At 41.3% G+C, this 288,358-nt stretch overlaps 1 protein-coding gene and 1 long non-coding RNA gene across 2 annotated transcripts; one reads left to right on the forward strand and one right to left on the reverse strand.

Moving 5' to 3' along the window:
• Positions 1-8,712: 8,712 nt before the first annotated feature.
• On the reverse strand, positions 8,713-147,812 carry BMP5 (bone morphogenetic protein 5). The gene is made up of 7 exons (XM_075864140.1): positions 146,937-147,812; positions 44,714-44,906; positions 33,178-33,326; positions 17,037-17,234; positions 16,427-16,503; positions 15,742-15,852; positions 8,713-9,034 (listed from the first exon to the last, which is right to left on the reverse strand). Exons 1-7 carry the CDS (start codon positions 147,451-147,453, stop codon positions 8,885-8,887), a joined length of 1,395 nt encoding a protein of 464 aa, XP_075720255.1. The 5' UTR covers positions 147,454-147,812; the 3' UTR covers positions 8,713-8,884.
• On the forward strand, positions 45,068-103,899 carry LOC142760959 (uncharacterized). Its single transcript, XR_012883464.1, has 4 exons — positions 45,068-45,200; positions 64,571-64,765; positions 73,318-73,370; positions 103,593-103,899. It is a non-coding gene; the product is annotated as an uncharacterized LOC142760959 (long non-coding RNA).
• Positions 147,813-288,358: the final 140,546 nt, after the last annotated feature.

Below are 288,358 nucleotides of genomic sequence, written 5' to 3' on the forward strand. Positions count from 1 at the left end.
GGAATTTTGCATACTGCTGATACAGTTTCACTACTTAAAGAGGCTCTGTCACCAGATTATAAGTGCCCTGTCTCCTACATAATCTGATCGGTGCTGTAATGTAGTTAACAGCAGTGGTTTTTATTTTGAAAAACGATCATTTTTGAGCAAGTTATGAGCAATTTTAGATTTATGCTAATGAGTTTCTTAAAGACCAACTAGGCGTGTTTTTACTTTTGACCAAGTGGGTGTTGTAAAGAAGTGTATGAGGCTGACCAATCAGTGACCAATTAGTGACATACACTTCTCATTGTTCCAGCCCAGCTTCTTTCACTGCACAATCACACTGTGCTGTGGAACATGCTGGGCTGGAACAATGAGAAGTGTACGAGGCTGATTGGTCACTGATTGGTCAGCCTCATACACTTCTTTACAACACCCACTTGGTCAAAAGTAAAAACACGCCCAGTTGGTCTTTAAGAAACCAAATCTAAAATTGCTCATAACTTGCTCAAAAATGATTGTTTTTTCAAAATAAAAACCACCGCTGTTATCTACATTACAGCGCCGATCAGATTATGTAGGAGACCGGGCACTTATAATCTGGTGACAGAGCCTCTTTAAATCACTTGCACAATATGAAAGAAAATATCAAAACCTTGCCTGCCATGGTTTATAGAAGACTGGAATTGAGAAACACAAATTTATTTGATTGGTCAGTACATAATGAACACACCATGTCAAATGTAACATACTTACTACTCAACTCTTAGGCCTAGTTCACACAGAATTTTTTTGCATTGTTTTTGATGCAGAAACCGTGTCGTAAACCGTACCAGAAAATGGGCGAAATATCCTCCCATTAATTTCAATGGGAGGTGGAGACGTTTTTTCCCGCTCGCGGGAAAAAAGAAGTGTAATGCTCTTTTTCAAGGTGTTTTCGTCTCTGACCTCCCATTGACATCAATGGGAGGCAGAGAAAGTGGTTTTCGCTGATTCTTTTGGCCTCGGCCGAAAAACGCAGCGAAAAACGCCACAAATAACGCGGCAAAGAGAGTGCAGACAGGTCAAAATCTGCCTCAAAATTCCTTCTGCCTGCAAAAACTCAGTGTGAACACACCCCTGAAGTTATAACTCCAGACAAATAATGAAAAGGCTTCTATCTGTTCAAGTTCAGATTCTGTTTTATGCACTGCAGAATACAGTACTTACTGTTGGTGTCATGACAATATGGGGGCTTAATTTGTCAATTGAACGCACTTGATGTGACACTACAATTCTAAGCCATTAATATGTTCAGAGAAATTGTCAATTTTCTATCTGCTTCTTTTAGTGAGTCCTATCATGGGCATTACATATTAGACGGAGACAGCGATCAGAAGCACATTCTATGAGAAAAATAATTTTAAAGCTGTTATCTATTAGGAATTAGGGTGAGACTGAAGTTCATATTTAAAAACAAGCTATTTCTCATTTATTTTATTTCTTTATCATTAAACCAAGTAATCATTACTGAGTATCCTTTTGATCTACGTCAGGCTAATATAAATTGGAATACTTTTTTTTTTGAGATTTGTAGTCAAAAGTCGGACCTTAAGGCACAGCTAAGTGGCAAAAAACGATTTAAAGCAGAAACAAACGCGAATGTCGGAGCTTGGCAGTGTGCATAGGTTTAAAGTGTGTAGTGTTTTAAGTGTGACTTAAGATTCAAGGACTTCTGATTAAATCACTTTAAAATAAATTGTTATTTGCGGTATTTAGTTGTATGTATTTATTGTTCCCAAGTTGTACATGCTGTGCTATATATTGATTTTATATCTCCATTAAACACAATCAACTCCATTGCTGCCAATGCTACCCAGTGTACATCCTGTGCCATGAACAGTTTGAGGAACCATAATGCTGTGCAGGATGTGTGAGAATTGTCAATCTGGAAGCCAAGATTCTGCATCTCATTGAGCAACTTTCAACACTGCGGGAAATTGACAACATGGAGAGGAGTTTGCTGCTCAATGAGTAAGCTCCCACTGGGCAAGCATAAAGGTCCAGGCTGATGTGGCAGTGTGTTGTTCTCCTTGCGCTCGTGATGGTCATATAGCGGATTGGGTTAACAGATTGCTATGACTGGACTGTTAATTTGCAGGGCTAGAGTCTATTCAGAAAATAATGTAATTAATAAGAAAGGGGGAGGGGTTTGCTTATATGTAAAATTCTGCCTAAATCCCATCCTGCATGATGATGTCTATGAGGGAAATGATCGAGTGGAGTCCCTGTGGGTGGAAATAAGGGGAGGTAGGAAAAATAATAAAATACTGATAGGAGGGGTAATTAGTCTTTAAGTATAATGAAAGCATCAGATAAACCACAATGAAGTCATTATTATGGGGGACTTTAACTAACCTGAGATAAACCGGGAGGCAGAAACCTGCAGGTTCAACAAAGGAAACAGGTTTATGAAAATAATTAAGGACAATTACCTTTCACAACTGGTGTAGAACCCAACAAGAGGGGGGGCACTTCTAGACCTAATTTTAACCAATAGTCCGGACAGGATATCAAAAGTACAGGTAGGCAATCGCTATTCTCTGAGTATTTTAATGAAAATTACCTTATAACGCAGTATCAGCATGGGTATGTGAGGGATCAGTCCTGTCAAACTAATCTGATCAGCTTCTATGAGGAGGTAAGTTCTAGATGGGACCTGGGTAACGCTGTGGATGTTCTTTACCTAGACTTTGCAATATCGTTTATGTAATATGTCTAATTGGGTTAACAACTGGCTCCGATATAGAAAACAGAGGGTGGATATTAATGGCACATCGTCAAAGTGGGTTGCAGTTACCAGTGGGGTTCCACAGGGGTCAGTATTGGGCCCTCTTTATTTTTAATATGTTTATTAATGATCTTGTAGAGGGTTTAGAGAGTATAATTTCATTATTTGCAGATGATACTAAGCTCTGTAAAGTAATCAACCCAGAGTAGGATAATGTAATACTACAGAGGGATTTGGGGAAGCTAAAGTTATGGGCATATAAATGGCCAATGAAGATTAATGGGGATAAATGTAAAGTTATGCACCTGGACCCAGGAGTCAAATTCCACAATTATGCAGTAAATGCTAAAACACTTGGATCAAACTGCAACCGAAAAAGACTTGTGAATATTGGTGGACAGGAAGTTTAACTGTAGTAACCAGTTACAGGCAGGTGCTGCCAAGGCAGATAAAATCATAGGATGCATCAAAAGAGGCATAGATGCTCGTGACAAGAACATTGTTTTTACTCTATACAAGTCACAAGTTATACCACAAATGTAATATTGTGTTTAGTTTTGGGCACCTGTGTATAAGAAGGACATAGCTGAAATAGAGCGGGTGCAATGGAGGTCGACCAAGGTAATTAAAGGAATGAGTGGATTGCATTACAGTATCAAGAAAGGTTGTGAAATGTGGGTTTATTCAGTTTATAAAAAAAACACGGCTTAGGGGCTAAGCTGAACGCCTCCAAACATCTGCCCATTGATTTCAATGGGAAAAACGGCGTTTCGTTCCCACGGGGCGTTTTTTTTACGCAGCCGTTTTTAAAAACAGTGTGTAAAAAGACGCCCCGTAAAAAAGAAGTGCTTGTCACTTCTTGAGCCGTTTTTTGAGCCATTTTTCATTGTCTCAATAGAAAAACAGCTCCAAAACGGCCGTAAAAAACACATAAAAAAACGGAGGAAAGAAGGTATCATCATAATCATAGATGGGGAGTCTTTACTGTAAGGGCAGTGAGACTTTGGAACTCTCTGCTATGGAATGTTGTGATGGTTGATTCATTGAATAAATTCAATGAGGGCCTGGATGCCTTTCTTGAAAGATATAATATTACAAGTTATGGGATTTATTCTGATTGTCATATTTGGAGACAAGAAGGAATTTTTCCCCTAATGAGTCAATTAGCATGTGCCTCATGGAGATTTTTTCCTTCCTATGGATCAACACGATAGGATTATAGTTTGGACTTGATAGACCTGTGTCTTTTTCAACCTTATCAACTATGTATCTATGTAACGATGTAGTAGACTACTCTATTCCATACAACGTACTGTTCAGCTTTCTCCAGAAAGCCGATGTATCAGACTATGAGCTCATAGACTTTCTATTGAGCCCGTACTCTGATGCATTGAGAAAAGCTGAACAGAAATTAAGCTGCTGAGCGGTCACACGAGCACCTCTGTCGCTTCGTTTTAGCGATTGGTGGGGGTCTCAGTGCTTGGACCCCCACCAATCAAAACTTCTGACATGTCACTATGACATCTCAGAAGTTTGTTGAACGTTTAGTTACCCTTTAAATATAATCATAGAATGCACAAAAAGAGATATAGATCCACATGACCTGAACATATTTCTACCTCTATACAAATCACTAGTCAGATCACACATGGAATTATAAAATTTTAAGCAGCTGTGTCCAAGAAAGACAGGCTTAGAGGTGATTTAATTACTATGTACAAATATATCAATGGACAATTTCTCTAATAAGGCATCAACTATGTATACGTAATATTTCCCCATCATCATAAACTGGGATTATTTTCTGTTCGAGCAGTGAGACTATGGAACTCTCTGACACTCGATGTTGTGATGGTTGATTCTTCGTAGGAGAAGGATGGATTGGAATTTTTTAATTTCACAAGTTAGGGGGACTAGAATTCTGAAGATAGGCAATTAAGCCAGAGATTTATTCTGAGTTTTTTTCAACCTTCTTAACTATGTAACAAATTTAAAAAAATATCCCTAAAGTTTTGAGTGAACGGCCTATGAAAGATTTTGATAAATGAGATGGTAAAAAATGATAAAATTATGCTAATATTGTAATATTTTATTATAATATGTATATAATTTTGTCGACTTTTAACTATGATGTATAATTTGTTGTTATGAGTACACTCTCAGGACATATCCTTAATAAAATCTAATGAATTATTTGTAAATCAAACCATTAAAAAAGGAGCCTTGTTGCGAGTGATTGACTCTAGAGTCAGCTCCAAATGGGGTTGACTACTTCTGGACCATTACTTCCTATTCTTGTGTCCCACTGTATGATCCTCCTGTACTCTGGTGTGCCAGTTAAACTTTGATTATGAGCATTAGCTTTGTATTAATAATATCACAATATACAAAATGGAGACAATTTTATTGATAAACAAGTTTGTGACTATTAAAATAGCAAGTGAAAAAAATTAAATATAGATCAATCTCATCTGAGGTAAAATGGTTGTACAAAATAGATGTGTGGCACATAAATGGAAACATTTACAAAACCAAACCCTTGGTATCATTGATAATGAATTAAATTCAGTGAATCAACAAATGTTATTGGATAATGGAGTATAAACAGTTTTTAGATGAAGCAATATGTTAAAAAGTTTCTCAATTTTAATCTATTCTGGCAAAATGTTACCAATAAGACTTCATTCACATTTATTTCAGGGTCCGTTCATGGGTTCCGTCAGACTTTTCCATCAGGGGAACCCATGAACAGAAACCAAATGTAAACCATAGCTTTCTGTTTGCATTACCATTTATTGTGGTAATGCTTCCGTTGCTAATGGTTTCCGTTTGTCTCAGTTCCGTTTGTCTCAGTTCCGTAAGGTTTTCGTTTTTTCAGTGGAATCAATAGCGCAGTCGACTGCGCTATTTAGTTCATAAGTTCTCCTGATGGAAAGGTCTGATGGAACCAACCCAGGAACGGAACACCGATGCAGATGTAAAGGGGCCTAAGGGTATGTTCACATGCAGTAGCAAAATACATCTGAAATTATGGAGCTGTTTTCGCCTGAAAACAGCTCCTGATTTTCAGAAGTTTTTTAACAACTCGCGTTTTTCGCGGCGTATTTTATGGACGTTATTGGAGCTGTTGTTCAATGGAGTCAATGAAAAACGGCTCCAAAAACGTCCCAAGAAGTGACATGCACTTCTTTTTCGCAGGCGTCTTTTTACGCGTCGTCTTTTGACAGTGACGCGTAAAATTACACCTCGTGGGAACAGAACATCGTAAAACCGATTGAAAGCAATGGGCAGATGTTTGTAGGCGTAATGGAGCCGTTTTTTCAGGCGTAATTCGAGGCGTAAAACGCCCGAATTATGTCTGAAAACAGTGTGTGTGAACATACCCTAACTCAGATAAATACTTGGCAGCACTCAAGTTTATTCACCCAAGTGCAGTGATGTTTTAGCTCCCTCAGTGGAGTCGTTTTCAACCACTATTGAGCTAAAACAACACTGAATAAATCTATTTCACTTTGAATGCACCTTAAGTGTTGACAAGCCTTGTATTTATCTGAATATTGAGCAGTTATACAACCAAATCCCTGTGGTGTGCACACTTACATTGCCAAATACACAATGCTGCTACGTCCTTGAATTATCAATAGTTCAGGTAGAGAATGGCATTACTTAGGCTTTAGTCACATGACCAGGTATCAAATCTGCCGTGTAAAACGGCAGTTTTTCACGGCCGATTTACACCCATGCGGGACCTGTTTTCACAGATCCCTCATAGACTTAAGTCTATTAAAGAAAACGGGAAAACGGGCAAAAATAGCATATGTCCTATTTTTTCCCGGTCCATTCTCACTGTCTGTTAAAAAAAAACAACCGTGTGAATGGCCCCATAATAGGGCTGCAGAGCAAATGTTTTCTTTTAAAGCTGCAGTGGAAAACATCTAGATCTTGGAAATTAATTCATTGAGTGAATTATCATAAAGGATAAAATATCACTGTTACATTAATGTATATATAAATAGCATTATTGAAAGCTTTCGAGAAGTTGCGTTACTTTTTCCCACATTATAAGGTACAGGTGACTATAAGAGATGTGTAACAGTAAATAGCTAACACTAATAATTTCTTATGTGACATACAGTATGCCTTGTAAAGACATTTTGTGTATACATCACATTGGTGGGATCGATGCAATTTTTCCATATTTAATGTTGAGACAACAATAATATGTTCCCCTTTATTATAATTTAAAAGTTACAATGTTACACTGCATTGTCTGCAAGGCAAGACAGAAGTTACTGTGTGTCATATGTATATATGAAAAAAGAGTTGTCTTTCATTTACATCAACCATTTTAACACGACACTCCAGTCCCGAGACATTTTAAATATGATAGTGTATATGGAGTAATAATATCTGATGCCCTCCAGTTGTGCCCCTCTGCAGTGGATCCGCCATTTTAGGGTCCCCTCTGTGCTGTCCCAAAGTGGCTGCAGCGCTGCCTCGGGTATGTTCACATGCAAAATCAAAAACGGCTGAAAAAGGTGGTGCTGTTTTTAAGGGAAAACCGCCACTGATTTTCAGCCGTTTTTGTAGCCAAAAACATTTTTTTGAGGCATTTTTTCTAGACATTTCTGGTGCTGTTTTTCTATTGACACTATGAAAAACAGCTCCAAAAATGGCTCGAGGAGGGAGATTCCCCCTCTTTTTACGGGGCTTTTTTTAAGGTGCCGTTTTAAAAAAAAAAAACAAAGGTGTAAAAAAACACCCCGTCTGAACTAAATGCCGTTTTTCCCATTGATTTTAATGGACAAATGTTTATAGGCGTTCAGCTACCGCTTTTTCAGGCATATTTCAAGATGTTTACGCCCTGAAATACACCTGAAAACACTGCATGTGAACATACCCTTAGACTACGAGTCTGAGACACTCCCACTGTTCTTGGATTGGCCTCATCAAGGGACCCTAAAACGGCTGATCCATGGCATAGGAAGGTAACTGGAGGGCACAAGGTAATATTACTCCTTATACCTCATCACATTTATAAGTTTGTCCTGAGACCGGAGGGTCGCTTTAATCTCAAAGTGATATATGATGTATATTCATAACAAGTACCAGATACCTATGCTGGAATGCTACTCCAGATGATGTTGCTTTATCCTATTCGGGGCTTAGCTTTGGGAAACTGGTTAAGCATATTTCCCACAGGTGCTGGCTGCCAGGGAGCAAAAACAAGCCCCACTGACCTAGTCGGGGTATTTAGATACAGATCCAGGGTATTTGGATAAAGGGCCCTAGGTAAAGGAAATTCTCTCTATAATTTTAGTATACGCTAATGTAGAGCAATCTGATGCCTGTCTTATGACTGTATTAAAACTGTATAAAGTGTACTTAACAAAAGGCATTCTTGCTTCATGATCTGTAGCCTATTAAGGGATTTTGTTTTTTTTAAAACAAATATTTTGGCGCTTAAAAAAAAATCTTTAACCCAAAAGCTAGAATATTTTTTTCAATATTTTTTTCACTGATATGATATGACTAATTATTGTTTATAAGGTTATTTTCTAAATAAATACGATACAAAAGCTGTATGGGTAGAAAGTAACGCAATGTTTACATATGGTGTGAAGGCTCTATCACAGATACCATCAGATTAGAAAGGGAAAATAGAGCTGCATGCAGCGCTATTCGTCCCGTTAAAATGACCACAGGGGAACCTAAAGTACCTCAATATAATTCAATGGGGTCTCTCTGGCATTGTACAGCGAATCTGGCACTGCGTACTGCTTTTCATCATAAATGGAAACCAGGATGAAGATGTCAACAAGCCTTATATAGTGATCATTAAATAGTATATATCTCAGGAAAACACAAATGCTTATTTCTGAAATTAAAATTTTATTTTAACATGACTTAAATAAAATGTTGATGTTTCATATAAATTGTGTAAAACAGATTCTGTCACATTTAATGAATGCAATTTTATATCAAAATAAATTACAAAATTCTAATATATACATAAAGCTGTACATGTGAATCATGATGTATATTAGAAATGTGTTTACTCTCCTAGCTAGTTTTCTGCATGGAAATATGTTGCCTATAATGTTGTAAAGAAAACTTTTTTTTGTTTTTTATTTAATGACATCCACATGACCTTACAACCATATTTCTATATTTTTTTAAAATAACATTGGAGCTATCATCAAAGTACAAAACAGAGATGGCATTGAGCTTTGTTGGCGCACAGCATGGCTTGGGGACATGGTCAGGAAACATGAGGTGGACCTGCAAAAAGAAAAAAGAAAAAAAGAAAAATAAATAAAAAAACAAAATTACTAATAATCATGATAAATCTTTTACATATAAAGAGCACTACAAGTGCTATCAATAAAGTACAAGTCAATCTTATTCTTTCAACTGAGTCTGATCTAGTTAGCAAAGAAGTAGTCAATGTGTGGCAAACCGTGAACACGCTTAGGCTATGTTCACACTGAGTTTTTTGCAGGCGGAATTTCTGCCTCAAAATTCCATTTGGAAGTTTGAGGCAGATTTTCCTCTCCCTGCACACCGATTTTCGCGGCGTTTTTCGTCCGTGGCCATTGAGCGCCGCGGGCATAAAACGCCGCGATATACGCTTTCTCTGCCTCCCATTGAAGTCAATTGGAGGTCAGAGGCGTAAAAGCCCGAAGATAGGGCATGTCGCTTCTTATTCCCGCGAGGCGGTTTTACCACTTGCGAGAGAAAACCGCCCCCGCCTCCCATTGAACTCAACGGGAGGCGTTTTCGGGCCTTTTTTGACGAGTTATTTGACGCGGTTTCCGCATCAAAAAACTTGTCAAAAAACTCAGTGTGAACCCAGCGTTATACTTCCATTGCACATCAGATTTTAGGAAAAATCTAGATTTACCAATAATCACAAAATTATAGTTTGTTTAGTGTATATTATAGGTGAGTCCAGTGGATTCTGGCCTTTTTACCCTAAGTGGAAACTCTAGAAATAGTTTTCCCATCTCAGACTATCCCATTCTAAGCCAGCTCTGTGTTCTGACACAGAGTGGTTGACTACTTTGCTTGCCCATATGCCAAACATATTCATGTAGTGTGAGAGCTATTTTCTGTCCCTACCGTATATCGCTCCTGTAGTCTTCCAAGGAACTCAATGCAATGAAGGGAGTTAAAGGGGTTTTCCAGCCCTGAAAAATTGATGGCCTATCTTCTGGATAGGCCATCAATACCTGATCAGTGGGGGTCCAACTCCCGGCATCCTGGCCGATCATCTGTTTTGAGGGAGCAAATGCTTCACCTTCATTTCAAACTGCTCGTTCTGTTAATCACCGAAACACTTGTATTTCCTGTTCACATTATTACAGCCTTCTTCTATTCAAGTGAATTTCCAGAATTTCCAAATATGGCAAATTGTAGACAGAGGCCTTGAGGCCAACTACAGGCCTCTAAAATATCCTGTCAGTACTCCGCTATTGGCGAGGGATGGTCTACAGGAGGGATTTTGAAATCTTAAAGCTATCCAGTCAATGCAATAGCATCACTGCAGAATTATCAATCTAGTTCTAAAAAATATTATTTTTACTTTAGCAATTATATCTGAAGTTTGGAACTAGCTTACTATACATTCTATATCAACGCATAAAAATAATGTTTTATTTAATTTCTAAGGTATGTTTATAATCATAATACACAAAAATGGGACAAAATACTCATGTAAATATATAAAGGTTTTGCTGCAATCAACAACCATGCTTTCTTTATTAAAATAAGCCAATCTTATAAATGTTCTATGTACTGCCTTCATGGAAAATTGTATCAAGGTTCAAATCAATGAGAAAAAAAAGGTAAATCACATCAAAAGTGTGAGTGATGCTTTTGTTTAATTAAAAAAAAAAAAAACACAACTCTAATTCACCCACATTTTTACAATTCTTTCCAGTGAAGTGTTTTTTTATTTTTTATTTAAAGGTTTTATTTATAAATGTTTCCAGAACGACAAGAAACAGTAGAATACAAAGAAAACATACATCATAAACACAAGTGCTCGCTATACAAGAAGCATTAGTAATGCACGCACCTGAGAAAATATAAGAGAACAGGAGACATTCCAGTATACGTATCATAAGCCTGAGCGGACAGAATTAACAGGAGAAATCAGTCATATAATGTTAGTGTTGCACCCAGTGACGTAGCTGGAAGCTCAAACTATCACTCCACAAACTAGGCACCCTCTATATTTATGCCCTTGGTTTCACCCTGCCAAAATGAGTGCTTGCCAAACATAAATTACTCACACATACAAATGCGTCCTCCCCTACCCCAATCCCCTGCACGACCACCGCTTTAGTGATTAGTATACAGATAATTAATGAAATACAGTATAAGAACAACAAACAGATATGTGCACCGTTACCTTTGCTTGAATTTGTTAAAGGACTCCACGTTCTCATGAAACAAATTCAATACAATATCGCGACATGTCAGCAAAACACTTGACAGACCGCAATTCACATTACAAATGCTGGGTGGTTACGCATAGCCACATAGAGCATAAACGTCTCGTAACAGAGTAACGCATAATCATCTTTTCTTTCAACGCTCATCATTGTTACATAGTTAGTATAGTGGAAAAAAAGACATATGTCCATCAAGTTCAACCAAGAGATGGGAGAAAGTACAGGGATGAAATAAGAATTCTACACATTGACATAGGAGCTGATGTTTTTTCACTCTAGGAAATTATCTAAGCCTTTTTTAAAGCCATCTACTGTCCCTGCTGTGACCATCTCCTGCGGTAGACTATTCCATAGATTCACAGTAAAGAAGGCTTGTCGCCTCTGCAGGTTGAACCTTTTTTTCTCCAGACGGAGGGAGTGCCCCCTTGTTTTTTGAGGGGGTTTTACATTGAACAGGATTTCAACATATATTTTGTATGTGCCATTAATATATTTATATAAATTAATCATGTCCCCCCTTCGTCGTCTCTTTTCAAGGCTAAATAGCTTTAATTCTTTTAATCTTTCCTCATAACTTAGATTCTACATATTAGTTAGTTTATTAGTTTCGTTGCTTTTCTTTGTATTTTTTCCAACTCCAGGGCATCCTTTCTATGAACTGGAGCCCAGAACTGAACTGTATATTCTAGATGGCACCGCACTAATGCATTGTAAAGCGGTAATGTTATATCCCTGTCCCGCGAGTCCATGCCTCTTTTAATACACAACATCTTGCACAACACATCTCAGGATATGTTGAGATAAGAGGAAAGGTAAGGAAAGACACCTCTGTAAGCAAACTGCAGAAGGGATTTATTAAATTGTCTCCTTACATTTTACCAATCTAGACCATATTTTCGAACATTTTGGGGGACATTTCCTGTTTGCAAACAGACTCTTGTAAAGTGGGACACAGGTATTAGGTGGACACAACCAAAAGGCCAATGCAGGGGTTTTAGTCGTTTTAGCAGGCTATAATAATTATTTTACGGGCACAACAGAACATAAATTGGAAAAACAATCTGTCATGTGTTCTTTGTACTATACTGTCTATTATCCCGAGAAGACACACCTGTGGGGAAAGATTCTGGGAAAGTCAAAGGAGGGACTTTAAAAATGGCATTACACCAGTTTTCTGGTTTTAAAAAGTCACAAACTATGGAGCACAGCATATTTGCACAATAATTTGCCATTTTTTGCTCTCATTACTTTTAAAAATGTTTGTCAGTCTTAGTATAAGAGGCCATCCACAGACCAAAAAATGTAGAATAATATACACCAGAAATTAGCGTAATTTATCATGGAAATCTACACCAGCACGTGGTTGGCATAGATTTCAGTTTCTGGCGCACAGATAGCTTAAGAATAAATCTATTAAGATGCGAGAGCCTCTTTATAAATTAGTCGCTTCTCACTCCTGCGGACTTCAGACTAAGACTGGCCTATGAAATACCAGTCTTAGTGAATGTGCCCCAAAGTTTTCATGTATAGTGAGTAGTTTGACTAAGGGTATGTTCACACGCAGTGGTTTCAGACGTAATTCGGGCGTTTTATGCCTCGAATTACGCCTGAAAAATGCCCCTAATACGCCTACAAACATCTGCCCATTGCTTTCAATGGGAATGACGATGTTCTGTTCCCACGAGCCTTAATTTTACGCATCGCTGTCAAAATACGGCGCGTAAAATGACGGCTCGTCAAAAGAAGTGCAGGATACTTGGAACTTGGGACGTTTTTGGAGGCGTTTTTCATTGACTCCATTGAAAAACAGCTCCAATAACGGCCGTAAAATATGCCGCAAAAAACACGAGTGTTTAAAAAACGTCTGAAAATCAGGAGCTGTTTTTGCCTGAAAACAGCTCCGTATTTTCAGACGTTTTTGCTCACTGCGTGTGAACATACCCTAAGGGTCCTTTTACATCAGCCAAAATGGACAGTAACAACGAACGCCGATCAACAGGGAAGTTTGCTGAATTTTGTTTGTTTGCTCATTTCACAAGGAGCTATGATCAGTAATGTATGGGAAAGCAATCGTTACTACAATCGCTCATTCCCATGCATTCCCATCATGTTGGCAGCACATCTCTCCACACAGGGGGATGTGCTGCTGGCAATGATAATATTTTGTGATGCATAAACTATACGATCAGCCGATGAACGAGCGTTTGCTCTATTATTGGCTCGTGTAAAAGGGCCTTAAGAAGAGACACAGAATAGTGCTTGAACGTGCTGGGATAACAATCAGCTGATAACAGAGCAAGTGAATTGTGGTTAGATGGGTTTACTTTTAAATGCACCTACAATGATAGCAGTAAGAAAAAGAATCAGCTGCAACCGGGTGATGATAGTGATGATGATCTACTCTACGACAAAGTGGAGGGGGAGAGGGAAAGTAAATTTAGAGCCAGGGGCTGTGTAGATAGCATGAACACTATCTACACATTACTGTGTCTGCAAAATGAGAGGTTAGGTGATTATTAGGAATAAAGGAAGGGGAGCTTTTAGTTACTGAAAGACGCTGAAGAACAGGACACGGATTTGATGTAGCCAATACTGTGCACAGGAGCACACCTGAAGTCTCAAAGACCTGCCCATTATTTCCTGTATTCTGTCTCAACGACTTTGCTACTAGAAATGGAGAAAACATAGCAACAGGCAGTGGTCGACTATTTAGGAGAAAATGACAGGGCTTATGGGCTGTTTTAATGTGGTAAAAATTATTTTTGTCAATGTGCAGTGACCATTTAAAGGGGATGTCAGAGTGTTTTACAAATAAAATTAATTGCAGTAAAGGTTGCTCAACTGTTAAATCCCTTGTCGCTCCAGCGCCGGTGCTCTGATGGACATACACGGACAGTGACGTCTGGGGCTCCTCCTGGAGGTGGCACTATCTTAAAGGGGCACTGTCTAAATGGGCACTGAGGACGTATATAAGGGCACCATCTACAGTGGACACTGTGGCGCTATCTACATGGGCACTGTGTGTGGCACTATCTACATGGGCACTGTGGCACTATCTACATGGGCACTGGCACTTTATATGTGGTCACTGGTACTAGGGGAAGCTAAGGGGGCATTATACTGTATGGGGGCAGTAAAGGCGGCATTATACTGAATGGGGCAGATATGGAGCATTATACTGTGTGGGGGCATTATACTGTATGGTGGCAGCTAAGGGGAATTATACTTTATGGGGGAAGCTATAGGGGCATTATACTGTATGGGGAAGTTATAGGGGTATTATACTGTATGGGGCAGCTGTGGGGGCATTATGCCGTATGGGGTCAGCTTTGGGGCATTATACTGTATAAGGGCAGCTATGGGGGCATTATACTGTATGGGGCAACTATGGGGGAATTATGCTATATGGGGCAGCTATGGGGCATTATTCTGTATGAGGGCAGCTATGGGGCATTATACTGCGATACTCTAATTTAGAGAAAAAGAGTGACAAGGAGACGGTGCCAAATTGAGTTTGCAGAGCATGCGATATTTGGAAATAGTAAAAATGATCTTGTAAAACCGTGAGGGAATGGAAGCACCTATTATCAGGAAATATTTGAGCCTAGAAATGTATGCACTTTCCTGCTTAGAACGACACCCCAGAAAGATCATATAAATGAATAATTGAGGATTATACCAGAAAGGTGGGGACTGGAACCCACCTTTGGCATCCATAACTCCATACATACTTCAAACAATTGACCATACCCGGTTTTGAGGGGTGGAAGTACAGAGCTTGGAGACTTAGAACAGTAGAGTAGGCCTGTTAAACTTTGATATGAACCAAACAATATTCCTGCAAGTTCATTGGCTACGTTGCTGAGGTCAATATCTTTACACCAATGGGCATACATCAATTGTGAGACTATAATATGTAAAAATTAATTTGGGGCCGCCAATTGGCCTCAGTGCTTGGGTGCCTCGAGAGCATCTAGACTAAAACGAGGTGTTTGTCCCTGCCCATAAAGGTTTCTAAGAACACAATTCAGAAACAACATCACAAGAGCTTGACACAATCGTTTTAAACAAATAAATATGTCCCAGAAGCGTAAGAGATAAATGGTGCCAGGATTTTAATTTTGTCTCAGCGGATGCTAATAATGGTTCAATAATAAGACCAGGGAATTAACCAACCTGTGGTGAAATTATGACTCATATGTATTTCATCTGGGCTACAACTTGGAGGTACACTGGCAGTGGTGACCCCTGGCGATAATGTGAACTGAGGGGGAACAGAGCTCATTTTCCCTAATGTAGCTTGCAGCCTAAGAAGGTACCAAACTCCTCTACTAGTTAGAGCAAAGAAGCCAGAGAATGACCATTAATGGAAAGGTACACCAAAGGATCGATCTACTGAAGTGTTTTAATTTAAAAAAAAAATTGTGCACATTTACAAGCTACAGTAATGAACCTTGTGAACACTGTGCTGCAAAACTGCGTATTTTCTCTCGAAGTCTAATTTTTTCTGAACGTTTTAGATTTACTCACCAAAGTTTGCACTATGGCATGGTTTGTTGCGTTCATGTGAGCATTAAGTGGAAATGAGCATTCCCCATCACAATAGAAAGCCGCATAACCCTCTGGAGCTATTATCCAATCCTATGACAAAACATAAACAACAAAAATATTCTTTAAAAAAAAAAAGCCACCATTGTTCTTGCTTAAATAAAAAAAAGCCTTGTCTTAATAAATGAGAATTTTAAGTGAAAGTTCACCATAAAACATCTTATTACATGTTACTGAGACATGAGTGATGTTGGTGACCCCCTGGGCCCCTCAATTGCTAGAACAAAGTGGTTGTGGCGCTTCTCTGAGTGTCATGCACCTTTACCTTCTGACTCCGAGATCTTCAGATCTCCCTTTCCCATCTACGGCAATGGAATTGCATGTGCATTAGAGTCCCGATGACAAAATCATTAAATGTGTGGTGACTAATTGAGGATCTTGTATCTTTTTCTATCTGACCCCAATTTTAACTGAATAATATCACTGCATCTAAAAGGGGACTGAAAACATAATAGGTGAGATTTATCAAAACTGGTGCAAAGGAATAGTGGAGTAGTTGCTTATGGCAAGCATCAGTTTGCTGATTTCTTTTTTTAAAGGGCCTCAGATAAATAAAAGGTGTAATCTGGTTGGCTGCTACAACAAATCTCCAATATAATATACTTACCTGCCAGCCCAAGTCACGAAAGCTAACATAGAGCTCATGTTTTTTACACGCTTGCTTCTGTTCACTAGTGTTGTAATCTGCGTAGAGACATAACAAAAATCACTCCTTAGGAAAGTTCAAGTTTGCCTTTATGTACTGTTTTTTGTTGCCAGTTAATTCTAATATGCATTTGTGTTACTCTTTAAAATATTGTATTGATGTTAAAAACATTTTGGAACCTTATTCAACTTTCGCTTCTACCGTATATATTTACACTTCCATCAAACCTTTAAGGATCCATATTATGTGATGATCATGTGTTATATTAGCACTTTCGATAATGCATTGTCCATTATGGTATATGCTGTAACTAAATAAACATAAAATATAAATGAGTTCAACTTAACTTGTGCAGAAGCCAATGCAAATGATTAATATATCTACATTACTAAAGAATCATGTGATAAAACGTGTGTACCTTCTAAGCTACTAACCAGTATATAAAATAGCTGCACAGATAGAGACACAAGTAAAAGGGTGAGTCTGCATTAAATCTGCTGTTATCTGTGACAGACTGCTATTGGCTATGAACATATGTTACTTGAGAAACTGTCAGCGATATAGTCCTTGCCTGCATTGGTGGGCATCTTCGATGCATCATGTTGAGCTGCAGACTTATTCTTGTCTTGTTTTTTTCTTTTTGTATTTGCAGCTCTGACTGAGCGGAGAAGAACTTCACTTGCCTTGAAGAAAGCAACTAGAAAAGGCTGCTTTGACTGAGGGCCTTGTCTGCCAACAAGACCCACTGACTTCACATTGACACTCCTACCTGAAAAGAATATAAAAATAACAATTATTGTAGGTAGGCACAATGATGAAGTGAATAAGTTCATAAAATAACCAATCATGAACATGGTAAAGTCATATGAATTTGGATACAGAGGTATAGTATGGAATCGCCTATAGGAGCCTATGGGCGCTTCTGGAATTTTGGACGGCTGTATCCAAAGTCATCGGATCCGTATTTGCGGACAGTAAAAATCCTTACGGTTGTGTGCATGAGGCCTAAGATAGCTGTCGGCCGAACGTTCATTTAGTCACCCACCATACTTTTTTCCCCTGGGTGATCAAACACTGGCAGAGGTGAATAGAGGCAGTTTATTTCTCTCCCCCATTAAATCCAGCTATCCAGCTGATCCTATCATACATGTTTATGGAGTTTAGAAAAGACACTGTCGATATAGACAGAGATACTGAGTAGCTGAACAAGTTTTTGACTGAAAGTTGCAGTATCTACTGTGTATGATCGGTTTTGTCTTTAGGATCCCATCAGCAATGAGGATTTATTTCCTTAGAGAGAACTAGGTGAACCACTGACATACAGGATAGCCATGTAAATAATCTTATTTTGCTTTTTTGGTTGTTCGGTCACGGAGTATTACCTGAAATATACCTACAATCCTGCCAGTCCTCCCTAGGAAAAGTCAGTATTCTAGTATATATGTTCCTGGTTAGATTTTTTTGGTTCTAGTAAATGTCTATATGCATACTGCACATTGTGCAATATTAATATTTAACATGTATCAATTTCTTAACTACATTGTGGTTCTCCAAAAAGTAATGACCTGAAAGATAAAACAACAGTCGCATCTCTGAGCAAAAAAAAAATTCAAAAATATGTGCCACTTTCCGTTCCCCACAAAGCAGTTAAGAAATATGTAGCTCTCAGAGCAAGGGTGACCCTTCTAGTCGAATGGAAATGGAAATATGGCGAATCATATCATGGTGCTTGATATATGGAGCACAAAATGCATTTATTGGGGATATTTGTACAGAAATGCTATAAGCAAACGTATATAAATATTCATGTGGTATAAAATGCTCTTTTACTCTACTTTATACATTCACAGCTGGTTTGGTTAACTATACAATAAGCTGAATTTACCTCGCAATGCACCACATGTATAAACACATTTATCCTTGCATGAATTCTGCTAAATGAAATGTAAAAGCCGCTACATTACATTCTAACACCGAGCATACAAGACAATTATGTTTAATGGAGCTGAAAAAAGTAATTGACAGTGATTGTCTTTACTTGGTTGTTTGTTTCTAGAATAAACCGCTGCTTCAGTAAGATTTTCTGTATGTAGACGTGTGTGTGTATCATACATGCATAAGTATATACTTGTTTGATTTCATCTATCTCCTGATCCTTCCATCTTTATAATTCTGTCTTTTTTTTTTGTTGATGCTTTTACAGCATCAAGACATTGAAAATATTTAAAAAGTATTTCCAACAATATCAATTTTAATATGTGCTAGGGGAGGGAATTATGTTGTTCCTTTCTCCTACCTGCACTGCTAACAAGAAGTAGTAGGATTTTTAGTGGATTTTGACATCACTATTGAATTCAATGGGAAAAATCCGCAACAAATCTGTGAACTTTCCACAGCAGGAATTGACATGCTGCTGATTTAAAAATCTGCCTGGCACGTCTGCGTGCAAAATTTCTGCAGCGGTTGGATGAGATTTGTTAATGTCTTGTCCACTTTGCTGTATTAAGCTGTGGATTTTCCATCCGCAAATCCGGACGGAAAATCTGCAGCATTTCCGCTATGTGTGAACGTGGCCTAAGAAGCAGACAGTATAGTTGCCACAGTTTTCTGACTAACATATAGATTACTCTACCATTAGGGCTTTGAATTCAGTTGAGATTAGTTTATTAACATGAACATAAGTTGCTAGTCTTTAAACTTAAATATCCTTCAAGAACCAGAGATCAGATATTAAGGACTCAGTCAAAGAAACACATTTTTGTTTTTTGATGTCATTCCTAATTTTTACAAATGTCATATCAATTATTTTCATTAAGATAGATGAAACTAAAAATAACAAGGTTAAGTTAAATTGCCTTCACAAGTTGTATGTCTTTCAGGCATGTTACAAAGTTATGCGTTTGCATTTATCTTGTTAGATTACACTTGTACCTCTCTCTGGAACAAAAGAAAAATATAACAAGTCACTTAGATTGCATCAGGGACGGTCTCTACAAATAAACCTGTTCTTTTTTGGCAGCTCGAATAACTTTGTGTGTCCGCATGAAACACAGACAGTGTCATGTGAAGCTGTGCAGCTGTTCTAGACAGGAGTGCAACGCAGAGGTCCTTTTAAAACCCAAGGTAGCTGGAGTAAGCTATGTACCATTCTGGGCAATATCAGTGTCCTCAAAAGTTGTTCTAAAACATATTGAAAAAAATGTGTTTAATATTACAGATAGCTATCATTGCAGTAATACAATGGAAAATCGCCACAAGCTCTACTAGTGGGCATCTGCATCCCAAATGTGAAACAATATTAAATAAAATCCTTGTAGAGACAGGACTCACAAGTAATCATAGATGTAAGTCTTAAACAAATAACCATCCAGGTTTTGCTTTAAAATAAAAACTTACAGTGGCTGTGTGCCAGATTCTATATTTCTTAGAAAAAAGCCTATCACTGGCATAAATGAAAGAGGCAGCTTGATTTGAGGTTAAAGCCGTTTTCATTCTACTTCCACTGTAACAAATGTATTAATTCAGCTCAGACTTCCTCCTTCTGGCAGCCTTATTGCTGTAAAAAGAAAAATTAAGAGTGCTAGCCAAATACCATACCTTGAACTGACCTACTTCAATACATGAACACTTATACAACGTGTTTATTCAGGTGTTTAGCACTTGAAATTGGTTTAAGATGTAGATGGTCAGACAGGGTATTGCAATACCACCCAGGGAATGCAAAGGGTTAAGCCACTAAGTTTCGGACACTTTAAGGGACTATTTAATTGCTGCTATTTAATTCATTATAGTACAAACTCAGATACTAGAGAAGTAAATATTGCAAGTTTAAAAAATTACGTTTTTACTAACCTATTGTACTTTAAAATTAGAAACATAAAATTAAATCTTTATTTGACCATCCACGTCCCACTTTTCACTTATGTATAATTAAACTTCAAAGATCCATATGTCGACGATTGGTGGTGTAGTTAAAGGTGAAGGTTCTTTGCAGGTTAGTAAGGTTCTTCACAAAACCATTTTTATGGAATTTACATTGTGCATAAGAGCACCATGCTCCAAACTATAGCTACGTAGTCGATGGGACTCAATTATCTAGTACGTCATTGTATATTAAACCACTGATTTCCTTCGGTTGGGAGGCCTTGTCCAAACCATGAAATATATCCCCAGACCAATTATTCTTCCTTCAGCATACTATGCAGTTAGCATTATGCACCCGCCATCCTATAAAACTCCAGAGAATGTATTTCTGCTGCTTCATTCCAGCTTGACACCACTGAAGCCGATGCTTGGCTTCTTTGTGGGTTATTGAGATTTTTTCCCGGAGGCAGTTTGAAAATTGGTGGTGTCTCTTGCAAGCTTTAGGAGCTACATGTTTCAGCACTTGGCAGTTCCATTATATGAGCTTGTGTGGCCTACCACCATGTAGGTAAGCCATTGTTGGTCTTAGATGGATGTTACTATTTTATAATAGAAGTCATAAAAGCAAGGCAGAAATTTGATAAACTAAGAGCTGGAAATGTGGAATCCTAGAAAATGCTCCCTTTATTATTTAGAACATTCCTGTAACTAAAGAGAGAAGTTGGAAGTATTCTGAGCAGCTTTCTTGTAAGCCCTCAGCCGACACAGCATGCATCTTCTGTTCCATAGATAGAATTCAAGCTGCTGTAAAGAGCAGCTTGTATTCCGCTGATGGATTCATAGAGTAAAAGGGGGATTTGAATTCTCTCGCAAATTCACGATTCCAAAAAAATCAAATAAACATGAGAATAACTTTTTATGCAATTGTCTAATATATTAGTTTAGGTTCAACAAAAGTAGATGTCCATCATCTGTCCATATGTATTAAGAGGTTGACTTATAGACGGTTGGGGGCTTTTTTAGGAGCAGCAAAGCTGCTATCTGCCCTGGCTATTAATCCCAATGCTATCTTAATGTGAGATCCCTTTATTAGCCTAAAGACATAGAAGACCCAGATGTTTTTCTTTTATAAAGAATATGTTTGCCAAGTTCTACAACTAAAGGTGGTGATGACAACTTCTAAATAGAAACCATGAGGAGCACAAGGGCTGCAGGCCAATTTTTTTTATGAAGGTCCCAAGAACAACACCTTTAACTCTTTTTGTGTTAAGGAACAACTATGAAGTATTGGCTGCTTCCAAAGAGAATGTTTGTAATTTCCAAAGGGTCCACATGACAACATATTGCCAGACAGTTTTTGGCAATCAGAAGTTTAATGGCACACAGAATATATCAAGTATTTTCTCACATGCGTCCTAAACACATTGTAACATTAGAGTTCAATATTGGTAAGTTGTTTTACATGCTGTTTGATGAGATTATATATAACTGAATGATGGCTTTATACAAAAGATATGTTACTTGTCCTTGTCTAGTTTATCGTAAATTGACTAATTCTGAATCTATAATCGGGGCTTTTGAACACTTTCAGATAAAATTGCTGCAGACATATATAAGATTCTAGATTTTATACAAAAAATTGTATATTTCACTGCTGAAATTCAGTAGAACAATGCCAGCAATTAAAATACTTTATTCCATATGGAGAATTAAAATTGAATTACAGTTATTTTTATGCTGTGAATATAGAAAACTACTATAGTTCTTAGTGCTCACCAGTTCAGTATTTTATACTCTCATATGAACAAATTGGTTTGTAGAATTTGCTATTAAAACTGATAAACTCTTCATTTTGATTGATAAATAGCTGGTCCACTGAAAAAAAAAAAAAGTTATATTTTGCTTACTTGCTTCATCTTAAGTTATAAATTCTACTATGGGGGACGTTCTCAGATTGTAATATAGCAAGCATAATAATGGTGCATAGGTGGAATGAAAAAGTCAGAGGTAATGTTTACAATGTTTTCTGTACAAGATATCCTAATGATATCCAAATCTTGTTAATGATGTGGATTAAGAAAATCATTAGTATTGGGTTCCTATTTGGTCTTAAGAAATTGCTTAAATAGCAGCTTACTTATATACTATTGTTATGAATGGAACTTCTTCCATACCAACAGAAGCTGGGGATACAGCTGAAGGGTCTCATAAATGTCAATTTCCCTTTATATTGCCCGGAGAATTCATCAGCAAAGTTTAGATTGTTGTTTATGGCAGTCTTCAGTCTGTGATTGAACTATAGGCTGTTGCAAGCCATTGTGTCTGCTGTGGATTTGTATGAAATTCTAATGCTGGTAAAGAAAACAATTCAGAATGCAAAAAGTGAATCTACTCTTTAGAGTCAGTAACCGGACTAGACAATCATTCTTGGTCCCCCTTAGTAATAGAGTAAGAATAGAAGTAGACTAAGCATGCAGTCGCTGGTGACTGACTTCTCTAGCCTTTGCCCACTTGCCTGAATTACTTAGACTGTACTGACACATAAATACAAGGGTCTCAGACTAGCGCTTTTCCCATATTTCTACTGGATGAAAGAGGTAGTTTGACAGTCATGCTCACATCCAGCGATTACTGTCAAATTAGGCTCAGGTCTGTAGCTGCTAACTTGATCTTATAGAAGAAAAGCTGTCAGAGCTACTTGATATCAGCCTTGATATCAAAAGTCACAGGGTGAGGTCAAGTTCAGCGGCTAAATGGCGATATTCTACCTGTAAAAAAGCGGAATCACCATATTTTAATATATACAGAATATTGTGTGGAGACTTAGTCCTTCAAGTTGAAAGTCGTCTTTTTGCTTCACGTCAACGAAGTCTTGGCCAAGGTTCTGAGGATGCAAAAGAGCCTGGTCTTTTTTTGCATGAAATATTCCCTTTATTGTTACCGGCTTGGTTGCATTCAATGAATGGCTTTTCAGCGTATGCAGCACCTCTGGCAACTGAAACATGCTTAACATAGCTCTTGTGTCTAAGGCTGGGTTCACACAACCTATTTTCAGACGTAAACGAGGCGTATTATGCCTCGTTCTACGTCTGAAAATAGGGCTAAACTACGTTGGCAAACGACGACGCGTAAATTGACTGCCTCGGCAAAGAAGTGCAGGACACTTCTTTGCAACGTAATTTGAGCCATTCTTCATTGATGTCAATGAAGAGCAGCTCAAGATTACGGGCGTAAAAGTCTGAAACGACGCAGCTGTTTCCTCCTGAAAACAGTCTGTCTTTTCAGACGTAAAAAGACAGTTCCCGTGTGCACATACCCTTACACAACAACAGAAGGTGAGCAGCTTATATTAAAGGACCCTGATACCCCTTCTTTTGTTTAGAAATCAAAAGGAAATGTTCTGTCCTTTCTTCTTTTTTTAGCATGTCCAATTGCCAGTCACCATAACTTTAACTTGCATATAAAAGGATATGTTTTTAATAAGAAAATAACACAATGGGATCCTTTATGGATCAAAATTGTCATGTCGTAATCTGAATGTGTAAAACAATTACAGAATGTTTTTCTAGTTGTTATATTGCTCCCCCGTTCCAGCATTTCATAAGTAAAAACATTCGGTAACTGTTTTCTCTAAGTATAAACTTTCCATGATGGACTTCCAAGTTTCAGCATAAAAAAATGCCCACAAACATTATGACCTTTTTAACCACATCATGTTTTCTGGAAGACATCGCCAACATCATTATTGTATATTCTCCCCAACAACAAACATCTCACTCATTAGGAAAATATGTAAAACGATGTCCCTCTGTACTCTGACCTGACCTCTACTGTCACTGAGTCTGTGCTATTTGAGTAAAACATTGACTGCTTCATCCCACTACAATTAGCTATGGCGCTAAAAAAAGATCTAAAATAATATAAAATTATTTTTTACTAGAACATACACTTGTAAAACAGGTGACCAAGTAAATTACACAAGTAGTGCAGACCCCAGCTCCATATCTACAATATTAATAAGATCTGTGCAGTTACCTTGTGACTTGAAACTTATATTTTCCCACAGGCAGGTTTTACATACCCAACTCACACCAAAAATATACTGGATACTTCTGGACTTTAGATAAATTTCTCATATTTCTCACCTAAAGCTCTCTTTATCATTTTTCAACTGCCATGTTTATCTTTCAAGAAAATGCTCATTTTAAAGGAATGATTGTCTGTAGACATGACCATCTCTACTCATGTGCTTATATGACCCTAGGGGTAAAAATGACCCTAGATTTTTATATATATATATATATATATATATATATATATATATATATATATATATATATATATATGTATATATTGTCATTAACATGGTGGAAGGGAAGTCCTTATAGGATTAAAATGGGAACTTTACTAAAAGGTGTGAGTATACTATATATTCTGTGCAACATTTTTTATTTCATTGACACATTTACACCTATGGCAGTATTCATCCAAACCAGCATTGTAGCCTTATGTCATGAATATATCAAAAAGTAAACGATAAATTATATTATCATTATAATACCATTTAAGATGTTTATATTTGAAAGTTTTCCGCATTATACAAAGAAAAAATTATAAAAAAAAGTGATGTTCTGCCTAGCGTCTATTAGCCAATGAGATTGTTTGCATCATTGCCAAATGAAATGTATTCTGATCCCTGTTCAATTCCCTCATATTTTAGATATCAAGGCTTCCCCTTGGGAATCCAGTGAAACGTATCATTATAGCATTAGAGGATGCCCTCCAAAACAAAATTGATTGACAAAAAAGTCAGCACTATTTTCCGGATACAAGCAATTTATTTATTATGTTCAGTAGGAATCCAATACTTGATGCATAAAATCCCCAAACATTTTGTTCAGGCAAAGACAAACAGGCACCCTCAGCAACGTTTACACATGTCAGGCTATACAAAGCCTCTAATCATAGCATAATAATACATAGATATGTGCACGTAACACTTCTAAATTTATATAACTCTTTCCTAGCTCAGTTAACCAATACTAAAAGCATGTAAAAATGATTTTCTGCTATATTAGTCTCTTGTTAGTAATATACTGTTGCCGAATCTTCCTGATATTGGTTTTCAAAGAGAGGAAAATAGGAATAAACATCATAATTGAGGTTATGTAAAAGTGAAGGAAAAAATCACAACTAGCCCAATATGATCAAATTTATCTGATATATGAAATATCTAAAGATATTTTTCCAATTCCAATGCACTGTTCATATTTTAATTTACTATGGGTCTCATGATTAATTTAGCAGTTTGTTTCTTTAAGCATTCTTAAGATTATCCTTGGCTAGTATCTTTTTTCTATTAAAAAAAATATTAATTTTAAGATTGTATCTCCAAATGCTTCCTTGTGGTCTTTAAAAAATATCTGAACTTTAGTCATGTAATAGAATGCAAACCTTAGAACCCTCCTCATAATATTGTGGTCCTTTCTTTTGTTCTGATGTGGATTATCTGATTGCTTAAAAGGCTGGTTCAGTTAATAATTGGTGAAAATCTGGAATAGATTATGTTGTTCGAGTCTATTATTTAGATATGTCAAATTACATTGGATTTATCCTTTCAGCTATTGATATTTTTTGCCCGCAGAAACTTTTGTGCTTAAAAGAAAATGTTTGAAATCCAGAAATTGCACTTTAGCACATTATTGTATTGAGTTCAGTTTATGCATGCAAATAATTTACTGAGCCATTAACACTGGCATACCTATGAGTAGTCCAAAATTACAGTTTAGAGTGCACCACATTGCCACAGATGGTACGAGAAGATTGAGAAATGCATGACTATGGCACAGGTTGTAAGCCAATTATGCAAAGTGTGGCTATAAATACAGGGGCAGATTTAGTAAGACAGGCATACTGGCGTTTCATATGCCAGTCTTAGCTATCTGCTCCACTAGAGTAAGATGCAACAGATTTATTAAGAGGCGCAAGGATCTTAATAAATATGTCGGATCTTCCCACTTGCCATGTGACGTAATGACTGCGGCCATGCGGGACAGTTGTGGCACAACATCCTAGGCCGTTCACCATCCATCTCAACCCAATTATACATAAAATAAGCATATTCACCTCAGTGTGCGTCGGCTCATACAAATTCCTGTGGTTGAACTACGTCAGGGCCATATATGCAGCGCAGCACTAAGTGCTGCTTTGCATACAACGATCTGACACTGTCCAGCATCAGTACATTGTATCAGCCAGTGAGCGGTGAGGTAAGCATACTCAAAAATTTAAATTTTTTCATTAGAAATTTGTCAAGCCACTACAACTCCATTCTTTTCAAGAAGCCACACCCCTTTTTGCATAAGTGGCGAAGGCATTGTAAAAAGGCCAAAAGTCGCCCTTTGCAATGCAAATGGAGACTTTTGGGCCCTTTGTAATTTTACTACAGCAGAAGACTGGTGTAGAAAGATTGATATATTCCCCCCATAGTACTCTTTTTATGCTACAATTATAACATTTTCGTAGGTGTCATAAAAAGTGGCACAGATCTTGATAAAAATGGGTTCACCAAGAACACCATTCATTTCAAAGCCTGTATTGATAAAGATCCACAATGTCTCTAAAATAAACCTCACCATCTAGTTTATCTAGTAGTAGGCATAGTTATCAAATTATGGCAAATTAAATAAAACTTCAACCATCTAGAATCTAGTAATCCATAAATTCTGATAGTCTGTCACCTGTGTAAAATCAATCCAGGACAAACATTAAACTAAGGCCTCATGCAGACGACCGTAAAAACACCCGTTATTGCGGGTCGTAATTACGACCCGCAATAACGGGCCCATAGACTTCTGTTAGCCACGGGTACCTTCCCGTTTTCTCATGGGAAGGTGCACGTGCCGTTAAAAAAATAGAACATGTTCTATTTTTTCATTTTACGGGCCGTGCTGCTATACATTATAATGGGAGCACGGTTCGCAAAAGCGGCCGGCTGCCCGTGGCTGGCCGTGCTCGTAATTACGAGTCGTAATTATGAGCACGGTCGTGTGCATGAGGCCTAAAGTCATCCAATAATACAGAATTTAAAACAATGAGGCAGTTGCCAATTGCCTCATATAAGGAGGGGATATATGGTATTCAGAATAAATCCCTTGATCAATTCAAAAAACCTATAACTTGTGGTATTATTTCTGTAAATTAGACCCCTCTTTAACACCATCAACAAATAACTATTACAACATCCTGCGGCAGAGCAATGCCTGTATTACTATTTGCAAGCCTATAAAACGGCATTTGCCCACATCAACTGCTGGATGTGATACTTTAATTTATTTTGCTATTATGCCAGTTCTCTTTAATTTCCATTCTACTTTTTTAGATTCCAACATTTTCTAAGAAAAACACTTTTCTTATGATCTCAATTTATTTTAATGCTGTCTGTCTGCATGTCATCTCACCTCCCTGTCTGGAAGAGCATCCGATAAAAAAAAATACAGTCTGGCTACTGTTTGACGTTACCCTGGTAAATCAGTTTAGGTGACTCAAAGGGTATTAAAGGTTATTTTAATGCACCCCATGCTTGGAGGTCAGAGTGAACATTTGAAATGGTGGATCCATGTTGTAAGGACTGTGAAATGTATTTGTAGTGTATAGTGCTGCAATGCCTCAACTCCCTCTCTGCTGACCTCTCTCTGTACTGAGACTGTTTCTAATTAAAATGATAGATAGATTGCGGAATAAGACAGCAGGATGATAGTGGTATTAGGTCAGGGGGGTTGAAATGAGGATATGATACTAGGGAGCAAAGTACTGAGGACGTCCTGGCATTATGTACATATTTTACGTGATATACCTGCTACTTTAGGATCATTAATAAGTACTACAATCCGTTATTTCATTTCACTTTTAAGCTTATAAGAAGAAATAATACTACTAGAATATATACTTTCTTAATGTACTGTTTGCTCCAAGCAGCACTTTTACAGTCTACATTATATCTCTAAATTTCTTGCCAAAAACAGGAACAGATCTTGTAAGAGGAATGTATGGAGAAATGAAGGTATCCTCGGCCACTGATATGATCTGCTGCCCTATTTGTCAAGGAATATAGTTGCAACATGAATAATAAGTATGAATAACATTAATGAAAACAAAAAAATATTGTCCATGGTCCATCCAATAATACCCCATTCGCCTGTTTCTGTCCATTCTCAGTCTGAAAATAGTCTAGAAATCAGCAAAGTGTACATTTGCATATTCACTAGCAGTTTAGATCAAAGAAAGAGATGTCAATGCATACCACCCGCTAATTTGGGGTGAACTGAGAAAAACATTACAAAATTATGATATCTCTGCACAATATATATAAACAAATGAGTAACTTAAAATGTAATACTAGATGACCATAATGGAATTCAATACATATTTTACCCGCTGATATAACATAATACATACCATAAACAGAGCTGGATCAGAGGTAAGACAAAAGTGGCAAATGCCCTGGTCCTTCACCACCTATGGGCCTCCACCACTTCCCTCCAGCAAAATAAATGGGAGTTTGGAGAGATTTAATGCTTACCTTTAATAATATAAACGTTTCAATATGTGGCAGAAGATAGACAGCTTTTACTATTATTTATTACTAAGGGTTTGAGTTCTATACTCCTGCTTGCACTTCTAACTAGAAGAAATACAGTGATCAAGCATACATGTTCATTGCCATAAACCTCTGGCAACACTTATCTCCTCGATGAACAAAGCGTAAGACATGCTAAAATCCAACACCGGGGGACGGTGGGATGCTCTTATACATTCGATTATTGCCAGACCCTGCCTTCATAAATAGAACCTGACTATATTTTTCTAAGTTTAAGTTTTCCAAGGATTATACGACATTGCTCCTGGAAAGAGGGCCCCCCTACCAAATGTTGTCCCTGGGGGCCTATGCCAAGCTTAATTTAATTCTGACCATAAGCAATCCTAGAATAAGTTGATAAGTTACCTTATGACTATAAAATCATGCAATTAGCTCTTCTATAGTAAGTCAGGAAAAGTATAGTCAAGTAAGTATAGTTCTTAAAATCAGTTTTCCAGTTCTTAATTATTGATGTTTATCCTTTGAATAGGCCATCAATGTTTCATCAGTGGGGGTTCCACCTCCAGGACCCCAATGAACAACACAAGACTTATCTGTTACGGTTTTTGATTATGAGCTATTTTATAGGGAAGGATTGGCTATAGAGTGTGAACAGGAAGACGGCTGCATGTAGGAAAATATCTATTTTAACAATCGCTTATATGTTCAGTTCAGAAAAGCTCTGAAAATCCATAAGCTATATTTGTGACTGTTATTATCTGCTTTTGTATACAAGCCAACTTTATTTTAGGTTTTATGGTTCTTTAATGAAAACCACTGCTCAATTTTCATCCACTTTCATAATAGCACACGCAATGCATGTTTAAAAAATAAGAGTCACTTCAAGGCCTCTTCATAGGAGTTTCTCGTACAGTGACATTAAGATGACATTTCCATTACATTTCCACAGTAAGCTCATGCACACAGCCATACAAACTACGTTCAAAATACAGCAAACAGAAAACATTAGACCCATATTATACCTCTGCGTGCCTCCAATTTCATATAAAGAAATACTTTAGGTTTTATTTTCCATAGGCTTTTTTTTCAAGGATTAACACATAACATGTTCCATTGTATGATGTATTATAGAGGTGCTCTCCTCTAAAAGCATTGCTTCTAGAGTAGAATGCGGTGCCGTATAGAAGCACCAAAGAGCGCCATACAGAATGCCTGCAGCTCTGTAATATAGAACCATATAGACTCTGTGTGAAACCATACAGGCTCTTTGCACATCGTTTTGCACAACTTATTATAATTCAGCTATTTATGCTTATAATAGTAATACTAGTTATCTTAAAATGCACAATTATTGTGTTACTGAAACAGAAGTAAAAGCTAATAATCAGTAGTAAGTAAATTAAAACATGTATGTGTCCAATGACTAACATATTAATAATGAACAAAAAAATAAATAAAAAATAAAACACACACACACACACGCAAATATACAGTGCCCCCCAAACGTTCCGGAACACCCTCATAACTTTTGAACGGCTCGAGGTAGAGGGTTGATATTTTGTGGGATTTTATGGGGTCATAAAATCTACCAGTTAACGCCAAAAAAACACCCCCACCCCCTTGGGGGTGGTGGGGTGGGAAGGGACAGCAAAATCTTAAATAGCACGGGGGGTCGCATGGGGGCTCATTTGAAAGCTCTTTTCAATACGAAAACAATGCCGCAATCGTTTTTTAGATAAGTTTTTTCTTTTCGCTGAGATATTTAACTATAAAGTTATTATCTTCATTATCGGCTACAGCCGGTGTTAGCATTACCCAAAATGAACCGCGCGGGAAAAATCCTAAATGTGTGTGGGCGAGTGTGTGTGTGTGAGCTTGAGAATGACACATCAAGGTGACTTTAAATTACGTATTATTACAATCGGCCTCGGCGATACAAAATGGATCTCGTCTACGATTGTAATATGATTTCATGTGTACAGATTTCAGTAGTCGCATGTGAATTTCAGAGAGAGCGAATTTGGAGAGTAATTTTCATTTTTTTACATTTCTATTGTCATATCACAAAATGCATTTGACTGAAACGGAAAGGATCACTTTATTGATGATGAGAGGGTATGGCGAAGAAAAAATAAGATCCTATCGAGAAGTAGCGGCTTTATTCAATGCCACTTATCCTATCCGTGATCCAATTTCATTGTCAACTGATAAAAGAACATTCATCGTTTCGAAATAACCGGTTTAATTAAAGACGCACCAAGATCCGGAAGACCCAAACATGCTAGTAATGATGAAAAAACTTTAGATGTTCTGCTCACTGTACATGATAATCCTCATACATCTGTCTCGAGTGGAGCACCACAAAATGATATCAGCGCCATATCAGTCCATCGAATTTTGAAGAGGCATCATTATCATCCTTATAAAATACTTCTAGTTCAGAAGCTATCCGTATGACAGAAGAGTGTAATTTTGCGATACAATGATGACACGATTTGGTGATAATCATCAGATTTTCAACTAGACCTGTTTTTCGGATGAAGCTATGTTTGAACTAAACAGTTCTGTAAATCGACAGAACATGAGGTATTGGTCAGACGAAAATCCACATTGGATGAGAGACAGTCATACCCAGTATCCTCAGAAGGTTAACGTTTGGGTCGGATTATTGCTCAATCATATTGTAGGACCGTTTTTCACTGAGGGAAACATAAATGCAGAACATTACTGAAATTTGCTAAGAAACCAAGTGATGCCGGCTATTCAAAATATTGCTGGAGAAGCTTTCCGCAATGTTTGGTATCGGCAGGATGGAGCTAATTTTTCTCTGCGAGCTCGAAATCTTCTGAACGATAATTTTCCTGATCAATGGATTGGTAGAAGAGGCCCGATAGAATGGCCACCGAGATCACCAGATCTGACCCCATTAGAATTTTTTTTACTGGGGATATTTAAAAAGTAAAGTCTATGAGACTAGGATCGCAAACTTAGACGAGCTGCAGGAAAGAATAGTGGACATTTCGAATTCAATCACACCAGATGTTATAAATAATGTTATCGACATGTTTTACATTCGCTTAGTACACTGTGAAGTTGTTGAAGGACATCAGTTCGAACATTTGATTTAATACAGTAATTGTTATGTTTGTACTAATACACATAATACATGTCCTTGGTCTCGCTTTAGTTGGCCGGACAACACACACACACACACACACACACACACACACACACACACACACACACTCAGCTCAGAGAGGGTTTGGAGTCATTAAATACCGGGGGAATGACGAACCCCATGGTCCTTATCTCGGGCTGTGTACACACACACACACACACACACACACGCGCGCGCACGAATGCACGCACGCGTGTGCACACACACACACACACAAAAGTGAGAGGCAAGGGGACTCACATTAATCTAGCACCCCGATGAGATGTAAATCCGACCATGTGACCTCCGCGTGGTACATTTTGGGTAATGTTAACACCGGTGGTAGCCGATAATGAAGATGATAACTTTAACGTTAAATATCTCAGCGACATTTCAAATGAGCCTCCACTCGACACCCCACGCAATTTAAGATTTTGCTGCGACCGCCCACCCCCCCAAGGAGGTGTTTTTTTTTTTGCATTCACTGGTAGATTTTATGACCCCACTAAATCCCACCAAATTTCAACCCTCTACCTCGAGCCGTTCAAAAGTTATGAGGGTGTTCCGGAACTTTTGGTGGGCACTATATATATATATATATATATATATATATATATACATATAGTATGAGACTTGTACTTGGCCAGCTATCAATATTGTTTTCATGTATTTATTTATAGATGAAGCATCTAACTATGGTCAAACGTTGCAATTGCAGTTTCATTTGAATAGTGTGAAAAAAAATAACAAATGAAGGCGACATTCACACTTTTGCATTGATCTGAATTCTGAATTTTTAAATCCAAAACCGGGAGTGGATTCTACACACAGTCCTTTCCTACTGAAAAAAATGGTACTGAAAAACATACTAAACATACTAAAATAATGGATACATTTATACTTCTCTTTTTATCCAGTCCTGAATTTGGTTTAAAAAAACATGCAAAATAGTGACCAAATACAAAAGTGTAAATAAGGCCAAGCACGCATTTATAAATTGTGCTTTTCTGCAGTCATTTAAAAGAATTAAAAAACCAACATAATAACACTCAATATCCTAAAGTTTTCCTGGTTGTACATACAGCAACTTACCATCAGATGTTTCAACGCATAGTTGTAAACCCAGATTGTTCTGTGGATTAATCACCCAATGATTACTGGTTACCGTAATATCGAAAACTAGCCAGCCAACTTCATACGCAGGAACTCTTTGAGTGTCTAGCAAAAACAGGTTTGCATCCCTATGAAAACAATAAAACAAAAGAAGAAATCATATTCACTTTTCTTTTATTAAAAATGTAGGCACAGCCAGGCTACACTTCCCAGAATGCCAACTACCAGAGCAAGGGATTACATGGAAGCTTTAGAGGGGTTGTCTAAGAGTTTAAGAAATCAAACTAGTAGAACGAAATATTATAAAATAAAAAAACAAACATCAATCATCAGTTAAATCCCCTGCTGTTCCACCGCCAATTCCCTGGTGGCCCCCATCCAACTTCGTTCCTGGTGCAATAACTTGCTCTACGTACCAGCATTAAATTGCTGCAGCCCATCACTGGCATCACTGGCGGTCACGTGCCATACATACTAGCATCACTGCTTAGGCTAGTGATTGGCTGCAGCGGTCACATGCTGGTACACAACTTCACCACTCCAGGAAAGTAATAAAAGACTAGTGGAGTACCGAATGAACATCAGCACTGGAGTGGCATGAGATTTAAAGGGGGAGTAATGGTGTTTCTTTTTAATTTCATAACATTCCCGTATAATTTCTTGAACTTTCAGACAACTTCTTTAATCTGTTATTCCATAGTCCTTTCAGCTGCACAATAATGGGGTTTTTCTGTCCCTGTTTACTGGTAGAACAAACAAAATTTGAATTAATTAAATAGCTATTGATTAATTAGAACCTCCTTGACCCCTATAAAACCTTCTAGCCCTGCCCACTGTGTATTTGACAATCTGTCAAACTAGGTAGGTTTTTTTATGAGGTCAAGGGGGCTTCAATTAGTCAGTAGATAACTGTTTTCAGCAGAATTGTGAATGCAGCTCAAGACTAGGGCTTCTCAAACTTTTTCTACTGTGGCTTTACCAGCCAGACCATGGTGATGCCCTGGCTTCAAGATTGGTTGTAGTCCACGGAATATACAATAAATGACTGATTGATGCGGGACCCGCACCTATCTCATTAACATGGGTCACCCCAACCCTGTGCTGTCTGGTGAGGCAGCCGTCAGCCACAGTATCCATTTTGAGAGTGAATGGAGAAGTTTATCTTTCCATTGAAAACTATGGGAGTTAAGGAAACAGCCGATCAAGCCGGCGGCCAACTCACCATGTGGGATGGGGGTCAGATTATCATTCTGGAAATAGATGAGGGTCCCAGAGTTGGGACCCGCACCTATCAGACATTTATAGAATAGCCCGTGGCATAAATGTCTTGGATGGGAATGCACTTCTAAATGTTATTTTGGTTTAAATGACTAACATTCACCTGGCACACATGGCTGAAGTGTTATTGGCTCTCAATGAGATAAGATTTATTTAGATCAGAATCCATTATATAAATAATATATTGCCTTCTCAAAGTCAGTTCTCACCTCCTCGCAAATACGTGAAAAGTAAAACACCATGACTCATTAAGGGCAATAACATTTTACTTCCTGCACTGATCTCTAATACCAGGCAACAAAACATTGCCTAGGTGCAACAAATGAACGTTGCGCAGGCATACCTGTCTACATAAGTGTGCATGTAAGGTATTTCTAGCAGCAGTTAGAATTTATAACCTTTAATATTCAAAAGCTCAAAGCTTGGTCGGGTATTGTTTGGAAGTATGCGGGATATGGATAGATTTTACGGGGTTCTCTATGATAGTATTTTTCAGTGAAAAAATTTAAAATATTTCCCTTCACACATAACCTCTCTAAGGCTAGGTTCACACCACATTTTTGCATCCTGTTGAAAGGTAGTATTTGGTTTGTATTGGGTCAAATTGACTGAAAAAGAGGATGCAGCAGGACACAAAAATGATGCAGGCTGGTTTTTTTTCTGTCCTGTTGAAGAACAGGATTCAGACAGATGCGATTTTCTATAAAAGTCAATGGCAACAGGATGCAAAAAGAAAGGCACCAAATGTACTATTTTTCTGTTCTTAAAAAAAACAACAAAGAAAACAAAGAAAAATCTAGTAACAGGATGCAAAAATGTCTAAATATTTACCGCATACTTTAATTGTTACACTGTATGGATCCTGTTCTATACAGGAAATATAATATTAGATAAAGGCAACCAAAGTAAACTAATAACAGTTTTTCAATTATTTCACCATTCATTTAGGCCTCATTCAGACGATCGTAATGTGGTAGATTTTTAGGGATCTATGGTGATATAACTTCAGATTACTTAAAGTGTGTTTGTGGGGATCCATGTCTTACAGATATAATATAGACACGTAAATGCGTCCGAATTATAGATGAATGAGGCCTTAAAGAACTAATTTATTGAGCATCCAAATTACTGAAGTAAAAAAGAAACTGCAACTTTAATTCAATAACTGACTCCACTACCTGTAACAGACATAACTAAAACTAAACACGATTATAATTTGATGTCAGTCTTTCACATCTGTTGAAGAATTCTAGCCCTGATGCAATATTTTCTTAGGCTTACAGTGAGATGCATCACCTGAACTTGAAGTGATGTGCCCGGGGAAATCTCCTGATTTCACTGTCCATATATGACAGTAACATTAGGAAATATGAGATGCTGGAATCTCCTGCCAGAGCATAGGCAATGCTCTGTTCAAGGATTCCGCACCTAGAGGAGCCCGCGCATCACTGCCCATATATGGACAGCAATGTCAGGGGCTTTAAACTGAGGAGTCTCAGCCAGAGCATCTGAAGCGCTCTGACCGGGGACTCGGGATTCTAGGAGCCCCTGACGTCACTGTTCATAGATGAAAAATAGAGATAGAGGCAGCACTCCAAAGATCATATCCCAAAAAAATGTTTATTCACCCATCAGTGCAGTAGGATGCAACGTTTCAGCTGCTCAATGCAGCCTTTGTCAAGCTTGACAAAGGCTCCATTGAGCAGCTGAAACGTTGCATTCTACTGCACTGATGGGTGAATAAAAAAATCTTTTTTTGATATGATCTTTGGAGTGCTGCCTCTATCTCTATATTTTGTCTGATACCTAGGGAGATTTAAGTCGGATTCCTGGAGGCCTGCACCCTGCTACCCTGGAGGTTGTTATTCTACTGTGCTGCTCATTGTCTCTATTTAGACTGTTCATAGATGGATAGTCGACGGTCAGATCACTACCGATGCTCTGGTCAGGGACCAGTCTCAAGCCCCTGATATTACTGTCTTTATATATACAGTGACAAAGCGGCAAACTTTTTTTGCGGAATTCCTTGGGATGGAATAGCGTAGACTACTACATTATTCTATCCTCAATAAAAAAGGTATACCAATCCGACAGAAGTCAAAAGGACAATATTTTGGCCTCCACTGGGCTAATTGAGCCCTATAGGCACATTTAGCGTTTACTTCAGGAGATTTCCTATTGTACACGCTAAATGTAGGGCTACATATAAAGACCTTACATATAGCTAAACATACATTCTTCATAAAGAGGATGTCCTATCAGGACAACCCATGTCCATACGCCCTATTAGGGTCAGAGTGGGGAGCTGCTGCAAAGGGTGGCTTCCATTATGGTTGACTCAATATGGTCATGTATTACATGTTGCGACCTGTGGTGTCTAGATAGTTTACCGGGACTGGTTAATGATTGGGAGTAGCTATTTATTTGGGACTGCCTCTTCAAGAAATTTCTGAGCAGAAATGTATTTTACTTTCAATAATAATAACTTTTACATTGTATCTAAGTAAAGCATCTCCAGCCCATACACCTGTACCCTCATGTTGTACTTTAGGTGTGAGTTGCTACTTGGAATTCTGTATTTGCTTAAGACCAGAGTTTTACCCTTCATCCAGAGGCTGAAAATCCATATAAACCTAATATTTCTCACAGTAGAGTGTTTGCTACAATTCTCTCTGAGCGAAATATATCAGCAGTACAATCCTCCTTCTGCCCAGCTGTTAATAATTTCCAGTTTTAGTTCCTATAAGCACACTGGGGGACACGAAGACTGACATACTGTCAGTCTGTGAAAGTATTGCTGATATTTACTTGTACAGAACATCCATGGCAGGGCTCCAGGTTTATGTGGGCACTTGGGCGACACAGACTTAATAGGCCCCTTTTTGGTTGAACTCATGGCGGCAGTAAAATGACAGAAAACATCACTTTGTCCCCCATATAGATGATAGGCCCTGTTTATGCCCCCATATAGAAGTTTTGTACCACCATAAATTTTGTGCCACACAGCCCTCCTCCCAGGAAGTACCACACAGCCCTCCCTTCCGAGGTAGTACCATACAGCCCCCCTTTCTGGTAGTGCCACACAGCCCCTCTCCCTGGTAGTGCCACACAGCCCCCATCCCTGGTAGTGCCACACAGCCCCCTCCCTGTATCTAGTGCCTTTGGGGCTCCCTCTAGTGGAATCCCCAGCCAGAGCATTGCCAACGATCTGGCTGGGGATTCCACTTCAGGAGAAGCCCCTGACATCACTGTCCATATATGGACAGTGTTGTTGTCAGAAACAACCCCAGAGCCATAGTCCCGATGCAGCACTACTAGCACTCTGACTGGGAAACTTGTCTGCTCCTGACATCACTGTCCATTTATGGACAGTGAAGTCAGGGGCTTCCCCAGAGAGGGAGTCTCGAAGCAGAGCCGCTTCTAGCGCTCTGCCTGGGACTCCTCTCCCCTGACATGACTGTCCATATATGGACAGTCATGTCAGGGGCAACCCCGGAGCTGGAGTTCCGGGCAGAGCGCTATTAGCACTCTGCCTGGGAGTCTGTAGCATAGTAAAAGGCAGAGCAGGGAGCTAAGAATGCAGATAATATTGAATGTGGCGTCACTACCGCTGTAGCAACCATAGTGGCTGCTAGCGGGGCCACTGGGCAGGAAGGAAGGGGGGCGTGACGGTGGGCGGCATGGGCCTCCTCATGCCGCGGGCCCTGTGGCAGCCTCATTGGCTGCTGCAGTGGTAGTTACCCCACCACCTAGACAGGGCTCCATCTAGAAGCAGAATGCCCAGTAAGACTCTGGCCAGGGATTCCACTCCTGGAGGAGCCAAGAGTAGTGGGCCTCAGCACTTGACCGGGTTGGCCGGGTGCTGACGCCGGCCCTGGTCCATGTACTTGTGTTAGAGCAGCTCTTCATATTGTAAGTGAGGACAGTTATCATAGTTAGCCATTTTAGAGTCTATGGAAAACTGGTTTTGGTCACTTGGTCACCAAGCCTAGTGTTATATATGGACACCTCTATGCCCTGCCCTCATACATCCATTTTATTTCTAAGTTTTGTGTAAGTTACTCCCATATTCAAACATGTGTCTTCTTTTGTCTATTTAGACTAGCACACTCTGAGATTGATTTGGGATAGTAATTTGACAGCACCCAAAGCCCAGGGATAAACAACTATAAACATCATATCGTTTTTCATATTATTAGTTTTAATATTGCACTCTTTTGAATAAATACAGTAACTAGAATATTATTTAAGAATTAGTGCATCATAGCATAGAAATGTACTGATTGTATAACATTATTATATCTAGACCTGTTTTTCTGACAGAAAAATCATCTCTGAATTATTAAAAATGTATTTTTACAGTGTTTTTCCCTGCAACATAAAATTATACACCATTACTGTAATTTTGCCCCCCTTCTGCCTATGTAAATTAACAGCTGCATTCTATACCTCAGCATTTTAGTAAATACATTGAAAACATGACATGGGCCTGGGAAGAGAGATTTCCATCATCGTTAAATTAAAATATGCAAGTTATAAACACATATTTTGAGATGATAAAGAATGTAAATAAAGTTTGTGGATTCGGTGTTCTGAATTGTATTCAATGACAGGATAGTTATATTATAACACTGACTTTAATATAGATATATGTAGTCTGTCAGTTGCAGGACTAAAGATATGCAAACTTTATCCTATTTACAATAGCACAAAGGACTCCCATAATGTAGGCTATACTACCAGATGTATTTTAGACCCATGCCAAATCCCCACTGTTCCAATAATGCAGAATGCACTGCTAAAGCAACTGATGGCCCTTCTCCCCAGATACTAATACCCTCCTATATCAGTGGCCATCCTGTCTATACATGTAATAGGCACAATGGGGGAGATTTATTAATCAGAGAAAACTTTAAAAAAAACAAAAACGAATTAACATGAGGCTATTAATTTACTGATATATCAGAATTTTTAGTTCTGTCTGGATGTGTTCTTTAAACTTTGAATTGTGTGAAACCCTTTTTTATAATTATTTATTTTAGTTTAAAACAAGGATAGAAAGGGAAAAGGGTTTACAGAAAATAAAGGGAGGGTAAATATTTATCCAAAATAAAAAATGTAAGTGAAACTCTGGTTAAAGAATTAATGTTCAAGGGTAACTAAACGTTCAACAAACTTCTGACATGTCAGACCCCAACCAATCGCCGAAACGAAGTGGCAGAAGTGCTTGTGTGAGCGCTCAGCTGCTTAGTTTCTGTTCGGCTTTCTCCGGAAAGCCGATGTATCGGAGTATGGGCTCATAGACTTTCTATTGAGCTCATACGCCGCTACCTTGATTTCCGGAAAAAGCTGAACAAAAACGAAGCGGCAAAGCGCTCATACGAGCACTTCTACCACTTCGTTTTAGTGATTGGTGGGGGTCTCAGTGCTCGGACCCCCACAAATTAAAACTTCTGACATGTCACTATGACATGTCTGAAGTTGTTGAACGTTTAGTTACCTTTTCAGCTTTTGGCCTGTTACAAGGAGATCCCAAAAAGTGTTACATACCTGTATGCCGCTGTTCCAGAGCTCCCCAAATGTGCACTGCTAGCCTGCAGATGAACCCTGACTTGTCCTTGACAGCATGATCACTGAGCAGCACTGACATGAGCCACCTGGGAGCCAGCATAAGATATACTACAACTGACAACTGCAGTGGTCTGCATATATGAGCAGTGACTTCAGGGGCTCCTCCAGCAGAGGAATCCCCTGCCAGAGCATTGGCAATGCTCTGGCCGGGGAATTCAGTCCAGGAGGATCCCCTGAAATCACTGTCCATATATGGAAAGTGACATCAGGGGCTCCTACAGGAGAATTATCCCCGGCCACAGTGTCAGAAATGCTCTGGCTGGGGAATCCGGCCCAGGAGGATCCCCTGATGTCACTGTCCATATATGGACAGTGACTTCAAGGGCTCCTCCAGCAGCACTCTAGCTGGGAATTACACTCCTAGAGGAAGCCTCAATGGAGCTATCTATAGGGGGTGGCACTATCTATAGGGATTGTGTGTGGGGCATATCTGTAGGGGTGTGTGTGTGGCACTAACTATAGGGTGTGTGTCACTATCTACAAAGCGGTGTGTGGCACTATCTACAGAGGGCACTGTGGCATTATCTAGGGGGGTGGTACTATCTACAGAGGGCACTGTGGCATTATCTGCAGAGGGCACTGTGGCATTATCTGGGGGTGTGGCACTATCTACAGAGAGCATTGTGGCATTATCTAAGAGGGCACTGTGGTATTATCTACAGAGGGTACTGTGGCATTATCCACAGAGGGCAATGTGGCAGTATCTAAGAAGGGGCTGCCACCAATCTTGACATTCTTGTGTCTGACAAACGGTGCCAACTGAGTAGCCAGACTGCATTTAGCGACACTTAACCTGGAAAACTGGATTGTTAAAATAAGCACGTGGAGTAAACTCACAGATTTGCAGTAAGTTCAAACCTAACAGTATTATTATAGTAATGTAGTATTGATATAGTAATGTAGTATTATTATAGTAATGTATTATTATAGTAATGTAGTATTGTTATAGTAATGTAATGTTATAGTAGTGTAGTATTATTATAGTAATGTAGTATTGTTATATTAATGTTGTATTGTTATAGTAATATAGTATTGTTATTATAGTAATGTATTGTCATAGTAATGTAGTATTATTATAGTAATATAGTATTGTTATTATAGTAATGTAGTTTTGTCATAGTAATGTGGTATTATTCTAGTCATGTAGTATTGTTATAGTAGTTCAAATAACTAATTGATTAACAATAATTTTGTATCGTATCAAATTTGAAAGTAATGCCCGTCAACTTCACATTTTTTCTATGTTCGACCCATCTACCCGGCTGAGTTTGAGACCCCTGCATTAAACAATGATTAGGCTTTATTCACGTTCTATTGGAGAACTAATACGAAAGATACTGACATGTATGCAATATAAGTGGTTCCTATTTGTCAGCCATTCATTTTTATAGCAACATAGCACAATACAAAAAAATCACAGCAGTATATAACAGTAATTAATACATTTTTCTTCTGATAAAATAAGCATTTTGAGTTATACCGCTCTTTGAAAAGCGTTAATCTTGTTGACACATTAAAAAGGATATTAGGTAAGTATACCACATGATACAAAACTGAATAAGTGCAGTATAAGAATATTATAAACAATCAGGATGATTGTATGCCAAAATACACCCAACATTCCTTCCACACATCTAATTTGTTCAACCATATTAATAGTCTTACGTGGGAAATAGGTATCACTATGAACTGTCATTGTCATCTTTATAATTTTATAGAAATAAAAGTATTAGCCCAACAAAACAACATTATCGGGTCTCAATCCAACCCTTTAGTACATAATAATAAATAAAGGGCAAACGGAAGCTGGGAATACATTTTCCCCGCTTACTTTAGGTGCTGACAAGTATATACCCCAGCTCCCAAAAAAATGCAAACTTTGCTCCTTCTCCTTTTGTCGCCATGTCATTTTTAGATTAAAATGTTTGTACTGATTATTTTCGTAAAAGGGGTTGTCCACTTTTTATCTTTTCTATTAATTTCTAGAATAGGAAATTATGCAGATTTATAATATACATGTACTTAAATTTATGCTCACAAACATTTCTTATATCAGTGCAGTTTCCTCTGTCTAAAATAAATAAATGTTTTAGCCCACATATTATTCCATAAAAATGCACCCATAGGATAACTGAATGAACTAAAGATGGCGTCTGTCAGGTGACCCACACGTCATGTGACCACTGCCCTTCAGGTAACACTGTCCAGGAATTCAGCAGGTGAATAATAAGTCATTGAGGAGCAGAAGTTATAAAGTATTTCCCCATACAGCAACATCTCATCATCATGTCCGCCAGTGTCTGTGTAGCAGCAGCTTTTACATTCTTGCCCCTGTCTCCTGTGTGTTTTTTTTTAAATGTAACTCTATTAACAAAATGACAACATCACTTAGGGATGTGCAGCCATTTTATAAATTATCTAGAGACAGTAAATACACACACAGTGAAGTAGTTCTTTATCATTATTTCACCATTAGCCTTATTCAATTAACCCATGGGTGTGTCCTTTATGTTGCCTCAACACATTGTGTGTATGTTTGTGTGTGAGTGTGTGTTGTGTATGTTTGTGTCTTGTCATCACATGAGTGATGTCATGTTTAGTTACATTCATTAAGGCCCCATGCACACGACTGTAAAAAACGCACGTAATTACGGCCCATAATTACTGACCCATAGACTTCTATTGGCCACGGGAACCTTCCCGTTTGCATACGGGAAGGTACCCAGGCCGTTGAAAAATATAGAACATGTTCTGTTTCAAGCCGTAATTACGGCACAGGCAGGCCCATGAAGGCCCAGGAGTTCTTTGGGGCTCGCATAATTACGGGTGGCTACGTGTGTGCACCCGTAATTACGGGAGCATTGCTAGGAGACGTCAGGAGATTTCAATTTTTGAGCAGAGGAACTGGCGTCTGGGCGATCATGTGACCCTTTTAAGGGGTTTGGACATGACAACATTTCCAGGCCCCCTTTTTTTGCAGGTCCGTAAATACGGGTGGAATACGAATGACAACGGACCAGTATTTATGGGCACGGGTCCGTAAATACGGGTTAAATACAGGTTAAAAACGTGAGACAAATGACCCGCATTTACGGCCAGTATTTACGGAAGGGAAAAAATACAGTTGTGTGCATGGGGGCCTAAGCTTTACACAAGCAGAATTAATATGTGGGCTATACCATTCTACTGTGACAGGGGTCTCATGCACTATAAGAAAGGTATGTGAGCTAATACATGTATATTAGAAAACAGTATAATTTCCTATTCTACAAATAAAGTAATAAATAAAACCGGACAACCCCTTTACTATATCGTTATTTTGTTTGGCTTTACAAAGATTTAAAAGGTAACCTGCTGGCTGCCTGCATCAGCGTTTAACGGAAACTTTCTGTCTTATTATTGAGTTATTTGTATAACAGTATGCAAAAAGTTGCCAAGATCCCTGTAGTAATGTCTGCAGGTAGCCAGCATGTTAACATTTACATCTATGACTAAGTAGGAGATTTGGCATTCTGTATCCGGAAATGGAGAACTATATGCTATAAGCATATGTATAAAGAAATTAATCAGCACAGAATTTTGAACCTATTTATAAAATAAAAGTGGTATTGTAGGGTGAACATTCACTTTAAGAAATATAAGTACCACTGTTAGGGCTTTTCCATATGCAACGGAATTGCTGCAGAAAATTTCTGCAGCATTTCCGTTGAAACTAGCAGACAATCCGCTGCTGAAAAATTGCACCATTTCTTGTGTTTTTTAGGCTGGGTTCACACGACCACATTAACGTCCGTAATGGACGGACGTATTTCGGCCGGAATTCCCGGACCGAACTCAGTGCAGGGAGCCGGGCTCCTAGAATCATAGTTATGTACGATGCTAGGAGTCCCTGCCTCTCTGCAGGACAACTGTCCCATACTGTAATCATGTTTTCAGTACGGGACAGTAGTTCCACGGAGAGGCAGGGACTCCTAGCATCGTACATAACTATGATGCTAGGAGCTTGGCTCCCTGCACTGAGTTCGGTCCGGGACCTCCTGCCGAAATACGTCCGTCCATTACGGACGTTAATGTGGTCGTGTGAACCCAGCCTCACTGCAGAAAATGGTGTGGATTTTGCTGCGTTTTTTACAATGCTTGGAGATGGTGACATCTCCTCTGAAAAACGCAGCAATTCAGTCCACTTTCCGCAGTAGGAATTGGCTTGCTGCGATACGAAAAATATACACCGCAACTGAATTTCTGGACGGAAATTTTACGCAGCGTGTGGATGAGATTGATTAAATCTCACCCACTTTGCTGCTAGTGTATTCTGCTGTGTATTTTCCTTCCGCAATTCCGGATGGAAAATACGCAGCAATTCCGTTACGTGTGGACAAGCCACAAAGGAAATGTTCGCCATTAAATACTGTTGTTTTTCTGTGTTAATTAATTAATTCATATATCTTTATCGAAGTCAGAACATCATTATTTAATACAGAGCTCCAAATTCCCCTCATAGACATAGAGTAAGACTATAATACTCAGTCCCTGTTGTAGTTGCTGTAAACGAGAGTGAAATTTTATCAATTAGATTTAAGAAAAAAAAATGATTTTACTACACTACCTATTAGAATATTCCTTGATGATCTGATAAATGCTAATCTTTAGCGTTTCATTGCCAAAGCGGTTGTTGCTTCGATCCTTGTAGATCCGAAACTCAGCTGCTGTCACAGCTTCACCATGTGGGATTTGAGTGAGGTCAAATCGGAATTCCTTGTAGTGCCTCCGCTGGTGTGAAAAGTCCTTGTCTCTTTCAACTGAAAGGAAAAAAGAAAATTCCAGGAGTGAACCCTAAATACAGTCAATGATTAACTGTGAATTTATATGGCTTAGAAATGAAAACAATCTGGCAGCCTTGTATGACAGTGGGTAAACAGAAAAACCACAAATCCAGACATAGCTTCCAGGTGAAGGGAGAAATAGTGCTCACTTCAAACGAGAAAGAAAAAACTCATTAGTTTACTAAAATTCACGAGAGCAACTGGAAATAATACTAGAACCGCTGAAACGTTCATGCCATAAAAGTGGTTTCAGACACAGGCAAGAAAAAGGTAAGAATGAAAGACGACACTGTAGTGTAGAGGAACCACTTATATGGAAAATCCAAATCTCAGGCCGAACTGCAGTTAATATTTTTATTACTAACATCTCCCCCGCACTAACCCCAAAAAAACATACTAAAATGAATCTTGTCTGTCTGAAGTGCGTATATCTTAAATTGAGGTCAATGCTTTATAATGTTTTGTGTTTATGGATAGGTAGACAGGATTTTTTTTACATGTAGATTTATGTAATTCTTAAATGAATGAATTTATTTCCCTTCCCCGGAGAAGACTTCAAAAAATGGCTGCTTATTTCTTAATACTGTCTAACAGAAAACTCGCCTTGTAGGCTATAGCCCCCATTCACAATGTAGTGGTAGTTTTTCAACATTATTTTTTAGAAGTTAAAACTGAGGTCTCATTGGTTGATATAGGTAATAAGTTTTACTGTTAAGCAGTTTTGATAAATGAGTCCCAATGTATAATTGTCTAAATAAATAAAAAATCTTTTCCTTCAGTCCAAACGCCATTTCTTTCAATGTATTTAGACCAGAAAACTGGCATAAAAACATTGATAAATCTGCCCCATTGTTTTACCACAGATTACAACTTTTACTTTACAATACTAAATTTATATGATTATATATTTTGGGGAATTTCAGGAGGTGGTTATCCCATTGTTTTCCCATAAATTAGTCTGGAAACATTTAATTGATCATACATATTTTAGAGTATTTCAGACTATAGACAGAGAATATAACACTATTAGAGGAAAAAGGTTTTATTGTTTTTGCTGACTAGAGAAAGAAAAATCAGATAGCAGTTAAAGACTGAACAACTTATACCATATACCATATTTATGTTGGAAGCTTTAAAGGGGTTTTCCAGACAGTAAAAACTGATGGCATATCAGGATAGATCATCAATAGCTGATGGTTCGTGGTCCGACTCCCGAGACCCCCACCATTCAGCTGTATTTAAGGGGCCACAGTGCTTGTACAAGCGCTGCTTCCCCTTCATTTCTGCTTGCGCACTGTGAATCATCAACACGAATGTCACGGCGATTCACATGTATTGCAGCATTCTCCTTCCAGGAAGAAAAGGGGAGAAAAGGCTGCAATACCTGTGATTTGCCGCTACATCTTTGTCGACGATTTACATTGAGCAAGCAGAAATGAAGGGGAAGCAGCACACGTACGAGCGCTGCACTCCCTTCAAAACAGCTGATCAGTGTGGATCCGGGGAGTCGGACCCCAACCCATCAGCTATTGATGGCCTGTCCTGAGGATAGGCCATCAATTTTTACTGGCTGGATAACCCCTTTAAAGGGAACCTGTCACCAGCATTTCACCTATTAAACTCTACTCATCCCTCGCTGGCTGTTGCTGTTAAAAGTTCATTGCTGTTATTCCTTTTTTCTAAACTCCTCCTCAAACTGTAATTAACAGTCTGCAAACATTTTGCGCCCTTTATGGTAATAATCTGGCAGTCTCGTTCGTTCCTCTTCTGATGCCCACCCACCGCCGAAAACTGGCTCGCCCTAAATTCCGAAATCTCGTCTAAGATAGCCCGCATGTATGGTTTGTTAACCTTCCCTCCTTTGTTCCTTCATCCAAGCCTCAAATCAAGTTATTGTGCATGCACCGCTATGGTGTCCCGTTGTGGGCACGCACCTGAACAAGACATTGTTCCACAGGCGCGGGATTTCGTGTGTGCTGGGGGGAGGTGTGGAGTTGTCAATCAAATGTAAGGAGGCGGGGTAGACTTGGAAAGGCTTGAGGAATGAAGATATGGCTCATTTCGAAAGAAAATCTGACTCTTTTATGCTCATTAGCATACGGCACAGAAACACAAAAAAATTTAATACTAAAGGTACAGAGAACACTTAGCAGATAATTATAGGTTACATTAAAATTATTTTTCACCCACTTCCACCAGGTATTGATGGTTCAATATGTGAAGTTCTGGTGACAGGTTCCCTTTAACCGGTTCAGGACCGGGCTATTTTGAGCCTTCAGGACCAGACACCGTTTAGCCATTTTTAGCACGCGTTAGTTAAACGGCTATAACTTTTTTGTTTCTTGGCCTAGCGATGTGATTTTTGCGATGTTTTTTCTGTAGACAATGTAGGTTTCTTTTTCTAGAATTTTTATACACAGTCTTTTTGCTATTTTCGCATTTTTAGTCTTGAAGTTTGAAAATAATAGTAAAAAAAATAAGCTTTTTTATATTCTAGCTATTTTTTTATGGTAATAACATAGTTTTAGCCTAATATAGACCTTTTATTTCTGATCGTCCTTGTCTACCGTAAATTTTAATATATTACATGTCTATATTAGGGTAATTGGGTCAGGGCCAGCGCTATGAGAATGATTGGCGGGGGGAACGTTTTTCTTTGGGGTGCGTATTTTATGTGTATTTATTATTATTTTTTTTGCCGTTTAATTTATTTTGATTTTTTTATTATTATGGTCTGTCCCTCAAAGGTCAGAAAAGACCTTTGGAGGACTTTATTTTTTTTTCTTTCTTCTTTTACACCTTGTTTTTCCACCGTAACTGGGGCTGCACAGCATCCCCAGTTACAGGGGAAGTCAGCCCTCTTATAGTGACTATTGTCACTAGTAGGGCTGTGCTGGGCCTAATAAGACCCAGCAGCAGCTGCCACTAATGGAATCCCGGCGATCATATGACCAGTCACATGATCGCCGGGACCAATAGAGACAGCGGCGCTGCTGCTGCCTCTATTCATATACACGGCGCTCATTGAGCGCTGTGTACAAGAGATTAGAGAAAATAGAAGCAGCGAAAGCTGCGTCTATCTTCTCCTCAGGGTCCCTGGCAGTCACTGACTGCCCGAGACCCGACATTCAGCTGCCCGATCGCTCGGGCAGTAAGCTAAAACCCACGACATAAATAGTCTATGGTGCGGGTTTTAAGGACCCCGACCGCCGGCCGAAAATACACAGCCAGCAGTCGGGAACCGGTTAAAACCAAAGCCACAATCAGGGCAGGGCTAACCTACCAGCTACTACCGGCCTGAGTGTCACTGCATTGCTGCCAGAGTATCAGGGCCCTCTATGAAAATAGTTGTTGAGTCTATGTGTAACTTCTTGGCCCAACAACTACATTGTCTGCAGTCTTAATGAGTGCTCCTAAAGAGTTATGGCACTCCAACCTTCATTTGGCAGCTTCCTAAATGCCTACATCTCATCCACACAATTCCATAACCTGCTGTCCTACCAGGATGCAGAAGGGATATGCTAGTATCATAGTATCATAAATTGTAAGAAAAAAGACATATGTCCATCCTGTGCAGACTATTATTCTGTAATGTTGATCAAGAGTAAGGCAAAACCCCCATTAGGCAAATTTTCCACATCATAGGGACCGCAATATGGCAACCAGAATAAATCCCTGGATCAGCTACCCATCTACAGTAATCTGGTAAACATAACTTGTAATATTATTACATTTAACCCTTTCCTGCCGCAGCCATTTTTCGGATTTTCACTTTTTTGTTCCCCATTTTCCAAAAGCCATACATTTTTAATTTTTCCATCGATATAGCCGTATGAGGGCTTGCTTATTGTGAGACGACAAAAGAGTTTTTCACAACATTATTTATTGTACCATATAATGTACTGGGAAACTGGAAAACATTTCTTTATGGGGTGGAATGTGAAAAAAACAGCAATTCCGCCTTCCAATATTTATGGGGGTTTTGTTTTTACAGCGTTCATCGTGCAGTAAAAACAATATGTTAACTTTATTCTGCGGGTAAATACGATTATGGCAATACCACATGTATGTTATTTTCTTATCTTTTACTACTTTTACAAGAAAAAAAAAATTGTTAAAAATAGGATTTGTTTTGTGTCGCCACATTCTGTGAGCCATAACTTTTTTATTTTTCCGTCGATTGAGCTGTTTGAGGGCTTTCTTTTGTGGGGCAAGCAGTAGTTTCTATTGGTATGATGTTGGAGTACATTAGACTTTTTAAACATCTAAGGGCCTCGTTCTGGCTCCCATAGGAATGCATTGAGAGCCTGAGTTCCGTTAGTCACAACTACACAGCGATTCCAGATGAGGTCAGAATGTCATCACTTGGGCGGTGCTGGACCCGAAAACGACGTGATGCACGGATCGGTAAGTATTTCTGCACATAGAGTTGCCAGCCTTTGAACGGGCTCAAACTGTACACAATATTCCATGTGCAGTTTTACTAGAGATGTATAAAATGGTAGTACTATGTTTTTGTCATGTGCATCTACGCCCCTATCGAGGCACTCCATAATCTTATTTGCCTTGGCAGAAGCTGACTGACACTGGTTATTACAGTTAAGTCCTTTCCTATGTCAGTTTCACACAGTGTTTTCCTTTTTAGTATGTAATGGTGATGTAATGACAGGGTAGGGAGACAGACAGGTAAGCCCTAATCTACCCGCCACTCAGTCCCTGCCTACTTGCAACGACCCGTCCTAAGCGACGGGGTACAACTGGGCGACGGTCCCTACGCTCAGTAAGTGCAAGACAGACAAACAGACAAGGGTACACAAAAGCAAGGGAAACGGGGCAGCTGCCCACGGAGACACCGTGAGCAACAAGAGTAGTGAACGAGCCGAGTCAAACCAGGAGAGAACAAAGTACAAAACACTGAGCAGGAGAGCGGTCAGAAAGCCAAGGTCAATAACAAGCAGAGGATGAGTAGTACAAGCAGCAGCAGCAAGCCAGGAAACAAGCATAGAAGAATCACAGGCAAAGGAGGAACAGGAAAGGCAGGTATAAATAGACAGGGGGCGGGAGCTAGCTCCGTCTGGCCAGGCTGTGATAGGCTCTCCCACTCCTAAGCCTGCCATCCTAGGTGGTGGAAGATGGAGTCAGTCTCACAGACATAGGAGCAGGTGCAGAATGATTGCCCACGTGCGTCGACACAGAAGCTGTGTGTGGCAAATCCTTTACAGGTGACATGTATTTTACCTTCCCAAGTGCATAACCTTACTTTTATCAGTATTAACCCCTTAAGGATGCAGCCTTGTTTTGGCCTTAAAGAGGCTCTGTCACCAGATTATAAATGCCCTATATCCTACATAATCTGATCGGTGCTGTAATGTAGATAACAGCAGTGCTTTTTATTTTGAAAAACTATCATTTTTGGGCAAGTTATGAGCAATTTTTGATTTATGTTAATTAGTTTCTTAATGACTAACTGGGAGTGTTTTTACTTTTGACCAAGTGGGCGTTGTATAGAGGAGTGTATGACACTGACCAATCAGTGACCAATCAGCGTCATACACTTCTCATTGTTCCAGCCCAGCTTCTTTCACTGCACAATCACACTGTGTTGTGGATCATGAGATGAGATTCTCATATGTCTACTTTAGATTGGCATAGTTTTTTGAACATTCTTTTATTTTTCTTGGACGTTACAAGACTTAGAACATAAACAGCAATTTCTCATATTTTTAAGAAAATTTCAAAAGCCTTTTTCTTAAGGTACCTGTTCAGTTCTGAAGTGGCTTTGAGGGACATATGTATTAGAAACCCCCATAAAACACCCCATGTTAAGACCTAGACTCCTCAAAGTATTCAAAACAGCATTTAGAAAGTTTTTTTTAACCCTTTAGGCATTTCACAGTTATTAAAGCAAAGTGGAGGTGAAATTTGCAAATTAAATTTTTCTTGCTGAATTTCCATTCTATTCCATTTTTTTTCTGTGACACAGAAGGTTTTACCAGAGAAACACTAATAAATATGTATTGTCCAGATTTTGCCGTTTTTAGAAATGTCCCACATGTGGCTCTAGTGTGCTCGTGGACTAAAACACAAGCCCCAGAAGCAAAGAAGCACCTAGTGCATTTTGGGGCCACTTTTTTTATTAGAATATATTTTAGGCAGCATGCCCGGTTTGAAAAGGAGTTGAGGTGCCAAAACAGTAGGAATCCCCAAAAAGTTACCCCATTTTGGAAACTACACCCCTCAAGGAATTAATTTATGGTTGTTGTTACCATTTTGACTACACAGTTTTTTCACAGCACGTATTTAAATTGGGCTGTCAATTTAAAAAATGACATTTTTTCCAATAAGATGTCATTTTTGATCAAAATTTCTTATTTTCACAAGAATAAAATAACCCATTTTGTTGCCCAATTTTTCCTGAGTGGGACAATACCCCATTTGTGGTGATAAACTGCCGTTTGGGCCCATGGGAGGGCTCAGAAAGAAAGGAGCGCTATGTGGTCTTTTGGAGTCCAGATTTTGCTGGATTGGTTTTCGGGTGCCATGTTGCATTTGCAGAGCCCCAGAGGTATCAAAGCAATGGAAACCAACCAGAAGTGACCCCATTTAGAAACTACACCCCCTCAAGGAATTCATTTATAGGTGTTGTGACCATATAGACGCCACAGTTTGAATCACAGAACTTATTTGAATTTGGCTGTGAATTTAAAAAAATGAATTATTTTCCAATAATATGTTGTTTTGGCTCAAAATTTCTTGTTTGCACAAGAAATAAAATACCCTGTTTTGTTGCCCAATTTGTCCTAAGTGCGGCAGTAACTCATTTGTGGTAATAAACTGCCGTTTGGGCCCATGGGAGGGCTCAGAAGGAAAGGAGCGTTATGTGTTCTTTTGGGTCCAGATTTTTCTAGATTGGTTTTCGGATGCCATGTCGCATTTGCAGAGCCCCAGAGGTATCAAAGTAATGGAAACCCACTAGAAGTGACCCCATTTTGGAAACTACACCACTTAAGGCATTCATCTGGAGGAGTAGTGCGCATTTTGATCCCACAGGTATTGTCTAAAAGGTAATGCGCAGCAGATGGTGCAGTGTGAGATTTGCAATTTTTTATATATCTATGCCAATTCAGTGTCCAATATATTGTGCCCAGCACGCGCCACCGGAGATATACACCCCATAAACTGTAATGTGGGTTCTCCAATACCCTACATGTGGCTGTTATCAGCTGCCTGGGCACACAGCAGGGCTCAGAAGGGAAAGATGAGGGGGATAAGCTGTGTGGAGTGCATCAGGGTAGATTAAAAATCTAAGGGATGTATAATAAATTTTATGACACTCTTTCATACAGAGTCCTGGTTTTTCGTGACACGTGTCACATTGATATATTGTGTCCTCCCTTATCCCCCTCTTATAGCAGACTTTGCACCTCTTTTGACTTTTTCCCTTCTTGTCAGTAGGGGGAACTTCTGGAAAGTGTTGCCCTGGTACGATGCGTGTGGCCTCGCTTCCAGAAATACTGGTTGCCCCCTTCTTGGTCCCTAAAGATTAAGTTCTTGATAACCACCTCTTGAAATTCCAGGAAAATTCCCCTCTGGCCTGTACATCGACGTAGCACGTACGCATTGCACAATGCCATCTGTATGATGTGCACAGCCAGCTTCTTATACCAAACCCTCGATATCCGCATGGCACTGTAGGGCTTCAGGACTTGATTTGACAAGTCCACCCCTCCCATGTAACTATTGCAGTCTAGGATGCAGTCTGGTTTGGGGGTCTCTGTACTGGTACCTCTTACAGGTACATGGGTGCTGGTGTGGCCATGTATTGTTGTCAATACAAGGACATCTCTCTTCTCCTTGTACTTGACACACAATATGTTGCTGCTAGAATGTGCCCTGCCAAAGCAGAGTCTTAGGGAGGTCTCTCAGATTTCTTCTAGCAGTGCTGCATGCCGCAGTACTTCTGGAAGCGAGGCACTTGAAGAGTGTGATGCTGGTATAAAAATTATCCAGGTAGAGGTAGTAACCCTGGTCCAGCAGTGGGTGCACCAAATCCCATACAATGTCTGCATTAACTCCCAGTAAGGGGGGGCATTCTGGGGACTGAATACTGGTGTCCTTCCCTTCATATATTCTACATTTGTAGGTATACCCTGATGCACTATCGCACAGCTTATACATCTTCATGCCATACCTCTCCCTCTTACTCGGCAGGTACTGACGGAATTGAAGCCTCCCTTTAAAATGTACCAAGGACTCATCAATAGAAATACACTTCTCGGGGGTGTTTGCTTGGGAAAACCGGGCAGTGAAATGGTCTAATAGAGGTCTCAGTTTATACAAACGGTCAAAACTGGGGTCATCTCGGGGTGGGCACTGCACCTTATCAGTATAATGTAAGAAGCAAAGTATTGCCTCATTTATTTTTTTTAGGTTCCCGTTCAGTTCTGAAGGTGCTTTGAGGGGCCTATATATTAGACACCCCCATCAAACACCCCATTTTAGAAACTAAACCCCTCAAAGTATTCACAACAGCATTTAGAAAGTTTATTAACCCTTTAGGTGTTTCACAGTAATTTAGAGCAAAGTAGAGGTGAAATTGACATATTTCTTTTTTTTGTCAGAAAATCCTTTTTATTAAAAAAAAAATTCTGTAAGGCCTGATTTACACGAGCGTGTGCGTTTTGCGCGCGCAAAAAACGCTGCGTTTTGCGCGCGCAAAGGGCACTTGGCAGGTCCGTGTGTCATCCGTGTATGATGCGCGGCTGCGTGATTTTCGCGCAGCCGCCATCATAGAGATGAGGCTAGTCGACGCCCGTCACTGTCCAAGGTGCTGAAAGAGCTAACTGATCGGCAGTAACTCTTTCAGCACCCTCGACAGTGAATGCCGAACACAATATACACCAACCTGTGAATAAAAAAAGACTTTCATACTTACCAAGAACTTCCTGCTTCCCCCAGTCCGGGCTCCCGGCCGTTGCCTTGGTGATGCGTCCCACTCTTGTCATCCTGCCCCACCTCCCAGGATGACGCCGCAGTCCATGAGACCGCTGCAGCCTGTGATTGGCTGCAGCCTGTGCTTGGCCTGTGATTGGCTGCAGCTGTCACTTGGACTTAACTGTCATCCCGGGAGGTCGGACCGGAGTTATCGGTAAGTCAAAACGTCTTTTTTTTTTTACAGGTTCATGGATTTTCGGAGCGGAAGTCACTGTCCATGGTGCTGAACCAGGTTAACGCTTTCAGCACCGTGGACAGTGACTGTCTCCTGACGTCGCGTACCCGAACATTTTTTACCGGTTTCGGTCAAAACGAGTTTGGCCGAACCCGGTGAAGTTCGGTGCGCTCATCTCGAATTTGACACTCCGTTTGGATGTTTGTAAACAGAAAAGCACGTGGTGCTTTTCTGTTTACATTCAGGAGTTTGACAGCTCTTGCGCGAATCACGCAGTTCGCACGGAAGTGCTTCCGTGCGGCATGCGTGGTTTTCACGCACCCATTGACTTCAATGGGTGCGTGAGTGCGCGAAAAACGCACGATTATAGAACATGTCGTGAGTTTTTTTCTGCGCACACGCGCTGAGCGCAATTCACGCATCGTCTAAACTGCCCCATTGACTAATATAGGTGCGTACGACATGCGTGCAAAGCACGCGCGTCGCACGCGCGTATATTACGTTCGTGTAAATGAGGCCTAAAACAGAAGGTTTTACCAGAGAAACGCAACTCAATACTTATTGCCCAGGTTCTTCAGTTTTGAGAAATATCCCACATCTGGCCCTACGGTAATGGACTGAAGCACCGGCCTCTGAAGAAATGGAGCACCTAGTTTGAGTTTTGAGGCCTCCTTTTTATTAGGCACCATGTCCGGTTTGAAGAGGTCTTGTAGTGCCAAAACAGTGGAAATCCCCCAAAAGTGACCCTTTTTTGAAAACTAGACCCCTTGGGAAATTCCTTGTAGTTTTTATAGGGTGCATGCGACTTTTTGATCAGTTTTTATTCAATTTTTAAGTAGCGTGGTGACTAAAAAACAGCAATTCTACTATTGCTTTTTATTCTATTTTTTTACAGCATTTACAGTGCGCTATAAATGACACATTCACTTTATTCTGCGGGGCGATACGATTACGGCAATACCAGATGTTTATAGCTTTTTTTATGTCTTATGGCGTTTGCACAATAAAATACTTTTTGTAAAAAATCATTTTCTTTTTGTGTTGCCATATTCTAAAAGCCAGAATTTTTTTATTTTTCCATAAAAAAAGCTGTGCGAGGACTTGTTTTTTGCGTAACGAACTGAAGTTTCGATCAGTACCATTTTTAGGTACATGCCACTTTTTGATCTCTTTTTATTCGATTTTTTGGGAGGTGAAGTGACAAAAAAATTGTGATTCTGGTATGGTTTATTGTTATTTTCTTTTATGGCGTTAACCGGGCGGGATAAATAGTGAAATAATTTTGTAGTTCAGGCCGTTACGGACTGGGCGATACCAATTATGTATAGTTTATTTGTTTATTTATCTATTTTTATTAATAATAAAAGACTGATAAGAGAAAAAGGGGGATTTTTACTTTTATTACTTTTAAAACTTTTATTTTCTTATTTTTACACAACTTTTTTTACTTTTTTTTTTACTTTATTACTTTGTCCCACTAGGGGACTTGAGGGCAGGAGGCCCTGATCGCTATTCTAATACACTGCACTACATGCGTGGTGCAGTGTATTAGAGCTGTCAGCTACTCACTGACAGCAAGTATTGTGGGTCCTGACTTTGTCAGGACCCACTAGGCTTCCGTAGATGGCATAGCCGGAAGCCATTGTTAGGCATCCGGTTTCCATAGCCACCATCGCCGGCCGCTATCGTGTAGCGGGCCGTCTATGCTGGTTTAACCCCTAAAAAGTCGCGATCGCTATTGAACGCGACTTTTAAGGGGTTAATCAGCGGGGACACAGCGATCGCTCCCCGCTGTAAGAGCTGTGGCAACTGCTGTACGAGACAGCAGCTGTCACAGCTCCTGTATGTGTCGGGAAGATGGCTGAACTGCCTGTTACTCCCGTGACGTATTATTAGGTCAGGGAGCGCGAACGATACAGCTACCAAGACCTAATAGTACGTCCAGGAGCGGGAAGAGGTTAAACCTTATTTCCTTAAACCTCACCACTTTTCTGTCTAAGCCTTCATTTTCTCTAGATCCAATTATAAAAATAATACTATTCTCCTCTGAGTTAATTATTTGACATAGTTTAGTTTCATCTGCAAAAAACGAAATTTTAGTGTGCAATTCCTCTACAAGGACCATTAATTTTTTTTAAAAATTAAACCAAATAGGACCCAATACTGACCTCTGTGGTACCCCACTAGTAACGGTGACCCAATCTGAGTATGAATTATTAAAAACCACCCAATTACACACATTTCCCCATAGCCCCAGCATTCTAATTTTATGTGCAAACCTTTTATGTGGCCCAGTCAGTGGCGGAACTACCGCTTTAGCAGTCATAGCAGCTGCTAAGGGGCCCACAGTATGAGGGGTGGCGTCGCTAGCATCAGGCATCCGGGGGCCGGGGCGACTGCCACATTAAGAGGTGGAATATAATTAAGGCAATTACAGCCGGTTCAGAGAACCAGGTTGAAGCGGGACCTCTCATCCAATTGTACCCACATCCTTAGTACGCGGATACAATTGATTACTATAGCGGTGGCAAGACGGAAACTAGTAGTTCTTGCCCCGCAATTTGGCACTTTAACAATGACGCAGTCAGCATGATGACCTCATCACGCCGACTAAGCCGTTACGCCAGATGACGCTGCCTGGTGTCTGACCGGTACTGTGTCGCTGGAAGAACGGGGACAGCAGGGAAGGTTTTTTTTTCTTCTGTGAGCAGCATTGGGGGTAATATCTACAGGGGGCGTTATCTACACTGAGCAATATCTACACTGGGCAATATCTACAGGGGGCATTGTGATTGTCATTATCTACAGGGGGCATTGTGACTGGCACTATCTACAGAGGGCATTGTGACTGCCGCTATCTACAGAGGGCATTGTGACTCGCGCTAGCTACAGAGGGCATTGTGACTGGCTTTATCTGCAGGGGCATTGTGACTGGCTTTATCTACAGGAGGCATTGTGGCTGGCGCTATCTACAGGGAGAATTGTGACTGGCGCTATTTACAGGGGCATTGTGACTAGCGCTATCTACAGGTGGCATTGTGACTGGCTTTATCTACAGGGGGCATTGTGACTGGCGCTTACTACAAGGGGCATTATGACTGGCGTTATCTACAGGGCGCATTGTGACTGGCGCTATCTACACGGGCATTGTGACTGGTGCTATCTACAGGGGGAATTGTGACTGGCTTTATCTACAGGGGGCACTGTGACTGGCGCTATCTACAGGGGGCATTGTTAGAGTGTGTGATGTTTTACTTTACAGTGTTTGACACAATTTACTTCATGGGGACAGTGAATGGTGCTATTATATTCAGGGGCGCAGTGTGTGATACTATTATATTCATGGGCATAGAGTGTGGCACCATGAGAATTTTATCTTTGTTTATAGGTGCGGAAATGTTCGAAAAGTGAGGAGCCAAAGACATCTGAATGGCAGACTGCAGAAATGGGTCATGGCCAGGAGAAGTCATCATAGAGGTCTGGACCGGAAAGGAGAAGAAAAGACAAAAAGAACCAAAAAGAATCTGTGGCATTACCTGTGAGTCACTCAATGTAAATGTTTATTCTCCCTGTGACTGATCAGTACTGTAGTAACTGTATGATCTGCAGCAAGATCACGGATAGTAGCATTCTTTTTTTAAAACAACAACCCCCAGCATATACTAACCATTGTTCAGGCTATACTGGGAGCTATCATTTTATGTAGTACAAACTTATATGGCAGGGGTTAAACTGAATTTGCAAATTATCTCTTTACTGAGCTGTATTTCTGCTGGTGCTGTATATATGTACTGAGCTTGGTTCTGGGGCTGTATATATATATATATATACTGAGATTTGTCCTGGCGCTGTATTTATGTACTGAGCTTGGTTCTGTTGCTGTATATGTATGTATTGAGCTTCGTTCTGGTACTGCATATATGGACTGGGCTTTGTTCTGGTGCTGTATATATGTAATGAGCTTGTTTCTGGTGCTGTATATATGTAATTAGCTTTGTTCTGGTGCTGTATATATGTGTTGAGCTTTGTTCTGGTGTTGTATTTATGTACTGAGCTTTGTTCTGGTGCTGTATATATGACTGATATTTGTTCTGGTGCTGTAATTATGTACTTACTTTGGTTCTGGTGTTGTCTTTATGTACTGAGCTTGATTCTGGGGCTGTGTATTTATGTACTGAGCTTGATTCTGGGGCTGTATATATTTACCTTATCTTAAGGTAAAAATATACGTTAAATCTACTTTTACCTTAAGATAAGGTAAATATATACATACAGTAAAAACAAAACACCAAAAAACATGGAGGAACCACAGTTTTTTTCCAATTCACCCATTATATGGTATTTTAAATGGTGCCAATAAAAACTACAACTCCTCCTGCAAAAAAAAATAATCCTTCACACAACACTCCATTGATATAAAAATGTTATGGCTCTAGGAAGATGGCGAGTGAAATAAAAAAAAAAAAAAGAAATGGCTTGGACTTTAAGGGGTTAAACAACAGAGACTGGTTCTTTATATTTACGCACAGGAGATTTTTTTTCCCAAAAACCACTAACAATTTAAAGCTCCTGACCTCTTTAGTGTCTCAAAGTATTCTGCTTTTTCTCTTGTGTATGGCTCATTCTGCTTTTACAGCGAATTAAAAACTGTGCCAGATCTGTGGTCGCCTAAACTGAAATCTGCAAATATACGGTAGAGCGTCTTCAGAGCTGGGGGGGCACACTTTGTGAACTGCCTGGGGCCAATGGTAACCTTAATCCGCCCCTGGCCGCATTCAATTGGATCTGTATCTTTATGTCGCAGATGCAATTGAATACTATAGTGAGTAATACTAGGGAGCTAGCTTTCTGCTCTGCCATTCACTAGGCCACAGGCCATGTTAGGCCTGCAGCCTATGACGTCACTGGATCACGCCGGCCTATGCAAGGGTCCCATCTCGGCATCTCATAGATTGCTGAGGAGGCTGCAGAGCAGCTCCATTCGTCACAGAAAATGAATAGTGCAGTCGACTACGGTATTGATTACGTCAAAACGACGGCACCCTTACACAACAGTGACAAACGGAAAACATTTGCACTGGATCCATCACAATTGAAATCAATGGTGTTGCAAACGGAAACCTATGGTCTCCGTTTGTTTCCGTTTGGATTCCGTTCATGGGTGCCCCTGATGGAAAGCTCAGACAAAACCCATGAACGGAGTCCCAACACAGATGTGAACGATGCCTAAACAAGATTAAGATTATCTCTAAACTGATCAAAATTTGCCTTCCTGAACTTATTTCCTGAACTGAGTTTTTATGGTTCCTCAACAAAACATCCTATTGATAAAGCAGAAAACTGCAAATATTAGTCAATCCTGCCTAGGTCACATAATATACTGTATATATAATATTGTTTTCCTTTGGGAGCCTTGGGGAAATAGAGAAAAATATCCATTTTTCTCCATAACGTGGTAAAAAAATGCAGGAAAAATCAAGGCAAAAAATGCTTCAAAAAGCGCGTGTGGTGCGAAAAAAACGGAGCTGACTTTTCCAGGTAGAATTTATTATTGTACTTGTATTTAGTATACTACTTATTGTACCAGGTTAAAAAATGTGGGACTACATAATCAAAGCAAATGTATGTTTATATAGTAAGAAATAAGAATGTCATACAGTGTCTAGCGGATGTAAATATCTTAATCATAACAGAAAAAGTGAAATGCTATGATTTAGTGTGAAAATTACAGCGTAAAGAGTAATATAACTTAAATGGGAATTTTATTGATAAAAAAATAAGTGAAATTCCCAGATGAAGGAAAGCTAAAACTATTTTCTCACTGAAGGAGATAGAATTCAGGATATTACATGTTAGCTTAACCTTTGTGGTTCAAAAAAATCTGCCTGCTAAAAGAAAAAATACTAACCAGAATGTTATTTTGAGGAAAATGTTTGAGATCGAGGAAAATACTTTTTCTATACCGAAAAAAACTTAAATATGAGTTTAAATGCATAAAAAGCTCCAAGTAGTGTCAGCTAGCTACTTATGTTCAATGCAATATTAAATGTTAGACTTAAAGATAACCTGTCACGTTGAACATGCTGTCCAATCTGCCGGCAGCATGTTATAGAGCAAGAGGAACTGAGCAGATTGATCAATAGTTTTGTGGAAAAAGATTCAGTAGAACTTGTAATTTATTGATGTAAATCTCTGCTCATTGTCGGCTTAGGAGTCCAGTAGGTGGTCTTACTCAGTGATTGACAGCTATCTCTGTACCCACACTCATACAGGAAATCATTAAGAGAAACGGCTCATTGGACTCCTAAACCCAAATTGAGCAGATGTATTAATAATCTTTACCACAATACTATATGAATCTATTCAGCTCCTCTTGCTCTGTAACATGCTGGCGGAAGATGAGACTTCCTTTTTTAACATGATAGATTTTCTTTAACTCTTTCCCGCCGCAGCCATTTTTTGGATTTTCACTTTAGTTTTTTCCTCGCCACCTTCCAAAAGCCACAACTTTTTTATTTTTCCATCAATGCCGTATAAGGGGTTGTTTTTTTGCGGGACGAGTTGTAGATCTTCATGGCACCATTTATTGTACCATATAATGTAGTGGGAAACGGAAAAAATATTATTTGTGGGGTGAGGGAAAAAACTCCTAAAATATTTTGGGAGGGTTTTGTTTTTACGGCGTTCACCGTGTGGTAAAAACGTCATGTTAACTTTATTCTGCGGGTTAATACGATTACGGTAATACCAAATTTATAGAGGTTTTTTTTATGTTTTACTAGTTTTACAAGGAAAAAACTGATTGTTAAAAATAAAAGTTGAGTTTTGTCACCATACGTATTCTGAGAGCCATAACTTTTTTATTTTTTCGTAGATTGAGCAGTATGAGGGCTGGTTTTTTGGGGGTCACACTGTCGTTTCCATAAGTACCATTTTGTTGTACATGAGACTTTTTGATCACTTTTTATTTATGAAGTGACCAAAAAAACAGCGATTCGGCGGTTTTAATTTTTTACGGCGTTCACAGTCCGGACTAAATCGTCCGTGTTTTTTTAACTTTTAATTCTTTTTTTATTAAAAGAACTTTATTTTACTGTATTTTACTTGTCCCCTAAGGGGACTTGAACCAGCGGTCGCTGGATCGATTGCATGACATACTGCAATACTAATGTATTGCAATATATTGAGATACTGACACTCTCCCAGAAGTATAAAGATGGCAGACCTGGGGGCCCTTTTTCAGGCCCCTAGGCTGCCATGCCAACCTGCAATCGCGTCGCGGGGGTGCCGTTGCAATGTTACAGAGGCCCCCCTGTTTATAGTCATTCAAATGCCGCAGTCGCAATTTAATGGGTTAAACCAGGGGGACCATGCTCGAGCAGTTTCTCGTTCTTTACCCTGAAGTGTCAGCTGTAACACACAGCGTTCACGCTCGTTCTGTAACAATATAATATAATATTTTTTTTCTAATGGCTTTTTATATTTTAATAGTTATTGTCTCATAAACCTGTGACCAACATACAAGAAACAAGGCAGTAAATCCAGAAAAACAGGGAAATTTATTCACCCACCAATACAATATTTCAGTCCAACTGGACCTTTCTCAAGCATGTTTCAGTTGGACTGAAACGTTGCATGTGGGCTGTCACGTAAATGTTTCCACTGCCGGGCACAAGTGTACTAATACAAAGAGGTGGAGATCGAACAATGACATACCTATAAGAATAACACAAAATTGAGGAGAGAGAAAGCAGCCAAGAACAGGGAAAAATCAGTGTGTCCCTTAGATTCCCACGAACGCAGAATATGTCAGTGTGACAACCGTTAAAACAACGGGTGTCACATTGACGCATGTATTTCAATGGGGCCTTTCACACGGCCGTTGTTTCAACGGACCGTGGAAGGGTCCGTTGAAGAATAGAACATGTCCTATTTTCTTCTGTAATTCACGGATCGCTCGATGAACTCAAAAGTCTGTCGGGATCCGTGAAAACGGGACCCGCATGGGTGCAACTCGGACCTGAAAAACAGATATTTTTTACATCCGAGTTTGCACACGTTTGTGTGAAACTGGCCTTAGTGTCCTGAAGATTGAGATCTTTAATACCAAAATGGTTGACTATGGTTGTAATTTCTAATACAGTCTCCAAATACAGTCAAAGCAGCTCTGAAGCATACTATTTTATATTAGAAATGCTATACTGCTCATATTAACTTAAAATGAACATTTGTGAGCACATGTAAAATTATAAGTGGAAGAGAAATTCGTTTGCATTGGAAAATGGTCTTACATTCATGTTATTTCTGATTGTAAGGGTTAATGGGCAATCTTTTTTTCTCCCCGCTACAAACAAATCTTATACTATACACTGACAGTTTTTAACAAAGTCTACATCACCAAAAACTCCAACTGACTAAAACTGGCTAAGCGTTTAATATAACAAAATATTCTGTCACCTGTTCTTATGGACCCTTTACCAAATATGAAGCAGAAATTATGGAGCATATTTTGAAAGAGTTAATCTTTAATTGTGTACTTACTACACTTTTTGATCCATTTGTCCACACAACATAATTCAGCACAAATATCTTTGGGAACATCATGCAGTATGTTTTTAGATGAAGCAAGCATTGATAATAATCGTGAATAAGGGTATGTTCACACGCAGTGACCAAAAACGTCTGAAAATACGGAGCTGTTTTCAGGCGAAAACAGCTCCAGATTTTCAGACGTTTTTGTAGCAACTAGCGTTTTTCGCGGCGTATTTTACTGCCGTTATTGGAGCTGTTTTTCAATGGAGTCAATGAAAAACGCCTCCAAAAACGTCCCAAGAAGCGGGCGTCTTTTTACTCGCCGCATTTTGACAGCGGCGCATAAAATTAAGGCTCGTGGGAACAGAACACCGTAAATCCCATTGCAAGCAATGGGCAGATGTTTGTAGGCGTAATAGAGCCATTTTTTCAGGCGTAATTAGAGGCGTAAAACGCCCGAATTACGTTAAAAAACACTGCGTGTGAACATACCCTAAGGCTGGGTTCACACAACCTATTTTCAGATGTAATGGAGGCGTTTTCTCCTGAAAACAGCTCCGTAATTTCAGACGTAATTGCAGTTATCGTGTGCACATACCCTTACAATGATTTCTGTATTACTACTCTCCCCTGACTTTTAATTGTTGCAATACCTTAACTGAGGCTACCAATCTAGAGTTATGTGAATATCCATCTGGGATGCTTTGCTACATCCTGGAGGAGCACCTGCTGTGTTCTTGCAATAATTTCGTCAAGCTGATCATTCCTGGGAAGATAAAACACTGTTCTACGGTACGTCTTTGTTTCCATTTCGAGATAATGGCTCTCAATGTGGTTCAATGGATTAAAAAAGACTATTGCTGCCCTTTATAAACTGATATTTTTCAAAAATATTTTATTGATTCTAGATCCAAAATACATTATTAAAAATGCTGTAGAAGTTCAAAAGGTTTTTGCAACGCATTAAAGGAAAGGTGTCATGATTTTTTTTTTATCATATTGCTTTTAATATGATATTAAAGAGGCTCTGTCACCAGATTTTGCAACCCCTATCTGCTATTGCAGCAGATAGGCGCTGCAATGTAGATTACAGTAACGTTTTTATTTTTAAAAAACGAGCATTTTTGGCCAAGTTATGACTATTTTTGTATTTATGCAAATGAGGCTTGCAAAAGTACAACTGGGCATGTTGAAAAGTAAAAGTACAACTGGGCGTGTATTATGTGCGTACATCGGGGTGTGTTTTCTACTTTTACTAGCTGGGCGTTGTGTATAGAAGTATCATCCACTTCTCTTCAGAACGCCCAGCTTCTGGCAGTGCAGACACAGCCGTGTTCTCGAGAGATCACGCTGTGACATCACTTCCCCAGGTCCTGCATCGTGTCAGACGAGCGAGGACACATCGGCACCAGAGGCTACAGATGATTCTGCAGCAGCATCGGCGTTTGCAGGTAAATCGATGTAGCTACTTACCTGCAAACGCTGATGCTGCTGCAGAATCAACTGTAGCCTCTGGTGCCGATGTGGCCGACACGATGCAGGACCTGTGAGTGACGACACAGATCTGCACTGCCAGAAGCTGGGCGTTCTGAAGAGAAGTGGATGATACTTCTCATCAGAACGCCCAGCTAGTAAAAGTAGTAAACACGCCCCGATGTACGCACATAATACACGCCCAGTTGTACTTTTACTTTTCAACACGCCCAGTTGTACTTTTGCAAGCCTCATTTGCATAAATACAAAAATGGCCATAACTTGGCCAAAAATGCTCGTTTTTTAAAAATAAAAACGTTACTGTAATCTACATTGCAGCGCCTATCTGCTGCAATAGCAGATAGGGGTTGCAAAATCTGGTGACAGAGCCTCTTTAACATAAATGTTATTTATTTGTGTTCTCATGTTCTATTTTTTACTTTGTTCTTACTTTTACTTCTCTAAGGGGCTGCCGCTCCCACACAGACCAAAAAGAAGCTTGTTCGTAGGGCGAAATCCGGCGCCATTTTCATGTGGACCAGAAGCCGCTGCCGGACAATAAGATGACGACTTCCGTCCGCGGCTTCCGGCCATTTGTTCAAGGAAGCGAAGGCGCAAGGAATAGGAGCGGAGGCAGCGGAGGCTGCGGCGGCAGTAGAAGGTAATTTATGTTTGTGTATGTGATGTGTGTATTATGTTCGTGTATGTTCGTGTGATACTGTCTGCTAAGCACTGTATCTAATCCTCTAATCTACATAGTGTAGGAGGTTTGAAGGTTCAACCCCCTCCTTCTCCTGGCACCAGCCAGAAGAAGGGAGGGGGGATTGTGTGAGGACACTAGAGAGAGTTTGTCCACCCCAAATTTGCAGCATAAATCAATGAGGTTGCTTTACCACATTGACCATGCTGCAATTTTGGGAACTGCTCCCTCTAGTGGCCAGCACATGGAAATGTTATAAATTAGAATCTAATTTATAATTTTTCCTGACTTGTGAAAAAATGAAAAAATTAAAACAATGTGTAATCACTTAAATAATAATTGTTTAAATAAATAAAAAAATTCTAGCGACACATTCCCTTTAAGTGATCTCATACCACTAGAATATGCCAGGACTTACTTATTGGTGGAGGTCTACTTGCTGGGACTTGAATTGATCCCAGAACATAGGTTCTGCAGACTTTTCATCACTTCACAGTCCAGGCATTATGTCTAAAACTGCAGCTCAGATGTGGTGGATTTGCTGTGGAATTCTGCTGCAGTGAAAATCCGCAGCAGACTTTTTTTTGCATTTGTTTCTATACCTTTTTAGGTAACTTAGTGCAGACGTTGTGGAAAATAACAGTGCGGAATTTAGGCTGCAGTGCGGAATTTATACTCCACAGCATGCACATTCTGTTGCGGAGAAGCAGCGGATTTTAATTGCAGATTTCAGCCTTTGCAATGCAAAGGCTGAAATCTGCTGTAAGTCCGCTGTGATATCCGCTACGTCACAATTAACTGTCACATATGCAAACTTTGCTGAACATTTGTTGCGGAATAGGCGCGAATGAGCAGCTAAATTTGCAGTGGAAATTTTCCATTACGTCTGAACGTGGCATTTCAGAGAAGCAGCAGATTTTCACTGTGGATTTCCACCTTTGCAATATAAAGGCTCAAATCTGCGGCAAGTACGCTGCAAAATCCTCCACGTCCAGACGAACTGTCAAATATGCAAATTTTGCTGCAGATCAGTTGCAGAATTGCAGCAGAAAATTTTTGCCACGTCTGCCCTTAATATGCAGTCACACACGGCAGATTTTGTTGCAAAAATTGTCTGCACCTGAAAATCAGTTCCATTCATGTAAATGGGGTTGTTTTTGCAGGAGATGCATGGATTTCTGCAAATTCCATTCAGATGAACTGCACTGATATTCAGACGCAGAAAATTTCTGCAAAAAATCTGCCGTGTATGATTGCAACTGTATAGTGACTTTTACAGTATTGAAACAGCACTGCTCCTGACCCGGTGCTGGAAAAAAAAGAAGCCCCTTCATTCTACAGATTGGCTGCGGCCTCACTTATGGTGGTAAACCTGTTTAATTTTAGAAGATATTGAAAACTCCTAATCCCCTAAAGTGCCTATTGTAATATTCCTACTCAAATAGCTGTGACTCCCTATAAAAGAAGTATAACTAATCTCCACTGATTATGAATATCTCTTTGCATGGGAGCGTCTAAAAAAAAATGCTTGCACATTTTGTTTTATAATTTTCTGGTTCTTAAAAGGTTCTAGAATAAAAGAAAAAGACTATATTATTAAAATCATAATTTGCTATATTTTCTCTTTTTAATGAATGGGGCATTTCATTGGAGTAAACTTCTCTCACGTCTAAACGAAATGTTGATCCGCCGTCACTGCTACCTTGGTCACAGATTTTATTCTCATGAAGCAACTATATGCTTTACTTACTGTTCAGTTCTATATAAATTATATGTTAAATCGATTATGAGAGTGAAGAACATCTGGGCCTTCCATTTGTTACTACAATATGTTATTTTCTGTAAAAGTGTAACTCAACCATACAAATCATATTCCAATGCAATTATAGGAATAGGCTGATTCTCACCCACCTATACAGTACGTGCATGAATAATACTGGTCCTTATAATTACAGAGGAAAATTGTAGCTTATCTCTTGTTAATCAATTCTACTAAATATCAAAAACAAGATGAAATTTTTTTTATGACCTGATCCAAATAAGGGGAAACTAAAACATTTGAATGTCTAACTGGAATAATTGAGTTTAGTAAAAAAAAATCAAAAAAAAATCCTTGCATGCAAAAAGAAATATGAAAATTAATTTTTTCATATTATGAAAAAATAAATCTCGTAAAATGTGTTGGTATGTTACAGTATAAGATGGATTGCAGTGCCTTTCCTCGGCTTCCGGAAAAGATCTGTTCAGCCAGGAAATAACTTGTTAGTTTTACCTCCCAGCTCACTGCATGTTGCCAAGTTTATGAGGGTATCCTTCCTATTTTAATCAATGACAAGCTGCGTTTATACAATCTCCTGTTGTTGTCTGGTCAGCAGTATGCTACAGTCCACATCATTGTCATTGTTTATCCATTGCTAAAACATATTAATCACTACATCTTTGGAAATACTATGTGATACATTCACTGAATTTGCTTGTAATATAAACATTATGAGAAATTTATTACATAGTATCAACAAACTTTAAATGAAAAGTCATTATTTAAGTTATGGCATATCAGTTTGATCTATTTTGATGTATTTTGCTCAATATAAGATCAGTTTTCACATTGTGCCAAACACGTCCCCGGTAATATTATGGGTAAATCTGCCTCAATGTTATCCAGAGCAATAATTGTCTTACCTGGTGTTCGCAGCAACATTTTTGATTATACATCCATTATGTCACATGCTTTTATACTACCATACAATTTGGGAGGCTTCAAGGTAAATTTTGCTCTGACAGATACATGTTCACTCATATCTGTGAAACGTGCTGGGACAGTTGTTTGATAAAATTGTATGTTTCGGCTGCCCTTTATGACAATGTCCTTTGACCTATACTTCAATAATTATTTTTTAGAGAGTGTAGTCCAAAAAAAATAAATCCTTGCACTAAATCTTATATAGCTACAGTCCAATAAAATGTGATACATTTTTGCCAAATGAAAAATTATTCCAAAACGTGACAGTGATAACTGGGTGTCAATAGGTTATATCCCTACACAGTCTGACATTGGCAGTAGTTACTAGACAATGTCAAAGTATGTAGGGACGCACCCTATTGACAAGAGTAATAATAACAACACCCAGATGTCAATTTATTCATACATTTCTAGGAGGAATAAAAGAGGATGCAGATTTCATAGAAAAGATACTCCAGAAGTAATTTTTTTATGGGAAATACAAGTATTTATTAAAACAGACATGTCCTCTTATCACTCCCCTATCATTATATCTTTTCCTATACCCATGATTGAACAGTTGTTTAAGACTCTCTATATAATTGTTTTTCCACTGCTACCATTTAAAAATGTAAAAACAAAATTCTTTCTTAAAAAAGCTCAAGGTCTCTGTGACCCAGCGCTTCTCCCCTCAGTGGCACTGCAGACTGGAGTAGAAGGCAGACGTAGAGGTGTTACATCAGCACAGTCTTGAGCAAGCAGATTAGACTATCACTTCCTCCTATGACCCATGTGGGGAAGTGGTAGTCTTAAAGCGGCTCTGTCACCAGTTTATAACTTGCCTATCCCCTACCTAATCTAATAGGCGCTTTGATGTAGATAACTACTGTTTAAAAAATATATATATATATATTTGTTATTGAGCAAGTTATGAAAATTTTTCGATTTATACAATTTTTTTCTAAATACCCAACTGGGCATTTTTTTCTATTCACCAAGTGGGCGTTGTATAGAAAAGTGTATGACACTGACCAATCAGCGTCATACACTTCTCTTCATTCCAGCACAGCTTGATCCTCAGCGAAGCGTGGTCAGTGAATGAAGCTGGGCTGGAATGAAGAGAAGTGTATGACGCTGATTGGTCAGCATCATACACTTTTCTATACATCGCCCACTTGGTTAATAGAAGCCTTCGTCTGGGGGTCACTGCCGAAACGTGCGTCAGGGTGTGATGCCAGACAGTGCTGTTTATAATATGGGTAAGTCGGTCCATTGCACTATGCAGAGACATTTCTAGGTATTTTATACACATACCATCGGACTATGCCATATATACATATTCTTTGTCTTTTTGACTGATTGGTTGCTGTAGTTATACCTCTCATGTATGGCTTTATGGAATAGTGGGGAGCATGGTTTCTTTTTGCCCTTTGTGGCCCTATATTTGCACATGCAGTGAACATGCTGTAACCTATTCTATATCAATTGCACCCTCTAGTATACAGCTCCATCCTTTGTGTGTCACTGTTTGGTGTTCATCTGTACTGTGGTAACCATCTCTGTTTTTAATTTGTTTGTTTGTTGTTTTATTTTCATTAATACAATTTATAACTTTTTAATAATTTCTTGTGTGTCAGTCTCCGATCTTTAAGTTGTTGTTAAGTTATAAACTGTTGACAGAGCCTCTTTAAGTAATTTCAGAATCTGTCACTATTTCTACTGCTAGATCACATCTGGGCCTTTTAGCAGCTGGTACAATCTTAATTTAGAAAAAAAAATGCCATTGCTAACTATGTAAATGTAATATGTAAATATGTTCATCTAGTATGACAGTCGCTCTAATATTCATAAAATAATATTTTTATTCCTAAATGTTAAAATTTAATTTGAAATAATATTTATTTTAAACATGTCTAATAAAATAGAATACTGTCAAATTTTCAAAATGTAAGTCATACAAAATATTAATAAGAAAAAAGGATTTCAATAGACATGGAGAAAAATTCATAAGAGAGACAGGGAAACCTGTCAAAGTATACAAGTCTCAATTATATATTGTTTCCAAGTTTTCTATATACCATAGTAGTTATAATTCTTTTTGTAAATATCAGATGTAAATTCAACAAAATATTTAATTGGTAAAATTCATTTTATTCAAATAAAATACTGGTGGGATGTTATTTTACTAGACATCTGCATATAGTGGGGTGCAATCTTGATCTTTATCCCATTTTCTTCTGAAATACTAGCATTCTATTCATTTTATGACCTTGTATGTGTAGACGGGTTTGCTTACAGTTGGGTCCCAACTCCCAATATATGTATTTTCTTATGCTTATGTAAATACTATAGTTGTTTGTTTTAGTATCCATTGAGTATGTTTTTATCTTCTTCCTTTAGATTCACTACCAAAAATAACCACTAAATGCATTTTAATCCTTAGTGAGAGAATGTTCCTACATGGTTTACACAAAGTCCCTTTTGAGTAACAAAACCTCAGTCTCTTCCAACAACAAACATAAGGAGGGAAATGGTTTTAACAGCCCCTTTGACTTCAAATGTGAAAATGATTTCAGATTTTATTTCATGTAAAGGTTAGCAGGAGAAATGAGACAGAAAATAGGCAGACTTATAGAACTGGCCACACTCAAGAAAAAGATAAATGAGCTGTCTGTGAGGAGAAACAGGATATGGTACAAAATACCTAAGATCTCTACCACTGACTTCTAGAAACTTTTATTTACAAGGAAAGTTTAAATCCCAAGTTAATATTTCTGATTATAGTAATGACAATGAGGCACATTTATAAAAAATGTAAAAAAAAAAATTATTAGCAAAAATGGCAGAATTTGTTTGTAACATGCACTAAATTCACAAAATGGTGCACATATGAGTTTCTGTACAAAATTTGCCTTTTACAAAACTGCCTCCCATGATCTAGGCTGCCCGACCGTTTTCGCCATAAAACAGTTTCACAATCTGTAAAGAAATGTAGCACACTTTTGAGACAACATAGATAATATCCTCAAATTGAAAAATAACAGCCATAAGGAAAACATAAAAAAAATGGTGGCCAGATGTTTTAGAAATATCGTGTACATGATTTTTCGATTTTTAACTCAATATCACTGTCCAGGGAACTTCACACAATTGTTCTGCTAAAAGAACTGAAATCCCTCCAACTAATAATATGATCACAAAAATATCACTTACCTTTACTATCATTAGAAACATATACAATAATAAATATCAATGTCTACTTATAACTAAAGTCAGTGAAGAATTAAGTCATTTTCTTCAGAGGAAGAAAATTACCAAAATCCTTAAATGTCACATATCTACAGCTTGACTCTCATACCCTATAGACTATTCAATAGATCATAGCTCAGAATGCAGTACATATCTTTACACTTTGTATTTACTATGTAGCCATTACTGTAACTTTTGTTACAATTCACACTAAAGCTTGGATGCATTCATATAATGATTCATTGTGAAGATAAATATTATAAGATAGCGCTATTGCAAATGTTTCTTCCTGTAGCAAGAAAGTAAGAGCAATAATGCTATACAACAGCCACTCTGAAATTTGTATTGTATAAATATTCACAATTGTCACCTACAATACTTGGTGAAAATACTATTTTTGGACACTAAATCATCACATCCCTATTTTTTTGTTGAACACCTCTTTCCGAAAGCATTGAGGAGCACCTCCTTTGCTGCTGTAAAACCCTTACTTTTCTTTCAAGGCTTTCCGATAGATTTGCGAAGATTGCTTCAAGGACCCATTTGGCCACAAGAGTTTAATAGAGCGTGATTATAGAGTATGTTTGAGGGGGTTCAAGTTTGCGCTCTTTGCAGGCTTCGCAAAATCTTACAGTCTAAACTTAATAAATCATTTTGTCAATGTGTATACCCCTGCATTGTCATGGTCAAACAGGAACTGACCTTCCATAAACTGTTTCCCGAAAAATGCAAACATAATAGAAAAAAATAGCCATAAAAATATTGTCCTAATGCCTAGCCCAAAGCCTAAAAAAGAGCTCCGGCCATGACATCCTCCACTGAACTTTCCATTGGGCAATAGACAGAGATTTGTAGATTGATAGATGATGAAGCTTTATTTATCAGTTTAGAAAACATGTGATTCCTGCTCCAAGTTCAATGGGGATGAGTTATATACAAATCAGCCAATGCTTGGCATTGCACATTATTGTATACAGCTTTTATACGGCTGCTCTGCTATGGATTCTATAGCCATAAAGCCCCTGATAAGCAGTTTTTGAATCCATAGGCAATACGGAACTCAATAGTGATGGCACCAAAATACAATATTTGTGCACTACACACTTCATCACTTGTTGGTCCCATCCTTTGAGCTTGGGTGAGCTTCTACTTTGTGGCTAAGCTGTTCTTAAGGGGGTATTACACTGGGCAATTATTGGGCAGACAAGCATTGCCGATAATTGCAAACGCTCTGTGCAAACGCTCGTTCATCTGCTGATCGTATCGTTTTAAAAAACTGAAATATTATCGTTGTCAGCAGCACATCTCCCTGTGTAAACATGGAGATGCGCTGCCGACATGATAAAAATGTATGGGGACGAGAGATCGGAGCAACAACCGCTCGCCCCATAGCTCCTTGTGACATGAGCAAACGAGTGCCGATCAACGAGCTGTCTCGTTGATTGGCGCTCGCTGCACCTGTCAAAATTGGCCAGTGTAATAGGGCCTTTACTCTTAGATGTATTCACGTCACAATAATAACACTTAGCAAGGAATGTTGCTCTCTCTTACACTGTAGATATACTGAAAGCCATTGAGCTATTGAGTACAACCCATTCTACTGCTACTATTACACTATGGAGATTACAAAGCTGCATGCTTAATCATGTCATTATGTACCTGTTGGCAAGGGATGTATCTGAAATGGCCTAACCTACTAACACCCACCTAAATGATGGTGAGCTGCAATAACAAACAGTGCATGAAAAAGAGTAACGCTGTTTGTGTGAAAAAAAAAAAGTTTAAAGGGACACTCCGGCCAAAACTAAACTTTCCCACGTATGGCATTATGGTATTCCATATGTCAGTCTCTCGCCTGTTATTTTTCTTGCTGCTTCTATCTCTATATATTAGACTGGGATGGTTGCTTAGCAGAAGTGTGAATCGGGCTCGGTGACACTCTTTCTGTACTTGATTCTAAGGAGATCTGTGTCACCCATCACAGGCTTCAGCAGTTCCTGTACTAGTTTTGCATAGGGGGGGCAGAAATAGGTTCCTGTCATACAGGTATAATGTAGAAGAATATAGTGCAGCCTACCTGTCTGTATATTTATGGGTTCCCAGCTTATTTAGGAGAGTATAGAGAGAATGATAATCACAGTTTCCCCCAGCATGCAGAAATGGTATGGTCTTTAGCAGGTCTTGTGATGCTGTGCTGAAGCATCATGGGATTCATAGCACAGCAGAGGAAGAGAAAGCTGGAGAAATGTAAGAATCAAGATGGAGGCTCTTTTAAAGCACAGATGAGGCAGCAGTTCATAAAGTACTGTAAGTCCAGTATACATAAATGAAGTGTAGAGTATGGTTTACAGTCAGGTGGATATGGAGAGTTGTGTTTTCACTGGACGTCTTCTTAATCTAATTACACACAACCCCTTTAAACTTTTATTAATGATTTATAATATTGATCAATTAGGTGACTTAGTAGTAATAAGCTTAGATTGACTAATGATTCATCTGTGTGACCACTCTTAAATCTATTGGGACCTTTTTGTACTTGCAGAGGATCTCGCCATCAGTACATAAGTGATGAACAACACTTAAGGATGTCAAAAGGTATGTAATTTAGGACAAATTTTACACTTCAACTTGCTTTCTTAACTGGTTCAGGACTGGGCTATATTAACTCCTTCCCTCCACAGCCATTTTTCGTATTTTCTTTTTTGTTTTTTCCTCCCCTCCTTCCAAAAGCTATAACTTTTATATTTTTCCATCAGTATTGCCATAGGAGGGCTTGTTTTTTGCGGGACGAGTTGTAGGTTTTCACAGCTCCTTTTTTTGTACCATATAATTTAGTGGGAAACTAGAAAAAATATATATGTGGGGTGGAATAGGAAAAAAACAGCGATTCCTCAATATTTTGGGTGGTTTTGTTTTTACGAAGTTCACCGTACGGTAAAAACGGCATGTTAACTTTATTCTGAGGGTCAATATGATTACAGCGATACCAAATTTATATAGTTTTATTTATGTTTTACTACTTTTACAAGGAAAAAACAGATTGTTAAAAAAAAATTGAGTTTTGTCGCCATATTCTGAGAGCCATAACTTTTTATTTTTCCGTCGATTTAGTGGTATGAGGGCTTATTTTTAACGGGGCAAGCTGTAGTTTATATTGGTACTATTTTGGGGTATATGAGACTTTTTGATCAGTTTTTATTTCATTTTTTGTGGGAGATGAAGTGACTAAGTGGGAGATGAAGTGACTTTTACGGCGTTCACCGTGCGGACTAAATAATGATATATTGTAATAATTCAGACTTTTATGGACGCGTCGATATCAGTTATGCTATCTTTTTATTTTTTTAACATTGTGCTTGAGGGAAATAGCAAAAGGTTTGTTTTTTAACTTTTAATTTTTTTTATTTTTTATTTATTAAACAAAACTTTATTTTACTGTTTTTTTTGTTTTTTTTTTACTTATCCCCCTAGAGGACTTTAACCAGCAATCGTTAGATCGCTTGCACGATATATAGTAACACTAATGCAGTTATTCTGACAGTCTCCTATAAAGCCCTGCCAGAGGCCCCAGGCCCACAGGCTGCCATGCCAACCAAAGCCACCCCCCGATCTCGCCGCAGGGGGGCCATTGGAATGTTACAGGGGGTCGTCCCCCTGTTTTAAGTAATTTAAATGCCACGGTCGCTTTTTCAATGTCGCGGGTTAAACAAACGGGATCGCACATGAGCGGGATCCCACTCATTAACCGGAAGTGTCGGCTGTAATACATAGCTGACACACTCGCTCTCTGGAGCGGGCTCAGCCCATGAGCCCGCTCCATACTCCCCCACACAGCGTGCGCCGTATATATACGGCAGATGTCGGGAAGGTGTTAAGCCTTCAGGACCACACACCGTTTAGCCATGTTTAGCCACGCAGTTAGTTAAACAGCAGATAGGTGCGGGTGTGTATATAACAGACTTTCCCTTTTAAAGCCTACACAGCGCTGGATCACTTTTTTCCTCTTTCGTATATAAATGTCCCTCATGGGAAAACCCCTTTAACTATATAATACATGGATAGGCTTGGTAGCCATAGCAAGAGCTGCTTTCTGTAAATGACTATCCACTAGGGCTCATAGTGAGTGTGTACAGAGCGGGGGACCCCTTGTATACCATGGCATATGGAAAGGGGTAGTCTTCAAGTATTTTATTCGTCAAAAAGCAAGTATTCCCTCAAAACCAATGGTCAGGGTTTTATATATATATATATATATATATATATATATATATAAATAAATAAAAAAGTATGCTAATTTTAGAGGTAATCTTAATTTAATCAGAAGCTAAATCTTACCAGAACAAATATTTGTTCTGCAGTATGTTATTTTCGTTCCTATTTTATGTATTAAATTAACATTTAATTCTGTGTTTAAATGCCGTCTTGAAAGCCCACTTGGAATAGCTATACTGTGCATTCTCATCAGACAGTTTATTTTCAATGCGTAGTTGTTTAACCTACTGTTGTAAATCGAGAAACTTTAAAATCACGTGGAAGTCAAAGGTCAACTGCACTAATCTCACTTCATTTCGCTGTTTGACCCTTGAATTCTTCAACACAAGCCCTAAAGTAAATCAGCCAATTTTAACCACTTGAAGTTGACATAGGCTACATTAGACTCATACACTACAAAGTGCATTACTTTATATCTTGAATGCAACAAAATGATAGTTTATCTCTGGTGAATAGGCTAAGTTATCAGAAAATTTTTTTCAAAAGCTCTGTATGTCTTCACATGTAACTCCTTTGAATGTTCCTAAAAATACTTTGCAATTGAAAGCAGAGATTACATGATTCAGATGCATTGGGTGACAGATAAGTGGAAGATTAATGTAGCAGTTCTGTTACAAGACACTAAAAGGTCATAAATCACTTAGTTAACGTTGTGTTATCGCCTGAGCCGCTCATTAAACCGTATTCAAAATGGAAATCCATTTAATTGCATATGCAAACATTTTGTGAAAGCTAATGATTAAAACAAATAATAACAACAACCTTTATAAAGCCAACATATGCTGCGACACATTACAGTCAGGGGAAGGGGGAAACATACAAAATGGCACATTTTAAAACAAATAAACATCTACGAGCCATGGCCCTTCCTAATATATCTTACAAACTGAGGCACATTCAGACATGCGTATTGTTCCTACATGTAATTGTCCATATTTTGGATGTAGCATCCGGATCCCCCATTACAAAAAATTATAATTCTGTCCCGTCAACCAGCCTCTTGTACATATGAAGAAATTGGAATGATACCGTGTGATCCAGTACCTGATATAAAGTGCATATACACCGATCAGCCATAATATTAAAACCACTGACAGGTGAAGTAAATAACATTAATTATCTTGCTACAATGGCGCCTGTCTTGGGGTGGGATATATATAAGGCAGCAAGAGAACAGTCAGTTCTTGAAGTTGATGTAATAGAAGAAGGTAAAATGGTCAAGTGTAATGATCTGAGTGACTTCGACAAGGGCCAATTTGTTATAGCAAGATGATTTGGCATCTCTAAAAATGCAGGTCTTGTGGAGTATTTCCGGTATTCAGTGGTTAGTACCAACCAAAGTGGCCCAAGAACGGACAACCAATGAACTGGAAACAGGGTGATGGACACACAAGGCTCATTGATGTTTGTGTTGAGTATGTGCTAGCCTGTCTGGTCCAATCCCACAGATAAGCTACTGTAGCACAAATTGCTGAAAAAGTTAATGCTGGCTAAGAAACAAAGGTGTCACACACAGTGCATCTCAGTTTGCTGCATTTGGGGCTGCGTAGCTACAGACCAGTCAGAGTGCCCATGCTAACCCCTTCCCACCACTGGGCATGTGAGCATCAGAACTGGATCATGGAGCAATGGACGAAGGTGCCTGATCTGATGAATCATGTTTTCTTTTACATTATGTGGATAGTGTGCGTGTGCGTCACTAACATGGGGAAGAGATGTCATCAGGATCTACTATCGGAAGAAAGCAAGCCAGAGGAGGCTAAGTTATGCTCTGACAATATTGTGCTTGGAAGCCTTGGGTTTAGGCATTCATGTGGATGTTAATTTGACACATACCACCTGCATACCAAGTACATCCATTCATGGCAACAGTATTCTCTAATGGCAGTCACCTCTTTTTGCATGTAAATGCTGTTAAATTGGAGTCCAAATTTTCCAGATCTCAATCCGATCGAGCATCTGTGGGATCTGCTGGAAAAACAAGTCCAAACCATGGAGGACCCACCTCACAATTTACAGAACTTCTAATGACTTGTTACCAAATACGACAGGACAGCTTCAAAGCTTTTTGTTGAGTCCATCCCGTGACGGGGTCAGATCTGTTTTTGCAGCATGAGGGGGCCTAAACAATATTATGCGGGTGTTTTTAATTGTATAGATAGAGACATATTTAAATGGTACTGACAAAATTAAAAAATATATAATCCTTCACAAAAACTGGGGAAACCAATGTGGCCCCATTAATGTAAATTGAGCAATTGACGTTTATGGAGTATATATCTGTATTGACTTCCCATACAAGTCAATGGAGCCCAGATAATTACATATTATTTCAGGCTCTATTGCCTACATTTCCTGTGTAAAAGCTCCCTACAGTATTATGGATCTAATGAAGTCACCAAATAAGCTGTGAAATACCAAATTTTAAATAGTAATTTGCATATTTGCAAATTGACATGGTCTGATACAGGAATCAATGGTAAGGCAGATAATTCAATTATTCATTAATCTCTTAACACTTGTTGTTTTTAATGTTAATCTAAAAAGACTCTTTGTAAGAGCACTGCTAACTTTACTGAATCAATGAACAACTAAATCACTACCACTGCTGCAGGTATAGTAGTAAAGATATTTGTAGTTGTGGTGATCTATACGTTTTCAGTGATTGCACAAAAACACCTACACAGCCATGTGTGAAGTTAGTTGACTTTTCTGCTGTGTTCACATATAATTGGGGAAACAATATTCCCTCCAATCTATCAAATACCTATGTCCTCAACTATTCCCTTCTCTTATAAAACATTTCAAATATAATTGAATCATATGCATTCCATTTGCTTCCTGGTTGGGCAGGAAAAGCAATGTTAAATGTACGATCTAACCAATTGGTGCCGCAGCCATTTTATGTTTTTTTCATTTTTGTCTTTTCTTCCCTGACATACATTTTTACTTTTCCGTCGACATAGCCAGATGGGGATTTGTTTTTTGCAGGGCACGTCATTTTTAATGTCACCATTTGAAGTATGATATCATGTACTTTCATAAAAATTATTTGTGGTGTGGAAAAGGAAAAAAAAATTAATTCCTCAATTTCTCCTTTACTGCATTTGACATGTTAACTTTATTCTGCAGGTCAATACGATTGTGGCGATACCAAATTTATATTTTTTTTATGATGTACTACTTTTACAAAGAAAAAAACTATTTGTTAAAAAACAAAATTGTGTTGCTATAACTTTTTTATTTTTCTGTCGATAAAGCTCTGTGACGGCTTGTTTTTGTGGACTAAGTTGTAGTTTTTATTGGTAACATTTTGGGGTGCATACACCTTTTTGATCACATTTTATTAAATTTTTTGGTGAAGCAAGGTGACCAAAAAACAGCAATTCTGGCATTGTTAATTTATTTTTCCCTACAGCGTTCACCCAGCTGGTTACATGCAATGATATTTTAATCGTTTGGACTTTTACAGATGCAGCAACACCAATAATGTTTCTTTTTTTTTTTTTCTTAACATTACTTTGGGGAAAAATGTTTTGCAGTGTATTGTGCTATTTACTGGCTCCTTTTAAGCCCCCTCAGAGGAGCAGAAAGATGGCAAACCTAGGGCCTTCATTAGGCCCCGAGGCTTCCATGACATCGGTACCCCACAATCGTGTCGTGAGGAGGGTGATGGGGTGACAGAGGGGGCCATCCCATCTTTCTAACGGCTAAGATGCTGCGGTCCCAAATGATGGTTTTAAAGGCTGGGATCAGAGTTAACTCTGATCTCACTCGTTAGTGCTAGGTGTCAGCTATAATTCCCAGCTAACACCCGCAGCGTATGGGGAAAGCTCAGCTCGTGAGCTCGCTCCATACTTCAACTCCCATGCCATGACGTACAGTTTTGTCATGGTGTGGCAAGGGGATTCTGGGGTGTTTGGCATGCCAAATAATTCTGGTCATAATTTTTGGGCAGTATGAAAGAAAGATTGTGGGAGCAAATAGAGAAGGTTTAAAGCATATATAAAATATTCAACATGATCATGCACATTGTGCACTTGCTTTGGAGCCTCATATACTTACCCTCCCTGATGGCTGTTGTGATTCTGTCTATCTGAAAAGGGGTGGAGAGGTGGCCACTCATGCTAGGGGCTTTCTCTTTTGAAGTCTAAGGGAGGTGTTCGATCTGTTGTCTCCATTACTCCAATAGATTTCAGTGGAAACGGCCAGCTGCCTCTTTGGCCACCTCTCCCATATGTGGATCAAATAGTGAGCCAGATGGGAGATAGTGCCCCATCAACTTTAATCCTGACTGGCTGCACAAAGTGGACCATTGTCATTTCCAAAGCAATCTAATCTAGCAACCGGCCACTCTCTTTTCTTTAGCAATAAGTCCTAAACAGAGGAAAAGTATAAAATAAGACATCTCCTCCTGTTAAGCTGTTAAGATGTAAGCCTGGCTAAAAAAAAAATTACATGTAGAAACCTCATCAAATCCTAAGGCCTCATGCACACGACCGTATCCGCCAATACGGTTCCGTATTGCTTTATAGTCATCAGCAAATCATCAGCAACGTACCAATTTCTGCTGAATGGTATCCGCAAATACGGTCCGTAGTGCATCCGTATTACATCCGTATATACGGATCCGCAAAAAAAGAGGTTTGGTTGATGGGAAATCCCCTTTGTGTCGCTTAGCAACACTTCTGTATTTGCGGATGGCTATCCGTATTTGCGGACGCACCACCGTAGCCACCCGCAATTTTGGCTTCCCCCATAGACTTCTACGGAGGAGTCCGTGCCGCAATTGCGGACCAAAAATGGACATGCTCCATAATTCCTGGCACAGTTCTGCGGAACGGACACTCATCCGTAGCGATATGGAAAGGGGTCCGCGTTCAATGGAAGTGAATGGGTCCGTTTTTGCGGACCGCAGTTGCGGTCCGCAAAAACGGAGGTTTTTTACGGTCATGCACACGACCGTAGCCGTGTGCACGGCCGTGATTTTCGGGTCGGGCGGCTGCGGACTGTCAGCGGACTGTCAGCCGCGGGCCGCCCGCAAATCGTACGACATGCACATGGCCGCCGTCATTGTTTTCAATGAGCCCGGACTGCAGAAGATGTCCGTAATAGGACATGGCCGTTCTTTCTGCGGTGCGGGTTCCCGGGCCATGCACGGACCGTAAAAACTATGGTTGTGTGCATGGCCCCATACAAAAGAATGGGGCCGCAATTCTCCCGTGGATTTTTGGGGGAATTGCGGCCGCAAAAACACGTTCGTGTGCATGGGGCCTTACAGTGTGAATAAGGGAATTTCTGGTTACTCATTTTGAAATACCATATTATGGGAATCTAAGTTAATAGAGGGGGACCCTAATTTTACGTCCAACAATTAGCCAGAGCCGAAAGTGGCTACAAATAGTGTCCCTTGCTTCGAAGGACCCAGCATGCCCATGCATTATGCATATAGCCTATTGAATTCAATTGGAATAATGTAACGCTGTGATGGTGCTGCAGCGGAATAAAGCACCTGCCGCTGCATTATTTTTTAGAGAAGCCTGAATATAAAAAGTGTACAAGCCTTTACAGAGCTGTTAGCTCATAAATAATCAATAATCTCTTTAAACCCTTCAGGACCAGGCCGATTTTTGCCTAAAAACTTTTTTGTTTTTATTACACTACATTCCGATTTGCGTAACTTTATATTTTCCATAGCTGCATAAGGTCTAGTTTTTTTTGCAGTATGTGTTGTAGATTTTTTTAGGTATCATTTTGGGGTGAATATACATATGTTAGTATTTCATTTGGATTATTTTGCTATAAAGGCAAAATATGGAAATAGGCAAATCCACCATTGTTTTTTTTTTTTTTAATGTTTTTCCTCTCCCAATAATACCATGTTAGCATTATGGTTACAGAGATACCAAGCATTTATTATGGTTTTTTTGTGATATTTGTTTAAGGAAAAATGGTTTATTTAAAATTAATTCTATATTTTACATGTGTGGCTTTATTCCCACTAGTGAAATTTCTATTGAAATATTTATTTTTTAACTGTAATGTACTAGAATCCATGTATATCCCCATACACTGCTGCCTGTGCACATAACTTGCATAGTCATCTGTTGGGCATACCTTGGACATGCCCAAACAGTCATTATCATAGGACATGCACCTTACTTAAGGTGGCCCCACATTAATCTAAAGTTCATCATAACAGACTATTTCAACTAAAACAATCATTCGTTAGGTTAAATTTATCAACAAACCCTCGTTTTAGCCAAACGATGACAGAGAGTAGAAGAGTTTTTGAAAGAAAATCCTCAGCACATCCACATTTAGAAAAATATAAAAAGAGCTTTATTTCGGCATAGAATAAAAGTCCATCGGACACAGGTGGGACGTGTTACTGCTAACGCGTTTCGAACGGAGTGTTCTTACTCAAAGCATGAAAGAATGTTCCACACTTAGAGATCGTTGATCCTTCGCAAGCTGACATTGACCATGTATGGCCAGTTTGTCTGTAGACTGTAAAGCCCAATCTGGACTAAAAGTAAGCAACGAAAGTGCCCTCCCTTTGTTTATACTCAGTTGTTACGATCAGTATTAATCACAGCATCTAAGGGTGCACTACCTTTTTTGGTCTGAGAACTCTGCCCTTCACCATGCCAAACAAGTCTATTTAACGTTTCTCATGTCTACACTATATAATAACCCAAAACAACTATTTTCACTCTCTACTTAGTACTAAAGTGCAGACGACTATCACAGATCTCATCGCTGTAGGCCTGGCCACTTATTTTAAATTTAAAATTGACGACATCCGGCATGATATTATCTACCAGTGCCCTAGTAGCATTGATCTCCTTAACTCCCACACTTCCTTTTCTTCACTTTCAGTATTTGACCCAGTAACAGAAGAAGGAGTCTCTAGGCTCCGTTCTACTTCTCGTCCTACTACATGTATTAGTGATCAAATTTCCTCATACCTTGTCCTGTCTCTATTCCGGGCTGTCACCAGTCACCTAACTAAAATATTTAGCTTCTCTCTTTCTTATGGGATCTTTCTCTCCTCTTTTAAACATAAACATGCTATTATTACCGCATTACTGAAAAAAACATCTCTTGACCCGTCCTGTGCTTCTAACTACTGACCAGTGTCTAATCTCCCCTTAATATCTGAACTACTGAAACGCTTGGTCTACTCTATTCTAACCAGCCATCTCTTTATTAACTCTCTCAATCTGGTTTCCGCACTCTACAGAAACTGCCTTTACTAAAGATAAAAAAAAATCTCCTGATGGCTAAATCTAATGGCAACTACTCTCTACTGATTTTTCTGGATCTCTCTGCAGCATTTAACACAGTTGACCACCAACTCCTGCTCAATATGCTCCACTATTTTGGTCTTAAGGACACTGCACTCTCTTTGTTTTTTTCCTATCTTTCTGTCCGCTCATTCAGTGTATCATTTCCTGTCTTGACTACTTTAACTCATTACTAATTGGTCTTCCCTTCACTTAACTCTCTACGCTTCAATCTAACCTTAAGGCAGCAGCCAGGCTCATCTTTCTGTCCAACCCCAACAATAATGCCTCTACACTGTGCCATAGACAAGGAGAGAAAAACAAAAAACACCCGGCGGACATCGTGCGTCATCTCTTGTTTAAAGTGACAAAGGGTCGGGGGTAAGTGGTTGTGCTTACCTTGTGGTGTTGTGCTAGGAGCACAACACCCAGAAGTGCCTGTATGGTCTCAAAGAACTGCAGCTGGTAAATTCGTGCAGGGGCTGTCAGGGCTCCCTCAGTAGATCGAGATAAATGGAGAAAAAAAGAGGATACAATTCTCCAGCGCTGTCCAAATGTTGTGGAATTGAAGGATTTAATTCAAGGCAAGAAGTTTAAATGAGATATATGTTTAATGGATAAGAATGCTACGCGTTACGAGATCGGACCGATCTCTTCATCAGGCATAGAAATATACATATGTATGATGTATGTTTCTTTGCCTGATGAAGAGATCGGTCCGATCTCGTAACGCGTAGCATTCTTATCCATAAAACATATATCTCATTTAAACTTCTTGCCTTGGATTGAATCCTTCAATTCCACAACATTTGGACAGCGCTGGAGAATTGTATCCTCTTTTTTTCTCCATTTATCTCGATCTACACTGTGCCAGGCACTGCACTGGTTGCCCATTCACTTTAGAATACAATTTAAACGTATTACTCTCGACCACAAAGCTCTCCATAGTACTACACATTCTTACATTTCATCCCTAATCACTGTTTGCAACCCTACACGTGCTCTACGTTCTGCCAACAATTAAAGATTAACATCCTTCATAATCCGAACCTCCCACTCCCATCTCCAAGATTTTTCTCGTGCTGCACCAGTATTCTGGAATGCGCTACCCCAGATAATCAGAATAATTCCCAATATTCACCATTTTAAGCAAGCCCTGAAAACACATCTTTGTAGACAGGCTTATCACATTCCCTAATCCTACTTTTGCCTTCCTATTACATTAGTCATCTCCCACACACCTTGCACCCTGATACACGTTATCTCTGTCATACACATATACTGGCTGGTGACTGGTTCATGCAGATTTATGTGTACTGCCCTATTTTTATAAAAGATGCCTGGAAGAAGCATTTTTTACATTTTGTGTCACCTCTATTTCCTCATAGATTGTAAGCTCTTGTGAGCAGTGCCCTCACACCTCTTGTTGAATTGGTAATTAGTTTTGTCACTATGTAATGTCTGATATTGTCTGTACATGATCCCTCCGAATTGTAAAGTGTCGAGTACTATGTTGGCGCAATATAAATAAAAATTATCAATATTAACCCCTTCCTGCTGCAGCCATTTTTGACCTTCCTGACAGAGCCTCATTTTTTAAATCTGATGTGTCCCTTTATGTGGTAATAACTTGGGAATGTTTTTACCTATCTGAGCAATTCTGAGACTGTTTTCTCATGACATATTGTACTTTGTGTCAAAGGTAAAATTTGGTCGATACATTCAGCAATTATTTGTGAAAAACACTAAAATTTAGAGAAAATTAGTAAAAATTAGAATTTTTCAAAATGTAAACGTATCTCCTTGTAAAACAGAAACTTCTACCACACAAAATAGTTATTAATTAACATTTCTCATATGTCCACCTTAGGTTATGTTCACACAGAGTTTTTCAACACGTTTTTTGACTCAGAAACCGCGTCGGAAAACGCGGCCAAAAGATTCAGAAAACGCCTCCTATTGATTTCAACGGGAGGCGGATGCGTTTTTTCCCCGCAAGTGGTAAAAAATGCTTGCAGGAAAAAGAAGCGACATGCCCTATCTTCGGGCGTTTACGTCTTTGACCTCCCATTGATATCAATGAAAGGCAGAGAAAGGGTTTCTCGCTGCGTTTTTTTGCCTGCGGCGCTCAATGGCCGCGGGTGAAAATCTTCGCGAAAAACGTGGCAAACGGAGTGCAGGCAGGTCAAAATTTGCCTCAAAATTCCAGACAGAGTTGTAAAGTCAGATTTTTCTGCCTGCAAAAAACTCTGCGTGTACATACCCTTATGTTAGCATTGTTTTTTGAACATCCTTTTATTTTTATAGGACTTAAAGGGAATGTGACACTAGAAAAAAATGTATTTTTTTTTAGTTAAACAATTAGTGTATAGGTGATTAAACATTGTTCTAATTTTTTTAATTTTTTTCACGAGTCAGGAAATATTATAAATTAGATTCTAATTTATAATATTTCCCAGTGCTGGTCACTAGATGGAGCAATTCCCAAAATTGCAGCATTGCATGTGGTAAAGCAACCACATTGCTTTATGCTGCAAATTTTGAGAAAACTCACTCGCTCTAGTGAGCTCTCAGAATCCCCCCCTCCTTTATCCTGGCTAGTGCCGGGAGAAACGAGGGGATTGAACGGTCAAACCTCCTACACTGTGTGTCGCCCATTTTTTGAGCTAACACACAGTGTAGTAGGTTTACATACAGTAGTAAACACACAGTAAAACACTTACATACACAGAAAAACTTACCTGCTCCAGTCGCCGCCGCTCCCTCCTGTCCGTCCGCTCCGTCTGCTACCGCCGCTCCAAGTGCACAAGTCCGGAAGCCGCGACCGGAAGTAGTAATCTTACTGTCCGGCCGCGACTTCCGGTCTACAGGAAAATGGCGCCGGACGGCGCACAGTTCAACTTGGACTGTGTGGGAGCGGCGCATGCGCCGTTCCCACACAGACGGCGTACAGCATAGTGGATGGAACGGGTCCTGTTCGCATTCACTATGGGACTGTAGCTGCCGTATTCCATGTCTGTATGTGTCGTTAATCGACACATACAGAAATGGAAAAAAAAATGGCAGTCTCCATAGGGAAGAAAAAGTGTAAAAATAAAAAAAAGTAAAACACAAACACACAAATAAATATAAAAGTTTTTAATAAAGCACTAAAATCAAACTGATGTAAAAAAAAAAAAATTTGTGACACTGTTCCTTTAACAAGGCTTATAAGTGTAGCAGAAATTTCTTACATTTTAAAGAAAATTTCAAAAGGCTATTTTTTTAGAGACCAGTGTAGTTCTGAAGTGGCTTGGAGGGGCCTGTATATTAGAAACCCCCATGAATAACCCCATTTAAAAAATGTCACCCATCAAAGTATTCAAAACAGCATTTAGAACGTTTCTTCACCCTTTAGGCATTTCACAGGAATTAAAGCGGTGTTGAAATTGACAAATTTCATTTTTTTTGCAGAAATTCCATTTGAATCCATTTTTTTTTTCTGTAGCACAGAAGGTTTTACCAGAGAAACACCAATCAATATTTATTGCCCAGATTCTGCAGTCTTCAGAAATATCCCACATGTGGCCCTAGTGTGCTAATGGACTGAAACACAGGTCTCAGAAGCAAAGAAGCACCTAGTGGATTTTGGGGCCTTTTTATTAGATTATATTTTAGGCACTATGTCAGGGTTGAAGAAGTCCTGTGGTGCCAAAAGAAAGGAAACACCCCAAAAAAGACCCCATTTTGGAAACTACACCCACAAGGAATAATCTAGGGGTGTAGTTAGCATTTTGGCGCCACAGATGTTTGGCGCCATTTGGCTTTTGAAGCAAAGATTTTGCTGGATTGGTTTCTCGGCACCATGTCGCATTTGCAAATCCCCTAAAGAACTAGTTCAGTGGAAACTCCCCAAAACTTACTCCATTTGGGAAACTACATCCCTTGAGGAATTCATCTAGGGGTGTAGTGAGCATTTTGACCCCACAGGTGTTTCATAGATTTTATTAGAATTGTGCCATGAAAATAAAACTTAAATTTTTTTACAATAAGATGTAGTTTTACTTTTCACTTTCTCAACAAATAAAAGGAGAAGGAGAACCCCAACATTTGTAAAGCAATGTCTTCCGATTACGGCAATACCATATTGGATGTGGTCATAAACTGCTGTTTGGGCACATGGCAGAGCTCAGTAGGGAAGGAGCACCATTTGGCTTTTGGAGTGCAGATTTTGCTAGATTGGTTTTTGGGCACCATGTATTTGTAAAGCCCCTGTGGGACCGAAACAGTGGAAACCCCCAAGAAGTGACCTTATTTTGGAAATGACACCCCTCAAGGTATTCACCCAGGGGTGTTGGGAGCATGTTAACCCCACAGTGTGCACTCCATGTTGCAGAGTGAAAATGGCAATTTTTCCATAGATATGCCATTTCAGTGTCCAATATGTAGAGCCCAGCTTTTGCCACCATGAAAAGACAGCTCTAATTATTATGCTTTGTATCCTGGTTTTAGAAACACCCTACATGTGGCCTTAATCTTTTGCTTGCACATTCAACAGGGCTCAGGAGTGAAAGAGTACCATGCGAAATTGAGGCCTAATTTGGCGACTTACAAAGTATTGGTTCACAATTGCAGAGCCCCTTTTGTGAAATAATAAAAGAAACCCCTGAGAAGCGACCCCACACCAGAAACTACACCCCTCAAGGCATTTAAGGGGTGTAGTGAGCATTTTGACCACACAGTTTTTTTCCGGATGGTGCAAAGTCAAAATTAAAATTTTTTCCTAGATATGCCATTTCAGTGGCAAATATGTTGTGCTCAGTTTGTGCCACTGGAGACACACACCCCAAAAATTGATTAAAGGGTTCTCCCGGGTATGGCAATGCCATATATGTGGAAGTAAACTGCTGTTTGGGCACAGTGTAGGGCTCAGAAGGGAGGGAGTGCCACTTGGCTTTTGGAGCGTGGATTTTGCTTGGTAGTAGTTTTGTTTGGAGTATTACTGGTATTTCAGTTTATAATGTGGGGGCACATGTAAGCTGGGCAGATTACATCAGGGGCATAGTCAGGTGGTATAATAATGGGGTAAAAAAAGAATAAAATAATCCATATATGTGTGTTACGCTGTGAAGCAATCCTTTCTGCACAGGCCAGTGTCGCACTGATAAATGGTGTCCTTTCTTATCCCCTTTTGGTCCACAATCCGCACCTTTGCAGTTTGGAGAATATTGCTGGGAAAGTGTTGTCCTGGTATAAAACGTACACCCTCACTTCCAGTAGATATGTTTGGGCCCTGCCTGGTTCCCTAATATTATGACCTTGATAATCACCTCTTGAAACAGAAGAAATGTTCTCCTCGGGTCTGCACATCTGCATATTTTTTCTTTGCTGACTTATTGGAGCCTTAACTAATTTAATTTTTTCATAGACGTAGTGGTATGACGCCAGTTTTTTTTGTGGGACGAGCTGTAGTTTTTATTGGTATGATTTTGGGGTACATGTGACTTTTTGATCACTCTTTATCCTATTTCTTGGGAGGCAATGGGACCAAAAAACAGCAATTCTGGCATAGTTTTTTTTTTTCATACAGCATTAACCATGCGTTATAAATGACAGTATTATTCCGTCAATACCAAATTTATAGCCTTTTTTATGTTTTACAACTTTTTACACAATAAAATGACTTCTGCCATGTTCTACGAACCCTAACTTTTTTTTTTTTGTCGACGGAGCTGTATGAGGGCTTGTTATTTTTGGATGCATGCGTCTTTTTGATTACTTTTTATTCCAATTTTTGGAAGGCAAGGTGACCAAAAAACAGCAATTCTTGCATTGTTTTTTTAGGTTGTTTTTTTTTACAACGTTCACCGTGTGGGATAAATAACGTAATATTTTTATAGTTCAGGCCGTTACAAATGCAGCGATATCAATTATGTATGGTTTATTTATTGTTTTCAATAATAAAAGACTTGAGGGAAAAAGGGTGATTGTTTTATTTTAATATGTGAAACTTTTATTTTTTTATTTTTGTAGTGCAATGTACTAGAACTGTCAGTCATTTACTGACACCAAGCCGATTAGCTCCACTTCTGGGTGGGGCCTAACAGGCATCTGTAATTTTATGTAGTGGTTCAGAGCGCACAAGAGGTGCACGAATAGGGCCCCAACCCAATTACGTAGTAAAGAAATATTCGGCACACAAAGTGATGATTTTAGCAAATCTTTCGGTTTTATTTTATCAAAAATTGATGCCAGAGGTTTAGTGCAACGTTACGGTCATATATTAGACTTTCATCAGGCACTTGTACCTCCTGGTGTCTGGTTCATCCAGTCGTTGGCGCTGCGTAGATTAGTAGCAGTTTATTGCTTTCTTATGGCGCTCCGTAATTGGCAGAGCAGGAGGCCATTGTTAGGCCTCCTGTTGCCACAGCAGCCATCTGCACCCCTGCGATCGCATCGCGGGGGTGTTGATTGGCTACAAACCACTTAGATGCATCTAAGGGGTTAATGTCGGGGATCGGAGCTAGCTTCGGTCCCTACCATTACAGCCGGGTATCAGCTGTAACACACAGCTGACACTCACCGCTGATGACGCGGGTTCAGCTTTTGAGCCCGCGCCATCTGTCTGTCACCACCAGAAGCCTTTTAGACACTGTCTCGGTTGGGGTCTAGGAGGCTTTTCTACTTGGCAGACCGAGAGGCCAGTTTAAGGCCTCCTGTTGCCATTACCATCCATGAGCACCCCCGCGATCGGGGTGCGGGGGTGCCAATTGGCTACAAACTCCTTAAATGCAGCAGTTGCTTTTGTTAATGGTGGGCATAGGAGCTAACTTCGGTCCCCGCAATTACAGCAGCGTGTCAGCTGTAACATACAGCTGACACCCGCAGCTGATGGCACGGGCTCAGCTTCTGAGCCTGTGCCATCCATTTGTCGTAAGTATACGACAAATTGCGGGAAGCACTAGCTTTCCATGATGTATACTTATGACAAATGTTGGAAAGGTGTTAAGCTCTTTTCCTGACGGACATCATACCTCCCATGTAATAATGAGTACTTTTCTTCACTATAGAGGAAATTGTTTATTGGGTGATACAGGCATCTGTCACACAATTACAGGATATGTCTGTGTGACAGGCCCCATTCAGTAACCAAGTAGCACCTTCCTTTACTACATGGGAAAGCCCTCTTTGGAAATTCAGGCTCCTGTCACACAGACATAGCCTGTAACTATGTGGCAGCAGCCTGTATATCCAATGAGCGCTTTCTTCTGCAATGAAGGAAAGAGCTTATTATTTACTTAACGGCGCCTGTCACACAGTTACAAGCTTTGTCTGGGGGATAGGCACCCTTCAGTAACTAATGAGCAATTTCCCTTACTACAGGGGAAAGCGCTCATTGGTTTCTGAATGTCCTTATTAACCAAAGAGTCTGTATTAACCTTTACTGTAGAGGAAAGCGCTTATTGTTTAATACAGGCTGCTGTCATACCGTTACAGGCTTTATATCTGTGTGACAAGAGCCTTCGTTAACCAATGAGCACTTTCCTCTGTAGTAAAGAAAAATGCTTATTTGCGATTTTCATACCGAAACACAGCTGATAGCACAAGTAAGTGATCAGCTGTGTTTCTGTCTAGCAAGCCGGGGGCTGCAACAAGTTCCTCGGGTTGCGTACCCCTGATCTAAGGGTTTAAATGGGCAGGAATGAAGGTTTCTCCAATCTCAGCCATTACAGCGGGATTGTGACTGCCAATGACAGCAGGGTGATCATGTGGGCACACGTACTAATTAGTACATAATGGTATGTCCATTCACAGGAAGGGGTTTACTAGAAAGATTATATTTTCATATGATATGAATTCATAATTTATGTATATTACATGACTTTTAAGTAAGACCACCACATATGGGTGAAACCTACCCATTTCTACCCTTGTAGAGAGCTGGATGTGTCGCTGACATTGACTGCAATTGGTAGTGGGGTCTTCCAATCAAGCACTGTACTTATTTTTCTACTGCATCAATTACTACAGCAATTCAAGAGGGTTTTCTTTTAAGTATGTACTCTAAACAACTTGAATAAGCCTCTAAATAAGCAGCCATGATATGCAATATAAGAGTTTGAAATAAAATTGCAAGATTTTGCTCATTTTCAATACTCAGAATAATAAACAAAAATTAACTTTAAACAAAAAATAAACAATTATCTAACTAAGATGATAAATTATCCGGCGAATGCAATGTATATTTTCATTTAGAAAAACAACAATAATGTAGAGTCCTTTCTATATTTTCTCTGCTGACATATTACCTTGGGAACCAAACTTTCTAAACAATGTCAATGGTACATACGACTTAGACCTAATTAAAGCAGTATTTAAAGCAATTTATCTGGAAGAGCTTTATCTATAGGCAACTGTAGTTCTTACCTCTATGTGTTAAAGAGTTCCTTCCTTTGCTTTACATCTATCCCCTAGATGCAACTTTATTTATGTAGAAAATCAGCACAATCAATTACAGACTTCATTCTCTAAATTCCTTCTGTCGATTATGTACTGGCCTGAGAAGGGATGCTTATGTTCGCCAGTCTAATAACTGTCGCTTCATTTAGCTTCAAGGTATGTGAACCTATATTCTCACTATAGTTCAAAAGTTGTATAAATGATCAGATTGCTTTTCATCATAATAATACTTCATAGTCAAATGTGTGCTAAATGCAGCCAAATGGCACTGCTCAGGTTCCACCTTGTATAAGATATCTTTTATGGGTATAATGACGTTTAAAGGCAATGTACATCTTTGAAGATAATTTTTGTTGGATAAATCAATGTTTTATGGGATTGAAAAAAAAATTTTTATTGACTTTTATTATAAATGTTTTAGACTTTTTAATATACAACTCCTATGTATCCTGTATAAATAGAAAATGTATCGTTCAGTCAATGCCAGTTCCAAGGTCAACTTCACTGACATCTCGGGTGAAAGCTGGGCCAGCATGTCTCTGATACACAGGATCCAGCCACGCAGGACCAGCTTTCAGCTGAGCTAAATGGATGGCCGCAGCTTTGAAAGAACGATACAGGTTCTATGTATAAAGGATACATAGAAACTGTATTTTAAAAACTTGAAAAAAAAATTAAGAAAAGTCAACTTAAAGGTTGTTTAAAATCACATAAAACATAATTTAAAAAAAATATATTTTCAAAGGGGTGTACATAGCAATAACCTAATGGGAGTATGAATAAAATTGTGTGAACAGTCAACCAACCAGTATGTGAGCCAATATGGATATAAAATGTTAAGTGATGCAACAAGGATAGCTAGTTGAATACATATCAGAGTGAAGTTGAGATATCTGCAACCAGGTCAGATTGTCTATGGGCCATAAACTAGTTATATCTCTCATGGCTCCTGTCATTACGGAAACAATGACATCAGTGTGAACCGAGACTTATTGCATATGTTATGTTCACAGGCCTTGTTCACATCTGCGTTGGGGTCCCGTTCTGACGTTCCGTCTGAGCTTTCCGTCAGAACGGGACCCTGAACAGACACAAACTGACACAAACGGAAACCAGAGGTTTCCATTTCCATCACCATTGATTTCAATGGTGACGGATCCGATGCCCATGGATTTTGTTTGTCTCTGTTGTGCACCGGATCCATAGTTTTGCCAGAAGCAATAGCGTTTCCATTTGTGTCAGTTCAGGGTCCCGTTCTGATGGAAAGCTCCAAGAGAACGTCAGAACGGGACACCAACGCAGATGTGAACGAGGCCTTAGGTTAAGTTTTTAATGATTATTAAAGATAGGGAGAAAAAAAATAACTATTTTTCAGGTGGAAATAATCCTTTAATTCTTCCCACTCCTTAATAAATAAAGCAGAAAGACATTAGACAACTTAAAGTTTACCAATGCTTTTTGGAATGTTTGACATCTTATAAATGCCAAAAGTTTAAATGGAGAATGTAGTACGTACTTCTCCTAATGCATCGACAATATTCCACTACTGACCTTGAGCAGCATATGTTGTTGTTCACAGGGCCACCCATTGGCACAGGCCTGATGCTTACCTATTTTTGTTGACATGCTATAATATTGACTGAAAACTGAATAATACAAACTTTGGAATCTAAATGCTGATAGTAGTGCTCTCTTTATGAAAATTATCTCATTATCCCCTCAATATCTGCCTCACAGTTTCATTCTGCTGCGCCTAAAAATGTGGCGGTCTAGAATAGATGGTGCGCAGAGAATTGTGCAATCACAGGTGCAGTACCCTGCTCTCAGAGAGCTGGACACCTCACAGAGACTGCCTTCTCAATAACTATAACAGATAAAGGTCATTGAATGCTGTGTAAACAATAAAGGGAGCAGCAGTGCCAATGTGTGCGTTTTTCCCAGTTGTCACCTGATCACTGGGACAGCTGTCATGTGACAGAGCTACTTGCTTTGTGACATTTTCACTTGTCAGGTCGGTTTTTCCCAGCGTTTCTGACCTGGCTGTGTCCATTTGTAAGTATGGCCTTTTTCGGTGTTTTTGTATATGTCCCCTTGTTTTTATCTGTTTTGTCTGTGCATCAGGAACATTCAGTTCCAGTTAGGGACTCGCAGGCTGGGGATCCTTGTCGTGGATTGCGAGCTTGCGTCCTTTTGGCCAAAATGATCACTAATACCCCAGGTATTTTTCATTATTACGTATATTCGCTTCTCTTGGACACAGCCGGGTCTTTGATGCTGGGAGAGCAAGGTGTGCTGTTGTTTGGCATAGCAAGCAGGGTAGCCCGCTCTATGAACTATCAAGGCGTCACAAATAGGCTTCTACCTGGCTATACACGTTGTGCCTCATGACGTACACACTATCCCTCCATGTTTCACACACTTGCACCCCATTATCCATTTATTTCTATTGAGGCACTTCTCATTACTGCCCCCTATACTTCACTTATAGTATTACACTTGCACACACACTATTCATTTATTATTTCTTACTACACATCCCATGCACCACACACACCACTCCCCTCAAGACTAGTGGGAGTGGCCATTATTATTTAAAGCACCTGCTCACTCTCCTTCATCAGCGTTTCTGACCTGGCTGTGTCCATTTGTAAGTATGGCCTTTTTCGGTGTTTTTGTATATGTCCCCTTGTTTTTATCTGTTTTGAATGGGGGCTACAATAGCATCTTTAGTTACAGGGGAAATATGTATTGCAAAATGGTAATAATAATCATAATAATAAAAATGATACAGTTCTTTCCTGAGCTTTAGGAATCAAGTTTCAATTAAAAAACAAATAAAATTCACCTCAGTTGTAGATAAAAGAGATTTGTTTCTCCTCTCTTAAACCTCATAAAGCCCCAGGACCTGATGGGTATACTAATTTTTCATTAAAAATATTACTCATCTATTTTAGCCCCATCATTTACTAAATGTATTTTAAAAGGCTGCAATGGAGGGCAATTTCCCAGCGGAAATGTTATCTGCCACTATTATGACCCCCCCCCTAAACCCGGTAAAGAATCTACCACTCCAGCTGATTTTCGTCAAATTTGCTTGCTAAACTCGGTTGTTAAAATTTATGGTAAACTATTGTCAGATAGGCTTATTCACAACATCCCCACACTGATCAACTGGACCAGGTATGATTTTGGGCAGGTAGGCAGGTCCCTGATGGAAGGCGTAGATTCATAAATCTGATTCAAAGAGCGGAGGACTCTCTGACATCTTCTGTGCTTCTTGCTTTGGATGTGGAGTAGGGGTTCGACAGGGTTCATTGAGGATATAGTTCTCCCAAATATTGGATAAATTTGATTTTGAGGGTGGTGTCAAGTCCGCTATCCTGGCTCTTTATTCTAACCCTTCTGGTAGAGTTCTGTCCTCAGGTTTTCTATCTGATTCCTTTACGACCCCTTTACAAATGGGACTCGTCAGGGGTGTCCTTTATCCCCTATAATATTTGCTATGGTTATGGAACCCCTAGCTGAATGGATTCGCTCCTCAATTGATATCCATGGCATCCAAATGAGCCTGTTAAGGATCTGCCAGGCACAGCTTCTGTATCTACGCCCATAGGTAATCAGTCTGCACCTGCTTCTATGTCGGTGAGACTGACTCCATCTTCCACCACTCAGGATGGCAGGCTTAGGAGTTGGAGAGCCTATCACAGCCTGGCCAGACGGAGCTAGCTCCCGCCCTCTGTCTATTTATACCTGCCTTTCCTGTTCCTCCTTGCTTGTGATTCTTCTCGTGTGGTTTCCTGGCCCTGCTGCAGCTTCTTGATCTATTTGACCCTGCTTCATATTGACCCTGGCTTACTGACTACTCTTCTGCTCTGCGTTTGGTACCTCGTACACTCCTGCTTTGACTCGGCTTGTTCACTACTCTCCTGCTCTGCGTTTGGTACTTCGTACACTCCTGGTTTGACTCGGCTCGTTCACTACTCTTGTTGCTCACGGTGTTGCCGTGGGCAACTGCCCCTTTTCCCTTGCTTCTGTGTACCCTTGTCTGTTTGTCTGTCGTGCACTTATTGAGCGTAGGGACCGTCGCCCAGTTGTACCCCGTCGCCTAGGGCGGGTCGTTGCAAGTAGGCAGAGACTGAGTGGCGGGTAGATTAGGGGTCACTTGTCTGTTTCCTTACCCCCATCATTACAGAGCCATTATATTCATAAAATTGGTTTATATGCAGATGATGTCAACCTTGCCTGTGCACAACCCTTTGTCTCTCTGCCTGAACTGCAGTGCAAATACCTTCTGACTTGATAAAATATCCTATTATAAAGTTAATCCTACTAAATCCCAAACTTTAAATGTTGGTGTAGATCAATTTACAATAAATTTGATTGCGTCACAATTCCCATACAAATGGCAGGTTGGTTCCTTAAAATATTTGGGCATTTCTCTGATGAGTCCCAGTTCAGATTTGTGCACTAAGAATTATCTTCCCCTTTTACCTAAGGTAACCCGCCTCTTTGATGTATTTTCTAAACCCATGATTTTGTGGGCAGGCCGTACAGCTATTGTTAAAATGATGATGCTACCAATCATTTTATATGTTTTTAGTGCTGTTGTTATTCCTGTATCTACCAACTTTCTACACAGATTACAAAGTTTACTTACAAATTTTATCTGGGCTGGGAGGAAACCCAGGATTTGCATTTCCACTATGGTCCGACCCTGGACTGCTGCGGGCATGGGAATCCCAGATCTAAGAAAGTATTACATTTCCACAATACTCTTACAACTCAAACAGTGGTGGAACAACATGAACTTAAGATGGGTCGCTATAGATAAGGATACAACTGGAATCCCTGTAATTTCACCGTTACATTCCAAAGATCAGTAACCGATACCTTCCTTGAGACGCATATTTGCCATTACTGCCTCTTTGTCGGCAAGGCAATATCTGCTTATGACCATCCAATTCTCAAAATACAATCCCTTGGAATATTTACCACTCCGATACCTGTCCACTAGTCTCAGAGATAGTTTCTTTCAAGTATGGGAAAGAGCGGGATCTTACAAATAAGTCAGCTCCTGGATCCTATTGTGCTCCTTCCATTCCAATCCATTACCAGCACATACAACATACCTAATTGGGACTTTTACAAATACCTTAGGCACCTATTTCAGTCTTGGTCACCAGATTCATCAACTATCCCTAAGTTAGCCAATGAATATTTTTCAAGGACTTCTCAACAAACTAAAGGAATTTCCTTGTTCTATTTTGCTTTACTTTAACCTCAATTATCTCAGAAAGCGGGCCACTTCCTTACATGGGAAACAGACTTAAGTATGTCTATCTCTACGAGAATGGCAACGGAGCACGAGCGGTTATAAACAAGTTTCTCACAGCTCTACACCCTGTGAGATTGTTCCTAAAATTTTATTGAGATCGTATAAGACTCCTGCACAAATTTCCAGATTTAACCGTCTTACTCCCTATTCTGCGTGCGCAAATGTGGTGAAAGGGGCGATTTTCCCAATGCCTGGTGGAATTGCACAATAGTATACAACTTCTGGAAGGCTGCATTCATTTTGGCAACTTCATCATAAACATAGGTCTCACAGGATAGTTACCAGTGGGCTAGGTGTCCATTATTCTGGATAGCCACCTCCCAAGTATTTAATAGAAACTCTGCATTTAGATTATTGCCAATATTTCAAAAAATAGAACAAACTCCAATTTTATTAAATAACAACACATATTAAAATAGAGAATTCAAATGGATAACTGTATATGGGCTATATACAGAACAATAAAGCACAAAAGTAGCAGCAAAATCTCATACCGATCCTGTGTCCTGTAAGCCCAGAAAGATGCCCCAAATCTTTCTGGGCTTACAGGACACACGATCAGTAAGGGTAAGTCACTTGCTTTTCATCTATTTATACGCCCATTTTTTCGAGACTATCTCTTCTTTTTTTGAAGAGTGAGGGGTCACTCCCTCTATATGACAGTGCATACATATGCTTACCACATGTTATATAACGTGATTCATTGAGCAGCACGTATTACTTACACCATCACTTCGTCTCCCCCTCCATAGACCTACTTTGCAAGTATGTTTCTCCTTTTTTGTAAATCTTTTTGCTCTATATAGTGTCTTTGTTCAGGCATTTTATACCCATTTGTTCATATTACATTTCATAAATGTAGCTACTCCTGATATGTCGCAATAGCCCTCTGTACGTGAGATTTTGTTTCTACTTTTGTGCTTTATTGTTTTGTATATAGCCCATATACAGTTATCCATTTGAATTCTCTATTTTAATATGCGTTGTTATTTAATAAAATTGGAATTTTTTTCTACTTTTTGAAATATTGGCAATAGTATATGACTCCTTTTTTGTGTATTAATTTTGGCAAATACAGTTGCACATTCTCAAATTTCCCCGTCTCCGGCCCTGTGCTTTATTGAACTTCCAGATCTCCCAAGACATATTTGAACTGTGAGGCTGGGTTCACACGACCTATTTTCAGGCGTAAACGAGGCGTATTATGCCTCGTTTTACGCCTGAAAATAGGGCTACAATACGTCGGCAAACATCTGCCCATTCATTTGAATGGGTTTGCCGACGTATTGTGCAGACGACCTGTAATTTAAACGTCGTCGTTTGACAGCTGTCAAACGACGACGCGTAAATTGACTGCCTCGGCAAAGAAGTGCAGGGCACTTCTTTGCCACGTAATTTGAGCCGTTCTTCATTGAACTCAATGAAGAGCAGCTCAAGATATACGAGCGTCACAGATGCCTCGTATATTACGAGGAGGAGCTTTTACGGCTGAAACGACGCAGCTGTTTTCTTCTGAAAACAGGCTGTCATTTCAGCCGTAAATGACAGCTAGCGTGTGAACATACCCTCACGGGTGAAATTCTCTTGGTGGCAAGACTTATGATTGGCAGATCATGGGAATCCTCGATTTCTCTAAGGCTGGATTCACACGAGCACATTATGTCCGTAATGGACGTAACGTATTTCGGCCGCTAATCCCAGACCGAACACACTGCAGGGAGCCGGGCTCCTAGCATCATAGTTATGTACGATGCTAGGAGTCCCTGCCTCTCCGTGGAACTACTGTCCCGTACTGTAAACATGATTACAGTACGGGACAGTTGTCCTGCAGCGAGGCAGGGACTCCTAGCATCGTACATAACTATGATGCAAGGAGCCCGGCTCTCTGCAGTGTGTTCGGTCCGGGATTAGCGGCTGAAATACGTTCCGTCCATTACGGACGTAATGTGCTCGTGTGAATCCAGCCTAACAATGCATAATCTCATTAACCAGGTTCGATTGGATTATGACCTGGAATGTATGCTGGCATCTTGGAACAACCATTACTTTAGCTTCACCTCCAACTGGTCAATTTGGAAGGACTATATGACAAGGTCCTCTGCTCCATGCTCCCCACCTAGAATGTTGTCTCCCTGATGTAGTATCCTTTGTGACTTTACTCCTACTGCAGTACTTGGCTTAGCAGATGCATGTCTTATAAGTTTGTATGTACTCGATTGCTTTAATTATGAATATTGTATATGGATATTTTGTTTATGTGAATGTACTACCCCTGTTTTGCCTTTTGTTTTTAGCAGCCACGGGTTCTCGGAATACCACGGGGAATTTGACTATTCTCCACTGGAATCCCCCCGACGTCCATACTTTTATCTATTTTACTGGCCTTATTACTTTTTTGGCCTATACTCTGATAGTTTATTACCACTTATTTTGTTCTACTGTTCTATTTGAAAATTTAATTGAAATTAAAATTTTAAAAAAAGATTTGTTTAAAAAGCCTTTGAAATTTGAAATTAAGTAAATCAGTTTAGAGGGGTTTTGATCAATGTCTGATCAGTGGGAGTCTGTCGTACATAGGTAATATGTGGAGGACCACCTATCACACAATGGTATAGAAAATAGATCACATTGGTGTGCACCACCTAGGTAAGTTGTATGTTGGAGAGGGGAAGGGAAAGAGGAAAATTGTGTGATCTTTTATTATTTTACTTTTATTGATATGCATTAAAATTTACAATTTAAAAATCCAATGGTGCAATCGAGTATGTGCAAGTGACCCCCAAACTCACATACTCTTGGCCATGTAGCAATTGATGATACTGTGATTTCACTTGAATAAGTATTCTGCCAGCTTCGGTCATAATAAGAAGCACGTAGAGTTCTGTGATACCTGGGCTAACAAGCAGCCCAGTGTGTTTAAATTTGGATTAACATCACGGCATAAGTCGTGAAGGACCCTCAATGATGGTCAGAGAGACAGTCAATTGTATTGTCAGGCTGTGTCAGCACAATCAATTATGGCAAATGCGGCACAGTATGATTATGTGCCAGCCGATTGCGCTCTCACCCTGGCACCCCTGGTACCGGAGCAGCAGCGCGATGAGTCGTACATATGAGTGTGGCTGTGTTTGGTACTGCAGCTCAGTACCATTCACAGCCACCCGTATAGTCAAGCCACTATATACAAGCTGTGGAACTCTCAGGAGTGCAGCGAACCCTTCATTCTGCTGATCGGCAAGATCAGCTTAAGAGGTATTCCCATCTTGAACATTTATGACATATACACAGGATATGCTGTAAATTTCCAATAGATGCGGGTCCTACTTCTGAGACCTGCAACTATCTCTAGAACAGGGTCCCATGACCCCTTCTTAGCCTTCTTCCGCTGTCGCTGGGCCCCGGCCATTGTTACGAAGTGGCTGGGAGTACGGAAACAGCAGAGCTGTTTAGGGTGTTTACCCCTATTAAATCTTTTGGCATGTCAAACAAACAAGAGACATACCATTAAAGTGTGATCTCAGTGGTTAGACCCAATCCAAAGAATAAGGAACCCAGCCCTGTTCTCAGCAGAGTGGTAGTCTTTCATGCAAATCCAGAACCAAGCAAATAATTTATATTTTCCCAAACCTACTCTTTGGATTGCAAGATTAAAAGAACAGGACCTTCAGTATTCATTTTATACACTAAAAAACTTTTTCTGTTTTTAGTAACGTTTCGAAAAGAATGCAAACTATTGAAGAATAACTAATAATAATGTTTCAGATTAAATAAAATGCTTTTACAGCAAATACAAATATTACACTTCTGTTGACATGCATAAATTAAACATAATTAAAAAGTTAATTCGTTTTCAAGTGAAAAGTAACTATCCGTGATTAAATTTCACAGAATTCAGAAAAATCGTTAAGATTGTAAAACATATCTGTTTTACAGAACTCTAAGGCAGCTATTTGTTTTGGAATACTAAGTATTCAAATGCAATATACAAGCAATCAAATGATCACAGCTTCAAGTACCCTAGTGGGACCAAAAATAAATAAATGCTTAAAAAGTTGAGTTAAAAAAAGTCTCCCCAATGAGAAAAAAATGAACCCTTTTATCTCCTAGAGGAAGCTCCTGTCTAGGAGCAGAATCCCCCCAGAGTGTTACCGATGCTCTGCCTGGACATTCCGCTCCTAGAGGGAGCCCCTGATGTCCCTGTCCATATATGAACAGTAAAGCCAGGGGCTCCTCCGGGACCAGAATCCCCAGCTAAAATGTCGGCAACGCTCTGGCTGGGGTTTCCACTCCTAGAGGGAGCCCCAATGGTGCTATCTACAGGGAGGGAAGTGTAGCGCTGTATACAGGGGGGTGTGTGTGGCACTATGTACAGGGGATGTGTGGCACTATCTACAAGGTGTTGTGTGTGGCACTATCCACAAGAGAGTGTGTGTGTGTGAGACTATCTACAAGGAAGTGTGTGGCACTATCTACAAGGGGGATGCTTGGCACTATCTACAAGGGGGTGTGTGTGGCACTATCTACAGCGGGTGTGTGTGTGGCACTATCTACAGTGGGTGTCTGTCGCACTATCTATAGGGGGTTGTGTGGCACTATCGACAGGTGGCTGTGTGGCATTATCTACAGAGGGCACTGTGGTACTATCTACAGAGGGCACTGTATATAGGGGGCACAAACTGGGAGCCTAACTTCTATATGGGGGCATAAACTTTGCCTAACTTCTATATGGGGGCACAAACTGCCGTTTTATTCTGTTTTACTGCCGCCGTGAGTCTCCCTGAAAAGGGGCCCACTAAGCCTGTGTTGTCCAAAGGCCCACATAAACCTGGAGACAGCCCTGCTAATGACAAAACTGATTATATTCCTACCGTGCCATTTTTTGTGTTCACTGCCATTGTTTTACCACTGGACATCCCTCCAAACTGAGCAGAGCAACATTGCATGCAATGTTTCTTTTTCCGACTATGGACCTCAGACAGGTGCACACTGTTCATACTTTTTATTCAGCTACAAAAGAACTGGCCAGACACAACTGTTATGTGAATGAACCATTTGATAATATTTAGCAAAATAGAGTCGATATGTGTATACATCAGTTGAGTAAACAGAGCAATGTAACTTGATAAGACTAAAAAATGAATGTTTAAATGTACAAAATCTGCACTGTCAATTATTATCATACTCACAGGATATTCACAGCATGAAAACATAAGACCAAACCTACTGGATAAACAGAGTTTATAATCCAATCTCTCTCTATCAATTAATCTGACTAATTTCAAGCACTTCTATCTGTAATCACTACATGTAAATGAATTGTAAAATGTGGGACACCAATTGCTTCTATCATAGTTGAAATGTGCATGATGTGGTAAAAATTTGTGTAAAAACAGTACTTTTAATTGAAAAATGAATTAACGTGTTTTAAAGAAGTTAAACAGTAATGCAACTAAGGTAGAAAATAGTAATCAATATATGCACTCCAAAACGCATTAGTACTGCGGGCTAGGTCTGGATCAAAGACCGACCTCCCATATATGATCAAATAGGCAACTCCATTTAAGTATATCAAAAACACGGAAAGAAGAGAGTTTAAAGCCTGGGATATATATCAAACGTACAAATTTTTATTAACATATACAGACATACAATTATATAAAAAATATATGCATATAATACAATATATTAAAAGGACGAAACTCTAGTAAAAAGGTTCAGGAAGCAGATATCGGCAATATTGATATATAGACTGGGTTGGCTATATTGTCACAAAAGCAAAGTCTCTCAAGTACGTTAGGGAAATCCCTCCTATAGAACGTAGTAGAATTGAATGGCCTCAATATAGAGTAGCAAAGTTGCATAAATCTCGATATTAAGTATAGCACATGGACAGGGGGATTCCAAATATCTAACTCAGATACTTAGTGAGAGAATACATTGGACAAGGCTTACCCATAGTTTGTTGAAGTGGCAGTCCGATAAGTGCTCCAGCACAAAAGCCCCAACGCGCGTTTCGCTATTATGTTGCTTCCTCATCTCCCCCTGTGCTATACTTAATATCGAGATTTATGCAACTTTGCTTTTGTGACAATATAGCCAACCCAGTCTATATATCAATATTGCCGATATCTGCTTCCTGAACCTTTTTACTAGAATCTCGTCCTTTTAATACATTGTATTATATACATATATTTTTTATATAATTGTATGTCTGTATATGTTAATAAAAATTTGTACGTTTGATATATATCCCAGGCTTTAAACTCTCTTCTTTCCGTGTTTTTAAGGTAGAAAATAGTTGGTTAAAGGGAAGGTGTCATGAAAATTTTTTTTTTTTTATATATGTTATTGCTTTTAGTATGTCATTAAAGTACATTTTATTTATTTGTGTTTTTGTGTTGTACTTTTTTCTTATTTCTTTCTTTTACTTCTCTATGGGGGCTGCCATTTTTTTTTTCATCTCTATACAGTATGTGTCGATTAACGACACATACAGAGATGGAATACGGCACATACATCCCCATAGAAAATGCGAACGGGAGCCGTTCTGTTCACTATAGCGTACTCCGTCTGTGTGGGAACAGCGCATGCGCCGCTCCCACACAGTCCAAAAGGATGGTCTTCAGCAGAGCGACATCCGGTGCAATTTTCATGTGGACCGTAAGCCGCGGCCGGACAGTAAGATGACTACTTCCGGTCGCGGCTTCCGTCCATATGTTCAGAAGCAAGGACTAGGAGCAGAGGCAGCGGCAGAGGCAGCGGCAGCGACAGCAGCGGCGGCAGGTAAGTTATGATTGTGTATGTGATGTGTATGTGTATGTTCGTGTTATACTGTCTGATTAACACTTTATCTAATCCTCCTACACTGTGCATTCGCTCAAAAAATGGTGGCACACAGTGTAGGAGGTTTGAACATTCAACCCCCTCCTTTCTCCTGGCACTAGCCAGGATAAAGGAGGGGGGATTGTTTCAGGACACTAGAGCGAGTGTGTCTTCTCCAATTTGGCAGCATAAAGCAATGAGGTTGCTTTACCACATGCCAATGCTGCAATTTTGGGAATTGCTCCCTCTAGGGACCAGCACATGGAAATGCTATGAATTAGAATCTAATTTATAATATTTCCTGACGTGTGAAAAAAATGTAAAAGATTAGAACAATGTGTAATCATTTATATACTAACAGTTTAACTAAAAAAATATATATATTTTTCTAGCGACACATTCCCTTTAACCTCCCACAGAGCATAGGAACAGGTATTTGCTTGAACGAGGACCTGTGTTTATGGCTCTGTCAGTGCCCTCTCTTAGAATGCTATGTGACTAGCACTAAAACATTTTGTAATGTTATGTTCAAGGTTACCAATAGCATCAATCTATATTTGAATGCACCTTGTAATTGTGCAGATATTCCCTGTCTATTAAACTGAATATAAACATTTTTAGATTTAAAACTAAACATTTTTGAAAAATATGTTCCCACAGATTATTTTGGCTTTGCTGACAAAAATTTATTGAAACAGAATCACTAAAGAAAAGTTTGAGAAGGAAGCAATTGAGCACAATTAACAAGAAAGGTCAGACTGTCATCAGATAAGAACAACGCTTGGAAAGTCAGGGTCACTGAGGTTGCAAGAAGCTAGAGACAAAACAAACAACATCCTACAATGGCAAAAGAAATAAAACACACAAATGAGAAGCATAAATCTGTTTGAAATATAGAGCTGTAAACTTAAAGACTAAACCCTTCTTTGTCCTCTTGCCCAGAACTGAAATAAAGTATTATTTTAACTATAGTGTTCCTTATTCCTTAATTTTAAGATGAAATCCCTGGGAACAATTTATCCATTGCTTTGGGACATATAAATCCCATATCCCTATTATGACCCTATATTTTAGTGACCATTTATGACAATGCTAAATGTATACGTATTTACATAATCACCTAAAGTCTTTTTAATACGCTTTACTTTTAATAAATGCTCCCAGCAACTTCTTCAGTTTTCAGTAAATATCACTTCATTTTACATATGCATACTAGCTAACAATTAGAGTTGTTTTTTTGCTAAAATAATTAGAGATGGATAGATAGATAATCAATTAACAATTTGTTCTAAATGGTTAAATTTACCAATGCATTTACTGTACAAATTGATGTGTAGCCTACTTTTTTTCTTATGTAAAACTTTACTAAAAACAAATTTAAAAAAATAATTCTGGTATTGTAGTTATAAGTTAGATGATGGATAGATAGACAGACAGCACACCTCCTTAATGGATCTATTGACAGTATATTTTAGACACTAATCAGTGCACCCTCAACTGATATCACCTCAGGTATAATTTTTGGGAAAGTAACAGAGCACATAGCTTTAGGGAGCGCAAAATTATCCGTTCCAACTGGGCTATATTCCATGTCCGATTGCTTAGAAATTGAAGATTTCAAAATTGGGTGTACACTAAAGTTTTTGAAGAAGAGATAAAACTGAATCTAGACAAGTTTGGAAAAAAGGTGTGAGGCCCAAATGTACAATTACACAAGACTATGAGTCTATGGTTTGAGAAATATACACTTTACAGATTAAGAGTTGGTGGCTTCCTTCCTAGAGAAGGATCTGCTAGTGATCAGTGGGTTATCACTGGGGGAAGCTGTAGGCAGCGAAACCTTTCTCCCACAATACCCGCACATGGGGTACTACATAGTACCCATTCAGGAGAATGAGAAACCATGTTATACATGGCCATGTTTAATCTTCCAGAGTGACATTTTGCAGCAGCTCTCCACTTTGACAGGGGACCACCTCTATAATATCCATATACCCTAATAGGGCATATAAGCAGGGGTTGTCCTAATGGAAAAACTCTATGAATGATAAAGACTGAATACCTGTGTCATCTTCAACAGTAAAATAAGGATTTGGTGACTAACAGGCAAAGTTTCAAACAAAAAGCCATATTTTAAACTGGCAAATGGGAAAAAGAGGTTAAAATTAGCTAGAAATGTGGATTAGATTTACACAGAGTGCAAGGAACAATGATGGAATGGCCAGCACAATGAATAGATCTCATCCTTATTCACTCATGGAAGAGCTTTATTATTAAGATCAGAGAAAAATGTCCAACAAGTCAGTCACACTTCTGGGAAGAAAAACAAAAATCATCATTAAAACTTCTCCTGAATATCTTTAAAAACTGTCAGTTAGAAATTCAAATTTCTGCAAAACTGCAACTGCTATAAATGATGAATCATTTAAAGAACATAATTATTGAAGAATAGAAAAGTTGCATTAAATAAAAATAATTTATGACATCAGTTATGACATAGAGTATGACATAACTTTACTTTTAAGAATCTCAGATCCTTTTTTTATTTGTTTTTCCAAAATTGAGGAGATGATCTGTACACAACCTAAACAGGATCCCCTAGTGGCAGCAACAAGAAATAAAGATTATTTTTTTTTACAAGCTTATGCTGTAGGTAATTCTTAGCCCATTGGTCTTAAACCTGTGGCTCTCTAGCTGGTGTAAATCTATATCTCCCAGCATGCTCTGACAGTCACAGGTTGTCAGGGCATGCTAGGATTGGTAGTTTTACAACAGCTGGAAAGCCACAGTTTAGAGACCACTATCTTAGCATAATAATTTCTATAGTATTCTAAAGTGTTAATTGTTCTTTCCACAGTACAATAACACTATACAGAATATATAAAGCATTGTTGTAGTGGAATTTTTATCTCAAAGGTGAAATGTCTATGGCTTTCTTAACATTCCAAGAATCAATGGTACAACTTCATCTGAAAGGATATTAACAGCCATTGTAACAACAAACTAGCTGTCCTTGGCTAAACACAAATCTCTTCAGTAAAATATTAGTGTACTATTCTAGGTCATTTTACAAGGTCCAGTACCCAGCCTTTACTATAATGCATAAATCAAATGCAAGTCATACAAACGACTTTAAAGGTCAGGATGCTTACATGTCTAGCTCAGGCTGAATGTGCACGATAGTTGTGATATCACTTACACATCTGCACAAACTAGTGCTTTGGAAATGCAGCAAACGAATGTATGAACATCATGCCATAACATTGTGAGCTATTAAAGCACAGTGTAAACTAATTTAAATGGGAAAAACATTCAATTAAACAGTTTTTCACAGATTGGGACTTTCTAAAAATGAAGATGAAATTTCTATGAAAAGCTTTTAGTGAAATTTACTCCCTCCACAGTTGACTTGACAAATATTGCATTGAAAAATCAGTATATCTACATTAAACTATTAGGCCTCATTTGTCACTCAGCCTCACATTTTATCATTGTGCTCCATAAAAAGGGCATGAAAGCACATCTTGAAACCCCAGTCTGCTTTAAAACCATTGCCTAGGAGATACCTTGCTGATGCAGTAGAACTACCTTGTGTCTTGTAGCTGTGCTCATTCTTGCCATAGTGGACCTGTGATATAAATCTGTCTTCCACAACCTCACCTTTGTAGCAGAGTTTGGTTGTTCTTCACCCAGTTTTAAGCCTCCTACATATCAAAAATGATGATTATTATCACCTGTTTGGTATAATTAGTTAATCATACATCTGACCATAATCCTACAAAATCCATGACTTTGTGCAAATCCAGAAGAATTTATGCTGTTTTGAAGGCAAAGGCAGCAAATACTGATTTGATTTAGATTTCTCTTCTGTTCCTTCACTTTGCATTTTGTTAATTGATAAATAAAAACTATTGACACTTCTAGTTTTGAAAGCATTCTTACTTTACAGTATTTTTCCACAACTGCCTAAAACATTGCACAGTACTGTATATATGAGGCACTATTTTAGGGGGGAACCCTGTGCAGCACAATTATTGGGGACACTATGTGTGACACTATTTTAAAGAGCACTATGGGAATACTATTTAAAAATAAACGGGTAATATTGTATCAGTAGCAGCATAACAAAGTATAATGGTCTACTACCAGGCACAATACTGGGGCAGCAGCAGTCTTAGTATTAGGGGCAGTAGGCTAGCTCTATGTAAGACATTGGCACTGGTAAAGAGGGCAGCAGGATGAGGAGCTTGTGCTGCTAGAAAGTGCAAATATGATGAGGAGCCAAAGACATCTGGGTGGCAACTCTGCAGAAAAAAGTGGTGGCCTGGACAAGTCATCACGGCGGCCTGGTCAGAATGGAGAAGAAAAAAGAACGACTCCAAACAGAGAAGACATCACCTGTGAGTCACTGAATGTCATTGTTTATTCTGTCTCTGACTATGTATTCGATTAATTCATAAAGATATAGCCGTCTTTATCTTGACTTTTAAATACACAGTGGCAAGATCCTTTATCTTGACTTTTTCAATGACTTTTCAATGGCATTTGTTGCGTGGTATCTGCAGCAAGTTATCAGAGTCAAGATAACGATGGCTACATTCGTAGGTCTTCAGCGAGATGATGGGTGTTTGTAAAAAGCAGCAACTCCTAGCATGCCCTTACCATTGTTCAGCTCATACTGGGAGCTAGTTTCACATGATACATCTATGACTGTTACACAAGAAGGGGTTACACTGACCTCATAATTCATCACTTTAATGATCATAGTTCTGGTAGCATATTTATTAATTGTACTTAGTCCTGGTACGATTTTTGTTAACTATGCTTAGTTCTCGTACCATATTCGTGTACTGAGCTTAATTCTAATACAGTTTTTAGGAACTAACTTAATTCTGATACAGTATTTATTTACTGAGGTTAATACTGGTGCTGTATTTATGTACTTAGCTTTGTTCTGTGCTGTCATTGGTTCTGGTGCTGTATTTACATACTGAGCTTAAAACTGGTGCTGTAAATATGAACTAAGCTTGGTTCTGGGGCTGTATTTATGTACTGAGCTTTGTTCTGGTGCTGTATTTTTATGCACTGAGCTTTGTTCTGGTGCTGTAGTTATGCACTGAGCTTTGTTCTTGTGCTGTATATATGTAATGAGTTTGGTTCTAGTACTGTACATATGTATTAAGCTTAGTTCTGGTGCTGTATATATGTACAGAGCTTGATTCTGGTGATGTATATATGAACTGAGCTTGGTTCTTCTACTCTATTCATTTAATGAGCCTGGTTCTAGCATTGTATTTATGTACCGGGCTTGATTCTGATACAGTATTGATGTACTGTGTTTGGTTCTGGTACTGTATTTATGTATTGAGCTTAGTTCTGGTGTCGTATTCGTGTACTGATTGAGAACAGATGCCAAAGGCAAGGAAACCCTCTTTATTTTGTATTCGTGTACTGAGCTTAGTTCTGACTCTGCATTTAGGTACTAAGCTTGGTTATGGTGCTGTATTCATGTACTGAGATTGGTACTGGTGCTGTATTTATGTACTGAGCTGGGTTCTGGTTCTGTATTTATGTACTGAACTTGGTTCTGGTACTTTATGTACTGAGCTTGGTTTTGGTACTGTTTTTCTGTATTGAGCTTAGTTCTGGTTCTGCATTTATGTACTGAGCTTGGTTCTGGCACTGTATTTATGTATTGAGCTTTGTTCTGGTGCTGTGTATATGTACTGAGTTTGGATCTGGTACAGTAGTTATGTACTGACCTTGGTTCTACTATATCTATGTACTGGGCTTAGTTTTTGCTCTGTATTTATGTACTGAGCTTGGTTCTGGTGCATTATTTATGGACTTAGCTTGGTTCTGATACTATATTTATGTACTGGGCTCAGTTATGTTTATGTATGTTGCTTTGTTCTGGTGCTGAATTTATGTATTGAGCTTGGTTCTAGTGTTGTATTTATGTACTGAGCTTGGTTCTTCTGCTGTATTTATGTACTGCGCTTGGTTCTGGTGCTGTATTTATGTATTGAGTTTTGTTCTGGTGCTGTATTTATATATTGAGCTTGGTTCTAGTTTTGTATATATATTGAGCTCCGTTCTTGTGCTGTATACAGTGAAGGAAATAAGTATTTGATCCCTTGCTGATTTTGTAAGTTTGCCCACTGTCAAAGACATGAACAGTCTAGAATTTTTAGGCTAGGTTAATTTTACCAGTGAGAGATAGATTATATAAAAAAAAAAAAAAAAGAATATCACATAGTCAAAATTATAAACAGGGTGGGCCATTTATATGGATGCACCTAAATAAAATGGGAATGGTTGGTGATATTAACTTCCTGTTTGTGGCACATTAGTATATGGGAGGGGGGAAACTTTTCAAGCTGGGTGTTGACCATGGCGGCCATTTTGAAGTTGGCCATTTTGTATCCAACTTTAGTTTTTTCAATGGGAAGAGGGTCATGTGACACATCAAACTTATCGAGAATTTCACAAGAAAAACAATGGTATGCTTGGTTTTAACGTTACTTTATTCTTTCATGAGTTATTTACAAGTTTCTGACCACTTATAAAATGTGTTCAAAGTGCTGCCCATTGTGTTGGATTGTCAATGAAACCCTCTTCTCCCACTCTTCACACACTGATAGCAACACAGCAGAAGAAATGCCTCCCGATCTGACCCCCTTAGACTTTTATCTTTGGGGTCATCTGAAGGCAATTGTCTATGCTGTGAAGATACGAGATGTGCAGCAACTGAAACTAAGGATACTGGAAGCCTGTGCTAGCATTTCTTCTGCGGTGTTGCTATCAGTGTGTGAAGAGTGGGAAAAGAGGGTTGCATTGAAAATCCAACACAATGGGCAGCACTTTGAACACATTTTATAAGTGGTCAGAAACTTGTAAATAACTCATGAAAGAATAAAGTAACGTTAAAACCAAGCACACCATTGTTTTTCTTGTGAAATTTGCGATAAGTTTGATGTGTCACATGACCCTCTTTCCATTGAAAAAACTAAAGTTGGATACAAAATGGCCGACTTCAAAATGGCCGCCATCGTCAACACCCAGCTTGAAAAGTTTCCCCCCTCCCATATACTAATGTGCCACAAACAGGAAGTTAATATCACCAACCATTCCCATTTTATTTAGGTGTATCCATATAAATGGCCCACCCTGTATATTTATTTGCATTGTGCACAGAGAAATAAGTATTTGATCCCTTTGGCAAACAAGACTTAATACTTGGTGGCAAAACCCTTGTTGGCAAGCACAGCAGTCAGACTTTTTTGTAGTTGATGATGAGGTTTGCACACATTTTAGATGGAATTTTGGCCCACTCCTCTTTGCAGATCATCTGTAAATCATTAAGATTTCGAGGCTGTCGCTTGGCAACTCGGAACTTCAGCTCCCTCCATAAGTTTTCGATGGGATTAAGAGGTCTGGAGACTGGCTAGGCCACTCCATGACCTTAATGTGCTTCTTTTTGAGCCACTCCTTTGTTGCCTTGGCTGTATGTTTCGGGTCATTGTCGTGCTGGAAGACCCAGCCACGAGCCATTTTTAATGTCCTGGTGGAGGGAAGGCGGTTGTCACTCAGGATTTGACGGTACATGGCTCCATCCATTCTCCCATTGATGCGGTGAAGTAGTCCTGTGCCCTTAGCAGAGAAACACCCCCAAAACATAATGTTTCCACCTCCATGCTTGACAGTGGGGACGATGTTCTTTGGGTCATAGGCAGCATTTCTCTTCCTCCAAACACGGCGAGTTGAGTTAATGCCAAAGAGCTCAATTTTAGTCTCATCTGACCACAGCACCTTCTCCCAATCACTCTCAGAATCATCCAGATGTTCATTTGCAAACTTCAGACGGGCCTGTACATGTGCCTTCTTGAGCAGGGGGACCTTGCGGGCACTGCAGGATTTTAATCCATTACGGCGTAATGTGTTACCAATGGTTTTCTTGGTGACTGTGGTCCCAGCTGCCTTGAGATCATTAACAAATTCCCACCGTGTAGTTTTCGGCTGAGCTCTCACCTTCCTCAGGATCAAGGATACCCCACGAGGTGATATTTTGCATGGAGCCCCAGATCGATGTCGATTGACAGTCATTTTGTATGTCTTCCATTTTCTTACTATTGCACCAACAGTTGTCTCCTTCTCACCTAGCGTCTTACTTATGGTTTTGTAGCACATTCCAGCCTTGTGCAGGTCTATGATCTTGTCCCTGACATCCTTAGAAAGCTCTTTGGTCTTGCCCATGTTGTAGAGGTTAGAGTCAGACTGATTAATTGAGTCTGTGGACAGGAGTCTTTTATACAGGTGACCATTTAAGGCAGCTGTCTTTAATGCAGGCACCAAGTTGATTTGGAGCGTGTAACTGGTCTGGAGGAGGCTGAACTCTTAATGGTTGATAGGGGATCAAATACTTATTTCTCTGTGCACAATGCAAATAAATATATATAATTTTGACTATGTGATTTTCTTTCTTTTTTATATATATAATCTATCTCTCACTGGTGAAATTAACCTAGCCTAAAAATTCTAGACTGTTCATGACTTTGACAGTGGGCAAACTTACAAAATCAGCAAGGGATCAAATACTTATTTCCTTCACTGTATATGTACTGAGCTTGGTTCTGTGCTTTATATATGTACTGAGCTTTGTTCTGGGGCTGTATATATGTACTGAGCTTGGTTTTGGTGCTGTATTCATGTACTGAGCTTGGTTCTAGTGCTGTATTTATGTATTTAGCTTGGTTCTGAGAGTAAATTGATGTACTGGGCTTGGTTTTGGTACTGTATTTATCTACTAAGCATAGTTCTGATTCAGTATTTACATACTGGTCTCAACATTGACTACCCACTTAATCTATTTAGGAAATGATTCCCTTTCCTTATGTGTTTTATTGTTATGATGACTAGCCACTTGCACATGTTTCTACTCCCTGGAGTGACTGCCATACGACTCCGGCTATACGTAGGATTATTGTGTAATATATTTTACATTCAGTTTCCATTATGATATATATTTTTTATGAATAATTTTTTAATTAGTATTTTTCTCACAAATTTCTACCGGGTAACAGCTGAACTCTCACCAACCGAGACTATGTTCTTAGGGCCTGTTCACATCACCGTTCGCTTTCTGTTCCGGGGTTTCGTCGGAGGTTTCCGTCGGGTGAACCCCGCAACGGAAAGTGAAACCACAGCATCCGTTTCAGTCGCCATTGCAATAGCGGAGTCGACTGCTCTATTGATTCCGTCGGAAAACCAGAAACCTGCCGCAATGGTGACAAACGGAAACCATTAGCGATGTTTCCGTCACCATTGATATCAATGGTGACTGAAACGGAAGCTGTGGTTTCACTTTCACTTTCCGTTCCGGTGTTCACCCAACGGAAACTTCCGACGGAACCCCGGAACGGAAAGTGAACGGTGATGTGAACAGGCCCTTACTCTCCATCCGCGTGATGTGTTAAATTTGGTTGTGAAATATTGTTGCAGATATAGCAGCATTTTTTTCTGACAGCTCTTTTATACACTTCAATGATACCATATATTTTCCTTCAGGAATTTTGAGGCAGATTTTGAATTGACAGCGTTATGTGACGTTTTTGTTGTTTTTTTTTAAGCAATTGAAGTTAATGCAAAAGACGCAGGTAAGAAAGCACTCCAAACGAGCGGCGCAGGTATTTTCTGCCTCCTATTAATTTCAATTGGAGGTCAGAGGTGGAAACCACTTGAAGACCATCAGCCCCCCACTCACAGTAAAATTACCATCAGCCCCCCACTCACAGTAAAATGACCATCAGCCCCCCTTTCACAATAAAATAACCATCAGCCCCCCACTCACAGTAAAATAACCATCAGCCCGCCACTCACTAAAATGACCATCAGCCCGCCACTCACAGATTCCCCCTGTAGATAGTGCCACACAGCCCCCTGTAGGTAGTGCCACACAGCCCCTTGTAGGTAGTGCCACACCCCCCCCCTTGTAGGTAGTGCCACACTGCCCCCTCGTAGGTCACAGCATTGGGGATTCCACTCCAGGAGAAGCCCCTGATGTCTCTGTCCATTTCTGGACAGTGACGTCAAGGGCTTCTCCTGGAGTGGAACCCCCGGTCACATCGTCGGCAACGCTGTGGATGGGGATTCTGCTTCAGGAGTTGCTTCTGATGTCACTGTCCATAAATGGACAGAGACATCAAGCGCTCCGTCCAGGAGCAGAATCCCCGGCCACAAGGAGATTCCGCTCCTTCAGGGAGCTAAAGTGGCTCTAGTAGATAGCAGAGCGGGGAGATACCTCCCTGCTCTGCTACAGTGTTCAATAGTATCTGCGTCCTAAGGATGCAGATACTATTGAATGTGGCATCGCTACCGCTGTAGCAGCCGCAGCGGCTGCTAGTGGCGCCGGCGGCTATTGGGAGCCATCCCAACGGCTGACACAGGCGCCCTCATACCCGGTGTCACTGCTAGCAGTCGCTATGGCTGCTACAACAGTAGCGGCAACACTGAGAGAAGACGCGCCCAGGCGGAGAGGCAGCTGCTGAGTCGCAGGGCCCGGGAGCTTCTGAAACAAGCAGGGGAAGAGAGCCAGCGCAGCATCCCCTTTCACCTGTTGGAGTGAATAAAGATTGATAATCAATTCTCCTGTTAAGTATAGGAATAATTGCACAGTTAGAGAAAGTAGATCCTTTGGATTGTCTGAGTACAATCCTTGTATTCGAATATAAAATGTAATGCAATACCTCCTCCCCCCCCCGCCGTGTATATCTTTGAGACTTGATTAAATCCGTTATAGTTTGGTAACAAATGCGCAATATTTTTTCAACAAATCCGCAATCATTAAGTGATGTGAAAAGTGCTGCACTTCTGGTTAATCAATAATGTTAACTGTGCCATTAGCATTGTAAAAAATAAATATATATACAAAAGGTGAATACTGAAATGCTTTGCATGTAATTAACATAAAAATTAAATAATTAAAAACAGCAATGATGTATAGTTAACAATATTTCTACATGTAATTTTAGCATTGTACTGAGAATGACCAAAAAGCTTTGGAACACTTTAGCAGTATCCACAGGTGCAAAAACAAAGGCGCGTTTTTCATTTCACAAACAATTTTATGACTAAGAGTATCAAATATGTATTTGACATTACTCTGCCAGAATAGGAGCAAACAATGTGGAAAGTGATAGCTGGAAAGTATATGATGGCTGTTGCTCCACAAGTCAGCTTGATTTTTATATCATCTGGAAGCTGGTTGTCCTTGGATCTCATGTTTAAATGTAGTTTGCAGTTGGGTTACACCATGAGCACAACTATAAGAGTTCACTAAACTATAATATACAAAATGCACAAAGTGTAACACTTTAAATGTCTCTAAGTTAATGAACTTGGTTAATGAAGTTGTAAATTGTAAAAGAAGAAAGAAAAAGTAAAACAACAAAAATAGTGTAATCAAATACATGACAACATGATTTTATTTATATAGTGTTTAGAATTATTAGGGCTAAAGTATATAAAAGTAGTAAAAAAAAACAAAAAACTTCTGTACATTGTTGCTCTACTACTTTTTAATCATGTAAAGTCTCGCAAGAAACTAATTTGAAAGGAGAAGACATGTAGAAAGTGCTTTTAGTGTAAAATAATAATGTAATATCCATTGTTTTATATCTTATTTCTATGCTTAGATTTAATGGCTCAAAGGGGTTGTCTGATTTCAGCAAATTAATGTTATTTTTCGTATGATGGACAAACAGGTGCTTAGAAGACACTGCTCTGATACACATACTGTAAGGGTATGTTCACACGTCTTAACAAAATACGTCTGAAATTACGGAGCTGTTTTCAGGCGAAAACAGCTCCTGAACGTCAGACGTTTTTGCAAGTGCACGCGTTTTTTGCGGCATCCATTACGGACGTAATTGGAGCTGTTTTTCAATGGAGCCAATGAAAACGGCTCCAATTACGTCCCAATAAGTGACATGAATTTCTTTGAGGCAGGCGTCTTCTTACGCGCCGTCTTTTGACAGCGACGCATAAAATTACACCTCGTTTGAAGAGGACATCATAAGACCCATTGCAAGCAATGGGCAGATGTTTGCAGACGTATTGGAGCCATCTTTTCAGGCGTAATTCGAGGCATAAAATACCCGAATTACGTCTGAATATAGGCCGTGTAAACATACCCTAACTGTAACGAGCTATGCAGCTGTCTGTCTCTGCTTGGGACAGTGGCTCAACCCTCCTGTCCAGAGGCCCCTCCTGTCCAGAGGCCTGACTGTGACAATAGCACAAAGCCAAAAATGTATTTTCACAAAAAAGAATAATATTACTGTACTTCAATAGGCTTCCATAGCCAAAGGGCCATATAGCAACTGCCACAGCTGTAGATATGTAACTTTATTAGCGAGTAGAGAAATATACTACTAATTTATACTCGCATTTCCTGATCAGGCACTGTGTCACATTATTTGTTAACTATTCCTTACCCCTGGAGGACGCAACTATTTGGCCTTCAGGTCCCAGCAATTTTTTTTTCGTTTTTAATTTTCAGCACTTTAAGAGCTATAATTTTTTTCTTCCATCGACATAGCCGTATATGGGCTTTTTTCTTCTTTTGTAGTACGAGTTATATTTTCAAATATACCATTGGGGTACCTACAACATATTGATTAACTTTTATTTTTCTTTGGAGCGACAGCAATTTTGCAATTGTGATTTTTTTGGTTTTAGTTTTTTTTATGTCATTCATCATACAGTAAAAATAAAATGTTATCTTTATTCTACGACTCATTATGATTATGCAAATATCAGCTATAAATATTTTTCTAATATTATTTATACATTTTTTTATCTACTTTTTCACAATAAATTAATTTTTTCATAAAAAAAATAGTCTTTGTTTTGCTACATTCCGAGAATCATAACCTTGTTTTGTTTACCGTTAACATAGCTTTATGAGGGCATGCTTTTTGCAAGACAAGTTATCTTTTTCAATGGTACCATTTTGGCATACATATAACTCATTGAATAACTTTTATAATTTTTTTCTGCCACAGTGTTTTTGGAAGGTTTTTTAAAGTTGTTCAACATGCGGTATAAATAACAATTTAAAGAGGAAGTCACTAGTTTAGTAATGCCCAATCTCCTAGCTAATATAATAGGCTTTGTCATACTGATAACACTAGTGAAAATTGTGTCCCAAAACGTTTATTATTATGAGCTTTTTTCTAAATATGCAAATGAGGCTATACTAGACAAGTGGGTGTCAACACCAGTGATTCTCCTGAGGTGGAGCTATGTAAAGCTGCTTCACACAGTGTGAGAGACTGAGGCTGGAGGGAAGGGGGATCACTTCAAATAGCCATATCTTCAACCATGGACCACCAAGAACAGCGGTTCTGGTGGCATATGAAAGATGAGATTCTAGTCTTTCAAATCCATTAGGATCGCAGTTCTAGCTGTCAAATAACTAGAGGCATCACCAGTTGAAAAAACGGTAGGGAATGGAAGCTGCACACTATATGATCATGCTGTGTTGATGGGCCAGGAAGAGGAGAACTGTATGATGCTAAATGGACCGGGTCATACAGAAAACATTACACCGCCCACAGTGAAAAGAAAGAGTAACCTCCCATTTAGCAAGTACAGAAAAATTATCATATTTAGGAAAATGCACATAACTTTGCCAATAATAAAAGTTTTTGAAAAAAAAATCACACTGTAGTTATCCACATCATATCGCCTATTAAATTATTTAGGAAATAGGGCATACAAAAACTAGTGACAGATCCTCTTTAACTTTATTATATGGCACATTATGAATGCAACGGTATCAAATATGTCCATATTTTTACTTTCACTTTCTTTTGCACTATAAGTGGATTTTCAATGAGAAAATTGTTTTTTCTTACTTTTTTCTATAAAACATTTTTATAAACTTAATTTAATTTTTATTTTATTTTAGTCCACTAGGGGACTTGACCCTGGGATCTCCTGATTGCTTCAATATTACACTGCAAAACTTCTGTATTGCAGTGTGTTATTGCCTGTCAGTGCTTTAGTGACAGGCAACCCATTTTGGCCCTTCCAGATGGCGCTGGTGGGTTGACACAACGAACCCTTCCCTCTGTCTAACTACTTAGATGCTGTAGTTGCTTTTGACCATGGTATCTAAAGGGTTAAGTGACCGGAAACTGAGGTATATCCAATTCCAGTCATTACAGTGGAATGTTAGCTGTTAGGTACCCACTGGCAGGGCCGCCATCTGGGCAGTACTAGTGGTACTGCCGTCAGGGGTCCTGCCACATGGCTGAAAAAAAGAAGCCCGTCGGACTGGCAGCCCCCCCGCCCCCCTCGTGGGCCCCCACTTGTTCCCCCTGTCTGTCTATCTATCTATCTATCTATCTATCTATCTATCTATCTATCTATCTATCTATCTATCTATCTATCTATCTATCTATCTATCTATCTATCTCATCTCCTATATATCTATCTGTCTATTCATCTCATATATATCTATCTATCTATCTATCTATCTCATATCTATCCCATCTCATATATTTCATCTCCTATCTTTCTCATCTCTTATCTTTCTATCTATCTATCTATCTATCTATCTATCTATCTATCTATCTATCTATCTCATATCTATCTAATTTATATTGATATATAGTTTATTTCTACGCTGGAGCTACACAACGACTTTGGCCACAACACCGGTCCCATGGCCAAAAATCGCTTTGTCCAGTAGCCTACATCACAAGTAAAATTACTGTAACCACATTCACTGTCATTACTTGCCATGTAGGCTACGGAACATAGTAATCTTTGGCCGTGCATCATGTCTCGTGGCCAAAGTCGCCGTGTCGACCCAGCCTAAAACTGTAGTATATATCAATATAAATGAGATGATAGATAGATAGATAGAGAGAGAGAGAGAGAGAGATAGATTAGATAGATAGATAGAGAGAGAGGTAGATAGATAGATAGATAGATAGATAGATAGATAGATAGATAGATAGATAGATAGATAGATAGATAGATAGATAGATAGATAGATAGATAGATAGATAGATAGATAGATAGATAGATAGTGTTAAGGATCTGCGAGGCACAGCTTCTGTATCCACGCCCATAGGTAATCAGTCTGCACCTGTTTCTATGTCTGTGAGACTGACTCCATCTTCCACCACTCAGGATGGCAGGCTTAGGAGTGGGAGAGCCTATCACAGCCTGGCCATACGGAGCTAGCTCCCGCCCTCTGTCTATTTATACCTGCCTTTCCTGTTCCTCCTTGCTTGTTCCCTACTCTCCTGCTCTGCATTTGACACCTCGTACTCTCCTGGTTTGACTCGGCTCGTTTACTACTCTTGTTGCTCACGGTGTTGCCGTGGGCAACTGCCCCATTTCCCATTGTTCTGTGTTTCCTTGTCTGGTTGTCTGTCGTGCACTTACTGAGTGTAGGGACCGTCGCCCAGATGTACCCCGTCGCCTAGGGCGGGTCGTTGCAAGTAGGCAGGGACTGAGTGGCGGGTACATTAGGGCTCACTTGTCTGTTTCCCTATCCCTGTCATTACATAATCACAAGCCCATATACCTACTCTACCCTGGTCCCTCACACCACTATGGACCCCCTTGAGACCCTGGTTCAGCAAATGCAGGGTCTCTCCCTACAGGTCCAGGCCCTGGCTCAGAGGGTCAACCAGCCTGATGCTACCATGGTAGTGCCCCTCATCTCACCTCTTGAAACCCCCCTCAAGTTGCTTGACCGGTTGTCAGAGGACCGGAAGACTTTTCTCTCCTTTCGGGAGAGTTGTAGGCTCTATTTTCGTTTAAAGCCCCACTCCTCAGGTTCTGAGAGCCAGCGGGTGGGTATAATTATGTCCCGGCTCCAGGAAGGGCCCCAAGAATGGGCCTTCTCCTTGGCTCCTGACGCCCCTGAACTTTCCTCCGTTGATCTTTTCTTTTCTGCTCTCGGACTCATTTATGACGAGACTGACAGGACTGCCTTTGCCGAGAGTCAGCTGGTGACCTTACGTCAGGGTAAGAGACCTGTTGAGGAGTATTGCTCTGACTTTAGGAAGTGGTGCGTAGCTTCTCGGTGGAATGATGGAATGACCCTGCCTTGAGGTGCCAGTTTAGGTTGGGTCTGTCGAACGCCCTGAAAGACCTGCTAGTTAGCTATCCCTCTTCTGACTCCCTAGACCAGGTTATGGTTTTAGCGGTATGACTTGACCGACGTCTCAGGGAACGACAACGTGAACGTTTATGTGTTTTCTCCTCTGACTCCCCCATGATGCCTCCCGAGGTTCCGTTGCTTCGTTCTTCCACGGAAGACTCGGAGGTACCTATGCATCTCGGGGCCTCCGTGTCCCCCCAACAACGTAGAGAGTTCCGCAGGAAGAATGGTCTCTGCTTCTATTGTGGGGATGACAAGCATCAAGTGAACACCTGTCCTAGGCGTAAGAATAAGCAGCCGGAAAACTTCCGCGCCTAAGTTATCATCGGGGAGGTCACTTGGGTGCACAGGTATTTCCCGTAAATATGAAACGGAATAAAATCTTGCTTCCCTTTCAGGTCTCTTTTGGTGGTAGGTCTGCTACCGGCAGTGCCTTCGTGGATTCAGGGTCGTCTGCTAATATCATGTCTGTGGAATTTGCTATGTCCCTAGCTATGTCTTTGATTGATTTGCCTAAACCTGTCCCGGTAGTGGGTATCGACTCCACTCCTCTTGCTAATGGTTATTTTACACAGCATACCCCTGTTTTTGAACTCCTTGTTGGCTCCATGCTTTTGGAGCAGTGCTCTGTACTGTTGATGCAGGGATTATCGTCCGATTTGGTTTTAGGCCTTCCCTGGTTGCAGTTGCATAATCCCACGTTTGACTGGAATACTGGGGATCTTACCAAATGGGGTAATGAATGCTTGACGTCATGTTTTTTTGTTATATCTATTTCTCCCCCTGAGGAGGTGAACACGCTACCTGAGTTTGTTCAGGACTTCGCTGATGTGTTCTCTAAGGAGGCCTCCGAAGTGTTACCTCCTCATAGAGAATACGATTGTGCTATCGATTTGGTACCAGGAGCTAAGCTCCCTAAGGGTAGGATATTTAATCTCTCTTGTCCCGAACGTGAATCCATGAGAGAGTATATCCAGGAATGCCTGGCCAAGGCTTACATTCGCCCCTCTACTTCTCCGGTAGGTGCTGGCTTCTTCTTCGTAGGGAAGAAGGATGGTGGTGTTAGGCCATGCATTGACTACCGTAACTTCAATAAGGTCACTGTAAGGAACCAGTATCCCCTTCCCTTGATTCCTGATCTCTTTAATCAGGTTCAGGGGGCCCAATGGTTCTCTAAGTTTGATCTATGGGGGGCGTATAACCTTATCCGCATCAAAGAGGGGGATGAGTGGAAGACTGCGTTTAACACGCCCGAAGGTCATTTTGAATACCTCGTCATGCCCTTTGGGTTGTGTAATGCTCCCGCGGTCTTCCAGAATTTCATAAATGAGATTTTAAGAGATTCCCTGGGGGTATTTCTTGTAGTGTACCTTGATGACATACTTGTGTTTTCCAAGGACTGGTCCTCCCACATTGAGCATGTCAGGAACAGATAGGTATAGATCAGCAGCACAGGACAAATTTTCAGAAGGGTGCACGTCTCCTGGGTCACAGTCCAAAGTGGCCCCTCAGTCAAGGTAAAAAAAGAAATGGAGACAGCACTACTAAATTTTCAAAAGTGAAGATCCTTTATTCCACGGTGCAACGTTTCAGCTCAACACGAGCCTTTCTCAAGCTTGAGAAAGGCTCGTGTTGAGCTGAAACGTTGCACCGTGGAATAAAGGATCTTCACTTTTGGAAATTTGGTAGTGCTGTCTCCATTTCTTTTTTACCTTGAGCATGTCAGGAAGGTGCTCCAGGTCCTTCGGGAAAACAAACTGTTTGCGAAGACCGAAAAATGTGTGTTTGGGGTGCAGGAGATACCATTTTTGGGTCAAATCCTCACTCATCATGAATTCCGCATGGCCCCCGCCAAGGTCCAGGCTGTGGCGGAATGGGTCCAACCTGCCTCCCTGAAGGCATTACAGTGCTTCTTGGGGTTCGCTAATTATTACAGGAGATATATTGCTAACTTCTCGGTCATCGCTAAGCCTCTTACGGACCTCACTCGCAAGGGTGCTGATCTCCTCCACTGGCCTCCTGAGGCTGTCCAGGCTTTTGAGGCCCTTAAGAAGTGCTTTATCTCGGCCCCGGTGTTGGTTCAGCCCAACCAAATGGAGCCATTTATCGTGGAGGTTGACGCGTCCGAGGTGGGAGTGGGGGCTGTCTTGTCCCAGGGTACCAGGTCCCTCACCCATCTCCGTCCCTGTGCCTACTTCTCCAGGAAGTTTTCGCCCACTGAGAGTAACTATGATATTGGCAACCGCAAACTCTTAGCCATTAAATGGGCATTTGAAGAGTGGCGCCACTTCCTGGAGGGGGATAGTTACCAGGTAACGGTCCTTACCGACCACAAGAATCTGCTTTTCCTAGAATCGGCCCGGAGGCTAAACCCGAGACAAGCTCGATGGGCGTTATTTTTTACCAGATTAAATTTTTTGGTTACCTATAGGGCTGGGTCTAAAAATATTAAGGCTGATGCACTGTCGCGTAGCTTCATGGCCAGCCCTCCTTCGGAGGAAGATCCTGCTTGTATTTTGCCTCCAAGTATAATCATTTCCTCTATTGATTCTGATTTAGTCTCTGAAATTGCTGCTGATCAAGGTTCAGCTCCCGGGAACCTTCCTGAGAACAAGCTGTTTGTTCCCCTGCAATTCCGACTAAGGGTACTTAGGGAAAATCATGACTCCGCACTATCTGGTCATCCAGGCATCCTGGATACCAAGCACCTCATTGCCAGAAACTATTGGTGGCCTGGGTTGCCTAAAGACGTTAAGGCCTACGTCGCCGCTTGTGAGGTTTGTGCTAGGTCCAAGACTCCCAGGTCCAGACCAGCGGGCTTACTACGTTCTTTGCCCATTCCCCAGAGACCTTGGACCCATATCTCCATGGATTTTATCACCGATTTGCCTCCATCTCAAGGCAAGTCGGTGGTGTGGGTTGTAGTAGACCACTTCAGTAAGATGTGCCACTTTGTGCCCCTCAAAAAACTACCCAATGCTAAGACGTTAGCTACCTTGTTTGTCAAACATATCCTGCGTCTCCATGGGGTCCCTGTCAATATTGCTTCTGACAGAGGGGTACAATTTGTTTCTTTGTTTTGGAGAGCCTTCTGTAAAAAGTTGGACATTGATCTGTCCTTCTCCTCTGCCTTCCATCCTGAAACTAATGGCCAAACCGAGAGAACTAATCAGGCTCTAGAACAATATTTAAGGTGTTTTATCTCTGACTGTCAATATGATTGGGTCTCATTCATTCCCCTCGCCGAATTTTCCCTTAATAACCGGGTCAGTAACTCGTCAGGGGTCTCCCCCTTTTTCTGTAATTTTGGGTTTAATCCACGGTTCTCCTCCATTTCACCTGGTAGTTCCAACAATCCTGAGGTAGAGGTCGTTCATCGGGAACTGTGCACAGTCTGGGCCCAGGTTCAGAAGAACCTAGAGGCGTCCCAGAGCATACAAAAAACTCAGGCAGATAGAAGACGTTCTGCTAACCCCTTGTTTATGGTCGGGGATCTGGTGTGGCTATCGTCAAAGAACTTGCGCCTTAAAGTCCCGTCCAAGAAGTTTGCTCCCCGGTTTATAGGGCCATACAAGGTCATTGAAGTCCTCAATCCTGTCTCCTTCCGACTGGAGTTACCCCCATATTTTCGAGTACACAACGTGTTTCATGCCTCCCTCCTTAAACGCTGCTCCCCGTCCTTGGCTCCCTCGAGGAAACCTCCTGTCCCCGTTCTCACCCCTGAGGGGGTAGAATTCGAGGTGGCCAAGATTGTGGACAGCAAGATGATCCAAGGCTCCCTCCAGTACCTGGTCCATTGGAGAGGATACGGGCCTGAGGAGAGGACTTGGGTACTCGCCCGGGATGTTCACGCTCGGGTATTGGTAAGGAGGTTCCACCTTCGTTTCCCCAATAAACCAGGTCCATCTAGAAAGGGTCCGGTGGCCCCTCATAAAAGGGGGGGTACTGTTAAGGATCTGCCAGGCACAGCTTCTGTATCCACGCCCATAGGTAATCAGTCTGCACCTGCTTCTATGTCTGTGAGACTGACTCCATCTTCCACCACTCAGGATGGCAGGCTTAGGAGTGGGAGAGCCTATCACAGCCTGGCGAGACGGAGCTAGCTCCCGCCCTCTGTCTATTTATACCTTCCTTTCCTGTTCCTCCTTGCTTGTGATTCTTCTCTGTTGGTTTCCTGGCCCTGCTGCAGCTTCTTGAAATACTTGTCCCTGCTTCGTATTGACCCTGGCTTACTGACTACTCTTCTGCTCTGCGATTGGTACCTCGTACACTCCTGGTTTGACTCGGCTTGTTCACTACTCTCCTGCTCTGCGTTTGACACCTCGTACTCTCCTGGTTTGACTCGGCTCGTTTACTACTCTTGTTGCTCACGGTGTTGCCGTGGGCAACTGCCCCGTTTCCCTTTGTTCTGTGTTTCATTGTCTGGTTGTCTGTCGTGCACTTACTGAATGTAGGGACCGTCGCCCAGTTGTACCCCGTCGCCTAGGGCGGGTCGCTGCAAGTAGGCAGGGACTGAGTGGCGGGTAGATTAGGGCTCACTTGTCTGTTTCCCTATCTCTGTCATTACAGATAGATAGATAGATAGATAGATAGATAGATAGATAGATAGATAGATAGATAGATAGATAGATAGATAGATAGATAGATAGATAGATAGATAGATAGATAGATAACAGGAAAAGAAGCCCAAAAACAAAACAAAAAGCAAGACATGTAGGTTTGAAGAGTAATAGAATAACAACTTGCTTTTAAATTGGCACATGGCTAAAACTCTCCTATTTTCGGTTGTGCACTGAAAATTCACTACAAATTACAATATAACTCATGTGAATGGGGTTTACCTTTCTTTTGAAGGATGGAATAGCGTAATAGACTCTGCTATTCCTTCCTGTGAGATCACCCAAAAAAAGTATACCGCTGCTGACATCACTATATGGACAGTAATGCCAGGAGCTTCCCAATGCCGGTGTCCACAGGCAGAGCATCGCAATCGCTCTGCCCTTGGACTTTGGTCCTGGGGAAACTCCTGACATCACTGTCCATATATGGACATCAGAAACAGCACCAGAGTCCCTGGGCAGAGCACTAGTAGAACCTAAGCCCGGGGACTCCAGCTCTGGGAATGCTACTAACGTCACTCTCCATTTATGGACAGAGACTTCAGGAGTTTCCCCAGGGCCATTCCCTGGGCGACGTAACCCACTATATGCCATACAGTGGGATATGTTTAGGCTGAATTGAACAAAATCCAGGGCATTAACCAGTCATGTGCCTGACCCATGGTTTCGTTCACTGTAATTGACATCTCTACGAAAATCAGTTAACGTACATCACGTAAAAACGAGAGCGCACCACTTTCCGTTGCCCAACCCTCGGTAATGGAGGGGGCTCAGACTCCTTGGCTGTATAGGGTCACAGCTCCGGTGCCCACATCATCAATATGATGTACACGTACAGCAGTTCACAGGACTGACCTGCTTGCTGTGACGTTCTATTACATCATAGGGCGGGAAGTGATTGATTACGCACTCTAGTGCTTGTTGTGAATGATGACAAGCCTCGGGAAGTGGTGTGGCTTGCATCCAGTAAAACTTTTCCTCAGTTCTTGGTGCTTGGCTTATTGGCTCGGCTCTATTAGGGCAGAGCTGTGATCTGGGACTACAGTTAGATGCAGTGCCCACATCCTTGGTTCAGGATGCTGATCTCTCCCTCCCAACTACTGAGCTGCAGACTGCTCAAACAAGTACATTATAATCATTATTATTAAACCACCAGTGAACATCAGGTAAACCCCCGCTGTAGCCATTCACTGGTTTAGCTGTACCAGAGCAGCGGCACTGGAGTGGCAGGAGATTAAACACATGAGTATTATTATTTTTTTTAATATTATCAACTTTCCTGCCTTTAGTAACATTTTTTAAAATCCCCCGACAACCTGTTATATATATATATATAATATATGTGCAAGCAATCACAATGCTACCCATTAAACCTTTAACTACTAACTGACGAAGTGCAGTAGGATATTCTGCATTTGAACACACAAATACAGTGCAAAACAGCGGATACTGAGTCACACCTGCTCTTAAGTTACATTCGCAATCCTATGAAAAACATACAAAAATCAAATCTTAGGTTTTGCAAAGTTCATATAACTCTACCCTCACAATATCAAATAACTATACTAGTAGGGAAAGTACCAAAATATTTCATTTTACTCCTCAATATTTTATGACATGTTTTAATAAATCCGAGCAGCTGTTTCCAATATGAGTTTATTTTCAAAATATGCTTGACTTTTTTTTTTTTCATTCGGGAGGAAACAGGTGAATAAAACACTAGTCATGTTGTAAACAACTAATTTACTATGAGGGTACAGAATGCGTTGAGGATGCCCTTTAGAGTGACCCTTCAGTTTTAAAAACTGGGATCCCACACGTCATAAGCAGTCCCAGTGTTCTCCTGCTTTAAAGCTCAGAGATCTCACAGATCCCCACTGGTGCAAACTTTGGAATGTCTTTATTGAATGTCTACAGTTTGGTAAGAGAATGATAAGGTTGTAACACTACAGGGAAATCTGATACACTGTTTTATGCCTAATGCAGGGCCCGAGTGAGAGGTGCATTCAAAAAATACCAGACAAGTCATGCGCCGCCCCCCTCAGGCCCTGCACTAGGCATGACATCAATTTTTCCAGGAATGTTTCTTTAAAACCAGTGGGTCACTTTAAGTCTAAGAGTATTCATAAACTCTGCAACCTGAGCAGTCCATATAAGATTAGAAGTCTACATTAAAGTGACCCTCCAGTATTAAAAACTTCTAAAATATTAAAGAAGAATGTTTAGTTTAACTCAGAGGAGTCTATGAGCCTAGAGCCCACACATCTGTAGGGGCCCTAGTGTTCTTTTGCATATAGTGGTTCATCTGCACTTTTTTAGTTTATCTAGATTAGTTCCTTTAAGACTAATGGGTCATATTAATGGACACTAAATTTTCAAACAACTTATGCTAATCTAATGGTATACCTGATAAATATCAACATTGTAATATACTTACTGTGAAAATGTAGTTGGTTTATCCATGCAAATTTTGTGTGAAGTTACTGCCACTAGGTGTCTCCCTTCCTGTATTCTGCTGTACACCCCTGGTAGTCAAATAAAATCCATCCCTAGTTACAGTTTAGACTGCAGGAAGGGGGTTGTCTTTTCACAGTCTGCATTTAGAAATCTATGGAGAGGGGAGGAGGAGCAGGACAAAGGAACAGAGAGAAAAAGAGCCCGGTTACCCTCTTAATGAGATTTTTCTATCTGTACATAAGGAATAACACTATTTCTGGCCATTATATGACTTGTATTCTGTATTTTTTTAGCAGTTTTCCCCTCTGCAGACCTTCTCTTTTAAATTCTCAGTTGTCTCTGAGCTAATGGGAGCTGCCTACGGGCGATCATGTCTGTCATACACAGCACATATAGAAGAGGATAATCCTGCACTCCTATCTCTATCTATAACATACAGTATATATATATATATATATATATATATATATATATATATATATATATATACATATATAAGCTGCAGCAGCATGGAGGACATCATACAGCAGGCTTTTCTAGCTTAGTTATCTAATGACATGCTATGGTCTCATACCCAAGACATTTTTTTAGGCTCTTTTGTATGGTTCACTGGCTTTATGTTGCTTCCATTATCAAATTTTTAACATATTATATGGCTATTACCATAAACAATACAATGTCTGCATGAGCTTATATTTTGTGTGTGTTGTTTGCATGGAGGTACATTCTCTGTATTTGGGGTTTGTCATCTTCCAGTATGCCCACTTTTTCTCCACCATTTTAATTGACTGTTTTACTGTAATTTATTGTTCACTTTATTTTATGTTAAAGGGATTTTTCCATCAGGGACATTTATGATATATCCTCAGAATATGTCATAAATGTCAGATAGATGCGAGTCCCACCCCTGGGAACCACACCTATCTCTAGAACGGGGCCCCCTAAACCCCATTCTGCCTTTCTGTGTTGCGACTGAAGCGTGTGATTTCCGACCATGAAGAAGAAAACAGCTTTGCTCGCTGAGCTACGCTGTTTCCGTAAGCCCCATAGTAGTTTATCGCAGTTACGAAAAGCAGCACAGAATGCGAGCAATAGCTGTTTCCTTAACTACCATTCAGTTATAGGGGACTTAGGGCCTGTTCACATCACCATTCGCTTTCCGTACCGCGGTTTGCATTAAGTTTTGCATCCGTGCCGGGCCGGGCAGATCCGGACAGTGACATCAGCGGCAACTCCTGAAGGGGAATCCCCATGTGTTCGGGGATTCCGCTTCAGGAGTTTCCCCTGATGTCACTGCCCAGATATGGACAGAGACATCAAGAGACAACACGGGGATTCCGCTCCTTCAAGGAGCTAAAGTGCGGCTAGCACATAGCAGAGCGGGGAGATACCTCCCCGCTCTGCTATAGTGGCGTCGCTACAGTAGTAGCAGCCGCAGCAGCAGCTGCAGCTGCTAGCGGCGCCATCGAAGGTGTCGCCGGGCCAGGGTGCTTTTCAAGCAGGGGAAGGGAGCCAGCGCAGCGCTCCCTTCCACCTGCTGTACACCCCGGCCCTGCCACACAGTGTACAGCGATGCCATTCGTCAGAATGGCATCAACTCCTCCTCCTCACATGCACTCTGCGCTGTGAGGAGGAGGAGATAGAGCGCAAGCTCCGGAAAACCCGGCCATCACTCGGGACACATCCCGGTGATGGCCGTGTATTACCCGGCTCCATAGACTTCTATGGGAGCCGGGCGGCCGGGTACCCGGGCGAAGATAGAGCATGTCCTATTTTTTGACGGCCGGTTTTCCGGGCCGTCAAAAAATCGGTCGTGTGAATAGCCCCATTAGGGGTCTATTATTCCTAATGCAGCCGGGTGCCGGCCGATTTATGAACGGCCGGCACCCGGCCGGGAAACTGTGCCGTGTGAAGACCTCTGCTTATTAACCATTTTAAGCATGTAAATAATCTCAAAGAAATGTAATAATTTACATTGAAGATGGTAGCAATCATCATCAGCGTAGTTAGTAACTACTGCTGCCATTACTATTTACTAACATCTCCACGACTATTAATGCTACTATAAAGTATTGTTATATCAGCACATTAAAATAAGTTCTTTGCTATTATCCACCCCATAAACATTTGAATGTGAACTGTTGCTACAAAAGAGCAATAGACTGTATCCATGAAATAACAGGAGTGTTTTTTACTGAGCTCCCCTGTCTAACATACATATAGTCATTAAAAAGACGTTACAAGCATCATTTACTAGATGCCACAGCCTTGATTTCAATGCAGCTCCACAGTTTGTTTTCCATCTGCAAGCAATTTTTGAGAATTGGTAGGTAGTATAAGAGATGAGCAGAGTAAAGTTAATTGATGCCTTCATAACTCTTCCAAATTCGCAATTGATTTTTTTATGATCCTTTTTAACATTAACTATATGGGCAATCTGTAAAGCATCAACTGTGTGGGTAATATTGGCTTAACTCCAAGTAGCCTGATGACGTTTAACAGATTAACCTCTACATTAGAAACACAAGTAGAAACAAATAGAAAGACAAAGAGATAGGGAGAAGTGGGAAGTAGAGAATGAGGGAAAATGAGAACGAGGGAAAGAAGAAAAGACATACCGAGGGGAAAGTGAGAAGAGAAATGGCGGAAAGATCAGTAAAGGAAAAAGAGAAAGAATGAGACCTATGGAGAAGATCATAAGAGACGAAAGAGTAGGTGGCAAATACAGAAAAAGCAAACACACAAAATTACAGCCATAGTTTTACCCATTATGACCTCAAAAACCAGAGCTGTGTCTAGGCTTACCTTCAACCGGGGGAATAAAGTTCAGTTCCAAGCCCTGTATTTAAGTGCCGTGGTCAAGACAAAGTGGCTTATTAATACCCCCCACTCCCACAGACACTCAGCGCCAAGATGCCCCGATAGCCATCCTAGCTACTCCCCAGTCACAAGCCCAAGTGGAATAAATCATGGGCCCTGAAACAATTTATCCACACACAGTCCACCCAATATTATCAAAGACATCCAGTAAGTACAGTAACATTGATAAATATGTCAGAGAATTGTTCAATAATGTAAAATCATCACAGAAATTACCAGTTTGCCAGTAACTGGAGAGAGAATGCAAACTGGACTTCTATCTGAAAAACTAGAATAATCCTGACCCTTTGCAGACATATTGCCTAAAGTCTGGAGATTGAATTAGGTTTACACAGACAGATTTAGAAGCCTAGGGGGAGCGATGTATGCTAATTGGGAGTGGATGAGGTCCAACTTCTTCTACAATGTTCCAAATACTCAGCAGTAAGGGAAAACCATTTCCAGGGGCTCTTTGATCCCACAGCAGACATCAGCTCCGTCGCTCCATTGAAGACAAAATTGTGGTGAAAATAGCTACAAAATATACTACACAGCAGTACTTGAGAATCATGGACTCCAATTGCCATGGGGAAAGAGTGTGCGTGTATTAAATAGTGAGGTTTGAGAGACAAAATTTATGAGAGCGAGGGATCAGGAAGGGAGAAGCTGTGTGCCAGAAATAGAAAGTAGCCTATATAGAAAAACTGAGAGAAAGATCGAAAGATGGTGACTGAGAGATGTTTTTTTTTTGTTTTTTTTTAAAAAGGGGAAGATAGTAGGCGATAAAAAGTTAGAGAGCTGTGTAAGGAGACAGTAGTCGAAAGAGATATATGAGGAGGTTAGAGACACAGAGTCAATGGGAGAGAAATAGAAGGTGAGACAGAAAACGGGAAGAGACTGGGGGAGGAAACCACATTCGGCAGGATGAAGAGGTAACTAAGATGAAAGGAACACTGTAGGAGAAACTGATACACTATGTTATGCCTAGTGCAGGCATAACACAGCTATTGAGGGGCGGAGCATGACACAGGGATCAAAGTACAACAAAGACCGCAAACCTATGTCGTGTACTACCCCCTCAGGCGCTGTGCTAGGCATAACACAGTACCCTGAATGTTCCATATATTTGATATATTTTCAGTGTATGGGGAGCTCAATCATCTTTAGTACTTCATTATACTAAGTACACAACACAGTAATGAAATAGTCAGGTTCACACATTTAGAGTAAAAAACGACTTCACTACTATTCGCTAATTAAATATGACAACTTCTTTGGGGTCTGTAGTAATCCTATAATGCTATAGGGAGGTAATATATTGCTGATGTTGCATAAAAAATAGTATAGCATCTATGCTTTTATGCTCCATTTATGGTAAAATCAATATAGCCATATTCTCCATAAAAGTCAATGGCCTATATTTACTAAGCAGTTTACGTCAATTTTTTACACGTGCTAAGACAAAAAAAAAATTGTCGTAAAAAAATCGTGACTTTTCTTACTATTCAAATTTGTCACTCGCCAAATTTGAATAATAATGAGAAAAGTGGCTGTGATCTCCAAGGAGTTGTAGTTTTGGCCACATTTATTAAGTAAACTAAGTAGAAAAAGGTGCTAAACTTTTTTACAGCTCGATTACTATAGTTGGTTCTATGTCTATCTGTCTTCTCCGAAGAATCCTCACCATGAGCACTGCCTCTGTCTTCATTTTAGCTGTTGTTTTCTTTCAAACCTATCACCCATTTTTCCTCTGGTGGATTCTATCCACATCAATCCCTCTCTCTTTTTGTCACCCATGTGAAGCTCCCATGCACTATTCACTTTCCTGAGACCCCTTAATGACAAGTGACTGATATATCCGTCAAGAGCGGGTGCTAGTTCCTGCATCCTGATGGATATATCAGCGATAGTAGAATGGCTATTAACCCCTTAGATGGCGCAGTCAATAGCAACTGTGGCATCTAAGGTGTTTAACAGCGGGAGGGGTATGGGTTACTATGGCGGCCAAAGGCCTAACAAAGATTTTATTAAAAATTCTTAATATTTTTAATTAAATGGTTCACCTAAAAAAAAGAAATACATATTACATACCGCCACAAAAGTAATGACCCGTAGAATAAAGATAATTTAATATTTAACAGCAATTCTGCTAGCAGTTTTTTGTTGTGTTGGCATAAAAAAAACACAACAAAAAACAACGGATTGGAAACATGTTTTATCACGCAAAAGTACTAAAACATAAAAAAATTATAAATATTTAGCATTGCCACATTCATACTCACCTTTAGAATAATGTCAATATGTCAATTTTATGGCATGGTAAACGACAAAAAGAAAACCTGAAAAAACAATTCCAGAATTGCTTGTTTTTTTGCATTCGCTTCCAAAAAAACACGAATAAAAGTTAATTAATAAATTATAAATTATATATAACCCAAAATGGTGCCAATGAAAAATACAACTCGTCCTTCAAAAAAGCATACCCTTATACAGTTGCATCGTTGGAAGAATAAACAAAGTTATTTCTATAGGAATTAAAAAAGAAATGGTTTGGTCATTAAAGAGTAACTGTACTTTTGATATGTCATAGAGATTTATGAGAAGTTTTGATTGGTGTGGGTCCGGGTGTTGGGATCCCCACCATCGCTGAAACGATAGTGTAGAAGAGCTCAACTGCCCTGCATCTTCGGCTGTTAGGCTGAAGACGACACACCTAGAAGTGTATGAGCCCATTTTCAACATAAAAAAAGTGCAGATTACAGCCGAAGATGCAGGGCATTAAGCTGAGCACTTCTCCACCATCCTTTCAGCGATGGTGGGAGTCTCAGCCCCCGGACTCATCAAAACTTTGGATGTGTCTGTATGACAGGTCAACAGATACGCTTTAAGGCCCAAACAGGCCTGGTCGTTAAGGGGTTAAGCCATCTGATTCTACTGTGCAACACAAATGCTGCTCTCAAAAATCCATGAGCCATCTGCTGTCTCCATTCTCCTGCTATAAGCTGCAGGGGACATCTCTCCATACCCTAGTCCTCTCTCTTTTTAACATTCGTACATTCATTGTATGTCTTCTCCTGTATCCTTTAACTGTGCGCTCTGGAACTCTCAGGCAGTGTGCAACAAACTCTACTTTATTCATGACTTATTCTTATAGAAACTGCTCTGTCTTATGGTGGTCTACACTTCTCTCATGGCCCCAGACCTGAGAACAGGCATGGTGGAGAAGCAGGCATACTTCTTTCCCGACACTGCACTTTTCAGGTCATTCCCTCGATACCATCAGTCACAATCACCTCGAACCCTCACTAACATTCACCTCCTTTGAGGTCCAGATTCTCAGACTTTTCAACCCGTTCTTCCTTCGAGTGGCGGTTGTCTACTGCCCCCTGGGTCACCTTGCCAGATCCTGGATCACTTTGCTGCCTGGCTTCCTTATTTCCTATCCTCATAACCACTCTAATTATAGGTGACTTAAACATCCCCATTGATAACCCAATCTCCTCATCTGCCTCTCAGTTTCTATGTTTAACTTTCTCTCTAGGCCTTTCACAACTTACTAATTCTCCTACACATGAAGACGCAAATTCACTCAATCTGGGCTTCTTCCAGGTCTGCTCAGTTTTTGACTATTAACTTTCCTCTCCCCCTCTATGACCACAACCTTCTATCATTTACTATTAAAAATGATCCGCCTCTTCAGGATATACCTGCCCATCACACATACAAAAATCTACATGCCATCAACACTCAGCAACTCATGGACAATCTACAGTCCTCATTTTCCCCTATTTCTTCCCTCTTTTGTCCCAAACGGTCTGCCAAACATTACAATGAAGCTCTCAAAGTGCTTCAAACCTCCTGACACAGACGGTGGCAACCTTGGCAAACGCCTCCAACTCATTTTCTAGAAGGGCCGTCCCTGGAGAAAATTGCATATGTCTGCAGATTCCCCTTATTATAAATTCATGCTTAAAACTTTCAACTCTGCCTTTCACCTTGCCGAACAAGCCTATTTCACCTCTCTCATCTCCACACTATGTAATAATCCAAAACGACTCTTTGATATTTTTCACTCCCTCTTTAAAGCCTTTTTTAGGCCAGTTATTGGGTGTGATAGCGTTTGTACTAACACTCATTCCCGATCATTGCCCTGTGGAAACGGGGCAGCGATCATCCAATGAACAAGCAAACACTCGTTTTTTCGGCCAGAAAAATGGTCTCTAGTAGGCAGCACTTCTCCCTGTGTAAACAGGGGATTTGCTGCCGACAAGATACAAAATGTTTGTCTCCATACTTGCAATCATTGGTCCATTTAAATGGAGCAAATGAGCACCAATCATCATGCCGCATTATTATTAGAATATCTGCACGTGTAAAAGGACATTTAGTCCTAACGTGCAGTTGCCTATCACAGGTCTCAGATATCAATCCTGGCCACTTATTTCAAAGTTAAAATTGATAACATCCGGCATGAAATTATTTTCTAGCCCCCAAGTAGCATAGATCCTCTTCACTCAAACTCTTCCTATATTTCCCTTAAGAATAAGTCTCTAGTCTCCTCTCTCTTTGTCATCCTACTACCTGCATTAGTGATCCTATTTCCTCGCACCACGTTCAGTCTTTCTCCCCGGCTGTCACTAGTCACCTCACTAAAATATTTAACCTCTTTATTATTTCTAGGATCCTTCTCCACTCTTTTAAACATGCTGTTACAACACTGTTACTGAAAAAAAAATCTCTTGACCCATCTTGAGCTGCTTACTACCGACCTGTCTCTAATCTCCCCTTCATCTTTAATTCCTGGAACACTTCGTCTACTCTCGCCTAATCAGCCATCTCTCTACTAGCTCTCTTCTCGACCCCTTACAATCTGGTTTTCGTAACAAAATCTTTATAAGACTGAGCTCTTCCACCATCTACTAACCTACCCATACCTGATGTCTCCATCCCAGTGTGTGGTACTACCATAATTCCTAGGCAGCATGTCCGCTGTCTTGGGGCTATGTTGCACTCAGACCTATCCTTTATTTCTTATATTGAACCACTTGCACGCTCATGTCCAGTAGGGGATCATGATATGGGTGGTTCGGGCTACTGAAAAAACTATGCAGCGCGCTAGCGCCGCTAACTGCCACTGTTGAGTAGATGGGGGGTGCAGGGATAGTTCTCATAGATAGCCTAGCAGATGTGCGCTTGATCGGCACGTCTGATAGTGGTAGAACATGCCTCTCTGATGCTGCACACACCACGCCAGAGAGAAACAGGAAAACAGATAGGCAATGTAACATACCGGGAAGATTCCCGTTGAGCCGGTCAGTGAGTGGGCCGCCCCCATACCACCAGCTGCCAGCGCCCCTGCACACAGCACACTCTGTGCTACTCGGAATTGCTGATTGGATGAAAGCCTGTCAGTCTCCCTAGCTGACAGGCATTCATCCAATCAGGAGGTCCTCTTGCAGCTATGGGAGAACCAATGGAGTGACAGTGGGCATAGCCATGACGAATGGGCGGCCCCTGCAAGTTAAAGCAGGCAAATTATAGGAGATAGTGAAAGAGCCAGGCTGCAACGAACGTACTACTAAAAGTAAGGGCACGTTCAGACGGGTCAGAATTGCTGTGGAATTCCGCTGCAGACAGTCCGCAGTGGAAATCCGCAGAAGACTGTTTTTTCATTCGTTTCAACACCTTTTTAGTTAACTTTGTGCAGACGTTGTGGAAAACTCAGCTGCGGAACATAGGCTGCGGTGCGGAATTTACAGTCCGTAGCATTCACAGTCTGTTGCGGACTTGCTGCGTACTTGTTGCTTACTTGTTGCAGAATTTCTCCATTGACTGGGATGGAATGTTTGAAAGAGAGCAGGGTGTGATGCGAACCTGAATCCGCAACGACAAATCCGCAGCATTTTACCTAACATTTTAGCCAAATCCGCAACGCGGATTATGTGCGGCATTGATGCGGACAGTGTCTGCAGCAATTAAGCCACGTCTGAACGTGCCCTAAGAGTAATGTTGGGGACAAAGTCTCATTATATTTAATGTGCTGGGGCAGGTGAGAAGTAAAAAAAAAATTGCAGCATTCATAAGGCTGGTTTCACATGCTACGGTCAAAATGCGTTTTCTACCGCATCATTTTCCCTAGATTTTCCGAAAATCACGGCAAAGTGCACCATTTTGCCGTAATTATCCAAAAATCACCGCTAAACTGTGCCATTTTCCCATGTTTTTCTAAAAATCACGGCAAAACCGTGCCGTCTTCCCACAATTTTTCTGAAATTCGCTGGAAAACTGTTTTGATGCAATTTTATGAAAAGTCGCAGGAAAACGGCGCGGCTTTGCTGCGATATTCATAAAATCACAGCAAAATGGTGCAGTAAATTTTTTTGGACTGTGGCATGTGAACCCAGCCTCATGGATATGCGCTGCTCCAGTCCCCTGTTCTATAACTCTGGGTTCACACGTCGAGGTCAAAACATGTCTTAACTGTGCCGGAAAACCCAGCCTCAAGCCGGGTTTCCACGTAGTGTAAACGCTGCAGAATTTTCGCAACAGAATTCTATGCGAAAATTCTACAGCATTTACAGTAGCAGCAAAGTGGATGAGGTTTAGAAAATCTCATGCCCACACAGCGGAAAAAAAACGCAGCGTAAATGCCAATAAATTAACCGGTGTTTCGGAATTTAAATCGGCAGCATTTATGCTGCGTTTTCGATGATTGTCTGTTGCCGGTTTTCCCCATTGAATTCTATGGGGATGCAAAACCCCAACAGAAAGCTGTGTGTTGCAACTTTTGCAGCAGAATCGCTAAAATCGGAACTCAGGAAAAAATAAACAAATCATACTTACCCAGAACTCTCTCCTTCTTCCTGCAGTCCAGCCTCTCGGGGTAACGTTTCATCCGATGTGACTGCTGCAGCCAATCACAGGCTGCAGCGGCACATTGCCTGCAACGTCATCTTGGGAGGCCGGACTACACGCAGAAAAGAGAAAGGGGGTAAGTATAGACGTTTTCATTTTAACCCCACCGCAGTGGAAACTCCATTAAAAAAACTGCACCATTGTGGTGTGGTATTTCGGACGGAAGGTGCTACGGGTAGCAGGTCGGAAACGCTGTACAGTTTTTATGCAGTGTATCCAACCTGTGGGAACCCAACCCCAGGCTGGGTTTTCAAGCTGCAGTTTTTGTCCTTTTGTTTGCTCGATTAGCGCAATATAGTGGCTAAATGCTACAGTTCTTTAAGTGATTTTTTTTTTAAACGCTGCGTTTTGCTGTAATTTCAAAGTAGTCGGGGGGGGAAAAAATGCACGATAACCCCAGTGTGTGAACCTAGCCTAAAGTGAAAAGAGAAGCCCCTCCCTTCTAATAAATGACTATGATCTGTAACCTGTTTCTCATCAAAGGAGGGGAATTACCCTTTGGCAAAGATCAGACGCAGTTAGGGCATGCCCAGACGTGGCGGAATTCTTCCGCAACTGTCCGCATCAATGCCGCACAGAATCTGCGTTGCAGATTCTGTTGCGGATCTGCCCAAAATGGGCAATAAATTGATGCGGACTAGCTGCTGCGTATTGAGGTGAAAGTACTTCCCTTCTCTCTATCAGTGCAGGATAGAGAGAAGGGACAGCCCTTTCCCTAGTGAAAGTAAACGAATGTCATACTTACCGGCCGTTGTCTTGGTGACGCGTCCCTCTTTCGGCATCCAGCCCGACCTCCCTGGATGACGTGGCAGTCCATGTGACCGCTGCAGCCTGTGATTGGCCTGTGATTGGCCGCAGCCGTCACTTAGACTGAAACGTCATCCTGGGAAACCGGACTGGAGGAAGAAGCAGGGAGTTCTCGGTAAGTATGAACTTCTATTTTTTTTATAGGTTGCTGTATATTGTGAACGGAAGTCACTGTCCAGGGTGCTGAAACAGTTACTGCCGATCACTTAACTCTTTCAGCACCCTGGACAGTGACTATTTACTGACGTCGCCTAGCAATGCTCCCGTAATTACGGGTGCACACACGTAGTCACCCGTAATTATGGGTGCACACACGTAGTCACCCGTAATTACGGGAGCCCCATTGACTTCCTCAGTCTGGCTGTAGACCTAGAAATACATAGGTCCAGCCAGAATGAAGAAATGTCATGTTAAAAACCAATACGCTCCGCAGCACACATAACATCTACATTACATCTGCGGACTTCATTGCGGAATTTTGAATCTCCATTGAAGTCAATGGAGAAATTCCGCAATGAGTCCGCAACCAGTCCGCCACAGGTCCGCAACAACCATTGTATGCTGCGGACACCAAATTCCGCACTGCAGCCTATGCTTCACCCCAATTGCCCGCTACTGTAAATTGCTGTGGATTTTACCTACGCAAATCTTTGTGCACCTATTATGTCCTGCCCCCGGCAGGGCTTAATAGAAGCCTATCAGAATCACAATATACTGCAATACATTCGTATACGTTAGATCGCTGGTTGAAGTCCCCTAGAGGGACTAATAAAAAAAGTAAAAATGAGTTAAATAAAGGTTTTTTTTGTGTAAAAAAAATATAAAAAAATGAAAAGTTCAAAAAACCCCCCTTTTCCCCTTTTCGCCCTAGAGCATAAGTAAAAAATAAATAAATAAATAAACATAATTGGTATTGCCGCGTCCGTAAAAGTCTGAACTATTACAATATATCATTATTTAACCCACACGGTGAACGCAGTAAAAAAAAATTTGAAACACCGATATCTCTATTTTTTGGTCACCTAATCTCCCACAAAAAATGAAATAAAAATTGATCAATCCGTCGCATGTACACCAAAATGGTATTATTAAAAAATACAGCTTATCCCACAAAAAATAAGCCCTCATACCACTTAATCGACGGAAAAATAAAAAAGTTATGGCTCTCGGAATTTGGCAACAAAAAATACATTTTCTTTTTTACACTTAGGTTTTTACTTGTAAAAGTAGTAAAATATAGAAAAAACTATATATATTTGGTATCGCCGTAATCGTATTGACCCACAGAATAAAGTTAACATGTTGTTTTAATTGCACAGTAAATTCCGTAAAAACTGCGCGCAAAAAACCATGGAGGAAGCACAGTTTTTTTTTACATTTCTACCCCTCAAATAATTTTTTTACCCTTTCCTAGTACATTATATGGCAAAATAAATGATGCTACAAAAAACTGCAACTCCTCCTGCAAAAATCAAGCCCTCATAGTACTATATCAACTGAAAAATAGACGTTATGGCTTTTGGAAGGTGGGGAGGAAAAAACGAAAATGAAAATCTGAAAAAGGCCTGCGGCGGGAAGGGGTTAAAAGCTATGTAAACCTTTGAAATCGTATATACTGTATACTAATAAATATATATAGATTCTGTTGCGGCTTTGCCTAAAATGTGCAGTAAATTGATGCATACTAGCTGTTGCGTATTGAGGTGAAAGTACTTCCCTTCTCTCTATCAGTGTAGAATAGAGAGAAGGGGAAGCCCTTTCCACAGTAAAAGTAAAAGAAATTCATACTAACCCGGCCGTTATCTTGGTGACGCGTCCCACTTTCAACATCCAGCCCGACCTCCCTGTATGATGCGGCAGTCCATGTGACCGCTGCAGCCTGTGATTGGCTGCAGCCATCACTTGCACTGAAACGTCATCCCGGGAGGCCGGACTGGAGGAAGAAGCAGGGAGTTCTCGGTAAGTATGAACTTCTTTTTTTTTACATGTTCATGTATATTGTGATCGGAAGTCACTGTCCAGGGTGCTGAAACAGTTACTTCCGATCGTTTAACTCTTTCAGCACCCTGGACAGTGACTATTTACTGACGTCGCCTAGCAACGCTCCCGTAATTACAGGTGCACACACGTAGTCACCCGTAATTACGGGAGCCCCATAGAATTCTATGGGCCTGCCTGTGCCCTAATAACGGGCCGTGATTACGGGCATTTAGTCTGGCTATAGGCCTAGAAATACATAGGTCCAGCCAGAATGAAGAAATGTCATGTTCGGAAAACAAATACGCTACGCAAGACACATAACATCTGTGGACTTCATTGCGGAACTTTAACTCTCCATTGAAGTCAATGGAGAAATTCCGCAATGAGTCCGCAACAAGTCCGCTACACGTCCGCAACAACCAGTGTATGCTGCGGGCACCAAATTCCGCACCGCAGCCTATGCTCCGCAGCGGAATTTTCCGCAACGTGTAAACGAACCTAAAGGAAAAGGTGTTGAAAGCAATGGAGAAACGTGTACGCTGCGGATTTCCGCAGCGGACTGTCCGCAGCGGAATTCCAGAGCAATTCCGCCACGTCTGGTCATGCCCTAAAGATTAAGAATCTTGTATTCTTCTTTTATGTATTAGGAAATTATTTATAATATATAATATACTAGCAATGCTAAAAAATATGGTAATGCATAATACAATAGGTGTCATGTATGAAAGGTCAGCAAATACGAAGTTAATTGTTAAAGCGGTTTTCCCATGAGGGACATTCATGACATATTCACGGGATATGTCATAAATGTCAGATAGTTGCGTGTCCCACCTCTGGCTACACTATTTCCGTAAACCCCATAGAACTGAATGGTAGTTATAAAAACAGCGTAGCTCGCATGCTACGCTGCGTCCGTAACTGCCATTCTCTACTATGGTACTTACGGAAACAGCATAGCTCAGCGAGTTACACTGTTTCCGTAACTCCCGACCATGTAATCAGGAAGTGGCCGGGAAGCAGCAAGATCAGACAAAGGGACCTATCTGACATTTATGACATATCGTGTGAATATGTCATAAATGTCCTTCGTGGGAAAACCCCTTTAACACCTATAACCAACAGATACAAATCAGAGTTTTTTTTTTCAAATAAGGGGCATGGCCAGATCTTTGTACAGCTACATTACCGGAGGCTGTCATAGAACTGTAGCACATTTTATAGCTTCCTGATTTACTTATGACTAGATATACAACTGCTTTGTACATCTCATCAGGTGCAGAGACATAACTTGAAATCCTAGGCCCCAATGCAAAATCTGTAACAGGGTCCCTCGCCGACCATGTGACATTTATAATGCTGGTGTTATCTTATGTGGCAGTAAGGCCTTAGGGACCCCTTAGGCACCAGGGCCCGATGCAATTACGACATCTGTACCCCTTATAGCAATGTCCCTGGTCAGATGAATTACCAACAGTGTTATAATAATGTCTCAAATACCACTTGCAAAAATGTGATGCCCCCCCCCCCCCCCCAAATAATTTACTGGTGCCATGGGAAGTTTTGTCACCCCCCTTCTCTATTGATAATCTCATTACCCATATTCTATCCTTATTTTCCATGGTCTGTTTGTAGCAAACCTTTCATTTTATGAGCAAAGTGAATGGGTAAACCCTAAGCCATAACCAATAAAATATAATCTGTGACTGAGCCTGGGCCATTCTTAATATAGGTAGAGAACAATGGCACTTCTTGTTCCCTCTGATCTCCTCCCAAGTGTGATCCAGTCACCACACTGCCACTTATAGTTGTAGTACAAAGCAGCTTTCCCACGACTACTACTACTATTATAAAAGATTAGCTGGACCATAGGGGGGCACAGATTATTATACTGAGAGATGCCAAACACGACTTGTACCCTGCAGCACATCATAATATGCTCAGGGAATACTTGGGAACACATGAAATGTAGCATTAATGATATATGTTATAATTTAATAAGAGGCAACCAGTTACATTCCCCAAACAAGATACAAACGCAGAATGATGTGTAACCTTCTGTTATACATTACGTTTATATAAGGCTGGTTTATAAAATATGGAGCGCTTAGATTTTTAATCAGTGAGACACTTTAGTATCAGATCATATAAATGACATAAGAATACAAATATTCTATTATAATATTAGTAATTACATATTATAACATGAAACTTCTCAGGTTGTATTTGACCTGGTAGTTACAATGATAACTCAGCGTATTTATATAGTCACAGTGAGAGGGTGAAAATGTAATGCACATAAATCATAAGACGCTGTATTTTGCAGATTAATTATGTGTTACCTGTATATTAATTATATAAAACTGTATTGTGATTTTATTAATTATATGGAGCTGCAACAATAGAGTCTATACAGCGGTGGACATACCACATGTGTGATCTTTGTAGCTGCAGAGGGGCCCCGTCAGGTATGGGGACCCTCTGCTACCTCAAAAGCAGATAGCAGAGTCCTACTGTCTGATAGATTGCATGTAAGGGACAGAGCTAATGAATTTTATAGCTCATAATTACTGATGGATTGTTGAAAACATAAGGGTATGCTCTATGACAGGGGATGCTCTGTTATTTGATATCAAGGGGCCCATATGCTGTTCTTGCATGGGGCCCTATATTGCCCGTGTGCACCCATGAGTCTAAAGGAATATAATATATAGGATTTATTATATAAGTGTGATATATACATTAATTAAATCTAACCATAATATTAAAATATGTAGCAATGTGATATATAATACGAAAATAGGCAGCACTCCAAAAAAAAAAAAAAATTTGGCCTGTATTAGCCCAATTGCACGTTTCATTCCTTGTGTCCAGGACCTTTCTCATATATACTGTGTGTGTGTGTGTGTGTATATATATATATATATATATATATATATATATATATATATATTTTTTTTTATTTTTTTTATTTATTTATTTTTTTTATTATTATTCACATATACATGTGTGTGTGTATATATATATATATATATATATATAGCGCATTATTTAGAGATATGATATGTGTGTATAATATATATATATATATATATATGTATATTTATTTATTTTTGTGTATATACATTGGATATATTCTACTGTAACATATACATTAGATATATTTAACTGTAACATGTACTAATACTGTAATGATGAATTGTACATGACAGCAAATTTGAACAAAACTCTGTATATGACCTTACTGAGAACCTTGCAGTCCTATTTAAACCTACAGATAGAATATTGTGGTACTGTATAATAGTGTCAAATGGCAAACTCAGCTCTGCTACATCAAATATTTCCTGTACATATACATAGGTGCAATATATATATTATGTATGTGAAATATGTATAATAGTTAAAGATAACTGTCAAAAAAAGTATAAAGTAAATAAATATATTTATTATATGTGCAACATATTGAATAAGTGACTACCACATATATCTTACTAGAAATATGTATATAACTGTAATATGTCTGTTATTTATTTGTTATAAAAAAATATACAACTGTAACATATGATATAGAATATTAATGGTTTCTTTGATATGCATATAATAAGTATATTAATGGAATGTAACTGCATACTAACATTTGGGTCTTCAATATGTATACTAACATTAGGTAACTTTCATATGTGTAATAATATATATAATAATTATATAACTAAATAAATGTTTATGTAACTAGAATAGATTATATTAATTACATGTCAAATGTTACTGAGCTGGACTTTGTGGAATAAATATCTGATGGTTCAGCATAGATCTACTGTATCTACATATAGGCTAATGGCCTTGGTGGGTCTTCGTTTCTGTGTATCAGAAGAAGGATGAAAGCTGTGAGCTGTGGCCTCCACCTGTCTTGCTGGACAGTTTTCTTGCCTTTGGCCAAATAAAATTGTCAAGTAATAAAAGGACTTTAGAAGAAAGAACAAAGGACATGAAGAAACGTTGTAAGAAATCATTTGAAATGACTTAAAGAGACCCAACCCAAGGAAACCCTGGGGATGGATATTGCGCTGGGAGGCTGAAATTGGCACTTCATAAACTGATCATTTTCAAATGCTTAAACCTTAATCTAAACCTTGATGTAGAAATTAAAAGCGGAACCAATTGATTTAAGCATGAGTCACCCTTAATGGGCAGGAATGCGCTCTCCTGACCTCAATGAGTGGCCTGCCTAGCTCCAGGACTAGGTGGTGCTCCACAAATGAGATCAGAATGTGTCCCCCCAGTGTCCTTCCTGCTCTTGGGTGATGTCCTTTATTGTCCCCATCCAATCTTCAGAAACGTTGTCTAATTACAGCAGAATGATGTGATGGAGTCAATATGGTTTGATCCGTCCACGGCTTTGATCTGCACTCTCTACATAATCCAGAAAACTCTTTCACTACCGGCAAGAATTAGGACTAGCTTTAGGAGAATTTAGGATGAGCTCATTCCTTTAGCAGCAATAACAAAGCACTATTCTTATTATTAGGGGCGCAGCTCTAATTTAACTCCTGTTTGATCTCCTGTAAATGGTTTCGGTAACCCTGTAATTGCACGAGATGTGTCAGGGTCCTATAGAATTATTTATAGTAATAATATAATGGTTATATAAACTGAGACTTCACTGTACTAACATCTCTGACATGTCTGCCTCACTACAACATGTACAAATAGGAAAAATGCCTTCTCGAAATGCACCACTATAGTGTCATATACAGGGACTTGGATGGGACTGCTAACGTTATTAAACTAATAACAAGATTAGCTCATTATAACGATATAACAAATGGCAATAGGCTACAGATTATTCCAGACTACAGATTATAATGTATAACATTAAAAACAGATATTGGATCCTTATTAATAGATTAATATCAAGTTCATCTCATAACAATGATGAAACAACCGGCAATTGCCTTCAAACTACTTAAGACTAGAGATTATAACAGTACAGAGAGGTACAATCTGTGGTTTTTATATACATGTTGTATATAAGGTATCTGGTATATACATATATACGTTTATTTCTTTGATTTGTATAGCAGAAACTAGATTTGAGTAACTGGAGTCTGAGGCTTCAGCTTGTTCCCCGCGGAGGAGCGCGACTTGGAGCTGCTGTGGAGTCAGTCAGTGGGAATGATATTAATACGTTATATTCATCACTCAGCATATGCTAAATCATTTGCCTTTCTTCTTCCACTGATTTATTTCGTTGCTTTTTGGACATAAACTCAGCTTCTGTTTTTCTCACAAATTACCTCTGACCAAAAAGACCATTTAAACTTGCAGGAAATTGTGCCACCCACAAGAAACTAATGGGGCTATTTACATGATCAGAAATTATAGGAGGTAACTGAAAACACTAGATATATATATATCGTCTATATCATTGTACCAAATGTAGTTTTTAAATAAAACAAGGACATATTACTAAACAGTTTATAAATGCAAGTTGTGAAAATAAAGGCAATTTTAGGTTCATTCTCAGCAAACAAGTTATGTGCTGCTTACACTGTATATTCACTATATATATATATATATATATATATATATATATATATATATATATATATATATATATATATTCACTATATATATATATATATATATATATATATATATACACACACACACAAAATTGTCAATATACAGTATAAAAACACACACACACACACACACACACACACAACATAATTGTGTGTGTGTGCCATCTTTTCTATGTGTTCAGGTATGTAAGAGTATTTACAGTTTGCAGCTGTTATTGTCCTAGTGACCAGGCCATGGTCTACAGCAAAGAAACATAAAAATAATTTCCGAGAATTTGTCCCAGTCACTGCTTTTTCTCAGACTAAATCTCACCCACTTGTTTATCCAAGTCATGAATATGTATAATTGTGCCTACTGGAGTGGTCTCCCTTTATTCGAGTCCTAGACCCAGTCAATGTGTTCTTTAGAGGTGAGAAGTTCAGACATGATTTTCACTGGGAGCTTTATGAACACAGAATCAGAATACAATTGCAGCTTTTGTTCCCAATATCTGGTTCTGTTTAAGTTTCACGAAACCTGTGTTGTCTTATGTCATAATAATATTATTAGCACAGAATTGCTATGTCAGATCCGTGCCCAGTACATGCTCTTTGGGGTGCACCATGCTTTACTAATCATTTCCTTCCTGAATCCCACCAAACACTGGGACTTTACAGCTCAGACTGCTCCTGCTATTTCCAGAACAGTCTCTTACCCCCATGCTAGACCCCTAACTCGTTGTAACTTTCCTACTCTAACTGATGCACTAAGGACAATGTTTATGTAATTTAGAATGTACAATATATTCAATGCAAAGGTTTCATATTAATTAGGAGTATACTATATACAACATATTACATCTGATTTTAGATAGAGATAGACAGACAGATAGATAGAGAGAGAAAGAGAGAGAGAGAGATGATAGATAGATAGATAGATAGATAGATAGATAGATAGATAGATAGATAGATAGATAGATAGATAGATAGATAGATAGATAGATAGATAGATAGATAGATAGATAGATAGATAGATAGATAGATAGATAGATAGATAGATAGATATTAGAGAAAATAGATAGACATTACATAAAAAGACAGGCAAATATTCACACACACACACACACACACACACACACACACACACACACACACACACTCACACACACTCACACACACTCTCTCTCTCTCTCCCTCTCTCTCTCTCTCTCTCTCTCTCTCTCTCTCTCTCTCTCTCTATACAAATATACACATGTGTTGATATTCTTCACTGCGGTGTCTTACATGTCTTAGCTAAATTACAAAATACATTTTATACTTACATACTATTAATTTCCTCAATATGAAATACATAAAATATCTAATATTCGGTATTAATGAGTGTAAAACAAAATACTTATGCTTCCATCCATGGGGGACTTTTTAATGTGTTTGTTTTGTTTGGCATTTTTTTTTTTACTAACGTGGATAATAATAATAATAATAATAATAATAATAGTAATAAATGTAATAATAATAATTATTATTAATATTATTATTAATATTATTATTATTGTTGTTATTACTACAGTAATGATATTGGTTTATTTTCTGGAATGGATATTGTTCTGTTATGTAGTTTCAATGTCCTAAATACAGTCACGTAAAAATAGGCAACAAGCGGCTTTTAAACTCTACTGTGACCAACTCTCAGCAGGTATTGACAGTCGGCATACCTAACTTGTAGTTCCTCAAAAGTAGATTTTTTTTTTTGTGTGTGTCATACAAGCAGGGCTATACACTGTGATGCACGGGAAGAAGTTGATACATTTTATTTCGACTACAGTATCTCAGCAACAAATGTTTATTTTGTAACTTCTTGGTATAAAATATTCATTTGGCAACTACTCCTCCTGATCTGAACGCAGCTTCTGTTTATTTCTTACCTAACCTTGCGCAGGCAGATTGATAATTCTAATAAATTCCTACCCTGATCCTAACCTCGGCAGCTAGAGAGCAAGGATCGTCCACCATAATGAACAACCAATACACTATCCTACACTTGTTACAATAGAGAAGAATCATGTATTACAGCTAGACCATATGGAAGACTTGTATCTTACATCATGTTTGTTTTAAGAATTCAACATAAACCACAAAGCAGCGTTGATCAGTCCAAGATGTGACCTGTCAAATGTTTTCTCTTTTCTTTGCAGAACTACAAGAAGTTGGGGAAAGTTTGATAAATTGGATTTCTGATGATTTGGCAAGATAATGTATATAATGTGTCAGCGGATAAATGAAGACTGTGTGGAGCTATTAAGATGTGAAATGAGATTGATTCTAAGTGAGATCTAGCCCTGTATATTAATGTATTGAGGATCGGAGATCCTGGTGAGGCTTGGTTTGGGATGTTGTACTAAGGAAATAGAAGTATCTGTCAAATAATGATATTTTACAGAACAAGCAGCACTTGAACAGAGCACAATTTGTTTGAAACGTTTGAATAGAACAGGATTTACGTCTCAAACATTTAGTACTGTATTTTCATCTATATAGAGACTGTGCATAGACCATTCTGTGAATTTAGGGGTGACATTGCATCTTCAACAACTATATGATCATTTATGATGTGTTTCCTTACCTAAATTGACGAAGCTCATGACCATATCAGCATCATTGAGAAAGTTGGTATCATGCAGGCTGGCTAAAGGGGGGCTCTGAGTGGTCAGTGGGGCTGTGCGATAAGCCTGGGCTTTCCTGGAATAACCATTGGCCACTGCTGGGTATCCCCTCCTTAGCCCTCTGCTCTCTATCATAGACCCACTCAGAGTGTACCCCAACATGTCATGTTCTTCTTCATTTGCCATAACATTATATAGGTCCAGCATGAAGAGTGGTGCAGAGGACGCCTGTTTCCCAGGTGAGAAGGGCCTTGGTCTATGAGGTAAGCCCAGAATGGAGAGGATCTCTCTTTGTATCTCCTTCCTCTCGTGGTTCCTCAGTCTCCTGTAGATAAAGCTGGAATGCACATGATTTTCCCCAAAACCTTGGACAAGGCAGCAGCAGCTACAAAATATGGCTAGCATTACCCCAAGGACTTCCATATCTCTCGAGCTGCTTCTTTCCTGACTACCTCTGGAGCTGAGAAGACTTCTCATTAATCAAGGAGACGACACACTGCTTACGTCAATGTCACTGGTCCATCGGACATCTCTGGAGATAAGTTCTTGAGATGTCACCACCAGCCAAGTCCACTTGGAGCTGTTCCTTGTCACTATGCTGTGGATAGAAGTTGTTGGAGGTAGAAAACGTCTCTTTCATGAACAGAACTGAGTATTTCCATGTTAGTTAATACAGGTCACAGTAGTTGCTAAGTTTCATCAAGTTTCTTGCTCAACTGTCCTTAGCTCTAAGACCTTGGACTCTAGGCTTCCATAGTGCTCTGCCGTCGTGATAACGTTACCATGTGTGTCCTCTCATCCTTCCTCAGGAGCTCCCTGTTATTCTGCAGAAGTCCATGTACAGCCCTGCTGCTGCTGTTTCTGTTATTTCCACCTTCATGTAGTGCTCATATAAATATACAGCGCTCCTCTACTGAGATCTAAAGACCAATGTAAGCAAAACCCTGCTGGGAAAGAAGAGGCTTCTCATTGTAATCTGAGACCAGTAAGGCAAAGCACCATTAACCCCTTCAGCTTTCTTCTCCAATTTTCTACACTCACTACAAAGGGTAAATCATTATGGCAACAAATACATGATGTCTTTGAATGTGTTTGCAACTCATTGGTATTATGCATTATTGTAGTGTATTAGCTCTTTTAATAGAAGTTGCATAGGAGGTTTATGTTGTACTTGTATTTAGTTTTATGCAGCACTAAACAATATGATTTCTGTTGCTTTTAAAAGGGCAGATTTCAGATAGAGCTACAAGTATCATTCACACATATGTGTGTGTGTGTAAACTTTTCTAGAGATTCTCAGAACTACATATAAGTGAGATAAAGTAGTGATCATGGGGACAGACATTTTTTAGGCTTTCTGTCAAATAATCCCATTGAAAAAGAGGATTGGCCTCTCCCTAGCCTGAAATGGCTATTTACAGGGAACAATAGATTGCATTTAATTTTGCAACAATTGCAAATTAGACTTTAATGGAAATGTTTTATAAATAGATTCTGGTTAGTGTATGCAGGGGATTGCAGGGGTCTGAAATGTTGCTACTCCAATAAAAACGTTGAATATTTCATATGCAGAACAGTTCTAAGCTTTTGTATTGCCTGCCCTAGAACTACACAAGATACCCGCTATTCTTACCAGTAATCAAGGCCATGGCAGGTGCCCACTGTATGCAGGTTGACCCCACAGGTTGTGTATCCCAGTAAATCCGGACACATATTGTATAGCCTTTTCTAATAAATTGCACATAATTTAGAAGCCTGCACTATTTGTCCCACAAAATACCATAAAGGCAATGGAAGTAAGTAGAATCTCTTAGTACATATGCAGACGTCACATTATAAGTTTGTTATTAAACACTATGTGAAATATAATTACTGCACCATGACCCAATTAATTGTGGTATCATGTATGTTATCTGTGGTTTACATGGGACTACAGATACAGTAAAAGTATTTCATTACTTTCATTACATGAGACTATTCATGTATGCACAGAGTTGAGAAAGGGAATGTTCACGGTATTGTCTACTTGCATGTTTTTATATGAGGAAGGGATTGAACAGCAGTTGCATTTTGTCAGATGCAATTGTTCAGTCTGTACTCCACTTTAATATGGAAAAAAAAATGGCAAAAGCTATGTTTTTTAGAAAGATATATGCGTTTCACTGTTGTTGTTTTTTTTTACTCCCGATCAATGGAGTATGAATTGAGCAACTCATGCAGATTATGCAGTCTACGCATCAATGGGCAATCTTTTCCGTAAAAAATAAATAAATAAATTTTCAAAAATTGCTGGTGTGAACTTAAGGTGCCCATATACAATAGACAGAACTCAGTTGATGATCTTACAGTGTTTGTATGGTGGCCTCCCAACTCTTCCCCGATGGCAGTTGGCAGGAGAAAGGAGGATTGGGCAAGTTGGATTCCTGATCCTTTGTTCCCAAACGATATAAGCCTCTGCCAGTGGTGTCTGGTAATGGCTTACTCCACTCTCCCATTGAAACAAACTTGCATGCTTGCCGAGCAGAGTGTGAATTTTTCAGGGGCAGTCGGGAAAAACAACCATCGGCCCACAGTTGTTTAATGACCACCTTCACTTTCAGCTGAGCTGAGTTTATCATTTGGCACAATACACCTTGATATCACATATCAGTATGAAAGGTGGCCATAACCAAGGTGGCAGACAATTTTTAGACCCAACTTCTTCATAGAACGTGCAAGTTTTACTATGTCATCTGTGCAATTTATTTAGGTACAGAGGAGTAACATAAGTGGTTACCTAACAGCTGTGTTACTGCTTATTTTTGTAGGAAGCTATAGAATGGGCCAAATACAACCCAACCTGTCTGAGCCCCTGTAAGGGCAGGTTCAGACGTGGCGGAATTGCTGTGGAATTCCGCTGCGGACAGTCCGCAGTGGAAATCCGCAGCAGTTTGTAGATTGTTTTCCACACCTTTTTAGTTATCTTCGTGCAGACGTTGCGGAAAACTCCACTGTGGACCATAGGCTGCGGTGCGGAATTTTCTGTCCGCAGCATACACTGGCTGTTGCGGACTTGATGCGTACTTGTTGCGGAATTTCTCCATTGACTTCAATGGCGTTTCAAACTTACACAATGAAATCCGCAGATGTTATGTGTGTTGCGTTGCGGATTGCTTTCAGGAACAGAATATTTCATCATACTGGCTGGATCTATGTGTGTCGAGGTCTATACCCAGACTGGGATGGAATGTTTGAAAGAGAGCAGAATGTACTCTTCACCTGAATCCGCAACGACAAATCTGCAGCATTTTACTTAACATTTTAGCCAAATCCGCAAAGGAATCTGCAACGCGGATTATGTGCGGCATTGATGCGGACAATGTCTGCAGAATTCCGCCACGTCTGAACATGCCCTAAGAGTAACATGGGGTAGCAGGGTGGGATAATTGGTTTATTTCAGTAACATCTATCTATCTATCTATCTATCTATCTATCTATCTATCTATCTATCTATCTATCTATCTATCTATCTATCTATCTATCTATCTATCTATCTATCTATCTATCTATCTATCTATCTATCATCTATCTATCTATCCATATACCCACCCATCCACAAGTATTAAGTAATGATATGCAGTAGCTATGTGTGTGCTTGTATATTGTATGTAAGCAGATCACACTGTTTATGTGACAAAGTTCCAGGACCCCTGGCTGTGGTCTTTCTCAGGTGTTCTCCTCAGGGAGAATGTGCTGCCTAAGCCTTGATCACAGGTGACTTGAAGAGCATGTAATGTAATATTCAGGACCATGTTAAGACTCTCATTGATGTTTGTTCTTTTAAGAAGGATTTGGGATTTCTTTTGTAGACCTTAATCCCCAGGACTATATGGGCATATTCTGCTATATGTCTAATTATAGTATCTTGTTAATTTTCAAACAACCGGATCATGACTTTACACATTATGGTGGACATGTATAAAAAAAAGTGTTGTTACTATGAATTGTTGCAAGTGTACTTCAAAAATGGTACTGAGGCCAAAATATCACTATCCACCATTTCCAACTGGAACAACATTTTTTCAATTGGGTTTGACTTTATACACCAGATGTTTAAATTGTGTAAAGCAATTTTCAGAAATGTACAACAAAAAAATAGCCATTGTACGAGCTTTCTTACTCCTCATACATCATGTGACATCTATGTGAAAACATCTCACGGACACAACATTTTTTGGGCCTATTTTTTCGTTTCAAAGGTCAAATAGAAACAACAGTTTTATAAATGACATCCTATTTATGTTTATAATAGTTAATAAAAATAAAAGGAACAACATGCAGGATAAGAAAAATCTTTGTTTATTCAATGATCATCAATTTCAGACTGTTTAAAAATGGCACATCACGTCTAAACTACACAAGTGATTTTTGATAATAAACTCAGACATCTAAAATATAGTATTATAATCATGTAATTTAGCATTTATAAACCAGGCTTGTTTGCTCATGTGCAATTTGCAAGGAGGTTGAATTGAGTACCTCCATTTATATCCTGAGGACTGTCCATGTATCCTTTTTGTAAATAGTTGCCTGTCACTTTAAGAGGACTACAAAGTTTTGCTGAGAGACTACTCAGTTATTTATTTCTGTGGGGCATGTATATATATCGTGTTGCTCTCGATATACTTATAATTTTGTCTTTTAGGTCAGCTGGATGACTGTGTATATGTGCTGTAACTGGACAATGAATGAGTCTTCTGAGTTAGGCTGGGTTCACACGACCTATTTTCAGACGTAAACGAGGCGTATTATGCCTCGTTTTACGTCTGAAAATAGGGCTACAATACGTCGGCAAACATCTGCCCATTCATTAGAATGGGTTTGCCGACGTATTGTGCAGACGACCTGTAATTTACGCGTCGTCGTTTGACAGCTGTCAAACGACGACGCGTAAATTGACTGCCTCGGCAAAGAAGTGCAGGGCACTTCTTTGCAACATAATTTGAGCCGTTCTTCATTGAACTCAATGAAGAGCAGCTCAAGATTACAGGCGTCAAAGACGCCTCGCATAATACGAGGAGCTGCTTTTACGGCTGAAACGAGGCAGCTGTTTTCTCCTGAAAACAGTCTGTAATTTCAGCCGTAAAAGCCAGCTAGCGTGTGAACATACCCTTACAGTTACAGGCGAGGTATGCTAGGCCTAGGAAGTGCTGGCAGGGGACAGAGCGGCTTAAGACGCTGCGTCACCATCTTGATTTACGGGGACAGAGGAGAGACCATATAAGGAGCAGGTTTGGCGCCAATGATGGTGTGCGAGAGAACAGTGTGGGGTGTCAGAACTGAGTGCTATTGATCTGAGTAAAAATTAGATTGGGAACTGGTTGCCATCGAGAGCGAGCTTGTCCCTTTACATTGAGGTGAAGGAGACTGGAGGCTGCTGCAGTAGGGGTGATGAACCAGAAGTCGGACAAGGGTCTATGCATATCTGAGACGGAGGTTGTCTACTGTAAAGTGAGCGAGGAAAGCAGTATGGCTGCTTTGCTGAACGGTGTCCAGAGAATCTGTCAAGTAATAGATGGTTAGCTAGCCATATGACCATTAGAAGTCTGGGGGTGATAGAGGGAGGACTTGGATGAGGGTGGTTTGCAAGTGTTCCGTGTACGCCAGAGCTGGAGCAGTGAAAGATGCTGTGAATCGTCGCCTAAGGGGCTAGCTCTAGGGAGTCTGCTTTGGCTGTGAAAGTAGTCAGACCGGGTTTGCGAACCAGTAAGAGGGTGAGTGCTGCTGTGCTCAAACCCAGGGGAGGCTGTAGGTAGGTCCTGGTGGAATCTAGAAGGATCTGTGTTCTAGTGGGCTTCTTAGATTGCTACAGTGAGGACTGGTTGCCCTGTAGGCCTGAAATGTGGCCTAGTTAGTACTGTCCTAGATTGAGCTGGACTGGGTGGAGTACTTAGTTGGAGGGGTAGCGTGTACGAGCCTTTGAGAGTTAGAGCCCTAGAGAGATGGTGATTGAGTGTATGGAAGTAGACCTGGGTATGTTCTGTAGTCCCGTAGTGAGATTGCATATTGGACAAGAGTAAGGGCATGTTCAGACGTGGCGGCATTCTGCAGACACTGTCCGCATCAATGCCGCACATGATCCGCGTTGCAGATTCCGATGCGGATTTGGGTAAAATGTTAAGTAAAATGCTGCGGATTTGTCATTGCGGATTCAGGTGCAGATCACACCCTGCTCTCTTTCAAACATTCCATCCCAGTCTGGGTATAGACCTTGACACACATAGGTCCAGCCAGAATGATGAAATATCCTGTTCCTGAAAGCAATCCGCAACGCAACACACATTACATCTGCGGATTTCATTGCGTAATTTTGAAACTCCATTGAAGTCAATGGAGAAATTCCGCCACAAGTACGTATCAAGTCCGCAACAGACAGTGCATGCTGTGGACACATATTCCGCACCGCAGCCTATGGTACGCAGCAGAGTTTTCCACAACGTCTGCATGAAGATAACTAAAAAGGTGGGGAAACCAATGGACAAACTGTCTGCTGTGAATTTCCACTACGGACTGTCCACAGCGGAATTCCACAGCAATTTCGCCACGTCTGAACCTGCCCTAAGAGACGAAGGGAACTGTCACCAAGTGTAGCACCGTTGAGAGTCAGGGAACTGCAGGCCTTGTGTTAGAAAGCCTTGGAGCAGGGCTAGAGGAGGGTGATATACAGTATTGGGGCACATTCAGACGTGGTGGAATTGCTGTGGAATTCCGCTGCGGACAGTCTGAACATGCCCTTGCTGTTCATGGTGGTTGAGTATCTGAGTGAGACTGTGTGAGGTAACAGTCTGGATGTGGCCTCTATGAGCTAAACAGGGATTTTCAGAGGAAAAAATCCTTGGGCAACGTAATGCTTAGTTCACATGGAGTTTTTTGCAGGCAGAAAATTCTACCTCAAAATTCCGTTTGGAATTTTGAGGCAGATTTTCATCTGCCTGCACACCGTTTGCCGTGTTTTTCGTGGCGTTTTTCGCTGCATTTTCCGCTCGTGCCCATTGAGTGCCACGGCCAAAAATGCCGCAAAATACGCTTTCTCTGCCTCCTATTGATGTCAATGGGAGGTCAGAGGCGTAAACGCCCGAAGATAGGTCATGTCGCTTCTTTTTACCGCAAGCGTTTTTTACTGCTCGCGGTAAAAAAAACGCCTCCGCCTCCCATTGAAATCAATGGGAGGCATTTTTGGCCGTTTCTTGGCGCGTTTTCCGACGCGGTTTCTGCGTCAAAAACAGTGTAAAAGAACTCTGTGTGAACAGGGCCTAAGAGACTTTGAAATTTTGTGTGAACTGTAACTGTCAAGATTGTGCGCCGCTTTGTAATATTGTAGCAATTAAGCACACTGTGCCTCTTAAAGAGATAAACCCTTAGGGCATGACCACACGTGGCGGATTTCCTCCGCAACTGTCCGCATCAATGCCGCACAGAATCTGCGTCGCAGATTCTGCTGCGGATCTGCACAAAATGTGCAGAAAATTGATGCGGACTAGCTGCTGCGGACTGCGGGAAAAGTGCTTCCCTTCTCCCTATCAGTGCAGGATAGAGAGAAGGGACAGCACTTTCCCTAGTGAAAGTAAACGAATTTCATACTTACCGGCCGTTGTCTTGGTGACGCGTCCCTCTTTCGGCATCCAGCCCGACCTCCCTGGATGACGCGCCAGTCCATGTGACCGCTGCAGCCTGTGCTTGGCCTGTGATTGGCTGCAGCCGTCACTTACACTGAAACGTCATCCTGGGAGGCCGGACTGGAGACAGACGCAGGGAGTTCTCGGTAAGTATGAACTTATATGTTTTTTTACAGATACATGTATATTGAGATCGGTAGTCACTGTCCCGGGTGCAGAAACAGTTACTGCCGATCGCTTAACTCTTTCAGCACCCTGGACAGTGACTATTTACAGACGTCTCCTAGCAACGCTCCCGTCATTACGGGAGCCCCATTGACTTCCTCAGTCTGGCTGTAGACCTAGAAATACATAGGTCCAGCCAGAATGAAGAAATGTCATGGTAGTAAAACCAATACGCTCCGCAGCACACATAAGATCTGCGGACTTCATTGCGGAATTTTGACTCTCCATTGAAGTCAATGGAGAAATTCCGCCATGAGTCCGCCACTGCTCCGCAACAGACAGAGCATGCTGCGGACACCAAATTCCGCTCCGCAGCCTATGCTCCGCAGCGGAATTTTACGCCTCGTCTGAACGAACACTGCTAAATTAAAGTGTAAGTCAATGGACAAACGGCACCGCTGCGGATTAACGCTGCGGAGTGTCCGCAGCGGAATTTAAGTGAAATTCCGCCACGTGTGAACCCGCCCTTACGCTTGGTGTGCCACAGCAATATTAGTTATCAAACTGTTCAAAATTAAGGGGGAACCACTCTAGTAACCCAATGTTATAAGTTGTTGAATGATTAGCATGCAATTTTTGAATAACTTTTTTTATTCATTTTATTTTCTTTGCATATAAACCCCTAAAATATTCTGCAGCGCTGTACAGAGATTGTCACCATTCACATCAGTTCCTGTCCCAATGAGGCTCACCATTTAAATACACTTGGGCCAAGTTCAAAGGAAGCCAACTAACCTATAATATGTTACTGGAATGTGGGAGGAAAACGGGGTACCTGGAGGAAACCCATGCAAACACAAAGGGGAACATGCAGATGTTGCCCTTGGTCAAATTCAAATCTGGGACCCTGGGACTGCAAGTAACAGTGCAAACCACTGTGCATTAAAGATGTTGTATGAGAGTACAAAAAAACATAGCTGCTTTATTCCAGAAATGGCACCACTCTTGTCCAGAGTCTGTGTGGGGTATTGCAGCTCAACCACTTTCCAGAGAATGGGTAAAAGCTGCATTATCGAATACAGCCCACGGACAAGAGTGGTACTGTTTCAGGAAAAAAGCAACCATGTTTTTCTAATTTTATACAATGCCTTTTAGTTCTTATACTGTTTGTTAGAACCATAATTGACCATGACTTTATAGCATAGTATTAAAAAATAAATAACTACATTTTCATAATTTATATAATTACAAAAAAATTGTTACAAATTCACTGCTATCTACTACAGAGTGATAAATTCTAAGTTCAGCTTTCCCTAATAAAAAGGATATATTAATAGGAGTTGTTTAGAGAGATTTATCAATTAATTATTCCTTCTTTATCGTGTAGGTGTAAAGTTGACTAGAAATATTTATGGGAGGCATTTACAAAGACCAGAGCATCCTAGATGTAATCAGAGACTTCCACGACTAGCAATGGGTCAGTCCCGAGACAGCTACTGTTTCTGTTAGACATCATATTTAATAGCTCCGAGATTACATTCAGTCTTAAGTGCTGAGCTGTTTACACTGGGAACTGTTGTTTTATTCTAGAACTGCAGGAAATAATAAACTGGTGGTATATGTGTGACAACATCCATATATTGACAAAGTTGAAAAAGACAAATACTGGCAAACAATGCTATTTGTACTAATTACCTGGGAACTCTGCAACTTGTGCTTTTTCACTGGACAATGGGAAATGTTTTAAAGAAGTCGTACAGTTCCTAAGTTGGCATGATAGTTTATATATACAGTGAAGGAAATAAGCATTTGATCCCTTGCTGATTTTGTAAGTTTGCCCACTGTCAAAGACATAAACAGTCTAGAATTTTTAGGCTAGGTTAATTTTACCAGTGAGAGATAGATTATATAAGAAAAAAACAGAAAATCCCATTGTCAAAATTATATATATTTATTTGCATTGTGCACAGAGAAATAAGTATTTGATCCCTTTGGCAAACAAGTCTTAATACTTGGTGGCAAAACCCTTGTTGGCAAGCACAGCAGTCAGACGTTTTTTGTAGTTGATGATGAGGTTTGCACACATGTTAGATGGAATTTTGGCCCACTCCTCTTTGCAAATCATCTGTAAATCATTAAGATTTCGAGGCTGTCGCTTGGCAACTCGGATCTTCAGCTACCTCCATAAGTTTTCGATGGGATTAAGGTCTGGAGACTGGCTAGGCCACTCCATGACCTTAATGTGCTTCTTTTTGAACCACTCCTTTGTTGCCTTGGCTGTATGTTTCGGGTCATTGTCGTGCTGGAAGACCCAGCCACGAGCCATTTTTAATGTCCTGGTGGAGGGAAGGAGGTTGTCACTCAGGATTTGACGGTACATGGCTCCATCCATTCTCCCATTGATGCGGTGAAGTAGTCCTGTGCCCTTAGCAGAGAAACACTCCCAAAACATAATGTTTCCACCTCCATGCTTGACAGTGGGGACGGTGTTCTTTGGGTCATAGGCAGCATTTCTCTTCCTCCAAACATGGCGAGTTGAGTTAATGCCAAAGAGCTCAATTTTAGTCTCATCTGACCACAGCACCTTCTCCCAATCACTCTCAGAATCATCCAGATGTTCATTTGCAAACTTCAGACGGGCCTGTACATGTGCCTTCTTGAGCAGGGGGACCTTGCGGGCACTGCAGGATTTTAAGCCATTACGGCGTAATGTGTTACCAATGGTTTTCTTGGTGACTGTGGTCCCAGCTGCCTTGAGATCATTAACAAGTTCCCCCCGTGTAGTTTTCGGCTGAGCTCTCACCTTCCTCAGGATCAAGGATACCCCACGAGGTGAGATTTTGCATGGAGCCCCAGATCGATGTCGATTGACAGTCATTTTGTATGTCTTCCATTTTCTTACTATTGCACCAACAGTTGTCTCCTTCTCACCCAGCGTCTTACTTATGGTTTTGTAGCCCATTCCAGCCTTGTGCAGGACTATGATCTTGTCCCTGACATCCTTAGAAAGCTCTTTGGTCTTGCCCATGTTGTAGAGGTTAGAGTCAGACTGATTAATTGAGTCTGTGGACAGGAGTCTTTTATACAGGTGACCATTTAAGACAGCTGTCTTTAATGCAGGCACCAAGTTGATTTGGAGCGTGTAACTGGTCTGGAGGAGGCTGAACTCTTAATGGTTGGTAGGGGATGCAAATAAATATATATAATTTAGACTATGTGATTTTCTGTTTTTTTTTTTAAATATAATCTATCTCTCACTGGTAAAATGAACCTAGTCTAAAAATTCTAGACTGTTCATGTCTTTGACAGTGGGCAAACTTACAAAATCAGCAAGGGATCAAATACTTATTTCCTTCACTGTATTATGACTGGGGCAAATGACTTCATGGTTCAGAGCAGTGCATTGCTTTCGTACTTGCTGATAAACATTGATCGTAAATTACAGTATTTGTCCATTAAGCATTTATCCTACTGAACATGTACTGTAAGGCATATCTTCCAACCATCCCCGATCCGGTGGGACAGTCCCGGTTTCTTACCGCTATCCAGCCGTCCCGGGTGGTCTGAAAAATGTCCTGCTGTGTGTTGCGGTGCCCCGAAAACTCCCTTTAACCAGCCATGCCCCCCCCCATGATGTTATGTCAGTCCCGTGAGCTGCCTGCACCCAGCGAGATCACTTTGACGCTCGGCGTAACAGCGATCTGCTTAGAGCGAGGGAGCAGAGCGTTGAGGCAGTGCGGCACCAAGCGGAGCAAAGACAAAGAAAACAGACACTGGAGGACAGTGGTGAGTAAAGAGTAAAAACCATTTAATTCCTGGGAACACTATTGTATCTAAAATCATAAAATAAATGACATTTATTAATTTATTATTATATATTAGTGACAGGCTCTGTCTTTTTAAATATAAAAATACATAAGTGGATGCTCAGGAGTTAAAGAGGTTGTCCAGTCCCTAAAAATGGATGGCCTATCCTCGGGATAGGCCATCAATAGCTGATGGGTCGTTGGTACGACTCATGGGATCCCCATCGATCAACTGTACTGATACGAGCGCTGCTTCCCCTTAGTTTTTTCTTGCTCACTGTGAAAAGTCTACACAGATGTAGTGGCAGGTCACAGGTATTGCAGCCTTCTTCTCCCATGCACTTCAATGGTAGAAAAGGCTGCAATACTGTGAATTGCTGCCACATCTGTGTAGACTTTTCACAGTGAGCAAGTAGAAATGAAGGGGAAGCAAAAGAGTTGATTGGTGGGCGTCCCGGGAGTCGGACTCCGACCCATCAGCTATTGATGGCCTTTCCTGAGCATAGGCCATCAATTTTTAGGGACTGGAATACCCCTTTATAGGGGTTTTCCCACAATCACATGTATCCCCTATCCACAGGATAGGGGATAAATGTGTGATCGCTGGGGGTCTGACCACTGGGATCGACAGCGATGAGATCGGGGGACCTAAATTCCCCCCAAGGGCTCCATAAGAATAGAGCGTTGGTGCTCTTGCTCCACCATTGCTTCATTAATTTATATGGAGCTGCCGAAGACAGCGGTCCCCTAAATCTCATAGAAATGCATGTAGCGCTGGCCACTTTGTGGGACTTTCAGTCTCCAGTACTCATTGCTGGGGACCCCAGTGGTTGGACCCCCAGCTATTACACATGCATACCCTATTCTGTAGATAGGGGATACATGTGTTTGTGGGAAAGCCCTTTTAATTTGTAATATATGATGTTTCATTGATCATTAGTTTCTATTGCGGCGCACGGAAGAAGACAGAAGTCGGTGTAGGTAGCTATAAGTTTTTTTATTTTTCATATTACTAACTTTATGTTTTTTTGTTTTGCAAGTCCACTTGACCGTTTGGACTATGTCGTAGATTCATTGGACTACTTCTATGATCTACGTTTTTTTTTAAAAACTAACAAAAAATGGTCAAAGAGGGTTGTACATGTTTAGCCATCTTTTTCTTAACTTTTAACGCATTAAATACACAGTGGCAAAATCCTTTATTCTGACTTTTTCAATGACTTTTCAATGGCTTTTGTTGTGTGATATTACGCTGCAGCAAGTTACCAGAGTCTAGATAGTGATGGCTACATATGTATGGTGGAGTTTTTATTTCAATAAAAAAATATTTTCTTATGTCTGTGTTTTTTTTAATACTCTATTAGCGTCTTAGTAATGGCAGTTGTCTGATTGACAACAGCCATTATTAAGGCGGGGCTTAGTGTTAGCCAGTAAAAAGGCTAGCACTAACCCCCATTATTACCCTGGTACCCACCGCCACCAGGGGTGCTGGGAAGAGCCAGGTACAATCCAGTACTCGACCAACTGTAGTGATGGTCAGGCACTGGGGCTGCCACAGGCTGATGTTATGAGGCTGGAAAGGGCCAAAAACTGTGACCCTTCCCACCCTTGTAATGCTAGCCTGCTGCTTTATTGTATCTAGCCGGTTATATAAAATGGGGTGGAACACCAGTTTTTTTTTTTTTTTTTTAAACAATAAATGAAGAAAACGACACTGCGTCCCCCTCATATTGCATAACCAGCCAGATACAACAAATATTTTTTATTGAGATAAGAACTCCCCCTCACAACCCTCTTTGACCATTTTATTTTTTTTAAAACTTAGATCATCGCAGTAGTCCAAAGATTCTACGACGTAGTCCAAACAGTCCAGCGGAACCTTCAAAACAAAAAAAAATGAATTTCGAAATATGAAAAATAAAAAAATATACTCACCAACAGCAGTCTTCTTCCCTGCGCTGCAATAGAAATTAGACATCAATGAGTTCATGGAACTCTGCTACCTGTCAACTTAAAAGTCATCCACCACAGGGAAAAATGTTTCCCCATCATGCTTGATTCCTAGGTGTTTCTTTTTGGTACTCCGCCATGGGGAATAGTTTTTCCCTCTAGCGGATGATTTTTCTGTAAGCAGCAGAGTTACATAACGGGAAATTATTTTTCCCTCTCATGTTTAATTACTAGTTGACGCATTCATTGTCCTTCTCCGTGGGTAAACGTTTTTCCCCTTGGTGGGTGATTTTTTCATTGACAGATAGCAGAGTTATGCGACAGGAAAAAAAATACCCCATGATGTAACTCTGCTACCTCCCAACTGAAAAGTCATCCACCACAGGGTCTCCCTTTTGACTTTCATTGTTCTCAGACTTTTGATTTGTCCTGCAGCTGCTGTGATCAGCAAATGTTATACCCAAGTAACACAAAGGCGATATAACCTGATCCATAATATTTGTGATATCCATAGTTTTTTTTTTTTGTAAGTCTAGAGATCCGCAGTGAGAATATGCTCTTGTTATTTGAAGAAGGATCTGGCCGTGATTTGATGTGCTTATGCGGGATATTGTGTCTGGTTAGGGGGCGTGGCTTAAAATGTCCCTCTTTTCCAAATTCAGAAGTTGAGAGGTACGATGTAAGGCCTTCTTCACACAGTGCAGATTTCATGCAGACTTGGCATGCATTTATTAAGCCAAATTTAGTTTTGAATCCAGGAGAGGAGACACTTTAAGGACTTACTTTTTATATTTCTTCTGTTTAGGTTCTGTTTTTGGCTTGAAAAATCTGCATCAAATCCGCACTTTGTGAACAATGCCTTATAAATCAACTCACACAGTATCATATTTATATTGACTATATTGTAGTCTTCAGCATTTGTTTATAAATTTCATTTAAAGTGGAGCATCACTCCCCTGGACATTTACATGACAATGTATTTAACATGTAGAACATGGTTTGAACCTATTAAATTCACTGCATTGCGAAAGTATGCACTCTTTTGGTGTTTCCCCTGTTTTGCTACATTACAACCTTGAATTAAAACGGGTTTTATTGCAGGTTTTTACCTTTTGATTTACACAACATTCCTACCACTTTGAGGGTATGTGCACACGGCCAAATTTCAGACGTATACGAGGCGTATTATGCCTCGTTTTACGTCTGAAAATATGGCTACAATACGTCGGCAAACATCTGCCCATTCATTTGAATGGGTTTGCCGACGTACTGTGCAGACGACCTGTTATTTACGCGTCGTCGTTTGACAGCTGTCAAACGACGACTCGTAAAAATACAGCCTCGTCAAAAGAAGTGCAGGACACTTCTTTCAGACGTTTTTGGAGCTGTTTTCTCATAGACTCCAATGAAAACAGCTCCAAAAACGAGTTGGTAAAAAAATGAGTTGGTAAAAATGCGAGTTGGTAAAAAACGTCTGAAAAGCAGGGTCTGTTTTCCCTTGAAAACAGCTCTGGATTTTCAGACGTTTTGGTTGACTACGTGTGAACATACCCTAAAGGTGAAAAATATTTTTACTGAGACACGAACAATAATTAAGACAAACAACAGAGAACGTTAGAGTGTATAAGTATTCACGCCCTGAAAGTCAAAACTTTGTGGCGCCCGCTTTTGCTGCAATTACAGATGCAAGTCTCTTGGGGTATGTGTCTATTCACTTACCACATCTAGACACTGAGATTTTTGCCCATTCTTCCAGGCAAAACTGCTCCAACTCCTTCATGTTAGATGGGTTGCGTTGGTGAACAGCAGTCTACAAGTCATGCCACAGATTCTCCATTGGATTGATGTCTGGGCTTTGACTCGGCCATTCCAAGACATTTAAAGAGGCTCTGTCACCATATTATAAGTGCCCTATCTCCTAAATAATATGATTGGCGCTGTAATGTAGATAACAACAGTGGTTTTTATTTTGAAAAAGGATAATTTTTGAGCAAGTTATGAGCAATTTTAGTTTTATGCTAATTAGTTTCTTAATAGACAACTGGGCGTGTTTTAACTTTTTACCAACTGGGCGTTGTAAAGAGAAGTGTATGACGCTGACCAATCAGTGACCAATCAGCATCATACACTTCTCATTGTTCCAGCCCAGCTTCTTTCACTGCACAATCACACTGTAACAATGGGCTGGAACAATGACAAGTGTATGATACTGATTGGTCACTGATTGGTCAGCCTCATACGCCCAGTTTTCTATTAAGAAACTAATTAGCATAAATCTAAAATTGCTCATAACTTGCTCAAAAATTATCCTTTTTCAAAATAAAAACCACTGTTGTTATCTACATTACAGCGCCGATCAGATTACATAGGAGATAGGGAACATATAATGTGGTGACAGAGCCTCTTTAAATGTTTCCCCTTAAAGAGGTTGTGTCACCACATTATACTATATTATACTATATTGTACATGATGTGATCGGCACTGTAATGTAGATTACATCAGTGTTTTTTATTTAGAAAAATGATCATTTTGGACGGAGTTATGACCTAATTTAGCTTTATGCTAATGAGTTTCTTAATGGAAAACTGGGTGTGTTTTACTTTTTGACCAAGTGGGCGTTGTGGAGAGAAGTGTATGACGCTGACCAATCAGTGACCAATCAGTGTCATACACTTCTCCCCATTCATTTACACAGCACATAGTAATCTTACTAGATCACTATGTGCAGCCACGTACACACACATTAACGTCACTCAAGTGTCCTGACAGTGAATATACATTACCTCCAGCCAGGACGTGATGTCTATTCAGAATCCTGACACTTCGCTAACTTTTGTGTGAGATTTACAGCAAGGCAAGCGTAATCTCGTTTTAAATGTCTCGCGAGATTACGCTTGCCTTGCTGTAAATCTCACACAAACGTTAGCAAAGTATCAGGATTCTGAATAGACATCACGTCCTAGCTGGAGGTAATGTATATTCACGGTCAGGACACTTGCGTAACGTTAATGTGTGTGTATGTGACAACACATAGTGATCTAGTTAAGATCACTATATGTTGTGTAAATGAATGGGGAGAAGTGTATGACGCTGATTGGTCACTGATTGGTCAGCGTCATACACTTCTCTCCACAACGCCCACTTGGTCAAAAAGTAAAACACGCCCAGTTGTCCATTAAAAAAAGTCATTAGCATAAAGCTAATATAGGTCATAACTCCATAAAAAATGATCGTTTTTCTAAATAAAAAAACACTGCTGTAATCTACATTACAGCGCCGATCACATCATGTACAAGATAGGCCACTTATAATGTGGTGACAGAACCTCTTTAAACCCCTCCAGTGCAGTTTCAGCAGTATGTTTAGGGTCATTGTCCTGCTGGAAGATGAACCTCCGTCCCAGTCTCAAAACTCTGGCAGACAAGGAGATTTTCCTCAAGAATTACCCTGTATTTACTGCCATCCATCTTTCTTTCAATCTTGACCAGTTTTTTAGTCCCTGCTGATGAAAATCATCCCCACAGCATGACGCTGCCAGCACAATGCTTCACTGTGGGAATGGCGTTCTCAGGGTGATGGGAGTGTTGGGTTTGCACCACACATAGCATTTCCTATGATGGCCAAAACATTCTTTTTTTGTGTCATTTGACCAGAGAACCTTCTTCCGTGAGTTTGGGAAGTCTGGTACATGCTGTTTGGCGAACTCAAAACGTGTTTCCTTATGTTTTTCTTTAAGAAATGGCTTTTTTTCTGGCCACTCTTCCACAACGCCCCACTCCATGGAGCGTACGGCTTATAGTGGTCCTGTGGACAAATACTTCTATCTTCGTTGTGATTCTTTGGAGCTCCTTCAGAGTTATTTTTGGTGTTTTTGCTGAATCTCTGATTAATGCCATCCTTGGTGGACGTCCTTCTCTTGTCAGGTTTGTAGTTGTACCATATTCTTTCAATTTTGTTATAATGGATTTAATGGTGCTCCGTGTGAGGTTCAGAGTTTGGGATATTGTTTTATAACTCAACCATGATCTATAATTCTCTATAACTGTGTCTCTGACTTGTTTGGAGAACTCCTTGGTCTTCATGTTGCTTAGCGACGTTGTAGACTCAGGGGCCTTTCAGAACAGTTCTATTCATACTGACATCATGTGACAAATCATGTGACCCTTTTGATTGCACACAGGGCGACCTTATTCAACTAATGACGTGACTTCTGAAGTTAATTTGTTTGACCCGATCTTATTTAGGGGTTTCATAGCAAAGGGGGGAATACATATGCACTCACAACTTTAAAATTTTTAATTGTTTCATTTTTTTATTTTTTTTTGAACAAGGTATTTTTTTTTTCATTCCACTGTAACAATTTGGACTATTTTGTCAGGTCCATTACATGAAATTAAATTTACAATCCATTTTAATTCCAGGTTGTAATACAACAAAACATTAAAAATACCAAGGGGGTGAATATTTTCACAAGACACTGCAGCTGGGTGCCTGTGACCTGGCACTCTTCTTCTTCTTCCTAGTGTGTAGTGGTAGGTTGACCATGGTAAGGGACATCTCTGGAGATGCTTTCACATTACCTCTTCTTCTAATGTCTCATGGGGGGAAGCAGTAGTTTGAAGTTGCAAAAGTAAATGCACTAAAATTACGGAGGTGGCCTTTTGAAATAAAATGTCAGGAGTGAGAACAGTTATGCCTCCGACATTTTATGAAAAATGTTCCTCTGACTGAGAGGTCCTTTAAGAATATTTAGGAGTTATCAGATTCCAAGGCCCCAGGGTGTAATCAAATGACATCTTTAGTCGTCCATATGGGCAAATAAAAATACAGGTGATGTTTTGACTTCACATGGCCTTTTTCAAGATTAAACTATAACCACCAAACAGTGTGTATAGAGGAAAATTTTTAGAGGCAGTCACACCCACCACCCCATCATCTATATTCCAAAATATAATAGCAAAAGGCCTACTATACAAAGTTGAAGTACATACAGTGCCTTAACATTGTGCTGGGGTAACGTTTTGTTGCATAAGGCCTTATTCTCTTGACAGGGATAGTCGGCCAGGTGACAGATGTTTTTTTAAAGGCCGTCACACAGCTGCATTAAAATCAATGCATTTCTATGGGGCTATTCACACGGCTGTTTGTTTTTTTTAACGATCAGCCCGGGACATGTCCTATTTTTGCCCGGTTTCCCAGATCCCTAAATATACTCAAGTCTATGAGGGATTTGTGAAAACAGGTCCTGCACAGGTGCAAATCGGCCGTGAAAAATGGCCGTTTTACCTGGCCAATTTGACACAGGTCATGTGAATGAAGCCTAAGGCCTCGTGCACACTTCCGACACGGTTCTCACGGCCGTTTTTGACGGATCCGTGTGTCCGTTTTATCGGCCGTGTGCACTCTCGTGTGCACTCCGTGTTTCCGTTTCCGTGCGCCGAGCATGGTACTGTCCAGGGTGCTGAAAGAGTTAATGGGCTGCACTGATCGGCGGTAACTCTTTCAGCACCCTGGACAGTACCATGCTTGGCGCTCGTAAAATACAGTTTTAATGTAATAAAAAAAAAATAATTCATACTTACTTTCCTCCTGTCCGGCCTCCAGCGATGACGTTTCATCCATGTCGCCGGTGCAGCCAATCACAGGCTATAGTGGCGGTCACGCACGTCAGTTTTTTTGATGGCCCCATTGACTTGCATGGGCCTCACGGTCACGGAATCCCGGACCAAAGTAGGACATGCTCTACTTTGGATCGGAACGGAGCAACGGGACCTTCAAAAAACACTGAAGTGTGCATGGCCCCATTGAAATGAATGGGTCAGTGTGCTAGCTGTCAGAAAAATGGCTAGCACCCGGTCCCTGAAGGAAAAAACTGAAGTGGGCATGGGGCCTTAAACTGGCAGTCTGGAATACAGTACATGAAGGTATCTTATCATATGGAGTTATATCTTATCTTGTAGCATAGGGATATAGCTTATATAGCTTATCTTTGCTGTCTGATTATCTGGCTTACACAGTTGGATGCTGTTCTATCCTCGAAAACTTTGTTGGTGTCTTGATATTGCATTTAAGTGGTAATTTGAGTGTACAGGCTATGGATAAATAATTTAATTGGCCACAATACTGATCACTTTTTATTTCCCATGTTACTTTACTAGGACCACCAGTTTTAATAACCCTACTCAAAAATCCAACATTTGAAGGAAAATATAACAGAGAAAGTTATATTCTGAGGAAATAAGGATATCCTCATATCGATTGTTATTCAATTTGACAAAAGTTTACAAGGCTTTAACTCTAAGTGAGGTTCTAAAAGTAGAAAAAAAAATAACTGGAATTCCTAAAAAACAAAAAAAGTTGGTGATTAGGTAAACCAATGTTCTTTTTTTTTAATATAATAGAAGAAATATGTCTAAAGTAGCATTCAAGATAAACATTGAAGATAAAACTTCAATGTTTATGAGCAGTACATGTCAAAAGCCTCTATATCATACTGTGTAACAAGAATCAGCTGAAATTGTATCTACCATGCCTTTTGAATGCTGGGCACCTTTCTTCTACTGTACTAGTGGCTATCTACCAGGACTTGTCTACACTTGCAGGTATTTATAGTGCCTACTGGATCAGTATGCTGAACTCCAACTATCCCAATATCATGATATACAGGAAAGCAAATAGGTTGAGCAATAAACACATAAAAACTGTATTGGGAAATGCTGAACAGAGGGGGGTTCCTTATGCATTGCTCACATCTTCTAACCAGAGACAACTTCAAAGTGCATTCTTTCATCCTGATGAACCTGTCTTTCCGTGCATTATACAGATATCCCATTGATTTCAATGGGAACTGTGTAATGTTCTATTATCCTTATGGCACTGCCAGTCTCTCAGTCGCTGATTCCTGGAGTCCCAGCACGCCCTGTGATCAGCTTACCATTGCTGGACCCTTAAAACAAAAAAGAACTCCGCCATTTCTGGAACTTTCATAGAAGTTCATGTGCCGCTACCCTCCTATTCATTCTACTCCTGGATATAGCCTCAGTTGGCTGCCTCACCAGGCGGGATGTGGGTCGCAGAATTCCCGTTTTCAATATAGGTGTGGTTTACGGAGGTGGCACCTACAACTATCACTCATTTATGACATATCTTGAGGATATGCCATAAATGTGTGAGTTGGGAATACCCATATATTAGTAAATGAGAAAGTTTGGTATTTTGGTATTTACTTACAGAGAAATTGGTATTTTCAGCCTTTTCTCTATTCAGTTATGGCAGCTATTTTTGCAGTGTAGACATATTCATTTTTACCTTTGAATTAATATCTCAGAAACTGTTGGTACAACTATCAATCTGTTAGCAATGGTCACTGCAATAAAACAAGTCCCAATATTTATGTTAGTAAATAAAACATAATTACTAAACTGTGGCAACTGCTTTAATGTCTGATTTACATATACACTAGTATATGCCCATTTTTAGATATTCGGTGGAAATCCTCTCCAATAATTGTATAAAAAGTTATACAATTTTCTAATACAACTTCATCCTCCCCACTTTTAATATCTCTGCTTGTTGTTAGTGAATAGAAACATTCTTTTTTAAATGTAGACGCTGAAAAAAACCCATCATGGCTTAGTGGTTGCCATACGGCTGAGGCTATATTACAATGTATAAGGGTAAGGCCCTGAAACAGTCGCGACCCGACCAACAACCACGCCGGTACCATGTTCGGTGCGGCTGTCAAACACCCTGTTAATGGCCGCGCATTAATTTGTGTAAAGCGTTCCTTTATCTGCAAAATCGTGCGGTCATTAATTAATTCACCCTTTATGGCCGCACGATTTTGCGAGTGTGGTTGTTTGCTGCGTCGCGATCGTGTTAGAGACCCTCTGTGTGGCCTTACCCTAAGGCTGAGTTTACACTGGGTGGATACACTGCAAAATAACACGAGGCGTATCCGCACCGTCTGCCGCAGTGAATTCCGGGTCAAAAAGCACACCAAACTGTAGTGCAGTTTTTCGCCTTGTATGTCCGCTGCGAAAAACTGCAGCACATAGCCGACATGCTAGCAGGCCGACTGCCTGGGATGAAGTCTCCTCCCAGGAGACCGCTGCAGCCTGTGATTGGCTGCAGCGTCGGGCCCATGGGATGAAGCATCATCCTAGGAGGCCGGCCCTCTGAAGTCATCCAGGCCGGCCTCCCGGGATGGCGTTTCATCCATGTGACCACCGCTGCAGCCTGTGCAGCGGCGGTCACATGGGATGAAGCGTCATCCCAGGGTGATGAAACACAGACTCCTAGATAAGTTTAATATTTTTTTTGTTTTCTGAGCTGTTTTTTGCGGCGGGATCGCTGCAAAAAAAAACGGAGCAACTGCTATTTGATGCAAGATTTACATCCTGATTGAATTCAATGGGGAAATCCCGCAACAAATGCTCTTATTGTGCTTGCTGGATTAAGTGGCTTGTTTATCTCGTGGAGTTTTTAAACTGGAGTTGAAAAGAGGAGTTAAAGTCCCTGTAAGTACTCTTCGTCTTTTCTTTTACTTTTTGAATTGCTCACTATTTTTTGTAACTGGGATAATGGATGGCAAGATTGGAGGTTTTCTTCAGTGCACAGTCTGCAATAGGTATGCACGACTGGAGCCGGAGTTCCACAGTGAATACCTCTATGGCAGATGTGAGCATGTTGTTCACCTGGAAGCTCGCATTAGAGATCTGGAGGAGCAAAATGCAACACTGAGGGTGATAGACAATCTTGAGTGGAGCATGCTGCTCACTGAGCAAGCAGTTAGTGGGGTAGATCTGGAGGGTGAAGACATGGGTCAGCAGGACCAGGCAAGTAGCTGGGTTAATGTAGTTAGGGGCAGTAGAAAGGGGTCCAAGAAAATGAAGGCCAATCCTGTTTCGGTTATTCCAAGCAAAATTGCCAAGTTGGGTGATGATGCGAGGGTGTCAGTTTTATAAATGGCATCCCTAGTGGATACTGATCTCCCTAACAGCCGGGAGAACAGCCCAGCTAGTAGTCAGTGGGATGGTAATGCAGGTAAGGTAAGACAATTGATAGTTGTAGGGGATTCTTTAATCAGGAAGACGGATAGAATAATTTGTCGCCAAGACCACCTCAACCAAATAGCTTGCTGTCTCCCTGGTGCCAGGGTTCGGCATGTGGTGGAACGGGTGGATAAATTACTGGGAGGGGCTGGTGATGATCCAAATGTCGTGGTCCATGTGGGAACCGACAGATTACATGGAAGGTGGAGGAGCCCTAAGAATAATTTTAAAGTACTTGGCTACAAGCTGAAGGGAAGGACCTCCAAGGTAGTATTCTCAGGAATACCGCCTGTGCCATGTGCATCACAGGAAAGTGTATAATTTTTATTTCATAGCTATCTAAAAACAGGGATACAATCACCACTGTGAAAAGCCCAACCGTGTATTTAAAACCATATTAAACAAAATACTCATTCGTCTGCGAATCCTCTATGACTGGGTATATAACCAAAGATATCATAATATGGAATCAGCGTTTAAACCTTGGTGTAACAGTGGTATAGACCCTAGTGCACACCGGAGCCTGTGTTAATCGCACCTAGATCTCCTGATGTACAGATACACAACAATGCCACTGCCCCCTACGCAAGATTCCCTCACTTCACCTGACCCTACGCGTTTCAATACTTATCATCAGGGGTCTGTCAGTCTGGCCAGGATGCCAGCGATATTTCTTCAGCAGCAGATATTCTACTGCACAACACGGAAGCATGCACGCATAGATGTCAGCGGCATGCTTCACTACGGGATTCTGAGTTACTATGAACTGTATACTCCTCCCCCTGGCCTCGGCAGCATACTACGAATCAGCCAATCACACCAGCCCACCGCATCCGTGATGCTCGACAATGTGACTCTCGGCCGTGAGGGAATCTTGCGTAGGGGGCAGTGGCATTGTTGTGTATCTGTACATCAGGAGATCTAGGTGCAATTAACACAGGCTCCGGTGTGCACTAGGGTCTATACCACTGTTACACCAAGGTTTAAACGCTGATTCCATATTATGATATCTTTGGTTATATACCCAGTCATAGAGGATTCGCAAACGAATTAGGACTTGGAGTATTTTGTTTAATACGTTTTTAAATACACGGTTGGGCTTTTCACAGTGGTGATTGTACCCCTGTTTTTAGATAGCTATGAAATAAAAACTATACATTTTACTCATTTATCACTTCAGTGAATTTACAATTTTTCATATTTGTGGGAGCACAATATATATCGCTAAAAAACAGTGAATTATTACGAATTAGTACAGTTCATTATATTACTATACATCTGGGTATGGCAGCCTTTGCACTCTCTGATCTAAATACAGAAGGATGGATGAGTGAGGCAAAAAGCGTCTTCTCTGAGTGTGAACTTGCATATACAACGCAGGGTGTGTCCCTTAAATCCACTTTTAAAAACCTCACTAGATTACATAAGGATTATACAAGAAGTTGGTGGGAAATTCAGAGTCTAGAGAATTATCTCAAAAATAAAATAGTGCCTAGAGGCCTGAGAGTCCCTGTTACCCCAGCCCCCAGATTAAAGACATCTAATATAAAAGAAAGGTGGGAGCAGGAGATCACAGGTAGTTCACTGAGATTAATGCAAATTTTGGTTGAGGAAGAGATTATCCAGTTTGATCATATTAGTGTTGAACTGAAAAAAGAGATTGAGACAGTCAAGACTCTGGTTGATATCCCAGGTTTTGACAAAAAAAGACAAAATCTTGCAACAATCCTTAGAGAGGTTTACTAGTCATCTTAAAGAGCGTAAGCACTTCCAGTTCCAGAGAGATCTGCAGGAATTTAGGGAGAAAAAAAGCTTATGATTTTGTTAATCAGCAACAGCAACAGCATCAGCAGTTAAACAGGGGTCAAAGAGAATCTGACCCCTCTACATCTGAGAGTGAAACAACAGACTCTGAAAGAGTAGGCCCATTCTTTGGGACTGGTGGTGGTAGACAGAAATATAGGGGAGGTGCCAGAGATAGGAATAGAGGCCGGGCCAGAGCTTCTTCCAACAGTGGCAGTAATTTTTTATCCAACAATCCCCCCATTTCCCGCTACACGCTGAGGGGACAAAAGGATTTATAAAGGGAATAGGAACAGATAAGTTACAAATAATTAATTTATCGGAATACAATCTGAGTCCATCTGAAATCATGCTTTTAGAGAAGGGACTTTCATTTGTCCCCACAGTGAAATTTGATTCATTTACCTGGATCAAGGATTTGAATTTGTTTGCTCGTAAATTAAAATGGATTAAGTTCTTTAAACATCACAACAGGAAAAAAATGTTTGGAAATGGGTCTAGAGGAATCAGATTTAGAGGGCCTAGAAGCCCTGGAAGGGTTACTTGAGGAATCAAGTAGAGCTCCAGGACTGGGTCCTTTTACTAATTTGAAAACTAGAAGTAGGAAGTTGCCGCCATTGGGAGATTTTACCAACGTAGATCTGTTCGTAGATTTGGTGGGTGAAGAGATCAAAGCTTTGAGTCAGGATATGAGGGGCATTGATAACAATCTGTCCAGGTCTGAACGTATAGCTCTTACCACTTTGGAAAAAAGACGAAATATCATTTTAAAAGCATCCGATAAGGGTGGGAATATTGTGGTTATGAGTCGAGAAGACTATAAGAAAATGTGTGAGGACATTTTGCTCAATCCTGACTGTTATACCATTTTAAAAGATAACCCCACAGCAGAGTTCAAGAAGGAGCTTTTAGGTATCCTACGGGATGCAAAGAGCAGGTCTTTGATCAGTGCCAGTGAATTCAACTTTTTATTTCCACAATTTCCTATCATGGCATGCTTTTATAGCCTGCCAAAAATCCACAAGGGGTATCCTCCCCTACGTGTTAGACCCATTGTATCAGGTATCAACAATCTAACCCGGAATGTGAGTACATACATAGACCAGGTGCTGCGTCCGTTTGTACTAGGTCTCACATCATATGTAAGTGATACTATGGATGTTTTAAAACAAATTGAGGGTATCACATTGGAACAAAATACATTTCTGGCGAGTTTGGATGTAGAGGCTTTGTACTCCTCCATTCCACATGGACTTGGCTGTGAAGCAGTGGAATATTTTCTTAAATCTAGGGGCACTCAATATGTGGCTCATAATCAGCTTGTCTTGTAATTACTACACTTTGTGTTGGAAAGGAATGTTTTTATCTTTGAAGACCGTATTTTTCATCAGCAACGTGGTACAGCAATGGGGAGTCCCACTGCTCCCACTTATGCAAACTTGTTTCTTGGCTGGTGGGAAGAGACAGTGGTCTTTGGGGATAAATTTGCCAAGTGGACTTCATCAATAGGTATCTGGTTAGATATATTGATGACGTGTTGTTGCTCTGGAATTCCACAGTGGAGGAATTCAATAACTTTGTGGCAGCCCTAAATGTAAATGATCTAGGGCTTAGGTTCACATGTGAAATCAGTGAACACAAATTATCTTTTTTAGATCTCAAGATAATTAAAACTAAGGAAGGCACAATACGTACTAAAGTACACCGCAAGGAGACAGCAACCAATAGTTTCCTTCAATGGAACAGTTGTCATCCTTATCTCCTCAAACGAGGGATTCCCAGAGGCCAATTTATGAGAGTACGCCGGAATTGTAGTTTAATGGACGATTTTGAGTTACAGGCACATGACCTCACAAACAGATTGAAGGAGAGAGGCTTCCCTAAGGGGGTAATTAGAAAGGCCTATGAGGGAGCAAGGGATGCAGATAGGCAGAGTCTTTTAATCCCTAGACAACGTAAAGAGGAAAGAGTCACGAGGCTCATAGGTACTTTTGACTCCAAACAATCTGAGATCATGGAAATACTCAAGAGGTACTGGCGTATCCTATGTGCTGATGCGGACCTGGCGGATCAGATAACACAATGGCCTTCAGTCACGTTCCGTAGAGGCAAAAACATTAGGGACAGGGTGATGCAGAGTTGTTTTGATCCTTTAATACAAAAAGGTACTTGGTTGGATAGGCAGATACCGGGTACACATAGATGTGGTAGTTGCAGGGCCTGTGATTTTATCCAAAGTGGGAAAAAATTCAAAAGTGTAACTACCAAGTTCGAGTATGATATCCGAGATTTCGTGAACTGCAAAACGGCTGGTGTGGTCTATTTAATCACATGTCCGTGCCCGCTGAATTATGTGGGCAAAATGATACGGCAATTTCGGCGCTGGATTAGGGAACATGTTGGAGATATTACAAATTCAAGAGAAACTTCCATATCTAAACATGTACATGCAAAACATCAAGGCAGGGCAGAATGTTTGAAATTCCAGGCAATTGAATTGGTACGTCCTCCAAAACGGGGAGGGGACTGGGATAACCTCATTCTGCGCAAAGAGGCCCAATGGATTTACAAACTGGCTTGCGTACAACCTGAAGGTTTAAACGAGCAAACAAATTATACCTGTTTTATTTAATTTACAATTCGGACTAAGGTACAGGGTTTTGTTGGTCCTCCGGGTAGGGGTATAGCAAACAAATCCCATTCCAAGTACAGTCATTTGTAGTATACCATTCAATAGCAACAGGCATGGCAATACAGTCCAGGAGGGTTTCAAATGTCCTAAGTGTGGCTGACATTAATATCGTTTTTCCATCCATAAAATATGTATTTCCAGGGTAGGTGCTTTGATCATGGCAGTCCAATTGCGGTTTTGAGCTGATCCGCAATATGTATCCAACCTAACATTGTCATACTCCATCCTTGAATAGTAGGAGGCTCTGTGCAGTAAGTAGATACTTTTACAGCCTCCCATTTAGTCTGCACGTTCCGTGGTGTTTACAGTGTTGCTTCCGGGTATGTCAGCTGACGGCCGGGAGTCACATTGTCGAGCGTCACGGATGCGGTGGGCTGGTGTGATTGGCTGTTTCGTAGTATGCTGCCGAGGCCAGGGGGAGGAGTATACAGTTCATAGTAACTCAGAATCCCGTAGTGAAGCATGCCGCTGACATCTATGCGTGCATGCTTCCGTGTTGTGCAGTAGAATATCTGCTGCTGAAGAAATATCGCTGGCATCCTGGCCAGACTGACAGACCCCTGATGATAAGTATTGAAACGCGTAGGGTCGGGTGAAGTGAGGGAATCTTGCGTAGGGGGCAGTGGCATTGTTGTGTAACTGTACATCAGGAGATCTAGGTGCGATTAACACAGGCTCCGGTGTGCACTAGGGTCTATACCACTGTTACACCAAGGTTTAAACGCTGATTCCATATTATGATATCTTTGGTTATATACCCAGTCATAGAGGATTCGCAAACGAATTAGGACTTGGAGTATTTTGTTTAATACGTTTTTAAATACACGGTTGGGCTTTTCACAGTGGTGATTGTACCCCTGTTTTTAGATAGCTATGAAATAAAAATTATACATTTTACTCATTTATCACTTCAGTGAATTTACAATTTTTCATATTTGTGGGAGCACAATATATATCGCTAAAAAACAGTGAAGCATCACAGGAAAGACAGCGGGAGCTCAGGAGTTAAATGCATGGCTTAAAGGGACAGTGTCATGATTTTTTTTTAAATTAATTTATGTGTTTTTATTTAATAAAATATTATATTGACTTTATTTAATTTTTCACACACAAAGTTTTTTTTATTGACACTTTCTTAATGTACTGGGGGCTGCCATGTTTTATTTCATATGTGTATGTTTATGTTAGTCTGTTAACAGAACGCTCTTGTGACCCCCGGCGGGCCCCCCTGATGGTTCCCCCTATGGCCTCCCCGAGGTCCCCCCCCCGACGCCTCCCCCTGTCGCTAGATGTATTTTCAGTGTGGAAGGTGTGCAAACCGTGATCGGGTGAGGAGGTGAGGTATCCATCAGCAGGAGGTCAGGGAGGAGATTGTCAGCAGCAGATGGTTATTCCTATCACAGAGTGGTGTGACAGTCTCCTCTACTGCGGAGGAGACGGTCAGCAAGATTGTATGGGGACGATGGAGAGAACTGTCAGCAAGATTGTATGGGGATGCTGGAGGAGACTGTGAGCAGTATTGGGTGGTGATGCTGGAGGTGACTGTCAGCAGGATTGTATGGTGATGCATCCCCACTAGATCTTGCTGACAGTCTCCTCCGGCGTCAACATACAATCTTGCTGTATATAACCGATCCAGAAAGGAAAGCAACAGAAATCTGCATACCCAAATGTCCTGGACAAATCGCACATACAAATATGTGTGAACAAATAGGTCGATTTCAGGGCGTGAAGCCCTAACAGCATCAGAAATGCAATATGGAACAAAAAAAGAAGAATTGACGCTGAGAAACTAGGAAATAGTGAATATACAAAAAATACTTTATTGACAATAATGACACCACATAAAAAGAATCCAAAAAACCACAGTAAAAACAGGGATCGTTGGCTGATGAAAAGTAATCAGACCATATGGCTATGCAAGAGACAAGTAAATAAAATGCATGTACGTCCTTAAATGATGTAGTAAATGTATGTGTGCATCCGTTAGATAGCAGTCTGTACAGAAAGTAGTTCAAAAAAACGTATAAATATGAAGTATAACAAACTACATAGGGGTACAACAGATGGTTTAGTAGTCATAGGAAGATAAAAGTAGCAGCAAAATTGCCAATTGACATACTGAATGCAAAGGAACAAAAGCATGCAGAGCTAAGTAGATGAGAAGGTAAGTGAAAATATTTTTCCAACAAGTCAATGAGGTCTCACATACCCATGGTGATTGAACGAGGTGAATGCAGCCAAAGTCCACCCCAACGCGCGTTTCGGCGCTAATGCCTTCGTCTTTGTATGGAACCAAAAAAGAAGAATTGACGCTGAGAAACTAGGAAATAGTGAATATACAAAAAATACTTTATTGACAATAATGACACCACATAAAAAGAATCCAAAAAACCACAGTAAAAACAGGGATCTTTGGCTGATGAAAAGTAATCAGACCATATGGCTATGCAAGAGACAAGTAAATAAAATGCATGTACGTCCTTAAATGATGTAGTAAATGTATGTGTGCATCCGTTAGATAGCAGTCTGTACAGAAAGTAGTTCAAAAAACCGTATAAATATGAAGTATAACAAACTACATAGGGGTACAACAGATGGTTTAGTAGTCATAGGAAGATAAAAGTAGCAGCAAAATTGCCAATTGACATACTGAATGCAAAGGAACGAAAGCATGCAGAGCTAAGTAGATGAGAAGGTAAGTGAAAATATTTTTCCAACAAGTCAATGAGGTCTCACATACCCATGGTGATTGAACGAGGTGAATGCAGCCAAAGTCCACCCCAATGCGCGTTTCGGCGCTAATGCCTTCGTCTGGGGGTATTGGGTGGTAATGCTGGAGGAGACTGTAAGCAGTATTGGGCGGTGATGCTGGAGGAGACTGTCAGCAGTATTGGTCGGTGATGCTGGAGGAGACTGTCAGCAGGATTGTATGTTGACCCTGGAAGACGTTCACACGCTGTGTTTTCAGCCGTTTTTCGGGCCGGAAACATCCCGAAAAATGGCTGAAAAATCGGAAGCAGAACGCCTCCAAAAATCTGCCCATTGGTTTCAATGGGAAACACGGCGTTCTGTTCCGACTGGGTGTTTTTATTACGTGGCCATTTTCCAAAAACGGCACGTCGTTTTTCATTGACTCTATAGAAAAACAGCTCCAAAAACGGTCGTAAAAAACGCCGCCAAAAACGCGGGTTTGATTAAAAAATGGCTGAAAATCAGGAGCTGTTTTCACCTTTATTTAGTACGCGTGTGAACATACCCTTAGCCTTTTGGTGTGTCCTATAGCTTCTGCGAGCTGCATTTCAACAATCACACCCAAAATGGCAGCTGGACACTGCTTAGCAGTTTGAAGACACCTTTTCCTAGCTTGTAGGAGGGGGGGGTTAGATTCCCTCCCACATTTACGGCAGCTGTGAGTCAGGTTGCTTTGCCTTATTCACCTTGCTGCAATTCTGGGAAGTGCTCCCTCTTGTGGTCAACATAGGAAAACATGTCAAATTATTATTACATTTTTAATACTGTCACAGTTCCCTCTGTAGATGCTGCCACAGTGCCCTCTGTAGATGCTGCCACAGTGCCCTCTGTAGATAATGCCACACACACCCTATGTAGATAGTGCCACAGACACCCCAGTAGATAGCTCCATTGGGGCTCCCTCTAGGAGTGGAATCCCCAGCCAGAGCATTGCCAACGCTTTGGCCAGGGATTCCTCTGCTGGAGGAGCCCCTGATGTTACTGTTCATACACAGTGACATGAGGGGATCCTCCTGAACCGGAATGTGATGTCAGGGGCAACCCCAGAGCCGGTGACCCGGAGCAGAGCACTAGTATAGGCTCTACTCCGTAACTCTGGGGAAGCAACTGACATCAGTGTCCATATATGGAGAGTGATGTCAGGGGCTTGCCCAGAGCTGGAGTCCCGGAGCAGAGCCGCTTCTAGCACCCTGCCTGGGATTCCAGCTCTGCTCCTGACATCACTGTTTATATATGGACAGAGATGTCAGGGGCAACCCCAGACCTGGAGTCTCGGGCAGAGCGCTACTAGCGCTACTACTAGGACTCCAGCTGTTCTCCTGACATCACTGTCCAGTTCTGGGGAATCCTTAGACATCGTTGTCATGTGGACAGCGATGTCAGGGGATTCCAGAGTCCCGGATCAGAGCCTATGCTAGCGCTCTGCCCGAGACTCCGCTCTGGGGGAGACACTGATGAAACTGTCCATATATGAACAGCGATGTCAGGGAATTCCACAGAGTCCCGGAGCAGAGCCTATACACTGCCCGGGACTCCGCTCTGTGGAAGCCCCAGACATCGCGTGTCCATTCATGGACAGCAATGTCAAGGGATTCCACAGAGTCCCGGAGCAGAGCCTATGCTAGCACACTGCCCGGGACTCCGCTCTGGGGAAGCCCCAGACATCGCGTGTCCATTCATGGACAGCGATGTCAAGGGATTCCATGGAGTCCCGGAGCAGAGCCGATACTAGCGCTCTGCCCGGGACTCCGCTCTGGGGAAGACCCTGACAAAACTGTCCATATATGGACAGCGATGTCGGGGATTTACACAGAGTCCCGGAGCAGAGCCTATGCTAGCGCAATGCTTGGGACTCCACTCTGGGGAAGACCCTGACATCACGTGTCCATTCATGGACAGCGATGTCAGTGATTTCACAGAGTACTGGAGCATAGCCGATACGCGGGCCGCGTGCTTGAGACCCCTGTTCTAATGCATCTTTCACGTCGTGGTATTTCTATCAGTTTACTGTATGAGGTGGGAAAGATCCTGACGCATATTATAAATGGATCCATAGATCCCCATATACCCAACGGAGGCTAAAAAAGCTTTTTTTTTTTGCTGTGTGGAATAGCTTTGAAAGCTGCGCTATTTCATGCATATGTACCGTATTTTTCGGACTATAAGATGCACATGACTATAAGACGCACCCAGGCTTTAGACAACAGAAAATAGGGAAAAATGTCATATTTTACTTCTTTTACAAAGAAAATACTATTGGTTAAAAAAAATAATTTGTTCAGTTTCACCACATTCTGAGAGCCATAACTTATATTTTTCCATCGTTTCAGTGGTATGAGGGCTTATTTTTTGCAGGACAAGCTGTAGTTTCTATCAGCACAATTTTTTTGGTACATACGATTTTTTTTATCACTTTTTTTTCATTCTTTTTAGTGCTATGGTGACCAAAAGACAATGATTCTGGGGTTTTAAATGTATTTTTTTTTTACACCGTTCACTGTGTGAGTCAAATAATGCTATATTGTTATAGTTTCAGACTTTTACGGATGCAGCGATACCAGTTTTTTTATTTTTTTTTTATTTGTAAATTGTTCTTGGGGAAAAATGGGAAAAATGGGAAAAATTTTATTTTTGCACTCCTGAAAATGGATCTTTTTTTTTTTCTTTACACATTTTGTTAGTTCCCCTAGGGGACTTGAACTAGCGATCATTAGATCACTGGTACAATACGCTGCAATACATGGATGAGTTACGTAAACAGCGTAACTCGCTGAGCTACGCTGTTTCCGTAACTCCCATAGTAGTGAATGGCAGTTACAGAAGCAGCGTAGCATGCTACGCTGTTTCCGTAACTAATATTCAGTTCTATGGGAGTTACGGAAACTGCGTAGCTGAGCGAGTTACGTTGCTTCCGTAACTCGACCATGTAAGCAGGAAGTGGCCGGAAGACAGCGGAGCGAGATAAGATCGAACGGGGCTTAGGGGGCCTCGTTCTAGAGATAGATGCGGGTCCCATCGGTGTTCCTAGCCGTTAGTGCAGTGTGTCAGAAGCTGACACCTGGAGTGTATGGAGCGGGCTCAGCGCGTGAGCCCGCTCCATATATCATCCCCTCCCTGCTCCATGATATGCCGGCACATCACGGGTCGGGAAGGGGTTAAGTAAGAAGTGGTTAGGGGGCCCGTCACTGCCGGGTCCCCTGACTGCCGACTATAAGACACAGGAAAAAGTAAAAAAGACACGGTGCAGATCAATGGGTAATGTGGAGGAGAGAGAAGGAAAAAACGTTCTCACCTTATAGTTGTGAATAATGGCAGGTATTACAATGTAATATGCAGGTACTCTGTGTCATGTGGAAGGAAGCTACTGCCCAGTCCCATATGCAATGACCATAAGGAGTTGCCGATAATAGCAAATGGATAAGAGCAAAGAAGGGACCATACAGGCGCTGCTTACTGATTAAATTAACCCAAGTTCATGTTTTAATTGAAAGCAAAATTAGGACAGATGCTACGCGTTTCAACGCCGGACTGGCGTCTTCATCATGCAGGTGAAAATGCATACAGATAACATGAGTATATATATATAGACATGTCAGTAATTTGTGATTATGCTAATTGGACTAATTCAGACGAAGCACCGAAAAAAACGGCCAAACAGAGGCGGGTCAAAGTTCAAAGTTAAAAGGTAAAAAGGTTACGTGATGCAAAATACAATAAAGAATATAAAAACAATTTTAAAATTATTAATGAAATTTATCTTATGCCCACTCACCTTTTTAATAATTGTAATTTTATGTGTCTATCTAATTGTTTTTATATTCTCTATTGTATTTTGCATCACGTAACTTTTTTACCTTTTGACTTTGAACTTTGACCCGCCTCTGTTTGGCGTTTTTTTTCGGTGCTTCCTCTGAATTAATCACAAATTACTGACATGTCTATATATATATATATATATATATATATATATATATATATATATATATATATATATATACAGTATATATATATATATATATATATATATATATATACTCATGTTATCTATATGCATTTTCACCTGCCTGATGAAGACGCCAGTCCGTCGTTGAAACGCGTAGCATCAGTCCTAATTTTGGTTTCAATTAAAACATGAACTTGGGTTCATTTAATCAGTAAGCAGCGCCTGTATGGTCCCTTCTTCTTTTGCTCTTATCCATTGACTATAAGACAAAGGGACTTTTTAGCAAGATTTATTCTTGCTAAAAACGGCGTCTTATAGTCCGAAAAATACGGTATGTGCTTTTTTTTTAACATGGGCCCCTATGGAGAATGGACAGCAGAGACATCCATTGTTAAACCGTTTAATGCATCTCCTGCGAGCATTATCAGCACATACCTTATAATAGAAAAACTGTGGTGTGAAAGCCACCTAAGAGCATCCAATGCAGATGTGAACACAGCCCAATGCTGACAATAATAATGAGGCTGCATTATTACATCTATCACCAATGTGGCTACAGCTAACGGTTTGCTGACTCCGCCTACTTGTGCTGGCCTCACCCACAACATGGGGCCAATTTTAGATTTTTTTTACAGGGCCACTTTAAGCTCCCAATCCGCACCTGTCTGCTACCTGTATCCTGTATCCCGTGCTGTATTTGTTCCTGTGCCATCTCTAGTGTTGGAGTCGTGTTGTGCCGTCTACTACGCCTGCTGACTTACACCACGTCTGGTGTCATCTGCCACGTTTTGCATCATATGCCGCCATGGTCCCATCTGTGCCTAAGCTGGTGCTACTGTCTGGACTATTACAGGTACCCTTGTGCTTGGCCTTTATATTGACTTGGTACACTGTTGTTTGGCCAGCTGCTACACCGCTACGGCCTAGTGGATCCACATACCCACAGATCGTGACATTAAGCTCCTGTGCTCCCCCTAGTGGTAATCTGTTCAGGCAGACAGAATTTTTTTAATTTAACATAAAAACAGAGCCCTAACTGCTAAGCAGATATATCATGAAATTTAGTAGCGCATTATTTTGTACTTTTTTTTTTTACTGTTTATTATTTTTAGCAATGATTTGTTCTTGCATTTTCAATAACATTTATCCATTTTATTGCATGTTAGGCTACATGAACACGTTGCATATTTTGGTGCGGAAAATACGCACCAAAACCGAAGCAATACACAGGAAATTTGCAGGTAAAAACCGCACGTAATATGCATCGTGTGCATTGAGCCTAAGTTTAGTCTTTAAAACATATTTCGTATGCTTTTTCCACCCAGAAACAGTGCCACATGTTGATCGACTGTGTCTCGTATTGAAATGATTGGGGTTGAGCTGTAATATCAGAACGCAGATACTATTTGGTAATCTCATTCAACTACAACACTAATTTGTTATTTGTGTTTTTTTTTGTCTTATTATTTCACTAAATAACATAATTTCCTAACACCTATATATCTGAAGGTCTGGTGTGTGGCCCTTTAAAGTTATCGAACTTTAGTTTAACTCTGTCCTCTTAGCTTCCACATGTATCTTAACATTCACAGTTATTTTGGATCATATTCATCATAATGTCTTAAGGGAGATAGAGATAAATTCTCAAAACCAGCTTGCACATGTAACATAGGAAGGACTTTCATCTATTTTGATAAACAATAAATACCCTCATTGCTATGATATGAACACATGATGAAACAAGAATGGGAATAGCGTTTAGACTCTGTGGGCCAAATATTTTGTTTGGTTCTCTTTCCACTGGATAATGTAACAGTATCTACTGTAGTTACATGACTAACTTAAGTTTTTATTCAAATAAAAATGTATTTGTATATTATAACCAAAGCTATTTGTTTAAAGGCTATGTAAACCTTTGAAAAGCCAAATGTTTTAAAAAAAATGTTTTAATAAAAAGGTGTATAAATGTGTTTGGTGTAACTCTATAAATACTTTTTATTTAAAATTCTTTTTACTTTTTGAGTTACAGCTTTTCTGTCCACCTGTAATTTATCACATCTAAGTTATGAACATGCAGGACCTGCCGACTCTTAACCCGTCAGGTCTGCGAGACTGACGGATTCAGTGAATAGTGCTAGATACAGCTGCTCTGAGAATTTTTAATAAAAAGTATTTACAAAGTTACACCAAACACTGACTGACCCGTTTAAAAAAAAAAAAAAAAGGCCTTTCAAATGTTTACATAGCCTTTAACCAGTTAGGGACCACCCCATAGTGTTTTTACGGCGGCCACTAACGGGCTTTGTTCCGATGCAGTAGCCTTTTTATGGCGCTACATCAGAATAAATATATAGAGCAGGGAGCCGTTAAATCTCCCTGCTCACAGCTACCTTCTGTAGCTGAGTGCTGGGAGCATCTCTGCTCGAACGAGCGAGTTCGATATCAGTATCGATCTCGCTCGTTTAACCCTTCAGAGGCGGCGCTCAATAGCGAGCGCCGCACCTGAATGGTTTTGGAGAGAGGGAGGGATCCCCCTCTCTCACCCCACCGGCACCCTGAGTGTGATCACAGGGTGTCGGTGTCTACTATGGCAGCCGGGGAGCCTAATAAAGGCCCCAGGTCTGCCCCAATGAATGCCTGCTATGCCATGCCAGAGGCATTGTTGTCAGAGTCATATGCTTACGTTGCTAATTATTGGCTGTTCCACCACTGATGTTTTATGGGTCTCCTGATGCTTCTTTTTTTTTCATAACCTAGTGCCATTGAGTATCCTCCATAACCGATGAATGAGAGCTTGGTCATTTATCTGATCATTTATCTGATTGTTGCCCTGATTACACAGGTAAATGATTGGAAAGAATGATGCTGTTATCGATCACATCTAAGTTCACGAACTTAGATGTAATCGTTATTAGCTAGATCCTGCCTGTCAAAGGCACACAGGACCAGCGTTTGTCTAAGCTGTCAGTCTTGCAGACCTGACGGATTTCGTTTTGACAGCAAGATATGGCTTTGAATATGTATCTGAAAAGAAAGATTTTTTTTAATAAATAACAATTAAAAAGTTGTTTAAATTGAAATAAAACATTGATTTATTAACAATAAATGCCTTCAAATCTTTACATAGCCTTTAACCCCTTAAGGACACAGCCTGTTTTGGTCTTAAAGGGAACCTGTCACCAGCATTTCACCTATTGAACTTTACTTCTCCCTCACTGGCCGCTGCTATAAAAAGTTCAATGCCGTTATCCCCGCTCCTAAACTCCTCTTCCGACTGTAAATATCGGTCTGCAAACGTTTTGCGCCTTTTATCGTAATTATGCGGTGTCCCTTTGTGCGCACACACCAAAAGAGGACATCAGTGCATAATCGTGGGATTTTGTGTGCTGGGGGAAGGCGAGGAGCTGCCAATCAAAAGTAAGGAGGCGAAGTAAACTTGGAAAGACTTGAGGAATGAAGATTTGACTCTTTCCAAACGAAGATTTGACTCTTTTCAAATGAAGATCTGACTCTTTTCTGCTCATTAGCATACGGTGTGGGAACACTAAAAAGCTAAATACTAAAGCCACAGAGCCGACTAAGAAGATAATTATAGGTTATATAGAAATGATTTTTCACCCACTACCACCAGGTATAGTCGGTTTAATAGGTGAAATGCTGGTGACAGGTTCCCTTTAAGGACTTTTAGATTTTCAAATCTGACATGTGTCACTTGATGTGGTAATAACTTTGGAATGCTTTTATGTATCCAAGCGATTCTGAGATTGTTTTCTCGTGACACAATGTACTTTCTGTTAGTGGTAAAATTTGGTTGATATATTCAGTGTTTATTTGTGAGAAAAACACCAAAATTCAAAGACAATTTGCAAAAATTAGCATTTTTCTAAATTTAAATGTATTTGCTTGTAAGACAGATAGTAATACCACACAAAATAGTTACTAGTTAATATATAGCATATGTCTACTATATTTTGGCATTTTTTTTTTTAAAAAGTCCTTTTATTTTACTAGGACGTTACAAGGCCTCTAACTTTAGCAGCAATTTCTCACATTTTTAACAAAATTTCAAAAGGCTATTTTTTCATGGACAAGTTTAGTTCTGAAGTGGCTTTGAGGGCCTTATATATTAGAATGTCCCCATAAATCACACCATTTTAAAAACTAGACCCTCAAAGTATTCAAAACAGCATTCAGAAAGTTTTTAACCCTTTGGGCGTTTCACAGAAATTAAAGCAAATTAGGTGTGAAATTTAAAATTTTCATTTTTTTTGCCAAAATTCATTGGTAATAAAAAAAATTCTTTAACACAGAAAGTTTTTCCTGAGAAACACAGCTCAATATTTATTGCCCAGCTTCTGCAGTTTTTAGAAATATCCCACATGTGACCCTAGTGGGCTAATGGACTGAAACACAGGCCTCAGAAGCAAAGGAGTACCTAGTGGATTTTGGGGCCTCCTTTTTATTAGAATATATTTTAGGCACCATGTCAGGTTTGAAGAGGTCTTGTGGTGCCAAAACAGTAGAAACCCCCCAAAAGTGACCCTATTTTGGAAACTACACCCCTCAAGAAATTTATCTAGTGGTATAGTTAGCATTTTGATCCAACAGTTTTTTTTGCTAAACTTATTGGAATTAGTCTGTAAAAATGAAAATCTACTTTTTTTTCTAAAATAATTAAATAGATATTCCTTTACTTTTTACAAGGAATAAATGAAAAAAAGCACCACAAAATTTGTAAAGCATCTTCTCGCAATTATGGCAATGCCCCATATCTGGTGATAAACGTCTGTTTGGACCCACAAGGGTTCACAAGGGAAGGAGCACCATTTGGATTTTGGAAAGCAGATTTTGCTGGAATAGTTTTCAGTGCCATGTCGTGTTTGCAATGCCCTGGAGGGACCAAAACAGTGGAAACCCCCCAAGAGTGACCCCATTTTGGAAACTACACCCCTCAAGTAATATTTCTAGGGGTATAGTTGGCAGTTTGACCCCACACGGTTTTTGCTAAATTTATTGGAATTATGCAGTGAAATTGAAAATCTAAATTATTTCTAATAAAATGTAGTTTTAGCTCATATTTTTTCATTTTGACAATAGATAAAGGAGAAAAAGCATCTCAACATTTGCAAAGAAAACTCTTCTGAGCACAGTAATAACCCATATGTGGTAATAAACTGCTGTTTCGACACATGGCAGGGCTTAAAACAGAAGGAAGACCATTTGACTTTTGGAGCTCAAGTTTTGCTGGAATGGTTTGCGGCGCCATGTCAAATTTGCAAAGCCCATGAGGAGCCAAAACAGTGCAAACCCCACAGAAGTGAACCCATTTTGGAAAGTACACCCCTCATGGAATTTATCTAGCGGTATAGTAGGTATAAAAGCCTTTAAAAGACATGGGGGCAATCTTTTCATCTGGAAAAAAAAAGTTCAATCTGCAGAGGCGACTAGTCTTCTTTACCGTGAGAACTGTGAATCTGTGGAATAGCCTACACAAGGAGCGGGTCACAGGAGGAACAGTAGATGGCTTTAAAAAAAGCTAGGATAATTTCCTAGAATGAAAAAATATCAGCTCCGATGTGAATATGTAGAATTTTTGTTTCATCACTACCCTTTTTGCCATCCCTTGGTTGAACTTGATAGACATATGTCTTTTTTCAACTGTACTATGTAACTATGCAACAGCCCGATGGGGATGAGGGAAAGTGCAGAGACCAATGTTGGGAGTTGTAGTACTCACGGTGGCTGTAGTCCTCTCACACTCCTGCGGAGCTGGCACAGTGAAGGAGGGGGATCTGCATATGTATGGGTGGTAGTTGTTGATTCCCCCTGGGGCACACCCTGTGGTGCTGTGTCTCCTGGTGGATGGGATATGGGGTGCCCTTGTTGTTAGTGGGTGCAGTGCAGATTAACACGCAGGAGACGGTGATGTAACTTAGTATAATAATAACTCACAGTTTCTTTACTGGAAGATTGCAGGCTGCAGCTTGGTTCCACATAGAAGTTATTATCCAGCTAGGGCAGGCGGGATGAGTCAGGCTGAGACAGTTTCCTATCTGCAAGCAGCAAAATGAACTTTCTTCTCTCTTTGTAATGACCGGGGGGGTAGGGAAACGGACAAGTGAGCCCTAATCTACCCGCCACTCTGTCCCTGCCTACTTGCAACGACCCGCCCTAGACGACGGGGTACAACTGGGCGGCGGTCCCTGCACTCAGTAAGTGCACGACAAACACGACAAACATACAAGGGAACACAAGCAAGGGAAAGGGGCAGTTGCCCACGGAAACACCATGCGCAACCAGAGTGGTGAACGAGCCGAGTCAAGCCAGGAGTGTGCGAGGTACAAAACGAAGAGCAGAAGAGTAGTCGGTAAGCCAGGGTCTGTATGGAGCAGGATCAAAAATAGCAGGAGCTGTAGCTGGGCCAGGAAACCACACGAAAAAGAATCACAAGCACTGGAGGAACAGGAAAGGCAGGCTTAAATAGACCGAGGGCGGGAGCTAGCTGAGTCTGGCTAGGTTGCAATAGGCTCTCCCACTCCTAAGCCTGCCAGCTTGAGTGGTGGAAGCTGGAGTCAGTCTCAGGGATGTAGATTCAGGTGCTGACTGATTAATTAAGGGAGTTAACCCCAGAAGCTGTGCCTGGCAGATCCTTTACAGTACCCCCCTTTTATGAGGGGCCACCGGACCCTTTCTAAGTGGACCTGGCTTACTGGGGAAACGCAGGTGGAACCTCCTGACCAATACCCCAGCGTGAACATCCCGGGCGGGTACCCAAGTCCTCTCCTCGGGCCCGTAACCTCTCCAATGGACCAGGTACTGGAGGGAGCCTTGGACCATCTTGCTGTCCACAATCCTGGCCACCTCGAATTCCACCCCCTTAGGGGTGAGGACGGGAACAGGAGGTCTCCTCGAGGGAGCCAAGGACGGGAAGCAGCGTTTAAGGAAGGAGGCATGAAACACGTCGTGTATACGAAAAGACGGGGGTAACTCCAGCCGGAAGGAGACAGGATTGATGACCTCAATGACCTTATACGGCCCAATAAACTGGGGAGCAAACTTCTTGGACGGAACCTTGAGACGCAAGTTCCTAGACGACAACCACACCAGATCCCCGACCATAAACAGGGGGTTAGCAGAACGTTTTCTATCAGCCTGAGTTTTTTGTACGCTCTGGGACGCCTCTAGGTTCTTCTGAACCTGGGACCAGACTGTGCACAGTTCCCGATGAACGCCCTCTACCTCGGGATTGTTGGAACTACCAGGTGAAACAGAGGAGAACCGTGGATTAAACCCAAAATTACAGAAAAAGGGAGAGACCCCTGACGAGTTACTGACCCGGTTATTAAGGGAAAATTCGGCGAGGGGAATGAATGAGACCCAATCATATTGACAGTCAGAGACAAAACACCTTAAGTATTGTTCTAGAGATTGATTAGTCCTCTCCGTTTGGCCATTGGTTTCAGGATGGAAGGCAGAGGAGAAGGACAGATCAATCCCCAACTTCATACAGAAGGCTCTCCAAAACAATGAAACAAATTGTACCCCTCTGTCCGAAACAATATTGACAGGGACCCCATGGAGACGCAGGATGTGTTTGACAAACAAGGTAGCCAACATCTTGGCGTTGGGTAGTTTCTTGAGGGGCACAAAGTGGCACATCTTACTGAAGCGGTCAACCACCACCCACACCACCGACTTGCCTTGGGATGGAGGCAAATCGGTGATAAAATCCATGGAGATATGTGTCCAAGGTCTCTGGGGAATGGGCAACGAACGCAGTAAGCCCGCTGGTCGGGACCTGGGAGTCTTGGACCTAGCACAAACCTCACAAGCGGCGACGTAGGCCTTAACGTCTTTAGGCAACCCAGGCCACCAATAATTTCTGGTAATGAGGTGTTTGGTACCCAGGATGCCTGGATGACCAGATAGTGCGGAGTCATGATTTTCCCTATGTACCCTTAGCCGGAATTGCAGGGGAACAAACAGCTTGTTCTCAGGAAGGTTCCCGGGAGCTGAACCTTGATCAGCAGCAATTTCAGAGACTAAATCAGAATCGATCGAGGAAATGATTATACCTGGAGGAAAAATACAAGCAGGATCTTCCTCCGAAGGAGGGCTGGCCATGAAGCTACGTGACAGTGCATCAGCCTTAATATTTTTAGACCCAGCCCTATAGGTAACCAAAAAATTGAATCTGGTAAAAAATAACGCCCATCGAGCTTGTCTCGGGTTTAGCCTCCGGGCAGATTCTAGGAAAACCAGATTCTTGTGGTCGGTAAGGACCGTTACCTGGTGTCTAGCCCCCTCCAGGAAGTGGCGCCACTCTTCAAATGCCCATTTAATGGCTAAGAGTTCGCGGTTGCCAATATCATAGTTACTCTCAGTTGGCGAAAACTTCCTGGAGAAGTAGGCACAGGGGCGGAGATGGGTGAGGGACCTGGTACCCTGGGACAAGACAGCCCCCACTCCCACCTCAGATGCGTCAACTTCCACGATAAATGGCTCCATTTGGTTGGGCTGAACCAGCACCGGGGCTGAGATAAAGCACTTCTTAAGGACCTCAAAAGCCTGGACAGCCTCAGGAGGCCAGTGGAGGAGATCACCACCTTTGCGAGTGAGGTCCGTAAGAGGCTTAGCGATGACCGAGTAGTTAGCAATAAATCTCCTGTAATAATTAGCGAACCCCAAAAAACACTGTAACGCCTTCAGGGAGGCAGGTTGGACCCATTCCGCCACAGCCTGAACCTTGGCGGGGTCCATGCGGAATTCATGAGGAGTGAGGACTTGACCCAAAATTGGTATCTCCTGTACCCCAAACACACATTTTTCGGTTTTGGCTAACAGTTTGTTTTCCCGAAGGACCTGGAGCACCTTCCTGACATGCTCAATGTGGGAGGACCAGTCCTTGGAAAACACCAGTATGTCATCAAGGTACACTACAAGAAATATCCCCAGGTAATTTCTCAAAATCTCATTTATGAAATTCTGGAAGACCGCAGGGGCGTTACACAACCCAAAGGGCATGACGAGGTATTCGAAATGGCCTTCGGGCGTGTTAAACGCAGTCTTCCACTCATCCCCCTCTTTGATGCGAATAAGGTTATACACCCCCCGTAGATCCAATTTAGAGAACCATTGGGCCCCCTGAACCTGATTAAAGAGATCAGGAATCAAAGGAAGGGGATACTGGTTCCTTACCGTGACCTTATTCAGGCTACGGTAGTCAATGCATGGCCTAAGACCACCATCCTTCTTCCCCACGAAGAAGAAGCCAGCACCTACCGGAGAAGAAGAGGGACGAATGTAACCCTTGGCCAGGGATTCCTGGATATACTCTCTCATGGCTTCACGTTCGGGACAAGAAAGATTAAATATCCTACCCTTAGGAAGCTTAGCTCCTGGTACCAATTCGATAGCGCAATCGTATTCTCTATGAGGAGGTAACACTTCGGAGGCCTCCCTAGAGAAAACATCAGCAAAGTCCTGAACAAACTCGGGTAGCGTATTCGCCTCCTCAGGGGGAGAAATAGAATTAACAGAAAAACATGACGTACAACATTCATTACCCCATTTGGTTAGCTCCCCAGTATTCCAGTCAAATGTGGGATTATGCAACTGCAACCAGAGAAGGCCTAGAACCAAATCGTACGATAATCCCTGCATCAACAGTACAGAGCATTGCTCCAAATGCATGGAGCCAACAAGGAGTTCAAAAACAGGGGTATGCTGTGTAAAATAACCATTAGCAAGAGGAGTGGAGTCGATACCCACTACCGGGACAGGTTTAGGCAAATCAATCAGAGGCATAGCAAGAGACATAGCAAATTCCACAGACATAATATTAGTAGAGGGCCCTGAATCCACGAAGGCACTGCCGGTAGCAGACCTACCACCAAAAGAGACCTGAAAGGGAAGCAAGATCTTAGTACGTTTCCTATTTACTGGAAATACCTGTGCGCCCAAGTGACCTCCCCGATGATCACTTAGGCGCGGAAGTTCTCTGGCTGCATTCTTACGCTTAGGACAGTTGTTCACTTGATCCTTATCATCCCCACAGTAGAAGCAGAGACCATTCTTCCTGCGGAATTCTCTACGTTGTTGGGGGGACACGGAGGCCCCGAGTTGCATAGGTATCTCTGAGTCTTTTGGGGAGGAACGAAGCAACGGAACTTCGGGAGGCATCATGGGGGAGTCGGAGGAGAAAACACATAAACGTTCATGTTGTCGTTCCCTGAGACGTCGGTCAAGTCGTACCGCTAAAGCCATAGCCTGGTCTAGGGAGTCAGAAGAGGGATAGCTAACTAGCAGGTCTTTCAGGGCATTCGACAGACCCAACCTAAACTGGCACCTTAAGGCAGGGTCATTCCACCGAGAAGCTACGCACCACTTCCTAAAGTCAGAACAATACTCCTCAACAGGTCTCTTACCCTGACGTAAGGTCACCAGCTGACTCTCGGCAAAGGCAGTCCTGTCAGTCTCGTCATAAATAAGTCCGAGAGCAGAAAAGAAACAATCAACGGAGGAAAGTTCAGGGGCGTCAGGAGCCAAGGAGAAGGCCCACTCTTGGGGCCCTTCCTGGAGCCGGGACATAATTATACCCACCCGCTGGCTCTCAGAACCTGAGGAATGAGGCTTTAAACGAAAGTAAAGCCTACAACTCTCCCGAAAGGAGAGAAAAGCCCTCCGGTCCCCTGAGAACCGGTCGGGCAACTTGAGGTGGGGTTCAAGAGGTGCGGTGGGGGGAACTACCAAGGTAGCATCAGGCTGGTTGACCCTCTGAGCCAGGGCCTGGACCTGTAGGGAGAGACCCTGCATTTGCTGAGCCAGGGTCTCACGGGGGTCCATAGTGGTGTCAGGGACCAGGGTAGACTAGGTATGGGCTTGTGATTATGTAATGACCGGGGGGTAGGGAAACGGACAAGTGAGTCCTAATCTACCCGCCACTCTGTCCCTGCCTACTTGCAACGACCCGCCCTAGGCGACGGGGTACAACTGGGCGGCGGTCCCTGCACTCAGTAAGTGCACGACAAACACGACAAACATACAAGGGAACACAAGCAAGGGAAAGGGGCAGTTGCCCACGGCAACACCGTGAGCAACCAGAGTGGAGAACGAGCCGAGTCAAGCTAGGAGTGTGCAAGGTACAAAACGAAGAGCAGAAGAGTAGTCGGTAAGCCAGGGTCTGTATGGAGCAGGATCAAAAATAGCAGGAGCTGTAGCTGGGCCAGGAAACCACACGAAAAAGAATCACAAGCACTGGAGGAACAGGAAAGGCAGGCTTAAATAGACCGAGGGCGGGAGCTAGCTGAGTCTGGCTAGGTTGCAATAGGCTCTCCCACTCCTAAGCCTGCCAGCTTGAGTGGTGGAAGCTGGAGTCAGTCTCAGGGATGTAGATTCAGGTGCTGACTGTAATGGCAGGAAGGAGGTGAAGGGAAAGTGAGCCCTAATCTACCCACCGCCCTGTCCCTGCCTACTTGCAACGACCCGCCCTAGGCGACGAGGTACAACTGGGCGGCGGTCCCTACGCTGGCTAAGTGCACAGGAAGACAAACAGGGAACACGCAAGGGAAGGGGCAGTAGCCACGGAACGCCACGAGGAAACGGGGCGGCGAACGAACAGTCAGGACCAGGACGAAGTGAGTACACCCGAGCGGGCACGGAGACAGAAGCAAGCCAGGGCAAGCAAAGCAGGTCAAGCAGAACTGCAGCAAGGCAGAAGCACGGCAGAAGCAGGCTGGAGCAAGCAGCAGTGGGGCCAGGAATCCAAAAGAATTACAAGCACTGAGGGAGAGCACAGGGCAGGTAATAAAGGGCAGGGGGCGGAGCTAACTCCGAGAGACCAGGCCGCGATAGGCTCTCCCACTCCTGAGCCTGCCACCCTGGTTGGTGGGAGATGGTGTCCGTCGAACAGGTCTGGCCTCAGGTGTGGATAAATTAATCCCAGGAGTATAGCTAGATGAAGTACCTGGCAGATCCCTAACAGTACTCCCCCTTTTATGAGGGGCCACCGGACCCTTACTAAGGGGACCCGGTTTAGTGGGGAAGAGGAGGTGGAACCTCCTGATCAATACCCCAGCGTGAACATCACGGGCAGGTACCCAAGTCCTCTCCTCCGGCCCGTATCCTCTCCAATGGACCAGGTACTGGAGGGAGCCCTGGACCATCCTACTGTCCATAATCTTGGCCACCTCGAATTCCACCCCCTCAGGGGTGAGAACGGGAACAGGAGGTATCCTCGAGGGGGACCAGGACGGGGAGCAGCGTTTAAGGAGGGAGGCATGGAAGACGTCATGTATGCGAAAGGATGGGGGGAGATCCAGACGGAAGGATACAGGGTTGAGGACTTCAATGATCTTATAAGGTCCAATAAATCGGGGAGCAAACTTCCTGGACGGGACCTTAAGGCGCAAGTTCCTGGACGACAACCAGACCAAATCCCCGACGACAAACCGGGGGTTAGCAGAACGTCTACTATCCGCCTGAATCTTTTGTGCGCTCTGGGACGCCTCTAGGTTCTTCTGAACCTGGGCCCAGACAGTGCACAGTTCCCGATGAACCTCCTCTACCTCAGGATTATTGGAAAAACCAGGGGAGACGGAGGAGAACCTTGGGTTAAACCCGAAATTACAGAAAAACGGGGAGACCCCTGACGAGTTACTGACCCGGTTATTCAGGGAAAATTCAGCAAGGGGAAGGAATGAGTCCCAATCGAATTGACAGTCAGAGATGAAACACCTTAAATATTGTTCCAGGGATTGGTTGGTCCTTTCCGTTTGGCCATTAGTTTCGGGATGGAAGGCGGAGGAGAAGGACAGATCAATCTCCAACTTTTTACAAAAAGCTCTCCAAAATAAGGAAACAAATTGTACCCCTCTGTCAGAAACGATATTGACTGGGGCCCCATGGAGACGCAGGATGTGTTTCACAAACAAAGAAGCTAACGTCTTGGCGTTAGGTAGCTTCTTAAGGGGCACAAAGTGGCACATCTTGCTGAAGCGGTCGACTACCACCCACACCACCGACTTGCCCTGAGATGGAGGCAAATCGGTGATAAAATCCATGGAGATATGGGTCCAAGGTCTCTGGGGAATGGGCAAGGAACGTAGTAGGCCCGCAGGTCGGGACCTAGGGGTTTTGGACCTAGCGCAAACCTCACAGGCGGCGACGTAAGCCCTAACATCTTTAGGCAACCCAGGCCACCAATAGTTTCTGGTAATGAGGTGTTTGGTGCCCAAGATGCCAGGATGACCAGATAGAGCGGAGTCATGGTTTTCCCTGAGTACCCTCAGCCGGTATTGCAGGGGAACAAACAGTTTGTCCCCAGGGACGTTCCCGGGAGCTGCACCCTGATCAGCCGCGATATCAGAAGCTAAATCAGAATCCGTGGCAGAGACGATTATACCAGGGGGTAAAATACAAGCGGGATCCTTCTCGGAAGGAGGATTGGCCATGAAACTACGTGACAGAGCGTCAGCCTTAATATTCTTGGACCCAGCCCTATAGGTAACCAAGAAATTAAATCTGGTAAAGAATAGTGCCCACCGAGCTTGTCTAGGATTAAGCCTCCGGGCCGATTCTAGGAAAACCAGATTCTTGTGATCCGTAAGGACCGTTACCTGGTGTCTGGCCCCCTCCAGGAAATGCCGCCACTCCTCAAAAGCCCATTTAATGGCTAGAAGTTCACGGTTGCCAATATCATAGTTACTCTCCGTGGGCGAAAACTTCCTAGAGAAGTAAGCACAGGGGCGGAGACGGGTGAGGGAGCTGGTACCCTGGGACAAGACGGCCCCCACTCCCACCTCGGAAGCGTCAACCTCCACAATAAATGGCTCCTCTTGGTTGGGCTGAATCAGCACGGGGGCCGAGATAAAGCACTTCTTGAGAGTCTCAAAGGCCTGGACGGCCTCAGGGGGCCAATGGAGGACATCGGCACCCTTGCGGGTAAGGTCCGTAAGAGGCTTAGCGACGACCGAGAAGTTGGCAATAAATCTCCTGTAATAGTTGGCGAACCCTAAAAAACACTGTAACGCCTTAAGGGAGGCAGGTTGGACCCATTCCGCCACAGCTTGAACCTTGGCAGGGTCCATGCGGAATTCATGAGGAGTGAGGATTTGCCCTAAAAATGGTATCTCCTGTACCCCAAAGACACATTTTTCAGTCTTAGCAAACAGATTATTCTCCCGAAGGACCTGGAGCACCTTCCTGACATGCTCCACGTGGGAGGACCAGTCCTTGGAAAACACCAGAATGTCATCAAGGTACACAACAAGAAAATTACCTAGGTACTCTCTCAGGATTTCATTAATAAAATTCTGGAAGACAGCAGGGGCATTACACAACCCAAAGGGCATGACCAGGTATTCGAAATGACCCTCGGGTGTGTTGAACGCAGTTTTCCACTCATCCCCCTCTTTGATGCGGATAAGGTTATATGCCCCCCGTAGATCGAACTTAGAAAACCATTGGGCTCCCTGAACCTGATTAAAAAGATCCGGAATCAAAGGAAGTGGGTACTGGTTCCTTACGGTGACCTTATTCAGGTTACGATAATCAATGCACGGCCTAAGACCACCATCCTTCTTCCCCACGAAGAAGAAGCCAGCACCTACAGGAGAAGTCGAGGGGCGAATGAAACCCTTGGCCAGGCATTCTTGGATATACACCCTCATCGCTTCACGTTCAGGACATGAAAGATTAAATATCCTACCCTTAGGAAGCTTGGCACCAGGCACCAAATCGATAGCGCAATCGTAATCTCTATGGGGGGGCAACACCTCGGAGGCCTCCTTAGAAAACACATCGGCGAAGTCCTGAACAAACTCAGGAAGCGTGTTTACCTCCTCCCGGGGAGAAATAGAGTTAACAGAAAGACATGACATAAGACATTCATTACCCCATTTGGTGAGATCCCCAGTATTCCAATCAAATGTGGGATTATGCAACTGCAACCAGGGAAGGCCTAAAACCAGATCAGACGATAATCCCTGCATCACCAGTACAGAGCACTGCTCCAAATGCATGGAGCCAACCAGGAGTTCAAAAACAGGAGTATGCTGAGTAAAATAACCATTAGCAAGGGGGGTTGAGTCGATTCCTACTACAGGGATAGGATAAGGTAAATCAATACAAGGCATCTTTAGAGACATAGCAAATTCCACAGACATGATATTAGCAGATGAGCCAGAATCCACGAAAGCACTGCCCGTGGCAGACCGGCCAGCAAACGAGACCTGAAAGGGAAGCAAAATTTTATTGCGTTTCACATTAACGGGAAATACCTGTGCGCCCAAGTGACCTCCCCGATGATCACTTAGGCGCGGAAGTTTTCCGGCTTCTTATTCTTGCGCCTGGGACAGGTGTTCAGTAGATGCTTGTCGTCCCCACAGTAGAAGCAGAGACCATTCATTCTGCGAAACTCCCTACGTTGTCGAGGGGACATGGAGGCCCCGAGTTGCATAGGTACCTCCGAGTCCTCCGTGGAGGGGCGAGGAGACGGGACCTCGGGGGGAATCGCAGAAAAGTCAGAGGGGAGCACACTGAAGCGTTCTAGCTGACGTTCCCTGAGACGTCGGTCAAGTCGTACTGCTAGGGCCATAACCTGGTCAAGGGAGTCAGGCGAGGGGTAGCTAACCAGCAGATCCTTCAGGGCGTCAGATAATCCTAACCTAAACTGGCACCTTAGGGCCGGATCGTTCCACTGAGAAGCTACGCACCACTTCCTAAAATCAGAACAGTATTCCTCAACCGGTCTCCTACCCTGACGTAAGGTCACCAGCTGACTCTCGGCTAAAGCAGTCCTGTCAGTCTCGTCGTAAATGAGTCCGAGGGCAGAGAAAAAACGATCAACAGAGGAAAGTTCAGGGGCGTCAGGAGCCAAGGAGAAGGCCCACTCTTGGGGCCCTTCCTGGAGTCGGGATATGATGATACCCACCCGCTGGTTCTCGGAACCTGAGGAGTGGGGCTTTAGGCGGAAATACAGTCTGCAACTCTCCCGGAAGGAGAGAAACGTCTTACGGTCCCCTAAAAACCGGTCAGGTAACTTGAGGTCGGGTTCTAGAGGTGAGGTGAGGGGTACTACTAAAGCAGCGTCACCCTGATTGACCCTTTGGGCCAGGGCCTGGACCTGTAGGGAGAGGCCCTGCATCTGCTGGGTCAGGGTCTCAAGGGGGTCCATGATAGCGTCAGCGTAGGAGAAATGGTAGACTAGGTAAGGGAATTGTAATTATGTAATGGCAGGAAGGAGGTGAAGGGAAAGTGAGCCCTAATCTACCCACCGCCCTGTCCCTGCCTACTTGCAACGACCCGCCCTAGGCGACGAGGTACAACTGGGCGGCGGTCCCTACGCTGGCTAAGTGCACAGGAAGACAAACAGGGAACACGCAAGGGAAGGGGCAGTAGCCACGGAACGCCACGAGGAAACGGGGCGGCGAACGAACAGTCAGGACCAGGACGAAGTGAGTACACCCGAGCGGGCACGGAGACAGAAGCAAGCCAGGGCAAGCAAAGCAGGTCAAGCAGAACTGCAGCAAGGCAGAAGCACGGCAGAAGCAGGCTGGAGCAAGCAGCAGTGGGGCCAGGAATCCAAAAGAATTACAAGCACTGAGGGAGAGCACAGGGCAGGTAATAAAGGGCAGGGGGCGGAGCTAACTCCGAGAGACCAGGCCGCGATACGCTCTCCCACTCCTGAGCCTGCCACCCTGGTTGGTGGGAGATGGTGTCCGTCGAACAGGTCTGGCCTCAGGTGTGGATAAATTAATCCCAGGAGTATAGCTAGATGAAGTACCTGGCAGATCCCTAACACTGACTGATTAATTAAGGGAGTTAACCCCGAAGCTGTGCCTGGCAGATCCTTTACACTCTTGCTTTACTTCTCTTTAAGCAGGTTTGTTTCCCTGTATTAATTTCTAATTCAGGCCAGAAGCTTTCTGAACTAAATATGCTGTGAGGCCCAGTATTATTTCAGCTCTCCTCACAGGCTGTCTTCCCTCGTTCCTCTCCTGGAACCGACTCTCTACAACTTTCTGCTGCAAAGCCTCATGGGAACTGCCTCCGACCCTCCTCTCCAGCCACACCCTTTACAGGCTGGAAAAATAGATTGTAATGACAATTCTGCATCACTACGTGGCAGCATAACACAACATATAACATTATGTTCAATGCATTACAATGTAAACAATACTCCCCTATGGTAGTCAGGACACTACATACACCCCTGCTTTAACAAAAGCCGTCCTCGGCGTCTGCAACGATGGAGGAACTGCAACCCTAGGAATGGAAAAGTCAGGCACATATCAAGCATATATTAAAACAGTGCAATATATTACTTTCACGAAGAGTCTCATCAGTCCTTTAAGGCACTAGAATAAGGAATATGGGCGACGACTCTTGTTCAATGTAAAGTTCCTGTATCCACTGTTGGGGAACAGGGATGTGGATTCCTCATATAAACTTGTGGGGTACAAGAGTTCTTAACTCAACCGGGACAGTGTCCAAAAGTTCGGCACGGAATAACTTGGGTAAATATAGCAAAGTCATTCAATGTTCAAGTAAAAAGTATGAGGTAGAGAAAATGTTCAATTCTATGATGAAACAGTTAGTCGAGATACCTGGCGGGTAATTTACCCCTGGTGCTCCTCTCTGGTCTACTAATAGGATCTTCCTCGAAGAAAGCTGGTTCTGGGTTCATCTGTGGCTCTGGGCTGGCTGAAGACCCTGGCTGTGATGTTATCGGAGTCTCAACTTGAGCCGGAACACTTTTGTCAGGGACAATGAAGGAAATTAAAGGCCCAAAGAACCAATCCAAAGGAGAAAAATCAGGCATCTGTGTCTCTGGTGACGGTAAAAGTTTCTCAACAACAGGAGGTTTCTCAACGATTTCAGCCTCTGCAGGAACAAACTCTTTTTGACACAATTTAAGTCTGTTACGATGGACTACTTGAGGTGCTCGGCCTTCTTTCACTATTTCGTACACGGCTGTGTCAGGATATGGGATGGCTTTGATGGTGTACGGTTCTGTTTCCCACTTGGTGTCCAGTTTGCTCGTTCTGTGATTATTCTTGAGCCAAACATGATCACCAATCTGAAAAGGCTCGGCTCTAGCATGCAAGTCAAAGTCCATTTGTTGCTTCTTGCGGGCTTCCTCCATTCGACTTTCAACAATTTTGTTGGCATCAGCCAGACGTCTCTGGTGGTCACTCACCCAATCGGTTCTTGGCAACGGGTTGATGGCATCAGGCACTGACACATCTAGGTCTAAGTCAGCTGGTAATTTGCCCTGACGACCAAACATGAGGTAGTAGGGAGTGTACCCAGTGGAACAGTGTACAGTGTTGTTGTACATGTAAACTAACTCTGGTAGCAGGGTTGGCCAATTAGTCCTCCTGTGAGATGGCACAGTCCTCAGCATCTCTATAAGCGTCTGGTTCATCTTTTCACAGAGGCCATTGCCTTGTGGGTGGTAAGCTGTTGTACGGAGCTTCTGACAACTGTAGAGAGAACACAGTTCTTGGAATAGCTGAGATTCAAATGCTGACCCTCTGTCAGTCAGGATCTTCTCAGGACATCCATACTGTAGCTTGAAGTATCTCCAGAAAACAGCGGCAGTGGTTTTGGCTGTCAAGTCTCGGACAGGTACTGCAACCGCCAACTTGGTGTAGTGATCGATGATGGTCATTGCATATGTGTATCCAGATCTGCTAGGCTCAAATTTGACATGATCTATGGCCGCGATATCCAAAGGTCGGTGACTTACGATGGGATGTAATGGAGCCTTCTGATCATGTTTTTCCCCTCTGCTTAGAGCACAAGCTTGACACTCTCTACACCAATTCTCAATATCTTCACGCATTCCTACCCAATAGAAGCGTCTGCGGATTGTGGCTTCTGTTTTTTGTACACCGCAGTGTCCCAATCTGTCATGGTAGGCTTCTAGTACTGTTCTTGCATCTCGAAGGGGTACTACTACTTGATGTAGACGGTCACCAGTGATGGGATCCAGAGTGCTGCGTAGCATCAGACCTTTTTTTATGAAGAGTCGTCTCCTCTGTCTCCAGAGACGGATTAATTCAGGGTCTACATTGCCACGACGAAGTCTCTCAGGTACTCTTCTACTGACGAGAAAATCTTGCAGCTCTCCCATCACCCGACTCTCTGCTTGAAGTTTAATCCATTGCTCCTTTTCTTTGAGTGATTCTGAACTCTGTTGCTGGGAGCAAAGTCCTTTCTCCATGATGGTGATTGTGTTCTGCTGGGTGAAGCGGGTGTAGAAGGATGGCATTTCTACTTCTTCCCAGTCTTCTTCATTCTGAGCAGGTACTTCATCGGTTGGCAGGCGGGATAATGCGTCCGCATTCTCATTGGATTTGCCGGTTCTGTACCTGACCACGATGCCCACCTTTGCTCTAGGGCTCCCAGCCTGGCTGTGTTCAGATGTGCAAGGGGGTTGTTGTCTGTGTAGACTACGAATGGTGTTGCCGCGAGGTAGTCTTTGTACTTCTCTGTTACAGCCCACACTAACGCGAGGAACTCCAATTTGAAAGAGCTGTAATTTTGGTCATTTCGTTCAGTCCCTTTAAGCCCTCGGCTGCCAAAGGCTATTACCCGTTCTCTTCCCTCTTGCATTTGGGTCAGGATGGCTCCAAGACCTTTCTTGCTGGCATCCGTGTAGAGGCAGAAAGGTTGACTGTAGTCTGGATAACCAAGGATGGGTGGCTCAATCAGCTTCTGCTTCAGCAGCTGGAAGGCAATCTCTTGATCCTCAGTCCATTCAATAGGAATTGGTCTTTTCAGATGTTCCTTTGAGTGTCCTCTAAGAAGCTCTTGTAGAGGCTCTGCAATCTGGGCGAAATAGGGTATAAAGCGCCTGTAATAACCTGCGAATCCCAGGAAACTTCTCACCTCTTTTACTGTGGTGGGAGTAGGCCAATCCTTCACAACAGCAATCTTTTCTGGGTCAGGCATCACACCCTCAGAGCTAACAACGTGTCCCAAGTAGTTGACTTGTGGCTTCAGCAGATGGCACTTGGAGGGTTTCACCTTGAGACCATGCTTAATGAGAACCTGGAAGACCTCAGCCAGATGTTGTAGGTGGTCTTCATAGGACTTAGAGTAGATTATCACGTCATCCAAATACAGCAGAACAGTCTCAAAGTTCTTGTGGCCCAGACAGCGCTCCATCAACCTCTGAAAAGTTCCAGGTGCGTTACAGAGTCCAAAGGGCATGCAATTGAATTCAAATAGGCCCATGGGAGTGGTAAATGCTGTCTTCTCAATGTCTTCTGGGGCCATAGGTACCTGCCAGTACCCACTTGTCAAATCCAGGGTGGAGAAATAAGCAGCTTTTCCCAAAGCAGTCAAGGACTCTTCTATGCGTGGTAGAGGATAGGCATCTTTGTGGGTTATATTGTTAATTTTCCGGTAGTCTACGCAGAATCGCATCTTGCCATCTTTCTTTTTGACTAAGACAATAGGTGCAGCCCAAGGGCTGTGACTGTCCCGAATCACCTTGGCATCCTTCATTTCTTTTATCATCTTCTTGACAGGTTGGTACATAGTGGGTAGTATGGGCCGGTATCTCTCTTTAATTGGAGGATGAGAGCCAGTTGGGATATTGTGCTTCATTATGCCGGTCTTCCCGAAGTCCAGGGGATGTTTACTGAAGGCCTGATGGTATTCTCTTGAGACTTCCAATACTCCTTCAATTTGTTCAGCAGGCGTGGCAATATCCCCAACACAAATTTCTGACCACCATGGTGTAGAGGAATTCTCTTCTTGTGTACTCTGTATTTGAGTGGACTGTTGGGCAGCAACTGTTGAAACTTCCACAATGTCTTGGAATGTGACCTGTAATAACTGGGCAACAGAGTAGTATTTCTTTAATTCCACAGGGATGTCACTCAGATTCAAGAGGCGGATGGGTACCTTTCCGTGGGAAATGGTCACTAGACTTCTTGCAGCAAGCACCATAGGATGTTCTTCAAGATGGAGGGGTTCTACTAAGGCTTGGTAGTCTTGGCCTCGTATCCCTGGGCGAGCATGGCACCACAGCAGGGTTTCGGTACTGGGTTTCAGGATTGTTGGATTACTTTCTGCGCAGAGTGTGAAGCTGTTGGCAGGGATCGGTGTAGGGCATCTAGCATTTCCCCATAACAATTCCTTAGAATGTTCATTCCGAGCACCACTGGAGGCATGTCTTCATCATGGACCTTTACTACGATCACACCTTGCTGTGTTAGGTTAGTCTCTCCCACTTGAACGGTGGGTTCCCAGTAACCTTGCAGGGGTACTGTCTGACCATTGCTTGCAATAACATTAGAGCCAAACTTGCTTTCTTATGGTGGTGACTTGCGAACCAGTGTCCAGCAGAGCTGTAAGGGGTACCCCATTAATGTGGATGGTGACTAATGGATGGGGCCCGACATACCTGGTCAGCCAATTTGGATCTTCTGGACCTAGTGTTCTTCCACCCGAGGGATGTTCTTTTGACCGCCAGCACTCTCTCTCCACATGACCACTTTTGTGGCAGTGTCTGCAGATGGGCCTTCCATGAGTATCAAACCTGTCTGTAGGCAATCTTCCAGATCTCCTGTAGTATCCCTTGCTCGCACTGTCAGTAGGACGACTCCTATGCTGTGGGGACTCACACTCTGGCTGAGGACGCATCTCTAACTGTTCAAGCTTATGACACACCTTCTCCAAGCTCTTAGTCAGGATTGCGACTTGGTCCTTTAAATCAGCCACTGCATCTGGAAACTGGACTTGTGCACCCTGGGCAGCAAGGAGAGTATTTCCTGGAGACACAGGACACATGAGCTTAGCATCTCCATAACTGTCAGCAGGACACACAGCAAATTTGGTTGATTCTTGGTTGAGTTCGACCCCCAGGATTCTGATGGACAATTCTTTAAAATCCAGGAACGTACTTTCAGGATGTTGAGCAGACAACATCTTTAGTTGACTTTTCAGAGACTTTGTTTCAGCTCCTTCAATAAACTGCTCCCGCAGTGTGTTATCTGCATTCTGTGCTTCACGTGGGTCCACTTCTATAACGGCCCTCAGTGCCTCCTGTAGGGATAAAGCATAGTCTCTAAGGGACTCACCGGGCTGTTGTTTCTTGCTAAAGAAGCGCATTTTCAATTCTGATACCATCCTGGTTTCAAAGGTGACCAGTAGTCTTTCAAGAATCTGTTCTACTGTCTTTCGTTCTGCATGAGGCCATGACTTTACCTCTCTTAATGCAGCGCCCCCTAGCTGGCCAATGAGAATTTCCACCTTCTGTTCTGTTGACACTGGATATAACCGTAACATAGCAAGCATTTTCCCTTTAAATTCTCTCAGGGTATGTGATTCACCTTTGTAGCGGGGGAGCCAGGGTGCTCCAAAATAATACGGCATGGTCAGCGGCATCATATGCCTGGTGGTGGGTGATCCACCTCGGCTGGGGGAGCCGTTATCGCTGTCGTCAGACATTTCTAATATAAATTCCTATCGTTGCCCCTAGCAACGAGATGCTCAGTAGCAGAATGTGTAGTAAGTCTCTTATTTGTGCTCACTGATGCGACAAGTTCATCTTTACTTGGGCTGAATTGTAAAAACTTTCAGCGGTACTCACTGTTTTGGAGCTGGAACCTCTTTCTCTGTCTTTTTGGAATATAAGCGGCCGCTGTGACTCAGATTCTGTACTTTTCAAGATGGCGGCGCCCATCTACTTCCGGTGGTTCTGGCTGGTTTCTCCTTCCCCACTGCAACAGTAGGTAGGAACTTTGGTTCCACTGTAGTGGTCTGTAACATGAGGTTCCTTGCTGTTGCTGGGCAGATTCTTTGCTTTCCCGCCTTCAAGTGAGCGGGGGTGGAACTAAGAGCAGTTGTGATGCAGCAAACAATTCAATGCAAACAGTCTCTAATGTCACTTTTGTTCTGCTAAAACAATGATCAATTCAATGTAAAAGTCTCTAATCACATTCACTGTCAGTACAGCAATTTCTATCACAAGTTCCATAAGTAACACACAGTCTTTCCAAGATGGCTGCTTAACCTCACATGTGCTGGTGATAATTTCTTGCAACAATAAAGTCTCTTTAGCAGGCACAGAGGTGTATTAATCCTGTTTGTGACGCCAATTTATGTGCAACAGCCCGATGGGGATGAGGGAAAGTGCAAAGACCAATGTTGGGAGTTGTAGTACTCACGGTGGCTGTAGTCCTCTCACACTCCTGCGGAGCTGGCACAGTGAAGGAGGGGGATCTGCATATGTATGGGTAGTAGTTGTTGATTCCCCCTGGGGCACACCCTGTGGTGCTGTGTCTCCTGGTGGATGGGATATGGGGTGCCCTTGTTGTTAGTGGGTGCAGTGCAGATTAACACGCAGGAGACGGTGATGTAACTTAGTATAATAATAACTCACAGTTTCTTTACTGGAAGATTGCAGGCTGCAGCTTGGTTCCACATAGAAGTTATTATCCAGCTAGGGCAGGCGGGATGAGTCAGGCTGAGACAGTTTCCTATCTGCAAGCAGCAAAATGAACTTTCTTCTCTCTTGCTTTCCTTTTCTTTAAGCAGGTTTGTTTCCCTGTATTAATTTCTAGTTCAGGCCAGAAGCTTTCTGAACTAAATATGCTGTGAGGCCCAGTATCATTTCAGCTCTCCTCACAGGCTGTCTTCCCTCGTTCCTCTCCTGGAACCGACTCTCTACAACTTTCTGCTGCAAAGCCTCATGGGAACTGCCTCCGACCCTCCTCTCCAGCCACACCCTTTAAAGGCTGGAAAAATAGATTGTAATGACAATTCTGCATCACTAGGTGGCAGCATAACACAACATATAACATTATGTTCAATGCTAGTCAGGACACTACAACTATGCAACATAAATACAGCACCACAAACAAGCTCAGTACATATATACAGCATCAGAACAAAGCTCACTACATATATACAGCACCAGAACACAGCTCAGTACATAAATACAGCACCACAACAAAGCTCAGTATAATAAATACTTTACTAGAACCAAGCTCAGTACAGAAATACAGCACCAGAACAAGCTCAGTTTATAAATACTGCACCAGAACAAAGCTCAGTACATAAATTCAGCACAAGAACCAAGCTAAGTACATAAGTACAGCACCAGAACAAAGCTCAGTTTATAAATACAGCACCAGAACAAAGCTCAGTACATAAATACAACACCAGAGCCAAACTCAGTACATAAATGCAGCACCAGAACAAAGCTCAGTTTATAAGTACAGCACCAGAACAAAGCTCAGTACATAAATACTGTACTAGAACAAAGCTCAGTACATAAATACAGCACCAGAAAAAAGCTGAGTGCAATAATACAGCAGCAGAACAAAGCTTCATACATGAATGCAGCACAAGAACCAAGCTCAGTACATGTATACAGCACCAGAACAAAACTCAGTTTATAAATACAGCACCAGAATCAAGCTCAGTACATAAATACAGCACAAGGACCAAGCTCAGTACATAGCTACAGCACCAGAACAAAGCTCAGTTTATAAATACAGCATCAGATAAAGCTAAGTACATAAAAACAACACCAGAACAAAGCTCGGTACATAAATACTGTACTAGAACTAAGCTCAGTACATAAATACAGCACCAGAACAAAGCTCAATGCATATATACAACACCAAAACCAACTGAGTGCATAAATACAGCACAAGAACCAAGCTCAGTACATAAATATAGCACCAGAACAGAGCTCAGTACATAAATAAAGCACCAGAACAAAGCTCAGTTTATAAATACTGCACCAGAACCAAGCTAAGTACATAAATACAGCACCAGAAGAAACTTCAGTACATAAATACTGTACCGGAACCAATCTCAGTACATAAATACAGCACCAGAACCAAGCTCAGTACATATATGCAGCACCAGAAACAAGCTTAGTACATAAATACAGCACCAGAACTAACCTCAGTACATATATACAACACCAGAACAAAGCTGAGTGCATTAATACACCAGCAGGACCAAGCTCCGTACATAAATACAGCACCAGAACAAAGCTCAGTACATGTATACAGCACCAGAACTAAACTCAGTTTATAAATACTGCACCAGAATCAAGCTCAGTACATAAATGCAGCACCAGAACGAAGCTCAGTACATACCTACAGCACCAGAACAAAGCACAGTTTATAAATAGAGCACCAGAACAAGCAAAGTACATAAATACAACACCAGAACAAAGCTCGGTACATAAATACTGTAATAGAACCAAGCTTAGTACATATATGCAGCACCAGAACAAACTCATTACATATATACAGCACCAGAACTAAGCTCAGAACATAAATACAGCACCAGAACAAAGCTAAATACATATATACAACACCAGAACAAAACTGAGTGCATAAATACTGCACAAGAACCAACCTCAGTACATAAATATAGCACCAGAACAGAGCTCAGTACATAAAAACAGCACCAGAACAAAGCTCAGTTTATAAATACTGCCCCAGAACCAAGCTAAGTACATAAATACAGCACCAGAACAAAGCTCAGTACATATATACTGTACTGGAACCAAGCTCAGTACATATATACAGCATCAGAACAAAGCTCAGTTCATATATACAGCACCAGAACAAAGCTCAGTACATAAATACAGTGCGAGCACAAACCTCAGTGCATATATGCAACACCAGAACACAGCTGAGTGCATTAATACAGCAGCAGAACCAAGTTCTGTACATAAAAACAGCACCAGAGCAAAGCTCAGTACATGTATACAGCACCAGAACCAAACTTAGTATATAAATACAGCGCCAGAACCAAGCTCAGTACATATATACAACACCAGAACAAAGCTGAGTGCACAAATACAGCAGCAGGACAAAGCTCAGTACATAAATACAGCACAAGGACCAAGCTCAGTACAAACCTACAGCACCAGAACAAAGCTCAGTTTATAAATACAGCATCAGATAAAGCTAAGTACATAAAAACAACACCAGAACGAAGCTCAATGCATATATACAACACCAGAACCAACTGAGTGCATAAATACAGCACAAGAACCAAGCTCAGTACATAAATATAGCACCAGAACAGAGCTCAGTACATAAATACAGCACCAGAACAAAGCTCAGTTTATAAATACTGCACCAGAACCAAGCTAAGTACATAAATACAGCACCAGAAGAAACTTCAGTACATAAATACTGTACTGGAACCAATCTCAGTACATAAATACAGCACCAGAACCAAGCTCAGTACATATATACAGCACCAGAACAAAGCTCAGTACATGTATACAGCACCAGAACAAAACTCAGTTTATAAATACTGCACCAGAATCAAGCTCAGTACATAAATGCAGCACCAGAACAAAGCTCAGTACATACCTACAGCACCAGAACAAAGCACAGTTTATAAATAGAGCACCAGAACAAGCAAAGTACATAAATACAACACCAGAACAAAGCTCGGTACATAAATACTGTAATAGAACCAAGCTTAGTACATATATGCAGCACCAGAACAAAACTCATTACATATATACAGCACCAGAACTAAGCTCAGAACATAAATACAGCACCAGAACAAAGCTAAATACATATATACAACACCAGAACAAAACTGAGTGCATAAATACAGCACAAGAACCAACCTCAGTACATAAATATAGCACCAGAACAGAGCTCAGTACATAAAAACAGCACCAGAACAGAGCTCAGTACATAAAAACAGCACCAGAACAAAGCTCAGTTTATAAATACTGCCCCAGAACCAAGCTAAATACATAAATACAGCACCAGAACAAAGCTCAGTACATATATACTGTACTGGAACCAAGCTCAGTACATATATACAGCATCAGAACAAAGCTCAGTTCATATATACAGCACCAGAACAAAGCTCAGTACATAAATACAGTGCGAGCACAAACCTCAGTGCATATATGCAACACCAGAACACAGCTGAGTGCATTAATACAGCAGCAGAACCAAGTTCTGTACATAAAAACAGCACCAGAACAAAGCTCAGTACATGTATACAGCACCAGAACAAAACTTAGTATATAAATACAGCGCCAGAACCAAGCTCAGTACATATATACAACACCAGAACAAAGCTGAGTGCACAAATACAGCAGCAGAACAAAGCTCAGTACATAAATACAGCACCAGAACAAAGCTCAGTACATTTATATAGCACCAGAACAAAACTCAGTTTATAAATACAGCACAAGAATCAAGCTCAGTACATAAATGCAGCACCAAAACAAAGCTCAGTACATGCCTACAGCACCAGAACAAAGCTCAGTACATTTATACAGCACCAGAAAAAAGCTCAGTTTTTAAATACAGTACCAGAACAAAGCTAAGTACATAAATACAACACCAGAACAAAGCTCAGTACATAAATACCGTACTAGCACAAAGCTCAGTACATATATGCAGCACCAGAACAAAGCTCAGTACATATATACAGCACCAGAACTAAGCTCAGTACATAAATGCAGCACCAGAACAAAGCTTAGTACATTTATATAGCACCAGAACAAACTCAGTTTATAAATACAGCACCAGAATCAAGCTCAGTACATAAATACAGCACAAGAATCAAGCTCAGTACATAAATGCAGCACCAAAACAAAGCTCAGTACATGCCTACAGCACCAGAACAAAGCTCAGTACATTTATACAGCACCAGAAAAAAGCTCAGTTTTTAAATACAGTACCAGAACAAAGCTAAGTACATAAATACAATACCACAACAAAGCTCGGTACATAAATACTGTACTAGCACAAAGCTCAGTGCATATATGCAGCACCAGAACAAAGCTCAGTACATATATACAGCACCAGAACTAAGCTCAGTACATAAATACAGCACCACAACTAAGCTCAATACATATATATAATACCAGAACCAAGCTTAGTGCCTAAATACAGCACAAGAACCAAGCTCAGTACATAAATATAGCACCAGAACAGAGCTCAGTACATACAGCACCACAATCGAGCTCAGTTTGTAAATGCAGCATCAGAACAAAGCTCAGTACATAAATGCAGCACCAGAAAAAAGCTCAAAACAATCACAGCACCAGAACAAAGCTCAGTTTATAAGTACAGCACCAGAACAATGCTGAGTACATAAATACTGTACTAGAACCAAGCTCAGTACATATATACAGCACCAGAACCAAACTCAGTACATAAATACAGCACCAGAACAAAATTCAGTACATATATACAACACCAAAACCAAGCTGAGTGCATAAATACAGCAGCAGAACAAAGCTCAGTTTATAAATACTGCACCAAAATCAAGCTCAGTACATACATACAGCACCACAACCAAGCTCAGTTTATAAATACAGAACCAGAACAAAGCTCAGTACATAAATACAGTACCAGAACAAAGCACAGTACATAAATACAGTACCAGAACAAAGCTCAGTACATACCTACAAAACCAGAACAAATCTGAGTGCATTAATACAGCAGCAGAACAAAGCTCAGTACATGTATACAGCACTAAAACCTAACTCAGTACATAAATACAGCACCAGAACAAAACTCAGTACATAAATACAGCACCAGAACCAAACTCAGTACATAAATACAGCACCAGAACCAAGCTTAGTACATAAATACAGCGCCAGTACCAAGCTCAGCACATATATATATACAACACCAGAACAAAGCTGAGTGCATAAATACAGCAGCAGAACAAAGCTCAGTACATAAATAAAGCACCAGACCCAAGCTCAGTACATGTATACAGCACCAGAACCAAATTCAGTACATAAATACAGCACCAGAACAAAGCTGAGTACATAAATATAGTACCAGAACAAAGCTCAGTTTATAAATACAGCACCAGAACAAAGCTAAGTACATAAATACAGCAACAGAACAAAGCTCAGTACATAAATACTGTACTGGAACCAAGCTCAGTAGAGATATACAGCACCAGAACCAAGCTCAGTACATAAATACTGCACCAGAAAAAAAGCTCAATACATAAATACAGCGCCAGAAAAAAACCTCAGTACATATATACAACTCTAGAACAAAGCTGAGTGCATTAATGCAGCAGCAGAATCAAGCTCAGTACATAAATGTAGCACCAGAACAAAGCTCAGTACATGTATACAGCACCAGAACAAAACTCAGTATATAAATACAGCACCAGAACAAATTTCAGTACATAAATACAGCACCAGAACCCAGCTTAGCACATAAATACAGCGACCAGAACAATGCTCAGTACATGTATACACCAGAACAAAGCTGAGTGCATAAATACAGCAGCAGAACAAAGCTCAGTAAATAAATACAGCACCAGAATCAAGCTCAGTACATAAATACAGCACCAAAACAAAGCTCAATACATACCTACAGCACCAGAACAGAGCTCAGTTTATAAATACAGCACCAGAACAGAGCTAAGTACATAAATACAACACCAGAACAAAGCTCAGTACATAAATACTGTACTGGAACCAAGCTCAGTACAGATATATAGCACCAGAACCAAGCTCAGTACATATATACAGCACCAGAACAAAGCTCAGTACATAAATACAGCGCCAGAACAAACCTCAGTACATATATACAACACCAGAACAAAGCTGCATGAATTAATACAGCAGCAGAATCAAGCTCTGTACATAAATACAGCACAAGAACAAAGCTCAGTACATGTATACAGCACCAGAACCAAACTCAGTACATAATTACAGCACCAGAACCAAGCTTAGTACATAAATACAGTACCAGGACCAAGCTCAGTACATATATACAACACTAGAACAAAGCTGACTGCATAAATACAGCAGCAGAACAAAGCTCAGTAAATAAATACAGCACCAAAACCAAACTCAGTTTATAAATACAGCACCAGAATCAAGCTAAGTACATAAATACAGCACCAGAACCAAGCTCATTACATACCTACAGCACCAGAGCAAAGCTCAGTTTATAAATATAGCACCAGAACAAAGCTAAGTACATAAATACACCACCAGAACAAAGCTTGGTACATAAATACTGTACGAGAACCAAGCTCAGTACATATATGCAGCACCAGAACAAAGCTCAATACATATATACAACACCAGAACAAAACTGAGTGCATAAATACAGCACAAGAACCAAGCTCAGTATATAAATATAGCACCAGAACAGAGCTCAGTACATAAATAGAGCACCAGAACAAAGCTCAGTACATAAAAACTGTACTGGAACCTAGCTCAGTACATATATACAACACAAGAACCAAGCTCAGTACATAAATACATTGCCAGAACAAACCTCAGTACATATATATAACACCAGAACAAGGCTGATTGCATTAATAAAGCAGCAGAACCAAGCTCCGTACATCAATACAGCCCTAGAACCAAGCTCAGTACATGTATACAGCACCAGAATAAAACTCAGTACATAAATACAGCGCCATAACCAAGCTCAGTACATATATACAACACCAGAACAAAGCTAAATACATAAATTCAGCAGCAGAACAAAGCTCAGTACATGTATACAGCACCAGAACAAAACTCAATTTATAAATACAGCACCAGAACAAAGCTAAGTACATAAATACAGCACCAGAACAAAGCTCAGTACATAAATACTGTACTATTACCAAGCTCAGTAGATATATACAGCACCAGAACCAAACTCAGTACATAAATACAGCACCAGAACAAAGTTCAGTACATATATACAACACCAAAACCAAGCTGAGTGCATAAATACAGCACCATAATCAAGCTCAGTACATACATACAGCACCATAACAAAGCTCAGTACATACAGCACCAGAACAAAGCTCAGTACATAAATACAGTACCAGAAGCAAGCTCAGTACATATATACAACACCAGAACCAAGCTCAGTAAATAAATACAACACTAGAACCAAGCTCAGTACATAAATACAGTGCCATAACAAAGCTCAGTACATAAATACAGCACCAGAACAAAGCTCAGTTTATAAATACAGCACCAGAACCTGGCTCAATTTATAAGTACAGCACCAGAACAAAGCTAAGTTCATAAATACAGCACCAGAACAAAGCTCAGTATGTAAATACTGTACTAGAACCAAGCTCAGTGCATATATACAGCACTAGAACAAAACTCAGTACATAAATACAGCACCAGCAATCGTATGAAACACTGTGCCCGAGTATAGTACGCTACACATTGTTACCCGGAGTGCAGGAAGGACCCTCAGAGACATTGTACGCCGCCTGAACCCCTGTTTATGAACCTTCATGCTTAGAGTACTTTCACACTTGCCGAATGGCAGCATTTTGCTGTTTGGCAAATTATTACACAGCAAAATGTTTCTGCCACGAATTGCTGTGATTTTTAGACACATTTTTTTGGCATCTACATGGGAAACTTTTTTCCCCTGTGGAACCATGCGGCAAAAAAACACATAGCAAAACTATAATTTGCAGCAAAATCAGGCACGGTTTTACTGTGCGCTAATTGGCCGTGCTGCACCGGAGTGAATAGGGGTGAATAGGGGAGTTAAGAATGATAATGATAGCCGCACATGCGCAATAGTATTTAATGTCGACAGACTGGAATTTCAGAGCCAACTGGGTTGCAAGCTGGAGTAGCATAGCCGACTAGGTTGCAAACTGGATCCTCAAAGCAAACTAGCAACCAATTTTTTCTAAAGATTCCAAGTTCATTATTCCATTACAGTTAAATTAACCCTGATTTTGTATCAATTCATGATATGGGACAAAAGAATGTCCAAAAGAGAACGTATACAAAAAGTATCCAATGTCGCACCAACATATGCAAATATTTTTATGACATTTTTATTGAAGAAAAATGTTTGTACCCATCCAGTCTTTTCCGATTTGTGGAGAGCTGGATGAGGTACACTGATGATATATTTTTTTGTTTGGAATAGTGATATCACAACTTTACTTGAATTCAAAGATGATGTCAACTCCCATTTTGCTGAACTTCAATTCACCTTAGTATACTCACAAGAAAAATTAAAATTTGTAGACACTATAGTAACAACACAAGGCAATAGACTAACAACTGATCTTTTTGTAAAGCCTACAGATCGCAACAATTTGTTGCACTTTAATAACAGTCAACCTAAATGTACACTTGAATCTTTTCCTTATAGCCAACTTTTGAGAGTTAAAAGGGTGGTAGCAGATGAAGGGATTCTAGATAATAGACTTAGCATGATGTATAAAAAATGTACACAGAGATCGTATCCCAGACCAATACTAGACAGAGCGCTTGGGAAAATCAAAAATGTAGAGCGGTGTTCCCTGCTGAAATCTAAAAAACATAAGAGGACACAGAAAAGGATCTCCTTTGTAGCAACTTATTCTCCTGTGTGTGGGAAGATTTCTTATATCCTGAGGGAACATTGGGCTATTCTGAAGGATACGTTGCCAGGGACTATAGAATTCCAAAATCCACCAATGATGGCTTATAGGAGACCAAGGAACTTAAAAGATAGACTCGTTAGGGCCGATATAGGCTCTGGAAAAATTAAGATGGATACACATGGAAAAGGATGTTACCCGTGTCTGGAATGCTGTAATTGTAATAGCCTGAGTAAAGGTGACACCTTTTTATACCCTAGAACAGGTAGATCGTATAAAATCAAGCATTATTATACCTGTCAGTCGAGTTACGTTGTTTACATCATCCAATGCCCTTGTTGCTTGCTCTAGGTTGGAGAGACAACGCAAGTGTGTAGGTTCCGGGTGAACCAACATAAATACACGTTAAGGAGTCTTAAGGACGATTTGCCAATCCCATGCCACTTTATCAAGTCTAAACATAATGTTTCACAATTGCGCTTTAGGATTATAGATGGAGTGCCCCCTATGAGAAGAGGTGGAGATAGAGTTAAAGCCCTTAAAAAACTGGAACTCAAATGGATCTTTGAGTTGGATACATTAGAACCAAAAGGACTAAATAGGGACTTTAGGATAACCGGCATATGTTGATGGTGTATTCTTACCTGTGGTCCTGGCAACATCATCATTTGAATATCATATTTAAGATTAGGTGCCCAACTTTGGGTTGTGTTTTTTAATTATATTTGTTTATTTTAATCTTTATAGATTTTTATAGAGAATTATGCACTGAAAGAGCACTATGGACATTCTTCGACATTCTTCTATGGACATGCTACTTAATTGAACCTTTATGACTGGAATCGTTGTTTGAAATCTCGGCTTCTCCACATCTGCATGACAGTCCTCAACATCTTTGCAGTATTTTTTTTACATATATGACCGGTTTGGCCTTTATTTTTGTTTGCGATTTTTGCGTTAATAATCACGATATGGATCGCTGGTTGTTTGGATATTGGTACTTTTCTATTTGCAATTATGACTAAATTGACATAGTTGTACTGTATATAGAACTGAAAAAGTTTTGAGCAACTGAGTAATTTTGAAAAGCCTTTAATGACCTTATGAGTCTAATGGGTGTATGTTGGACTGTGTGCACACGGATATAGTACAGATAATCGTGTATGGAATAGATGATTTCTCTTAAATACTGTTTGATATGTTGAACGGCTCTGCAGATGTGGGTTGTGTGAGCTATTGATCATGTGATCTTGTGATTCTATATATGTTGTCCTTTCGTTTGATTAGTAAACAGCCCCCTTTATTTTTTGTCTCTCATGATACTTTTTTTACAAGTTTCCTTTTGGACATTCTTTTGTCCCGTATTATGAGTTGATACAAAATCAGGGTTAATTAAACTGTAACGGAATAATGAACTTGGGATCTTTAGAAAAAAATTGGCTGCTAGTTTGCAACCCAGCCTGCTCTGCTACTCCAGTTTGAAACTTATATGGCTCTGCTACTCCAGTTTGCAACCCAGTCGGGCCTGCTATTCCAGTATGTAGACTTTAATTACTATTGCGCATGCTTGGCTATAATTATCATTCTTAACTCCCCTATTCATTCCGGGACATAGCATCCCTGGTAATTGGTTAAACATGTGCACAGCACGGCTTATGGAGTCGGAATGAAGCGTCTACAGGTTGCTTGTTGGGCACTGTGTTCAATCAATGGATGGAGAGGGAAAGGTATGTATGTCATAACATTACATGATTCAATAGGGAACTAAGGACGCTTGATCCAGTTACCAGTAAGCTGTGAGAATGTGCAGTGGACAAGGTCCGATGCCGAGACAATTTTTTATTTTTTTTTGTTTCCTTATGTAGCACTTCCTATGAAGACACCAGGAGTTTCACTGTTATTGTGTTTTTATATATTTGTCACGTATACAAATTAGGATTATGTGTGGATTTTTTTTACCACTTTATTTATTATACCACTGTGTTGCAAATTAACTAGACACAGGATGTGATATCATTGGACACTAATTATAAAAGGTGTGCACCTGATGTACGTATTTTATGCTTGAAAAAGACCCTGTGAGGGTTGAAACATTGCAGTTGATGTGTTGGTGAATTAAAGACAAATTTTTCCGCTGGAGTTTTATATACAGGGATGATGGTTGGCTGGTATATACAGGAATGATTGGGGTTATATACTGGGATGAAAGGGGTAATATACGGGGACCCCCATCATCCCTGTATATAACCTCCATCATCCATTTATATACCATTGGGGCGGGCATTGAGGCTAACCAAGAAAATCAAATCAATCAATACAGTAACAGCCAAGCTTTCTGAACTATGCTGTTTCCATAACTGCCATAGAAAGGAATCGGACTTACGGAAATTGCGTAGAACAGGGAGCTAACCTGTTTTTCCAGAACATGGGAGTTACGGAAACATATTTTGTTTGTCCTCTTTCAACACAGAATTTACTGTTAAAGGAACATGATCAGTTGGTTTCCAAAGGATCATGCTAATTTCTGTTTGTGGAATTAAAAAGAAAATCCTATTGCAACGTTTCATGTCAACATGAATTCTTTTTAATTCTATCATTTCATGGTCAATTTAATTGCACAGTAAAAGTGTTACATAGTTGACATGCTGTTCATACTACTTAAAACTGTATGTAAAAAAAAACAACCATTTTACAATGTTAAAGTGTCAGGAAAGAGAAGAAAAACATAAACCGACTATCGGTAAATAAGTGAAACATAAAACTGTGGTGTGTTGGTGGTTGTGGGTAAGAAATGTACCACTTCTGCATATGTTTGGAGTAGTGGTGCAATTTTTGCAGAAATTCCATTCAAAGAAGCAGTCCTAGAAAGGAGTGATACATAATTCTGTACTTCTCATGTGGCAGAGGAGCTTATGTGTGAAAAATCATCTGCATGAACAGAATATTATAGGAACAACAAAATTTGATTAACAGGTACCCGATCTGTTTGCATATATTTACAAAAGTAACTATGTCCATGTTTATGTTTGCCTTTGGGGACCTAATCTCATAACCAATTACTGTGTTTCTCTTGGCATCTATCCCTGACCAGTTCGTCCTTCAGATTTTTACATCTCATAAATTAGATAGTAGGTGATAATACAGTGGTTGATATGCCCTTTCAGGTAAATCCTGATCCATCTCCATGATGTGCCAGTGTTTCCTTATGGCACCTTTAATTTACTCAGCAAAAAGGCTTTATTAAAAAGAAAATACAAATTGTAAGTTATCCGATTTCTTACGACTACCATATAATAACAAATTCCTATACTGATTGATAGCCCATGAGAAGGCACTAGAGATTGTCATCTTATCATATCCTCATATCATCATATCATATACTCACCTTAACCGTATATCAATCAGATCATTAGCTGGTTCCAAAAACTCATCACACTTTTATCAATACGGGATTCCACAACATTAATTTTAACATCTAAATCTCTACCTGATCAATCCCGAAGTTGGCAGTAAACTCTATGTTCAAATCATTACTATTGATATATTCCACAAATTCAAATAATTGTTCTTCTGTACCAGACCATACTATCACCACATCGTCTATAAAATAACTGCTAGATGAAATGTACGTATGGATTGCGTAAATTATAAACCTATTGCTTCTCCCACATAGCTAAAAATAATTTAGTGAAAGTAGGTGCCACCGGAGTGTCCTAGTGAGTTGGGCATACCATTTGTCACCAAAACAAAAGGTGTTATGTAATTACATAAAATTCAGGGCTTCATAGATACAGTTTAGACAAAACTACTGTTTGCCTGATTGCTCTAGAAGCCTTTTTATTTGATCAATTTCTTCAACATAAGGGAATTCTAGTATAAAGGCTCAGAGCATCAAACATGGCCATCCTATAAGTATGCCAAGTCATCTGTTTGAAATTTTGTAAAATTGCCTTCATATTGAGCAGATATAATGATACACGTTGGAAAAAAGGCACACTTTTAAGTAGGGACTGTTGTTGACGCTGTTAGGTATTAGTGGGATTTTCAATAATAAAGTATAAATAACTTAATTCTGCAATTGTTGCATTGCTTCACTTACATAATAATTTCTACTCATGATCACTATTTTCCCTCCCTTGTCCTTTTCCTCCTGTTTCATCCAACATAATGCTTCTTTATTACCCTAGGATATGTTACTGAAAGCCCCAGGGAATATCAAATCCTTGATAACCCTGGTAACTCCCCTACTAAAATTATCAAGGGAACTGCCAAATAATAACGGAGGGAACACAGATGACAAACACCCCCTCTGAACCACTTATCTATGGTGGACATATAATGGTATAATTCTAACACAGTTTGTCTATATTATGGGGTGAAATTTTTGGACAATATAAAACCCAAAAGGTTCGGTGGTGCAGTCAGTGGCGCATGGAGAAAGCCGCACTTCTCCTTTGCTCCATAGTTACTGGGCTCTACATCGGCTCAAAGCAACGCTATCTGGTGGACTTTCACCCCACAAACTGATCCACTAGCTCCTCTATTACTCTCATGGGAAAAACAAGGAAGAAGGAAACATCAGCAAGACTTACAAAGTTCTTCCCCTGCACAAGATCCCAACATGGTGCTGGCAGCAGGCATGAAGAGGTTGAACAGACCCACACAGTGCTATCACCAGCCCGTTCTTCAGCTTTATCAATGGGGGTAGTCTGTGGCTATGCCATAATTTTCTAATTTGGGAAAAACCTTTTAACTTCCCAAATAAAGTTCATGGGGAAAATCTGCAACTAATTCGTCCTCATTTTGCGGCAGTAATTGACAGGCTTTTTAAAATCTCATCTACTATCCTGCCACTGTATTCTGATCCGGATGTAAAATTCTCTGCATTTCTGTCCCATGAGAACTTACCCTTACACTTCTTTTTTTTTATATCCTATTGGTTTTGGCTTGAAAAAGCAAAGCGGCACTGTGTAGGGCCAGGATCATACACACTGTTTTGGTGCCGTTTTTGGCTCAGTATTTTTAAACTACATCTGTCTTTATGCCTCTCCCTTCCTTTTGGATTCACTTCTGGCTTTGGATTAAAAACTGAGCCAAAAACTATCCACTTCTGGCTTCAACTCAATAAACTGCATCAAGAACTGGAGTGGCGAATTCCAAAAAAATGCGGTGTGTGAAGACACCCTGAAAGTGGCCTAAAAGGTACTTCAATGGACATTGTGTTAACTAAAGGCTATTTAAACTAAACAGTTATATAACAGTTATAAACTAAACAGTTATAGTTACAATTTGAATTATTCTCAATGATTGTAATTCTAATTTCCCAGTCTAAAAATAGAAACAACATTTTTTATGAAGATTGGTTTATCTTTTGACTTAATGTAAATTGTCTTTCAACTTTTCCTATTTACCCTTATTAGTAGTAGACCAAATTTTCATATGAAAGTTTTCACAACCTCAATCATCCAGATGGAATGCTGCATGCTTTTGTCTGTTGAAAATAATTTTTTTATCATGGTCGACGAAATGAGAGATTGACAAGTTATTTTTTTATTAATTTGATGTAAAAATGTATTGCAACAGGAAAAACATAAATTAGATTCTACGTGGATATTGGTGAATTGAATAACAAATGTACACTATTAGAGCTCATGCACACAGCAGAGCCATGAACACAGAGCCTGCACAGCAGTGCTCAAAAGCTGTATGTCTCTTTTAGTATGGATCTGTACCGCCTCCGCGCTCTACCATACAGGATACGTTGCAACCTATGAAAGGAGATATTATATTCTAGGAGCAATACTTCTAGGGGAGAATACATCTGTACACACGGAGTCTAATGGAGCATGTCACAATTTTTTTTTCTGATATTTGAAATCTTCTTTTTTCCCCCAGATGGATTTCCACCAGGGGAGTAGCCAGTTTGGCATGTATACTGTACTTGTGTTTTGCTGCTGTTGTGTTAGTAAACTGTAATGTTGGACTAGTTAATTGCACAGGAATGATGATGGTTGGCTCGCTTGCTATGCTAAATTGTTTGTCACTGGGTTCTGGGATGCTTGGATTATCTGTATTGCCATGGCATAACAGTTCCAGGACATTGCAGCGTGGCTATGCTGCATCCTGACGCTAAGGGCGGCGCCTATTGTATAAATTGTGGCTGTTCTCACCAGTTAGTGTTCAGTGTTCCTGTGGAAGAGGAGGAAGCTCGCTATGAAAGTGAGAGAGAGCTGCTATGGAGAGCTGCTGGAGAAGTGATGGCCCTATCGTTGGGCGTAATTCTGTGGTCCTGGAGCAAGTTGCATGTGATGGGCAGGAACCTCCCCGTGGTATGTGAGAGTTGTGTTTGCAATGGTGGAGCCAGGGCGGCCTTAGGATAGATGGCGCCCCGTGCAAATTTATCTTTCCATCCCTATCATAAAAAAATTTGCCCCATAAAAAAGTATAATGCCCGCACAGTATAATACACTATATAGTGCCCCCACACAGTATAATGCCCCTTTAGTGCCCCATAAAGTATAATATTTAATAATAAAATATACTACAACCCCTTCAAGGACACAATGTTTTGTCCTTTAATTGTGCCCACAGTATTATGCCCCCTGTAGTACACCTACACAGTATAATGTCCGCTTAGTGGCCCCCACACAGTATAATGCCCTCTTCCCTAGCTGCCACACAGAGCCCCTCTTGTAGATAGTGCCCCCCTGTAGATTGTGCCATACAGCCTCCAAGTAGACAGTGCAATAATCCCCCACCTTCTCCTTGTAGATCGTGCCATATAGTCCCTCTCCTCCCCCATGTAGACAGTGCCTTACAAGCCCCCCCACCTCCCCCTTGTAGACAGTGCACCCAAACAAAAACAAAAATTGTACTCATCTAGGCCCCGTTCCCACGACAAACTGAGCTGCTCCACGACGGGATCCTTGCATAGGCCGGTGTGATCCTGTAGCCTAGTACAAAGCTTCCCAACCTTTTCAGACTCGAGGCACCACTGGAAAAATAAAATTTCCTCAGGCCAGCCCGACCAATAAGAAAGACAGAAAAGAGCTAAAAACAAGCACTACACTTGTAGGGTCTGTTCACACAGTGTTTTTTGTAAAGTAAAAAAAATGTGCCACAGAATTCCTTCAGGAATTGACAGTGTTGTTTGACCTTTTGTTTTTTTTGCGCTTTTTCTTGAGCCGTTGAAGCTAATGCAAAAGACGCAGGCAAAATAGCACCAAACGAGAGCCTTAGGTATTTTCTGCCTCCTATTAATTTCAATTGGAGCTCAGAGGTGGAAACCACTTGAAGACCAATAGCCCCCACTCACAGTAAAATGATCATCAGCTCCCCTCTCACAGTATAATAACCATCAGCAACCCACTCACAGCAAAATAACCATGAGCCCCCCACTCACATTAAAATGACCATCAGCCCGCCACTCACAGATTCCCCCCGTAGGTAGTGCCACACAGCCCCTTGTAGGTAGTGCCACACAGCCCCCTTGTAGATAGTGCCACACAGCCCCCTTGTATAGTGCCACACAGCCCCTTTGTAGGATGTGCCACACAGCCACCTTGTAGAGAGTGCCACACGGCCCCCTGTAGGTAAAGTCACACAGCACCCTGTAGGTAGTGCCACACAGAACCCTGGTAGGTAGTGCCACACAGCACCCTGGTAGGTAGTGCCACACAGCCCCCTGGTAGGTAGTACCACACAGCCCCCTTGTAGGTAGTGCCGCACAGCCCCCTTGTAGTTAGTGACATACGACCCCCTGTAGGTAAAGCCACACAGCACCCTGTAGGTAGTGCCACAAGGCACCCTGGTAGGTAATGCCACACAGCAGCCTGGTAGGTAGTGCCACACAGCCCCCAGGTAGGTAGTGCCACACAGCCCCCTTGTAGGTAGTGCCGCACAGCCCCCTTGTAGTTAATGACACACAGCCCCCTTGTTGGTAGTGCCACACAGCCCACAGCCCCCTTGTAGGTAGTGCCACACAGCCCACAACCCCCTTGTAGGTAGTGCCACACAACCCACAGCCCCCTTGTAGATAGCACCCCCTTTCCTTTAGATAGCGCCACTGTAGCTCCCCTGAGCGCTCCGCTTGATGTCTCTGTCCATAAATGGATAGTAACATCCAGGGAAACTCCTGAAGCGGAATCCCCATCCACAGCGTTGTCGATGCTGTGACCAGGGATTCCACTCCAGGAGAAGCCCCCGATGTCACTGTCCATTTATGGACAAAGACATCAAGCGGAACGCTCCAGGAGTGGAATCCCCGCCACAGGGGGATTCTGCTCCTTCAGGGATCTACAGTGGCTCTGGTAGATAGCAGAGCAGGGAGGTACCGCTGTGGCAGCCGCAGCGGCTGCTAGCAGCGCCCTCGCCCATGGGGACCCAGCGCGGGTACCCTCATGCCTGGTGTCGCCGCTAGCAGCCGCCACGGCTACTACAGCGGTAGCGACACCACTGAGTGAAGAAACGCCCGGGCGGAAAGGCGACGGCTGAATCACCGGGACCAGGCACTTCTGAAACAAGCAGGGGAAGGGAGCCAGGGCAGCGCCCCCTTCCACCTGCTGGAGTGATGAGCCCTGCGCAATGGCACAGGTCGCACACCCCTAAGGCCGGCCCTGGGTGGAGCCTTCCCACGTGTGCAGTGTGCAGCAGGTACAGTACAGTCATCAGGTGCAGTGCAGTGTGCAGCGGGTGCAGTGCGGGTACTAGGCCTATAATTGCCAGACCAACCCATTTATCTGGTAGGAGCGCCCTTAGCTCTTTTGAAAAGTGTGAGCCAGCCATCATCTACCTGCCTGAGCCGTGTCTAAGAGCTGTGTCTCTCATGCTGAGTGTAACATCTATGGCCGCGGACAGTCGTTCTGACTTACCCTCTGACGGCCACGGGCATGGATGTGTGAGTTCTCGGCGGCATCTCCCTCCTGAGAGACGCCGGCACTCACTTCCTGGTACAGTGACTATCTACTGCAATGCACGCGCGCCCTTAAAGGGCCAGTACGCGTCCAGTTGCAGTGAATCTGCAATCAACCCAGAATGCTGCTGGACTATAAAAAAGGGCTCTGCCCGCTTGATCACTGCCTGAGCATTGCTGTGTTACCTTAGTTTGTTTTGCAAATGGTCTCCTAGTGTTTTCAAGTTCCCAGTGTTACCCGTTACTGCTGCCTGTACCCTGTATCCTGTGCTACCGTGCCCTCTAGAGTTGAAGTCGAGTTGTGTCTTCCACTGCATCTACTGTGTTACACCCACTGGGTGTCTGCCTGCTGCCGGAGCCTCATCTTAAGCCTTAATCACTGCTGCTTCTACATTGCCACAGGTATCCTTTCTGGACTATAGACATTGTATTGTATCTGGATGGCCAGCTGCCTTTCTGCTACGGGGTATGGCCCAGTGGGTCCAGACCCCGCATCGTGACACTGAGAATTGTTATTTGTTTTTCCTGTTTTGGCCATGTGTGCTGTGAATACTGACCTAGTAATGTTGATTTAGCAAGAAATCTCCTGCCCCATACCATCTTTGCCGCGAGACACCTGCATTGGTCCTTATACCACCACCTGTTTGGGGCTACTTCCTTAAACGTAAAAAATGGAGCTCTAATACCGCCGTGTTTCAGCCCTTAAAGAAGACCTGTCACTAGGTTATATAAGTTGAACAGGTTTATTGACCTCAATAGCACTGTCTCTCTTATTCCAGCACTGTTTTTTTTTTTTTCCAGAGATATGGTCCACTGTTGTGTTGGCTCCCTGTATTTTTAACTTCCTATAATTTACCAATTCTAGCTTCTCTGCCTCTGATGCTGACCAATCAGTGCAAGGCAGCTTGAGGGTGGTGCACGCCCTGTTGGCTAACTACAGCAAATTAGCATATAGGTAGCCTACACAGTGGGCCATATTTTTGTATTTTAAGTATTATTCGTTTTTTTACCTTTTTTGCAATAGTACCCACAAAATAAAAATGCTGAAAAAAGAATAAGACTTAAAGGGGTTGTCCACTACCGGACAACTGATGACCTATCCACCAGATAGGTCATCAATATATCATTGGTGCGTGCCCGACACCCGGACCCTGCACCGATCAGATGCTCCAGCAGCCTGCAGGCCCCCGGATGTCATTGCACAGTATGCAATGTACGGAGCCGGAAGCAGTTGGTTGCGTACATTGCATAGCGGCCATGCTGCCAAACTGCAGCTCTGCTTCTATTCACTTGAATAGGAGCAAAGCAGCAGTGCTGCAGCTCGGCCGCTATTCCGTGGCCGGAGCCATCTGCTTCTGGCATGGATGTCCGGTGCATGGAGGCAGCCGGAGCAGCTGATCATGCGGGGTCTGGGTGTCGGACCCCCACCAATCACAAACTTTTGACCTATCCGATAGTGGAAAACCCCTTTAAAGTTATGAAATAAAAAATATAAATTACTGCTAACAATGAAGATATATTGTAGTTAAACGGGTTGTACGGGCACTGAACAGTTTTTCTTACTGATGACCTATCCTGTGGAAAGGTCATCAGCATATGATCGGTGGGGGTCCGACACCCGAATCCCAGACAGATCAGCTGCTCTGACTGCCTCCGGGCACCGGATGTTGTGCACTGTATGAAGTGTTCATGGCCGGAAACAGATGCATAGCGGCCGTGCTGCAGCACTATAAATCTGTTCCTATTCACTTCAATAGGAACAGAGCCTCAGTGTTATAGAACCGATAGAAGAAAGGAAACAGCAGAAATCTATAACACCAAAGGTCCAGGGTAAATCGCACATGAAAATATGTGTGGACCACTGGGTTGATTTCAGGGTGTGAAACCCTAACAGCATCAGAAAATGCAAATAGACGACCAAAAGAGAAAGATTGACACTGAGAAACTGAAAAGTAGTAAATGTACAAAAACTTTATTAGCAATAGTAACACAATAAAATAGAATCCAAAAAAGAACAGTAAAAACAGGGATCATAGGCTGGTAAGTAGAGTCAGACCATGCAGCTATGTGAGAGGCAAATAAATAAATGAAGTGCATATACGTCCTTTAAATGCTAAATATAACTAACCGTTAGATAGTGGTCTGTACAAACAGCCGTACAAAAATATGCATCAGTAGATATGAAGCATTACAGACTATAGAAATGTATACAGATAGTATGATCATTATAGGACAGCAGATGTAGCAGCACAAGTACCAATTGACACAATGAAATATCAAGGATCGAAAACATGCAAGCTAAAATACATGAAAATTTCTCAAGGAGAATCAATGAAGTCTCACATACCCATGGTGATTGAACAAAGTAGATACAGCCAGAATCCACCCCAACGCGCGTTTCGGCGCTAATGCCTTCGTCTGGGGGTGGTGTAGAGTAGAGGTCAAGGGTCCTTTATTTGAAATCGGGCCAATAAGCTGGAAGAAATGCAGCTGTAGCATGATTACGTCTCATGTATTGTTTTGCCCTGTGTAGTTACAGGTCGCTGTCTCACTGTGGTCGGGATGAGGCAACCACGTCAGTGCCAGCGACGGAAAACCCGAGCCGGAAACACGTGACCGAGTCAGGAAGGCTCGGTCACGTGGATCAAGCAGAGGCTCGCCGTGGATGACAGAGACGGGGGCCGGACCCGAAACACCAATGGGAGAGCGACACAGGGAAACCGAGTGTAATGCATGAAGTAGGTGTGTGACATAACGAAGTTATACGTAATGTGACACAAAATGCAAAGTCTGGAATCCCAACAACAAATGTATATATAGATTTAATAAAAGATAATAGAGATGTGATTTGGAACAGCAGGTTCATGATTGATGTATTGACGAATAGGTACTTAGGAAGTGTATGTGTAATACAAAAAATGAGTCCTGGAGTTTTGAAAAAAGTGTATGAAGATATATAACGCAGTACAAGTAAAAAACGCAACAAAGCCAGTGTGGCTAAACCTTGATCAATATAAATAGAATAGGACATATAAATGAAGTAGTGACTAACTGGCTGGAAGAGGGAAAAAGTGAATAACAACAGATATTGGTGCTCATTAGGTATAGAGCCAAAATAAATAAATAAAATAAGTACTAGGATTGTAGAATGTGAATGAGTAAAAAATAAATAATAAAAATGTAAATAGATAGGGAAGTGAGTGGTGCAAATATGGTAGAAAAAATGTGCAATGAAAATTGATAAAGTGAAGATAAGGAGAAGTGAGCGTTAGAAGGAATGATAAGGGTGATAAAGAAATATAATGGGGACGTAGTGCAAGATATTGCAAACAAATATTTACAGTTACTATTATAGTGTATAAGACATCACAAATGGTAATACAGAAACTTGATAGTTGATTAGGGTAACAAAAATATTAGCTTAAGGTAAAAAGATATACATGTAAAGAACCCTGTTTATCAACAAATAAAATCGCATAATTAAATAACAATGTGAATGGTGTCAAGTGATGAAAAATACATAAAATGGGCTGAGTGAGGTGAAATAAAAGTAATATAGAGTGAAAATAGTGAGAAAAAAAAAAAAAATTCTAATGAAAGAAAATAAAGTGAAGAAGTGATAAATGAGAATAAACATAATAATGTTAAGTGAATATAAAATATTAATATAGACTGAAATTAAAAAAATATTGAATGTAGTAGTTGTGAAATAAAAACCACATACACTTGAATGTGGTCTACAAAATACACGCATAAAGAATCTATAGTAAACTGCAGTGGCGTTAATGAGATGGCCCACAACAGACATCTTGTACGTCATTGTCAGACAGAGATAGAAAATAACAATATTAAAGTTGCTTGTCGTCAGGTATGATTGGTGTCCAAATCATAGGGAGGGTTCCAGATAAAAAAGGACCAGAAAAGACCTCAATAGTTAGGGTAAACATGTTGGTATACGTCTCATCTATATAACGAAAGATATAGAAAATTAAGATCATAAAATTATAAAATACAAATTTAAACACCCAACACCACTAAAATTAGGCGAGCAATCAGAGGAAGGCAGAGAACCCGGCGGTTTCATTAAGGCCTTTAGGCACCATCGTTTGGAGTCTCCAGATCCATTTGCATTCCTTTTGAAGGAGACGTTGCTTTAAGTCTCCACCTCTCATATGAGTATTACTGTGGTCAATGCCACATACTTTAAGTAGTTTAGAGTCACATGCATGATGGGAGAGAAAGTGTCTGGGAATTGTTTTTCTTACTGATGACCTATCCTGTGGAAAGGTCATCAGCATATGATCGGTGGGGGTCCGACACCCGAATCCCAGACAGATCAGCTGCTCTGACTGCCTCCGGGCACCGGATGTTGTGCACTGTATGAAGTGTTCATGGCCGGAAACAGATGCATAGCGGCCGTGCTGCAGCACTATAAATCTGTTCCTATTCACTTCAATAGGAACAGAGCCTCAGTGTTGCAGCATGGCCGCTATACTGTGACCGGATTCATCTGCTCCCAGCACGGACATCCGGTGCCCAGAGGCAGAGGGAGCAGCTGTTCAGCGCAGGGTCCAGGGTCCAATCATATACTGATCACCTATCCTGTGGATAAGTCATCAGTATGAAAAACTGTCCCGTGCCTGGACTATCACTTTAACCACTTCCCGACATCTGCCGTATATATACTGCGCTGTCGGGAAGGTGTTCCCGAAAACTGCAGTACATTTACATCGCAATGATGGTGCATGCTCAGAAGCGGAGCCCGCACCATCACCGCGTGGTGACAGTTGTATTATACAGCTGGCACCCTCCTGTAATGGCCAGGACCAGAGCTATTATCCGATCCGGCCGATTAACCGCTCAGACGCTCCGCTCAATAGAGAGTGCTGCATCTGAGGGGTTTTTACTCGACCGCCAACCCAGCGATGCAATCGCTGGGTTCCGATGGCAACGGGAGGCCAAATAATGGCCACCGTGTCTGCCTTGTATGGAAGCTGATGACGACCCGACGACCCGGCGGGTCCTGATAGGCTTGCTGTCAGTGAATAACTGACGGATCCAATACATTGCACTACGTATGTAGTGCAGTGTATAAGAGTAGCGATCTGAGCATCAGGCCTTCAAGTCCCCTAGTGGGACAAGTAAAAAAAAGTAAAAAATAGTTAATAAAAATGTTTTAAAAAAATGAAAACACACAAGTGTCAAGTAACAAAAAAGCCAAACTGCCTTTTTTCCCATAAGTCTTTTATTATTGGAAAAAACGAAAAATCAAATAATAAAACTAGACATAATTGGTATCGCCGCATCTGCAATGACCCAATCAATAAAATGATTATGTAATTTATCCCGCGTGCTGAACGCCATAAAAAAATAATGAAAAACAACGCCAGAATCTTTGTTTTTAGGTCACATCTGTTCCCAAAAAATTGTATAAAAAGTAATCAAAAACTCACATTTACTCCAAAATAGCACCAATAAAAACAACAACCCGTCCCGCAAAAAATAATCCCTGCCACAGCTTTGTCCAATAAAAAAAAAAAAGTTATGGGTCATAGAATATGGCAGCACAGAAAACAAATTATTTTTTTAAAAAAAGTGATTTTATCGTGCAAAAGCTCTAATACATTAAAAAAAAGTATATAAATTTGGTAACGCCATAATCGTATCGACCCGCAGTATAAAGTTAACATGTAATTTATGGTGCACAGTGAATGCCGAAAAAAAAAACCAATAAAAAAACGATTCCAGAAATGCTTGTTTTTGGTAATTTCCTATTCCAAAAAATGAAATAAAAAGTGATCAAAAAGTCGTATGTGTCCCAAAATGATACCAATAATATCCACAGCTTGTCTAACAAAAAACGAACTTGCATACAGCTCCATCAACCGAAAAATAAAAAAGTTATATCACTAGAAATGCGATGGTGAAAAAACATCCCGATGTGCAGGCTGGAGGGGAACAGGGCCCTAGTATTTAGGAACTAGGAAGGGAAGGGACATAGCACATCTGCTGGAAGCGAAGGTGCCCGTATTATACCAGCGGAACACTTTCCCAGAAAAATCTCCCAAACTACAAAGGAGAAAAAGTCCCCAAAATGTGCAGAGTGTTACAAAAGTGGGATTAGAATGGACACCGTTTATCAGTGCGATACCGGCCTGTGCATAAAGCATTGCTTCACAGCATACCACACATCTATGGATAATTGTATTATTTACTGGTGTATTATACCCTCTCATTATGCCCTGATGTACTCCGCACAGATTACATATACATTATAAACTGAAATACCAGTAATACCATAATACATACCTCCCAACAGTCCCGTATCCGGCAGGACAGTCCTGGTTTCTCACAGCTGTCCCACCGTCCCGGGCGGTCTGCAAAACGTCCCGCTGGGCGCTTCAGCTGATTTAAAACAGCTGATCGCTGCAGCGATCAAAAGAAGGCAGGAGTCTTGCGGCGGTGTTCTCACTGGGATCGATGCCGGCACGGGAGTGGACCAGTCCAGTCACCTGACCTGTCATCTGACCTCACCGGTCAGGTGACAGGTCAGGTGACTGGACTGGTCCACTCCCGGGCCGGCATCGACACCAGTGAGAACACCGCCGCAAAACTCCTGCCTTCTTCTGACGGTGAGTGAAAGCAGAGCGGAGAGTGGCAGCAGTAGGGCCAGCTACCTCTTATAAGGGGGTTTTGTTGCGCTACCTACAGTGAAGGAAATAAGTATTTGATCCCTTGATGATTTTGTAAGTTTGCCCACTGTCAAAGACATGAACAGTCTAAAATTTTTAGGCTAGGTTAATTTTACCAGTGAGAGATAGATTATATATAAAAAAAAAAAAAGAAAATCACATAGTCAAAATTATATATATTTATTTGCATTGTGCACAGAGAAATAAGTATTTGATCCCCTACCAACCATTAAGAGTTCAGCCTCCTCCAGACCAGTTACACGCTCCAAATCAACTTGGTGCCTGCATTAAAGACAGCTGTCTTAAATGGTCACCTGTATAAAAGACTCCTGTCCACAGACTCAATTAATCAGTCTGACTCTAACCTCTACAACATGGGCAAGACCAAAGAACTTTCTAAGGATGTCAGGGACAAGATCATAGACCTGCACAAGGCTGGAATGGGCTACAAAACCATAAGTAAGACGCTGGGTGAGAAGGAGACAACTGTTGGTGCAATAGTAAGAAAATGGAAGACATACAAAATGACTGTCAATCGACATCGATCTGGGGCTCCATGCAAAATCTCACCTCGTGGGGTATCCTTGATCCTGAGGAAGGTGAGAGCTCAGCCGAAAACTACACGGGGGTAACTTGTTAATGATCTCAAGGCAGCTGGGACCACAGTCACCAAGAAAACCATTGGTAACACATTACGCCGTAATGGATTAAAATCCTGCAGTGCCCACAAGGTCCCCTTGCTCAAGAAGGCACATGTACAGGCCCGTCTGAAGCTTGCAAATGAACATCTGGATGATTCTGAGAGTGATTGGGAGAAGGTGCTGTGGTCAGATCAGACTAAAATTGAGCTCTTTGGCATTAACTCAACTCGCCGTGTTTGGAGGAAGAGAAATGCTGCCTATGACCCAAAGAACACCGTCCCCACTGTCAAGCATGGAGGTGGAAACATTATGTTTTGGGGGTGTTTCTCTGCTAAGGGCACAGGACTACTTCACCGCATCAATGGGAGAATGGATGGAGCCATGTACCGTCAAATCCTGAGTGACAACCTCCTTCCCTCCACCAGGACATTAAAAATGGCTCGTGGCTGGGTCTTTCAGCATGACAATGACCTGAAACATACAGCCAAGGCAACAAAGGAGTGGCTCAAAAAGAAGCACATTAAGGTCATGGAGTGGCCTAGCCAGTCTCCAGACCTTAATCCCATCGAAAACTTATGAAGGGAGCTGAAGATCCGAGTTGCCAAGCGACAGCCTCGAAATCTTAATGATTTACAGATGATCTGTAAAGAGGAGTGGGCCGAAATTCTATCTAACATGTGTGCAAACCTCATCATCAACTGCAAAAAACGTCTGACTGCTGTGCTTGCCAACAAGGGTTTTGCCACCAAGTATTAAGTCTTGTTTGCCAAAGGGATCAAATACTTATTTCTCTGTGCACAATGCAAATAAATATATATAATTTTGACTATGTGATTTTCTGTTTTTTTTTAAAATATAATCTATCTCTCACTGGTAAAATTAACCTAGCCTAAAAATTCTAGACTGTTCATGTCTTTGACAGTGGGCAAACTTACAAAATCAGCAAGGGATCAAATACTTATTTCCTTCACTGTACAGGGAGCTAACTTCAGAGGGTCTGTGTCTGGCGCTATGTACAGGGGGCTGTGTGGAGCAATCTACAGGGGGGCTGTATCTGGAGCTATCTACAGGGGGGCTATGTGTGGAGCTATCTACAGGGGGGCTGTATCTGGAGCTATCTACAGGGGGGCTGTGTCTGGCGCTATGTACAGGGGGGCTGTGTGGAGCAATCTACAGGGGGGGCTGTTTCTGGTGCTATGTACATGGGGGCTGTGTGAGGCGCTATCTACAGGGGGGCTGTGTGTGGAGCTATCTACAGGGGAGCTGTGTGTGGCGCTATCTACAGGTGGGCTGTGTGTGGCGCTACCTACAGGGGGCTCTGTGTGGCGCTATCTACAGGGGGGCTGTGTGTGGAGCTATGTACAGGGGGGCTGTGTGTGGAGCTATATACAGGGGGGCTGTGTCTGGCGCTATGTACAGGGGGGTTGTATCTGGAGCTATCTACAGGGGGTCTGTGTGGAGCAATCTACAGTGGGGCTGTATCTGGAGCTATATACAGGGGACTATGTGTGGAGCTATCTACAGGGGGCTGTTTCTGGCGCTATCTACAGGGGGGCTGTGTCTGGCGCTATGTACAGGGGGCTGTATCTGGAGCTATCTACAGGGGGGCTGTGTGTGGTGCTATCTACAGGGGGCTGTGTGTGGAGCTATCTACAGAGGGGCTGTGTGTGGAGCTATCTACAGAGGGCTGTGGATGGCGCTATCTACAGGGGGGCTGTGTGTGGTGCTATCTACAGGGGGGCTGTGTGTGGAGCTATCTACTGGGGGCTGTGTGTGGAGCTATCTACAGGGTGCTGTGTGTGGAGCTATCTACAGGGGGGCTGTGTCTGACTCTATCTACAGGGGGCTGTGTGTGGAGCTATATACAGGGGGCTGTGTGTGGAGCTATCTACAGGGGGGGGGGTGTCGGGCGCTATGTACAGGGGGGCTGTGTCTGGCACTATGTACAGGGGGCTGTGTGTGGAGCAATATACAGGGGGGCTGTGTGTGGAGCTATCTACAGGGGGGCTGTATCTGGAGCTATCTACAGTGGGGCTGTGTCTGGCGCTATGTGCAGGGGGGCTGTGTGTGGAGCGATCTACAGAGGGCTGTGTGTGGAGCTATCTACAGGGGGGTGTGTGTGGAGCTATCTACAGGGGGGTTGTATCTGGAGCTGTCTACAGGGGGGCTGTTTTTGGAGCTATCTACAGGGGGCTGTGTCTGGTGCTATGTACAGGGGGGCTGTGTGTGGAGCAATCTACAGGGGGCTGTGTGTGGAGCTATCTACAGGGGGCTGTGTCTGGTGCTATGTACAGGGGGGCTGCGTCTGGCGCTATGTACAGGAGGCTGTGTGGAGCAATCTACAGGTGGGCTGTGTCTGACGCTATGTACATGGGGGCTGTGTGTGGCACTATCTACAGGGGGCTGTGTGTGGAGCTATCTACAGGGGGGCTGTATCTGGAGCTATCTACAGGGGGGCTGTGTCTGGCGCTTTGTACTGGGGGGCTGTGTGGAGCAATCTACAGGCGGGCTGTATCTGGAGCTATCTACAGGGAGCTGTGTGTGGCGCTATCTACAGGGTGCTGTGTGTGGAGCTATCTACAGGGGGGCTGTGTCTGGCTCTATCTACAGGGGGGCTGTGTGTGGAGCTATCTACAGGGGGGCTGTGTGTGGAGCTATATACAGGGGGCTGTGTGTGGAGCTATCTACAGGGGGGCTGTGTGTGGAGCTATATACAGGGGGCTGTGTGTGGAGCTATCTACAGGGGGGCTGTGTGTGGAGCTATCTACAGGAGGGCTGTGTGTGGAGCTATCTACAGGGGGCTGTGTGTGGTGCTATCTACAGGGGGCTGTGTGTGGCGCTATCTACAGGGGGGCTGTGTGTGGAGCTTTCTACAGGGGGGCTGTATGTGGCGCTATCTACAAGGGGGCCGTGTCGGGCACTATTTACAGGGGGGCTGTGTCTGGCGCTATGTACATGGGGGCTGTGTGTGGAGCAATATACAGGGGGGCTGTGTGTGGAGCTATCTACAGGGGGGCTGCATCTTGAGCTATCTACGGGGGGCTGTGTCTGGCACTTTGTACAAGGGGGCTGTGTGTGGAGCAATCTACAGGGGGCTGTGTGTAGAGCAATCTACAGGGGGCTGTGTGTGGAGCTATCTACAGGGGGGCTGTGTGTGGAGCAATCTACAGGGGGCTGTGTGTGGAGCGATCTACAGGGGGCTGTGTGTGGAGCTATCTACAGGGGGGCTGTGTCTGGCGCTATGTACAGGGGGGCTGTGTATGGAGCGATCTACAGGGGGCTGTGTGTGGAGCGATCTACAGGGGGGCTGTGTGTGGAGCAATCAACAGGGGGGCTCTGGTGGATGATTTTTCCATTGACCAGTAGCCGAGTTACACAACTGTAAAAAAAACAATCCCCATCATGTAACTCTGCTACCTGTCAATTGAAAAGTCATCAACCACAGGGTCTCTCTCTTGACTTTCATTTTTCTCAGCCTTTTGGTTTGTCCTGCATCTGCTGCCATGATGAGCAAATGTTATACCCAAGATAGGAAAAGTAACACAAAGACGATATAACCGGATCCATAATATCTGTGATATCCAGACAGTCTAGAGATCCGCAGTGAGAATGTGCGCTTGTTATTTTTGCAGAAGGATCTGGCCGTTATTTTATGTGTTTATGCGGGATACTGGGCGTGGTTAGCGGCGAGGCTTAAAATGTCCCTCTTTTCCGAATTCCAAAGTTGGGAGGTATGAATAATACCATACCAGAATACCATTCTTAGCCCTACAGTGTGCCCAAACAGCAGTTTACGTCCACAAGTAAGGCATTAACATACCCGAGATAACCCGCTTAACAATTTATGGGGTAAAATTCTCCAGTGGCACAAGCTGGGCACAACATATTGTGCGGTGAATAGGCATATCAGTGGAAACATTTTAATTTTTACTTTGCATCATCCACTGCGTATTAATTTCTGAAAAACACCTGTGGGGTCTAAATTCTTACTAGACCCCTTGATAATTGCCTTTAAGGGTGTAGTTTCTAAAATGGGGTCACTGTTTTTTCTTTTGGTACATCAGGGGTTTTACGAATGCAACAGTGCGTCAGCAAACCATTCCAGCAAAATCTACGTTCCAAAAGTCAAATACCACTCCTTTTCTTCTAAACCCTCCCATATATGTAAACCACAGTTTATAACCACATATGGGGTGTTACCATACTCGGGAGAAATTGCTTTATAAATGTTGGGAGGCTTTTTCTTCTTTATTCCGTGTGAAAATGAAAAATGTTGATCTAAATCTACATCTTATTGGAAAATAAATTACTTTTCCCATTTTCACTGCTTAATTCTAATTAATTCAGCAAAAAACTTTTTGGGCCAAAATTCTCACTATACCCCTAGATGATTCCTCAAAGGGTGTAGTTACCCAAATGAAGTCACTTTTGGGGTGTTTCCACTAAAATAGTACTACAGGGCCTCAGCAAATTCGACATGCAGCCCAGAAACCATTCCAAAATCCAAATGGTGCTCCTTCCCTTCTAAACCCTATCGTGTGTCCAAGCAGCAGTTTATTACCACATTTCGGGTATTTTTTTACTTGTGCGAAATTGCTTTACAAATGTTGTGGTACATTTTCTCCTTTAGTCCTTTTGGTAATTTAAAAAAATTAGCTATACCTATATTTTCTTTGAAAAAATTTAGATTTTAATATTTACGGCCTACTTCCAATCATTTCTGTAGGGTCAAAATGCTCACTATATCCCTAGATAATTTCCTCAAGGGGTGTAGTTTCCAAAATGGGGTCACTTGTGGGGGGTTTCAGCTGTTTTGTCCCCTCAGGGGCTTTACAAATGTAACATTCCGAAAACTATTCCTGCTAATTTTGAGCTCCAAAAGCCAAATGGCGCTCTTTCCCTTCTAAACCCTGCCCTGTGTCCAAACAGCCATTTAGGACCACATATGGGGGTATTCGTTTACTAGGGAGAAATTGCTTTACAAATGTTGTGGTGCTTTTTCTTCTTTAGGCCCCATGCACACGACCGTGTTTTTGCGTCCGCAATTCCCCCGCAAATCCACGGGAGAATTGCGGACCCATTCATTTCTATGGGCCCATACACACTATCCGTGTTTTCACGGGTCTCCGCATGTCCGCACATCCGTGCCGCAGAAACTCAGGACATGTCTTATTACGGGCCGCAAATTCGATGCGGACATGCCAATAAAAGTCAATGGGCCCGTGGAAATTGCGGATACACCTCCGTGTGTCATCCGCAGTTTGCGGATTTGCGGAAATGTTGCTAGGCGACGACCGGGAATGAGTTCTGTCGTCGTGAAGGCTGGAGACAGTGCAGGAAAGCAGCAGAGAGCAGCATGGCTTCAATGATCAGCGTGGAGAAGCTAATCATCCTGGTCCAGCACAAGCCCTGTCTATGGGATAAGCGCCTGGAAGAGTATGCTGACAGGAATCTCAAAGATCTTGCCTGGCAGGAGGTCTGCGGTGAGGTGCATCTTTCAGAGTGGGAGAAGGCAACGAAAGCACAAAAGAAACGCATGGGTAAGTTTCACACCTTGATGCGGTTTCTTATTTTTTAAAGAGTACTCCTGTCATGTCATAATGACATGCCTGAAGTTTTGATTGGTGGGGGTTGGATCACTGAAACACCCACCAATCGCTGAAATGAAGCTGCAGAAGTGCATGTGAGATTGTGGGGGTCTCATGGTTCGGACCACCACCGATCAAAACGTGACATGTCACTATGAGGGTATGTTCACACACACTAATTATGGACATAATTCGGGGGTTTTTGCCCTGAATTACGTCCGCTAAATACGCCGCAATAGCGTGGACAAACATCTGCCCATTGAAAGCAATGGGCTGACGTTTGTCTGTTCAAGCGAGGTGTATATTTACACGCCGCTGTCAAATTACGGCTCGTAAATAGACGCCCGCGTCAAAGAAGTGACCTGTCACTTCTTGGGCCATAATTGGAGCCGTTATTCATTGACTCCAATGAAAAGCAGCTCCAATTAAGCCCGTAATGGACGCGGCGTTCAAGCGCCTGCACATGCCTTTACGGCTGAAATTACGGGGATGTTTTCTCCTGGAAACATCAACGTAATTTCAGCCGTTACGGACGCTGTCGTGTGGGCACGGGCAGACGTGGTGGAATTGATGTTGAATTCAATGAGAAAACATAAAACTGTGGCAAGTACGCAGTCGTTTCTGCAACGTCTGAATTACCTGTCAAATATGCAAATGTTGGTACAGATTTGTTGCGTAAACGCCCCAAATCTGCACCAAAATTTTCAGCGAAAAAACAACATTTCCTAAGTTCTAGTAATGTACACTTAAAATATGTTGATCTGTGATTGTTTTATTTTATATCATAGTTGAATACGTGAAAACACGCTGGAACACGTGCCGTGACCAATTCAAGCGTGAGCTGAATGACAAGGGGAAGAGCGGAGACGGACGGCAGAAAAAAAGACCATACCTGTACACAAAACAGCTGTCGTTCCTTCTGGATGTCATGCAGGTTGGCCCGTAAGTATTGCTTATATACTTTGATCATTGTAGTCTGGCCATGTAGTCAGTGGCGTAACTACCGCCGTAGCAGCCGTAGCGACTGCTACGGGGACCGCGGCATGAGGGGGCTCCACCACTCATTACTAGTCGGTCTTCCCCTCACTAAACTCTCCCCTCTCCAATCTATCCTCAATGCAGCAGCCAGGCTCATCTTTATGACCAACCGCTACACCAACGCCTCTAATCTGTGCCAGTCACTGCACTGGTTGCCCATCCCCTTCCGAATAAAATTCAAACTTATTACTCTCACCCACAAAGCTCTCCACAGTGCTGCACCTCCTTACATCTCCTCCCTCATCTCTGTCTACCACCCTACTCGGGCTCTACGTTCTGCCAACGACCTTAGATTAAAATCCTCCATAATCCGAACCTCCCACTACCGTCTCCAGGATTTCTCTCGTGCTGCACCCGTCCTCTGGAATGTGCTACCCCAGACAATCAGATTAATTCCCAATATCCACAGTTTTAAACGTGCCCTGAAAACACATCTATTTAGACAGGCCTATAACATTCCCTAATCTGACTCCTTTCCATGGCCCTCCATTTAGATTAGTCATCAGAATAAGATTCCCTCACACTCCTTCTCTTCATGTCCGTCATACACGGATAGTGGCTGGTGACCGGCTCATGCAGCTTTATGTTACCACCGCATGTGTATAAAAATGGCCGGACTATTGTGCAGAACAAACACTGTTACACTTTGTGTCTCCCTTATGTCCTCATAGATTGTAAGCTCTTGCGAGCAGGGTCCTCACTCCCCAGGTTTGAATTGTAAATGAACTTTGTCACTATGTAATGTCTGATATTGTTTGTTTCATGTTCCCTCTAAATTGTAAAGTGCTGCGTAATATGTTGGCGCTATATAAATAAAGATTATTATTATTATTATTATGTCCGGAGACTCTGCTAGCAGCCGCTATGGCTGCTACAGCGGGACGCCACTGAACAGTACGGCAGAGCAGGGAGGTATCTCCCCGCTCTGCCATTAAACAAAAGACATGTATCACCTATCCACAGGACAGGGGATACATGTGTTATCGCTGGCATTGACAGGGAGAACGGGGGACTGAAAGTACCCTGAACTTCTCCATCACAAACCTCGGACTTCCGGGCTGTGTCCGCAGCTCCGTAGAAATGAATGGAGCGACGGTCGCGCTTGTGCGCATGCGTGACCAGCGCTCCTTTCTCTTTTATTGAGCTGCGCAGACGCCGGAAGTCAGAGGTTAGTCATGTAGAACTTCAGGGGACTTTCAGTCCCCCGTTCTCCCTATCGCTGGCAGCGATCACACATGTATTTGTAGGACACACTATAGGTCGGATTTTTTTTTTTGGGCGTTAGCGCCATACATCCCCCTCTGTAGATAACGCCATACAGTCCCCCTGTAGATAACGCCATACAGTCCCCCTATAGATAACGCCATACAGTCCCCCTGTAGATAATGGCATACAGTGTACAGTGGGGCGCTGTATGGCGTTATCTACAGGGGGGGCTGTATGGTGTGATCTACAGGGGTGGGGGGCTGTAAAAAAGGCACTATCTACAAGGGGGGGGGGGTTGTGTGCCACCCAGTGGAGGGTGGGCCCCAGTCAAAAGTTTGCTATGCGGCCCAGTCTTTCCTAGTTACGCCCCTGCATGTTACTACTAAAATTCCCTAACATTATGTTTTCATTTTCCAACAGAACCAAGGATAATCTGGAGGCAGAAGACGACTCTGATGCCACTCAAATAGAAGAGGCTGATGTAGGTTTGGGGAGTGCTAGGTCCACTTCCACTCCTGTGCCTGCGGAAAATACACCAGTGGATAATACAGTCTGTGCCATGGAACCGGAAGCCGAAATTCTACCCCGAGGTAAACGCCGACGTTCTGCCAATCAAGGTCCAACACGTACAGAGCCAAGGCAGGAGGTCGACTTGCGTGTTTTAGAACACCTGGAAAAAAGAGCGACAGAAACGGAAGAGGGCACCTTCTGTCACGCTCTTTCAAATATGCTAAAAAGAGTGCCAATTGAGAGGCAGATGAGGTGCCAAACAGCCCTAATGGAAGTTGTAGAAATTTTTGCAACACATCCAGACCCACGTGAAATCCATCATGCCATAGAGTATCATAGGCGGGGGTGTGATGGAAGCAACTTCCGCTGTGTCCCTCCAGCACCTGCAGTAACCGCTCAAGCCAGCCAGCAGCCACCATATGAAGCCTCAATGCCACTATTCAGTCAAGATCGTCCAGGGTATGGCATGCCTGTACCTTCACCACAGCAATATCGGCACATGCAGCAGGGGGAGGCTGTTCCACGACCCCATCACGACCCTGCACCTTCTCAATCATTTTATGATTTATAATTTTGTAATATTATATAGTTTTGTTTTTGTTTCATGACACTGTTTTGTGTAAAGAATAAAAGAAGTTTATAGTTAATTATGTGTTTGTATTTCTTATTATTGAAAAACATAATGAGGTATTGGTTTGCATTTCTGCCGAATGCAAAGAATCACCTTTTTTTTTTTTTTTCAATTAATAAATAATTTTTAAAAAAAACGACAGAAATACATTAGCTCACAACCCGCGTCAAGGGTCCTCATTCTCTTGCGAGTCCCTACTCTACTACTGCAACTTTAACTACTAACATTTGTAACATAAACAGGAAATACAACAGTCCCTATTAAATTTTAATTTGGCAGACGAAGCACATCCCTTTGCCAAGGAACTGCTCGCTCAGGTGATACAAAATAGTCTGTACACAAATTACGGACTGCCAGTCCAGACACTCCAGGTCTTCCATGTTGTGTGTAGTCCAAAGCGATGGAATTAGTTGAGAAATGGTTCAGCTCTGCGTCCACTGCCGACTCATGAATCCTCAGAAAATTGTGGAGGACAACACAGGCTTGGATAACCTTTGTCACATTTTCAGGATTCATCTGAATGGAGCTCTGGAACACACGCCACTTGCTGCTTAGAATTCCGAAGGCGCACTCCACATACCGTCTCGCACGGGTAAGGCGGTAGTTAAAAATGCGCCTCCGTTCATCTAAGCCACGCCTAGGGAATGGACGCATCAGGTGAGGGGACAGTCCGAAACCTTCATCACCCACAATGACAAAGGGTGCTGGTGGTCCTGTAGATCCTGGAAGCTGTCTAGGTTCCGGAAGGTCGAGCTGGTTAGATGCTAGCCGTTCACCCATTCTGGAAGCCCTGAAGATGCCAGCATCCGCAGAGCTTCCGTAGGCCCCAATATCGACAATTATAAACCGATAGTCACTGTCAGCCAAGGCCAACAGCACCACCGAGAAAAACTGTTTATAATTGAAATACTGAGACCCTGAGTGAGCAGGCTTTTTTACGCGGATGTGCTTACCATCCAGCGCACCAACACAGTTGGGAAACTGTGCTGATTGTAAGAAGCCATCGGCAATCCGAATCCAGTCCTCAGGCTTGGGCTTTGGCATCAATGCTGCTCGAAGTTGCTGCCAGATGACTTCGCAGGTAAGCTTGACAATCTTAGAAATAGTGGAGCACCCCAGCAGAAAATGGAAATGTAGCGATGCAAAGGAGTTGCCGGTTGCAAGAAATCTGTAAAAAAAAATATATATTTATAAAAATATGCACATACAGGAAAAATATCTGCAGCACGGTGACATGGCGGCAATATGCACAGGGGACAAGTATACTGATATTGTTTTCAGGGTAGAGACATGTCGTAGAAGGGGATTTAGGTTTTCTTACCTCAGAGTGACGATCAGGCGTTCCTCTGGAGAAATGCAACGTCTCATGGTGGTGTCCTGGAAGATGAGTCCCGGACGAAGGTCCGCCAGCAGACAGTCAAATGTTTGAACGGACATACGGCAGTAGCTGAGGAACTTGTCCGGGTGCTGCCGCAGGTCTGAGTACAGCATGTTAAAATGCCCCTTCCTAAGCCGTTGGGAGACAATGGGGTGAACCCAATATCTCCTCCTCCTCCTCGGTTCTTCGTCCAGCATTGGTGGTTGCTGTCCAAATCGCCTGGAGAGGAGCCAGTACAGGAGTACATCATCCACATCATCAGAAGACATCTTCGCAGTGAGGAACTGCCAAAAACCACAGCTATATCAGCAGCGCAATCTGACCGAACTCGCACAAAGCAAAGATCAGGAAAAATGCACAAGGAAATGGCTCCTGAGCGATCATGTGACCTTCTAAAGGGGTTGGGACAAGCTTTTGACATCCTGTTTAAATTTACTTTTTTTTTTTTCATCCGCATTTTGCGGATTACATACGGATGAACTGCGGATTACATACGGATGAACTGCGGATGACATATCACGGAACACGGTCCTGGAATTTGCGGACCAGAAAAAACACTACGGTCGTGTGCATGAGGCCTTAGTCCTTGTGGAAATGAAAAAAATCAGCTAATCCTACATTTTCTCTGAAAAAAATTACGTTTTTTATTTTCCTGGCCTACTTCCAAGTAATTTCTGCAAAACACCTGTGGGGTCAAAATGCTCACTATACCCCTAGATAATCTCCTCAAGGGGTGTAGTTTCCAAAATGGGGTCACTTGTGGGGGGTTTCAACTGTTTTGTCCCCTCAGAGGTTTTGCAAATGCGGCATGGCCTCCGCAAACCATTCCTGCTAAATTTGAGCTCCAAAAGCCAAATGGCGCTCTTTCCCTTCTAACCCCTGCCCTGTGTCCAAACAGCCGTTTATGACGCTTTTTCCCCGTTAGTCCTTGTGGAAATAAAAAAAAAATAGCTAAACCTACATTTTCTTTGAAAAAATGTAGGCTTTCATATTCAAGGCCTACTTCCAATAATTTCTGCAAAAAACTTGTGGGGTCAAAATGCTCACTATACATACTCCTACATAAATTCCTTGAGGGGTGTAGTTTCTCAACTGGAGTCACTTTTGGGGGATTTTCACTGTTCTGGCACTGCATGAGCTCTTCAAACCTGACATGGTGCATAAAATATATCCTAATAAAAAGGAGGCCCCAAAATCCTCTAAGTGCTCCTTTGTTTCTGAGGCCTGTGTTTCAGTCCAGTAGCTTACTAGGGCCACATGTGGAATATTTCCTAAAAATGCAAAATCTGGGCAATAAATATTGAGTTGCGTTTCTTTGGTAAAAATGGATTAGAAAAAATTTCTGCAAAAAAAATGAAATTTGTAAATTTTTGAATTTTTGAATTTTTGTGAAACTCCTATAGGGTTAACCCCTTCCCGCTCCTGGACGTACTATTAGGTCATGGTAACTGTATGGTTCTTGCTCCATGACCTAATAGTACGTCACGGGAGTAACGGACGTTTCGGCCATCTTCCTTACACATGCAGGAGCTGTGACAGCTGCTGTCTTGTTCAGAAATTGCCGCAGCTCCTACAGCGGGGACCGATCGCTGTGTACCCGCTGATTAACCCCTTAAAAGCCGCGTTCAATAGGGATCGCGGCTTTTTAGGGGTTAAGCTACAATCGCCGGCCTGCTACACGATAGCGGCCGGCGATGGTGACTATGGCAACCGGGCGCCTAACAATGGCGTCCGGCTATGCCATCGACGGAAGCCTAGTGGGTCCTGACAAAGTCAGGACCCACTATGCTTGCTGTCAGTGAGTAGCTGACAGCTCTAATACACTGCACTACGCATGTAGTGCAGTGTATTAGAATAGCGATCAGGGCCTCCAGCCCTCAAGTCCCCTAGTGGGACAAAATAATAAAGTTAAAAAAAAAGTAAAAAAAGATGTGTAATAATAAGAAAATAAAAGTTTTAAAAGTGATAAAAGTAAAAATCCCCCTTTTTCCCTTATCAGTCCTTTATTATTAATAAATATAGATAAATAAACAAATAAACTATACGTAATTGGTATTGCCACGTACTTAACGGCCTGAACTCCAAAATTATTTAATTATTTATCCCGCGTGGTGAACGCCGTAAAAGAATACTATAATAAACCGTACCACAATTACAATTGTTGGGTCACTTCACCTCTCAAAAAATGGAATAAAAAGAGATCAAAAAGTCACATGTACCTAAAAATGGTAATGATTAAAACTACAGTTCGTTACGCAAAAAATAAGTCCTTGCACGGCTTTCTTGATGGAAAAATAAACATTTTCTGGCTCTTAGAATATGGTAACATAAAAAGTTAATGATTTTTTACAAGTACTTTCATTGTGCAAATGTCATAAGACATAAAAAATACTATAAACATATGGTATCGCCGTAATTGTATCGCCCCGCAGAATAAAGTGAATATGTCATTTATAGCGCATGTTGAACGCTGTAAAAAAAAAATTGAATAAAAAAACCATAGTAGAATTGCTGTTTTTTAGTCACCACGCCACCTAAAAATAGAATAAAAACTGATCAAAAAGCTGCATGCACCCGAAGAAAACTACACTTCCTCAAGGGGTCAAGTTTCCAAAATAGGGTCACTTTTGGGGGGTATCCACTGTTTTGGCACCACAAGACCTCTTCAAACCGGACATGGTGCCTAATAAAAAAGAGGCCTCAAAATCCACTAGGTGGTCCTTTGCTTCTAAGGCCGGTGCTTCAGTCCATTACGGCACTAGGGCCACATGTGGGATATTTCTCAAAACTGCAGAATCTGGTATTAAGTGGCGTTTCTCTGGTAAAACCTTTTGTGTTATAGAAAAAAATGGTATAAAAAGGATTTTCTGACAAAAATAAAGAAATATGTAAATTTCACCTCTACTTTGCTCTAAATTCCCGTGAAACACCTAAAGAGTTCATAAACTTTCTAAATGCTGTTGTGAATACTTTGAGGGGTCTAGTTTCTAAAATGGGGTGTTTCATAGGGTTGTCTAATATATAGGCCCCTCAAAGCAACTTCAGAACTGAACTGGAACCTAAAAAATAAATAAAAATGAGGCAATACTTCGCTTCTCCTAATGAGAAGTGCCCACTCCGAGATGACTCGAGTTTTGACCGTTTGTATAAACGGAGACCCCTATTAGACCGTTTCAGTGCCCGGTTTTCCCAAGCATATGATGGTGTTGTCTCCACAGACATTTTTAGGAAAGAGACCGCGACCAATGCACTCCTCCATGCCACTTCTTTCCACTACCCAAAAGTCAAGAAGACCATACCAACTGGCCAATTTTTAAGGGCTCGGCGTTTCTGCTCCAATTTAAGTAATTTCGAACATCAAGCATCTGATATGTCAGCACGTTTCCGTGATCGCGGATATAACCAGAGAGATATTAGACAGGGATATCTGAGAGCCAAATATTCATCTTGTGAGGGATTGTTGGTGAGTAAGCCTAAACAAAAACAAATGTTTGATCATAATGTTAGGTTTATTACTACATTTAACTCCCATTGGGTGGAAATTCGTAAGATTTTGCAAAAGCATTTGAATGTACTCCTTATGGATTAAGACCTATCCAGTAGTCTGCCTCAGAATCCTTCCATCACTTGGAGGAGAACCAAGAACTTGCGAGACCTTTTGACATCCAGTCATTATATCTCTAAGACCCAGACCAACCCTTTTGGAAGTCGTGGTGCTCCATGGGGATCATTAAACTGTGGCAGTTGTCCCGCCTGTAAATACATCTTGCATTCGTTTTTTTTTATACCTCTAAAAGGGATAGGGACTATAAAATTGTATTCAATATTACCTGTAAAACTGAAGCCGTGATTTACTTTGCTACATGTCCTTGAGACTTAATCTATTTTGGGATGACTAGTAGACCCTTGAAGACATGAGTGCTTGAACATGTTAGCAAGATTCAGACAGCTATTAATGCAAAGGAGCTAGATCAACTACAACCCATTCCCCGTCATTTTCGCCAATATCCTTCTTGCGACCCTAGAGGTCTAAGGGTTTGGGGTATTGATAGGGTGAGTTTGGGGTGTAGGGGAGGTGACCTCCGTAAAGCTCTTCTGAAAAAAGAAATGAAATGGATCACGTTGCTCAACAACACCACACCTTTTGGCCTGAATGAGGCCGCAAGCTTCAAATCCTTTCTCTAATAGTCACAACCTGCGCAAATTTTATTTTGTGTTTTTAAAACCTTTAGGACGTAGCCTGATTTGGCCTTGTGGCACAGCCCATTTTTTCAAATCTGACATGTGTTAATTTATGTGGTAATAACTCTGGAATTCTTTTACCTATCCAAGCGATTTTGAAATTGTTTTCTCATGACATATTGTACTTTATGTTAGTGAAAAAATTTGGTCAACAAATTTAATATTTATTTGTGAAAAACAACAAAATTTAGAGAAAGTTTGCAAAAAATAGAATTTTTTAAACTGTAAATGTATCTGCTTGTAAAACAGATAGTAATACCACACAAAATAGTTACTAGTTAACATTTCCCATATGTCTACTTTATGTTTGCATTGTTTTTTGAGCATACTTTTAATTTTTTAGGACGTTACAACAATTAGAACTTTAGCAGCAATTTCTCACATTTTCAAGAAAATTACAAAAGGCTATTTTTTCAGGGACCAGTTCAGGTCTGAAGTGACTTTGAGGGCCTTATATATTAGAGAATCACCATAAATCACCCCATTTTAAAAACTGCACCCCTCAAAGTATTCAAAACAGCATTCTCAAAGTCTCTTAACCCTTTAGGCGTTTAACAGGAATAAAATCAATGTAGAGGTGAAATTTTCGAATTTCATTTTTTGGGCCGAAATTCATTTGTAATAAAAATATTTCTGTAAACAGAAGGTTTTACCAAAGAAACGCAACTCAATATTTGTTGCCCAGATTCTGAAGTTTTTAGAAATATCCCACATGTGGCCCTAGTATGCTAATGGACTGAAGCACTGGCCTCAGAAGCAAAGGAGCACCTAGAAGATTTTGGGGCCTCCTTATTTTTAAAATTATATTTTAGGCACCATGTCAGGTTTGAAGAGGTTCTGTGGTGCCAAAGCAGTGGAAACACCCCAATGTGACCCCATTTTGGAAACTACACCCCTCAAGGAATTTTTCTAGTTGTCTAGTTAGTATTTTGACCCCACAGGTTTTTTGCAGAATTTAGTGGAAATAGACTGTGAAGATGTATATCTACTTTTTATCTGAAAAAACATACAATGTTTAAATTTTTACAAGGAATAACGGAGAAAAAGCACCCCAACATTTGTAAACCAATTTCTCCCGATTACGGCAAAACCCCATATGTGGTAATAAACTGCTGTTTAGACACATAGCAGGGCTCAGAAACGAAGGAGCAACATTTGGATTTTTGGGCACAGATTTTGCTGGAATGGTTGTTGGTGCCATGTCGTGTTTGCAATGCCCTTGAGGGATGAAAACAACAAAGCAGTGGAAACCCCCCAAAAGTGACCCCGTTTTGGAAACTACACCCCTCAAGGAAATTTTATAGTGGTATAGTTAGCATTTTGACCCCAATTTTTGCAGAATTTAGTGAAAATAGACTGTGAAGATGAAAATCTACTTTTTTTCTGAAAAAGCATAGAATTTTTTAATTTTTACAAGGAATAAAGGAGAAAAAGAACCCCAACATTTGTAAAGCAAGTTCTCCTGATTATGGCAATGCCCTATATGTTATAATAAACGCCTGTTTGGACCCACGGCAGGGCTCAGAAGAGAAGGACAGCAGTTTGTAGCACAGATTTTGCTGGAATGGTCATGGTGCCATGTCGTGTTTGCAGAGCTCCTAAGGTACCAGTACAGTGAAGTGACCCCATTTTTGAAACTGCACCCCTCAAAGAATTTATGTAGGGGTGTGATCACTTTTATGACCCCCATAGTTTTTCTGCCTTGAAAAATAAAATTTTACATTTTTTACAAATGCGCTATTTTTTTGGGCAGATTTTTCACACAACATATAAGTGAAGTAAAGCGCCTCAATATTTATTGGGGTATTTCTTCTGACTTTAGAAATACCCCAAAAGTGGTCCAAATATGTTGTCTGGACACATAGCAGTCGCTGGAAGTGAAGAAGCACCACAAGGATTTTGAGGCCTTATTTTTACTTGAATGATTTTTAGCCACAAGCATAGGCCTAAAAAAATTGTGCAGATCATACACATTTGTTATAGTATTAGATATTCATCTAGGGGTATAATGAGGGTTTTTAGTTTTGTTACACTTCTTTTAGAGTGTCCAATTTTAAAGATGGGTAAAAGATCAGAATGATAAAGGGAGGTGTGGGGTTTCAAAAGTATAAATTTTTTAATCCAGGGAGGTGTGGAAGATGCGGAAGCAGTCCTTCATACAGAGTCCATGTTTTGATGGACAGGTGTCGCACTGATATATGATATCCTTACAGATACCCCTTTTTGCACAGACACGGCACCTTTTTTGTGCCCGCCGTTTTTTTGGTGTTGCAGGCACTTCACTTGGAAAGTGCTGCCCAGGAACGATAGGAAAGAACTACTTGAAGCCGCAGATGTTTCCCCCACCTTGTCTCCAAGAAATATAAATCATTTTTTTCTTGGTACTCCAAGTAGGTACCCGGGTGGCCAGCTTTACGGAAAATTAAAAATGAATTGTACAGTGCCATCTGTACACGGTACACTAACAATTTTTTTGTACCAAATTTTGCTTTTCCGCATGGCACTATACGGTTTTAACACCTGGTCATTCAGGTCAACCCCCCCCCTCCATTCATTTATTATATGCCTGAATGCACACAGGCTTCATCGTGGATGTTGTGAATTCATGTGTGGGGACAGGGGTGCAGCTGGCGTCATGCATAGATGTCAGCATGCATACATATTTTTTATCCCAGTATTTTAAACACAGAACACAGCTTTCTCCAATTTGCAGGGATTGGCCGATGAGGGTCTTGGGAAGGTGGCGCTGGTTTTTTCGGACTGTCCCACATGCCACAGTTTTTTTGTCTTTTAGAAATTTGAACAAGGGTACACTTGTGTGCCAGTTGTCCAAGTACAAGTTGTACCCCTGATCTAACAGTGGGTGCAGGAGGTCCCACACTATCTTCCCTGTTGGGGACAGGACTGAGGGGACAATTTGGGGGCTGTATTGTCCTGTCTTTCCCCTCATATATCCGGAAAGCATGTGTGTATCCGGTCTCAGACTCACACAACTTGTAGACCTTGATCCCGTACCTGGCGCACTTATTGGGCAAATATTGGCGAAATTTGAAGTGTACCAGGGATTCATCAACTGAAATATCTTTGTCGGGGTTGTAGATTTCAGGATACTTTTGGGAAAAAATGTTTATGAGTGGCCTAATTTTAAAAAGTCTGTCGGAATTGGGGGGGGCAAAGGGAGTTGTCACTAAAGTACAGAAATTTTTGGATTGCCTCAAAGCGGGATCTGGTCATTGTATTGCGGAACAGTGGACAATGATAGAGAATGTTCGTGGACCAGTAGGATCTCACTTTGGGCTTTTTAGTGAGACCCATGTTGAGGACTAACCCCAAATATTTTTGCATTTCTGCACAATTAGTTGGTTGCCAATGATTGGGCTGGGCATAAAACGAGTTTGGGTTTTCGGCTAGAAATTTTGGGGCGTAGATGTTGGTTTGGTCCACCATAAGCTCTATCAAATTGTTCGTAAAGAAAAATTTGAAATATCCAATTACAGGCAGTCCTTCCTTCTGCACATGAATTCCTGCCACAGCAGTAAATTCTGGGATTTGGGGGGTGTAATTGGTTGGGGGTGACCAATCAATGCTGGCACTACCAGTGTCAGGCAGAACAGCAGTTTCAGCGTCAGGCAGAACCTGGGCACTAACCCTCCTGCGACTACGAGGAGGTTCCTCGCTGTCACTAGAGGAGAAGGATGAGAGAAAGAACTCTGGTTCCTCACTACTCGCTGAGTCCGTATCGGATGCGATCATGGCATACGCCTCTTCAGCGGTGTAACGCTTCGCAGCCATTTTATTAATTTGTGTGTAAATATATATGTAGTTTATTCACACGCAGCTGCAACAAACCATTGTATAACAAAGATTTTTTTTCCGTTTTTTCAAAACGAAAACACTAAACACTAACTAACGTTAACACTTAAACACTAAGTTTTTTTAGATTTTTTCACGGAAAACACTAAACACGCACAAACAATTTTTTCAGTTTTTTTTTTTTTAGAACACTTAGTACCACTTACTAACTGACATGAACAGCTAACTAACTGACAATTGACAAGACTGACAGTGACGAATTGACACTAACTGACATGTGACGCAACTAACAACGACGGATTGATACTAACTGACAAGTGATGCAACTGACGCTACAGATTGACGCTAACTGACGCTACGGATGGACGCTAACTGACAAATGACGCTACGGATTGACGCTGACAACAGAAGCTACGGATTGACGCTGACAACAGAAGCTACGGATTGATGCTAACTGACGCTACGGATTGACACCAACTGACAACTAACACTACGGATTGACGCTGACTAACAGACGCGACGAATTGGATGGAAAAAAAAGAAGAAAATCTCCCTTATACACTGGGAGGTGTGTGGGGTCACACACTTGGAACAGGGGAGAGGGAAATTGAAGTGTCGACGTGACAAGGCGGCACTTCAGAAGAACGGCCGACAGAAAAAGACTATACGCCGGTCGTTAAGGGGTTAAAAAGATCACCTCAGGCTACATTCACATGTCCGATTTGTGTGCGTAAAAAACGAATTTCCTGCATTTCATGTCAGTGTGCCATCAGTGTGCCATCATACGCAACGTATGGCATCAGTCTGCTTTGCGTGTGACATGCGTTTTTCACGTCCGTGCAAGTACTTATTTTTCTTTCTTATTTCTCTGCGTTTGATGCGTGAAACACGGACAGCACACAGATGTAGTATGTGCACTGTCCTTGTTTTCACGCACCCTCACACTTCATTGCTCGCCCACATCCGCAGAAACCCAGTATTATAGGACATGCAGTGACGCATGTTTGAGTTGGACCCCATTGAAATGAATTGGTCCATGTGCTGTCAGTTATTTTAACGGACAGCACACGGACGAGAAATACGCTTGTCTGAATGAGCCCTAAGGTGTAAATTTTTCTTGCCTTTTATTGTAAGAAACACCTCCTATACTTTCCTAATAATCTAGTCGCCCGCCTTTGAACGCTCTCCAGCTCTCCTATATTCTTTATACAATTTGGAGCCCAAAACTGAATTACATATTAATGATGCGGCCTTACAAGGGATTTATAGAGGTGTAATATTACATTTAAATGTCTCTTTTTATACACCCTAAAGTCCTATTTGCTTTTGCAGCTGCTACTTGACATTAAGTACAAAATGTATAATCTGGGCGACCCTACCCTCTCTTTATAAATCATGTCAGGACCAATGTAGAATAGATCTGTACTATCACTTTTATATATCTCAGTGTATTTCACACTTCTATTGATTATTGGCTGTTCCTTTGTAGTTATTTCACCTTCCTCTTGCTCATTTGGAAAGGCTTTTTCCACATTTGAGTTTTCCCCCTTTTTCCTTATCACACAAAATTATGTGGGTTTCCATGGGGATTGCAGGCATTACTATGGTCTAGTGTTCTACGTTTTCTCCACTAGGGTGTAATGTTTTGTGCCTCCTTGTTGGGTTATAACTGGAAAGGCGCAACCCACAACTATTTTTCAGGAGTGTTTCACTCGCATTTAGATTTCCCTTGAGGCCCACCGAGAACTTCTCAGTGAGGCTTCTTTCTCATTCTTTTCCTTCTGCTCCACCTCGATTTCTCCTGGGAACACATCCCCAATTAACGCCAAGGGTAACTCTTTCCTATTCTTCCTTCTCTTCTGCCATTTTTTTTTTCTTTAATTTGTACTTTTCTTCATGCCTGACATTACAATTGTCTCTATTAAAGCACAGGACCTGAACATTCCTCCAAAAAGGGTCCCCAATCTCTATCTTCTGTGGAAGTAGAGAGCACAAGTGTTTTTTATTCAAGAGACCCACTCCCATGCAGACTACATTTCCAAATGCTCACGTTTGGTTTCGTGGGAACATTTGAAGATATGCAGATATCTCTTTGTGAAAGGTAAGCTAGCCAATATGCTGGCCATCCTAGCCTCTTTTTGCTTTCCAAATAAGAGACAGATAGCTTTTCTAGAAACAGCCCTGACAGAGGCTACGCCGATCATGTGTGGAGACGTGAACATCCACATAGATACTCACTTGGTCTCTTCCAGGGAAACACCAACATATCATTTCCATCCACCATAAAAAAAAATTATACACACACCAGTTCATAGATACCTGAGGAATCCTGTATCAATCTACTGAAGATGACACTTTTTTTTTCTCTTCACCACATAACTCTTGCTCTAGGATAGGTTATGATTTCCTGGTCCACTCCTAACTCTCACATCTCTCCAGAGCCTCCATTGACAACATATTCTCAGACCATTCCCTAATCACTCTCACTATCTCTATGCCCACTGTACGACCCTATCATGGCAATAGAGGCTTAATAAAACACTTTGACAGGACACATAGATTGTGATGGAAGTAGGAAGTGACTTGCACAAATATTTTTCCACCAATGTTGCACCGGGCACTGAGTCACTCTCAGTATGAAAAGCTCATAAGTGCTATATCCAGGGCTTTCATCAAAATTGTCTCACTCCTTAAGAAAGAGAAAGTGTCTCACTTAAAGGGGCTATCTAGGATTTTACAAAATTGGCAACAGGGCAGGGGCTGTAAACTAAGGGATACTTACCCCCTGAAGTGTCCCCCTATTAAGTGCTGAGGTCCCAATCTCCGCTGCTCTGGTCCAGGAAGATCCTGTACGTCCCATTCATCAGTCAGATGCTGCTGTAGCCAATCGTTGGCCTCAGCGTTCACGTGCCATTCAAGGCAGCATCACCGAAACACACTAACACACAAATCTTACATTGCTAGCAGGATACAGGAGGTAGGTTTTAAAATTCTATGCCCACCGTCTCTTTTTTTGTTGGAGATGTGGAAGTGAATTGGGCAGGCTCCTTCATGTATTTTGGGAATGTCCAATGTTGGCAGCCTTTGGTCAGAAGTTTGGTGTATAACTTCTAAATTCATAGACCATGTTCTACCTAAATCTCCTGACTTATTTAAGCTACATCTCGTTGATATCCCCCTATCTACTTAAAAGTACTCTGTGGTTTGCCGTCTTGTTAAGGCAACTTCCCAGCATTCCAGTATCCCGGCTCTGTGGAGACAAAACGTTCCTCCTTCAATTTTCCTGAGTTTATTAGGATACAGGAGCTCATGAAATTTTTCTTAAATTCTGGAACTACTTTCGAAAACTCTCCACCCTATTTTCACCTCCCTTTTCCTCCAGGAGTAACCCTCCCTGTTCTCCCTTCTCGCTTTAATTGTTACGAAGAATGTAGTCAACACATTCCATTGATTGATGTTTGTATTTCACATTTGAGGTATAATTTAGACAGTTACTGTATTTTGTCAATCACATTTGGTTCTTCATTTTAAATGCAGTATAGCCTGCAAGTGAAAAATGCCATGTACTGTTTTCTCTCACTTTGAAAAGGTTAAAGAAGAAAAAAACAAAAACTTTTTAAAAAAATATGTTTATAACCTAAAACTTTTTAATAACTAAAAAAGCATGTCCCTTTATGTTTTTTTGGCAAAGTGGCAGGACAAGGAATGCCCCAGTATTTTTTTTTTCATACTATTTCATTCATGTTTCCAAAATCTTTTCTGTAACTCTTTATTAGTATGTCCTATGTAGTATTTTTTTTCTTTTTCACGAAAGCATTTTATTTGATAAACAACCCCTTTTATTGTTATGAATTACTTAATCTCATATATTTTGCCATTTATATATATATATATATATATATATATATATATATATATATATATATATATATATATATAATTTATATGTATATATATATTTAGTCCTGAGCTAGCTCTCTGCACATTTTGCATCTTCCACAATTTTGGAGACTACAGTTGTGGGGAAAGGAAACAGATTTCATCTGTGTGGTTGATGCTGTTAGGTCACCTATTGTTTGTGCTTGTCTAAATGTAGGTTTTCTTTTTTGGGGAAAAATTGCCAATTATCTCGTCTTTAAATAATTTTCTTAATTTCATATGATTCTCTATTTATTGTAAAGAAATTGCTACCATCGCTATAGAATATGTACATTAGGGTCTTTTTATATAAGGTTTTCAGGAGGGTTACGGTATCTTGTTTTCTGTGTGCAGCATATTTATTAATTCTTCTCTTGACAGAAGCGCTCTGTTTCTTTAACTTTATTTTAGTGTTTATAACTAGGCTCCAGAGACCCTTTTTTTGCAGAATTATTATAACAGCAAATAGTTTCATGATAATGCCTCAGAGTCCTGCAACCCTATGATCACCATAAAACCATGTTTAAAAGATTTGATTCTAGCACATTAAAACTAGCCTTTAACGCCAAGCAGAAAGAGGTTGTTGGCAAGATTCAGATCTAAAAGCCATAAAAGAAATATGTTATTACAAAGATGATAATGATAGTGCTTGAAAACTCTGGAGATTTGGGTCAGTAAAAATACACATTTGATGCTGGTACTCCATTAATGGAGAAGTAGATGACTAAAAATACAACAACAAGATGTTACATGTAAGTGGAAAGAAAAATGTCCTTTCATACTGTAAATGTGTTTTTGCTTTTAATGCATGCTCAAGGAGTATTGTTTTTGTTATTTATGTTTAATGAAGCTAAAGGGAGAAAATGAAATGCAGTAACACATGCTTTAATAAATTGATGTGTTTTTCATCCATTTTTATTCGTTAGAAAAGTAGATGGAAAAGTAAAAGGAGTAGAAGACACTTCAGCTACTCCGTTCAAAAAAACGGATGTCTAACGGATGGGTAAGGCTAAAAGTCCTGTAATTTGCACTTTTATCTGCGTCAAAAAAATGGATGACTAACATAACGGATGCAAACGGATGCTAACGGATGCAATTAAAAATTGGATTTTTAACTGATCCGTTTTTATCCTAATTCTGATCTAAAAACGGATGAGAGTAACAGATTATACAATGCCCGTGTAAGTTCATGCTACCGTTATCTCCCATTTAGGTCTCTTCCGTCAGAGCAAGAGATGACCGAAAATCCAAACGGAAAGCATCGCTTCTGTTTAAATGACCATTGATTTCAATGGTAATTCTTTTGTTTCAGTTTGATTCTGTTTGCCTCCGTTCCACTAGGTTTCCGTTTTTTTCATGAAAGCAAAAGTGATGCAGACTGCACTTTTGCTTCTGTGAAAAAAACCGGAAACTTAGCGGAACAGAGGCAAACAGAAATCAAGTGAAACAAAAGAATTACCATTGAAATCAAAGATAATTCAAATAGAAGCGATGCTTTCCGTTTAAATTTTTGGTCATCTCTTCCTCTGACAGAAGAGATCTAAACGGGAGACAATGGTAGCATGAACTTACACTGGCGTTGTATAATCTGTTACTCTTATCCAAAAGTACGAAGGGATGAAGATGGGGATGGTCTGCAGGAGATACAGTAGTCTAGGGAGCAGGTTCATTTTCAAAATGTTTATTCTCCCAAACCAGAAGTCCCGTTTATTCCAAGTGGTCAGATCTCTATGGAAAGACGCCAATAAGAGAATGAAATTAGTGGAGTACAACTGCGAAAGATCGGCCATAATACACATTCCCAGATAGGTTATGCCTTTAGAAGGCCACGCAAAAGGGAAATGAGTTTTAAGAGTGTCAACTAGAGGGTCTGGTAGCGATACATTTAGGGCCTCCGATTTGGATAGTTTGATTATGAAATTAGACCATGTTCTAACTAGAGACAGTTCCAACATCAAGGAGGGAAGTGAGATATGCGGGTTAGTGAGATAGACCAGGAGGTCGTCAGCAAATCCAGAGCATTTAAATTCTACTCCCTTTAAAGAAATACCTTGTATGTCCGGATTGCCCCGAATAGAAGCCATAAGATGTTCCATAACCAGCACATAGAGTAGAGGAGAGAGGGGCAGCCCTGCATAGTGCCATTATGAATAGTCAAAGTTTCCGTCAGGGAGTTGTTTATTTTGCGCTGCGCAAAGGGACACTGATAAAGGGCAACAATTCTACCAATGAAGGAAGGGCCTAATTCTATATATTGGAGGGTGGAGCAGAGAGCGCACCAGCAGATTCTGTCAAACGCCTTTTTGCCATCTAATGAAAGAATCATGAGGGGGGTGTGATGGGATTGGGCTTGATTGATAATGTCTAGGGTCTTGGGCGTGTTGTCGCGGGCCTCCCTGCCAGGCACAAAACCCACCTGATCTGGGTGAACCAAGGTGGGTAGATGTTTGTTCAGTCTATTGGCCAGGAGCTTGGCATATATTTTTAAATTTACCCTGTTTAAGGAGGAGCGCGACATGCGCCAGGGTAGAGTTAGGAGGAAACAGGACTTCAGGGCAAATTGTGTTAAAGGATTTGAGTAAGAGGGGTGAGAGTTGTTCAACTAGAAGTTTATCAAATTTGGCGGTATATCCATCCGGTCCCGGACTCTTCCCCCCACGAAGATCCTTTATAATAGCGAGAATTTCTGGAGTGGATAAGTCTCCCTCCATGTCCATTGTGTCTTCTGACAAACGAGGAAAAGGGGAGGAGGGAGAGTCTTGGGCCCCTTGTGGGGGGGGGGGGGTGGAGATGGGCATAAATTATAAAGGCTGGAGTAGTATGTGTGGAAATTATTAGCAATATCAGGTGTAGTATGAGCTAAGAGGCCTGTTTAAGAGTTAATGCAGGGTATATGGGATTGGGATATTTGGACACTCATTACTCTGGCCATTATTTTGAGGGTGTGTGCCCTTTCTCTTTTAAGTCGGGTGCCATGCTTTATAAGGATATCCCTAAGTACGCACTTGAGAGTTTCCCACTGCACTACAGGAGATGTGGTATCGTGGGCATGGTCAGATACAAAGTGACCCACTGATTCTTTCAAGTCAGAGAGACAGACCTCATCCAGAAGGAGAGTCTCATTGAGTCTCCACGTCCGTTTTAGTGAGAAAGGGGAGTTGTAAATTGCAAAATGCAGGGGCTTGATCTGACCACAAAATACTACCGATGGATGAGGAAGGGAGAGTGGGATGTTGGAGGAGTATAGTCCAGGTGGCTGTAGGTGCCATGCGGAGGGGAGTAGTAACTATAATCCCTATCAGTGGGATGTTGGAGGCGCCATGCATCGCACAGTTGCAGGCGCAGGAGAGCACGTTTAACTTTATTAACGGCATTGTAAGCCACACTCAAGCGACCGGTGGAATTGTCCAGGGTCGTATCTAGGGTAAGATTAAAATCTCCGCAGAGCAGTAAAGTGCCCCAGACTAAAAGGAGGGCTGTGTCAATAAGGTCCGTTAAAAAAGATACTTGGCCATGGTTGGGGGCATAGGTGTTGATAATGGTAAATTCTCTGCCTCCAATTGTGAGAACTAAAATAATATAATGGGCTGCAGTGTCAGCAATAAAACTAATTATTTGATGGGTAAGGGATATATGAATGGCTATTGCAACTCCACGGGATCTCGGTAGTGGGTTGTTGTTAAGGTGCCAGTGTGTATAGAATCTGTGTTTAATTGTGGGTGTGTGACCTTCCTTTAAATGTGTTTCCTGAAAATAGGGGATGTGAACCTTACGTCTATGCAGATGATGGAGGATCTGTGCCCGTTTCTCCCGAGTATTCAGCCCCTTGGCATTGAATGAAGCTTCTCTGACATCCACTATCGGTTCGTTTGAGGAATCAGTATGCCGACCATCTGCACTAGCGATAACATGGGTCCAGGTTCGTGAAGGGGGGAAGAGAAGAGGGAGGACAGCCGAAGAGAGGAAACAGAGAGCTATGGAGAGAAAATGCAGCATTAAAATACAAGAAAAACAACAACAAAAAAGGCAGTATCAGGGAGACTGCCGCGTGACCTGAGTGTAAACATTCAGGAAACAATAGGGCACTAAAAGCGCACTGGAATGGTCCAAAACCTACGAGGGGAAAGTAACAGCTATGCATCAGAGCCGTCAGTGCCCCTGACTAGAGATGAGCGAACCGGGACAACCGAACTCGGTTTCGGTCCGAACATCAGGAAAAGTTCGGTTCGCAGCGAATCCGAACTTCACCGGGTTCGGCCGAACCCGTTTTGACCGAACCCGGTCAAAAATATTATACAAATCGGCAGCCACTTGTCTCTATCAATCACTGATAGAGAAAAGAGGCTGCTGATTAAAAATAAAATAAAAAGCATTTCATATGTACCCGGTTGTTGTCTTTTTGACGAGTCCTTCTTCTTCCTCCAGTCCGACCTTCTTTTCTGACGAGGCAGCCTGTGATTGGCTGCAGAGGCCTCTGCAGCCTGTGATTGGCTGCAGCGGTCACATGGGCTGTAACGTCATCCAGGATTGTCGGGCCGGATGTCGAGAGGGACGCGTCACCAAGGCAACGGCCAGGAGACCGGACTGGAGGAAGCAGAAAGTTCTCGGTAAGTATGAACGTCTTTTTTTTTTGACAGGTTACTCTATATTCTGATCGGAATTCACTGTCCAGGGTGCTGAAACAGTTACTGCCGATCAGTTAACTCTTTCAGCACCCTGGACAGTGACTATTTACTGACGTCGCCATGCAACGCTGCCGTAATGATGGGTGCACACACGTAGTCACCCGTCATTACGGGGCCTCATGCACACGACCGTAAAAACACCCGTTATTATGGGTCGTAATTAGACTCTGCTCTTACCATTACGTAGCTCTCAGTCTGTTACCTCTCCTCCACTCCTGTCCTCAATAACACCTTCACATGATTGGCAAGTCACCACCCCGCACAAGATCCGCACGCTCATCTCCTGAAATACTCTGTGCTGCTGTGAACTCTGCTCTTACCATTATGTGGTGACTTGCCAATCATGTGAAGGTGTTATTGAGGACAGGAGTGGAGGAGAGGTAACAGACTGAGAGCTACGTAATGGTAAGAGCAGCGTTCACAGCAGCACTGAATCTGCACGCTCATCTCCTGAAATACTCTGTGCTGCCTTAAACTCTGTGGACAGGTCAGGATCCTGTTTCTTTTAAATGCTGCACTGTAGCGCAGCCTTATATAGTGGATCGAGCGGGTTCCCCAGCAGCATTTAAAAGAAACAGGATCCTGACCTGTCCACAGAGTTTAAGGCAGCGCAGCACAGAGTATTTCAGGAGAGGAGCGTGTGATTGGCTGCAGAGGCCGGTGCAGCCTGTGATTGGCTGCAGAGGCCGCTGCAGCCTGTGATTGGCTGCAGAGGCGGTCACGTGGGATGAAGCGTCATCCCTGGAGGCTGGCCTTCTGACGTCATCCTGATGTGCGTGACCGCCACTACAGCCTGTGATTGGCTGCAGCGGCGACATGGATGAAACGTCATCGCTGGAGGACGGACAGGAGGAATGTAAGTATGAACGTATTTTCTATTTTTTTTTATTACATTAAAATTGTATTTTCCGTGCGCCGAGCATGGTACTGTCAAGGTTGATGAAAGAGTTAGTGCAGCCTATTAACTCTTTCAGCACCCTGGACAGTACCATGCTCGGCGCACGGAAATTACAGGTTCGGTCAGAACTAGTTCGGTCCGAATCGAACTTTTTCGTGAAATTCGGCGAACTAGCCAAACCGAACTTTTCATAAGTTCGCTCATCTCTACCCCTGACATAATGATAAAGTATCTTTGATCGACTTGCAAAATTTCTAAGCAACATGTGATTAAACGAGGATAGTAACTTTACATTAGTAGGGTCAGGTAAGGGGGGAGTACTCTAAAGTCCACATATGTGGGGAAACAGTGTACTAGGGCAAACTAATAGTGGTATGCTATGTAGCCACAAAGCAATGAGCAATGTCCACAAATATTAAGCAGATCGAGCAGTCTCCAAAGAAGGGGAGGCTGCACGTTCCTCTCGATGTCTGGATCTCCTCCTAGGTCCCCGCTGAGGACGACCCTCTCGTTCAGATTGAAGGGAAGAGTGGTTTATTGGAGGTCTGCTGGCAGTGTAGGACAACAAGGATGGCCAGTCCGGCAGAGACAGATGAGGGAGACGCATGTCTCTCAGAAAGGGAGGGAGGTCATCAGGTGACCTCAAGGTAAATACACGTCTGTCATGTCGGACTATCAGTGCGAAAGGGAAATCCCATTAGTAAGAGAGATTCCGCTCACGTAATTTCTCCTGTAATAGTTTGAGGATGGACCTTTTCGCCAGGGGGTGCCTGGATAAATAGTGTAGAATGTGTATTTGAGCACCTTGATGCCGGACGATGGACTGCTGCCTAACCTTCTGTGAATGGCGAATTACCAGTATGATTCGATGGACCGAGCCTTTTTTTGGGCTCGGTACATCGATGACATCCTGGTCATTTGGAAAGGTACACCGTCTGAGTTGGATACCTTTATGGGTAACCTCAACAATAACATTCTTAATCTCAGGTTTACATACAAATTTGATAAGCAGTGCATGGATTTCCTTGATATCAAATTGACCAAAGATACAAATTGTTTCCTGTAAAGCGATGTATTTCGCAAAGAGAAATCCGTAAATTCACTCTTGCACTTTTCATCCTCTCACCCCCCACAGGCAATTCAGATGGTCCCGATTGGACAATTCTTGAGGATCAGGGGAATATGCTCCTCTGATTCACTCTTCGAGGAACAGGCAAAAGATCTAAAGAATCGTTTCCTTAATCGTGGTTATAGTATGAGGTCCATCAAAAAAGCATATCATAGGGCTAAACACACAACCAAAGATGATCTTCTTTTTCCAAAAAGAAGAACAGATACACAAATGCAGGTGAGATTCATAACCAATTACCATTCTAGATGGCCACAGATGAGGGAAATTTTTAAACGGTATTGGCCAATACTATTAACAGATACAACACTTGCAAACTACATTACCAGATATCGCAGTATTACAGCAAGACGCTCAAAAAACCTGAAGGATCATTTAGTGAGGAGTCACTATGATCCCATTAGAGCAAAATATCCCTTTGGGACCAAAGGCCCCAAATGGGGGTGCACCCCCTGTGGACATTGCGTTGCATGCCCCAATATTGAGAAAGCAACAAAATTCTCTAATGCGACAGGTACAAAAACATACACTATTACGCATCTGATAACATGTACCACAAAAGCAGTAGTGTATTACGCAACATCCCCATGCCGTAAAATATATGTCGGTCTCACTTCTAGGGAATTGAAGGTACGCATAAGAGAACATATGTCAGACATCAGACGAGCAACTGATGAGGTTGTTATGGAAACCCATAAACTCATACCTCGACATTTTAAGACGCATCACTCTTGTGATCCATCCCAATTGAAGTTGAGAGGGATCGACCATATTGTAACCAATATGAGGGGAGGGACTATCAAACAAAAATTGGCACAATGTGAAGCCCGGTGGATTTGGACCCTTGGGACAATGCATCCAATTGTTCTGAATGAATCCTTGAATTTCGCTCCGTTTCTATAAACCATTGACTCCTTGCAGGTCTATGTTTTAAATGTCATATTTTAACTTTTATATTGATAACTACCCTCCCTTTGCTTTCTTTTTTTCTATACAAGGTTCATAGAATGCAGCTGTTATGAACATTGGTTGTTTGGCTATATACGAATGATATCGGAAGATACAGAAGTGAAGAGAATGGACTATGAATTATATATTTTTCTTCCGAGTCATAATTTTGATGTGTAGTTTGGGCTTTTTTACAAAACTGTTATCTTTTTTGTTGGTTTTCGTACTTTAATTATTTATTTATTTAAATTTTTATTGATCCAACTCTTTGTGCTCTGTTGCCTGTGTGCAGGCGTTTATTTGCGTGTGCGCTGACACATGAGCACACTTTTGTATTGTGTTGGCCACTTGTGTGGACTTACTCACTGGTTGGGGTGTGCTCATGTGTCAGTGCAGACTTTGTCTAGCGTGCATGCTGACACATGCGCACACTACACCCTTCTGTTTTCTGTGATGTGCATGTCATTTTTTATGACATGCATGCACATAGTATATAAGCACAACATAGTGTATTTATTTCATATACGGTCACTTTATGATTACGTTGGTTCTGGTTCTCTTCCCGTCTCATTCCTCTGTTTTGTTTTTTTTTGCATTCCCTTTGGTGGGTATTATTTATATCACATATCGGTCCCTTATTTTTATTTTTATTTAATACTGTACTGTCTTATTTATTTTTATGGCACTAAATATATTGTTTTTTTTCACTTCATATCTTTCCATGACTATCCTCTGTTAATATTATATCACACAATCAGTTGTCTCAATAACACACACATACACATTCATAGGTCATGGCATTTGCCATGTTTTTGCCAAAATACACTCCGTATTTTCAGCTGCCTACGTGGGTTCCACTCTGTGGGTCCTGGAGTTGAGATGGTGCGCTGGCCGAGGGGGGAGTGGCTTACGCACCTTTCGACCGCTGTCTTCCATCGGGGTTGGATGTGGGCGGTGCTGTCAGACATTGCCGGCTCACATTCTCTCTGATGACGCGGATCCGGAAATCGGGCGGCAGCCAGCTTTGTACATTCGGCCTGTCGCCGTTGTTCCACCTCGGATTGCTCCACATGATTGGATCACACGTTTGTTCACCTATTAAAAAAGGGAGGGCCCCGCTAGGATGACGCCACCCCCGGACGAAGGCATCGGCCGAAACGCGCGTCGGGTTTTGGTGTCTAATCCATGCGGGATTATGAACTTGGGTATGTACCTTCATTCATTTAGGCTGTTGTTTAAATCTTTTTAGGGCTGGTTGCAATCTTTTGCTGTAAGACCCGGGTGACTTGCTAGTTATGTCCTGCAATGCATTTACATACACCTATAGGTGTTCTATAGATAGAATAGTACCTCATATTGCACATAGCACTTTATCTTGCACTATCCATTTTTTGCATGTCAGGCACAGCTAGCATATCTCGGACATGCTGTTATCTCATATGCCTCTATTATGCTTGTTCATACCCTTATGATATTACAATTTTATCCTGCATTTGGTTGACGCCTTTTTATACATTATATGACTCAAAATCTTAAATCTTGCTTGTATCTGTCTGTTAATAAAATTAATTTCTATTTACTCATTACGTCTGTGTTAGTTTTTGACCATTTTTGTTTATAGGTTCCTGTGTATGTTTTCGGTCAAAGCACCAAGCTATACTTGGTTTATATATGTGGTTATCTTTATCTCTTATGGTATACATACTTAATATAACTTTGCTTACTGGCATGCACACTATACACCGCGTTCCAAATTTCTATGCAAATGTTATTTTTCGCTGATTTTCCTAAATAGTCGATGCAAATGACAGTCAGTATAATCTTCAAGCCGTCAACCGTTGGAGTATAATACAAATGTTATTGAACAAATCTCCTAATGATAACAGATTATTTTTAGAAGTAAAATATTCAAAATGCACTGTTTCAAATTATTATGCACAACAGAGATCAAAATATTTTAAAGGTTGTAAAGAGAACTAAAACGGTAATTTGTTGAATTTGCAGCATCAGTAGGTCATATTTACAGAAATCAAAAGCTCTTTCAATAAAAAAAAACTTAGCAGGCCAAGTTACATGTTAACATTGGACCCCTTCTTTGATATCACCTTCACAATTCTTGCATCCATTGAATTTGTGAGTATTTGGACAGTTTCTGCTTGAATATCTTTGCAGGATGTCAGAATAGCCTCCCAGAGGTGTTGTTTTGATGTGAACTGCCTCCCACCCTCATAGATATTTTGCTTGAGGATGCTCCAAACGTTCTCAATAGGGTTGAGGTCAGGGGAACATGGGGGCCACACCATGAGTTTCTCTCCTTTTATGCCCATATCAGCCAATGACACAGAGGTATTCTTTGCAGCATGAGATGGTGCATTGTCATGCATGAAGATAATTTTGCTACAGAAGGCACAGTTATTATTTTTGTACCACGGAAGAAAGTGGTCAGTCATAAACTCTACGTACTTTGCAGAGGTCATTTTCACACCATCAGGGACTCTAAAAGGGCCTACCAGCTCTCTCCCCATGATTCCAGCCCAAAATATGACTCCGACACCTCCTTGCTGACGTCACAGCCTTGTTGGGACATGGTGGCCATTCACCAACCATCCACTACTCCATCCATCTGGACCATCCAGGGTTGCACGGCACTCATCAGTAAACAACACGGTTTGAAAATTAGTCTTCATGTATTTCTGAGCCCACTGCAACCGTTTCTGCTTGTGAGCATTGTTTAGGGGTGGTCGAATAATAGGTTTATGCACACTTGCAAACCTCTGGAGGATCCTACACCTTGAGGTTCGCGGGACTCCAGAGGCACCAACGGCTTAAAATACCTGTTTGCTGCTTTGCAATGGCGTTTTAGCAGCTGCTCTCCTAATCCTATTAATTTGTCTGGCAGAAACCTTCCTCATTATGCCTTTATCTGAACTAACCCGTTTGTGCTCTGAATCAGCCACAAATCTTTTCACAGTACGATGATCACGCTTAAGTTTTCTTCAAATATCCAATTTTTTTATACCTTGTCCAAGGAATTGCACTATTTAACGCTTTTCGGCAGCAGAGAGATCCTTTTTCTTTCCCATATTGCTTGAAAGCTGTGGCCTGCTTAATAATGTGGAACGTCCTTCTTAAGTAGTTTTCCTTTGATTGGGCACACCTGGCAAAGTAATTATCACAGGTGTCTGAGATTGATTACAATGATCCAAAGAGCCCTAAGACATAATATCATCCATGAGTTTAATTGAAAAACTAATAATTAAATGTTTATGACACTTAAATCCAATGTGCATAATAATTTGGAACACGGTATATTATTGATCATTGAGATAAACCATTAGCGCTTCATGTGTACAAATTGGTTGTATAGGCCTGGATAAATAGTGTAGAATGTGTATTTGAGCACCTTGATGCCAGACGATGGACTGCTGCCTAACCTTCTGTAAGATGGAGTCCTTGATGGCATAAAAATGAACATGACATATCACGTCTCTAGGACGAAGTTCATCCAGGCTAGGCGGACGCAGAGCATAGTGGGCACAGTCAAGTTTAACGTGAGTTTCTAGGGGACAGCCCAGGAGGTTATTAAAGATGATAGTGAGAGTGGAGAAGAGGTCAGACGTGGGGACCGATTCCGGGGGAGCCCACGGATTCTCAGTTTATTTCTCCTGTTGCGATTCTCAATGTCATCCGGATGTTGTTGGAGAGTGAACAACTGGGTGGAGTGATGTTGTACGGTAGATTGTCAAGAAGCGAGAGTTAGGTTGTCTGCATCACGATCTCTTTCCAGCGTCTCAACCCTAATAGTGCTGGAGGAGAGTTCAGTATGAAATTGAGCGAATTCTAGTCTGCATTCCTTCACAATTTGTTTAGCAAAGGATGACATGTCATCCTTAGTGGGTATTGCTTGAACCAACTGGCGTATGTCCGATAGGGTTGCAGGCCTTTCAGCACCATGACATGTTGGATTATAAACAGGTACGGGCATAGGAAGAGACGTATCCCGCCGGAAGATAGTTGGAAGTCCCTCGTGGGCTAGATCCGTTCCAATTGGCTGTGAGGTGGTGGTCAGAGACCCATAATGTTGGGAGTGGCCAGTCGATAATGCCCATCATGAGGGGGGCGAACCTGCACAAGATGCAAGTGCGGCAGAGGGGGAAATGCGTGAGGGACTCCCCCAAGAGGGACTAGAGGACCACTTTGGGGATCTCGCAGCCACCTGCTGACCCTGCTGGGAAATATAGGGTACTGGTGCCCTGGTGTTGCTAGGGGAGACAGGCATTAAGGGTATAGGGCCATTGTACTCACAGTCTATTGGCCAAGAATTCTTCTATGAGGTGTTCCCCATGGACGGAGGCAACACCCCAGGCTGTGCGGGATGATGTCCGCAGGGCTACGGTTGAAAGGAGGCAGACAGCAGCACTGCAGAGAGCACAGGGTCCCTCCCCAGCTCTGCGTCCGATAACTGGGCTGCTTGTGACTGTGGCCTGGAGCAGGCATTGTCCAGGGGCTGACAGCCCGCAGGCTGAACGCTGGCAGGAGGAATCAGATCCTCGGCTGTGCAGGCAGCGGGCTTCTGCAGTAATCCAGAGTCTTGAGGATCCTGCAGGGCCGACGACAGGGCTGCCACGTGGAGGGATCCGGAGGCACAGGTGAGCTGTAAGTTGGTGGGCCCTGAGTCCGGTCGGCCGTCTTTTTGCGGCTGCTGCCACAGACGTAGGTCGACGGGCAGCAGTCTCCCCCGTGTGTCGTGGGAGGAGAGCTGCCGACAATTCCCCTGGAAGGTGTCCAGCAAGGGTGGAGGATCCGGGCAGGCTCGAGGGTAAAGATGAGGGAGGGAGGAATGAAGATGGTCGGCCATCTTGCATCCGGGCTTAAGCCTCTTGGAGGGGTGGGCTCTGCTGCTGTGGCGGCACATTCCATCAAATGTAAGCCCCGATATTCCCTTAGTGGGGATGAGGAACGAGTCGAGAGTCTCGTCCTCAGTTTGTTATATGCTTTCCCCATTTCAAAAGCTGGATGCAGGTCGATTTAACAAAGTATAGTCAGGGAGATCAGGAGGACACGTTTTCACTCCCTCATAGCTGGCCAAAAACAATGGGCTTTTTAGCTGAAACTTTTTTTATCCTTATACTAATCTAAAAACGGATCAGAGTAACGGATTATCCAATGCAAGTATGAACTTAGCCTTTGAAAATAAATTAAAAATGCTAGGAAAAAAAAGAAGAAATACAAAGAACCCACCAAAAACACACAAAAAAAAAAACAATGCCAATGCATTCTTTTAATAGATGGTGAATATCTTGTTTTGTCCTGTATTGCTAACCTCTGTCACACTATAAATATAATTGGGCATGTCATAATACTTCCTTTTTGTTTTCAGCTTAGCGATAGACTGACTGAACAAACAATTACAGCAAAAGACAAGAAAGTGCTTAGGGATGTCTATGACAAACTTCAGATACTAGAGGGTTGACAGTTCTGCAATAAACATGTATCCTAATCACACTAAAGATACAGAACGCTAGATAAGGATGAAATGGCTGCAGGAACTCACTGGTCTCTCATCACTATGTGTGGTCTCATTAGAACATTGTTAAGACATGTGAGGGACAGAAAGGAAGGTTTTTGAATTGCACAATCCAGGTTTTCAAACATTTACAATCTCAGAAATGGTTTCAATTTAATCCCTTTAATTAAACAATATAAAGAGGTCATTGTAGTGCTGCTTTATAGATGACGTTAAGATTTACATGTTGGACATTGGTTACATATAATGAGGTTTGTAAAATGTGTTTTCATTCTGTCTACTTAAATTGTTCACTGTTTCGGCAAATAAATAACCAATAAAACTCTGCTGGAGCCATTATAAAATCTTGCATACAATACTCATCTTTTCATGTGTAGTCTTTTTGCTGATTCTTTGTAGCAGTACACTCTTCTGATGTTGGTAAAACATACTTCAAATACTTGCACTTCATCAAAAAAATGTAAGTGTGATAAGAATAAGCACGAAGCCTGCACTAACAATCACTCATTACACTACAGGGTACCATTTACAGTCATGGGAAAAATAAACTACACCTTCTAATCCATAGTTTTATTTATCAGAGCCTAAATGCCAATTGTGTGACCCTCAATAACTTCTATACACAAATAAACAACCTCTGGTGACAACAATAAAAAAGAAAAATCACAGTAGATTTCAATTTGTAGTATTTTTTTTTCTCCAAATATTAACCCAACATTCATAAACAAGGTGGGAAAAAATTCAGTATGTACACCCTTCCTATTTTCACAATAATTAGATGCCAGGTATTACTAATTAAATGTACAAGACCTGAGAAAAATAATTTTTGCTGCTTATCAATCTGGGAATGGTTATAGGACCATCTTTAACTCCTTCAGGCCTATTTTGGCCTTAAAGACGAAGCCGATTTTTTTTTCAAATCTGACGTGTCACTTTATGTGATAATAACTCTGGAATGCTTTTGCCTATCCAAACGATTCTGAGATTGTTTTCTCGTGACATATTGTACTTTATGTTAGTGAAAAAATGTGGTCGATAAATGCAATATTTATTTGTGAGAAACACAAAAATTTAGAGACATTTTGTTTTTCTAAATTTAAATGTGTCCGCTTGTAAAACAGAAAGTAAGGCTGGATTCACACGAGCATGTTCGGTCCGTAAAGGACGGAACGTATTTCGGCCGCAAGTCCCAGACCGAACACACTGCCGGGCTCCTAGCATCATAGTTATGTACGACGCTAGGAGTCCCTGCCTCTCCGTGGAACTACTGTCCCATACTGAAAACATGATTACAGTACGGGACAGTTGTCCCGCAGCAAGGCAGGGACTCCTAGCGTCTTACATAACTATGATGTTAGGAGCCCGGCTCCCTGCAGTGTGTTTGGTCCGGGACTTGCGGCCAAAATACGTTCTGTCCTTTACGGACCGAACATGCTCGTGTGAATCCAGCCTAATACAACACAAAATAGTTACTATTTTACATCCCCCATATGTCTACTTTATGATGACATCGTTTTTTTGAACATTCTTCTCATTTCTAGGACGTTACAAGGCTTAGAACTTTAGCAGCAATTTCTCACATATTCAATAAAATGTCAAAAGGCTATAATTCAGGGACCAGTTCTATTGTATAGTTGTTTTGAGGGGTCTATACAATACAAACCCCCATAAATCACCCCATTTTAAAAACTGCTCCCCACAAAGTATTCAAACCAGCATTCAGAAAGCTTCTTAACCCTTTAGGCGTTTCACAAGAATTAAAGCGACATAGGGGTGAGATTGACAAATTTCATTTTTTTTGCAGAAATTCATATTTAATCCTTTTTTTCTGTAACACAGAGGGTTTTACCAGAGAAACGCAACTCAATATTTATTGCCCAGATTCTGCAGTTTTTAGAAATATCCCAGATATGGCCCTAGTGTGCTCATGGACTGAAACACAAGCATCAGAAGCAAAGGAGCACCTAGAGTATTTTGGGGGCTTCTTTTTATTAGAATATATTTTAGGCACCATGTCAGGTTTTGGGAGGTCTTGTGGGGCCAAAACAGTGGAAACACTCCCAAAAAGATACAATTTGGCAAATTACACCCCTCAAAGAATTTATCAAGGGGTATAGTGAGCATTTTGACTGCACAGGTTTTTTGCTAAATTTAGTGGAAGAAAATCTACATTTTTTTCAATAAAATGTAGAAATTGTCAAAAATTTCTCCCAATTACGGCAACACCACATATGTGGTAATAAACTTCTGCTTGGACACACGGCAGAGCTCAGAATGGAAGTAGCGCCATTTGGCTTTTGTAGCTCAAGATTTGCTGCAATGTTTTCGGGTGCCATGTTGCATTTGCAAAGCCCCTGTGGGACCAAAACAGTAGAAGACCTCCAAAAGTGACCCCACTTCGGAAACTACACCCCTCAAGGAATTTATAGAGGGGTATAATAAGCATTTTGACCCCACAGTTATTTTTCTGATAAAATGTCATTTTAGCTCAGATTTTTCCATTATCACAATAAATAAATGTTCAAAAGCACCCCAAAATTTGTAACGCAACCTCTTCTGAGCAGAGCAATACCCCATATGTGACAATAAACTGCTGTTTGGACCCACAGCAGGATTTAGAAGGGAAGGAGCATCATTTGGCTTTTGGAGCTCAAATTTAGCTGGAATGGTTTGCAGCACCATGTCACATTTGCAAAGTACCTGCGAGAACAAATCAGTGGAAACTCCAAAAAGTGACCCAATTTGTGAAACTATACACCAGAAGGAATTTATCTAGGGGTATAGGGAGATTTTGACCCCATAGGTTTTTTTGGCGAACTTAGTGGAATTAGGCCATTAAATTGAAAAGCTACATTTTTTCAGATAAAACTTGGACATTTTAAATTTCTACAAGGGATAAAAAAGAAAAAGCACCCCAACATTTGAAAAGCCATGTCTCCCGGATACGGCAATGTCCCATAAGTGTTCGTAAACTGCTGTTTGTACACACTGCAGGGCTCAAAAGGGAAGGAGCACCATTTGGAGCTCAAATATAGCTGGAATGGTATTCAGGTGCCTTGTCACATTTCAAAAGCCCCTGCAGGGTCAAAACTTTAGCAGCCCCCCAAAATTGACCCCATTTGGGAAACTACACACCTTAAGGAATCTATCTAGTGGGATAGTGAGCATTTAGATCGCACTAGTCCTTTGCGGAATTTCTTGGAATTAGACTGTAAAAATTATTATCACATTTTTTCCACTAAAAAGTTGAACTTTTTCATTTTCACAAGGGATAAAAGAGAAAAAGCCACCCAACATTTGTAAAGCTATTTCTCCCGAGTACGGCAATAACCCACATGTGGTCATAACCTGCTATTTGGACACAAAGCAAGGCTCTAAAGGGAAGGAGCGCAATTTGGTTTTTGGAGTGGAGATTTTACTATATTTGTTTTCAGACACCATGTTGCCTTGAGCTAAGGTACCAGTACAGTGGAAAGCCCCAAAAAATTACCCCATCTTGAAAACTATATCCCGCAAAAAAATCATCTTAGAGGTATTGTGAGCATTTTGCCCCCGCATGTGTTTTTCAGAAATTACTGCACGGTGGATGCAATTGATTGAAAATTGCCCTATTTTCCACTGATATGCCATTTCATGCCACTGGGAACACATACACCATAAATTGTTATGCAGGTTCTCTAGAATACAGTAATACCCCATATGTGGTCATAAACTGCTGTTTGGCACACTGTCAGGCTCAGAAGGATCGCCATTTGGCTTTTGGAGCGTAGATTTTGCTTGGTAGTAGTTTTGTTTGGGGTTTTACTGATATTTCAGCTTATAATGTGGGGGCATATGTAAGCTGTGAGGAGTACATCAGGGCATATGTAAGTTGTGTGGAGTACATCAGGGTATATGTAAGCTGGCCGGAGTGCATCAGAGTATATGTAAACTGAGCGGAGTGCATCAGGGTATATTTAAGCTGTGCGGAGAACATCAGGGTATATGCAAGCTGTCTGGAGTACATCGGGGTATATGTAAGCTGTGCGGAGTACATCAGGGTAAATGTAAGCTGTGCGGAGTACATCAGGGTATTAGGGTATATGTAATCTGTGCAAAGTACATGAGGGTATGTGTACACTGGGCGGAGTACATCAGGGCATAATAGGATGATGTAATAATGGGGTGAATGAATAATAAAATTAGTAATCCATGGATTGGTGTGGTATGCTTTGAACCAATCCTTTATGCACAGTCTGGGTTTTTTGGGTATTGTAAAAACTATCTGCGCTCCAGTATTGCCTAATCTTTGACTTCTTCACTAGCCCTATAAGCAGCACAAGGCCCTAAAGTTTCCTCATCTCCGCTGCATTTACAGGGTCCACCTGTGGAGTCTAGCAAATGACGATGTGCGGTTTTTAGTGTAAAACTACTGGACCTCAAAAATTTGTCTGGGCCGTCATTTAGCATAATTTTGCATCATTGAGTTCTGAGAGTTATAACGTGTTATTTTTCCGTTGACGGAGCTGTGTGAGGGATTGTTTTTGTTGAACGAGCTATAATTTTTATTGGTTCCATTTTGGGGTACATGCAATTTTTCTTTTTTTATCACTATATATTCCATTTTTTGGGAGACGAGGAAAAAAAAAAAAATTCTAGCACTGCTTTTATTCTTCTTTTTTACAGTGTTCACCATGCAGTATAAACAACATGTTAACTTCATTCTCTGGGTCGATACGATTACAGCGACACCAAATTTATATTGGTTTTTTTTTCGTTTAACTACTTTCCGAGAATACAAATACTCTTTTCTAAGAAAAATCATGTTTTAGTGTCGCCATTTTCTGAGAGCCATAACTTTTTATTTTTCATTTGATATCGCTTTAGGAGGGCTTGTTTTTTGCGTGACGAACTGTAATTTTTGTTGGTATCATTTTAGGATACTTCTGACTTTTTGATCACTTTTTATTCCATTCTGTCACTGTCTTTTATTGAATTTTTTATTACATAACATGATATTTTTATAGTTCGGGCTGTTCCGAACGCGGTGATACCTATTATGTATAGTTTGTTGTTTTTTTTCCATTTTTTTTCTAATTATAAAGGACTTGATGTTTTCTTTTTACTTTTTTCACTTTTTTTTTTTACACTTAACTGGGAACTTGAAGATGTGATCTTCTGATTCCCAGTACAATACACTGCCCTACTTATGTAGTGCAGTGTATTGTAACTGTCACTTTACAACTAACAGCTAAGCCTATTACATCCTGCCCTGGGCAGGACCTAATAGGCTTCCCTACCTGGCAACCAGGAAGCAGTTGATAGACTTCCTGGTTGCCATAGCGACCATTGCAACCCGCGATATCCTGTGGGTGCGGGCCAGTAGGGTACAGAGGGAGCCCCGTCCCTCTGTCAACCACTTCAATGTGGCGGACGCCATTGACTGCAGCATTGAATGGGTTAAACGGCAGCGATCAGCGGTAACTGCCATCGCCGCCGTTGCAGCGGGATGTCAGCTGTATACTACAGTTGACACCCGCTAAAGATGAAGCGCGCACAGCTCCTTTGCCCGCTTCATCTTCATGACGGGTCTGGTACGTCGGATTGCGGGAATCTGCTTGTTATGCCGACGTACCAGACCCGTCATTTTGTGGGAAGGGGTTAAGGTAGGAGGGTGGCAAATGTTGCACATGTTGGTTATAGTGCATCTCCTTCTAAAATACTGGGGAAAATTGGTCGTTCCAGACATTGTTCTGATGAAAAATTTACTTTGATTAAAAAGTTGATTGAAGGGGGAAAAACATATAGAGAAGTGCAGCAAATTATAGGCCGCTCAGTTAAAATGATCTCAAATGCCTTGAAGTGGCAACCAAAACCTGAAATATGGAAGCGGGGAACTACTGTTCGAAAAGATCAAAGAATAGCCAAAATGGCAAAGGCTCAGCCAATGATCACCTCCAGAAAGATCAAAGAATATCTGATTGTAGCAGTACTCACTGGTACCTTCAGAAGACGATTAAATGAAGCAAAGTTACCGACAAGAACTCCCCGCAAAGTCCCGTTGTTGAAAAAAAGACATGTCCTGAATAGGTTCAAATTTGCCAAGGAACACATTGACTGGCCCAAAGAGAAATGGCACAACATTTTGTGAACTGATGAAAGCAAAATTGTTCTTTTTAGGTCTAGTGGATGCAAACAGTATGTCAGATGACCTCCGACCACTGAATTCAAGCCACAGTACACTGTGAAGACAGTAAAGCATGGTGCTGCAAGAATCATGATATGGAGATATTTCTCATACCATGATGTTGGGCCTATTTATCATATACAAGGGATCATGGATCAGTTTGAATATATCAAAATACTTGAGGAGATCATGTTGCCCTATGCAGAAGAAGAAATTGCCTTGAAATGGGTGTTTCAACACGACAATGACCCAAAACACACCAGCAAGCGAGCAACATCTTGGTTATAGACAAAGAGGATTGAGGTAATGGAGTGGCCAGCCCAATCCCCTGACCTCAATTCAACAGAGAACTTGTGGCGTGACAAAAAAATGTGGTTTATGAGGCAAAACCCAAAAATGCAGAAGAACTATGGAATGTAATCCAATCTTCCTGGACTGGAATACCTGTTCAGAGGTGCCAGAAGTTGGTCGACTCCATGCAACACAGATGTCAAGCAGTTGTCAGAAACAATGATTATGCCACTAAATATTAGTTCAGTAAAGTGAAATCTGAAACATTTTTTTATTTTATACATTACATTTTTGAGTTTTTAAAGAAAAATGCTGGCACTGCTATTTTTTCGAACAGCCTAATATCCTTTTCTTTACTTTCTGTAAAGGATTAACACAAACTGGATAAATGTTGTTATTGTTTTTATTTGGAATTGAATGTGTAGTATTTCCAGTGCATTTGCATTTAGGAAAATAAAAGTTATTATAATAATTCTGCACTTTATCTGTTTTTTTAAACTCACTGCTATTGTTTTTTAACACTACCGTATATGCCTGGCCCCGTTTCTGGAATCGCCTTAAGGGTTTATGGAGGTCCCAAGGATTTCATAGCGGAGTTCTGGATAGCGTAAGCACAAAATCACATCAAGCAGAGAAGTCAGATTCCTAGGCTTAGTTAGCACCCTGTGGATAAATTTGAAAGCATCAGGGAATTGCCTTAGGCAATAAGGTTTGAAATACTCAAAAAGGACAAAAGTATTGGCACACCTGCACATTACACCTACAGGACCTGTTATGACTCCCATTCTAAATCCCTAGGCAATAATATGGAGTTGGTCCTCTCTTTACATCTAAAACAGCTTCCACTCTTCTGGGAAGGCTTTCTACAACAATTTGGAGTTTGTTTTTGGGAATTTTTGCCCATTCATCCAGAAGAGGATTTGTGAGTCCAGACACTGATGTTGGACAACCTGGTCTGGCTCGTAATTTCTACGTTCTAGTTCACCTATCTAGATATGGAGTTCATCTGTTTGTTTCTTTATCCTGACCAAGTATTTCATAATTATGAGAACAAATGAATAATATGAAATGTTTATTTTGCTGTAGATCTCAAGGCAATGTACCCACCTCAGAGTGCACAATTCCCTGCTGAACCACAGATGCCGGAGCAGAGGGGGGAGACTCACATCATGATGAAGGGTCACCAATTGAAAAGGTGGCTCCAGAATATGGTGTCGCTGAATCTGGAGAGGCCACAGCAACAGTACAAGCCATGGTTACTGCCAGCCATTCACTACTTCCGGGTACAGCACAACTTTAGAGACTCGAAGGAGCAGCAGGACCATGGACACCAGCATTTGTGAGGTCAAACACTGATGTTGGACAAGAGGGCCTGGCTCGCAACCTCTGTTCTAGTTCATCCCAAAGTTGTTCAATGGGGTTGTGGTCTACACCAAACTCACCCAACCATGTCTTTACGGACCTTGCTTTGTGCCATGGGTCAGTCATGGTGGAACAGAAAAGGGTCTTTCCCAAACTGTTCCCACATTGTTGGAAGCATACAATTGTCCAAAATGTCTCGGTATGCTGAAGCATTAAAATTTCCCTTCACTGGAACTGAGGGGTTTAGGCCATCCCCTGATAAACAACCCCATAGCATTATTCCTCCTCCACCTAACTTTACAATGTAGTCAGGCATGTAATGTTCTCCTGGCATTTGCTAAACCCAGACTCGTCCATCAGACTGCCACATAGAGAAGCGTAAATCGTCACTCCACAGAACACGTTTCCACTGCCTCAGATTCCAGTGGTGGCATGCTTTACACCATTCCATCCAATGCTTGACATTGTGCTTGTTAATGTAAGGTTTGCATGTAGCTACTTGACCATGGAATCCATGACATGAAGCTCACGGCGCACAGCTTTTCTGCTGATGTTAATGCCAGAGGAGGTTGGGAACTCTGCGGTTATTGAGTCAGTAGAGCGTTGGCGACTTTTATACACCATGCGCCTCAGCACTTGGTGATCTCGCTCTGTAACTTTACATGGTCTGCCACTTCGTGGCTGTGTTTCCCTGGTTCCTAAATGCTTCCACTTTGCAATAATACCACCCATACTCGATCATGGATTATCTAGGAGGGAATACATTTCTAGAACTGACTTGTTGCAATGGTGGCCTCTTATTACAATACCCCGCTAGAATTTAAAGAACTCTTTAGAACGACCCATTCTTTCACCATTGTTTGCAAAGGCAGATGGCCTGGCTAGGTGCTGGATTTTTATACACATGTGGCAATGACACTGAACTAAACACCTGAATTAAATGATTAAGTGGTGTGTCCCAATACTTTTGTACATATGGTGTATATTCAGTGCAGTATTTTTTAATACAACAATATGTTTCGGCAGGCCCCAAATGCGCAAATTTACCCTACTTGATAGAAAAATGTGCACATGTGGGGCTAGCCTAGATGCATCCTCATCCAGCATACAGTCGCTGTTAATGGGCATCTACGACCGCCTCAGTGCGATCTCTAAATCAGAAACCCTGTAATCCAGATCCTGGATCTTCTGTGTAAAGCCTGCAACTGCCTGCTGAAGTTAAGAGCTATTTAATCCTGGCATAGTGTTCAATGGGGTTGAGGGCAAAATATTGGTGCCATTTTCCACCAAATTGCTTGCCTCATGTCAGCAAAATAGCTCAAGAACGGTGCCACTCACGGGGGTCAGGTGAGGAGTACTCGACTGTCTTTTGCTGTTCTTTACCGCCTGAAATAAATGTGCGAGGTTTGCTGGACAGCACACAAGGTATTCCTGTTATTAATAACTAAATGTCAATGGAATCACAGATCTCAGAAGGAACACATACGTTCTCAGCGAGCCCAGGCATGCTTCTTTAAGTGATTAAAGATGAGCTGCAGTGGTAGGGAAGACTGTAAGGGATGATGGAGATGTGGTTGTCATGTGCAGGCGAGAACCTCTGCCCTGTCTCCCGTTTGACTATGGCCTGTGACAAAATGCTAATTAATATAAATCAAGTGTTTATATTAAAATCCTATTTCAAACATTACTTCTTTTATTACAATTTTCTACAGAGAAAAAGCAATCAAATAGTATAAAAAGGATACACAGTATGATTTGGATAGTGGAAAGCCTTTCCATAAAATAGAATGTAAATATAATGGTGTGCCTTAATGTTAGTACGCTAGTGCCACTTAGTGGTTTAAGTCAAAACTAGTGCAAGCCAGTACTTGCAAGCACTCTGTTGTGCTCCCATCTTAAAATATTTTGATAAATGCACTTGACTGAGAGTGTTTCTTACAGCTTATATTAATATTTGTTTTAAAATATGAATCTCCCACGTTCATATTCTACTTCTTCTGTAAACATTATCATCATGTGTGAAAGGAAAATTATTGTGTAGAAATGATTCAAAACATTGAGTGATTGTATATATATATATATATATATATATATATATATATATATATATATATAGCAAAAGAGAAGGCAGCAGCACTCACACAGAAATTATTGACCAGGTGCCCAGCAAAACGTCCCGATCCTCGGACGGAAAGTAAGATATAGCAAAAGAAAATTTGCAGCACTCCAATATGAAAAAAGTGGTGGTTTATTCACTCCAGATACAACAGCAACGTTTCAATCCTACAATAGGATCTTTATCAAGCCTGATAAATCCCACGGGAAAGCTCCCTGGCAACTCGACCCGTCTACTCTCTTAGCATGCAGGGAGGCCCCTGGCAACTTCCACATGCAATTACGATAACAGCTACTCCTTTAGGGCCATAGTTAGTGCAATAAACCTACATTGGAGGGAACAGATGCCCTTTAATGCATAAGTCCTGCCCTTTGGGAGGCACGCAGCTTCTTTACTCTAGTTGTGCCCTCCCATTACACTAAAGGATGATGCCCGAGCCATTCTTCCTGCCGCCTGTACCTTAGCAACGTACTGCCTCAGTGGATTCCAGTGGCACTGGTAGCTTGGCTCCCGGGGCAGGGGCAACAGCAAGTGACCCTTACGTGGATGACAGGTCGGGCCCACCAAACGGCAACAGTCTAGTGAGTGATGGGGCAACTCGGCAGGCACCATGCTCTTCGTCCTCCCATACTTCAGTCACATTTGGGCCTCCCGTCTGTTCACCAGGCCTGATCACAGAAGTGACCCACTATCAATGAGGCCCTTGGACCAGGTTGTACTCTATCACTTTGCCCACCTGCAGGTTATGCCACCATACCTGCAGATGCAACATTTTTACTGACCTGCATTGGGCCAACATTTCATCGCCAGTGCGGTCCTCATATACAAACCCTATACTATTTGCGAAGCTTTGAACGGTGCCCCTTTTCCTTAGCATCATATGCGCTGCCAGTCCTTTCAGGCTTATTCCTTTTGATGCAAAAGGCAACAACTCTGAAAGAAAGTATGCACACCCACAATGATGCAGAACATAAAAAGCACATTTACTTTATTAATATATTACCGAAATATTGCAGTGTATTATAATAGCGATCAAAAGTTTGCACAGTGAAGTCCCTCAGTGGGACTAAAAATAAAGTAAAAAAAAGTTAAATAAAGTTTGAAATAAATAAATAAATGTCCCAAGTAGAAAAAAATAAGACCCCCCACTTTTTCCCCTTACAAAATTCATTATGAAAAAAAGTAAAAAGTTACTCATATTTGGTATCGCCGCATCCGTAACGAACCCAACTATAAAACGATTAAATTTTTTAACCCGCATGGTGAACGCCATAAAAAATGTAATAAAAAACAACGCCAGAATTTCTGTTTTCTGTTCATCATGGTACCAATAAAAACTACAAGTCGTGCCGCAAAAAAAAAACCCTCAGACAGCTGCATCGGTCAAAAAATAAAAAAGTTATGGCTCTTAAAGTATGGCGACACAAAAGCAAATAATTTTGAAAAAAATTTATTTTTAGTTTGCCAAGTAGGAAAACATAAAAATATCCATATAAATTTGGTATCGCCGCAATCGTAACAACCCGCTGAATAAAGTTATGTTATTTATACTACACGGTAAACGGCGTAAAATTAAGACGCAAAAAAAAAAATGTCTGTTTTTTTTCCACTACCTCACTAAAAAAGTTATTAAAAAGTTAATCAATAAATTATATGTACCCCAAAATGGTGCTATTATAAAATACAACTTGACCCACAAAAAAAAGACCTTATACAGCTATGTCGACACAAAAATAAAAAAATTATAGATCTTTGAATGCGACGATGGAAAAACGTTGAAAAATTAAAGAACATCTGTCACTGTTTTTTCAGTTGTAATCTAAGTTAAATGACAATATATTTTCATTGGAGGATTCAATTAAATGAGGTCTCTAACTTTTTTTTGTGCACTGTGTCTAAGTGTTGTGTCCATCTCTGAATAAGTCTAAAGGCTGGAGCTTTAGTGATGGCTTTGACCAATCACATTCACTGTTGCACAGGGAATAAGAGGTCACATGGCAGGTCAATCAGCAGTTAGCTTGAAGAGGAGGCTGATAAATTCTGTATTCTAAAAGAGCGGAACCCCTAATGAATATTCATGAGCAGATACATGAAGTTTAGGAGGATCAGAGTATAAATTATAACAAGATAATAACCTTCTCACAATGCAGAATATATTTATTATATCGTCCTAACATGACTCGTTCACCAACATAGAAAAAGAGCATTTGATCAAAAAAAGAAAAAAATAACATCTGCATGCTTACTAAATCTCACTAATGTAATATAGTATATATGTAAATTAGTACATGTAGTGTACACTAGGGGAGACATTATACATCCAGGTATACATATAAAAAGGTCCCTGAACGTAGCCATCGCAACCAGAAAACCATTGATAACACTGCTTGCTGCATTCTGGGAAGAGAAAACAAACAACAGTAAACTGCAACATTGTCTACCTGGAAATTCACCGCACGAGTTCTTACTTCAAAGCATAAAAACTATACTTTATGCAAAATCTTGAGAAGGTTCCAGAGAACCATTACTGCAAATGGTTACAACAATACCAAGCAATAACCCCCAAAAATACAGGTAATAACAATTCACAAGTACATATATATATACCCTGGTAGGAATCTGGTAACTAAAATCAGAGGATGATTTGTAACAAATGTTACTCAAAAAATGCTCAGAAGAGACGTTATATAAGGGGTAATGTGGATAGTGCAGTATTTGCAGAGGCAAGGTGAGGCTGGATTCACACGAGCACATTACGTCCGTAATGGACGGAACATATTTCGGCCACAAGTCCTGGACCGAACACACTGCAGGGAGCCGGGCTCCTAGCATCATAGTTATGTACGACGCTAGGAGTCCCTGCCTCTCCGTGGAACTACTGTCCCGTACTGAAAACATGATTACAGTACGGGACAGTTGTCCGGCAGTGAGGCAGGGACTAGGAGCCCGGCTCCCTGCAGTGTGTTCAGTCCGGGACTTGCGGCCGAAAAACGTTCCGTCCATTACGGACGTAATGTGCTCGTGTGAATCCAGCCTAACAGTCCTCACCTCCCATTTGGATAATACATTTGGAAGGCGGCGAGCTCTAAGAGCATGTATAAGTTCTAAATCAAAGGACTCTTTTACCTGAGTCTCGACAGTTAAAGGAGAAGTAGTTGTGTTCCAAGATCTGCCAATAAGTTAGCGTGCAGCTATAATAATATGACTGGCCACAACACCTGCTATCGACAAATTATAGTCTATTTTAAAAAAACACAATGCAATAGCCGGATCAGGAAAGATTCTATATGAGGAACTTTTGTAGATAAGGTTAAAAATATTTACCCAATAGGAATAGACCATTAGGCATGGCCACCAAATATAAATATATGAACCCTTAATGCCACATCCTCTCCAGCATAATTCTGAATAAGATGAGCTTGTTTTCGCAATTAGTTAAATAACAACGTGACAGTTTACATGATGCTTCCCAAGGTTTTACCCCTTTTGAAATCCAATTGGCTTTACCCCATTCCCCAAGAGAGGAAGTTGAGTGTAACTCAATATTACATTTAGAACAAAAGATGGCCTTATCTTTAACCCCTTCCCGTCGTAAACAACTTTCAGATTTTCATTTTTGTTTTTTTCCTCCCCAAAAGCCATAACTTTTAAATTTTTCCGTCGATATAGTCCTATGAGGGCTTGATTTTTGCGGGACGAGTTGTAGTTTTTCGTAGCGCCATTTATTGTGCCATATAATGTACTAGGAAACAGGAAAATAATTATTTGTGGGGTAGAAAATGAAAAAAAACCAGCGATTCCTCCATTGTTTTTTGCGTTTTGTTTTTACAGAATTCACTGTGCAATTAAAACAACATGTTAACTTTATTCTGCGGTTCAATCCGATTACGGCAATACCAATTTTATATATAGTTTTTTTATGTTTTACTACTTTTACAAGGAAAATCTAAGTGTAAAAAATAAAATTAATTTTGTGTCGCCAAATTCTGAGAGCCATAACTTTTTTATTTTTCCGTTGATTAAGTGGTATGAGGGCTTATTTTTTGCGGGATAAGCTGTAGTTTTTAATGCTACAATATTGGGATACATGCGAGGTTTTGATGACTTTTTATAAAAAAAATTGTGGGAGATTACCAAAAAATAGCGATTCTGGCGTTTACATAATGATATATTGTAATAGTTCCGATTCTTACGTATGCGGTGATGCCAATTATGTTTATTTATTTATTTTTTTACAATGCTCTTGGGAGGAAATGGAATAAGATTTTTTTTTTAAACTTTTAATATATATATATATATATTTTGACATAAAAAAAAACCGTTAATTTACTAGTTTTTACTTTTTTTACTAGTCCCCCTAGGGGACAACCAATGATCGTTGGATCGCTTGCACTACATACTGCAATTCTAATGTACTGCAGTATATCGTCTTTCTGACAGACTTATATTAAGGGCTTAATAGGAGCACAAAGATGGCAGACCTGGGGGCCTTCATTAGGCCCCCAGGCTGCCATAGCAACCATTGCTACCCCGCGATTGCATTGCGGGGGGCGCAATGAGCTGCTAGAGGGGGTCATCCCCTCTTTCTAACTATTTAAATGCCGCGGTCGCTATTGACCGCAGCATTTAACGGGTTAAACGAGCGGGATCACGCTCGAGCGTGATCCGCTCGTTACTGTGAAGTGACAGCTGTAGCATGCAGCCAACGCCGCAGTGTATTGTGCGGGCTTACTTCGTGAGCTGGCTCCATACTTCCCCTACCTGACTATAAAGTAGCCATACAAATGTCAAATGTCGGGAAGGGGTTAAAGAGGTGTGAATTGACATCATCATAAAAACATTACATGCTTCTCTTATTGCATACCAGATTAAAGTATAACTGATGCGCAACAGATGGGAACACCTTGTCATCAATATTTAAGGGGAAAGGTCTTTTAATTCAGACAGTAAATATGCTAAGGGTAATTTACTTAAAATTGTAATAGCAACCTGAGGTAATGCATTGTAGTTAGGATCCTATTACATGGCCCGATGTGGGCTGTGTAAATGAGCACCGATCAACGAGTCAGCTCGTTGATCGACACTTGTTTGCTCCTTTCACGCGGAACAATGATTGCTTATGTATAGGGACGAATGCTCGTTACTTTGATCGCTAATCCCCTTACATTTTCATCATGTCGGCAGCACGTCTCCCTGTTTACAGATGTGCTGCCGACAACGATGATTTTTATTGCCGTTCATCGGCTGATGGTTGCCCTGATTACACAGGGATATGATTGGAAACAAGTGTTCATAGGTCCATGAATAGGGCCGTAAGCTTTCCAAGTAGACATAAATACTTTAATACTCAGAGACCAAATTTGGCACATAAGTAAATTACGTGATTCTGAAGGTTTAGACTGGGTTTGCTCTCTAGGAACTACTGTTCTTGACATATTCACAAAAGCAAACATGACACCACTGGCTTCAACATCAAGGACTTTCCTCCATATCACATGACACGTATTAGCCAATAGAAGCTTGCAGGTCCTTTATTCTTAGCCTCACTTACATACACACAGTTTTAGACCAGGTTTCCATAACAACCAAGCCATTTTTCTTTACTTGACGTGTTACTCACTGTAAATGAACTGTATCTTTACTGGATTTGAGCATTCTCATAAATTGAAACCCTTTCATACCAGTCATGCCACCAAAAAGGAACCCTGCACTTGGACTTAATTGGATATGTTAGCTTCATATCTGTAGGAAATTACGTTTTTTAACCAGACACAAAAACAACAAACAAATAGACCAGTGTGCAGCCGGGGAACTCTGCTATTCTATATTATAAAAGTCAATGTCTGTTTGTCATCCTCTATTGGCATCCAAACGTATGAACCATTTGACCTCAAATTTTCAATTATTATCCGACCATAGTCAATGGCCAACTGGTAATAAAACTGCCAATGTTGTTAATCAAGAATTGTGGACATAATCATCATTTTAATGATGGCTATTTTCCCAGCCCAGGAGGTAAATATATGGGAATAAGAATTGAGAGTTTGAGGAATACTAGTCAGCAGGCGGGTATAGTTATATTTAAATAACAGGTTCAAATAGCTGGTATGGGAAATACCTAACTAGGGGATTTTAGGATCATTCTATTGAAAGGAGAAGGAAGATTGAATTCTAGTTTGATTATCATAGGGATACCCATGTTGACAATTTGAGACTTACTACTATTTACTTTGTGTTATGAAAGTTTCCCAAGAGATCCAGTGATTTTTGCATCTCAGAAAGGGAGGATAGAGGATCTAAAAGGTAAAGTATAACATCGTCTGCATATAGACACATTTTTTTGTGTTGAGAATTTTTTATGCCTCGTATTAAGGGATTGTTTATAATGGATTTAGCTAGGGGCTTCTTCATCATAGCAAATATAAGGGAGGATAATGGACACCCCTGACAGGTGCCATTTTTAATTGGTTTCAACTGTATTTTTATTGAAAGTTTTCAAAATACACACATGACATAAGGATGCATGGGCAGGCCATACAATCCATTTGACATATTAGAAAATCCAATCAGACACAACAAGACACCGGGAAAAAGACAAAAGGGAGGAGAGAAGAAAACAAAAAAGGTCAATCAAAGACCAATCAAAGTTCTAACTCAGAGATATCGGTAGCCAATACTCATGCCACGGATCCCACACCACTTTAAACCTGTCCAGCGTATTGTCAAGTGAGGCCGTCATATGTTCCATAGTGCGAATTTCCCTAATTCTAGTCGGTAAGTCGATGTGAGAAGGAAGGGCAGTCTCTCTCCACTTCCAAGCAATCAGGGTTTTAGCAGCATTGAGAAAGTGCCGAAAAAGTAGAGCTGGTGGTTTCTCCAAGGACCTAGGAGGGACATTCAGGAGATAATGAAGAGGGTCTAGAGGAATATCCTGCTGCAACACTGCTACCGCCAAATTCCTAACCTCCAGCCAAAACTGTCGCACCAGGGAGCAGCTCAAAAAATTATGGAACAGGTCTCCCCTCTGGTCTTTGCATCGCCAACAATCCGATGAGATACCCGGATTGAAGCCATGCAAGAGGGAAGGGGTATGGTACCAAAGCATAAGAATTTTATATTAATTTTCTTTATATGTAGTACAGAGGAAAGTTTTAGCTGCTTGTGACCAGATGATCTGCCACAATGAGGAAGAGATAGATTTATTCAACAGGGTCTCCCACTTTAACATATATCTATGCCCAGGTGGAGGGGAGTCATCCAGGGACAGCAGTATTGTGTAAATAGCGGATATAAGCCTTTTATTAGTGGTAGTATGACGACACAATTTTTCAAAGCTTGTAGGTGCAGTGACTCGATTGGATCCGAAAGTTTGTTGCATGTAATGTCTGATTTAGAGATAGTGTAAAAATACAGAAGAGGAGATGTTATGATGCTGTTGGAAATATGAAAACGGGTGAAACTCTAGCGTATGAGGATCAACCATATCGGCCAGGTGGTATACCTCTGCCCCCGTCCACAATCGGACCACTCGGGAGGTAGTACCCCCTGGAATAGTCGGAGTATATAGTACCGAGGTCAAAGGCGGACAACCCGACGCCAAATGAAAGCGTTGTTTACAAGCTTCCCATACCTCCCGTTGAAAGCGCATGGGACCCAACAGAGACGAAGACGACAAGACCAGCGGGTCGCCCCATAACAAAGAGTTTGAATGAACAGGAGCCATTCACAAATTCTCTATTTCAGTCCACTTGTTGTATGCCCGTAGGGACACCCAACAGGGAATGCGGCGGAGATGGGACGCCCAGTAGTACTTCACAACGTCAGGAACAGACAACCCCCCTGCAGATCGACTAGACAATATAACCGATTGGGATTCTATGTCTGCCGGAGTGCCATATGAACCTGAGGATGGAAGACTGCATTGCCCTCAGTTCCCTCATAGGTACTGCCACTGGTAGGGTCTCAAAGAAGTACAATACCTTAGGGAGCAGGGTCATTTTGACCGCTGCAATGCGTCCAAAAAAGGACATGGGAGAGGAGCCCACTTGGCCATAATTCTACGCAGTTCTACAAAAAGAGGAGGGAAATTAGCCTTGTAAACTGATGCATAAGAGGGAGTGAGCTGGACTCCCAAGTAAATCAGGGAGGCTTCCTTCCAGTTGTAGGTGTAGTTGTGTTTGAGGAGCAATAGTTCTTGGTGTGGAACATTCAGAGGGAGCGCTTCCGTCTTAGAGGTATTAGTTTTATAACCTGAAAGCCGCCCATACCTATGAAGAACGGCAGTAAGGGTAGGAAGGGAGATATGAGGTTTAGTGATAGTCAAGAGAACGTCATCTGCAAATAAGGAGACTTTCAACTCTTTATCTTGTATCTTGACCCCTGCTATATCTACGGATTGCCGTATTTGAGCTGCAAGGGGTTCAATACAGAGCACAAATAAAAAAGGGGAGAGGGGGCATCCCTGATGCATACCACTCCAAATCTGAAATGGGGGAGAAGTGGAGTGCGGAAGTTTAATCGTCGCCGATGTTGGATTGGAGTAAAGACCACACAGAGCCGTCAGGAAAGGACCCAAAATCCCAAATGACTTCATAGTTTCAAACATAAATGGCTATCCCAAGCGATCAAACACCTTCTCCGCATGCAGGCTAAGAAGGATCACTGATTCCTCTTGCCTGTAAAGGGCATCAATAATATCAAGGGTCCTCCGTGTGTTATCTCCGCCTTGTCTAAGGGGCACAAAGCCCACCTGATCTTTATGGATCAAAGATGGGAGCCAGACATTAAGTCTATTTGCAAGGAGACGAGTAAAAATCTTTAGATCAGAGTTCAAAAGAGCTATGGGTCTATAATTTGAGCCATCTGCGTGGTCTTTACCCGGTTTAGGAATCAGTGTAATATGAGAATGCAGAAACGTTTGAGGGATGGGAGAACCCTGTAGGAAGGCGTTAAATAAGGAAACCATCTTTGGAACCAGGATCTCTGCAAATGTCTTATAATACTCATACGTGAAGCCATCTGGCCCAGGGGCTTTACCACCAGGGAGGTCCTTCAGTATATCAGACAAATCCTCCACAGAGATCAGGGCATTCAAAGAAGAAAGCTCTGTGTCTTTTAATCTAGGGAGATTACATGAGGAGAGGTAAATTTGTAGCGTTTCCTGCCGACGGTCTGAATCAGAGGGTAATGTGGGTGGTAAATGATATAGGGATTTATAGTGATCATGGAAGAGTGTGGCTATCAAGTCTGTGTGATGTTGGAGGAGGCCTGCGCTATCTCGAACCACTTGCGGAGTGCGAGCAGTCGTCTGATCCCTCAATAGACGGGCTAGAAGCTAATGGGCTTTTTTTTGTCATAATATCTCCATTTCGTGTATAAAAGGGATTTTTCTACTCCTTTCATTGCGAAATCCTTAAGTTGCGCTCTAGCCTCTATTAACTTCCGCAGAGTCGGCACTGTTGGCTGAGTCCCCATTTCCCCCTCTAGTTTAGTAATTTTCCAAAGGAGAGCCACCCTTTTGGCCCTAGAGTCCCTTTTTAGTCTGGAACCCATAGCCATGAAGTGCCTCCTCGTCACCGCCTTATGGGCCTCCCAGAGAGTGGAAATGGATGGAACCGAGCCCTCATTAAGTGTGTAAAATTCACGCATGTGATCGGCCAGGCCGTCCCTAAGGGTGGGGGATTTAATTAAAGTTTAATTTAGACGCCAGTGACATATTCTCGTGGAGGGTCTACCTATCTGCAAAGTTACTGAGACTGGTGCATGATCTGACTAGGATATCGGGTCTATGACCACCGTCTGAAGCAAACGGAGGGCGGGGACATTACCAAAGAAGTAATCTAGGCACGTGTGAGTGTTAGGTCTATGGGGAAAGAAAGTATAAGACCTTTCGACCCGGATGATTAACTCACCACAGGTCATAGAGGTTATGTTCCCTAATCAGCTGCCTGAAGCGAGTAGAAAGTCCCGCCAGGGTGGGAGATGGAGTAGCATGTGTAAGAGAAGCCCTGTCCATAATCGTGGAGAACGGGATATTGAAGTCCCCACCTACCAACCATGCTCCCCTAGGGAGATTTTGTAGCTTGGAGAAAATTCTACGTACGAATGGGATCTGCGCAGTATTAGGGGAGTAGACGTTACATAAAACAATGGGCTGTCGAGACAGAGTCCTCTCCAAGATAACATATCTACCCCCAGGATCTAAATGTGAGGTATGGACCTGTATGGGACACGAAGTGGAAATAAGAATGGCAACCCCCTCTCTCTTACGACAAGAAGAGGCAGAATACACAACAGGATACGCCCCCCGAGCAAAACGAAAGGAACCAGAGGAATCTAAATGTGTCTCCTGTAGGAAGGCGACCTCCGCTCCAAGCGATTTCAGCTCTCTAAGAAGTAAGCGTCTCTTCACATTGGAGTTGAGGCCCTTTGCATTAAGTGTGACAAATTTAACCATGGTCATAGATGTGGGGGAGAAAAAGAAGTGATGTGGAAAGTGCAAAGGTATACAGCTCACAGTTACGTCGAGACCGGTCTCTGTCAAGTTTCATGGCAAACAGTTCTCTATGATATCCTTCATCCAAGGAGGTTCGTGGGAGACACAAAGTCGTCTCAGCTGTTTTCGCGGATAGAGGTATAAAGGAAGGGGGAAACACTGGGAGAAAAACAAACCAGGGAAACAAAACAAATATCAGTATTAACAAAAAAATAAATAAGTACATGAAATCAGTGCACATCAGTTAAAGAACGGAATGTACTACCAGGTGGAGTACGATACCCTGGAGTGGGTGTATTTAAAGCAATTAAATGCTTGCAATAAAATGATACCCTTTGCAACTCTCTCCAAAAACAGAGGGAGAACTGCAAAAATAATACCCAAATCAATGAGGAGGTCTCAGCAATCAAATAACCTGATACAAGAGTACGTATAATTACTCATAGGCCAAAAAAGAGGTGGATGAACTAAATTGTCTTTGGCCGATCCTACCCTGTCACAATTTACTTTAAAGGACTAAAGAAAAACAAGTTGAAACAAGAAATATAAGCTTAAATCAGCCTAAAACAGTTCAGCTGTGAAGAGAACATTTGGTATAAGTGACCAGACTCCTTCACATAAATCACACAAGTGCCTTAAAACAGCGTAGCATCCATCAATTCGGATCAGGTCTCGAGGATCCGCGGCTTGGTGATTGTCGTGGGGAGAGTCTGCGCTTGTTTCTGGCGGATTGCCAGACTGAAGGTGGAGGAGAACGCGGCAGAGGAGTCTCCCAATTCTGCATCTTGGGTGTAGGTATACCAAGGGTATCACAGAGGTGAGGCAAATCCCCCGGGTATCGCAAGGTTGCAGAGACAACATCTCTTCGAGCAGTAAGGGAGAACGGGAAACCCCATCTGTAGATAATATTATGATCACGCAAAGTAGCAAGAAGAGGACGAAGCAGACGTCTTTTCTGTAGAGTAATCCAGGAGAGATCCGGAAACAACTGGATCGGGGTGCCTCCATAAGCCAAGTTTTTACCCTGTCTGGCTTTGAGCATAATGTCCTCTTTAGTACGGAAATCTTGAACGCAACAAATAATATCTCTGGGTTGAGATGTGATTGATTTCTGTTTCAGTGCCCGATGTGCTCTGTCAAGCGGTATTTTATGAGACGGGGGTGAACCCAAAATGTCGTTAAAGTCTCTAACATGAGATGAAGGTTTTCTGCTCCCGGGGGCTCAGGTATACCCCTTATACGTACAGTGAAGGAAATAAATATTTGATCCCTTGCTGATTTTGTAAGTTTGCCCACTGTCAAAGACATGAACAGTCTAGAATTTTTAGGCTAGGTTAATTTTACCAGTGAGAGATAGATTATATTTAAAAAAAAGCAGAAAATCACATTGTCAAAATTATATATATTTATTTGCATTGTGCACAGAGAAATAAGTATTTGATCCCTTTGGCAAACAAAACTTAATACTTGGTGGCAAAACCCTTGTTGGCAAGCACAGCAGTCAGACGTTTTTCATAGTTGATGATGAGGTTTGCACACATGTTAGATGGAATTTTGGCCCACTCCTCTTTGCAGATCATCTGTAAATCATTAAGATTTCGAGGCTGTCGCTTGGCAACTCGGATCTTCGGCTCCCTCCATAAGTTTTCGATGGGATTAAGGTCTGGAGACTGGCTAGGCCACTCCATGACCTTAATGTGCTTCTTTTTGAGCCACTCCTTTGTTGCCTTGGCTGTATGTTTCGGGTCATTGTCGTGCTGGAAGACCCAGCCACGAGCCATTTTTAATGTCCTGGTGGAGGGAAGTAGGTTGTCACTCAGGATTTGACGGAACATGGCTCCATCCATTCTCCCAATTATGCGGTGAAGTAGTCCTGTGCCCTTAGCAGAGAAACACCCCCAAAACATAATGTTTCCACCTCCATGCTTGACAGTGGTGACGGTGTTCTTTGGGTCATAGGCAGCATTTCTCTTCCTCCAAACACGGCGAGTTGAGTTAATGCCAAATAGCTCAATTTTAGTCTCATCTGACCACAGCACCTTCTCCCAATCACTCTCAGAATCATCCAGATGGTCATTTGCAAACTTCAGACGGACCTGTACATGTGCCTTCTTGAGCAGGGGAACCTTGCGGACACTGCAGGATTTTAATCCATTACGGCGTAATGTGTTACCAATGGTTTCTTGGTGACTGTGGTCCCAGCTGCCTTGAGATCATTAACAAGTTCCCCCGTGTAGTTTTCGGCTGAGCTCTCACCTTCCTCAGGATCAAGGATACCCCACGAGGTGAGATTTTGCATGGAGCCCCAGATCGATGTCGATTGACAGTCATTTTATATGTCTTCCATTTTCTTACTATTGCACCAACAGTTGTCTCCTTGTCACCCAGCGTCTTACTTATGGTTTTGTAGCCCATTCCAGCATTGTGCAGGTCTATGATCTTGTCCCTGACATCCTTAGAAAGCTCTTTGTTCTTGCCCATGTTGTAGAGGTTAGAGTCAGACTGATTAATTGAGTCTGGGGACAGGAGTCTTTTATACTGGTGACCATTTAAAACAGCTGTCTTTAATGCAGGCACCAAGTTGATTTGGAGCGTGTAACTGGTCTGGAGGAGGCTGAACTCTTAATGGTTGGTAGGGGATCAAATACTTATTTCTCTGTGCACAATGCAAATAAATATATATAATTTTGACAATGTGATTTTCTGTTTTTTTTTTTTTATATAATCTATCTCTCACTGGTAAAATTAACCTAGCCTAAAAATTCTAAACTGTTCATTTCTTTGACAGTGGGCAAACTTACAAAATCAGCAAGGGATCAAATACTTATTTCCTTCACTGTATATTGTGACGACGTCCCCTGTTATCGAGATGCTCCAGATGTAATTGCATGTCTCTAATGGACGCAAGCTGAGATGATATAGTAGATTGTAAAACAGAAACATGGCGTCTAGTGGCATCATGGTCGTCCTCCATGGACTCCACCCTTGTAGCAATTTGATGCATATGCTGAGAAACCACC

This window comes from Rhinoderma darwinii, chromosome 4 (genome assembly GCF_050947455.1).
Source record: "Rhinoderma darwinii isolate aRhiDar2 chromosome 4, aRhiDar2.hap1, whole genome shotgun sequence".
Lineage (NCBI taxonomy): Eukaryota > Metazoa > Chordata > Amphibia > Anura > Rhinodermatidae > Rhinoderma > Rhinoderma darwinii.

What these genes read in the sequence shown, in the direction of transcription:
- BMP5 (XM_075864140.1), bottom strand. Translation starts at nt 147,453, where the DNA reads ATGAGAAGTCTTCTCAGCTCCAGAGGTAGTCAGGAAAGAAGCAGCTCG. An exon ending in ATCAAGGAATATTCTAATAG is followed by an intron (nt 33,327 to 44,713) that starts GTAGTGTAGTAA and finishes TTGTTTTCATAG; the next exon opens with GGATGCAAACCTGTTTTTGC. An exon ending in GAAGATGCCCACCAATGCAG is followed by an intron (nt 16,504 to 17,036) that starts GCAAGGACTATA and finishes GTCTCTACGCAG; the next exon opens with ATTACAACACTAGTGAACAG.